Source organism: Scyliorhinus torazame, chromosome 2 (assembly GCF_047496885.1).
Source record: "Scyliorhinus torazame isolate Kashiwa2021f chromosome 2, sScyTor2.1, whole genome shotgun sequence".
NCBI lineage: Eukaryota > Metazoa > Chordata > Chondrichthyes > Carcharhiniformes > Scyliorhinidae > Scyliorhinus > Scyliorhinus torazame.
This window is the reverse complement of record NC_092708.1, coordinates 322,378,071-322,666,428: the sequence shown is the minus strand read 5'-3', so window position 1 is coordinate 322,666,428 and position 288,358 is coordinate 322,378,071. Positions and strand designations below refer to the sequence as shown.

General features: G+C 49.7%; 2 protein-coding genes, 3 long non-coding RNA genes and 1 pseudogene across 7 annotated transcripts; 2 read left to right on the top strand and 4 right to left on the bottom strand.

Moving 5' to 3' along the window:
- Positions 1-40,443: 40,443 nt before the first annotated feature.
- Positions 40,444-56,974, bottom strand: LOC140407896 (uncharacterized). Its single transcript, XR_011939871.1, has 2 exons — positions 56,899-56,974; positions 40,444-41,757 (listed from the first exon to the last, which is right to left on the bottom strand). It is a non-coding gene; the product is annotated as an uncharacterized lncRNA (long non-coding RNA).
- Positions 42,552-53,627, top strand: LOC140407895 (uncharacterized). Its single transcript, XR_011939870.1, has 3 exons — positions 42,552-42,667; positions 50,476-50,695; positions 51,779-53,627. It is a non-coding gene; the product is annotated as an uncharacterized lncRNA (long non-coding RNA).
- Positions 56,975-73,128: 16,154 nt separating the features above from the next.
- Positions 73,129-220,976, top strand: cdkn3 (cyclin dependent kinase inhibitor 3). Of its 3 annotated transcripts, XM_072489718.1 has the most exons (9): positions 161,601-161,794; positions 161,983-162,964; positions 199,175-199,257; positions 203,547-203,602; positions 214,448-214,492; positions 215,250-215,472; positions 217,791-217,822; positions 217,977-218,080; positions 219,999-220,976. In XM_072489718.1, the coding sequence occupies exons 2-9, from the start codon at positions 162,953-162,955 to the stop codon at positions 220,086-220,088; spliced, it is 645 nt and encodes a 214-aa protein (XP_072345819.1). In that variant the 5' UTR covers positions 161,601-161,794; positions 161,983-162,952; the 3' UTR covers positions 220,089-220,976. The 3 variants fall into 3 exon arrangements, with proteins under 3 accessions (XP_072345816.1, XP_072345819.1, XP_072345818.1); XM_072489715.1 differs by lacking the exons at positions 161,601-161,794; positions 161,983-162,964 and adding an exon at positions 73,129-73,209; XM_072489717.1 differs by having other exon boundaries at positions 161,601-162,964.
- LOC140407894 (cytochrome b-c1 complex subunit 6, mitochondrial pseudogene) lies at positions 109,939-110,181 on the bottom strand (annotated as a pseudogene).
- cnih1 (cornichon family member 1) lies at positions 220,758-262,595 on the bottom strand. The gene is made up of 5 exons (XM_072489719.1): positions 262,446-262,595; positions 260,487-260,555; positions 235,205-235,317; positions 230,274-230,417; positions 220,758-221,953 (listed from the first exon to the last, which is right to left on the bottom strand). The coding sequence occupies exons 1-5, from the start codon at positions 262,524-262,526 to the stop codon at positions 221,926-221,928; spliced, it is 435 nt and encodes a 144-aa protein (XP_072345820.1). The 5' UTR covers positions 262,527-262,595; the 3' UTR covers positions 220,758-221,925.
- On the bottom strand, positions 258,259-260,439 carry LOC140400578 (uncharacterized). The gene is made up of 2 exons (XR_011938089.1): positions 260,217-260,439; positions 258,259-258,976 (listed from the first exon to the last, which is right to left on the bottom strand). It is a non-coding gene; the product is annotated as an uncharacterized lncRNA (long non-coding RNA).
- Positions 262,596-288,358: the final 25,763 nt, after the last annotated feature.

Sequence of the window (288,358 nt, the reverse complement as noted above, 5' to 3'; positions counted from 1 at the left end):
GGAGCTGGAAGGGGCCCATAGAGAGTGCTGGCGAGGAGACCCAAGGCTAATGAGCCTCCGCGGGCGGTGCTGGTACGGTTTCATCGGTTCGCTGATCGGGAGTGTGTGCTCAGATGGGCCAAGAAGGAGAGGAGCAGCAGGTGGGAGAATGTGGAGGTTCGAATATACCAGGACTGGAGTGCGGAGGTGGCGAAGAGGAGGGCCGGGTACAATCGAGCGAAGGCGGTGCTGCACAGGAAGGGGGTGAAGTTTGGCATGTTGCAGCCGGCGTGACTGTGGGTTACCTACAAGGACCGGCACCATTATTTTGAGTCTCCGGAGGAGGTGTGGGCCTTTGTTCAGGCCGAGAAGTTGGACACAGATTGAGGGTCGGGATGGGCGTTTGGGGATTGCGGTTGATATGTTACTTTTTGAGCGGGGGGTCCTTTGCTCTTGTTTTGTTTCTTCCTGGTGCGGTGAGGGTGGTTAGGGCGGGTTGGGCACTGTTTTGGTTTGGTTGGTCGAGGGGGCTCTTGGAGGGGGGTAAGCAAACGGAACAGGGTGGATGGCCGGCAGTGAGATGGGGCCCCGTGGGGAGGGGGAGGCCCGAGTCGGGGGGGGGGGGGGTGAGGAGACAGGGCCTGTAAAAGGAGCTGCGTCAGAGGTGGTGGGGCCGGGTAGGTGGAAAGCGCGGGCTTTTTCCCGCGCTGAAGACTGGAGGGGGCGGGGCGGGGCCGGGGAAGCGAGGGTTGTTTCCCGCGCTTGGGATGGAAGGGGGAGGTGGAGAGCCTGCGGATGGGGAATGGAAGAGGAGGGTGTGTCACACAATGGGAGGAGTCGAAGGGGAGGCGGGGTGTGGCCGGGGTCAGCAGGAGTCAGCTGACTTGCGGAAGTGCAATGGGGGGAGTAAAGCAGTTAGGAGGTGTCCTAGCCGTGGGGGGAATCGAGTTGCTGCTGCTCTGGTCAAGGCGGAGCTAGAGCGAGTTGGGGGGGGGGTCGAGACGGGGGGCCTGCCGCCGTGGGGAACGGGCCGGACGTGGTGTGCGGGCGCGTGGCTGGCCAAGGAGAGGTTATGGCTAGTCGGCAGGTGAGGGGGGCGGGTAGCCCCCCGATCCGGCTGATAACCTGGAATGTAAGGGACTGAACGGGCCGGTCAAGCGGGCCCGGGTGTTCGCGCACCTGAAGGGGCTGAAGGCGGATGTGGTCATGCTCCAGGAGACACACCTGAAGGTGGCAGACCAGGTAAGATTGAGGAAGAGGTGGGTAGGTCAGGTGTTTCATTCGGGGCTGGATGCCAAAAATCGAGGAGTGCCGACCTTGGTGGGAAAGAGGGTGTCGTTCGAGGCGTCGAGCATTGTGGCAGACAATGGCGGTAGGTACATAATGGTAAGTGGTAAGTTGCAGGGAGAGGGGGTGCTACTGGTCAATGTGTATGCCCCGAACTGGGATGATGCGGGTTTTATGCGGCGCATGTTGGGTCGGATCCCAGACTTGGAAGTGGGGGGCCTGATAATGGGGGGAGACTTTAACACGGTGTTGGATCCGGCACTGGATCGCTCCAGGTCTAGGACCGGTAGGAAGCCGGCGGCGGCTAAGGTGCTGAGGGGGTTTATGGACCAGATGGGAGGGGTGGACCCTTGGAGATTTGCAAGACCGGGGGCTAGGGAATTTTAATTCTTCTCACATGTCCATAAGGCTTATTCCCGGATCGACTTTTTTGTTATGAGCAGGGCGCTGATAGCGAGAGTAGAGGATACCGAGTACTCGGCGATAGCCATTTCGGATCACGCTCCACATTGGGTAGACCTAGAGCTGGGGGAGGAGAGGGACCAGCGCCCGTTGTGGCGCTTGGAGGTGGGGCTGTTGGCGGACGAGGAGGTGAATGAGCGGGTCCGAGGAAGCATAGAGAGGTACCTGGAGGCCAACGATAACGGGGAGGTCCGAGTGGGGATGGTATGGGAGGCGCTGAAGGCAGTGGCAGGGGAGAGCTGATCTCCATTAGGGCCCACAAGGTCAGGAGGGAGCAGGGGGAGAGGGGAGAGGCTGGTGGGGGAGATGGTGAGGGTAGACAGGAGGTATGTGGAAGAGCCTGAGGAAGGACTGTTGAGGAAGAGGCGCAGCCTCCAGACCGAATTCGACCTGGTGACCACCAGGAAGGCGGAGGTGCAGTGGAGGAAGGCCCAGGGGGCGATTTACGAGTATGGGGAAAAGGCAACCCGGATGCTGACGCATCAGCTTCGGAAGCGGGTCGCAGCTAGGGAGATCGGGGGAGTTAAGGATAGGGGAGGGAGTGTGGTGCGGAGTGGGGGTTGGCATCAATGGGATCTTCAGGGACTTTTATGAGGAATTGTATCGGTCCCAGCCCCCACTGGAGGAGGGAGGGATGGGCCGCTTTCTGGACCAATTGAGGTTTCCGAAGGTGGAGGAGGGACTGGTGGTGGGATTGGGGGCCCCGATTGGGCTGGAGGAGCTGACCAAAGGGATAGGGAGCATGCAGGCGAGGAAGGCACCAGGGCCGGACGGTTTCCTGGTCGAATTTTACAAGAGATATGTGGACCTGTTGGGCCCGTTGCTAGTTAGGACCTTCAATGAGGCAAGGGAGGGGGGGGCTTTGCCACCGACGATGTCCCGGGCACTGATCTCCTTGATCCTGAAGCGGAACAAGGATCCCCTGCAGTGTGGGTCTTACAGGCCGATTTCGTTGCTAAACGTAGATGCCAATGTGCTGGCGAAGGTCTTAGCCACGAGAATTGAGGAATGTGTGCCGCAGGTCATCCACGAAGACAAGACTGGGTTCGTGAAGGGGAGACAGTTGAACGCGAATGTGCAGAGGCTTCTGAACGTTATCATGATGCCGGCGAGGGAGGGGGAGGCGGAGATAGTGGTGGTGATGGACGCTGAGAAAGCCTTCGATAGGTTAGAGTGGAGGTACCTGTGGGAGGTGCTGAAGAGGTTTGGGTTTGGGGAGGGGTTTGTCAGGTGGGTTAGGCTGTTGTATGAGGTCCCAATGGCGAGTGTGGCCACGAACAGGAGGAAGTCTGAGTACTTTTAGTTGCACCGAGGGACGAGGCAGGGGTGTCCCCTGTCTCCCCCCTGCTCTTCGCACTGGCGATTAAACCCCTGGCTATGGCACTGAGCGAGTCGAGGAACTGGAGGGGGTTGGTGCGGGGTGGGGAGGAGCATAGGGTGTCGCTCTATGCGGATGACTTGCTGCTATATGTGGCGGACCTGGTGGGGGGAATGCCGGAGGTAATGAGGATCCTCAGGGAATTCAGGGATTTCTCGGGGTACAAGCTCAACATGGGGAAGAGCGAGCTGTTCGTGGTTCACCCAGGGGACCAGGAGAGGGGGATTGGCGAGCTCCCACTAAAAAGGGCAGAGAAGGAGCTTCAGGTATTTGGAGGTCCAGGTGGCCAGGAGCTGGGGGGCCCATGCATAGGCTTAATTTCACAAGGCTGGTGGAGCAAATGGAGGAGGAGTTCAAGAGGTGGGACGTGTTGCCGCTGTCCTTGGCGGGTAGGGTGCAGTCAGTCAAAATGACGGTGCTCCAAGGTTTTTGTTCCTGTTCCAGTGCCTCCCCGTGTTTATCCCGAAGGCCTTTTTTAGGCGGGTCAACAGGAGCATAATGGGGTTTGTGTAGGCGCGAGGGACTCCGAGAGTGAGAAGGGTGTTCCTGGAGCGGAGTAGAGATAGAGGGGGGCTGGTACTGCCCAACCTCTGTGGGTACTACTGGGCCGCCAATGCGATGATGGTGCGCAAGTGGGTGATGGAGGGGGAAGAGGCTGGAGACGGCATGGAAGAGGCTGGAGACGGCGTCTTGTGTGGGTACGAGTCTGGGGGCGCTGGCAACGGCGCCGCTGCCGCTCCCTCCAAGGAGGTATACCACAAGACCGGTAGTGGTGGCTGCCCTTAAAATCTGGGGGCAGTGAAGGCGGCACAGGGAGGAAGTTGGGGCCTCGATGTGGACCCCAATACGGGGGAACCACCGGTTCATCCCAGGGAGAACAGGTGGAGGGTTTTCGGGGTGGCACAGGGCAGGGGTACGAAGGTTGGGAGACCTGTTTGTGGACGGGAAGTTCACGAGCTTGGGTAAACTGGAGGAGAAGTATGGGCTCCCCCCGGGGAACACCTTCAGGTACTTACAGGTAAGGGCGTTTGCCAGGCGGCAGGTGGTGGAATTCCCGCGGCTGCTGCCACGCACAGTACAGGACAGGGTGCTCTCGGGGAGGTGGGTGGGAGTGGGGAAGATCTCGGAAACTTACCAGTTAATGCAGGAGGAGGAGGAGGCCTCGGCGGTGGAGTTGAAAGGTAAGTGGGAGGAGGAGTTGGGAGAGGAGATCGAAGAGGGGGACGTGGGCAGATGCCCTAGGGAGGGTGAACTCTTCCTCTTCATGCGCGAGGCTCAGCCTCATACAGTTTAAGGTGCTGCACAGGGCACACATGACCGGGACAAGGATGAGCAGGTTCTTTGGGGGCAAGGGACAGGTGTGTTAGGTGCTTGATGAGCCCAGCAAATCACACCCATATGTTCTGGGCATGCCCAGTGCTGGAGGAATTTTGGAAGGGCGTAGCGAGGATGGTGTCGAGGGTAGTAGGTTCCAGGGTCAAGCCGGGCTGGGGGCTCGCAATATTTGAGGTGGCAGAGGAGCCAGAAGTGCAGGAGGCGAAAGAGGCCGGAATTCTGGCCTCTGCGTCCCTGGTAGCCCGGCGGAGGATTCTTCTTCAGTGGAAGGATGCGAGGCCCCCAAGCGTGGAATCCTGGATCAGCGATATGGCGGGGTTTATTAAGTTGGAGAGGGTGAAATTCGCCTTGAGAGGGTCGGTACAAGGGTTCTTTAGGCGGTGGCAACTGTTCTTAGACTTCCTGGCAGAACGGTAGACATTGGTCAATGGCAGCAGCAACTCGGGGGTGGGGGGGGAGGGGGGGGGGGGGGGTTACGTTATTTTTGTTTTTGTTTATTTACACTGGGGGGTCTGAGGGGGTGTATGTATTTGCTATGTTTGCTTTGTGTTAAGTCGGGGTGTTAATTTATTATTTATGTACAGGAGGGTTGCTTTTTTTGGACTGTGTTTTGTACTTAACCCTGTTGTGTTCCTTTTTCATTTTGTTACTGATATTCTGTGAAAACCTAAAAAAAAAATTTTTTAATGACTTCCCCTTGACAAAGCCATGCTGACTCAGCCCTATTTTATCATGCACTTCCAAGTACTCCACAATCCCATCTTTAATAATGGACTCTAAAATCTTACCAATGACCGAAATCAGGCTAACCGGCCTATAATGTCCCGTCTTCTGCCTCCCTCCCTTCTTAAACAGGGATGTTACATTAGCCACTTTCCAGTCCTGTGGGACCCTTCCTGCCTCCAGTGATTCCTGAAAGATCAGCAATGCCTCCACAATCTCCTCAGCTATCTCTTTTAGAACCCTGGGGTGTAGTCCATCCGGTCCAGGTGATTTATCCACCTTCAGACATTTCAGTTTCCCCAGAACCTTCTCCTTAGTAATGGTCACTGCACTCACCTCTGCCCCCTGGTTCTCCTGGAGCTCTGGCATCCCACTGGTGTCTTCCACCGTGAACACTGATGCAAAGTAACTATTCAGTTCATCTGCCATTTCTTTGTTTCCTATTATAACTTCTCCAGCCACATTTTCCAGTGGTCCAATGTCTATTTATGCTTCTCTCTTACCTTTTATATAGTGAAAAAAACACTTCCTATCTTCCTTTATCTTACTAGTTAGCTTGCACTCATACTTCATCTTCTCCCTGTTATTACGTTTTTAGTTGTCTTCAGCTTGCTTTAAAGGCTTCCCAATCCTCTCACTTCCCACTAATCCTCGCCACTTTATATGCTTTTTCTTTAGCTTTTATACTTTCCTTGACTTCCCTCATCAGCCATAGATTCCTTTTTAAAAAAATATATATATATTTTATTACATTTTTCAAATAGAATTTTTCCATTTTACAAATCAACATAAAAATAGTACAGTAACTGATAAATAACATTATTTAAATAATATGGTGAACTAACAAAGTAACAAAAAATAGTGCTCCCCCCCCCCCACTCCCCCCCCCCCCCCCCGCCCCCCCCCCCCCCCCCCCCCCCCCGGGCTGCTGCTGCTGTCGATCTATTTTCCCTTAACGTTCCGCGAGATAGTCAAGGAACGGTTGTCACTGCCTGGAGAACCCCTGAGCCGATCCTCTCAGCGCAAATTTCATTCGTTCCAGTTTTATGAACCCTGCCATATTGTTTATCCAGGCCTCCACGCCGGGGGGTTTCGCTTCCTTCCACATAAGTAGGATCCTTCGCCGGGCTATCAGGGACTCAAAGGCCAGAATATCGGCCTTTTTCGCCTCCTGCACTCCCGGCTCTTCCGCTACCCCAAATATAGCTAACCCTCAGCCTGGCTTGACCCGGACCTTCACCACCTTTGAAATCACCCTTGCCACTCCCCTCCAGTACTCATCCAGTGCCGGACTCGACCAAAACATGCGTGTATGGTTCCCCGGGCTTCCCAAGTACCTCCCACACCTGTCCTCCACCCCGAAGAACCTGCTCAGCCTTGCTCCCGTCATATGTGCTCTGTGTAGAACCTTAAATTGTATCAGGCTAAGCCTGGCACACGAGGACGAGGAATTTACCCTACTTAGGGCATCAGCCCGCAGCCCCTCCTCAATCTCCTCCCCCAGCTCTTCTTCCCATTTTCCCTTCAGCTCCTCTACCAGCGCCTTCCCCTCGTCTCTCATCTCCGAATATATATTTCGGACGCTTTGCCCTCCCCGACCCATACCCCGGAAATCACTCTATCCTGGATGCCCTGTGTCGGGAGCAGCGGAAATTTCCTCACCTGTTGCCTCGTAAACGCCCTCACTTGCATATATCTAAAGATATTCCCCGACGGCAACTCATACTTTTCCTCCAGCGCTCCCAGGCTTGCAAACGTCCCGTCTATAAACAGATCCCTCAGTTTCCTAACTCCTGCTCGTTGCCAGCTCTGGAACCCTCCGTCCATCCTTCCAAGGACAAACCTGTGGTTATTCCTCATCGGGGACCACACCGAGGCACCCATCACCCCCCTGTGTCGCCTCCACTGCCCCCAGATCCTTAAGGTTGCCACCACCACTGGGTTTGTGGTATACCTTTTCGGGGAGAGCGGCAGCGGCGCCGTCACCAGCGCATTTAGGCTTGTTCCTTTGCAGGACGCCATCTCCAGCCTCTTCCACACCGCACCATCTCCCTCCCTCATCCACTTACAAACCATCGCCAGATTGGCGGCCCAGTAGTAGTCGTCCAGGCTCGGCAACGCCAGTCCCCCTCTGTCCCTGCTACACTGCAGGAACCCCCTCTTTACCCTCGGGGTCTTCCCTGCCCACACAAAGCTCATAATGCTCCTGTCTATTTTCTTGAAAAAGGCCTTTGTGATCAGAATGGAAACACGAAAAGAAACCTCGGGAGAACCATCATTTTTACCGTCTGCACTCTGCCCGCCAATGAGAGCGGCAGCATATCCCACCTCTTGAAATCCTCCTCCATCTGCTCCACCAGCCGCGTCAGATTAAGTGTAGAGTTCCCCGGCTCCTAGCTACCTGGATCCCCAAATATCGGAAGCTCCTTTCCACTCTCCTTAACAGCAGGGCGTCTATTCCTCTTCCCTGGTCCCCGGGGTGTATTACAAAAAGCTCGCTCTTCCCCATATTTAGCCTGTATCCCGAAAAATCTCCAAACTCCCTCAATATCTGCATAACCTCTGTCATCCCCTCTACAGGATCCGCCACATGTAGCAGTAAGTCATCTGCGTAGAGTGACACTCGATGCTCCTCTCCCCCTCTAACCACCCCCCTCCATTTCTTAGAGTCCCTCAACGCTATGGCCAGTGGTTCAATTGCCAACGCGAACAGTAATGGGGACAGGGGGCACCCCTGCCTTGTTCCCCTGTGTAACCGAAAATACTCCGATCTCTGCCGATTTGTGACTACACTTGCCACTGGAGCCCCATATAGGAGTCTGACCCATCTGACAAACCCCTCCCCGAACCCAAACCTCCTCAACACCTCCCATAAATACTCCCACTCTACCCTATTGAATGCCTTCTCCGCATCTATCGCCACCACTATCTCTGCCTCCCCCTCCGCTGGGGGCATCATTATCACCCCCAGCAGCCGTCGGACATTGACATTCAGTTGTCTCCCCTTTACAAACCCTGTCTGGTCTTCATGCACCACCCCCGGCCCACAATCCTCTATCCTCGTCGCCAGCACTTTTGCCAGCAGCTTGGCGTCTACATTTAGGAGTGAGATAGGCCTATATGACCCGCATTGCAGCGGATCTTTATCCCACTTCAGGACTAGTGATATTGTCGCCTCTGACATTGTCGGGGGTAGTGTCCCCCCCTTCTCTGGCCTCATTAAAGGTTCTCGCCAGCAGCGGGGCCAACAGGTCCACATATTTCCTGTAGAATTCCACCGGGAACCCGTCTGGTCCCGGGGCCTTCCCTGCTTGCATGTTCCCCAGCCCTTTAGTCACCTCATCCACCTCAATTGGCGCCCCCAGATCTGCCACCTCCTGCTCCTCCACCCTCAGGAACCTTAGTTGGTCCAGAAAATGTAGCATTCCCTCTTTTCCCTCCGGGGGTTGGGACTTATATAGCCTCTCATAGAAGGTCTTAAACACCTCATTTACCTTCCCTGCTCTCTGCTCCGTAGTTCCCGTTTCATCCCTAACTCCCCCAATCTCTCTCGCCGCTATCCTCTTGCGAAGTTGGTGGGCCAGCAGCCGGCTCGCCTTTTCCCCATACTCATATCTCATCCCCTGTGCCTTCCTCCATTGTGCCTCTGCCTTTCCTGTGGTCAGCAGGTCAAACTCCGTCTGAAGTCTTCGCCTTTCTCTATATAGTCCTTCGTCCGGGGCCTCCGCATATCTTTTATCCACCCTCAAAATCTCCCCCACTAATCTCTCCCTTTCTTTGCCCTCTTGTTTCCCCTTGTGAGCTCTAATGGAGATCAACTCTCCCCTAACCACCGCCTTCAGCACTTCCCATACTACCCCCACCTGGACCTCGCCATCGTCATTGACCTCCAGGTATCTCTCAATACATCCCCGCACCCTTCCACAGACCCCCTCATCCGCCAATAGTCCCACATCCAGTCGCCAGAGTGGGCGCTGCTCCCTCTCCTCTCCTAATTCCAGATCCACCCAGTGCGGGGCATGGTCTGAAACGGTTATGGCCGAGTATTCCGTTCCTGCCACCTTCGAGATCAGTGCCCTACTCAGAACAAAGAAATCTATTCAGGAATATACCTTGTGGACATGGGAGAAAAAGAAGAACTCTTTGGCCAACGGCCTAGCAAATCTCCACAGATCCACTCCCCCCATTTGTTCCATAAACCCCCTAAGCACCTTGGCCGCTGCCGGCCTTCTTCCGGTCCTGGATCTAGACCGGTCTAGCCCTGGATCCAGCACAGTATTGAAGTCCCCCCATTACCAGGCTTCCCACCTCCAGGTCCGGAATACGTCCCAGCATCCGCTTCATAAATCCCGCGTCATCCCAGTTCGGGGCATCTACATTTACCAGCACGACCTCCTTTCCCTGCAATCTACCACTCACCATCACATATCTGCCCCCATTATCCACCACTATCTGAGCCTCGAACGACACCCGTTTCCCCACCAGTATCGCCACACCCCTATTTTGTGCGTCCAACCCTGAGTGGAACACCTGTCCCACCCATCCTTTCCTTAACCTAACCTGATCCGCCACCTTCAGATGCGTCTCCTGAAGCATGACTACGTCCGCCTTCAGTCTTTTTAAGTGCGCGAACACCCGGGCCCTCTTAATCGGCCAATTCAGGCCTTTCATATTCCACGTGATCAGCCGGATTGGGGGCCACCCGCCCCCCCCCCCTCCCCCCCCCCCCCCCCCCCCCCCCCACGCAGACTAGCCATCCCCCATTCTGGGCCAGCCCCCCGTCCGGGTCCCGTGCACCCACCCATCCCCCAGGCGGCGCCTTCCCGTCCCGACCACCTCTTCTCTTGCCAGCTCCCCCTTGCACTCAGCAGCAGCAACCCAGTTAGGCCCCCCCCCCCCCCCCCCGCTAGATCCCCATCTAGCATGGTTACTCCCCCCATGATGCTTCCGAAAGTCAGCTAACTCTAACTGACCCCGGTTTCCCACGTTCACTCTTTGACCCCCCTGCGTGTGGAGCTCTCTTCCTTCCTGCGCCTATCTTCCCGCCATCATCTCCATAGCGCGGGAAAATCCCCGCGCTTTCCTATCGGCCCCGCCCCCTATGGCGCAGCTCCCTCATTCCCCATCCCCCCTCTCAGTCCCTTTTTCCACCGGCGCCCCATTTCTCCGTGTCCCCCCATCAAGAGGAGAGAGATTCCCCATCTATCATTACAATATTATAAACCTCCCATTCCCCAATTTACATTTCTGTACCACAACCTCGTTGTTTCCCCCCCAACATCAGTCTCTCAGTTCTAGTCCAGTTTCTCTTCTTGGATGAAGGTCCATGCCTCATCCGCCGTTTCGAAGTAGTAGTGCTTGCCCTGATGCGTGACCCACAATCGCGCCAGCTGCAGCATCCCAAATTTTATTTTCTTCCTGTGAAGCACCGCCTTGGCCCGATTGAAGCTCGCCCTCCTTCTCGCCACCTCCGCGCTCCAGTCCTGATACACTCGTATCACCGCATTCTCCCACCTGCTACTCCATACCTTCTTGGCCCAGCTCAAAACAGCCTCTCTGTCCGTGAAGCGGTGAAATCTCACCACTATCGCCCTTGGTATTTCTCCCGCCTTTGGTCTTCTCACAAGGACCCGGTGAGCTCCTTCCACCTCCAGGGGGCCCGAAGGGGCCTCAGCTCCCATTAGCGTATGGAGCATCGTGCTCACATACGCCCCAGCATCAGCTCCCTCGGTTCCTTCAGGGAGACCTAGAATCCGTAGGTTCTTCCTCCTCGAGCTGTTCTCCAGAGCTTCCAGCCTTTCGATACACCTCTTATGTAGCGCCTCATGCGTCTCCGTTTTTACCACAAGGCCCTGTATCTCATCCTCATTTTCGGCTGCCTTTGCCTTCACTCCACGGAGCTCTATCTCCGGGACCTTTTGTGTTTCCTTCAGCCCATCGATTGCCAATAACATCGGCGCCAGCACCTCCTCTTTAGTTCTTCCACACACCGTTGGAGGAATTCCTGCTGGTCCGTGCCCCATGTCGTCTGGGCTCCATCCGCCGCCATCTTGCTTCTTCCTTCTCTTCTCTGCCGCTGCTCCAAAGGATCCTTTGCAATCTGGCCACTGCCACTGGTTCTTTCCATAGACACCTGGGGGGGCACCTTCCTTTGTCACCCCACACTGGGTTTGGTCTGAAAAAATTTCCGTTGGGGCTCCCGAAAAGAGCCCAAAAGTCCGTTAGAATGGGAGCTGCCGAAACGTGCGGCTTAGCAGTGCATCGCCGCAACCGGCAGCCATGGATTCCTTGTCCTCCCCTTAGCATGTTTCCTCCTCCTTGGGATGAATTTCTGTTGTGCCTCCCAAATAACCCCCCAAAACCCCTGCCATTGCTGTTCCACTGTCTTCCCTACTAGGTTCCTTTTCCAATCAACTCTGGCCAGCTCCTCCCTCATGTCTTTGTAGTTACCCTTATTTAATTGTAATACCTTTACATGTGATTGCAGCTTCTCTCTCTCAAACTGCAGGGTAAATTCTATCATATTGTGGTCACTGCTCCCTAAGGGTTCCTTCACCTTAAGTTCCCTAATCAAGTCTGCCTCATTACACATCACCAAATCCAGAATTGCCTGTTCCCTAGTAGGCTCTGTCACAAGATGCTTCAAAAAACCATCTCTTAGGTATTCAACAAATTCCTTTTCTTGGGATCCACTACCAACCTGATTTTCCCAGTCCACCTGCATATTGAAGTCCCCCATGATTATTGTAATATTGCGTATTTTACGAACCTTTTCTATCTCCTGATTTATTTTCTGCCCCACATCCTGACTACTGCTAGGGGGCCGGTACATAACTCCCATCAGGGTCTTTTTACGTTTGCGATTCCTCATCTCTACCCACAGAGATTCTATGCCTTCTGATCCTATATCGCTCCTTGCTATCGATTTAACTTCATTCCTTATTAACAATGCAACCCCGCCCCCTTTGCCCATCTGCCTGTCCTTTCACTAGGACACATATCCTTGGATATTTAGATCCCAGCCCTGATCCCCTTGCAGCCACGTCTCTGTGATGCCCACAACATCAACCAGCCAATTTCAATGTGCGTAACCAGCTCATTTACTTTGCTCCATATACTGCGCGCATTTAGGTACAACACCTTCAGTCCTGCATTGACCACCTCCCTTTTCACACTTGTCACCTTTTTTGCTCTGCCTGAGGGTGATGTTGTTCTCTTATTTTGGTTCTCTATTTCCCCTTCAGTTATTACACCTTCTAAGCTAACGCGCTGGTTCCCACCCCCCTGCCATACCAGTTTAAATCCTCCCGAGTGACTCTAACAAACCTCTCAGCCAGGATATTGATGCCCCTCCTGTTTAGCTGCAATCCGTCCTTCTTGTACAGGTCCCACCTGCCCCGGAAGAGATCTAATGGTCCAAAAATCTGAAACCCTCTCTCCTACACCACCAGTTTAGCCACATGTTTAGCTGCACTATCCTCCTATTTCTTCACTGGCACGTGGCACAGGAAGTAATCCTCAGATTACAATCTTAGAGGTCCTGCTTTTTAGCTTACTGCTTAACTCCCTGAGCTCCTTCTGCAGGATCTCATCACTCTTCCTGCTTATGTCGTTAGTACCTATGTATACTACGACCTCTGGCTGCTCACCCTCCCCCTTTAGGATTTCCTGTGTTCGTTCAGAAAACTCCTTGACCCTGGCACCAGGGAGGCAACATACCTTCCAAGGGTCTCTTTCGCATCCACAGAAGTGCCTATCTGTGCCCCTTACTATAGAGTCCCCTATCACTATCGCTCTCCTGCACTCTTTAGCATCGGTCTTCACTATAAAGGATACAAGTAACATCCCAGAAATAGCTGTAAATCAGGAAATGGAAGGGAGGAAGGAACTCAAGAATATTACAATCATCAGGGAAGTGATACTGAACAAATTGTTAAGAGCTGTGGACTGACAAGTCCCTGGGTCCTGATGGGACTTTGTCCTCGGGTCTTAATAAAAAGCGGCAATAGATTGGTGCATTGGTTTTAAGTTTCCAAAATTCCCTAGATTCAGGGAAGGTTCCATTAGATTGGAAAATAATGAATGTAATTCCTTTATTGAAAAAGGCAGAGAGACAGAAACAGGAAACTGCAAGCCAGTTAGCTTAACATCTGTCACAGAGAAAATTTTAAAGCTATTATTAAAGATGTTATAACGGGGCACTTAGAAAAATTCACGGTAATCAGGCAGAGTTAACATGGTTTTGTGAAAGGGAAATCATGTTTAACCAATTTATCGGGGTTCTTTGAAGAAGTAGCACATGCTGTGGATAAAGGGGAACTGATGGATGTACTGTACTGAGATTTCTAGAAGGTGCTACATCAAAGTCTTTTGTGAAAAATAAAAGCTCATTGTCTAAGGGTAACATATTGGCATGGACAGAAGATTGGCTGGCTATCAGGAAATGGAGGGCAGGAAATGGGTAGTTTTTCTGGTTGGCAGGATATAACGATTGGGACCAGTTTTGTGACCTCAACCTTTTACAATTTATATAACTAACTCAGATGAAGGGACACAAGGTATGGTTGCTAAATTTGCTGATGTCACACAATAGGTAGGAAATTAAGTTGTGAAGAGGACATATGACTATAAAGGGATAGGGATAGGTTAAGTGAGTGAGAAAAGATCTTCCAAATTGAGTATAACGTGGGAAATGTGAAATTGGCCATTTTGGCAGGAAAAATAAAAAAGAAGAAAATTATCCAAATGGCGAGAGATTGTAGAGTTCTGAGGTTCAGAGGGATCTGAGTGAACTACGGCATGAATCACAAAAGGGTAGTATACAGGTACAGCAAGTCATTAGGAAAGCTAATAAAATGTGAAGGGAATTGAATATAAGAGTTGGGAGGTTATGCTTCAGTTGTGTAAAGTATTGGTCAGATCACATCTGGGGCTGGTTTCACCGATCCCCGACGCTGAAATCGCGTTCGGTGACAGGGCAGAGAATCCCCGATGATGATGAAATTGGGGGAGGCGCTGCTTTCACGATACTCCGTCTCCTGAAAAGCGACATACTCTAGGAGTACGCTGCATGCTGTATCCACGCCCAGCGATGCTCCGTCCCCGACCGGCCGGGTTCCCGACGCCGTGGGACTCTCATGGTCTCATCCGTTGGGAACTCAGCGTGGCGGCTGCGGACTCAGTCCAGGGCCGCCACAGTCGGGGGAGGGCCAATCCGCGGGCAGGGGGGGCATTATTCGGGGCTGGGGGCACTGTGGGGGGGCAGTCTGGGGCGCGCGAGCTGGCCAAAGGGTGGGACTATTCCGGCTGTTTTCACGCCGGTGTGGGAACTCAGTCTCCCAAACGGAGAAGCCAGCCCCTGGACTACTGTATACAGTATTGGTCTACTTTTTTAAGGAAGGATGGAAGCAGTTCAGAAAGCGTTTATTTCGCTAGTATCTGGAATGGGAAGGTTGGCTTATAAAGAAAGGCTTGCGTCCACTGTCATTTCGGAGACTAAGAAGTAACTTGATTGAGGTAAAGGATCCTGAGGGGACTTGACGGCGTGGATGTGAAGAGGGTGTTTCTTCTTGTCAGAGAATCTAGAACTGGGGATTACTGTTTAAAAATAAGGAGCTGCCCATTCAAGAGCGAGATGAGGAGAATTTTCTTCTCTTAGAGTGTTATGAGTCTTTGGAACTCCCTTCCTCAAAAGGTGGTGGAAGCAGAATTTTGGAATATTTTTATTGAAGAGGTAGATAGGTTCTTGATAAGCAAGGAGGTGAAAGGTAATCGGGGTCGGTGGGAATGTGGTATTGAGGTTACCATCAGTCTAGTAATCCAGAGACCCAGAGTAATGCTCTGGGGACCCTGGTTCGAGTGCCGCCATAGCAAATGGTGAAGTTTGAATTCAACAAAAATAAATCTGGAGTTAAAAGTCTAAAGATTGTTTTGTTATTCGTTCACGGGATGTGGTCTGGGCCAGCATTTATTGCCCATCCCTGAGAGCCAATAGCATTGCTGTGGATCTGGAGTCACATGTAGGCCAGGCCAGGTAAGGACAACTGATTTCCTCCCCTAAAGGACATTAGTGAACCAGGTAGGCTTTTATAACAATCAACAATGGTTTCATGATCATCTTTTGACTTTTAACACCAAACGCCTTCGAAGTAAGCTGTGTACCATTATCACTGACAAAATGCTCTGGTGTTCCAAATCTTGCTGCTATTTCATCTAATGTTTCAATGGCCTGCTCAGTTATCATTGGACTTCATTATCTTGACTTGTGGCCATTTCGAGTGCATGTCCACAACCACCAAAAACATGTGACCCTCCAGTGGACCAGCATAATCGATATGTATTCACTGCTATGGCTGTGTCAGTCCCTCCCACAATTGCAAGGATTATAATGTAATGGTTGTAATGGTGGAGTGTCCCTCATTTTTGCACAAGATTGGCATTGCCCGATTTTCTCTTCAATTTGAGCATCTGATCCTGGCCACCAAAAATAACTGCGTGCCAATTTCTTCACCCTCATCATACTCGGATGTTCCTCATACAGTTGGGCAAGGAGTCTACTGTGCAAGCCCCCCCCCCCCCATTTTGCTGGGGGCTAGCATGGCGGCAGCATAGAGCACCCAGCTCTCGCTGCAGATACGACCCGGAGAATTGCCAGGTCCGTGGCCAGGCATACACACAGCGGCGGCCTGCGCCGTGCTACACGGATCCCTTCGGCCGGGTCACGTGTCCCGGACCACCCACAGTATCCCCAGCCCCTTATAAAGTCCCCCACTGCCCACAGATTGGCCCTCCCCCAACTGCGGCGACGCTGGACTGCGTCCGCAGCCGCCACGCTGAGACCGCACGCGACCGACGCCGTCGGGAACTCGGCCGGTCGGTTCCACGACAGCAAAACTAGCGCCGCACCTGGAGGGTCCCGGCGGATTGGAAATTAGCAAACGTGACACCACTGTTTAAAAAAGGAAATAGGCAGAAAGCGGTTAATTATAGACCAGTTAGCTTAACTTCGGTCGTAGGGAAGATGCTGGAATCTATCATCAAGGAAGAAATAGCGAGGCATCTGGATGGAAATTGTCCCATTGGGCAGACGCAGCATGGGTTCATAAAGGGCAGGTCGTGCCTAACTAATTTAGTGGAATTTTTTGAGGACATTACCAGTGCGGTAGATAACAGGGAGCCAATGGATGTGTTATATCTGGATTTCCAGAAAGCCTTTGACAAGATGCCACACAAAAGGTTGCTGTATAAGATAAAGATGCATGGCATTAAGGGTAGCATGGTAGCATTAAGTAGTAGCATGGATAGAGGATTGGTTAATTAATAGAAAGCAAAGAGTGGGGATTAATGGGTGTTTCTCTGGTTGGCAATCAGTAGCTAGTGGTGTCCCTCAGGGGTCAGTGTTGGGCCCACAACTGTTCACAATTTACATAGATGATTTGGAGTTGGGGACCAAGGGCAATGTGTCCAAGTTTGCAGACGACAAAAAGTGCAGAGGATACTAGAAGTTTGCAGAGGGATTTGGATAGGCTAAGTGAATGGGCTAGGGCCTGGCAGATGGAATACAATGTTGACAAATGTGAGGTTATCCATTTTGGTCGGAATAACAGCAAAAGGGATTATTACTTAAATGATAAAATATTAAAACATGCTGCTGTGCAGAGAGACCTGGGTGTGCTAGTGCATGAGTCGCAAAAAGTTGATTTACAGGTGCAACAGGTGATAAAGAAGGCCAATGGAACTTTGTCCTTCATTGCTAGAGGAATGGAGTTTAAGACTAGGGAGGTTATGCTGCAATTGTATAAGGTGTTAGTGAGGCCACACCTGGAGTATTGTGTTCAGTTTTGGTCTCCTTATTTGAGAAAGGACGTACTGGCACTGGAGGGTGTGCAAAGAAGATTCACTAGGTTAATCCCAGAGCTGAAGGGGTTGGATTACGAGGAGAGGTTGAGTAGACTGGGACTGTACTCGTTGGAATTTAGAGGGATGAGGGGGGATCTTATAGAAACATATAAAATTATGAAGGGAATAGATAGGATATATGCGGGCAGGTTGTTTCCACTGGCGGGTGAAAGCAGAACTAGGGGGCATAGCCTCAAAATAAGGGGTAGTAGATTTAGGACTGTGTTTAGGAGGAACTACTTCACCCAAAGGGTTGTGAATCTATGGAATTCCTTGCCCAGTGAAGCAGTAGAGGCTCCTTCATTAAATGTTTCTAAGATAAAGATAGATTGTTTTTTGAAGAATAAAAGGATTAAGGGTTATGGTGTTCGGGCCGGAAAGTGGAGCTGAGTCCACAAAAGATCAGCCATGATCTCATTGAATGGTGGAGCAGGCTTGAGGGGCCAGATGGCCTACTCCTGCTCCTAGTTCTTATGTTCTTATGTTCTGCGACTGCATCTCCACAATCAATGGGACTGTCCGTTCCAGAAACCCAAAACCCATCTGGATGGAAGCTAGTCCCTGGGGTCGGCCTGCCCTCCAACCATCTGCCCCCTCAGGAGGAAAGGGAGGTCAGGTGTTCCCACCGCAGGCCTGCTGTACCGGGTCAACTGTGTGGTGGGCAACAGAGAGTGTCACTAAAGTGCCCAACTGAGGTGAGTGTCTCAGGCCACCTCCACTCCTGCTGTACCGTCTGGGGAACCACCAAGACGTAGTGTTAAGGTCCGTAAGGCCAGAAAGTTAGACACCAGTTAAGTTGGCACGGGTGCAGGGCAGTTTAGTATAGGGGCTAGGGCACAAGTCTGTATATATGTTGTCACATTAAACACCTGTTCACACTATTACAACCTGTCGTGGTGCTCAGTCAGATGGCTGTGGTGGGCTGGTCTGGGCTGGCCCGAGAAGGTGGGGTGGGGGGGAATGGGCCAGGTTGTGGGTGGCCTGGCCTCCCCACCGTAGCCCCCCGACCATCCCCACCACCATCACCCCAGCAATTCGATGGCACCGTGTGATGGAATGGCCAGCTCGCATGCAGGAATCACCAAGGTGGACGGTGGCAACTGCTACGATGGAGTCAGACATTGCCAAACGATGCGGAGCACCAGAGCCGGACAGGGCATCCCTGCTAGGTATGCACGCCTGCAAGCAACTGAACCTCATTCAAAGGGTCTACACCACGACGGCGTCCCATTCGGATCTTCCCGCCAGCATCGATGACATCCTAACCCAGTACCCAGATGTATTTCGCGGGATGGGCACGCTGCTGTACGAGTACAAGATTCTACCGCGGCCTAATGCCAAGCCAGTGGTCCACGCACCACGACGAGTCCCTACTCCACTGAGAGAGCGCCTGAAGGCAGAGCTCACTAGTCTACAACAAAAAGGCATCATTGCCAAGATCACTGAACCAACCGACTGGGTCAGCTCGATGGTGTACATAAAGAAGCCTTCGGGGGACCTACGCATCTGCATTGACCCCAAGGATCCAAACAAAAACATCCCGAAGAGGAAAGAAATCACGAGTGAGATGGCACACGTGCGCTTCTTCACAAAATTGGCAAATCCAACTTGAAGAATCCAGCAGAAGGCTCTGCACCTTCAACATGCCTTCTGGCAGATTCTGCTACAACCGAATGCCATTTGGCATCATCTCGGCATCAGAGATTTTCCATCGCATCATGGAACAGATGATAGAGGGAATAGAAGGGGTTCGTGTCTACGTTGACGATATCATAATCTGATCCACAACCCAAGAGGAACATGTGTCGCGACTCAAGAAAGTATTCCGACGCATACATGAACATGGCCTCAAGCTAAACAGGTCCAAGTACTGTTTTGGAAAATCCACGCTGAAGTTCCTGGGCGATCAGATTTCGCGACACGGTGTGCGCCCGGACACAGACAAAATTAAAGCCATCGAGGCAATGAAAGTCCCCGAAGACAAGAAGGCAATACTGCGCTTCCTAGGAATGGTCAATGTCCTTGGCAGGTTCATCCCGAATTTGGCCACACATACCACGGCCCTACGCATCCTGGTGAAAAAATCAACCGCCTTTGAGTGGAAGGCGGAACAACGAACAGAGTGGCTGGAGCTGAAAGCCAAGCTCACCACTGCACCCGTCCTTGCATTCTTTGACCCAGACCGAGAGACCAAGATATCCACAGATGCGAGAAAGGATGGCATTGGGCGGTGTTGCTTCAAAGAGACGACACGTCATCCTGGGTACCAGTAGCATACGCGTCAGGGGCAATGACACCCACTGAGACCAGATATGGGCAGATTGGGAAGGAATGTTTAGGTCTTCTCACCGGCATCCTCAAATTTCATGATCATGTCTACGGCTTGCCAACATTTACTGTTGAGACGGATCATAGGCCTCTGGTCCACATCATCCAAAAGGACCTGAATGACATGACGGCCCATTTGCAGAGAATTCTGCTCAAACTCCGGAGGTATGATTTCAGTTTGGTGTACACACCTGGCAAGGAGCTCATCATCGCCGATGCATTGTCCCGCTCCATCAACTCACCCAGTGAACCACTGGAGATCATCCAGCACATTGAATTGCAGGTACAACCGTGTGCAAACACTCTCCCGGCAACAGATGAGAAGATCGTTCTCATCCGAGAAGAGACGACCAAAGACCCCCTGTTGCAGCGAGTCATCCACAACCTCAGCAATGGCTGGCAGAAAGGGCAATGCCCTATATTCTACAACGTCAAGGATGACCTGACGTTGATCGACGGCATCCTGCTCAAGCTGGACAGGATAGTCACCCCGCTACGTCTCATGGTGCTGCGGCAGATTCATGAGAGACACCTGGGCGTAGAAAAGTGCAGACGCAGGGCCCGGCAAGCTGTCTACTGGCCCGGCATCAACCAGGACATCACGGGCATGGTCCTGAACTGCGAAACCTGTCAGAGGTTCCAACCAGCGCAGAGCAAGGAGAGGCTCCAACCACATGACCTAGAGATCTCTCGTGGTCCAAGGTTGGCATTGACCTATTCCACGCGAATGGTCGCGACTATATCTTAATCATCGATTACTTTCCGAACTATCCTGAGGTGCTGACGCTGTCAGACCTCACCTCACGGACCGTCATCAAAGCGTGTAAAGAGACATTCTCACGGCATGGCATCCCGGACACCGGCATGAGCGACAATGGCCCGAGCTTCCACAGTCGAGAATGGTCCACGTTTGCCACGAGCTACAATTTCAGGCATGTCACCTCCAGTCCACACTATCCGCAGTCCAATGGGAAGGTTGAAAAAGGGGTGCACACCGTTAAGCAGCTCATCCGCAAGGCCTCGGACTCCGTTTCCGACATACACCATGCACTACTTGCGTACCAGGCGACTCCCTTGTCCACTGGCATGTCGCCAGCTCAACTCCTGATGAACAGGGACCTGCGGACGACGCTTGCAGCCATACACCTGCCCAACCTTGATCATCTCCCTGTGCTGCAGAAGATGCAGCAGCTTCGCGACAACCAGAAGCAGGGCTATGACGCACAGGCCAGCGATCTAGACATGCTATCCCCAGCAGACACGATCAGGATCAAGATACCGGATGGTGGGTGGTCTGCTCCGGCTGTCGTTGTTCGACAGGCCACGCCCAGATCCTATGTCATACGTATGGCTGATGGCTCCATTGTGCGAAGGAATCAAAGGGCACTGCAAAAGCTTGCTTGCCCACAACCACTTTCCCCTCCATTTCCACATGTCAAATTGCCACCTCCAGACACCTCGAACCACGAGACCACCAGTGGTGCCTCCCACTCGCCTGTCAAGACACCGTCACCCCCTCCACACCTCTCCGCCGGTCGACGAGGATCAGACGCAAGCCTCAGAGACTGGACTTATGAGCATTTGTTTTGTTTGTTCTGTTCTGTATTCCTCAGTCAGTCACATTGGACAGACACATTCACATGTATATACATCTAAAAAGAAAACGGGAGATGTCATGACATGCAAACATGCAACCAATGAACACTCAGAATACGACACAACCAATGGGCAGCCAGGGCACTCAGAGGTGGTATCATCACAAGGGGGCATGACATAAACACTATAAAAGGGATGAGGCACTCACACCCTGCTTCTTTCCACAGACAGGCATCTAGAGAGTGGACAGGGTTGATCAGCAGCATCTCACCCCAGCACGTGGCTTAGAGCAAGCTGGTACAGTTAGACTGAGTTACTACAATTAGATTAGCAGAGAGTCGAACTCATTTGAGAACTGTGTTAATAGTTCAATAAACACGTTGAACTCATTTGAGAGTCTGGAGCATCCTTTAGTTAAGACTGCATCAAGTATCAGCCTGTGTTATTCGAAGCAGCATTGATGCACGATCAATGGCACAAAGACTAAAGTTGGGTACAACTGTGGCTTTATTACAGTCAGATGCGTGGCCTCCTGCTGCAGCTGGTGAAATGGCAGGGCACTGGAGGTCATGCATATTTATACGGTTCTCAGTGGGCGGAGTCCACCGGCAGGAGCTACCGGCGAACCTGTAGTGCAGGTCCTACCTTACCTCCCCTAATACAGTGGTTCACCACATTCACCCCCTGTTAAAAATGAGTCCGGCGGGGGTGACGTGAAACTATATACAAATAGTGCAATTATGTACAGTGGTAGGAAAAAAAAAGAAAAGTCCATGTTGACGGTCCAGAGTCCGTCAAAGGTTCAGCCGGTCTGGTGCTTTAGTTCTTCGTTGGGAGCGGTGTAACGGTGGAGGCGAAGTCGGTGCTGGCGGTGGTGGAGGTGGCACCGATGGCGGTGGTGGTGGTGCTGATGCTGGCCAGTCATCAGGGAACTCCGTGAGCGTGCCGAAGTCCTCTGTCCTCTTGTGCGGAAAATGGGGGGGGGGGGTCTGGTGGGGTCAATATTGGCGGTGCAGTGGGAGGGGAGGAGGGGGCGCATGGGTGGTGGGGTGTGTTGGGGTGGAACCTGACGGTGCCAGGTCCCTGAGTGAGACAGTATCTTGGCGGCCGTCGGGGAACTCAAAGTAGGCATATTGAGGGTTGGCGTGGAGCAGGTGAACCCTGTCCACCAAGGGGTCCGCCTTGTGGAGTCGGACGTGCCTACGGAGAAGGACCGGTCCTGGAGCTGTGAGCCAAGTCGGGAGCGACACCCCAGATGTTGATTTCCTGGGGAAGGTAAAAACACGTTCATAGGGTGTGTTATTCGTAGCAGTGCACAGTAGCGACCGGATGAGTGTAGTGCATCAGGGAGGACCTCCTGCCAACGAGAGGCTGGGAGGTTCCTGGACCGTAGGGCCAGTTGGACGGCCCTCCAAACCGTCCCGTTCTCCCTCTCTACTTGCCCGTTTCCCCGGGGGTTATAGCTGGTCATCCTGCTGGAGGCTATACCCCTGCTGAGCAGGAACTGGCGTAGCTCAACACTCATGAATGAGGATCCCCTGTCACTGTGGATGTAGGCGGGGAAACCGAACAGAGCGAAGATGGTGCTGAGGGCCTTGATGACGGTGGCAGGCGTCATATCGGGGCATGGGATGGCAAAGGGGAATCTGGAGTACTCATCGACCACACTGAGAATGTACGTATTACGGTCAGTGGAGGGGAGGGGCCCTTTGAAATCCACGCTGAGGCGTTCAAAGGGGCAGGAAGCCTTCACCAGGCACGCACGGTCTGGCCGGTAGCAGTGCGGCTTGCTCTCCACACAGACCTGGCAGTCCCTGGTGACTGTCCTTACTTCCTCGACGGAGTAGGGCAGATTGCGAGCTTTCACCAGATGGTACAATCGAGTGACCCCCGGGTGACAAAGGCTGTCATGTAGGTCCCGGAGTTGGTCCACTTGCGCGCTGGCACATGTACCTCGGGAGAGGGCATCTGGGGACTCGGGTTTCACCGTCGTCGACGCGGTGGCCAGGTTGTGCGGGTGAGATTGGTCCAGCGTCATCGAAGCGAGCTGCGGGTAGCCGTCGGATGCTTCAGGTGGCGAGCGTGTGCGGTTCCGATGTCGGGATGTCCGGAGACCCTGTGGGGGACAAGATGGTGGCGCCCATGGTGCGCACATTGCGGGGTCGGGACAAGATGGCAGCGCTCATGGGGCGCACGTGGTCGAAGGGGGACAAGATGGCGGCGCCCATTGGTCGCACATGGCCCCGGGAGAAGAAGATGGCGGCTCCCATTGTGCATCTGGCGTGGGGGAGGGGGCGATAGCGGGCGCGATTGCAGCGACTGCACGGGCCTGGCACACAGCCGCGAAGTGGCCCTTTTTACTGCAGGCTTTACAAACTGCAGTGCGGGCCGGGCAGTTTTGGCGGGGGTGCTTCTGCTGACCGCAGAAGTAGCAGTGGGGACCCCCGGGGTGCGCGGATCGGCGTGCGGCGCAGGCGTAATGGGAAGGCAGAGCCCCGGCTGAGGAGGTCGTCAGCGGGGTCCAGGAGGGGGAGGAAGGAGTAGAAGGGTGGGCAGCGCGGCGGGAGGGGTATGATTGCACATTACGGGATGCGACCGTCATGGAGAGCGCCAAGGTTTTCGTCTCCTTCCAGTAATCGTTCTCGGATGCGGTCCGACGCAATCCACGTCACGAAAGCATCGCGCATGAGGAGGTTCGCGTGTTCGGCAGCCGTAACGGCCTGACAGTCACAGTCTCGGACGAGTGGAATTAGGGCCCGCCAGAAGTCTCCGATGGACTCACCAGGTAGTTGCGAGCAGGTGGCGAGTACATGTCTGATGAAGAGCATGTTCGCCTTCTGCGCATAGTGTTCCTTAAGGAGTTCCATTGCTTTTGTGTAATTCGTGGCGTCTTGGATCAACGGGAACACGCTGGAGCTCAGTCTGGAGTACAGGACATTTATCTTATGAGCCTCCGTTGGCGCGTGGTTCGCAGCGTTGATGTAGGCCTCAAAACATGCTAGCCAGTGAATAACGTCTTTTCTGGCGTCGAGCGAGTGTGGATCCAGCTGCAGGCGATCGGGCTTAATTCGGATATCCATTCTGTGGAAAATTTGACTGTAATAACTTGATGCACGATCAATTGCACAAAGACTAAAGTTGGGTACAACTGTGGCTTTATTACAGTCAGATGCGTGGCCTCCTGCTGCAGCTGGCGAAATGGCAGGGCACTGGAGGTCATGCATATTTATACTCGTGGGCGCAGCCAGCCGGCAGGAGCTACCGGCGAACCTGTAGTGCAGGTCCTACCTTACATCACCTAATACGGTGGTTCACCACAAGCAGAACACAACAGGATCCATGTCTTGCCCATCCTCCACCTCCACCTCCCTTGCATCCTCCTCGTTGGAGGAGGCCTGGCGTTCCACCTCTTCCTCCAACACATTGCCCCTCTGCTGCACGATGTTGTGGAGGATGCAGCAGGTCTCCACAATGTGGGTGACCCTCTCAGCATCATACTGGAGGGCCTCTCCACAGGAGGTCGCCTGATGCCCCGCTGGTGGGTGGAGGCCGGGTGGGAGGGGTATGGTGGAGGGTGTGGTGCGGGGGGGCGGGGGGGACACACACCCATACAGCCGGTGTCACTCTGTAGAACCAGGGGCCAAGGTGGATGGTCAGTGGGGTGCGCAGCAAGATGGCTGCCTTCAAGGCCGCAGCAATGGTGTTCCATGACTGGACACCACCCCAGTCCCGTGGGGGGGTCACCCCGGCCACTCGGCCCATTCCCCCGTCACCCCCCTTCCCTGGACCTAGCAGGGTCCCTACCTCCACCCCCCCCCCTCCCCCACCCCACCCCAGTCAGTCCGGCCGGTGTCCGGTCCGGCAGCCCACGGTCGCGCCTCTCTGTGTCCTACCTCCTCTCTCTCAGCAGCCACGATGCTGGTTTTCTGATTTTTAAAAGCACAAGTGAACCACGCCATCAGGAATTCAGCCCATCGAGGCGGAGAATCGCGGAGGCTCCCAGAGAATACCAGGCCAGGCCCGCCAATGATATACAAATGATGTTTACTGTCCACGCGTTCCGGGCCGCATTGACGCCACTGTCAAGTTGATGGAGAATTGCGATTTGCCGGCAAATCGGTGCCCACGTCTCGCGATTTCGGCCTCAGCCAACGGAGAATCCCGCCCATCATTTTTCTGCCTCTACTTATATTTTGATGGGTGTAAATTTGTATGTGTGTGTGTGTGGGTGACTGGGGGGGGGGGATGAAATTTGGTATTCCAATATTTTGTTGCGTGTGTCTGTGATTGAATATCAACTTCACTCGGAGTTTTGACCCAGCTCCCAGCTCTTGTTGCTGTTTCAAATGAATGAACATTGAACAAAGAACAAAGAACAAAGAAAAGTACAGCACAGGAACAGGCCCTTCGGCCCTCCAAGCCAGTGCCGACCATGCTGCCCGTCTAAACTAAAATCTTCTACACTTCCTGACTCCGTATCCCTCTATTCCCATCCTATTCATGTATTTGTCAAGATGCCCCTTAAATGTCACTATCGTCCCTGCTTCCACCACCTCCTCCGGCAGCGGTTCCAGGCACCCACTACCCTCTGTGTAAAAAAGCTTGCCTCGTACATCTCCTCTAAACCTTGCCCCTAGCACCTTAAACCTATGCCACCTAGTAATTGACCCCTCTAAACTGGGGAAAAGCCTCTGACTATCCACTCTGTCTATGCCCCTCATAATTTTGTAGACCTCTATCAGGTCGCCCCTCAATCTCCGTCGTTCCAGTGAGAACAAACCGATGCTTCCTGGACCTGACTCTTCATTTGAACAAAAATCGGACCAAAGGGGACATCCTTTCCCCTTTAAATACTTCCTCAACTCTTCTTCCCATATGGGGCACTGCTCTGCTCTGTTGGTCGCTGCGACCTCGGGTCCTGTGGGTTCATTAAACATTCCATCGCTTTTGTGGCCATTGCTTCTAATATCTCTTGCTTCTACTTTTAATCTCTGTTTCCTACCGTTAATCTCTGTTTCCTATCGTTTATTTCTCTTGCACTATTTTGATTTCTCTTTCCCTACCTTTAATTTGGGACAGGGGGATAAGGCGGCGATTTGAACTGCGGGTATGGCCTAAGCTATTTTCCGGTTCACAATTCCCTCGATAGTTTTGACACAATCTAATGAGTTGCATGGAAGGCAATGAATGGCAGCCGGCTGAGTGCAGCAGTCGGCAATAATCTGGAGCAGCAGCGGGCAATAGCTGTGGGGAATTCATAGAGTTGTAGAGCTTTACAGCACAGAAAGAGGCCCTTCGGGTCATCCTGTCTGCACCAGCCATCAAGTCCCTATCCATTCTAATCCCATTTTCCAGCACTTGGTCCATAGCCTTGTATACAATCAAGTGCTCATCTAAATGCTCCTTCAATATTGTGAGGGTCTCCCCCTCTACCACCCCTTCAGCAACTGAGTACCAGATTCCCACCACCCACTTGGTTGAAAAGCTTTTTCCACAAATCCCCTCAAAATCTCCTGCCCCTGGCCTTTAAACTATATCCCCTGGTTATTGGCCCCTCTACTGAGGGGAAAGGTTTCTTCCTATCTACCCCATCTATGTCCTTCACAATTTTGTACACTGCAACCAGATTCCCCCTCAGCTTTCCCTGCTCCAAGAACAACAACCCCAGCCTAACCAGTCTCTCTTCATAGTTGAAGAATGCCAACATAAAGTGAGAGCTAGGGAAGAACGTGTCAGTGCGAAGGGCAGCCAAGCTTGACATATGGACAAAGGGAGGAGAGTGCGAGTTTGGAGCGAGGAAGAGAAAGAGAAGAGTGTCAGCTTGAACTAAGGAGGAACGGTGCCAACTTCAGCTTGGCAGGAGGGAACATGCCACCCTGAGTCGGAAGAGGTGCCTGTCTTGAACTGAGGAGAGGCGGAGTGATAACTTGGCTGAAGAATGAGAAGAATTCCAGCATGAATTGTGGGGGGGGGTAATAAGAGTACCAGCTAGAATGGATGAGATGGGGGGGGGGGGAAGAATAGCTGAATTAACTTGGTAAAGGGACAAGAAGGTAGCAGTGGCATCAGTGGCCGCACGCCAACTTCTACATCAGTGAGAGATCTGTCCTCGGCCACCCCCGCAACCTCCGGGGTTGGGGTGTATGCAGGGGGGGAATATGGGATGGGGAGATGGAAGGGGTGAATGTGAGGTATGGGGGATGGAGAAAAGGGTTGGGGGGTGTGGTGTTGGGTGTTCTAACACACAGAAGAGCCAACACAGTTGCATATGGTACAACACTTGTTTATTTAAACTCACTATTTACAACTTGGTCTTTGCACTCTGCACGTGGGGGGCTCCCTGCTTGTGGTGTTTCAACAGCTCTTTCATGCTTCCTTCTCCCCAGACCTACTGACCTCCAGGTGTCGTGCTCGTGCTTTTTATGTGGTTGGTGTTCTTGTCTGTGATTGGTTGTGGTGTTGTGTACTCTGATTTGCCTGTTAGTGTGTCCATCATGATGTGTGTGTTTGAATATCATGACATCCCCCCTTTTTACAAAGATATGTGCCTACGTGGTAATAAATATGATCGTGACGTGAGTGCATCTAAGAGTGTGTGTGTGTCGTGTGCAGCATGTGTCTATGACGGAACTATGTACATGGGGCGATGTCGAGTGCGTCACATGAATCCAGTTGTACCATAACATAACAGAAATGCGAACGAGAGAAGAAGAAAAAAAATTTTGAACAGTTGTCCAGTCAGACGACATCTGGAACGATAAACAACAACAGGTTATCATGTAAAATTGTCCAACTTATTAAACATATGAACTGTATTATAAGTCCATTCTAATGGGTTTGCGACGAATTCGGGTTGACCGCCTTAAGGGTGGATCAAGAACCACCGGCTGCTGTGCAGGCATGGCCATGGGTGGCGATGGAAAGGGCGTGATGTGCGGCAGCTCCACAAAGTCATCCTCGGAAGCCTGTTGAGGATCTGGCGTGTTGTGTGGCTGTGAACGTGGAAGTCGGCGAAGGGCGCGCCGATTGCGGCGACGCACGGAACCATCCGGCATGCGAACCAGGAACGAGCGGGGAGCCACTTGTCGGAGGACTTTGGCCGGTGCTGACCAGCCACCATACGGTTGATGGACGCGTACTTTGTCTCCGGAGGACAGGGGGGGCAGGTCCGTCGCTCGTGTGTCGTACCGACCTTTCTGGCGATCACGCTGCAGTTGCATGTCCCGAAGAACCGCCTCATGGTCTGTTGTCGGTGCCAGGACGGAAGGTACCGTCGTCCTGAGGGAGCGACCCATTAGTAGCTGCGCTGGCGAGAGGCCCGTGGATAACGGGGCCGATCGATAGGCCAGCAAGGCAAGGTTAAAGTCCGATCCGGCATCAGCCGCCTTGCACAGGAGCCGCTTTGCGATGTGGACACCCTTTTCAGCCTTCCCGTTCGATTGTGGATGCAGAGGGCTGGATGTCACATGAGTGAAACCATATGCTGCGGCAAAGGACGACCATTCACGGCTGGCAAAACAAGGTCCATTGTCTGACATGACAGTCCTTGGAATGCCATGGCGAGCAAACGTTTCCTTGCAGGCCCCAATGACTGCGGACGACGTCAGATCATGGAGAGGCATGACTTCCGGGTAGTTTGAGAAGTAGTCTATAATAACAATGTAATCTCTGCCGAGCGCGTGAAATAGGTCAACACCCACCTTCGCCCAGGGGGACGTCACCATCTCGTGTGGTAGAAGTGTTTCCGGAGGTTGCGCCGGCTGAAACCTCTGACAGGTTGTGCAGTTGAGCACCATGTTGGCTATGTCTTCATTAATACCCGGCCAATATACCGCCGCCCGGGCCCTTCGTCTGCATTTTTCGACACCCAAGTGGCCTTCGTGTAGTTGACGAAGAATCATCTGGCGCACACTGTGTGGAATGACGATCCTATGCGATTTCATAAGGACCCCGTCTATATTGGTGAGATCATCTCGCACATTGTAAAACTGGGGGCACTGCCCTTTTAGCCACCCTTCCGTCATGTGGCGCATCACTCGCTGCAGCAGAGGGTCAGTCGCCGTCTCTGCGCGTATGTGGGCCAGACAAGGATCATCAGCTGGCATATTTGCTGCTGTCAGAGTCACGTGTGCCTCAATTTGACGCACGAACCCCTCCGCATCTGGTGGTGTGCTCACTGCTCGGGAAAGAGTGTCCGCCACTATGAGTTCCTTCCCCGGAGTGTAGATCAGTTCAAAATCGTACCTCCTGAGTTTGAGTAGGATGCGCTGGAGGCGAGGAGTCATGTCGTTCAGGTCTTTGTTAATGATGTTGACCAGGGGGCGGTGGTCAGTTTCGACCGTGAATCGTGGCAGGCCATACACATAGTCGTGGAACTTGTCCAGTCCAGTTAACAAGCCCAGGCATTCTTTTTCGATTTGCGCGTAGCGCTGTTCGGTAGGGGTCATGGCTCGTGAGGCATACGCAACCGGGGCCCATGATGACGTGCTGTCTTTTTGCAGGAGTACCGCTCCAATACCAGATTGGCTGGCGTCTGTTGAGATCTTTGTAGGGCGAGTCGCGTCAAAGAAGGCCAGCACTGGTGCCGTGACCAGTTTGTGCTTGAGCTCCTCCCATTCCTGCTGATGCGACTGGTGCCAGTTGAATTCCGTCGATTTTTTTACGAGATGGCGCATGTTTGTTGTATGAGAAGCCAGGTTGGGAATGAACTTCCCAAGGAAGTTGACCATGCCCAGGAATCTTAAGACAGCCTTCTTGTCAGCCGGTCGTGGCATGGCTGTGATGGCGCTAACCTTGTCTGCATCGGGACGGACCCCGGACCTTGAGATGTGGTCCCCGAGGAATTTCAGCTCCGTCTGGCCGAAAGCACACTTCGCACGGTTGAGACGCAGGCCATTTTGCCGTATGCGGGTGAAGACACGTCGAAGACGATGCATGTGTTCCTGCGGAGTGGTGGACCAAATGATGATATCGTCCACATATACACGTACCCCTTCGATGCCTTCCATCATCTGCTCCATAATGCGGTGGAATACTTCAGATGCCGAAATGATGCCGAATGGCATCCGGTTGTAGCAGAATCTGCCAAAAGGGGTGTTGAATGTGCATAGTCTTCGGCTGGCCGGGTCCAGTTGGATCTGCCAGAATCCTTTGGACGCATCCAATTTAGTGAATATGTTGGCTCGCGCCATCTCGCTGGTGAGGTCTTCTCGTTTTGGGATGGGATAGTGTTCCCGCATGATGTTGTTGTTCAGATCTTTTGGATCTATACATATACGGAGCTCGCCAGAGGGCTTCTTTACACAGACCATGGAGCTGACCCATGGCGTGGGCTCCGTGACCTTGGATAGGACCCCTTGGTCCTGAAGAATCTGCAGTTGTGCCTTGAGGCGGTCTTTGAGAGGCGCAGGAACCCTGCGAGGTGCGTGAACGACAGGGATGGCGTCCGGTCTGAGTCGAATCTTGTACGTGTGTGGCAATGTCCCCATGCCTTCAAAAACCTCCTGGTTGTGAGCGAGGAGGGAATGGAGATTCGCGTGGAACTCAGCATCCGGGAAGTCGGATATCTCATCTGGAGAGAGAGACATGATGCGCTGTACCAGGTGAAGGACCTTACACGCTTGTGCGCCCAGTAACGAGTCCTTTGATGAGCCCACAACTTCGAAGGGGAGTGTGGCCGTGTACCTCTTGTGAGTCACCTGTAGCTGGCAAGATCCTACGGACGGGATAACGTTCCCGTTATAGTCAACCATCTTAAGCCGGGATGGTGTGATGAGTGGTTTGACCTTCATGGCCTGGACTGCAGAGTAAGCAATCAGGTTGGCGGATGCGCCGGTGTCCAGACGGAAGGCGACGCGCGATCGGTTGACCGTCAGGGTGGCACACCACTCATCGTCTGGATTGATGGCATTGACCTTGTTGACATCAATGACGGCAACTCTGAAGTCATCCTGGTCATCTGCATCACTTAACTGGAAGTCTTGATGCGTGGGCTGGACGGTCCTGACTCGTGTGCGAGGTTGTCGAGGATGCGCCGGATCCATGGGTTGAGCCGCACGACAGCGGGCTGCGTAGTGGCCTATCATGGCACATCTGTTGCACTGTTGGTATTTTGCAGGACATTGCCCTTTTAAGTGTAGACCTCCACACTTGCTGCACGTCATGACGTCACGGCGTTCGTTGCGCCACTGCGCATGCGCAGTGCGATCTTGCGGTGGGCGCGCCTGCGCAGTGCGTCCCTCGTTGTGGCCGTTATTCTTGGCGCGCACCTGCGCGGGAGACCGCGAAAAGCGCGGGAAGCGGCCGCTGTCGTCCGGGCCGTGGGGCGGGAAGAAATCGACGGCCTGGATGCGTTCAACGTCGTGGGCGGCCTGGCTTGCCGATTCGACGGCTGGGGACCCCCTCCGTGCCAACTCGGACGCCTGAAATCGGGCAAAACGGCAGGTCGCATTTTCATGGAGGACACAGGCTTCCACAGCAGACGCTAAGGTGAGGCTCTTTATTTTAAGAAGCTGCTGGCGTAGGCCACTGGAGGCAACGCCAAAAACAATCTGGTCCCTGATCATGGACTCTGTGGTGGTGCCGTAACCGCAGGACTGCGCTAGAATCCGGAGGTGCGTCAAAAAGGGTTGAAAAAGCTCCTCCTTACCTTGCAGGCGTTGCTGAAAGATGTATCTTTCGAAAGTTTCGTTTACTTCAGTTTGAAAGTGCTGGTCCATTTTGAGGATGACCGTGTCATATTTGGCCTGGTTTTCGCCTTCCTCGAACACCAGTGAATTAAAGACATCATTTGGGTGGGGGCCTGCGTAGAAGAGGAGCATTGCAATCTTCGAATCATCCGAGACATTCTGTTTTTCGGTGGCACGGATGTACAGGTCAAATCGCTGCCTGTAGAGCTTCCAGTTGGTGCCTAGGTTCCCCGTGACTTGCATCGGCTGCGGTTTGCCGGTGTGGTCCATGTCCAGAATGGCAGGTTGGTAGGCAGGTATCGATCCACTCCTGTACCATGTGGTGTTGGGTGTTCTAACACACAGAAGAGCCAACACAGTTGCATATGGTACAACACTTGTTTATTTAAACTCACTATTTACAACTTGGTCTTTGCACTCTGCACGTGGGGGGCTCCCTGCTTGTGGTGTTTCAACAGCTCTTTCATGCTTCCTTCTCCCCAGACCTACTGACCTCCAGGTGTCGTGCTCGTGCTTTTTATGTGGTTGGTGTTCTTGTCTGTGATTGGTTGTGGTGTTGTGTACTCTGATTTGCCTGTTAGTGTGTCCATCATGATGTGTGTGTTTGAATATCATGACAGGGGGGAAGATGGGGAGGAGGGGAGTATGGGGTGGAGCAGTGCGGGTGGCACTGCTGGACATGTGTGGGCCAGGGCATGGAACGGTGCTGGGCGGGGGCACATTCTTGGGTGGGGGGGGGAGGAATTTGGGGGTCTGGTGCCAACCCACCCTTGCGGCCCGGTGGAGGTTGTTGATCTTCTTACAGCACTGGGTGCCAGCCCGCCTGGTGATGTCCCCGAACTGACAGCCGCTGACACTTCCTCCCAGGCGGCACTGCCTTCCCTGCGGTTGACTCTCTGAGACCCTCAGGGGAACAGGGCATCCCGTCTGGCATCTACCGCGCCCGAAAATCTGCCCAGGTCAGCATCCCCGAATCGTGGAGCTGGTCTCCTCGGTGGCACGGCTGCGAGCTGAGTGGGTTTACTGTGCAGGATCAGTTTAAGTGCTGCTCTCCTTTGTTAGCTGTCCCGAAGAATCAGCCGGCAGGACCATCATTTGCGTGGGCTTCATTCAGAAGACGAATTACTGTTTTGTAGAAGTGACGGCCTCACCAGGCCAAGACTCGGGAATCTTGCAGCAGTTCCCGCTTGCTATCACACTGAGAAACGTTTTGGTTAAATTGCGACGTAAGTGTGGGTTAAACCGGTGATAAACTCCCCAGGGCACAAAAAAGTGACTAAAGCGTGATTAGATAAGGGTGGGGAACTCAAAACCCGCCACAAAAGACACTTAGAAACATTTCTGTAAGATCAGGCCCATAATATCCGATGGCTCTCTTTTAACAGTGCGAAGAGTCCATATCCAACTTGTTTCTGTCAGCATTGCGAGCTGGTGTCCATTTTTCTCCAAGCTTCTGTGAGTGTCCCTGGTTGTCATGTCAGCTTATGAATTACTGTTAAATCTATGGAGGCAGCAAAACCTGCTTATCATCATTTCCTCTCCAAAAATTATCAGTTCTGTCAAACAAGAATAACTGTTCAGAACATCCAGTTAAAATTTACTACTGGCATTCCAGTGCTTTGTTGAAACAGATGGCATTTAATCAGCAAATTATGTGGGCAGTTTACCAATATCCCTCAGGAACGGGGGAGTGTTTCAATTCACTTTTGTCTTATCTATTGACACAGCAGGCTATGCAGTAATAAAATAGCATTGCAAATCAAAGTTTTTGTCTTCACTGATCATGTCATCACAAGCAAACCTAACAGTCTTTCATTAAACGTGGCGAGGAGTGGAGCTTGCTCCCTAACCGTAGAGCTCATTCTGCGGAGTTCGAGGGGTGTAATGCAAAGCTGCCTCCTGACCTTTAGATCTTTAATCACTTCAGATAAATAATGACCTTAGACTCAGCGAAGCTGAAACTCCACGGGGGTTCCGTTGGCCTCCCATTGTAACTCCAGACAGAACCCCCGTGAAATTTCAGCCCTATTTACAGAATTAACTGCATGTGTTATATGGCCAGAAAGTGAACTTCTTCCTGACATTTTGTCCCTCAGCTGAAGGCACTGATTCTTTGCAGGCGCACAGTTTCAGAGTCACTGAGCATGCTCCAATGACCTGCCTAAGTTATTGCAGGTACAGGACCCTTGGGACCAGAAATGCACCGGATATCGGCATTTCCCAGATCGTGGGCCCCGGGATTGTCAAGGAATTGTGGGGGGGGGAATAGGATAATTTAAAACCGGGCTGATTTCTCCAACGGACTGAACAGAGCCAGGACGGGAAAAGGAAAGGATGAGGGGCAGACAAGGCCAGCTTTTAGCGTTAATTTAAGATCCAAAGAGCAGGGGATCAGTGTGTCACAACCTGGATATGACAGGCAGCAAGGCTTGATGAGGATTGTAGTTTCGAGGACAGGATCCACTTTTCGGGTCCTTCTGGATTTTTGGGACCAGGTAAGGGGCTGGATTCTCCAATTTGGAGACTATGTCCCCCACGCCGGCGTGGGAACGGCAAGGAAAACTGCCGCAAAATGGCCACCGATTCCCCATTTTGCTGGGGGCTTTCAGGGAGGCAGCGTAGAGCACCCGGCTCTGCAGCGGCCGCGCCGAGCTTCATGGCGGATGCCACTCGCGGACCCGGCCGGCGAAGTAGTCCCCCCTTCAGCTGGCTCGCATGCCCCGGACTGCCCCACCACAGTGCCCCCAGCCCCGAATATGTCAACCCTGGCCGCAGACCTGCTCTCCCCCGACTGTGGCGATGCTGGACTGAGTCCGCAGCCACCACGCCGAGTTCCCGACTGGTGAGACCACACGCGACCCACGCCATCGGGAACTCGGCTGGTCGGGGGCGGAGCATTGGGGGGCAGACCTCAGGCAATGACCTGAGGCCTTGGATACGTGGCATGGCGTGCTCGCAGAGTACGCCGCTTTGGAGGGGGTGGAGCATCGCGGAATCGGCGCCGCCCCCGATTCTGTCAGGAATTTGGATTCTCCGGCCCGTCGCCGAAAGCGATTTCGGTGTCGGCGACCGGAGAATCCAGCCCAAGGCCTGGATTCTGCCATTGAGAGCCTTTGACAGTGGCTGCTGGTGGGTAATATTCAATTGCAGTGAATATCAACCCTTACAACACCAGGTTAAAGTCCAAACAGGTTTATTTGGCTTTCAGAGCGTAGCTCCTTCATCAGGTGAGTCACTTGATTTCTACACATTTCAACAGTGGTCAATGGAACACAAACAGAGGCAGGAACATTGAAGACGTTTTTCTCATGCTAACTCATGAGCATTTACAACAACCATACCAACTGGGAGCTGCCAACTTTCAGATGGAATCTGGGGCTTTTTAAAATCTCTAAAGCACATATGTCAGTACCTTAACCAGGAGCAGCATAGCGGCGAGATAGAGTCTGAAATTCTATGAGGTTTTTAATGGTGAAACCTGGCTGAAATGCAGGGGAGTTCAAGGTCGGACCACCAACAAGATTGAGGAGACAGATCACAAGTGGCAATCAAGTGAAAACAAATGTGGGTTTCAATAGTTATAATTATAGGAGGACAGATTGGAAAATAGTAAGAGACAACCGAGTTAATCATCTGATCACCATTACGGACGAGAGCTTCATTTTAACACTGAAATCTCTTCTTATGGGAAGAGGATTGTCAAAATGACCATATCTCATTCCCCTCACTGGGAATATAGGAGTCCACCAGTAGGGAATGGGAAAAGGAGCAGGTATTTGCTGGTCTGTTATTTGCTCATAACACTGGAAAGTGGAGTTTCATTGCTAATTTCTGTCAGCTTTAAGCATTTTCTTACATATTATAGTTCTTAGATTTTCAGTTGTTGATGCCCGAACTGAGAGTTAAATAGGCTTTTCAGTGAAGCTCCCTCTAATTCAAGATGATTCAGATGATGAAAGGATGGATTGTGTGGTGGATTTGGGGTATCTTTGATCTTCTCTGTCCGCATCTACGGGCAAAGACAACCCAGTTTGGAATTTCGCCGGCAAATTGTGTTCCAGTTTTGGTCATTACTGAAGCAGTGACTGAGTAGTGCTGAGCTGTCCCTATTACCTAACATCCAGCTAAGCAGTTACATTTCTCCTTAACAGTGACCCACGATGTTGGCAATGGGGGACTGAGCCACAGTTGTGCCATTGAAAGAGAGGAGGAGACTTTCTCTTGCTCAGAATGGTCATCACTTTGTATCTCGGCCTTGCTGTAAATTGGTACGGGCTGCTTTGTTACCTGAATTTTATGCTCACAATTTTCTCAGGTTCAGCATCGCCAGCTACTCCAATAACCAGATTTTGCACCCCTATGGTTCAGAGTGAACCTCAACCTGCTCAATATCTAAGTAAACGATACCAATAGCCAGTAATGGCAACAGAGAATCTTTATCCTCAGCTACAGCTGCCGGAATGTGCTTTTTAAAATTCATTCATTGGAAATGGGCATTGACTGGGGAGCCCTGTGCGTCTTCCACATAAATGCCAGAACCAGTTATTCACTTTCCATTTTCAATGGTGGAGGAACCGTCTGCATAAATCTTTAAAGCGTTGTCTGTGGTGTGTGGATTCTGCGTTTTACTGCCTGCTCGTGTGTGCAGTGACTTCGGAATAAAGGGTCCTGTGTGGTGTCGGGCTGCTATGATCTGGCACACATGTGGGGTCCCTGCATACTGAAGGTTATCTGCTAGAAATGTGTGGGTCTTTGTACGTTTGACTGTAATGTCCCTTCCTTGTAACAACAGTGTCCAGCGAGTTGCTCTGATCTGGCTGACTGAACCGTCCTTTAACCCACCATCTAATAATAGCTGCGTTGAGGTGTGCTCGGTTAAAATCGTTACTGGGTTAAGGCCTGTGATGTATGCAAAATACTATACTGCCCAAAAGACTGCAAGCAAGTGCGTTCGCAGGCTGTAAATCCTTGCTCTACGGGATCCAAAACTCGTGACGCGTAGGCTACGGGTCCTAAGCAGTCATGTCTTTCCTGTAGGAGTACTGCTGATAGGGTTCGGCCGGTGGTTGCTACTTCTATGGCATAGGGAGAGTGTGGGTCTGGAACTTGCAAAGCGGGGGCTGTGCCTAGGGCACGTTTTAATTCATCGATGGCGTCTGTGTGCTGAGGAAGCCATTCCCATGGAGTGTTCTTTTTAAGGAGCTCTGAGAGTGGGGCTACTTTTGTGGCAAAACCATCTATATGGTTCCTACAATATCCAGCTAATCCTAAGAATGACTGGAGTGCAGTGATATTGTGGGGCAGGGACAATTTAACTATTGACTCAATTCGCTTCTGTTCGATCTCCCTCTTCCCATGGGTGATAATGGTGCCTTTCTTTTAAGATCTGGGCTTTTTTGACCTTACATCCAATGGATTGCAAAAGACCTAGTAATTGCGAAAGAAGCTTTACATGCTCTCCCTTTGTGTCCGTCTGCAGGAGTAAGTCGGCCACATATTATGTAAAGCATTCATGGCGGGAAAATTTGGAAATTGTCGGTGGAAAATGGAGGGGGAGTTGTGGAATCCTTGCGGGAGGCAAGTCCATGTATACTGCTGCCCTTGAAATGTGAACGCGAACTTATATTGACAGGTTTTGTCTAGCGGGATGGGCCAATAGCCATTGCTGATGTCCAGCACTGTGAAGTACTTTGCCTGTAGTCCCTGCTTGAGCATGTTCTCGGGACTCGTGGCAACGGTGGGGGCTGCCAAAGGGGTGACCTTGTTAAGTTCTCGGTAGTCGATTGTCAGTCGCCAAGAACCATCGGGTTTTTCACAGGCCAAATTGAGACATTATTTGTTGAGGCTACCGGCCGATTACTCCTTGATCTAATAAGCTATTGATGACTTTTGAAATCTCGCCCTTGGCTTGCTCTGGAAAACCGTATTGCTTCTGTGGATTAGGATCGGGACCTGAAATTGTGACCATTCCTGGGATCTTCCCACAATCGTGTTTGTGTTGGGCGAAGGAAACTTTATGTTTTCTGAGGACCTCTCTAATTGTCTGGTCTGTACTCATTGTTTGCGGATCAAACCAATAGTCTCCTACTGAGCAAATCCTATGTTCATAGTCCCCTACTGTGAGCGGAGCGGGGGATCCAGCTGCTTTGGCCATTTTCCATATGCACCTATTCACAGGATCAAAGGAAAGGTTGTGGGAGCTCATAAAATTGATTTCTAGAATGTGCTTGGCTGTTTGGAGCAAGTTGACTAAAACAACGGGGTGTCTGGTGCTTATGGATCCTATCTGAATATCTACGGGGGCTGTGATGTATCCCTGCTGTACGTATCCAGTAAATCCACAAAGGGTGATGGTGTCTGTGGTGGGCCATTTGTCACGCTGGAACATTGTGGAGGAGTTTAAAGTGGTGCGGAACACTCCGGTGTCCCAAAGAAATTCTACTGGATGTCCCCGGACTGTGCCTGTGACTACTGGTCTGCCTGATTTGTCCCAGAGTGTGTCGCAGACCCAAGTTGGGGAGTCCGAACACCGTCAATCTGTGGTGTTGATTGCTGAATTATCTGAACGGGCGCTAAGACTATGTATGGGCCTAACATTGTTCCTAAGTGGGGGGGCCTGGTTGTTGGTGGCGTTGCTGGTTCGGGGGTTTTGTTGGCATTCGCGGGCGTAATGTCCCATGTGTCCACAATTATAGCAACCTCGTGGCCCTGTGCTCTGGGGTGCTGTCCTTCATGTCTACCCTCATTTATCCATGCTGGGTCCTGGTTAGTCCTAACTGGATGCATATTTGCTTCTATCTGTTCCTGATCTGCCTTCCTGTGTAGGGATTGTTTCCAAGCTCTGGAGAGTCGCTTTAAAACCCAAACTTCATTGTGTGTGGCATCTGCGGGGTCGTAATTCACACAAGCTTTTTGACCTGCTTCTGTGGCGTGGGAGACTAAAGTGTGGGACCATTTAGTTGTGTCATCGTTATCTCAGTGTGCGCGGTTCAAATCCCCAAATACTGCCTTAAAATGGATCCAAAGGGGACCTGCAAATGCGGTCGGATGCTCTCCCTTCTTTTGCCTACAACGGTTCAAACCTTCTACGGGGTCTCCCTTGTTGTACTCGATCGCATCTAAAATGGCCGTTTTGATCTCCTGGAGGGTTCCTCCTCCTACATTCTGGGGTTCTGGTAAAGCTGAGCTGATGGACTGGTCAAGGCTCATAACTATAAGTTTAACTTCCTCCCTTTCGTCTGGACCGTACATAACCTTTTGCTGGCGTACTCTCTCAAAGAAATTATGCGGGTCTGCGGTGGGTTCAAATGGATCAATTTTAGCGGAGGCATCTCTCAGTTGGGTGATGGATAATGGGGTGGTGTGAACGCAATCGGGCTCCTCCCGATCCGATGACTTGCGCTGTGTGGTGACTGGATTCATGGGGGTGTGTGCTGCCTGTGCAGTCAGTGGTGCGGGTGCTTTCCTTTTCAGGGCATGGGGCCTCTATTGTGATTTTCTGTGTCCTCCACATATCTCTGGGCGGTTTCATTTAGTTATTGCCAATTGGGGGCACGTTCCTCATCTAAATTTTGTCCAAACGAATACCTAAATCCATTTTGCACTGAAAGCAGTGACTGCAGCTTCTCTATTTGTTGTCTGCATTTCACGTGGTCTACTGTGCTCTGTCTTTGTTCTGTAGTGGAGCTATGGAGCATTTGTTAAGTTGTCTTTAAATCCGCGCATTGTCTCGTTAACTGTGTTACCTGCTGTTCTGTCTCTTCTCGTACCAAAACTGCGCGCTGTGTATTCTTGGTAGGCTTTATCGTACTGGGCCTGAAAGCTGCTAAGGTGAACTAAACAAGATTGTTGTGCCCGTTTGACATCAGCCATCTCTTTATCTTTAGCTGCCAACTGATCCCGGAGTTGCTCATTAATCTTTTCACTTTCACTGTAGTTTCCCTCTTTCTTCTCCTCTTTCTCAACTTGCTGTCTGCGGAGCGTCCTCACGACATCCTCTGTGCCTCGCACCTGTGCCAAACAGGACACTATTGCCGTCGGCTTTCGAACTTTTGATGCTTTTTTCTTATGTACCTCGGTTAGGTTGTCCCACCAGGTTTGTCCTATGCTTCCTGGACCTGACTCATCATTTGAACAAAACTCGGACCAATCCTTTCCCCTTTAAATACTTCCTCAATTCCTCTTCCCATATGGGGCACTGCTCTGCTCTGTTGGTCGCAGCGACCTCGGGTTCCTGCGGGTTCATTAAACGTTCCATCGCTTTTGTGGCCATTGCTACTATTATCTTGTTTTTCCTACCATAATCTCTGTTTTTCCTACCGTTAATCTCTGTTTTCCTACCGTTAATCTCTTTTTTTCCTACCGTTAATTTGGGACAGGGGGAATTAGGCGGTGATTCGAACAGTGGTATGGCCTAGGCTATTTTCCGGTTCACAATACTCCTGATAGTTTTACGCAAAATCTAATGAGTTTACCTTATATCCCTGTTAGTACGCACGCAAGTTAATACACACTTCCAAATCTTTGTGATTTGATCGATACGGGCCTTACACTTGTGGTTCTTTCACTTTTTTTTTTCTCGCAATTGGATTTCAAAGTTTTGTGGATTCTCTCAGAGTGAGAAAATCACTTCTAATCGAGTCCCGGCGGAGTCGCCAATAATGTTGCTCTTTTCAATAATGATGCTCTTTAGAGTCGCCAGGTATCAAATGATACCACCACAAGGCTTTACCGGATATCGACCAAAGGACCACACAACCAGTTAGTCAGTTCAAGTTCAAAGATGGTTTATTTACACACAAGGATTACTTCGACATGCAACACAAAACACTACAAATTAAAATACACCTAACAACTACAATAACCTATACTTAACTTCAGGGCGAAATGCCGATGGACAAGGCCTTTGTCCGGATCTTGCATGGCTGGGTGGAAGAAGTGGCTATGTTTCTGCTGGGCTCATCCGTCTGGTAGCAATCGTTGGTCTTGATCTTGTCTGTCTGGTCGTTATGCTGCATTTGGGTTGGCATTGGCCGGATCCAAGAGAGACCGAGCACATGGCTGTGTCTCTTCTTATCCCTCTGGGATTTCGCGCTCTTTGGGGCGGTCCTTAACTTGGACCCAATAATTCAACAGGCTTCGATCACTGCCTTCGATTTTGGGTGCCTTGATGGCTGGGCATGTCCTTAGCGGTCATTGACCTTGGCTGTTTGGGCTCCCTGAGTAAAGGGAGTGGCACTGCTTAGTCTGTATCTGTATTGGTTACCTGAGTACAGTTATTTTGTTCTGGGGAAATGGGCCATTAGAATGCAAACGAGCGGGGGTTTTGATCGCATCCAGCTATCTGGGTTGCAAATACATACACAAGCTCTGAGTCTATCTGAGTCCTGGGTTGGCCATAAATCCCATGGTCCTTTGCAGGTGGCCATCTGTGATGGCTACAAACCCGGGACCCCAGAGCATTTACTAGTCCAATGAGGCACACACCACCTCCCCTGAGGTGATGTGTGCCACCACATGGTTTTCCTCTCTATGAAAAGCAGACTGAATGTAACCTAATCAGGTTTAGACTCAGGCTCTTTACCAAACAATTGGTTCATTTAAATAAAACAGGAAAATGAACAGTAGGCAGTATAAAAGAGTGAATCAGCTTCCGCGATATATATATGGCGCTCACTTTCTCTCTTTACACAGACTTTCAAACCGAAGCTCACGCCCCACACTGTGAAAGATCCTGCAGGTTCAGTTTGGCCTGGCTTCTCTGCTGAGTCAGCGCAAGGGAAATACACAGAATTCTTCAATGGTTCAAAAGCTTCAAACTGATTCTTGAGGGAAACACATTTCCCTCATAAATACAATCCAAGCCCCGATACAGTAACAAAAAGGCTGCATTTTCTTTATGTTTAGTATGTATCCAATCCCCAATAGTGCCCTGCGTTGCCAGTCATTCAATGTGAAGCATCTGGCCAATTCCCTCTTTACTCTCAGGCCCTACCATGTCGAGTTCATATTTATTGAGCAATCTGGAATGTTCAGGTCCTCTTCTCCTTCTAATCCACTCTCCCTTGTTTTTTTCTCTTAACGCTGTAAGTAGAGAAATAAATACTGAGATTAGAAGTTTGAAAGCATCGACCATAGAATCCCTACAGTGCAGAAGGAGGCCATCAAGTCTGCACCGACCTTTCGAATGAGCACTCTACCCACGCCCACTCTCCCTATCTCCGTAACCTAACCTGCACATCCCTGGATACTAAGGGCAGTTTATCATGGTCAATCCACTTAACCTGCACATCCTTCGACTGTGGGCGGAAACTGGAGCACTCAGAGGAAGCCCACGCACACACAGGGAGAACGTGCAGACTCCATACCGTCACCCGAGGCCGGAATTGGGCCCGGGTCCGTGGTGCAGTGAGGCAGCAGTGCTAACCACTGTGCGGCCACACACTAAAGAGTGTTAAAAAAGTGAAAGCAAAGTGGTCATTCTGCCTCTCGACACATGTGCAAGAAAATGAACGTGCATCGTGCAGGTCAGTCGCGTGATACGTTTATTTGATGGGGTTCTCTTTCCACAGTTCTGACTGAAGCAACAGAATAAAGTGTATCCTGCTGCATTATTGACATTCATGTAAAGCGCAGAGCTGTTGTCCGAAAATCCTAGCATGCAGCCTTCAAGGTGCAGCAAGATGAGAGGAATATGTTAACGTCTTGGATACTTTGCTCATCCATTTAATATTGTGAAATGCTACCTTGGCAGACCTACTCGAGGCACTAATCTTTTTCTTTATCTGCTGCCACACCCACTGAATATTTGAGACTGCAACAACTGCGGTATTTCCTGCTAAGCGGTTTGAATGTTTTTTTTCTGTGAGGAGGATGACCTGTGATGCCAAAGACAGCACACCTCCCTGCCAGAACCTCTTTCATAAGCAGGCCTCAGAAAAAGGAGTTGATGGGCATCTTTCTTCAACCTCAGGCCTCTTTTGGTGCCAGACAGGTGAATCAACCCCTTTGAGCAGAAGCTGCAGCCTTTAAGAGCACTGTCTGCGTGGTATTTCCTGTCCCCCTCATTCTTCCACCCCGGTGACAGCACATTCCCAAGGTAGGCCCAATACAGGCCAGGAACTCCCTATGGGTAGCCAGTGAGACTGCCTTAACGGAAATCTCAGGGGATTGCCCTGTCACAATGTTGGTGAGAATTCTGTTTGCTGCGACTATGGTTGCGGCCATTTTAGTGTTAGGACCAGAAAATGTTCTCTGTGGTGCAAGCAGAAAGAAAAATGTAGGAGGAACAAGTGGAGCATCAGCAGGGCAATGACTGTGGCAAATGGGAACAGACTAGGGGAGTGTGACAGGAGGAGAGATTGGAAGCTAGAGTTGAGATGACAGACTTCATAAGAACAATATGTGGGGCGGAGATCAGAGAACACTGACACAGATTAAACATCAGTGGGTCAGGTTTTATTACTGACGGCGATGCAATTTCAAAGCCGATGGCGGAGAAAACAAATTATTGTTATCAAGCTCATGTTCGGTTGGGAGTATAAATGGAAAACAAATGAGGGAGGAAAGCAAAAGTTTCCTGGGTATTTGGCTTCCACATCTGTCTAAAGTGTAAAAGAATAAGCCAAAGAGAGAAAATAAACACAGTGAAAGATTGGTTTTATCACAACTGGGATAGGTGGTGGCCCTCCTCAACTATTGCTCTGTTATCAGCAGAACAGGCATCCAGCTTACTCTTGTCTGTGTTTAGGTTGAAAAAAAAGCTGATCGGGCCTGTTACCCCTGGGGCACACCGATTATCCACTATACTCCAGCTAAAACTCCTGCTGCCACACATAAAACATTATCATATTTGAATGTTTTATGGCAACGCAAAAGTGGTTTTACAACTGGCAGATTTGCACTATGGTAGCGTCTAGTCCAGTGATATTTGACAGCATTAATATGTAGCGCAAACGAGAGCTAGTTTATTCTATCTTTGTTATATAGATGCTGATGGATCAGCATTATAAGCATTTTTATTTTGGTGTAGACATTCACAGTTGCAATGTTACCTTTTTGTTTCATTAATCTCATTGGTTTATCTCTTTGAATGATAAATTGGGGTCATTGGAAATTCAAAATGGTGGTACAACAACAAAATACCTGGACAGGATTCTCCATCCAGCGACATCGTATCACAATTGGGCGGAGAATAACATGACAGCCGAACATCGAGGCCGGCGGCAGGCATCGCACAGAATGCCATGCTCCGGCGCCTCAACAGCGGTGTCAATGAGTTCTGTGCTGCACGTACAGCAAACGCCATTGGCATGTCATTAACGGGCCCGCCCTCGTATTCTCTGGGCTTTCCACGATGCTCAGCCACCACCAGGAGGAATTACCAATGGCGAGGTTCACTTGTGGTATTTAGGATCAGGAAACAGGCGCCATGACTGCTGAGGGAGAGAGCGGAGGTAGTTACTGTTCCCAAAGGTGCAATAATGGGCTCCCGGTCCTGCCACTGGCAGGGCTGGCTGGGCGACTGCCAGCGCGGGGGGGATTAGCGGGGTGGGGGGGTTACCAGGGGCTTGGCCGTGGGGTTGGCGTGTACCACCGGAACCGGGGTGCCCAGGCATGGATCGCCATTGCCGCAGCCTGCAAGACAGCCATCTTGCTGCACACCCCACTAACAGCCCTCCGTGGCCCTTGGTTGCGCAGAGAAACACCAGCCATATGGGTATCCCCTCCACCCACATACAACCGGACACCACCCTACTAGCGGGCATTGTGCGCTCACCCAAGCTGGGCGCCCACAGTATCTCCCACAGGGGGTGCTGGACAGGGCTGCAGAGTGTACCGCTGGCATGGGTAGCACCAGCTACTGGTACCCTTGCCAGCAGAGCCAGATGTCGGGGCCAGGGGTGCGGTGCGGAGGGCAGAGGGACGGGGAAATGGCCGGGTGTGGGCATGGAGATGGGAGAGGAGGGAGGGGGATATGCGGGGGACAGGGGTGAGACGGGAGGGAGTTCTGGGAGCCACAGGCTCACATCGCTGTCTGGTCCGCTTCATCGTTCAATGTGTCCTGGGGTTGTGGCCGGGACACCAGAAGGGCCCGCCAGGTGATCCTGCAAGACACAAGACATAACGCATGGTTGGATTGTGGGAGGGGGTGGTGGAGGGCTGGTGTGAAGGTGGTGGGGTGCTGCGATGGGAGATGGAGGGGTGCGAGATGGAGAGGTGGGTGTTGGGCGGGTGGTGTGGACATGGTGGGGTGGGAGATGGCGGGGTGGGAGATGGAGGGTCGGTGTGGAGATAGTGGGGTGGGAGATGGAGGGCGGTGTGGGGATGGTGGGGTGGGAGATGGAGGGGTGGGAGATGAGGGGGCGGTGTGGGGATGGTGGGGTGGGAGAGGGAGGGGCGGTGTGGAGATGGAGGGGTGGGAGATGAGGGGGCGGTGTGGAGATGGAGGGGTGGGAGATGAGGGGGCGGTGTGGGGATGGTGGGGTGGGAGAAGGAGAGGGCGGTGTGGAGCTGGAGGGGTGGGAGATGGAGGGGCGGTGTGGAGCTGGAGGGGTGGGAGATGAGGGGGCGGTGTGGGGATGGTGGGGTGGGCGATGGAGGGCGGTGTGGGGATGGTGGGGTGGGAGAAGGAGAGGCGGTGTGGAGATGGAGGGGTGGGAGATGAGGGGGCGGTGTGGGAATGGTGGGGTGGGCGATGGAGGGCGGTGTGGGGATGGTGGGGTGGGAGGTGGAGGGCGGTGTGGGGATGGTGGGGTGGGAGATGGAGGGCGGTGTGGAGATGGAGGGGTGGGAGGTGGAGGGCGGTGTGGAGATGGTGGGGTGGGAGAAGGAGAGGTCGGTGTGGAGCTGGAGGGGTGGGAGATGAGGGGGCGGTGTGGGGATGGTGGGGTGGGAGATGGAGGGCGGTGTGGGGATGGTGGGGTGGGAGGTGGAGGGCGGTGTGGGGATGGTGGGGTGGGAGGTGGAGGGCGGTGTGGGGATGGTGGAGTGGGAGATGGAGGGGCGGTGTGGAGAAGTTGTGGTGCTCGGGTGGGAGATGGAGGGGGGGTGTGGGGAGGGAGATGGGGGGGGTGGTGTGGGGATGGTGGGGCGGGAGATGGGGGGGCGGTGTGGGGATGGTGAGGTACTCGGGTGGGAGATGGAGGGGGGGGATGATGGGGTGGGAGATGGAGGGGGTGGTGTGGAGATGGTGGGCTGGGAGATGGAGGGGGTGGGGTGGGGATGGTGGGGTGGGAGATGGAGGGGGTGGGGTGGGGATGGTGGGGTGGGAGGTGGAGGGGGTGGTGTGGGGATGGTGGGGTGGGAGATGGAGGGGGTGGTGTGGGGATGGTGGGGCGGGAGATGGGGGGGCGGTGTGGGGATGGTGAGGTACTCGGGTGGGAGATGGAGGGGGGGGGATGATGGGGTGGGAGATGGAGGGGGTGGTGTGGAGATGGTGGGCTGGGAGATGGAGGGGGTGGGGTGGGGATGGTGGGGTGGGAGATGGAGGGGGTGGGGTGGGGATGGTGGGGTGGGAGGTGGAGGGGGTGGTGTGGGGATGGTGGGGTGGGAGATGGAGGGGGTGGGGTGGGGATGGTGGGGTGGGAGGTGGAGGGGGTGGTGTGGGGATGGTGGGGTGGGAGATGGAGGGGGTGGGGTGGGGATGGTGGGGTGGGAGGTGGAGGGCGGTGTGGTGATGGTGGGGTGGGAGGTGGAGGGGGTGGTGTGGGGATGGTGGGGTGGGAGATGGAGGGGGTGGGGTGGGGATGGTGGGGTGGGAGGTGGAGGGCGGTGTGGTGATGGTGGGGTGGGAGATGGAGGGGTTGGTGTGGAGATGGTGGGGTGGGAGATGAGGGGGCGGTGTGGAGAGGTTGTGGTGCTCGAGTGGGAGATGGAGGGGGGTGTGGAGATGGAGGGGGGGTGGAGATGGAGGAGGGGTGTGGAGATGGTGGGGTGCTGTGGTGGGAGATGGAGGGGGGGGATGGTGGGTTGGGAGATGGAGGGGTTGGTGTGGAGATGGTGGGGTGGGAGATGAGGGGGCGGTGTGGGGATGGTGGGGTGGGAGATGAGGGGGCGGTGTGGAGAGGTTGTGGTGCTCGAGTGGGAGATGGAGGGGGGTGTGGAGATGGAGGGGGGGTGGAGATGGAGGAGGGGTGTGGAGATGGTGGGGTGCTGTGGTGGGAGATGGAGGGGGGGGATGGTGGGTTGGGAGATGGAGGGCGGTGTGGAGATGGTGGGGTGGGAGATGGAGTGGGGGGTGGAGATGGAGGGGGGGTGCGGAGATGGAGGGGGGGTGGAGATGGAGGGGGGTGTGGAGATGGTGGGGTGGGAGATGGAGGGGGGGTGGAGATGGAGGGGGGGTGGAGATGGAGGGGGGGTGGAGATGGAGGGGGGGTGGAGATGGAGGGGGGGTGGAGATGGTGGGGTGCTGTGGTAGGAGATGGAGGGGGGGGATGGTGGGTTGGGAGATGGAGGGCGGTGTGGAGATGGTGGGGTGGGAGATGGAGGGGGGGTGTGCAGATGGAGGGGTGCTGGGGTGGGATATGAGGGGGGGTGGAGATGGTGGGGTGCTGGGGTGGGATATGAGGGGGGGTGTGGAGATGGTGGGGTGCTGTGGTGGGAGATGGAGGGTCCTAGTCAGATGCTGAGCGCCTGGACAAGGTTATTCCAGCTAGGGTGGGTCCGTCAGGAGGGGGTGTCAGTGATACTCCAGCGAGTGCATAGCCGATTGGAAGTGTCCCAAAGGCTATGGGCACAGGAGATGGTGCCCACAATGTGTGGTATCGAGGACAATACTGCTAGGCTGCGACTGCAGTGGAAAGGCTGGAGCACGATGTCCGCGCCATGAGCGCTGGTGACCAAGGCGTGGCTCAGTGAGTGATGACCATTGCTGAGCGCCTCAACAGCATGTCCCAGTCGCTGGGGGCGTGTCCCAGATGCCGGTGGACATTGCCGGTGCACTGCAGAGCAAGTCCCAGGAACAGGTGAGCATTCTGACACACTTCAGAGTGTGGCCCACTCACTAGGGAGCATCACTAAGGGTGTCGACATCATGGTGTGGACTATGGGGGTCCGGCAGGGTCGGCAAGGCAGGGTGACGTAGGGGCCTTCGGAGCTCACTCCATCTGCCTCTCTGTCCCATGGAGACCCCCAGGACCACATGGGCACCATCTGGAAGGAGGGAGCACTGATGGTCGACCCGGAGCCTCCCACCAGGGAGACAACCCACCAGGGAGGCGACGGCGGTCTCCAGTTCTCCCGAGTCCCCCTTCCTTTCCCCGGCGTGTCTCAAGGTCAGCGGGCAGAACAGGGTGGCACAGCATTGCCATGTCACTGGTAAGATGACCCCAGACCCTCCAGAGGTTGCCCGCCAGGGCATCAAAGGCCAGAGAGCGTGGAAAGCAGCAGCTTCCAACTTCGATGCGCATCCTGGGGACACACCTAGATGTTGCGGCAGAGCATGGGAGCTTAAGAAAATTGAGTATCACTGCATGGGCATTGGAGGGAGGGGGCATGGGGGGGGGCACCATCATTAGTTAGGGACAGTTCGGGTTTCCTAACTGCACAACTAAAACGTTCTACACCTGATACATGTGGAGCTCCTGTCACGTTTTTCCACATGGTGGGCCATCCCACACCCCCACCACCCATTGTCCACTGCTCCCCTGACCCCTGTACCCCCTCCGCAAGCACAGTGGTCCAAGATCAGGAGCCCCGATGCATACCACGTCTGGTGATGGGTGTGCGTGCACTCTCAGTAGAAAGACAGAAGTCAGACTGTGGCATAGATTGAGGAGCACCTGAGCTTACCTCACAGCAGGTTATAATCACTCTCCTGACTTGTATATTAACCCGCAGAACATGCCAACACAGGCCCATTGCCCGGGAGTGATGTTACACAGGCCCTCGGAGGGTGGAACAGGGTAGCGGGCGTCGGAGGGTGGGCGGGGGGAGGATTGAATGGGTGGAAGGATGAAGGATGGGGTGGCCAATGGGCGGAGGGAGTGATCGGAGGGGAGAAGGGGGAGAGAGGAGAAGGGGGGATAGGGAAGGGGGAGATGGGTGAAGGGCGGAGAGGGGATACTGGGTGGAAGGGTGACTGGAAGGATGAGGGGTAGGGGGAGGGGGTGAGATGACGATCAAAGCCTCGTCCTATGAGAGGCGGGTGAGGATGAGGGCTTCTCTGGTTTTCCGGGCATGGCAGGCCCTTTCCACCACCACCTGTTCTCCTTCCTCCGGCTGCTCCCGTGGGTCCTCCCCAAACTCGTCCAACATCCCTTCCTGGTCCGGCCCCTCCTCGCCCTCCTCCTCCTCAGATGAGGCCGCATTTTCCACCTCCAGCACGTCGCCCTGCTGCTGTGCTCGGATGTGGAGGGCACAGCAGACCACCACAAAGCAGAGGACCCTCTGGGGAGTGTACTGCAGTGCATCACCTGAGCGGTCCAGGAACCACACTTTCAGCAGTCCGCTCCACCGCTCAATGACAGCACGGGTGGCAACATGGGCCTTATTATAATGGGTCTCCGCAACGGTCTCTGGCCTCTGTACTGACGTCATCAGCCAGGACCTCAGCGGGTACCCCTTATCGCCCAATAGCCAACCCATCATTCTGGGGTGGCCCTCATAGATGTCGGGGTTCTCCGATGCACACAATCTGGGGGATGGCGTGTAGGATCCGTGGGCGCTGAGCTGCTCACCCTCCCGACCCAGGGGCAAACGCTACCGGTGGTGTCCAGCACACTGACCAGGCCCCCCCCCCCTACCCCCCACCAGGGCTCCCCCACCCACCCTCCTAACCACTGGGGCAGCAGGCTGCATGCTCGACTTCATAAATGGCTTCCCACCTCCTCCAATCCCCTCAGCAACTATTGTGCTGGGCTCCCGTTTTTAAACAGGAGTGCTAAACAGCGCCTGCATGACCTCCCATTTGGGAGTCGGCTAGATCATGGGAGGACGTTCGAGAGGGCGTCCATCACATTAATGAGATGAAGGTTGCCCTCAATTGTTGTTAATTAGTATTGGGATCCAGAACCTGCCAATGGGAGTGGGCCAGGTAGATCAGAAACTGATCGGCGCCCAGCTGAGACCCCGATTGCGGCCTCTCCCGCGTTCAAACGCATCAGACCATGAACTCTCTCCTCCACTTTTGCCCCTTTTTAACCCAATATTTTTATGCCAATGTCCTCCCTCCCCCACTTTTTCTCATGTTTGGCTTTCACAGTGCGCTGACCTCTGCCCTCCTATTAACACATTCTGCTATCTCACCTTTATGCTACTCCAGCACCTTCTTTAGTCTTTAGCACTGCCGTTAACATCCATTTTGTCTTGAGCCTGTGACATATGGGCGACACGGTAGTTAGTGGTTAGCACAGTTGCTTCACAGCGCCAGGGTCCCAGGTTCTATCCCCGGCTTGGGTCACTGTCTATGCGGAGCCTGTACGTTCTCCCCTTATCTGCGTGGGTTTCCTCCGGGTGCTCCGGTTTCCTCCCACAAGGCCCGAAAGACGTGCTTGTTAGGTGAATTGGACATTCTGAATTCTCCGTCTCTGTACCCGAACAGGCACCAGAATGTGGCGACTAGGGGCTTCTCACAGTAACTTCACTGCAGTGTTAACGTAAGCCTACTTGTGACAATCAAAATATATTTTTTAAAATCATGGTCTAATCTATCGGAGCTCCCACCTATCCCAGACCTCCTATTTTGCTCCAATTACTCCACCCGCTCATTAACAATATAAATCTATCATGTTTCTCCCTCTCTGTAGCTCTGAAGAGGGGTCATATGGACTCGAAACATTAACTCTGTTTCTCTCTCCCCAGATGCTACCAGATCTGCTGAACTTTTCCAGCATTTTCTGTTTTTACTTCAAATTTCCAGCATCAACAGTATTTAGCTTTCATGATTACGATGATGTGCAAGACTTCAATAATTTGACAGTAACTGAGGTACCAATGTGGATTTCTAATGTGCATTAGTTTAAAGATCTCCGTAGCAAAGATCAAATCGCTCCACAGTGCAATAAGGATCCAAAAGAGAAAGGTAAGTTATTTTTTCTTCTTTTTTTTAAATGTATTTATTCAAAGTTTTTCAATAATTTTACAAAACACTCCAAAACGGAAAATAATACAAAGAAAGAAGGGCAACATGCCAACAAAACAAAACAACTTAACCCTCTAACCGATAGACAGTTTAACAAACTAATACCCAACTCAAAATGAAATGGGGTATGCACCCCTTACAAAAAGGAAAATAAATCAGCCCCCCCCCCCCCCCCACCCCGGGTTGCTGCTGCTGTTGACCAACACCTAACGTCCCGCGAGAAAGTCAAGGAACGTTTGCCATCGCCTGGAGAACCCCTGCAAGGACCCTCGCAAGGCAAACTTTATCTTCCCCAACCTGAGAAACCCCACCATGTCACTGACCCAAGCCTCTACGCTTGGGGGCTTCGCGTCCCTCCACATTAACAAGAGCCTGCTCCGGACTACCAAGGAGGCAAAGGCCAGGACTCCGGCCTCTTTCGACTCCTGCACTCCCGGATAATCCGATACACCAAATATCGCTATCCCCCAGCTCAGTTTTACCTGAGTATCCAAGACCTTGGACATAGCCTTTGCAAAGCCCTTACAAAACTCTGCAAGTGCCGGGCAGGGCGTGGTTTGCTGGGCTCCCCGAACACCTCACACACCTGTCCTCCACCCCAAAACACTTACTCATCCTCGCCCCTGCCATATGCGCCCTGTGTACCACTTTCCACTGGATCAGGCTGAGCCTGGCGCAGGATGAGGAGGAATTGACCCTGCCCAGGGCGTCAGCCCACAGGCCCTCATCCAGCTCCTCACCCAGCTCCCCCTCCCGCTTGCCCTTCAGCTCCTCCACCGTAAGTTATTCTTTCAGATCTTACCCTCTATCATTGTGACCCATCTCTTAGATGCTGATCCACCCTCTGTGTAATGCAACGTTTTATTCGTCTAGTTTCAGATTTCCATAATTCCAATTTTTTTCATATTTCCAATATAATTTCATTGTTGTTTGCCCTGTCACAATTTACATATAATCTGTGTGCATCGCGTGTGTAACATCAAGAGCTTTCAAATATTCATTGTTCATTCATCTCCTCTGCAGGTAAAAGTTTGCTGCGGGATCCTCGGCTCCGCCGGCAACGCACTCATGCCCGTGGGTTTTCCGAAGGCGTTGGGTGGCCACAATGGGAATGGAGAATCCCGCTGCCGGCAGGGCAGGGCGTCGGAAAACGGGGCTGGCGGGATGGAGAATCCCGCCCTTGATGACTAAATGGACGCCGAGTCCTCCAGCTTTCTGACGGGTTTACGTTCAGCACATGATGGATTACATTATGGGCCAATCTATTCACAGAATTGTAAGGAAACAAAGGAGTATGAAGATCTGAGGCCGGAATTCTCCGGCCGTTGGGGTTCTCTTTTCCCGCTGGCAGCGGAATCCCGCCCGTGGGTTTCCCGGCAGCATGGGGTGGCTACAATGGGAAATCCCATTGATAAGCGGTGGGAAGAGAGGATCCCGCCAGCAGCTAATGGCGCGCGCCGCTGAGAGACACGCGACTTGACCTGCACGAAGATTTTCTTTTGCTGCTAAGAATGTCTTGACTATCCAGCTCGCAGCCAGACTCAATTTGCATCCCTCTGATGATTTTATTTCAAATGACCCGATTCTGCAGTTTGCTCACTTGTTTCTGCCCTGACTGTACAGCCATATCCGCACCTCCGCTGAAAGTCCCAGATGTCCCTTATCACCACACAAGTACCTGTGAACAACGCTGCAAAATATCTAGTCGTTTCAAAAAGGACAAGATCGATATTAATGACTTAGTGTTAGCTTGTAAATCAGAAGGTCACAAATTCAAGCTCCACGGTGGATACCTGAGGATATAACCTCAGGGTGGCAGCGGAGGACAATGCTGGGGAAGCTCTGCGTTGTCCGAAGACATGTCTACCAAGGTTTCCTCTGCCCTCTCAGATGGACAGCAGTTATTCTGAGGCATGTTCTCTTCAGTGGCCTGGCCAACAGTATCCCTCAACTGTGATCATTAAAACAGACTATCAGGCCATTTATCTCATTGCTCTTTGTGGGAGATGCTGTGTGCACATTTATTATAGTAACTGCATTTCAAAAGTACTTCATTAGCTGTGAGATGCTGCAGGTCATTGTGGATTTGTTAAAGTCGCTCTAAGTGAAAGTAATTTCTTTCTCGCACAGAATGGCATCTACTTTTGATTTCCAGTTCCACGGTATATTAACTTTCAGGATGCCAGAGAGGGCTTTTATTTATTTTTTAATTGAGTGATTGACTAATTATATATTAACGTGGTGACTATTACTCACTCAAAAAAAATCTGTCATCTAAGATTATCCGGAAGCTTAGGGATTACCTAACAATGAAAATTGTACAAAAGGTTTAATTAATTAATTATACCACAAAAACACAAATAAATCATCAAGGTCAAAGTGGTCACTTAAAACCAACAGCATGTGACCCATAAGCTTACTTATTTAACTGTCTACATGCACACTCAGACATGAAACAAAGTGTGCCAGTGATCCCCCCCTGGTCATCACATTACAATGCAGTACAATTCTGTTCCCCAATCTGCTTGACCAAATTGGTTATGCAATTATACAAAATACTTCATTTACAATTTTCTGCATCCTCCTGATCATGTGCATTACATTTTCAAATCGATACATGTCTGTGTTGGATAAAATGATCAGTGAACCAGAAAAAATGCAAGTTACAAACTGAAGGACTTTTTGTTCTAACTGTGCTCTTATTCGGTTCCCCGGGAAAATGAAACATTTTAGATTTTAGGGGGAGTCGCAGCGCTGAGGTATAAAATGCTTCCTCACAACCCGTCCTGTAATGACACAACTCATTCACCTTTTTTGGAATGTGTACTTAATTTCTCATCAAAAAACAACATTTGTAGCTCTTTCCAATCACTTCCACATACGCAGATAATTTAATCAAAAATTATACCATTATGGTTAAGGGGTTTTGGGATAGGGTGGGGAAGCGGGCTTGGTTGGGTAAACATTACCCAAATTGTCTAAGCTATGATCAACCTTCAGAGGGTCGGTGCAGACTCGATGGGCCGAATGCCCTCCTTCTGCACTTGTAGAGATTGTATTCTAAGCTGAACACCAATCTGTGCAAATACTGCCTTCTAGCCTGAAGCTGAGAGCTGGATCCAGCTATGGGGGATCACTTCACCACCCTCTCACATATACCCACGGTTCTGTCTGAGGTCATTTAATTTGATTTGATTTATTATTGTCACATGTATTAGTATACAGTGAGAAGTGTTGTTTCTTGCATGCTATACAGACAACGCATCAGAGATCACAGCTGTAGATATAAAGCAATCTAGTACCCTTACATCAATATGCTTCATCATTAACTGTTTCAAACCAAATTCATTTTGTCTGATTGCCATTAATTTTTTTAAATTTACATTCCTATATATAGTGACTTACCCTCTAAATAAATGAACTACAAATGATCCATTAATGAGGAACAGTGTCTATATTTATGTCTAAATTGAAAGGCCCCAATCCAATTAGTTGTTTTTGTCGAACATTTCTGTTTTCTTCTACTCGCGCTCTTTGACTCTTCAGTCCAAACACTGTTCTTTATACCAGATGCCAAACTGTTCTTGTGTCAGGGACCCATCTTCCAAAGTTTGATCAACTTGGCTAAACAAGACCTGACGACAGGGAACATTTGACTCCTTTCATTATCTTAAGGATCAGACCCATGCTTTGGAATCCATTGGAGATGACATTTTGCGATGATATGAGTGTCTTCCTTTTATTTTCTTTCCTACGGTAGCATTGTGGATAGCACAATTGCTTCACAGCTCCAGGGTCCCAGGTTCGATTCCGGCTTGGGTCACTGTCTGTGCGGAGTCTGCACATCCTCCCCGTGTCTGCGTGGGTTTCCTCTGGGTGCTCCGGTTTCCTCCCACAGTCCAAAGATGTGCAGGTTAGGTGGATTGGCCATGATAAATTGCCATTAGTGTCCAAAATTGCCCTTAGTGTTGGGTGGGGTTACTGGGTGATGGGGATAGGGTGGAGCTGTTGACCTTAGGTGGGGTGCTCTTTCCAAGAGCCAGTGCAGACTCGATGGGCCGAATGGCCTCCTTCTGCACTGTAAATTCTATGAAAAAATTCTATGAAATTCTACTCTGGGTCCAAAGTTGTAAATGACCAACAATTGAAGGAACAGTTGGCTGAAATGCTTCTAGTGTCTCATCTCGGTCTGGAAACAGCCTGGTGATGATTTCACCAATGATTTCCCACTCCCTCCCTTTTGAGAAGTGCTTACTATCCACTTGGCATTCACTTTCCTGTGGCAAAGAGACTGAATCTGACACTTTATGGTAGTGGAGAGATCCATGGTTCTCTAGTAAGTGCACACTAGGCCCAAGTGAACTGATTGAAACTCCTTGGAAGGATAATCACACCATCTACATTTCACCAGTGTGGGGCTCTGAGAGATGACCAGTGGCCTTGTATGTGCTACAATCCTGAGAGATGCAGGCAGGTGAACTTCATCTGTCACCATTTTCTGAGCCCAGCACGGTGGATTCGGAATGGTCAAATGGCAGCTATCACATCCTGAAAGCACTGAAGCACAGCAGTCAAGTGGTCTAGAGGCTGCAATTTACACAAGAGTCCATTCTGTCCCCTAATGCCTCCGGAGCTGCAGTATCTAGACCCATCAAGCGGAGGCGCTAACTGGTCCTTGGCCATTCCTTAGCTGGGAATGGCTACAGATTTCAATGAAGGTGCCATGTTGACGCTGCGATTATATGCATAAGGCTAGTTTGTACATAATGTCATGCATGACCTCCAACCACAAGGTGGCAGTGTAAACTCATCACGTGACCCTGTGATCTGGGGGTTGGGAGTAGGTTGTGCTGGAGGATAGATGTGTTTTGCAGTAATTCCACAATGGTTAATTCGTTTTAGTTGTTTATTATTTTATTTATCCCAGTTATCTTATCATGCAGTTGTTCTACAATAAATTATTTAAACTTAATGTTCTGTAGTTCATCATTCACTTTGGCCAGTCTACAGAACATGACAGGCGCTTTAAAGAAACAGAAGCTTTTGGTCATGTTGCCAAAAAGGCAAATTTGAGAGTCATACTTGTGAGTTGCTGTCATCAGCTGAGAGTGACTGTGAAGCGTGACGGTGGGTGGTGTATCTCGAATAGCTTTCTTTTCAAGTGATGACTCATTAGTTCTGGAAGTAACATCTCCAGCTCATGGTAGTCTTCTTCACAGCCTCTGCTGGAAAGATAACATTTCCCGCCCACCTCCCCAACATCTGGATCCCCTGTGCTCTGTGAATAATCCCAGATCGCATCCTCACTGTCTAATTCCTCTGTGTGTAAATATCTGGGGCGGAATTCTCCGCAATCGGCGCGATGTCCGCCGACCGGCGCCAAAAACGGCGAGAATCAGTCCGGCATCGCGCCGCCCCAAAGGTGCGGAATCCTCCGCATCTTGAGCGGCCGAGCCTTAATCTTGAGGGGCTAGGCCCGCGCCGGACTGATTTCCGCCCCTCCAGCTGGTGGGAAAGGCCTTTGATGCCCCGCCAGCTGGCGCGAAACTGACTTTGCCGGGGGGCGCATGCGCGGGAGATTCAGCGGCTGCTCACGGCATCCCCGCGCATGCGCAGTGGTGGGGGTCTCTTCCGCCTCCGCCATGGTGGAGACCGTGGCGAAGGCGGAAGGGAAAGAGTGCCCCCACGGCACACGCCCGCCCGCGGATCGGTGGTCCCCGATCGCGGGCCAGGCCACCGTGGGGGCACCCCCCCGGGCCAGATCGCCCCGCGCCGCCCCCCAGGACCCCGGAACCCGCCCGCGCCGCCTTGTCCCGCCGGTAAGAGAGGTGGTTTAATCCACGCCAGCGGGACAAGCATTCCAGCAGCGGGACTTCGGCCCATCCGGACCGGAGAATCGCCAGGGAGGGGGGCCGCCAACCGGCGCCGCGCGATTCCCGCCCCTGCCGAATATCCGGTGCCGGAGAATTCGGCAACCGGCGGGGGCGGGATTCACGCCAGCTCCCGGCGATTCTCCAACACCGCGGCGGGTCGGAGAATCTCGCCCCAGATCTGATGCATTTGAGGGAGGAAGCAAGTGTTACAAATGGTGAGTTGGGAAGATGGGCAGCAATGTGCAACTGCATAGTGAAAGTGTTTCAAACCTCATAATGTTCATCCTCGTCACCTTCTGCTTCTTCCTACACCCTTCCTCATCTCATGACTCCCCATTGCCATGGTGAATCTGCAAAAAGGAAAGTAGCATTGAAGAATGGTGAGCATTTCCCTCTTGGGATTAAGGAGGCAAGAAAGAGAGTGGAAGTTTATGACGGCCCGGTGCTTCACAGATATAACAGGGCAACAATGTAATCCTCAGTCAGTAATCTGCAAGATGCTGCCAAGCCTGTACTCTCCCACAGCAAGAGCCAGGTAGGTCACCATTAGTGCCATTACCTTCATCGCAAAGAAGGTGTCGGGTTTAAAGGAAGGAGGTTCCCTCTGGTGGCCTGCCTTTGGTGGGCAGTGAACACATATCGACAAATAGAGGTAAGGGAGGAGGTTGTCTAAACTATGATCAATGTCTCCTCTTGAGAGCAAGATGCAGAGGCACCAGAAAGAATGGGGGAAGTGAGAGGTCAGAGTTTCCCCCAGCCACATTCTTTCTCAATCTTACTCATTTATTCATTTGTTCCCTTATGCATAAACACACATCACAGTGAAACACACTAGAATGTCTTAGTACACATTAACCCCATTAAAGGTGCTATATAAATCTAAGTTGATGAATAAAAATAAAAAATGCTGGGAATACTCAGCAGACCTGACAGCTTCTGTGGAGAGAAAAACACCTTTAACCCTTTAGGTCAAGGGCCTTTCCTCAGAAATGCAAGTAGTTGTTGTATTGTCATAAACACACTGTTTGAAAGTCTCAATTACTGCCATTGGTTCAACATTTCCTCTGCTCTTCATGGTGCCCAACTGTGGCAGCTGGCAGAGCGCAATATACCCTCTGCACCTGCCCTCTAACAACACACTGCTGTTCCCACCCCACAGCGGCAAGCACCCGTTTGGACCATCACTCTGTGGGGATCAATGAGTTATAGGAGACACGAAAGAAAACACAAAGCATGAGCGAGAAGGAGCACAGAGAATGGAAGAGCTAGCTAGGGGGCCAGTTCAAGGTCGCTTTCAGCAATGAGTCAAGTTGCGTTGGCAGTTCGCCATCAACAGTTCCTGCCAGAGTGCAGGGAATCTTGCACAGTTTGGCGACTCCATGAAAGAAGTCTGGAGGTTGTTGGGAGAAGAGCCGGGTGGCAGATAGGTCGGTTTGGGGGAGGAGTTGGGTCGGGTTGAAGGGGGAGGGGTTGGGTCGGGTTGGGGAGGGGTTGGGTCGGGTTGGGGGGAGGGCGAGGGTCGGGTTGGGGGGGAGTTGGGTCGGGTTGGGGGGGTGTTAAGTCGGGTTGGGGTGTTGGGTCGGGTTGGGGGGAGGTGGGTCAGGTTGGGGGAGGGGTTGAGTCGGGTTGGGGAGGTGAGTCGGGTTGGTGGGGGTTGGGTTGGGGGGGAGTTGGGTCCAGTTGGGGGAGGAGTTGGGTTGGGTCTGGTTGGGGGGTAGTTGGGTCGGGTTGGGGAGGGGTTGGGGGGAGGGGTTGGGTCGGGTTGGAGGGAGGGGTTGGGTCGGGTTGGGGAGGAGTTGGGCTGGGTTGTGGAGGGGTTGGGTCGGGTTGGGGAGGGGTTGGGGAGGGGTTGGGTCGGGTTGGGTGGGAGTTGGGCCGGGTTGGGGAGGGGTTGGGTGGGAGTTGGGCTGGGTTGGGGGGGGGGGGGGGGAGTTGGGCCGGGTTGGGGAGGAGTTGGGCTGGGTTGGGGAGGGGTTGGGTCCGGTTGGGGAGGGGAATTGGGTCGGGTTGGGGGGGTGGGTTTGGTCGGGATGGGGGGAGGTGGGTCGGGTTGGGGAGGGGTTGGGTCGGGTTGGGGGGAGGTGGGTCGGGTTGGGGAGGAGTTGGGCCGGGTTGCGTAGGGTTGGGGGGGAGTTGGGCCGGGTTGGGAGGAGTTGGGCCGGGTTGGGGGAGGGGTTGGGTCGGGTTGGGAGGAGTTGGGCCGGGTTGGGGAGAGGTTGGGTCGGGTTGGGGAGTGGTTGGGTCGGGCTGGGTCAGGGTTGGGCCGGGTTGGGGAGAGGTTGGGTCGGGTTGGGCGGGGGAGTTGGGTCGGGTTGGGGGAGGGGTTGGGCTGGGTTGGGGAGGAGTTGGGCTGGGCAGGGGAGGAGTTGGGTCGGGTTGGGAGGAGTTGAGTCGGGTTGGGCGGAGGGGTTAGGCTGGGTTGGGGGGGGAGTTGGGCCGGGTTGGGGAGGGGTTGGGTTGGGTTGGGGAGGAGTTGGGCTGGGTTGGGGAGGGGTTGGGTTGGGTTGGGGGGAGGTGGGTCGGGTTGGGGGGAGTTGGGTCAGGTAGGGGAGAGGGGTTGGGTTGGGTTGGGTGGGAGTTGGGCCGGGTTGGGGGGGAGTTGTGTTGGGTTGGAGGGGAGTTGGGCTGGGTTGGGGGGACGTTGGGTTGGGTTGGGGGGGAGATGGGCCTGGTTGGGGGGGAGTTGGGCTGTGTTGGGGAGAGTTGGGTCGGGTTGGGAAGGGGTTGAATTGGGTTGCGGGGGAGTTGGGTCTGGTTGGGGGGTTTGGGTCGGGTTGAGGGGGAGTTGTGAGGGCCACAAAGAATCCAGCACGAGTTTTAAGGATACAAAGTAATAACATTTATTTACAATAACATATATATATAACAGCAGCAGCAACTTCCCTTGCTGCACACTCCTTCATGCTGGTTCCTAAACTGGCCAGCTTTATTTATACTAGGAGTTTACTAATGGTTTCTCCGCCCCCCTCATTGGGGAAGCTCATACTCCCACAGGATTGTGGATTGTCATTAGTCCCCAGCCAATGGTAAGCAGGCAGGTTATAACAGTCGGGTTGGCGGAGGAATTAGGTCGGGTTGGGGAGGAGTTGGGCCGGGTTGGGGGGGGAGTTGGGTCGGGGTTGGGTCAGGTTGGGGGAGGGCGAGGGTCGGGTTGGGGGGAGTTGGGTCGGGTGGGGGGAGTTGGGTCGGGTGGGGGGGAGTTGGGTCTGGTTGGGGGGAGTTTGGTCGGTTTGGGGGAGTTGGGTCGGGTTGGGAGTTGTTGGGTCGGGTTGGGGGAGGTGGGTCGGGATGGGGAAGTGGTTGAGTCGGGTTGGGGGAGGTGAGTCGGGTTGGGGGGGGAATTGGGTCAGGTTGGGAGGGGTTGGACCAGGTTGGGGTGAGTTGGGTCGGGTTGGGGGGGTTGGATCGGGTTGGGGGGGAGGTGGGTCGGGTTGGGGGGGAGATTTGGGTCTGTTTGGGGGGGGGAGTTTGGTTAGGTTGGGTTGGGGGGTGGAGTTGGGTTGGGTTGGGGGGGTTGGGGGGTTGGGTCGGGTTGCGGGGTGTTGGTCAGGTTGGGGGGTTGGGTCGGGTTGGGGTGGAGTTGGGTTGGGTTGCGGGGGAGTTGGGCCGGGTTGGGGGGGAGTTGGGTTGGGTTGGAGGGGAGTTGGGCTGGGTTGGTGGGGGGGAGTTGTGTTGGGTTGGGGGGGAATAGGGTCGGGTTGGGGGCAAGAGTTGGGACTGGTGGGGGGAGTTGGGTCGGGTTGGGGGGGAGCTGCGTCGGGTTGGAGGGGAGTTGGGTCGGGTTGGGGGGGTGGTGGGTCAGGTAAGGGATGTTGGGTCAGGTGGGGGGAGTTTGGTCGGGTGGGGAGGGTTGGGTCGGGATGGGAGGGAATTGGGTCGGGTTGGGGGGGTTGGGTCAGGTTGGAGGGGGGAATTGGGTCAGGTTGGGGGGGGAATTGGATCAGGTTGGGGGGGGAATTGGGTCAGGTTGGGGGGCGTTGAGTCAGGTTGGGGGGAGGAGTTGGGTTGGGTCGGGTTGGCGGGGAATTGGGTCGGGTTGGGGGCAGGAGTTGGGTCGGGTGGGGGGAGTTGGGTCGGGTTGGGGGGGAAATGCGTCGTGTTGGAGGGGGTTGGGGCGGGTTGGGGGGGATTTGGGTCAGGGTGGGGAGAGTTAAGTCGGTCTGGGGGGTTTGGGTCAGCTGGGGGGGTTGGGTCGGGTGGGGGGGGGAGTTGTGTCAGGTTGGGGGGAGTTGGGTCGGGTTGGGGAGAGTTGAGTCGGTTTGGGGGGATTGGGTCGGGTGGGGGGAGTTGTGTCGGGTTGGGGGTGTTGGGTTGGGGTGGGGGGAGTTGTGTCCGGTTGGGGGGTTGTGGGTCGGGTAAGGGGAGTTGGGTCGGGTGGGGGGAGTTTGGTCGGGTGGGGGGTGTTGTGTCGGGTTGGGGGTGGTTGGGTCGGGATGGGAGGGAATTGGGTCGGGTTGGGGGGGTTGGGTCAGGTTGGGGGGAGGAGTTGCGTTGGGTCGTTGGGGTTTGGGTCGTGTTGGGGGGTTGGGTCGGGTTGGGGGGGAGTTGTGTCAGGTTGGGGGGGTTGGGTCAGGTTGGGGGGAGTTGGGTCGGGTTGGGGGGAGTTGGGGGAGAGTTGGGTCGGGTTGGGGAGTTCGGTCGGGATGGGGGGAGTCGGGTCGGGTTGGGGGGTGTTGGGTCGGGTGGGGAGAGTTCGGTCGGGCTGGGGGGGGAGTTGGGTCGGGTTGGGGGAGTTGGGTCGGGTTGGGGGAATTGACCCAGTTGGGGGGGGAGTTAGGGTGGGTTGGGGAGGAGTTGGCTTGGTTTGTGGGGGGAGTTGGGTTGGGTTGAGGGGAGTTGTGTCGGGTTGGGGGAGTTTGCTCGGGCTGTGGAAGAGTAGGGTTGGGTTGGGGGGAGTTGGGTTGGTTTGTGGGGGAGTTGGGTTGGATTGGGAAGGAGTTGGGTTAGGCTGGGGAATAGTTGGGTTGGGTTGGGGGGGAGTTGAGTTGGGTTGGGTTGGGGGTTGTTGTGTCGGGTTGGGAAGGAGTTGGGTTAGGCTGGGGAGGAGTTGGGTTGGTCAGGTTGGGGGAGGAGTTGGATCGGGTTGGGGGAGAGTTTGGTCTGATTGGGGGAGGAGTTGGGTTGGATCGAGTTTGGGGGGTGTTGGATTGGATTGGGGAGAAGTTGGGTCGGGTTGGGGGGGAGTTGGGTCGGGTTGGGGGGAGAGTTGGGTCGGGTTTGGGGGGAGTTGAGTCGGATTTGGGGAAGAGTTGGGTTGGGTTGGGTCGGGGAAGGAGTTGGGTCGGGCTAGGGGGGGCGAGTTGGGTCGGGTTGGGGGGGGGAGTTGTGTTGGGTTGGGAAGGAGTTGGGTTAGGCTGGGGAGGAGTTGGGTTGGTCAGGTTGGGGGAGGAGTTGGATCGGGTTGGGGGAGAGTGTTTGGTCTGGTTGGGGGAGGAGTTGGGTTGGATCGAGTTTGGGGGGTGTTGGATTGGATTGGGGAGAAGTTGGGTCGGGTTGGGGGGAGTTGGGTCGGGTTGGGGGGAGAGTTGGGTCGGGTTTGGGGGGAGTTGAGTCGGATTTGGGGAGGAGTTGGGTTGGGTTGGGTCGGGGAAGGAGTTGGGTCGGGCTAGGGGGGGCGAGTTGGGTCGGGTTGGGGGGGGAGTTGTGTTGGGTCGGGAAGGAGTTGGGTTAGGCTGGGGAGGAGTTGGGTTGGTCGGGTTGTGGGGAGGAGTTGGATCGGGTTGGGGGGGAGTGTTTGGTCTGGTTGGAGGAGGAGTTGGGTTGGATCGAGTTTGGGGGGAGTTGGATTGGGTTGGGGAGAAGTTGGGTCGAGTTGGGGGGAGTTGGGTCGGATTGGGGAGGAGTTGGATCGAGTTGGGAGGAGTTGGGTTGGGTTGAGGGGGGGAATTTGGTCGGGTGGGAGGGAGTTTGGTCGGGTTGGGGATGGAGTTGGGTCGAGATGGGGGGAGTTGGGCCGGGATGGGGGGGAGTTGGGTCGGGTTGGGGGGGAGTTGAGTCGGATTGGGGGAGGAGTTGAGTCGGGTTGTGGGAGGAGTTGGGTCGGTTTGGAGGGTAGTTGGGTCGGATTGGGGAGGAGTTGGTTCGGGTTGTGGGAGGGTAGTTGGGTCGGATTTGGGGAGGAGTTGGGTTGGGTTGGGTTGGGGAAGGAGTTGGGTCGGGCTTGGGGGGGGGAGATAGGTCGGGTTGGGGGAGAGAGTTGGGTTGGTTTGGAGGGGAGTTGAGTCAGATTGGGGGGAGAGTTGGGTCGGGTTGGAAGGATGAGTTGGGTCACGCTGGGGGGGTTGGGTCAGGTTGGTGCGGGAATTGGGTCAGGTAGGGGAGGGGCTGGAACTGGTTGTGGGGGGAGTTGGGTCGGGTTGGGGGGAGAGTTGGGTCTGGTTTGGGGGGGGAGTGGGTCGGGTTGGGGGGAGTTGGGTCGGGATGGGGGTGGGTTGGGTTGGGTCGGGGAAGGAGTTGGGTCGTGATGGGAGGGAGTTGGGTCGGGTTGGGGGGGGTTGGGTCGGGTTTGGGGGGAGTTGGGTCGGGTTGGGGGGGAGAGTTGTGTCAGGTTTGGGGGGGAGTTGGGTCGGGTTGGGGGTGTTGGGTCGGGATGGGGGGAGTTGGGTCGGGATGGGGGTGGGGAGTTGGGTCGGGTTGGGGGGAGTTGAGTCGGATTGTGGGAGGAGTTGAGTCGGGTTGTGGGAGGAGTTGGGTTGGGTTGGGTCAGGGGAGGAGTTTGGTCGGGTTTGGGGGTGGGGAGTTGGGTCGGGTTGGGGGGAGAGTTGGGTCGGTTTGGAGGGGAGTTGGGTCGGATGGGGGGGGAGTTGGGTCGGATTGTGGGAGGAGTTAAGTCGGTTTGTGGAAGGGTAGTTGGGTCGGATTTGGGGAGGAGTTGGGTTGGGTTGGGACGGGGAAGGAGTTGGGTCAGGCTTGGGGGGGGGAGTTGGGTCGGGTTGGGGGGAGTTGGGTCGGGATGGGGGGGAGTTGGGTCGGGTTGGGGGAGGAGTTGGGTCAGGTTGGGGGGAGTTGGGTCGGGATGGGGGGGGTTGGGTCGGATTGGGGGAGGAGTTGGGTTTGGTTGGGTCGGGGAAGGAGTTGGGTCAGGTTTGGGGGGGGAGTTCGGTCGGGTTGGGGGGAGTTGGGTCGGGATGGGGGGGAGTTGGGTCGGGATGGGGTGGAGTTGGGTCGGGTTGGGGGGGAGAGTTGGGTCAGGCTGGGGGGAGTTGGGTTGGTCGGGTTGTGGGGAGGAGTTGGATCGGGTTGGGGGGGAGTGTTTGGTCTGGTTGGAGGAGGAGTTGGGTTGGATCGAGTTTGGGGGAGTTGGATTGGGTTGGGGAGAAGGTGGGTCGAGTTGGGGGGAGTTGGGTCGGATTGGGGAGGAGTTGGATCGGGTTGGGAGGAGTTGGGTTGGGTTGAGGGGGGGAATTTGGTCGGGGTGGGAGGGAGTTTGGTCGGGTTGGGGATGGAGTTGGGTCGGGATGGGGGGAGTTGGGCCGGGATGGGGGGGAGTTGGGTCGAGTTGGGGGGAGTTGAGTCGGATTGGGGGAGGAGTTGAGTCGGGTTGTGGGAGGAGTTGGGTCGGTTTGGAGGGTAGTTGGGTCGGATTGGGGAGGAGTTGGTCCGGGTTGTGGGAGGGTAGTTGTGTCGGATTTGGGGAGGAGTTGGGTTGGGTTGGGTTGGGGAACGATTTGGGTCGGGCTTGGGGGGGGGGGAGATAGGTCGGGTTGGGGAGGAGAGTTGGGTTGGTTTGGAGGGGAGTTGAGTCAGATTGGGGGGAGAGTTGGGTCGGGTTGGAAGGATGAGTTGGGTCAGGCTGGGGGGGTTGGGTCAGGTTGGTGCGGGAATTGGGTCAGGTAGGGGAGGGGCTGGAACTGGTTGTGGGGGGAGTTGGGTCGGGTTGGGGGGAGAGTTGGGTCGGGTTTTGGGGGGGAGTGGGTCGGGTTGGGGGGAGTTGGGTCAGGACGGGGGTGGGTTGGGTTGGGTTGGGTCGGGGAAGGAGTTGGGTCGGGATGGGGGGGAGTTGGGTCGGGTTGGGTCGGGTTGGGGGGGAGAGTTGTGTCAGGTTTGGGGGGGGAGTTGGGTCGGGTTGGGGGGTGTTGGGTCGGGATGGGGGGAGTTGGGTCGGGATGGGGGTGGGGAGTTGGGTCGGGTTGGGGGGGGAGTTGAGTCGGATTGTGGGAGGAGTTGAGTCGGGTTGTGGGAGGAGTTGGGTTGGGTTGGGTCAGGGGAGGAGTTTGGTCGGGTTTGGGGGTGGGGAGTTGGGTCGGGTTGGGGGAGACTTGGGTCGGTTTGGAGGGGAGTTGGGTCGGATGGGGGGGAGTTGGGTCGGATTGTGGGAGGAGTTGGGTCGGTTTGTGGAAGGGTAGTTGGGTCGGATTTGGGGAGGAGTTGGGTTGGGTTGGGACGGGGAAGGAGTTGGGTCGGGCTTGGGGGGGGGAGTTGGGTCGGGTTGGGGGGAGTTGGGTCGGGATGGGGGGGAGTTGGGTCGGGTTGGGGGAGGAGTTGGGTCAAGTTGGGGGGAGTTGGGTCGGGATGGGGGGGAGTTGGGTCGGATTGGGGGAGGAGTTGGGTTTGGTTGGGTCGTGGAACGAGTTGGGTCAGGTTTGGGGGGGGAGTTCGGTCGGGTTGGGGGGAGTTAGGTCGGGATGGGGGGGAGTTGGGTCGGGATGGGGTGGAGTTGGGTCGGGTTGGGGGGGAGAGTTGGGTCAGGCTGGGGGGAGTTGGGTCAGGTTGGTGCGGGAATTGGATCAGGTTGGGGATGAGCTGGAACTGGTTGGGGGGAGGAGTTTGGTCGGATTGGGGGGGAGATGGGTCGGATTGGGGGAGGAGTTGAGTCGGGTTGTGGGAGGAGTTGGGTTGGGTTGGGTCAGGGGAGGTGTTTGGTCGGGTTTGGGGGTGGGGAGTTGGGTCGGGTTTGGGGGCGTGAGTTGGGTTGGGTTGGGGGGGAGTTGGGTCGGGTTGGGGGGAGAGTGGGGTCAGGCTGGGTGGAGTTGGGTCGGGTTAGGGGTGGGAGTTGGGTCGGGTTGGGGGTGGGAGTTGGGTCGGTTTGGGGGGGAGTTGGGTCGGGTTGGGGGAGAGTTGGGTTGGGTTGGGGGGAGTTGGGTCGGGTTTGGGGGGGGAGTTGGGTCGGGATGGGGGGGAGTTGGATTGGGATGGGGGGAGTTGGGTCGGGTTGGGGGGAGAGTTGGGTCGGTTTGGGGGGGAGTTGGGTCGGGTTGGGGGGAGAGATGGGTCGGGTTGGGGGGGAGTTGGGTCGGGTTTGGGGGGGGAGTTGGGTCGGGATGGGGGGGAGTTGGATTGGGATGGGGGGAGTTGGGTCGGGTTGGGGGGGAGAGTTGGGTCGGTTTGGGGGGGAGTTGGGTCGGGTTGGGGGGAGAGTTGGGTCGGGTTGGGGGGGAGTTGTGTCGTGTTTGGGGGGGGAGTTGGTCGGGTTGGGGGGGGAGTTGGGTCGGGTTTGGGGGGGGAGTTGGGTCGGGATGGGGAGGAGAGTTGGGTCGGGTTTGGGGGGGAGTTGGGTCGGGATGGGGGGGGGCGTTGGATCGGGATGGGGGGGGAGTTGTGTCAGGTTGGGGGGGAGAGTTGGGTCAGGCTGGGAGGAGTTGGGTCAGGTTGGTGCGGGAATTGGGTCAGGTTGGGGAGGAGCTGGAACTGGTTGTGGGGGGGAGGAGTTGGGTTGAGTTGAGGAGTAATTGGGTTGGGGGTAAAATCAGTGAGTGGTTCTGTAATCAGGTCTGCTCTGAGGGGCAGCCTGGTTGCGTCAATCTGGGATGGTGTTCAAGTGGTTGGACTGGTAGTCGGGCTGAGGGGGTTAGTCATGTCAGCTCAAATTAGGGCATTAGTTGGGTCAGATTGAGATGGGGGAAGGTCAGTGGTGTGGTCAGGTCACGTCAGGTCTTGTGGGATGTGGGTCGCCAGAGCTCGCCAGGTGGACATTGGGGGGATTGTTGTATGTTTATCGGATCAGGTTTGGGAGTAGTTGATTGTCTGGGGGGTGGTCTGGTCAGCGGGGTAGTTGAGGTGGGAGGGTAGTCCCCTGGTCAGGATGGTGGGATAGTTGGGTCAAGTCGGATGGAACGGCAGTCGTTGGGGTGTCAGGGCAGGGGTGTGGTCGGTGTTTGAGGGGTCAGTTGTGTGGTTGCCCAGATGGTAAACTGGGTGACATTTCCTGGGTAATAACCAAAGTAAGTGCAATGGACTGTCCAAAGTCTCCAACTCAAACTCAGAGACATTTGCAGAGGATCCCGGGATGGAAGATTTGATCCAATGGGTTAATGCACAGTTGTCACAATACTAAAGTATAAAACTCTAATTACAATTAAAGCTTGTGTGTGCTGACCTCATGCAGGTGGGAGAACAACAAAGATAAATGAAGCTTCTGAGGTAGGGAGTGGAGAAAAACAAATCAGCCAAGGTTTGCTTGTTCCTGGTAGCTAACCAGTGACCCCTGGTGGAAAGTCTAAGTGTTAACTGGTGGCAGGAACAGGTTCAGTCAGCCAGGATGCTCTCCACCATCATCTTTACTCCTGGCCTGAACTCACATTAAGAATGTGCACTTCGGTGAGTATAATAATTCATAGGGAAGCTGTCGTGAACAAAGTTGAATTTATTTATATATTTACAATTACAGGCTTAGTACAGCATTTCATTCCCAATGCAGACCGTGCTGGGAGGATAGGTCTGATCAGGCCCTGGGCTGGGCTTTTACCCCTGCCCTAAGTGTTTGGCCTCCGCCCTCGACCTAGGGAGCTCGTATTCCACGGGTCCCACAGAGAGAGTAATTATTGCTTCCCCATGGTCCTCATGGGGGTTATAATATTGAGGTGTTTGGGTTACTGGCACCCAGGGAACTAGACCCCAACGCAAGTCAGTTCCTTCAGGAAAGGAGGAGAAGAAATGGCCCTCCTATTCTCTAACCTTTTTCCAACAATGAGCACCTCATGATTCTCCGTTTACAACTTGCCAAGGACCAGCAGGCAATGGTTGTGAGTGCCTATGTCCCAATGCTTGATGCCAATGATGAGTCAAAAGAAGCCTTCTAATCTACCCTGGATATGATACTCTCCAGCATTCCTAAGGAAGATTAAATCATCCTCCTTGGGGATTTCAATGCCAGGGTTGAAAAACACTCCCAACTCTGGAAAGAAACCATCGGAAAGGAAGGAGTTGGAAATTGCACCTCCAGTGGGGTTCTCCTGCTCACCAAATGTGCAGAACACCAGCTTGTCATCACTGTTCCGCCAAAAAGACAAGTTCAAGACTTTCCGGAGACATCCGCGATCAAAACACTGCCACATGATCGACTTCGTCATCGTCCGATCCTGACACCAAAAGGATGCCTTCATCACCAAGGCGATGAAGGGTGCAGATGACTGCTGGACTGACTGCCGGCTCATCCACTCCTCTATGTCCATCAACCTCCTCCACAAGCAGCAGAAGATGAAGAAGCAGCTCAGAAAAAAGATCAACGTTAAGCGACTCCAAGAGCCAAGCATGCTGGTAAACTTTCAACAATGTCTTCGCCAGAATCTCCAAAGTGTTCATTCTCATGCCGAATGGCCTACTCTTGCTCCTATTTTCTGTTCTTTTTTTTAAAATTTAGAGTACCCAATTCTTTTTTTTCCAATTAAGAGGCAATTTAGCATGGCCAATCTAACGGGTTGTGGGGTAAGACCCACACAGACAATGTGCAAACTCCACATGGACTGTGACCCGGGGCCGGGATCGAACCCGAATTCTCGGCACCGTCAGGCAGCAGTGCTAACCACTGCACCATCATGCCAACCTCCTATTTTCTGTTCTGCTCACTGTTCACAGCCATCATCTCAAGCTATGAAGAAAAATAAACCATCGCCACAAGACTAGGAAACACCAAAACTGGTTCGGCAAGAACAACCACAGCATCCAAGACCTCATCGACAAGAAGAGGAAAGCTCTCCATGCCTGGCAAAATGGCATAACCAGCAAGGCGGCACGGTAGCACAGTGATTAGCACTGTTGCTTCACAGGGCCAGGGACCCGGGTTCAATTCCGGCTTGGGTCACTGTCTGTGTGGAGTCTGCATGTTCTCCCTGTGTCTGCGTGGGTTCCTCCGGGTGCTCCGGTTTCCTCCCACAAGTCCTGAAAGACGTGCCGTTAGGTGAATTGGACATTCTGAGTTCCCACTCAGTGTACCCGCAGTGTGATAACTCGGGCATTTTTACAGTAACTTCTTTGCATAATGAAAGCCTACTTGTAACACTAATAAAGATCATAATTATTATAAGGTAAAGAGGAGAGCTCATCAATCAGCAAAGGTGGAGGTACAAAGAAGAACTAGGGAAATCTAGAACCAATGTTGGACTGAGAATGCTAAGTAGCTGCAACTACCCGTTTTCAAGCACAACACCGGAGCTTCTTCAGTACCACTGAGGCAATATATGGACCCAACACCCTAGGCCTCAAACCGGTGCAGAGTAAGGATGGAACCCTCTGGAGAGACAGAGAAAACACAAGCTTTCCATTGAGGGAACACTTTTAAGAGCTCCTAAACCGTGATACAATCATAGATGAGGACATGTTTGAGGAAATCCCCCAACTCCCAATCAAAGATGATCTTGGACTCCCACAAAGAGTGGACAAAATCAAAGTCTCCATTAAACACCTGAAGAAAGGAAAGGCCGCTGGAGTGGACAGGATTCCAGTGGAGATTTTCAAACATGGATGAGAAAAGATCACCCATAATCTCTATCAACTGTTCCTGATAATCTGGGACAGAGAAGAAATTCCTGCCGACCTCAGGGATTCTGTCGTCATTACCATAATCAAGAAAGGAAGCAAAGCGAACACTCTATCACCGGGAAGTTCATCGCCCGAATCCTCACTCGCCGCCTTCTCCCGGTCTCTGAAGAAATACATCCGGAAAGCCAGTGTGGCTTCCAACCAAACCATGGAACAACGGACATGATTTTCAAAGCTCAGCAACTTCAAGGGAAACGCCAGGAGCTACGTCAACCACTCTACATGGCCTTCATCAATCTGAACAAGGCTTTTTACTCAATCAATAAGGAAGTGCTATGGTAAACCATGTCAAAGGCCCGCTGTTCAGAGAGATTCATCAACATCCTCCGATTCCTGGCTACGAGAATTGAGGACTGTGTTCCGGGGGTGATTCATGAGGACCAGACGGGATTTGTAAAGGGCAGGCAGCTAAACACAAATGTGCGGAGGCTCCTCAATGTGATTATGATGCCCTCGGTGGAGGGGGAAGTGGAGGTAGTGGCAGCTCTGGACGCGGAGAAGGCCTTTGATCGGGTGGAGTGGGAGTGTTGTTGTATGTGGCGGATCCAGTGGAGGGGATGGCGGAGGTCATGTGGATCCTTTGGGAGTTTGGGGACTTTTCGGGGTATAAACTCAACATCAGGAAGAGTGAGCTCTTTGTGGTGCATTCAGGGGACCAGGGAAGGGGGATAGACGAGCTACCGCTGAAGAGGGCGGAAAGGAGCTTTCGGTACCTAGGGATCCAAGTAGCTAGGAGTTGGGGGGCCCTGCACAAGCTCAATTTGACGCGGTTGGTGGAGCAGGTGGAGGAGGATTTTCAAAGATGGGATATGCTGCCACTGTCACTAGCGGGTTGGGTGCAGTCAGTCAAAATGACGGTCCTCCCGAGGTTTCTATTTGTGTTCCAGTGCCTTCCCATTATGATCCCCAAGGCCTTTTTCAAACGGGTAAGCAGGAGCATCATGGGATTTGTGTGGGCAAATAAGACCCCGAGGGTGAAGAGAGTGTTTCTGGAGCGTAGCAGGGACAGGGGGGGGCTGGTGCTGCCGAATTTGTGTGGCTATTATTGGGTAGCCAATGTAGCGATGATCCGTAAGTGGGTAATAGAGGGAGAGGGGGCGGCGTGGAAGAGGCTAGAGATGGCGTCCTGTGTGGGCACGAGCCTGAGGGTGCTGGTGACGGCACCGCTGCCGCTCTCGCCGACAAGGTACACCACGAGTCCGGTGGTGGCGGCGACACTGAAGATCTGGGGGCAGTCGAGGCGACACAGGGGCGAGGTAGGAGCCTCGGTTTGGTCCCCGATTCAGGAGAATCATCGGTTTGTCCCGGGAAGGATGGATGGGGGGTTTCGGAGCTGGCATCGGGCAGGGATTAGAAGAATGGGGGACCTGTTCATCAATGGGACGTTTGCAAGCTTAGGGGCGCTGGAGAAGAGGTTTGGGCTACCCCCGGGAAATGCTTTCAGGTACATACAAGTGAGGGCGTTTGTGAGGCGGCAGGTGAAGGAATTCCCGCTGCTTCCGGCACGTGGGATTCAGGACAGGGTGATTTTGGGTAGGGTTGGAGAAGGCAAGGTTTCGGTGATTTACCAGGAGCTGAAGGAAGAGGAGGCGGCCTCGGTGGAGGAGTTAAAGGGCAAGTGGGAGGAGGAGCTTGGGGAGGAGATAGATGAGGGTCTGTGGGCTGATGCCCTGAGTAGGATTAATTCTTCCTCCTCTTGCACCAGGCACAGCCTAATACAGTTCAAAGTTACTCACAGAGCGCATATGACAGGGGCGAGGTTGAGTAGGTTCTTTGGGGTGGAGGACAGATGTGGGAGGTGCTCAGGGAGCCTGGCAAATCACGTCCATATGTTCTGGTCGTGCCCGGCGCTGGATGGGTTTTGGAGGGGTTTTGCGAGGACTATGTCCAAGATGGTGAACGCCCGGGTCAAGCCGAGCTGGGGATTGGCATTATTTGGGGTATCGGACGAGCCGGGAGTGCAGGAGGCGAAAGAGGCCGGTATTCTGGCCTTTGCGTCCCTGGTAGCCCAGCGGAGGATTTTGCTACTATGGAAAGATGCGAAGCCCCCTAGTGTGGAAGCTTGGATCAATGACATGGCAGGGTTCATCAAGCTGGAGAGGATAAAGTTTGCCGTGCGAGGGTCTGTGCAGGGGTTCCTCGGGCGGTGGCAACCTTTCCTAGACTATCTCGCGGAGCGTTAGGAGGTGGTCAGCAGCATCAGCAGCCCAAGGGTGGGGGGGGGGTGGAACGGGGGGGGGTTCTTTTGGGGTGGCGTTTGGGTGAAGGTGGGGGGGGGGTTTCCCTATTTGTGTTTTTAAATGTTATATGGGGGGGTTATTGTACATGGGGGAAATCCAATGTATAATTTCTGATTGTTGTGTTCTTGTTTCTCTCTTTTTGTTGGGGGGGGGGGTTTGTTGAAAATTTTTGAAAAATTTGAATAAATATATATATTTTTTTAAACATCCTCCGACTCCTCCACCACAAGATGTCAGTGACAGTCCTCATTGCTGGAATTAAGACAGAAAACTTTGAGGTCAAGTCTGGAGTCAAGCAGGGAAGTGTCATCGCCTCCACCCTTTTCTCCATCTTCATCGTCACCATCCTTCACCTTGTCAAGAACAAATTTCCCACTATAGTGAACATGGTCTACAGGACCGACGGAAAATCTTTCAACCTCAACCAGTTGAAATCCAAGAGGAAAATGATACTTACACCACTCGTGGAACTTATATATGCGGATGATATCGCCATCTCCGCTCTCTCAGAAGAGAATCTCTAAACCATGTTTGACAACTTCGTGGAAGCATACCAAATCCATCTCAGCCTCAACCTCAAGAAGACTCAAGTCCTTTATCAACCCTCCCCGGGGCAAGATCCAGTCTCTCTCCCTCCATCAAAATCAACGGAGGAACCCTACCAAATGTGGAACATTTCCCCAACCTGGGAACACCTTTGTCCAGCATGAATCTAACTATAGGTTTTACTGTTCCAGGCACAGAAACAGGCAATTAAACAGACTTTAAACTATACCTTATTTCTAATGTTTACCAGTACAAATATAAATCCCTTAATACTACCTTTTTTTCTAACAGTATACAGGTAGTGACCATTACCTGGGGATTCATTTGTGCTCCAATCAATAAGTGTATATGTGGCCACAGGTTATGATGCTACCAAAGTGAATACAAGGAATGGATTTGGCATTGTTGCTGCCTACAAGGCATAAAATCAAAAGTAAAATATTATATGAGATTGATGTTCAACAATTTGATAGTGATGAAGGTTTCTAACTTTTGAGAATTCTTGGATGAAATCTACATGAAAGATGATCCATTAAATGACTCTGAGGCATGATTAGAATGTTATAGATTTCAGAAAACAGACAATCATTCCATGCAAGTAGATAACATGGACTTCGACAGATTGTATGAAAGGTTGAGGAAAGTCAATCTGGGGAAGCTCTGGATTACTATTAGTAGTTAAATTACTGGATTACATTAGGAGTCTCATGTGGACAAAGTTCTGGTTCTAATTGATGTTTTAATCTCAGAGAAGGAGACCCTCTTGAAGATGTCTGCTGACTAGGAAACAATTGTTTCCTCAGCCTTCATGGAACAATGAGACATTCCACAGTGACATAAAGAATAGAAGACTCAATGATGGCCAGTTTTCAAAGTAATCTGGTACCAGGTGCAGGCATCAATATCGTGGAACGATTAAAGAAAGGCAGAATGAAAGGATCTTCAGCAGATCTGGTTATGACAGTAGAAGACAACATTTGAGCAATAATAAAAGATGAATGAGTCCCCGATATTCCCAAGGAACATATCAGTGCTCCAGGTGAGACTTGAAGTATCATTATCTGGTGAACTGCTCAAAGCAAAGAGACAGGGGGGGGGGGATTCTCCGCAATCGGCGCGATGTCCGCCGACCGGCGCCAAAAGCGGCGCGAATCAGTCCGGCATCGCGCCGCCCCAAAGGTGCGGAATTCTCTGCATTTTGAGGGGCCGAGCCCTCACCTTGAGGGGCTAGGCCCGCGCCTGAGTGATTTCCGCCCCGCCAGCTGGCGCGGAAATGACTTTGCCGTGCAACGCATGCGCGGGAGCGTCAGCAGCCGCTCACGGCATCCCCGCGTATGCGCAGTGGAGGGGGTCTCTTCCGCCTCTGCCATAGTGAAGACCATGGCGAAGTTGGAAGGAAAAGAGTGCCCCCACGGCACAGGCCCGCCCGCGATCGGCCCGATCGCGGGCCAGGCTACCGTGCGGGCACCACCCTGGGCCAGATCGCCCCGCGCCCCCGCAAGGACCCTGGATCCCGCCCGCGCCGCCTTGTCCCGCTGTTCGAAAGGTGGTTCAATCCACGCCGGCTGACAGCGGCGGGACTTCGGCCCATCGCGGACCGGAGAATCGCCGGGGGTGGGCCCGCCGACCGGTGCGATTTCCGCCGACCGGCCCGGCGCGATTCCCGCCCCCACCGAATCTCTGGTGGCGGAGAATTCAGGACACGGCGGGGGCGGGATTCACGCCAGCCCCCGGCGATTCTCCGACCCGGCGGGGGGTCGGAGAATCGCGCCCAGCATCCTCAAAAGGAGACATGACAAAAAGAAATCTGAGGAGGAGGATGAAGATTTTTTTTTTAACAATTCCAATTAAGGGGCAATTTAGCGTGGCCAATCCACCTATCCTGCACATCTATGGGTTGTGGGGGTGAGACCCATGCAGACATGGGGAGAATGCAAACTCCACACGGACAATGAACCGTGGCCAGGATCAAACCCGGGTCCTCAGAGTCGTGAGGCAGCAGTGCTAACCACTGCACCACCATGCCGCCCCTTGGAGAATGAAGATTATAATGAATCCAAACAAATCATGTTGGACAGAAGGAGCCTTAGTCCTGTGATGAATGTATTAATTGTGAACTCCTTTAACTTTGTACTTCACCAGTATGTGATTCAAATCTTTCTTTGATTCACTGTAGCAGTAGGAATTGGTGCAAGGTTAGGATTGCCAATAACAACGTATTGACGTCACTAAGGAGAGTTGTAATTGTACGTAAAAAGCTGAAGTAAGCTACTTTATAAGCATTGACATAGTCTCTGGTGAGATATCTTTGCTCAAGAGTAAACTTATGAAAAAGACAAAATTAAACTTGACATTGAGTATGATGAGGCGATTAGTTATGGAAATTCAGTAGATTTGCAATTACCCATTGAGGACATTATTTTATCCCCTTAATAAAACCTGATGTTTCTCATCCACATATTTGACAAATATTAATAGAATCTGGTAATACAAAATCAGAGTGGAAAAACAATTCTCTTAAAATTACATAGACATCTTGCTCCTAGGGCGACACGATGGCCCAGTAGTTAGCACTGCTGCCTCGTGGCGCTGAGGACCCGGGTTCGATCCCGTCCCTGAGTCACTGCCCATGTGTCGTTTGTACATTCTCCCTATTGTTTGCATGGGTCTCACCCCCACAACCCAAAGATGCGCAGGGTAGGTGGATTGGCCACACTAAAATTCCCCTCAATTGAAAAAAGAAAAACTCCTGCTAAATCACGAGTTCCGGGAATGCCCGAGAAACAGTTAATAGATGCTTTAGGTCTGGCTTGATGTATCCTTATCTGGTAAGCTGCCCATGTGTAGTTGATGAAGAGCTTGTAAACCTGATGGAAGGGGAGAGTGAGTAATGTTAATCTGTAAAAGGTACCAGAGGACACAGTCACATCCCAAACCTTTCATTGGCTTGTGTCTTTAATGAGCGAGTTGAGACTTCCGGTTGCGGCTATGCGGAGCTAAGTCGCACGTTCGGCAGCTCCCGCTAAAAACGGACTTTTGGGCTCTTTTCTGGGCCCGTAATGGCGCTTGTTTGACATTTCCCGGTGTGGGAAGGGGACAGCAACATTCCCCCGATTGTGTATGGAGTGGACCAGGAGCGGGGCGATTAAAAAAGTGGCATTGAAGCATAGAAAAGTGTGAGGGAGGAGGATCAAGATGGCGGCGGGCGGAGACCAGGCAGCGTGGAGGCCGTGGGCGCAAGAGCAGCAGGAGCTTCTCCAACACTGTTTTAAGGAATTGAAAGCAGAGCTGCTGGAGCCGATGAAGGCTTCAATCGATAAGCTGCTGGAGACCCAGACGGCCCAAGGGGCGGCGATCCGGGAGGTCCGGCAGAAGGTCTCGGAGAACGAGGACGAGATCCTGGGCCTGGCGGTGAAGGTGGAGGCGCACGAGGCGCTCCACAAGAAATGGCAGGCGAGGTTCGAGGAGATGGAGAACCGGTCGAGTGGAAAAACCTGCGGATCCTGGGTCTCCCGGAGGGGCTGGAGGGATCGGACGTGGTCACCATGCTGAATTCGCTGATGGGAGCGGGGGCCTTTCAGGGGCCCGTGGAGCTGCTGGGGGCCCACCGAGTGCTGGCGAGGAGGCCCAAGCCCAGCGAGCCACCGCGGGGGGTGCTGATGTGGTTCCACCGGTTTGCTGATCGAGAATGTGTGTTAAGGTGGGCCAAGAAGGAGCAGCAGGTGGAAAAACGCGGAGGTCCGGATCTACCAGGATTGGAGTGCGGAGGTGGCGAAGAAGAGGGCCGGTTACAACCGGGCGAAGGCAGTGCTGCACAGGAAGGGGGTGAAGTTCGGTATGCTGCAGCCAGCACGTCTGTGGGTCACCTATAAGGACCGACACCATTATTTCGAGTCTCCGGAGGAGGCGTGGGCCTTTGTTCAGGCTGAAAAACTGGACTCAGACTAAAGGTCGGGGATGAAGGGTCGCAGTGGAGGGATGGTTGGGGATTGTTGGGTTGTGTTTCGAGGGGGGGTTCTTTGTTTTTTGGATGTTGATTGGGCATTGTTTTAATTAGGTCCGCCGGGCGGGCACGTGGGGGGTGGGGGGGAGGGGGGTAGGTAAACTGCTTGGGGGGGTTGATGGTCGGTAGGGGAGATGGGGCCCTGCGGGGGTGGGGGGGGGGGGGCGGGGGGCTGAGTTGGGGGTAGTGGGACCGGGCCTGGAAAGGGTGCTGCGCCAGGGGAGGCGGGGACGTGCAAGTGGAAAGCACGGGCTTTTTTTTCCCGCGTTTAGGGCTGAAGGGGCGGGGCCGGAGCTGGGAAGCGCGGGCTTTCTCTCCCGCACTGGGAGTGGAATGGACGAGATCCCGCTGGCGGACAGGGTGGGGGAGGGGAAGTTCCATACTGGGGGGGCGGGGGGGGGTCGATGGAGCGGCGGGAGTGGCCGGGGTCAGCAGGAGTCAGCTGACTTACGGGAGTGCAATGGGGGGAGCAATGCAGCTGGGGGGACCTAGCTGGGGCGGGGGGGGGGGGGGGGGGGTACCGGATTGCTGCTGGAATGGCCAAGGGGGAGCTGGAGTTGGTATAGGAGGTCAGGGCGGGTGTCTGCCGCTGTGGGGAAAGTAGTATGGGGGGGGCGAGGGCACGTGGCTAGCCTAGGAAGGGATATGGCTAGTCGGCGGGGGGTGGGGTGAGTAGCCCCCTGATCTGGCTGATAACCTGGAATGTAAGGGGACTGAATGGGCCGGTCAAGCGGGCCCGGGTCTTCGCGCACTTGAAGGGGCTGAAGGTGGATGTAGCCATGCTGCAGGAGACGCACCTGAGGGTGGCGGATCAGGTAACGTTGAGAAAGGGGTGGGTAGGGCAGGTGTTTCATTCGGGTTTGGATGCAAAAAATCGGGGGGTGGAGATCGTGGTGGGGAAGAGACTGTCGGTCGAGGCGTCGAGCATTGTGGCAGACAATGGCGGTAGGTATGTGATGGTAAGTGGCAAGCTGCAGGGGGAGCGGGTGGTGTTGGTCAATGTATATGCCCCGAATTGGGATGATGCGGGGTTCATGCGGCGTATGCTGGGCCGGATTCCGGACCTGGAGACAGAGGGCGGCGGCGGCCAAGGTGCTGAGGGGATTCATGGACCAGATGGGAGGGGTGGATCCATGGAGGTTTGCGAGGCCAGGGGCCAGGGAATTTTCATTCTTCTCCCATGTTCACAAGGCCTACTCCCGGATTGACTTTTTTGTCATGAGCAGAGCGCTGATTCCGAGGGTGGAGGATACGGAGTACTCGGCGATAGCCATTTCTGATCATACTCCGCACTGGGTGGACCTCGAGTTGGGGGAGGAGAGGGACCAGCGACCGCTGTGGCGCCTAGAGGTGGGGTTGCTGGCAGACGAGGAGGTGAGCAGGCGGGTCCGGAAGTGTATAGTGTTGCTCTTTCTAGCTTTATTCTATTTGCTCTGTTTAGGTCACCTTTGCTCATGAGTCGCCAGGTATCTTTATGGTACCGCCACGTGGTTCAAGTTTAGGTTATGATTAATAACACAGCACACCGCTTAGTAAGGATTAAAACAACGGTCATTTATTATATACAACAAGCAATATTAATACCCTAATACTACTTTCTATACAATAAACCTATCACTACTGGCCAATACTTAACTTTAGGAAGAGCCCACCAGGTCAGGGAAACGAATGGCTTGTCCAATCAAATCTGGCCCGCGGGATTCAAAAGGGCTGCTACAGGTCGGTGGCTAGATGTCTCTACCGGATAGCGATCGTTGGATTCAAACTTACTGCTACCGGTGGCTGGTCTTCCGAAGGTCTCGAGCAGGCAAAGATGAGAGAGAGCGATCTGAACTTGGACCTTTACTTTTATAGGGCCCAGGGGCTTCCCGCCTCCCGGGGCGGCCCTTGACCCTGAGTCCCAAGTGATTGGATCTGTCCCCAATCTCTGGAGTCGATGTGTCCAATGGTGAGGCGATCCCTCGATCGGGGGGGTGGTCGCTCACCTGTCTTTGTTTCGGCCACTGCAGGCGCCGACAGGTCTGGCCCGGTATTCAATTGCTAATATGTTGCAATTGTTCCCGGGGATAGCCGATTTAACTGTGGATGTCTGAGTTGATTAGGTGTAAACAGTCCTGAATGAAACTGCGGATACCTGGGTTGATGGGCTGTTGATAGCCCTGAGTATCGATCTGGGCTACGTTCCCAGAGCTGAAGCTGCAAACCTGTCTGCAGCTGCCTGCTTGTCTCTTCTTAGCTGCTTTTCCCAGCAGTCTTTCGGGTTAGCCGTTTTAAACTGGGTTTTGGCCAGATTAATCGGAACGCAGCCATTTTACATGGCTACAATAGAGAGGTACCTGGAGGCTAATGACAATGGGGGAGGTGCAAGTAGGGGTGGTCTGGGAGACGCTGAAGGCGGTGGTCAGAGGAGAGCTGATGTCCATTAGGGCACACAAGGAGAGGGGGGAAGAGGAGAGAGAGGGAGAGGTTGGTGGGGGAGCTGGTGAGGGTGGATAGGAGGTACGCGGAGGCCCCGGAGGAGAGATTGCTTAGGGAGCGGCGTAGCCTCCAGGCTGAGTTCGATTTGTTGACCACAAGGAAGGCGGAGGCACAGTGGAGGAAGGCGCAGGGGGCGGTATATGAATACGGAGAAAAGGCGAGCCGTATGCTGGCGCATCAGCTTCGGAAGCGAGAGGCAGCTAGGGAGATCGGGGGAGTTAGGGATGGAGGAAGGGGCACGGTGCGAAGTGCGGTGGGTATCAATGGGGTCTTCAGGGACTTCTACGAGGAACTGTACCAGTCTGAGCCCCCATTGGAAGAGGGAGGGATGGGTTGCTTCCTGGACCGGCTGGGGTTTCCGAGGGTGGAGGAGGGGCAGGTGGCGGGGTTGGGGGCGCCGGTTGGGTTGGAGGAGTTGGGCAAAGGGATAGGGAACATGCAGGCGGGTAGGCACCGGGGCTGGATGGGTTCCCGGTTGAATTTTATAAGAAGTATGCGGACCTGCTGGGCCCGCTGTTGGTAAGGAGCTTTAACGAGGAAAAGGAAGGGGGGGGCCCTGCCCCCGACGATGTCTAGAGCGCTGATTTCCCTGATCCTGAAGCGGGACAAGGATCCCCTACAGTGTGGGTCATACAGGCCGATCTCACTCTTAAATGTAGACGCAAAGTTGCTGACAAAGATTTTGGCCATGAGGATAGAGGACTGTGTGCCGCAGGTCATACACGAGGATCAGACCGGGCTCGTGAAAGAGAGGCAGTTGAATACCAATGTACGGAGGCTCTTGAACATTATAATGATGCCGGCGATGGAAGGGGAGGCGGAGATAGTGGCGGTGATGGATGCGGAGAAGGCCTTTGATAGGGTGGAGTGGGGGTACCTGTGGGAGGTGTTGAAAAGGTTCAGGTTCGGGGAGGGGTTCGTCAGGTGGGTGAGGCTGCTGTATGAGGCCCCGGTGGAGAGTGTGGCCACGAACAGAAGGAGGTCAGAGTATTTCCGGCTACACCGGGGGACGAGGCAGGGGTGTCCCCTGTCCCCCCTGCTCTTTGCGCTGGCGATTGAACCCCTGGCCATGGCATTGAGGGAGTCGAGGAACTGGAGGGGGCTGGTGCGGGGTGGGGAGGAGCATCGGGTGTCGCTCTATGCGGATGATTTGCTGCTATATGTGGCGGACCCGGTGGGGGAATGCCGGAGGTGATGAGGATACTTAGGGAGTTTGGAGATTTCTCCGGGTACAAGCTTAATATGGGGAAGAGCGAGTTGTTCGTAGTGCACCCGGGGGACCAGGGGACCCGCTACAAAGGGCGGAGAGGAGTTTCAGGTACCTGGGGGTCCAGGTGGCAAGGAGCTGGGGGGCCCTGCATAAGCTTAACTTTACGAAGCTGGTGGAGCAGATGGAGGGGGGGTTTAAGAGGTGGGATGTGCTGCCACTCTCCCTGGCGTGTAGGGTGCAGTCAGTTAAAATGACGGTGCTCCTGAGGATTTTGTTCCTGTTCCAATGCCTCCCCATCCTGATCCCTAGGGCCTTCTTCAGGCCGGTTAACAGGAGCGTTATGGGGTTTGTGTGGGCGCAGAAGACCCTGAGGGTGAGAAGGGTGTTCCTGGAGCGGTGCAGGGATGGGGGGGGGGGTTGGCGCTGCCTAACCTCTGTGGGTATTATTGGGCCGCCAACGTGGCGCTGGTGCGTAAGTGGGTGATGGAGGGGATGAGGCGGCATGGAAGAGGCTGGAGATGGCTTCCTGTGTGGGCACGAGCCTGGAGGCACTGGTGGCGGCGCCGCTGCCGCTTCCTCCAATGAGGTATACCACGAGCCCGGTGGTGGCGGCTACCCTCAAAATGTGGGGGCAATGGAGACGCCACAGGGGGGAAGTGGGGGCCTCGGTGTGGTCCCCGATTCGGGAGAAGCACCGGTTTGTCCCGGGGAGGATGGACGGAGGGTTTCTGAGCTGGCACAGGGTAGGTATTAGAAGGATGGGGGACCTGTTTGTGGACGGGAAGTTCGCGAGCCTGGGTGAGCTGGAGGAGAAGTTTGGGCTCCCCCCGGGGAACACCTTCAGATATATGCAGGTTTGTTCAGCGGCAGGTGGTGGAGTTCCCACGGCTGCTGCGGCGCGGGGTCCAGGACAGGGTGTTGTCGCGGGTGTGGGTTGGAGAGGGAAGGATCTCAGCAACGTATCAGGTGATGCAGGAGGAGGAGGAGGCCTCGGTGGAGGAGCTAAAGGGTAAGTGGGAGGAGGAGTTGGGTGAGGAGATTGATGAGGGGATGTGGGCGGATGCCCTGGGGAGGGTGAACTCTTCCTCCTCTTGCGCGAGGCTCAGCCTCATACAATTTAAGGTGCTGCATAGGGCTCACATGACCGGGGCAAGGATAAGCTGGTTCTTTGGGGGTGAGGACAGGTGTGTTAGGTTCTCAGGGAGCCCAGCAAATCACACCCACATGTTTTGGGCCTGCCCAGCGCTGGAGGACTTTTGGAAGGGCGTAGTGAGGGGGGGGCGGGGGGTTGGTTCGTTTTTCTTGAGTGGGCGTGTATATTTGCCTTTGTGTTGATGAAGGCTGTTAATTTATTATTTATGTATATGGGGCCCGGGGGGGTTGTTCTTTTCTTTCTGTATTTTGTTTTTGATATTTTGTGAAAATTTGAATAAAAATTATTTTATTTTTTTTAAATAATGAGCGAGTTGCCATGGATCTAAGAGCTTCAGACAAATAATTGTCTAATATTTTCATTCTACATTTTAGAGACCTGATTTAGACTGTCTACGATGATACTTGCTAAAGACAGAGCTGCTATTATAGACCAGACCATGGAGAAATGGATAGGGACTGGACTTGAGACACCAGCAAAGTTTCTGGCTGATAATGCAAGGGGAATTTGTCAATGACAAGCTCAGAGATATGTGTGAAAATATGACCATTCTGGTTATGAATACCGCAGCTGAAAGTCCTTTCAGTAATGGGCTCTGTGAGGGGAATCATGTAGCGATGAATGAAATGCTGCATAAAATTCTAGCTGATCAACCAGACTGCAATTTGACAATGACCCTGTCATCGGCAGTTCACACAAAGAATTCACTCCAGATGGTTGGTGGATATATTTCCTAACAATTATGGGCAAAATCCCAAATTGCCTTCTGCTCTGTGCGATAGTTCTGCGCGAGAAGGGACGACAATTAGTTCCATTCTTTCTACACATTTGAATGATTTACTTTCAGGGAGACAGGCTTTCATCAAGACTGAAATCTCAAAGAATATTCGGAGAGCACTGCAATATCTTTTAAGACCATCTGAGAGGCTGTAATTCAGGCGAAATGGGGGGAATGGGAAGACCCTGATGGGGCAATCGGTCGTGATGATTATCAAACTTGGCAATCAAACTCTTTAAGGTTCATTCCTCATGATTTATCAAATTAATTACAAAATCTCAGACTCTGAGCAGCTGATAGAAGTCACGAGGCACCAGGGGCGGGATTCTCCGCAATCGGCGCGATGTCCGCCGACCGGCGGCAAAAACGGCGCGAATGAGTCCAGCATCGCGCCGCCCCAAAGGTGCGGAATCCTCCGCATCTTGAGGGGCCGAGCCCTAACCTTGAGGGGCTAGGCCCGTGCCTGACTGATTTCCGTCCCGCCAGCTGGCGGGAAAGGCCTTTGGTGCCCCGCCAGCTGGCGCGAAACTGACTTTGCCGTGCGGCGCATGCGCGGGAGCATCAGCGGCCGCTCACGGCATCCCCACACATGCGCACTGGAGGGGGTCTCTTCCGCCTCCGTCATAGTGGAGACCATGGCGAAGGCGGAAGGAAAAGAGTGCCCCCACGGCACAGGCCCGCCCGCGGATCGGTGGGCCCCGATCGCGGGCCAGGCCACCGTGGGGGCATCCCCCGGGGCCAGATCGCCCCGCGCCCCCCCCAGGACCCCGGAGCCCGCCCGCGCCGCCTTGTCCCGCCGGTAAGAGAGGTGGTTTGATTCTCGCCGGTGAGACAGGCATTCCAGCAGCGGGACTTCGGCCCATCGCGGGCCGGAGAATCGCCGGGGGGGGGGGGGGGCTGCCAATCGGCGCGGTGCGATTCCCACCCCCGCCGAATTTCCGGTGCCGGAGAATTCGGCAACCGGCAGGGGCGGGATTCACGCCAGCCCCCGGCGATTCTCCGACCCGGCGGGGGGTCGGAGAATTCCGCCCCTTGTACTTCAAATCTTTGTGTGTTTTGTGACAAGGGTCCTGAGGACCAGAATGCGGTAGATCAAGGGATAGATTGTGGTGAGGTGAGTGATCATGCACAGTATCAGCTCCATAGGTCAGTTCCCCAGAGTCGGTGCGCAGGTGACATATTCCAGAGCTAGGTTTATCACAGGGCTAAAGAGCTGACTTTTAAAGCAGACCAAGGCAGGCCAGCAGCACGGTTCAATTCCCGTACCAGCCTCCCTGAACAGGCGCCGGAATGTGGCGACTAGGGGCTTTTCACAGTAACTTCATTTGAAGCCTACTTGTGACAAGAAGCGATTTTCATTTCATTTCATTTTCAGAGGAGTCTAATGAATGGAGATGCACCAATTGTGGGAAAGGCCGGTTAAATATTGGTTGAATCTTCAGAAAGAGGCCCATAGACTGTCAGAATGGTATGGTAGAATGGATGGTAAGGGACGGCACGGTGGCACAGTGGTCAACACTGCTGCCTCATGGCACCGAGGACCCAGTGTCGATCCCAGCCCCGGGTCAATGTCCGTGTGGAGTTCTCCTCGTGTCTGCTTGGGTCTCACCCCTACAATCCAAAGAAGGGCAAGGTAGGTGGATTGGCCATGCTAAATTGCCCCTTAATTGGAAAAAAAAGAAAGAATGGAGAGTAAGAGAGCACAGTGCGAGTATTGATAGTGTGTTTGGAAAGGACTGTTGTGTCGGAAAAGGATCATATACTGGAGAAAAGGCCTCCAACAGTGCAAGGGGGAGAACCCATAATCCCGGCAGATATAAAACTGGAAGTGGAAGCCATAGCTTGAATAGATTAGATAATGAAATAAAAGCCACAGAACAGTCCTGCAACAGTATTAGAAGTGGAAATCCTGGGGCCGGCACGTGGCACAATGGTTAGCATTGCTGCCAACGGCGCTGAGAACCCGGGTTCGAATCCCGGCCCTGGGTCACTGTCTGTGTGGAGTTTGCACATTCTTCCCGTGTTTGCGTGGGTTTCACCCCCACAACCCAAAGATGTGCAGGGTAGGTGGATTGGCCGCGCTAAATTGCCCCTTAATTGGGAAAAAGATAATTGGGTACTCTAAATTTTTTTAACAAAAAAAAAGAAGTGGAAATCCTTATGATTGTGAAGTTTTCATGCCTGCCAATAAACTCAAGGATAAGTTAACAAGAGCGACAAAAACAAAGGACGTTAGATAGTTAGAGAGTTTAAAGTTTATTCTGAGGTAGCAAACAAGTGTCAACCAGCCTTGTTACACAGATGGAATCGTAGTGAATAAGTTCTTCTCGAGGACTTACAAGGTTAAGGTGGGACTAGTTGTTTGGGGCTTTGAAAAGTAACTTGGTGATACAGAATGGATTCTCCCACAGATGGTAAAGTAACCTTAAAAATTCTTTTAGCTCTGTTGGCCACATATTCATCATGGGTAGGTTCATCATAAGAAAAGCCACATTTCTGCAGGGCAATACATTTCAAAGAGAAATGTTTCTGAAACTGCCCAATGATGTATATGCAGAAGGAAAACTATGAAATAAAGCAAATAAGTCGGTGACCTGAATGGTTGTGCTAAATTAAAAGCTGATCCCACAATGCTTTACTGGCATCATAAAGGAATGTTTTCAGGCATCTTTATGGTGCATTCAGTGATTTCCTGTGGGTGGGACTTTAGAATTTGAAAAATTCTCATAAATAAAATTAGAGCAGAATTAAAAATTGAGAGTCAGAAAAATAGGACTTTTAAATATATCAGTGTACATATAAAGCAAAATTCATCTGGAATAACTTCAAATCAATAATCCTATTGAGAGCCTGTGGACCGGATATTCACGGACCTTTAAAAATGCCAGGAACCGGATCCAGAATTCCTGCCCATATTTCCAATAGATCCAATTTCCAACACTAGGAGAATGGGGTGGAGCATAACTCATATATGAGGGAAACCCAAACTCAGTAGGGCCAGTGCTGAGTTCAAACAGACCTTATTTTCACAGTGCGGGAGTTACAAATTTATTGAGGCAACATAAAGGCTCATGAAGAATGAACAAGGCCTGTAAAATTGTCAAGCTGTGAAGTTATTTAAATCCCAGCCTTGAAAAAAAATTGCCTGCCTGCGTCAGTGAGAGTTGAAAAAAATGTAGTCGAGCAGCTACAATAAATGTTTGTTTGTTTTACCCCAAAGTCTATCATTATATCAACATTAATGCTTGTAAGACAGCACAGTGGGGCAGTGGTTAGCACTGCTGCCTCATGGCGACGAGGACCTGGGTTCGATCCCGGCCTTGGGTCACTGTACGGAGTTGGCACATTCTCCCCATGTCTGCAAGGGTTTCACCCCTACAACCCAAAAAGATGTGCAGGGTAGGTGAATTGGCCACGTTAAATTGCCCCTTAATTGGAAAAAAAAGATTTGGGTACTCTAAATTTATAAAACAAAACAATATATATTAACGCTTGACTTTCCGCAACCTACAATTATCCCACAAAAGAGGAGTTATAAATGCAGTTTCATTGACAGCTCAAATAAGTTATTAAAGGATTAGCTGTCTTTGAGGTGGGGTTATGAATACAAGTCTCAACTTGCGGATGCAACCATGGAGTGCGTGGTCACACATTTGGTGCCTCCTGCTCGTGGTGGACTTTTTGGACCTTTTCCCCAGCTAACGGCAGAGCTGAGTGATGGTATAAGATGCAGGAGAGGTGGAAGAAGAGAGAATTGCACCGGTTTATGGATTTGTGGACCAGAAGTGGTCAAAAAAGGAGGGAACAATTGTCGAAAGTTGGTGTGGAGCCTGCGACACAGGGGAAGATGGCGGAGGGACAGGGTCCGAGTCTGCCGGCCCAGTGGTCGACTGAGCAGTTAGTGACCTTTCTCTATGAGAAGTTTGCCCAGCAGAGGAAGGAGAACTTGAGGACTTGGCCAGGGTGGTGGATCTTATAAAGGCAGGGATCGACCGCATGGAAATGAGGCTGGCGGCCCAGTCCAGGCGATTCGGAAGGTGGAGGAGGCGGTGGGAGTGCACGAGGAGCAGCTTGCCTCGATGGCTGCGGAGATGGGGTTGATGAGAGATCAACAGAAGAGGCTGCAGGATAAAGTGGAGGACCTGGAGAATAGGCTGCGCAGGATAATTTGAGGATCATGGGCCTGCCGGACGGCAGTGAGGGAGCGGATGCCGGTGCATATGTGGCACAAATGTTCGAGAAGCTGCTGGGTGACGGAGCGTTTGCTCGACCCCTTGGAGGTGGACCGGGCGCACAGGGCACTTATGAGGAAGTCGCAGGGAAACGAGCCGCCGAGGGCGATGGCGGTGCAATTGCACCGGTTCCTGGATAAGGAACAGATTCTGAGGTGGGCCAGGCAGACGAGGTGCTGTACATGGGAAGGCAGTGAGCTGCGTGTCTACCAGGACCTGGGTGCGGAGCTGGCCAAAAGGAGAGCGAGTTTCAACAAGGTTAAGTTGGCCCTCTTTAAGAAGGGGATGAAGTTCGGCATGTTGTATCCAGCGCATCTGTGGGTAACGTACGAAGGCCAGGAACTCTACTTTGGATCGTCAGAGGAGGCGATGGAATTTATTAGAGACAATGAACTGGCAGGAGAATGAGGACATTGAACTCCGGAGGGAGTGTTTATATCTTGTATTTTGGTTTGCTTCTGGTATGCATGGACCACTGTTGCACTATGTTTCAGCAGATACAAAAGGGGAGGGTTATAGAATCATAGAATTTACAGTGCAGAAGGAGGCCATTCAGCCCATCGAGTCTGCACCGGCTCTTGGAAAGAGCACCCTACCCAAGGTCCACACGTCCACCCTATCCCCATAACCCAGTAACCCCACCCAACACTAAGGGCAATTCTGGACACTATGGGCAATTTAGCATGGCCAATCCACCTAACCCGCACATCTTTGGACTGTGGGAGGAAACCGGAGCACCCGGAGGAAACCCACGCACACACGGGGAGGATGTGTAGACTCCGCACAGACAGTGACCCAAGCCGGAATCGAACCTGGGACCCTGGAGCTGTGAAGCATTTGTGCTATCCACAATGCTACCGTGCTACTATGGAGGGAGGGAGGTGGGGGTTGTGGTTGAGGCGGGATTAGTTTGTAGGGAGGGGGACTGGGGGACTGTGTGTGTAAGCCATGTTGGCTGGGTGTGGTTGTTGGTTGGGTGGGTGTTACATTGTTGTTTTTCCTCTTGAAATAGTTGTTAAAAATTTATAAATGCCTCAATAAAATGTTTTTTTTAATTAATACAAGTCTCTTTTCTTTGAATAAGGGGTTGAGAATTTGACAGGCTTTTAAAGTTTTGAATGGGTTTTTGAAGGGAATTGACTTTTCTTTTATATAGTAAAGGCTGTAATTCTTTTAAAAATTTAGAGTACCCAATTATTTTTTTTCAATTGAGGGGCAATTTAGCATGGCCAATCCACCTGCCCTGCACATCTTTGGGTCATGGGGGCGAAACCCACGCAAACACGGGGAGAGTGTGCAATCTCCACACGGACAGTGACCCAGAGCCGGGATCAAACCTGGGACCTCGGCGCCGTGAGTCAGCAGTGCTAACCACTGCACCACCGTGCTGCCCTGTAAAGGCTGTAATTGATATTTAGACCCTTATTTTATTTCCAAAACATGAATCCTGAGATCTGCCCATGGTGACCATCGGGTGAATTGGCATGAAGAATATAAGGGCAAAGGGTATTGGGCAGCACAGTGGTTAGCACAGTTGCTTCACAGCTCCAACGTCCCAGGTTCGATTCCTGGCTTGTTTTACTGTCTGTGCGGAATCTGCACAATCTCCCCATGTTTGCGTGGGTTTCCTCCCACAGTCCAAAGATGTGCAGGTTAGGTGGATTGGCCATGATAAATTGCCCTTATTGTCAAAAGAAGGTTAGGTCGGGTTACTGGGTTACGGGGATAGGGTGGAGGTGTGGGCTTAAGTAGGGTGCTCTTTCCAAGGGCCGGTGCAGACACGATGGGCTGAATGGCCCACTTCTGCACTGTAAATTCTATGATTCTATGGGTTGGCAATAAGTTGACATGGGGACTATATGGACCATGGGAGTGGCAAGGGGACATGAGTTGGCATGATTTGGCATTAAGTTACCATGGGGGCTAAGGGAAATTGTTCGGTGAGGGACAGGGCAGGGAAGTTGGTGGTGGCTCCAGATCTGATTAACAAGGTCTTTGAGGAATTCTGTGAGAGGTTTGATGCGCTATCAATTACTACGAGACGAGAGTCGAGAATAATCGAGGCTTTATTAAGCAGAGATGTGTGGCCTCCTGCAGCTGCTACCAGAATGGGAGCAGCTCTGGTGTGCACACACATTTATACTCCGCCTACTGGACGGAGCCAGCAGGCAGGGATTTACCCCTGTACCTCTAGTCCAGGAGCCTTACCGTATTACATCTACTATACAGTTACTACATCTACTATACAGTCAGTGGTGACTACCACATTCACCCCTTGTTAAAAAAAGAGTCCAGGGGGGTGGTGGAAAAATTTACAGTTCAGATAAAATTTACAAGTTCAGGCAAAATTTACAGGTTCAGTCAGTCGGGTGCCTTGATCCTCCACTGTGATCGCCTCGGTCCCGGTGGTGATGCGGGAGCCGACTTGGTCGCCTGTGACTCCAGGAGCGTGTTGTCCTCGTCCTCAGCTCCGAGTGGAACCATTGGGAGGACGGATCGTCCTGGGTCGGGGGCTGTGGTGAGGTGCGCTGGAGGGAGGGGGAGTGGCACCGGGGCAATCGGAGGGGGGAGGTGTCGGGTGGTGGGCCGTGGGTGGGGATCCAGCTGGTGCCCAGTCCCAGAGGGAGACTCTCCTGGCACCCATTGGGGTGCGCCACGTTGGCGTACTGCGGGTTCGCGTGCAGTAGTTGTACTATTTTGACCAATGGGTCCGCCTTGTGGGTCCGCACGTGTTTGCGGAGGAGGACGGGTCCAGGAGCTACCAGCCATGTTGGGAGTGAAACCCTGGAGGTAGACTTCCTGGGGAAGGCAAGTAGACGTTCATGAGGGGTTTCATTAGTCGCAGTGCAAAGTAGCGATCGAATGGAGTGGAGCGCGTCGGGGAGGACCTCCTGCCAGCAGGAGTCCGGGAGATTTTTAGACCTCAGGGCCAGCAGGACGGCCTTCCCGACCGTCCCATTCTCCCGCTCCACCTGCCCGTTTCCCCGGAGGTTGTAGCTGGGGGGGCCCACGATGTCCATGAGGATGCCGTGCAGTGGGGGGCGTACGACTGTACGTTACGGGAGGCTACTGTTAGCAAATTCGCGAGCTGCCGGGTTGCCGCATGGCGGATGTACGCCGACCCCATGCCTGGAACAAAAACGTCTCTGATTAAACGTTCCATATGCTGGACTGCCGAAACTGCCTGGCAGTCACAGTTCCTCGCCAGGATGTGCAGGGCACACCAGAAATCGTCTAAGGACTCACCGGGGAGTTGCTGTCTCGTGGACAGGAGATGCCTGGCGGAGAGTTTGTGAACCGGCCGAACGTAATGTCCTTTCAGGAGCTCCATTGCTTCAGTGTAAGTGGGCGCATCCCGGATAAGGAGAAAAATATCAGAGCTCACCCGTGAGTAAAGGACCTGGAGCTTCTGTGCGTCCGAGAGTTGGTCAGTCGATGATCAGAGGTAGCTTTTGAAGCAAGCTAGCCAGTGGTCGAAGACCGACGTGCCATTGGCTGCTTGAGGGTGCAGCTGTAGGCGATCAGGCTTGATACAAAGGTCCATTGCTGTAAAATCTCTGCTTAATAAATTGATGCACTATCAATTATTACGAAACGAGAGTAGAGAGTAATCGAGGCTTTATTAAGCAGAGATGTGTGGCTTCCTGCAGCTGCTACCAGAATGGGAGCAGCTCTGGTGTGCACACACATTTATACTCCGCCTACTGGACGGAGCCAGCAGGCAGGGATTTACCCCCGTACCTCTAGTACAGGAGCCTTACCGTATTACATCTACTATACAGTTACTACATCTACTATACAGTCAGTGGTGACTACCACATTCACCCCTTGTTAAAAAAAGAGTCCAGCGGGGGTGGTGGAAACATTTACAGTTCAGATAAAATTTACAAGTTCAGGCAAAATTTACAGGTTCAGTCAGTCGGGTGCCTTGATCCTCCACTGTGATCGCCTCAGTCCCGGTGGTGATGCGGGAGCCGACTTGGTCGCCGGTGACTCCAGGAACGTGTTGTCCTCGTCTTCAGCTCCGAGTGGAACCATTGGGAGGACGGATCGTCCTGGGTCGGGGGCTGTGGTGAGGTGCGCTGGAGGGAGGGGGAGTGACACCGGGGCAATCGGAGGGGGGAGGTGTCGGGTGGTGGGCCGTGGGTGGGGATCCAGCTGGTGCCCAGTCCCGGAGGGAGGCTCTCCTGGCACCCATTGGGGTGCGCCACGTTGGCGTACTGCGGGTTCGCGTGCAGTAGTTGTACTCCTTTGACCAATGGGTCCGCCTTGTGGGTCCGCACGTGTTTGCGGAGGAGGACGGGTCCAGGAGCTACCAGCCATGTTGGGAGCGAAACCCTGGAGGTAGACTTCCTGGGGAAGGCAAGGAGACGTTCATGGGGGGTTTCATTAGTCGCAGTGCAAAGTAGCGATCGAATGGAGTGGAGCACGTCGGGGAGGACCTCCAGGGTATATATGTACTATACAGTCAGTGGTGACTACCACAAGGTTGTACAGGGCAGAGCCACCTGGGGGAGACCAGGAGATGCAGGAATCTGTAGATGGGCTGGCGTACCCGAGGTTAGGGGAGGGGGACAGGGCTACATTAGAAGGAGCGATAGTGGAGCAGGAGATAAAAGATGCGATTGAGAGGTTGCAGTCGGGGAAGGTGACAGGGCCAGATGGGTTTCCGGTGGAATATTATAAAAAATTCAAGGATAAGCTGGCACCCCTGATGGTGGCGATAGGGAAGGGGGTGTTACCACAAACTTTTAGGCCGGCATCGATTTCCCTGTTGCCTAAAAAAGATAAGGATCCGACGGAGTGTTGGTCGTATTGGCCCATATCACCTTTAAACATGGACGCAAAAGTATTGGCGAAGATACTGGCAGGTAGGCTGGAGGAGTGCCTCCCGAAGGTGATAGGTGAGGATCAGATGGGGTTCGTGAAAGGGAGGCAGCGTTTTTCGAACATTAGGAGTGTATTGAACGTTGTTATGGCACCGGCGGAGGGGAAGGAAACAAGGTGGTTGTGGCATTGGACGCCGAGAAGGCATTTGACCGGGTAGAATGGGGGTACTTGATGGCAGTTCTGAAGCGGTTTGGGATTTGACCACGATTTGTGGATTGGGTAAAGCTACTATATAAGGAACCGAGGGCGAGCGTCCGCACAAACAACATCAGCTCGAGAAACTTTTCTCTCCCCCGTGGGACGAGGCAGGGATGCCCTATGTCCCACCTGCTGTTTGCACTCGCGATTGAACCGTTGACCATCGCATTAAGAAGTTCGGGGGTATGGAAAGGCATAGTGCAGGGGGGGGTGGATAGAGCATGGGGTGTCCTTATATGCCGATGACTTGCTGTTATACGTGTCGGAACCGAGTGTGTCGATAGGGGGAATATTGGAGCTGCTTCGGGTGTTTGGGTCTTTCTCGGGGTACAAATTAAATCGAGACAAGATTGAGTATTTTGTGGTGTCTCGGCCGGGAGTGGGGCAGGGGTGGGGGGGCTGCCATTCCGTAGGGCAGGGACTCACTTTATATATCGGGGGTGCAGGTTGCCCGGGAGTGGGAGGGCTCCGCAGGTACAACATTTCTAGTTTGGTGGGGAGAGTGACAGCTGATCTGGCCTGGGACAGTCTCCCTCTGTCACTGGTGGGTCGGGTACAGGCGGTTAAAATGAACGTGTTGCCGTGATTCCTGTTTATTTTTCAATGCCTGCCGATTTTCCTGCCAAAGTCTTTTTTCAGGGAGATTGAGGGAAGGATTACCTCGTTCATATGGGGAGGGAAGGTGGCCAGAGTTAGAAAGGTGCTGCTACAGAGGGGAAGGCAGGCAGGGGGTTTGGGTCTTCCGAACCTGATGTACTACTACTGGGCGGCGATGTGGAGAAGGTGCGGAGCTGGGTCAGAGGGGTTGATTCCCAGTGGGTCTGAATGGAGGAGAGTTTGTGCAGGGGGTCGGGATTGAAATCACTAGCAACAGCGCCGCTCCCGATAGCCCCGGGGAAATATTCAGGGAGTCCGGTAATAATAGCTTCATTGAAAATCTGGAGGCAGTTTCGGCAACACTTCGGGTTGGGGGCAGGGTCAAGGGAAATGCTGATTTGGGGGAACCACAGATTTGAACCAGGGAAATGGGATCGAAATTTTCGGAAATGGGAGAAGAAGGGGATTAAGACACTAAAAGATTTGTTTCTTGGGGATCGGTTTGGAGGATTGAAGGAGCTGGAAGCGAAGTATGGGCTGGAGCAGGGGGAAATGTTTAGATACAGGCAGGTTCGAGATTTTGCCAGAAAGGAGATACAGAGTTTCCCGGTGGAGCCGGCCTCCACATTCCTGGAGGAGGTGGTAGTGTCGATGGTTTACGGAGCTATTTTGGAGGAGGAGAAGGCACCACTGGACGGGATCAAAGCGAAGTGGGAGGAAGAGTTGGGAGAGGTTATGCAGGAGGGGTTCTGGTGTGAGGTGCTCTGGAGAGTGAATGACTCCACCTTGTGTGCGAGGTTGGGGCTGATACAGCTGAAGGTGGTATACAGAGCACACCTCACAAGGGCAAGGATGAGCCAGTTCTTTAAAGGGGTAGAAGATGTGTGTGAACGTTCTGGATGGGGCCCCGCAAATCACGTTCATATGTTTTGGTCCTGTCCAAAGCTGGAGGATTACTGGAAGGAGATTTTTAGGGTAATCTCTAAAGTGGTGCATGCAAAACTGGACCCGGGTCCCCGGGAGGCTATATTCGGGGTGTCGGACCAGCCGGGGTTGGAAACGGGTGCGGAGGCAGATGTTGTAGCCTTCGCCTCGTTTGTCGCCCGAAGGCAGATCCTGTTGGGATGGAGATCAACCTCTCCACCTTGTGCCCTGGCGTGGCGGGAGGACCTGTTGGAATTCTTGATTCTTGAGAAGGTTAAGTTTGAACAAGGGAAGGATGGAGGGGTTCTACAATTCATGGGCATTATTCAGTATGCACTTTCAAGAACTGGATAACATCGAACATTAGTTGGGGGGGGGGGGGGGGAGTTGGGAGTGTTGGGGGGCGGAGTCTGTGTGTTAATGGTGACTATGGGTGATTCCTGATTCCTTTTTGTTATTTGTTAATGTTAACATGCGGGCTAATGTTTGGGGTTTGGTGGGAGAATGGGATCGTTGTTATTGATATGGGGATTGACATTATATTCGTTACTGATTATTGTTTATTGTTGGTGGGTGTAAATTTGGGAGAAAATGTGAAAAAGCTACCATGGGGCTATAAGGTTGGGTGGGGACATGAATTGGCATGAATGGAGCCTAGGGATTATGAAGGGGGGGTGGGGTGATATGGTTTGAGGGATGAGAGCCAGAGGGCCTAATATTTAACAAAACAACTGGGACACAACCCCAGAGAATTGAGGTGGGCATTTTAAATAGCCCGCCTTGGCACTCGGTAGCCCCTGCAGCCACTGCCAATCCATGTCCAGGGACAGCTAAACCGGCTCCATCCCATACCCATCCACTCAGACCAAAAACCAGGCCCAATGGACACTTTTTAACCAAGGCAGGTGCAGCGAACCAGAGAAATCTGTGAAAATTAGGCCTTTACTCCCATTCCAGTTAATTGCACTCAAACATCACAAAATATTATGCTATTTCTAAAGTAGTTAGAGCAGCTGCAAAATTTGGTTGGTCAGACTGTTAAGACATCCTGGGCTAATGCATGTTTAAATCCAGCCCCTCTTAGCCTGGAGTTAGAACACAAGTGAAATTAACAAATAATTCTTAGAAAGTATCCAAAGTCTGTGGCTGTCCTTAATTACAGTCACCAGGGGCGGGATTCTCCGACCCCCCGCCGGGTCGGAGAATCACCGGGGGCTGGCGTGAATCCCGTCCCCGCCGGTTGCCGAATTCTCCGGCACCGGATATTCAGCGGGGGTGGGAATCGTGCCGCGCCGGTTGGCGGCCCCCCCCCCCCCGGCGATTCTCCGGCTCGCGATGGGCCGAAGTCCCGCTGCTGGAATGCCTATCCCGCCGGCGAGAATCAAACCTCCTTTCTTACCGGCGGGACAAGGCGGCGCAGGCGGGCTCCGGGGTCCTGGGGGGGGCGTGGGGCGATTTGGCCCCGGGGGGTGCCCCCACGGTGGCCTGGCCCGCGATCGGGGCCCACCGATCTGTGGGCAGGCCTGTGCCGTGGGGGCACTCTTTTCCTTCCGCCTTCACCATGGTCTCCACTATGGCGGAGGCGGAAGAGACCCCCTCCAGTGCGCATGCGTGGGGATGCCGTGAGCTGCCGCTGACGTTCCCGCGCATGCGCCGCACGGCAAAGTCATTTCCGGGCCAGCTGGCGGGGCACCAAAGGCCTTTCCCGCCAGCTGGCGGGGCGGAAATCAGTCCGGCGCGGGCCTAGCCCCTCAAGGTGAGGGCTCCGCCCCTCAAGATGCGGAGAATTCCGCACCTTTGGGGCGGCGCGATGCCGGACTGATTCGCACCGTTTTTGGCGCCGGTCGGCGGCCATCGCGCCGATTGCAGAGAATCCCGCCCCAGGTTTGGAAATTTAGACACAATTAATTTTTAAGAATAACAAACTCTACAATTAAATATGCAGTAAATACAACTGGTTAACTATTATCTAAAATCTAATTCCCCCCACCCCCCTTAAACCCAGCACATCCTCTACACGCACACAGGGCAGACAAACACAGAAAAGAAAGATGGGAGTAAAATAATGATGAAAGTAAAAGGATAAGAGTCTTTGTTTCAGATGGACAGCTTCCAGAACACCTTTAGAGAGAGAGAGAGACACTGTAGTCTGGGTTAAGCTGTACTATGGGACTTCCAGTGACGGCATGTGAAACTAGGTCACACAATAGGTGGCTCCTGCCAGGGTCCCAGTGTTTAAAAAAAATATTTTTTATTGTTTTTTTAATATATGGTATATTTACAGATTTACACATAGAGAAATCAAAAGAAGATAACAAAATCACTACATTACTAATGTCAGGTGGATGTACCTTTAGGAAATGGGTATTTATCAAATAGCTGCAGTGATGTCAGTGTGTGGGTGGAGCTGGGCTGTCAGTCTGTCTTTTTACTTTCGGTTTGAGCTGTAAAGCTGTTTTATGGCTCTGTTTTTGATTTTGTTTTCAGAGTTGGAGAGCTGCATCCAAACAAGAAGCTGTATCTCTCTCTCTCTCTCAAAAATGTCTCCAGATCACTTGATGATTTCAAAGTAATACCTATTTCTGTAGAGAATTTAAACCTGCTGTCTTTGTTTAAAAAGGGTTTAACTTATGGATGTTGCTGGGAAAGGTATTAAAGGTCACCTATAGTGTATTGTATCTGTGTTGGTGGTTGATAAGATGTTTACTGTGTGCTTATAAAATGTTAACTGGGTTCATAGAATAAACATTGTTTTGTTTTAAAAATACTTAAAGTCTCTGTTGAATAACATCTGGAGAGTGGACCCTTGTGCTCCCCATAACCAAAATCTATTAAAAGTCGTGAGTCAGGTGAACTCCATGATATACTTTGGAATTGGCACAGTGGTTAGCACTGCTGCCTCATAGGTCCAGGGTCCCAGGTTCAATTCCGGCCTCGGGTGACTGTCTGTGTGGAGTTTGCACTTTCTCCCTGTGTCTGCATGGGTTTCCTCCGGGTGCTCCGGTTTCCTCCCACAGTCTAAAGGTGTGGGTTAGGTGGATTGATCATGATAAATTGCCCCTTAGAGTCGAAAGAAAAAGGTGAGGTGGGGTTACTGAGTTACAGCGATAGGGTGGAGTAGGGTGCTCTTTCCAAGGGCCAGTGCAGACTCGATGGGCCGAATGGCCTCCTCCTGCTCTGTAAAAGCTATGATTCCATATGATTTAATCGAACCAAATCCCTCCGATCTCACGGATGCCATAAAGCTGCTCAAAAGGTTATATCTCGAATAGCACAATGTAGCATTTTACAACATTTGAGTTCCTCACTTCCTCTGCTCGACTTAAAGGTGTATGTCCATTAAACATCCATGGATCAAAAACGATAACCACAAAGTAAAAGAAATGGGAAATAAGGGAATCAACAGGAAGGACCATTACAAGATGAAATTGTTGTTGAACTTTGCACTCAACTACACCAATTGCTAATTTTGACTTTTCTATTGCTAAATTATCAAATTGTTTACTCGACATTCAGTGCAGGAGGAGTAAATAATTCCCCAGTTAAATATTGGGACGACAAAAGCCCTGTTCTAAACTCCATTTCCTAGATATTAACTCCATCCCTCTTCCTGGCAACTATATGAGACTGCATCAGTCTGTTACAACCTTGCTGTCATATTTGACCTGAGATGAGTTTCCAATGTCATATTGGCGCCAGCACCAAGTCTGCCTATTTCCACCTCGGCAATATCATCCGGTTTCTGCTCTGTCTCAGCTCGTCTACAGCTGAAACCCTCATTCATGCCTTTGTTACCTCGAGATTTGACTATTCCAACACACTCTTGGTTGGTCTCCTACATTCCAGCCTCTGTAAACTTGGAGGCTATCCAAAACCCTGCTGCCCATGTCTTAACTTGCAGCAAATCCCGTTCCCCTATTGCCTCTCTGCTCACTGACCTGCATTGGTTCCCAGTCAAACAAGGTCTTGATTTTAAAATTCCCATCCTTGTTTTCCAATCCCTCCATGACATCACACTTCCCTATCTCTGTAATCTCCTCAAGCCTCTCACATAGCAAGGTATCTACTCTTCTCTAATTCTAGCCCCTTGTGTATTCACAAATGTAATTGTTCCACCATTGGTGGTTGTTCTTTCAGTGTCCTATGCTCTGGAATACCCTCCCTACACCTCTGCACTGCCTCTACCTCAATTTCCTCCGAGAATGTCCTTAAAACCTACCTCTTTGACCAACCTTTTGGTCACCTAATAACGCCGTGACATTTAATTATTGCTAATGTTGTCAGAGTTAAGTATTATGATGAATCACCTATAAATCAAAAATGTTTTAAAGGTAAATGACATTAAGAAAATTAAATCTGGATAAATACATACTTACGTTCTCATTAATAGGTAATCCTTAAAAAAAACTTGGAGCTCGTCATATTTAGTGTTGCTTCATAAACTAATCTTCCTGATGTATATTCTAAAGGAACAGGTTTCATAATATTTATGGTGGGTGAAGATTACAAATGTCCTCTAGTTTGCAAAGCTAAGAAAATAAAAAAAAGGTTGTTAAAAGCTGTCAAAACAAAGTCGCTTGTGGAGGTAATGGATTCTATTTGTCAAATATTTTACATGTGATTCTGTACAAGGGGCGGGCTGATGATAGTATACCCAGTGAATGTTATAATCGTTCATTGTGGAATAATGTATACTGTACAAAGCGTTTGAGGAAAGATAACAGATTGATGTTTCTAACTAATGAAAATAAATGTTGACGAGAAAGGAAATCTCTGAAATTAAGTGAGTGGATACAAATTATGAACTCTCTGATTATTTTACAAAAAGGAATGCTTGTATGAAGAAATTGTCAGGGGTCCTATAGGAGGGGCATCTTGCAATGTAACGCTTTGTACATAATATGGAGGTCTTTGCTTTAATTAGTTTTGAAATTTTGATTGTACATATAAACTCTAATTGTTAAAGAGAGACGGGAACCTGATAATTGTATATTTGTTGTGTTTAATTGTATACATGTGGCCGGGGGATTCACTTGTGCTCCTATAAATGGACACAGATTAAAACTGTATTTGTTGGTTAGAAGGTACATGTTTGAGATTTGCATCTCTGTAAATAAAAGCTGATCAAAGTGTGTGAACGTTAGCTCTAGTTCTACCCTTCACCATCTGGAATATAACACAAGATCTAGTTTAATTATGCCGGAGATACAATTTGATCTACCCCATAATATAGTCTGATCCGTCCGTGTTATAATTTAATCTGATTTGTGATATAGATTAATCCAGCCTGCAGTACAATTCAATCCGGTTCACAGTGTTGTTTTTTTGGAAATGTTTTCATTACATTTTTAAATATTTTATACAAAATTACAAAACATACAAACAAATACCTTTAAAAAAACACCAACCCCGTACAAATAAATGGTCACCATCTCTGGTAGAATGTCTCAATCGACCTCCTCACATTGTATTTGACCTTCTTGAGGTGTAAAAACGGCATCAAATCACCTCACCACGCCGAAGCACTCAGCGGTGTTGCCAACCTCCAGCCCGACAGGATCCGCCTTCACGCCACCAATGAGGCGAAGGCCAGGACATCTGTCCCCACACCTGTCCACAGCTCTGACACATCTGAAACCCCCAAAACAGCCACCAGGAGGCAGGGTTCGATCACCAACATGGCGTCAAAAAAGGACCTCCAGAAACCTACCAGCTTAGAACAGGACCAGAACGTGTGTGTGGGGGGGGTGTCTGGGGTGTGTGGGCCCCCTTGAGCAGCGCTCACACCTATCCCCTACCCCCTGAAAAAATATCTCATCCTCACCTTAGTGAGGTGCGCCCAAATCACTACATTTAACTGGATAAGGCTCAGTCTCGCATACAATGATGTAGTATTCACCCTCCACAGCACCTCACTCCACACCCCCTCCTCCAGTATTGGCCCCAACTCCTCCAACCAATTTGCTTTCACCTCTTCCACCAAACACAACTCTCCCCTGCCCGCGATCCGTGCAGGTATGCGGGACGTACTGCCCTCCTCCGACAAGAAACAGGAGAGAATCCGCTCCAATAAGGAAGATGGCTGCGCCACCGGCAAAGACGAAAAACACTTCTTAACAGAGCTCCGCACCTAGAGGTTCCTAAACATGTCAGAGCCTAACAGCTTAAATTTCTCCTTCAGCTCCTCCAGGCTGGCAAACTGTCCCTCCAAAAATAAATCCCTCACTCTCTCCAGCCTTTTCTCCCTCCATGGACAAAATGCAGCATCTAGCCTTGCCGGCTCAAACAGGTAGCTAGCACAAATGGGAGCCAGCCTTGAAGCTGCCCTCAGCTTACAATACTGGCGGAGTTGCCTCCATATTTTTAATGTGGCCACCACCACTGGGGTCGTTGAGTACTTTGCCGATGTCAACGGAAGTGGCACTGTTACCAATGCCCCAAACCTGTCACCCTACATGATCTCCGACTCCATCTGAACCCAGAGAGCCTCCGGGTCCCCACACCACCCTGACATCTTCTCCTCATTGGTCGCCCATAAATGCACAGCAAATTTGGCAACGCTAAGCCCCCTGCCTGTTTCTCCTTCTGAAGCACCCCCCTCCGAATCCTCAGGGCCTTACCCGCCCAAATAAAACCAGAAATAAGCCGCTCAACCTTTTGGATAAATGACTTTTTCAGGAAAACCAGGAGACACTGAAATAAAAATAGAAACATTAGCAAGATATTCATCTTAATCGATTGGACACAGCACACCGACGATAACAGGAGACTATCCCACCTCTGCAAGTCTGACTTAACTCTACCCACCAGGCTTAACCAGGCTTGATGAGGAAGAAATGGGAGGAAGACCTGGGGCTCGAAATAGAGTGGGGACTCTGGAGCAAAGCACTGCATAGGGTCAATTCCACCTCCACCTGCGCAAGGCTCAGCCTGACGCAACTGAAAGGTGGTACATAGAGCCCACTTTTTAAAAATAAATTGAGAGTACCCAATTCATTTTTTCCTATTAAGGGGCAATGTAGCGTGGCCAATCCCCCTACCCTGCGCATGTTTTGGTTGTGGGGGCGAAACCCACGCAAATACGGGGAGAATGTGCAAACTTCACACGGACAGTGACCCAGAGCCGGGATCGAACAGTGTAAGAGGGGGTAGCCAAACACAGCTGAAAAGAAAGGGGAGCTGCAGAGAGGGAGGGGAGGGGAGGGGGGGGGAGAAGGGGGCAGGGAAGGACAGGGGGCAAGGAATAATAGAGGGGTGCCGGAGGGGAGGGAAGACGATGGAACACAAACTGGAAGGAGAGCACGGGAAATGACAACGACCACAATGAGCACAGCAGGGCAAGAGAGAGTAAGAAAGTACAGGAGGAAGGAACGACAGAAGGCCGAGGCGGAGGCAAGCACACAACAGTGAAAATCGACCGGGAGACGTAACATCAGGGTGCAGCCCCCCCCCAACTCTCCACACCACCCAGTTTTGTTTTGTTTTGCTTGTTCTGTATGTACTTGATTTTTTTTAAAACAGAAAAAAAAGTTGGGGGGAGAAAGCGCCCCCCAGGACAATGACATGTGTAGCCTAATTGCCTCTCCGTTGCTTCTATGTACATACACTTGCCCAGTTTTTGTTTTCCCACCTCTTGCATTTTTAGTATTATGGGCCAGGGTTTAGAAAACTCCAAAGTTTCTCATGGAGTTCACCTGACCCACGACTTTTAATAGATTTTGGTTATGGGGAGCACAAGGGTCCACTCTCCAGATGTTATTCAACAGAGACTTTAAGTATTTTTAAAACAAAACAATGTTTATTCTATGAACCCAGTTAACATTTTATAAGCATACAGTAAACATCTTATCAACCACCAACACAGATACAATACACTATAGGTGACCTTTAATACCTTTCCCAGCAACATCCATAAGTTAAACCCTTTTTAAACAAAGACAGCAGGTTTAAATTCTCTACAGAAATAGGTATTACTTTGAAATCATCAAGTGATCTGGAGACATTTTTGAGAGAGAGAGAGAGAGAGATACAGCTTCTTGTTTGGATGCAGCTCTCCAACTCTGAAAACAAAACCAAAAACAGAGCCATAAAACAGCTTTACAGCTCAAACCGAAAGTAAAAAGACAGACTGACAGCCCAGCTCCACCCACACACTGACATCACTGCAGCTATTTGATAAATACTGCCTCCTGTTATTATAAGATAGCCACTTCTCTATCTTATAACCTACCCACTCCCACAACCCTGCTGTCTTAGATAGCTGGCCCTCACTTAGGAGTGATACTTGGTGAAGAGGAGATAGAGATATAACATGAAGAGGTGCAATGACGTCTGGCTGACCACAGGACAGGAAATGGTGCTCAGGGGAGGTGTGTAGACTGAGATTTGGGACTTGAGAGGAGGGGTGGAAGATAGACTGGGGTAGTGGAGGCTGGAATGTTTGAGGGTCAGTCTGAAGATTGGGATTTGGGAGAGCCAGGAGAGAAATTGACTAGCATTTCGGGAACAGGAAATGGTTTGAGGAAGTCAGAGTGAGAAATATAGGGATTGTGGGAGAGAGGCAGGCCATGCAAAGAGCTGGGCGACTGGGACTTATATGAGGGGAGATATAGAGAGGAGGGACTGGGGGTAAGGAGCAATTGGGTGGGAGGGTAGAGGGGAATGGATTGGGTGAGCATATTTCCTGGGAGCAGCAAACAGTGACTAGGAGCAGTGTCAAGGGAGCTGTAACCAGTTGGAGTGGACATAAGTGAAACGTGGTGACCTTACTATGGGCATATAAGGAAAGATTGTTGCCATTGATGGGTAAAAGGGGAATTATAGGAGACAGAGACCTGTGCTGAGCTCAAATACTTGGAGGAGATGCGGGGGGGGGGGGTTAAAATATGGCCAACAGCAATCCAAAGCAGTCCTGGGTTACAAGGAGCACTATTGCTTCTTCCACAGAAGGGGAAGCAAAATATATTTTCCCCTACTATTTTTTTTAGCTCTCTGTAGAACTGGAAGAACTGGGTGGGCCTTGCACAGCCCATGCTCCAACTAGATTTGCATGTATTTTGCAGTCAATTTCTTTGTACATTGAAATTGATCCAGCACTGGTTTCAACCAGTGACACCTAACAACATTGAGGTCTGACATGGCAGTGGCCATGCCACCATTGTAGATTAGTGCAAAATGCTACTAATATCTACCCCAATGTGCCCAAATAGCTTTTGCTGAAGATACCAGGATGTCAGATCAGGCCCACCAATTAATTTTGGAACTCCTGACCTTGATTAAACTAAGTCGTGTTTGGAGCCAGGAAGTACAGTAACTCCCTATGATTGGCAAAAGAAACAATGGCGGCATGAGGAAGAACCTTTTTACACAGCGGGTGGTTAGGGTGAGGAAGGCACTGCCCGAGAGTATGGTGGAGGCAGATTCAATTGTGGGTTATTCAAAAGGGAGATTGGAGAGAGAAACAATTTGAGGGGCTTTGGGAAAAGGACTGGGGAAGTACAACAAGGTGAGTTACCATGCTGTAACCATTGTGATTCTATGATTGTGACTTAACAAAAAAAATCAAATAAACTTAATTCCCTTTAAAGTACCAGCAAATACTGCAGAGCAGGAAAATTATTTATTTAAGATGCAAATTTTCCGCAATTACGAACACTAAACTGAATCTCCCTAATTGTGAGCCACTTCAGGCTCTACTAAAAATAATCCACAAATATTGCAACTGGTATTGATCTACAAACCTATTTTAAATAGAACTTATCCATTAACCAATACATATAGCCTTTGGTAAAGAGAACAAAACAAAATATGTGCTTGAAAAATGACTTTAGTCTTTCCCTTTCTTTTACTAGTTCAATTGGGATATTCTCTTCAATAAAATAAACACTGTGACTCATAGAGTCATAGATTCTATGACTCTATACAGTGCAGAAAAGACCCTTCAGCCCACCGTGTCTGCGCCCGTCATAAAAAACAACCTAACTATTCTAATCCCATTTCCCAGCACTTGGCCCATAATTCTGTCTGCCTTGGGATTGCAAGTGTACATCTGAATAGTTCTTAAATGTTTTGAGGGTTACTGCCTCCACCACCCTTTCAGGCAGTGAACTCCAAACTCCCACCACCCTCTGGGTAAAATGTTTTTCCTCACATCCCCTTTAAACCTCCTGCCCCTTACCTTAAAACCATGCCCCCTGGTCATTGATTCCTCCACCAAGGGGAAAAGTTTAATTTCAATCATGCCCGCCCTCAGCCTCCTCTGCTCCAAGGAAAGCAATCCAAGTCCATCCAATCTGTCTTCATAGCTAAAATACTCCAGCCCAGGCGACATCCTGGTAAATCTCCTCTGCACCCTTTCCAGTGCTATCCCATCCCTCCAATACTGTGGATTCCAGAACTGCACACAATACTCTAGCTGCGGCCTATCCAACGTTTTAGACAGTTCCAGCATCACCTCCCTGCTCTTAAACTCTATGCCTCGGAGGACTTCCGGTGGCGTGGGCGAGCAGGGTGGCCGCAACAATAAGAGCTCCCGCCGGTGGCCGCGGTTCAAGGCGATTTCTGGGAAATCCCCGAGTCCTCACGCACTCCCCGACTATAGTCGGCCTTGGGGGCCGTCACAAGCAGCCAGCGAGGCCGGTTTAAAAACCAGCGAAGAACCCTGCGCGGGTGTCAGGCGGCGGGGGCTGAGGCGCTGGGCCCGGCGCGGCAGGTTAGAGCCGCGGGGGCGGAGCTATGAGGAGGCTGAGGTGGCAGGCCCAAGGCCAGGGCACTATGTAGGGAGGGTGCTCCACGTCGGATGGCTCTCACCTAGGAAGAAGAAAGAAGGTTGAAGCCTGGTCCCAGGGGAGCTCTGGGTGAATGCAGAGGAGAAAGAAAGAAGGTTTAAGGAAGTTTGGTGAAAGTTTTTTTTTTCTCTCTCTTTTTTTTCAAAAAAAGAATAAGTCAGATTGATGAAGGGCAGGAGGGTGAAGGGGGAGAGAGGAGAAAGGAAAGAAGATAAAAAACAATAAGCTGCTAATGGATGCGAAGAGCAGCGTCGAAAAAAGGAGGAAACCCGGGTTCGCCGCCGAAGGAGAAGATGAGCAAAAGTGTTGACAGGATGGCGGAAGCCGAACTGCAAGGCGGGGCCGCACTACTTATGGTGGAGAAGATGACCGAGGTGATGGCGGTGGAGCTGGGAAAACGTTTGCTGAGGCACATGGAGATCCTGAGGAAAGAGATGGCGGTCGTGTTGAGATCATTGTTGGAGGAGGCAATCGGCCCGATCAGGGTGGCGGTGACAAAGGCATCGGCCGAGGTGAGAGAGCAGGGCGAGAAGATGAAGGAGGTGGAGGACGCCGTGACACGACACAGCGACCAGGTCACCTCGATGGGGGACGAGCTGCGGAGGGTGGTGGAGGTTAACAGAGGACTCCGAGCAAAGCTGGAAGACTTGCAAAACCGCTCAAGGCGGCACAATTTGAGAATTGTGGGCTTGCCCGAAGGGACAGAGGGCCCAAGGCCAATGCAATACTTCGCTAAGAAGTTGGCGGAGCTGATGGGGGAGGGTGAGAACCCCACCCTGTACGAGCTAGACCGAGCTCATCAGTCATTAAGGCCAAAGCCCAAAGTGAACGAGCCGCCAAGGGCAGTAATTATCTGCTTCCATAAGTTTTGCATGAAGGAGAAAGTATTAAGCTGGGCGAAGCAGGAGCGTGAGGTGCTGTGGGATGGTACTGCGGTTCGGATCTACCAGGACTGGACGGTGGAGTTGGCAAAAAGACGAGCGCCGTTTGGGCGAGTGAAGGCGGCTTTGTACAAGAAGGGGGTGCGATTTGGTGTGGTGTACCCGGCGAAGTTGAGAGTAACATATAACGCCAAATACTTTTATTTTGAGACAGCGGAGGCGGCTGAGGCGTTCGTGAGGGCAGAAGGCTTGGGACAGACGTGAAGAGCGGAACTGGAAGAGAGACTGTGGACTGTGTTTGAGCGGCTGGAAAATGTACAAATGTTACAACTTTCTTTTTACTGATTTGTATTGAAATTTACTTCTCTTTGCATTGATACAGAGTTCAAGTTAATGGCGTTCTGTGTTGCGATGGTTAAATGTTATGTTAGTGAATTGTAGGGGTTGGATTGTTGGGTTTGTTTTGGTGTTTCTTTCTCTGGGACTGGGCGGAATGGGGTGAGAGGTCTTGGCGGGGGGAGCCACCCGTGCTAGCTAACTAAAGTCAGTTAGTGAACGGGGGTGAGGTGAGAGGAGGGCTGCGGACGTTGGAGCCTGGATAGCAGGCTTCAATGGGCCTACGAGACGAGCAAGAGGGGGTGGAGGGATGGATGTTGGGGGATGTTTTTGTAGAGGGGGTTCTTGGGAGGGGGGGGAAGGGGTTCAATGTTAACAATGGACAGAGGCGGGTCAGGCTTATGGGGCAGGGCCCGGTGGTATGGTGATGGTGGATAAGAAAGGTGGGGGGGGTGAGAGACCCCCAGTAAGGATAGTCACGTGGAACGTGAGAGAGTTAGGAGGTCCGGTCAAGAGGTCAAGGGTGCTTGCACATCTTAAAAGTTTGACAGCCGATGTAGCAATGCTGCAGGAGAATGCTGAGGGTGAAGGACCAGGTGAGACTTAAAAAGGGCTGGGTTAGCCAAGTATTTCACTCCGGATTTGATGGAAGGGCTCGAGGGGTAGCAGGGTACGCTTCCAGATGGAGAAGGTGGTGGCAGATCAGGGGGTAGATATGTGATTGTGACAGGGGCACTGGAGGGGAGATTAGTGGCCCTGTTAAGTGTATACGGTCCCAATTGGGACGATGTGGGATTCGCGAGGAAGGTGTTTGGGGCTATTCCCGACTTGGACACGCATGAGCTGATTGTGGGGGGGGACTAGAACTTGGTGCAGGAGCCAAGGTTGGACAGATCACGGCCGTGCTCGCTGGTCCCATCAGGGGGGGGCGAAGGCGCTGGCTGGGCTAATGGTGGAAATGGGAGGGGTGGAGCCTTGGAGGTGCCTGCACCCAAGGGAACGGGAGTACTCGTTTTTCTCAGCGGTCCATAAGGTATACTCGCGGATCGACTTTTTTGTGGTGGGGAAGGCTTTGCTGGCTGGACTCAAGGGGTCGGAATACTCTGCAAATGTAGTGTCAGATCACGCTCCACATTGGGTGGATATGGTGCTGGAGAAGGGGGCAGCGCAGAGACCGGGGTGGAAACTGGATATGGGGCTTTTGGGGAACCAAGTATTCTGTGAGAAAATTGAAAAGGTAATTAAGGAATATGTAGGTTTCAATTGTACGGGTGAGGTGTCGAAGGCAGTCGTCTGGGAGGCTCTAAAGGCGGTGGTGAGAGGTGAGGTAATTTTGTTTAAGGTCAGGGTGGACAAAGAGGAGAGGTTGGAGTGGCAGAGGGTAATAGATGAGATGTTGGAGGTAGATAGGAGGTATGCAGAGGATGGGGCCCGGCGAAGCTGGAAAAGAGGAAGGAACTACAGGCGAGCTTCGACCGACTGTCCACCAGGAAGGCGGTGCGCCAACTGAGACGAGCAAGGGGTGCAGTTTATGTATGTTAGCAGGTCAGCTCCGGAGTGAGGCAGCGGCAAGGGAAATTCTTCAGGTGAAGGATAGGGCAGGGTAGTTGGTGGTGGCCCCAGTGCTGATTAACAAGGTTTTTGAGGAGTTTTATGAGAGGTTGTACAAGTCAGAGCCACCCGAGGGAGACCATGAGATGCAGGAATTTCTAGATGGGTTGAAGTACCCGAGGCTAGGGGAGGGGGACAGGGCCACATTAGAAGCAGCAATAATGGAGCAGGAGACAAAGGATGCGATTGGGAGGATGCAGACGGGGAAGGTGGCAGGGCCGGATGGGTTTCCGGTGGAATATTATAAAAAATTTAAGGACAGGTTGGCACCCCTGATGGTGGGGATGTTTGAGGAGGCGATAGGGAAGGGGGTGTTGCTGCAAACCTTGGGGCAGGCATCGATTTCACTGTTGCTAAAAAAATATAAGGATCCGACGGAGTGTGGGTCGTATCGGCCCATATCACTTCTGAATGTGGACGCAAAAGTGTTGGCGAAGGTACTGGAGGGTAGGCTGGAGGAGTGCCTTCCAAAGGTGATAGGGGAGGAGCAGACGGGGTTCGTGAAAGGGAGGCAGCTGTTTTCGAACATTAGGAGGGTTTTGAACGTTGTTATGGCACCGGAGGAAGGGAAGGAAACAGAGGTAGTTGTGGCATTGGACGCCGAGAAGGCGTTTGATCGGGTAGAATGGGGGTACCTGATGGCAGTGCTGGAGCGGTTTGGGATTGGACCTAGGTTTGTGAACTGGGTAAAGCTATTATATAAGGAACCGAAGGCGAGTGTCCGCACAAATAACATCAGCTCGAGATACTTTTCTCTCCACCGTGAGACGAGACAGGGATGTCCTATGTCCCCCCTGCTGTTTGGCCATCGCCTTGAGAAGTTCGGGAGCATGGAAAGGAATAGTGCGGGGGGGGGATAGAGCATAGGGTGTCCTTATATGCCGACGACTTGCTGCTGTATGTGTCGGAACCGAGTGCGTCGATAGGAGGAATATTGGAGCTACTGCGGGTATTTGGGTCTTTCTCGGGGTACAAGCTGAACCTAGACAAGAGTGAGTATTTTGTGGTGTCTCGGCCGGGGATGGGGGCAGGGGAGAGGGGGGCTGCCATTCCGTAGAGCAGGGACTCATTTTAGGTATCTGGGGGTGCAGGTTGCCCGGGTGTGGGGGAGGCTTCGCAGGTACAACATCACTAGTTTGGTGGGGAGAGTGAAAGCCAATCTGGCAAGGTGGGATGGCCTTCCTCTGTCACTGGCAGGTCGGGTACAGGCGGTTAAAATGAATGTGTTGCCACGATTCCTGTTTATTTTTCAATGCCTACCGATTTTCCTGCCAAAGTCTTTTTTCAGGGAGATTGAGGGAAGGATTACCTCATTCATATGGGGAGGGAAGGTGGCCAGAGTGAGAAAGGTGCTGCTGCAGAGGGGAACGCAGGCAGGGGGTTTGGGTCTCCCAAACTTGTTGTACTACTGGGCGGCGAATGTGGAGAAAGTGCGGAGCTGGGTCAGAGGGGTTGATTCTCAGTGGGTCTGAATGGAGGCGAGTTTGTGCAGGGGGTCGGGGCTGAAGGCACTAGCAACTGCGCCGCTCCCGATAGCTCCAGGGAAATATTCAGGGAGTCCAGTAATAATCGCTTCATTGAAAATCTGGAGGCAGTTACGCCAACACTTCGGATTGGGTTTAGGGTCAAGGGAAATGCTGATTCGGGGGAACCACAGATTTGAGCCAGGGAGGTGGGATGGAAGTTTTCAGAAATGGGAAGAGAAGGGGATTAAGACGCTAAAAGATTTGTTTCTTCGGGGTCGGTTTGCAGGATTGAGGGAGCTGGAAACGAAGTATGGGCTAGAGCAGGGAGAAGTGTTTAGGTACATGCAGGTTCGGGATTTTGCCAGGAAAGAGATACAGAGCTTCCCAGAGGAACCAGCCTCCACATTGCTGGAGGAGGTGTTGACGACAAGGGGATTGGAGAAGGGGCACCTCACGAGGGCGAGGATGAGCCGATTTTTTGAAGGAGTAGAGGATGTGTGTGAGCGTTGGGGGGGGGGGGGGGGCGGGGTAGGGCACTAATCACGTTCATATGTTTTGGTCCTGTCCAAAGCTAGTGGAGTACTGGAAGGAGGTGTTTAGGGTAATTTCCAAGGTGGTGCGCGTGAAACTGGACCCGGGTCCCCAGGAGGCCATTTTCGGGGTGACAGACCAGCCAGGGTTGGAAACGGGAGCGGAGGCAGATATCATAGCCTTCGTCTCGTTGATCGCCCGAAGGCGGATCCTGCTGGGATGGCGAGCAGCCTCTCCACCCAGTGCCCTAGCGTGGCGGGGGGACCTGTTGGAATACTTGACCCTTGAGAAGGTTAAGTTCGAACTGAGGGGAAGCTCGGAGGGGTTCTACAAGTCATGGGCATTATTTATTATGCACTTTCAAGAACTGGATAACATCGAACATTAGTTGGGGGGGGGGCTGTGTAGATTAAGGGTGACTCTGGGTAATCCCTGATTCCTTTTTGTCATTTGTTTATGTAAACATGCGGGCTGATGTTTGGGGTTTGGTGGGAGTATGGGATCGTTGTTACTGTTATGGGGATTGGCATATCTGTTGCTGATTATTGTTTATTGTTGATGGGTGTAAATGCGGGAGAAAATGTGAAAAAGGAGGAGAATAAAAATATATTTTTTAAACTCTATGCCTCGGCTAATAAAGTACAGTAAGAAGTCTTACAACACCAGGTTAAAGTCCAACAGGTTTGTTTCGATGTCACTAGCTTTCGGAGCGCTGCTCCTTCCTCAGGTGAATGACAAGGTATGTTCCAGAAACATATATATAGACAGATTCAAAGATGCCAGACAATGCTTGGAATGCGAGCATTAGCAGGTGATTAAATCTTTACAGATCCAGAGATGGGGTAACCCCAGGTTAATGAGGTGTGAATTGTGTCAAGCCAGGACAGTTGGTAGGATTTCACAGGCCAGATGGTGGGGGATGAATGTAATGCGACATGAATCCCAGGTCCCGGTTGAGGCCGCACTCATGTGTGCGGAACTTGGCTATAAGCTTCTGCTCGGCGATTCTGCGTTGTCGTGCGTCCTGAAGACCGCCTTGGAGAACGCTTACCCGGAGATCAGAGGCTGAATGCCCTTGACTGCTGAAGTGTTCCCCGACTGGAAGGGAACATTCCTGCCTGGTGATTGTCGCGCGATGTCCGTTCATTCGTTGTCGCAGCGTCTGCATGGTCTCGCCAATGTACCATGCTTCGGGACATCCTTTCCTGCAGCGTATGAGGTAGACAACGTTGGCCAAGTCGCACGAGTATGTACTGCGTACCTGGTGGGTGGTATTCTCACGTATAATGGTGGTATCCATGGCGATGATCTGGCACGTCTTGCAGAGATTGCCATGGCAGGGTTGTGTGGTGTCGTGGTCACTGTTCTGAAGGCTAATAAAGGCAAGTGTACCGTATACCTTCTTAACAACTGTATCTACTGCTCTGATGCCTTAAGAATCCAGTGTACATGCACGGACACCAAGGTTCCTCTGATCCTCAATGCTTAAAGGGTCCTGCCATTTATCATGTATTCCCTTGCATATTAAACCTTTGACAAAGGCAATGCCTGAAACATTGTGCATTGGACCACAAAGATTCATTTCTCACAGTTAGAAATCAATGACTAATTGGGTTCCCCACAACTGGTGTGAATTCTGATACAGTCGAGTTCCTTGAGTACTGGACTTCCCTTTAACTTACTGAAGATATTTTCAGCCACACAGTGATCCCGGGACATGCAAAAAGTCAAACAGCTCCTCAGTACAGGTTTCTTTGGTTTGTGATGGAGAACTCACTCGCCCTGTACAGGTGTCCAGTGTTTCTCGCAGTTTCACACAGGTTTCAATCTGCTCGCATTGCTCTCTGATGTTTGTTAGGGGATCCACTGCGTTTTCTTCCTCCTCTTCACCCTCCCCAGGTCCTCCGGTCAACATCAGCTCATCCTCTATCCCCATGGCGCCCATAGGAGTCTGTCTTTGAACAATCTCCTATCACTCATTTAGTCAGGGCTGTATTTTTAATTTACAGGTTAGATTATCACTGTAAAAAAACTAATGATTATTTGTTCCTATCGATCCTTGGAAAAATTTAGTAACCTTACTTACAAAATGAATGCCTGTTCCCAGAGCGACTGAAAGAAGGGAGAAACATTGCTGTTGAAGTACATGCGATAGCCCAGTGGCCCTGTGGATGTTTGCACCATTTCTGAACTTGCCCATAATGGATGCGATGTAACGCCCAAAAAAAACAGAGTCCCGTTTTGGGCGGGCATAGTGGGGTGTTTCTCGGCGCCTGTAGCACCAAGAATGACCCCGCCATCAAACTGGTCTCTTTTTCTTTAATCTCATTTCCTGCACTAACGAGCTCAACTTACCACTTAGGGGGTCCTCTAGCCCCACCTCACTCCACCACATTAGGGCAGGGCACCCCAGGCCCCATCCCTGGCATGGGCAAACTGGCACATGGGCACCTTGGCATTGCCAGCCTGGCACCCTGGCACTGTCAGGGTGTCCTGGTGGCAGTGCCAAACTGGCAATACCAAGCTGCCCATCAGGCAGCGGGAGTACCAGGCTACCACCCTGCCCAGACCCAAGCCACCCAGGGGCCTCCAATGTTTTGGGAGACCCTCCCAAGTGCCGTTACACCTAGTTGACGTTTGTGTGGACCAGGGCTAAACGGTGCCATGGCGTGTTCTCCCAGGCACGAGTGTTCATTCCCGGCCTTGGGAGAATTGAAATGATATGAAAATGAAATGAAATGGATTGAAAAATGAAAATCGCTTATTGTCACAAGTAGGCTTCAATGAAGTTACTGTGAAAAGCCCCTAGTCGCCACATTCCGGCGCCTGTTCGGGGAGGAGCGCCGATATTTAAATAAACCTAATGGCTCACTTAACTTTGTAAATCTGGATCTCACCCAGTGAGGGCAAGATCCAGATTGCATCATCTCGCGCGATCTCAAGGGACTACAATTGGTAACAGACTCTTCCAAAGAAGTGTAACACAAACTCAACAAATTAACTCTGTTCCTCTCTCCCCAGATGCTACCGGACCTTCTGTGTTTATCCAGCATTTTCTGTTTTTGTTTCGGATTACCAGCACGTGCTGTATGTTGCTTTTATTATAATTGTTAACACGCGCTGCTGTGATAGGTCTGTCCCATAACCATGCCCTTTGGCCCCAGAAAACTAACTGTTCTAATCAGTCAAGGTCTCCTGTATTCCACCTTTTACAAACATTCCTTTTGTCTTTGTTCCATCCAACCCAAGACTATTTTAATCTCTAACTTTTCCCAGCTCTGATGAGAGACCATCAGGCTGAAATTTAACATCGGGTGCGATTCAGCGAACCGTTGCACACGGCACGGATCGAGACTTGCCAGTTGAATAGCGGGAGAGGGCAAAATCGAGATTCGCACCAGCCTCAAACCAAATTGCGATTCACCCGGCCTGCTCCTGATGACGAGTTGCAGGATACATCCAAAAACAGCAAGGATATATTAAACCTCATTTGTATTCAATTCAATCTCATTTATGAGATTGAAATCGAATGTAACGGCTTCCTGGGAATTACTCGTCTCCCCAGTGGGAAGTTGCACATGGGTCATTTAGTATTCCGTCACAAAAACATGAAGCTGGCACAATGGTTACTGAGGGGAAATGAGCAGGTGAGTTGCCATTTCCATTTTCCTTCATGCGGCTCGAGGACGTCGGAGCTGCCCCACAGTGCTCAAGGGCGGGGGAAGCCTTCACGGTTGTTGGGCTCTGTCAGGGGAGCTGAAGCATTCCAGGTCAGGGGATGAGGGATTTTGCATCTGTGAGGCCTTCAAGCCATCTTTAAATATTGTGGAGACACATAACAGGGGTAACCACAGTTGTAGACTGTCCGTCCAACCAAACTCTCCCAGGACAGAGCCCTACTGCAGCTTCTATCCTGAAATTCAATTTCACTCCCTTTGATTATGAGCAGCCACTCGCTTCACAGCTGAAGGCTATTTCAAATTAATAATTAGCCTTGTTAGTTGTGAGAGACTTCATGCTCCTCAACTCTCAAGCGCACTGCATGTCCAGCAAACGTTGAAGCCTGAACAGTGTGCCTGAACTCTTTTTTTAAATATAAATTTAGAGTACCCAATTCATTTGTTCCAATTAAGGGGCAATTTAGCGTGGCCAATCCACCTACCCTGCACATCTTTTGGGTTGTGGGGGCGAAATCCACGCAAACACGGGGAGAACGTGCAAACTCCACACGGACAGCGACCCAGAGCCGTGATCGAACCTGGGACCTCAGCTCCGTGAGGCTGCAGTGCTAACCCACTGCGCCACCGTGCTGCCCCAGTGTGCCTGAACTCTCGGAGCATCAGCAGCATAGAGACAACTGCCAACAGTCAAACACTAAAAATCACTGAGGATCCTCTTGCGCCCAAAGGGTCAGTGTGTGGATGAGCGGAGGGCAACTGAGCATGTCTTCCCTAATGTTCCTGGCAGAGGTCTGGGGTCTAGGGCTCCTGATATGGCCAGGGGTGAGTGTGCAGAGCAAGGTTTTCCAGCACAACCGGCTCCCTGGATGGCTCTCTGAAAAAGGCGCGACAGTCATGGTAAGGGTGGGGGAGGCAGGGCAGTACGGTGGCACAGTGGGTAGCGGGTTGAGAACAGATGTGTCCCGGGTAAATTGGAATCTAAGATTGGCACACAAAACTGTAAACAAACAATTGTCTCTGTTTCAGGAGAATCTTCAGTCTCTTGGACAAATATAAATGGAGTAAGGGAAGCTGGCATAGATTTGTTAAAATCAAATTATGCTTAACTAACTTCGAGCTTTTCCGAGACGTTACGGAGGACATTGATCAGGGTAATGCTGTTTATATGGACTTTCAAAAGCTGTTTGATAAAGTGCCACATAACAGACCTCTGAGAAAAACTGAAGTCCACAGATTAAAAGGGATAGCTGCAGCACAGATACAGGGCTCAGTGACAGCAAAGAAAATAGTGGGAAAGAGATGTGTTTTTGGACTGGAGAACCTATGCAGTGATTTAAATCATAGAATCATAGCATTTACAGTGCAGAAGAAGGCCATTCGGCCCATCGAGTGTACACCGGCCCCTGAAAGAGCACCCTGCCTAGGCCCACACCGCCACCCTATCCCCGTAACCCCACCTAACCTTTGGACACAATGGGGCAATTTAGCATGGCCAATCCACCTAACCCACATATCTTTGGACTGTGGGAGGAAACCGGAGCACCTGGAGGAAACCGACACAGACACGGGGAGAACGTGTAGACTCCGCACAGACAGTGACCCAAGCAGGGAATCGAACGCGGGTCTCTGGTGCTGTGAAGCAACAGTGCTAACCACCGTGCTCCCGTGCTGCCCCTACTGTTCACAAGGAGTGGTACAAGGACCACTGCCTTTCTTGATCTATATTAATGTCTTCGGGCGGGATTATACAGCCCTGCCACAGCAGGGTTTGGCTCTGGAAACACTTACTCATTGCTTAACATTTACGAATTCGGCATACGTCTGTCCCGAATTTCACTTTTGCCGATATGCTTCAGGAACCAATTCAAATGCACGCAGAATAGCCTTTTTTACCTTGTTATAATTCTTCGACACCACCTCTGACTTCCTGTGCCCACACTGTCAAGTTACTTGCATGGGTAATGCGCTCTTTTCACCTCCTACTCTTTGAATTCTGGGAGGGCCTGTGTAAATTTAAACATATCACCACTTGAGGGATTAAACTCCCCTCAAGTTCCTGGCAACTCCCTTTTCATTTCCAGTGTGTTAAGTTGGAACTCTCTCTCTCTTTTGCGTTTTCCTCTCTCTTTATTGCTTTTTCTTCTCTCTCTAATTCCAACCTCCTCATTTCCATCTCCATTTCTTTTTCTTTTTTGCTGCATCTCTAATTGTTTCGTTTGTAACTGGATTTTAGCTAATTCTACTGATTGTTGCTATTACCCTGGCTGTGTTTATGGCATTTCTTTCAAATTTAAATACTGAGCAATCACATCAGTTATCTCTGCCTTCCTAGTTTTAGCTGGTACCTCTATTTTTAATTCACCCGCCAATTCAACGACCTTGTCTTTTCGAAGCCCTTTTAAATCAACCAAAGCCAAGTCGTCCATCTGAAGCAAAGTCGTGGCAGCTTCCAGAGCCATCCAGTTATTTTATTTCAAACCTGGTGTATCTTTTTAATATATACTGTAACCCAAACTCTGCCGTTTACTATTTCAAAGATCACGGAACCGAATCCCCAAATTATGTTATGACAACCTGGGCTAGTGCGTGGTCATTTCTAGCCCCTCTTTAACCGGGAGTCGCAACACTATTGAATTAACAAATAATTATTCAAAAAAATACCCAAAGTCTTTGGCCTTTAGCTGCCCAATAATTACAGTCACCAGGTTTGTAAATTCAAACACAATTACATTTTATTTACAGCAAGAACGATAATGAAATATGCAGCAAATACAAATGGTTATCCATCAACTAATCAACTAATTGCTAAATCCCCATGGTAACTTACCCTCGCCCTCTACATACACACACAAGACAAGCAAACACAGAGGGGTAGAGAGGGGTGAAAATAATATGGGTGAAAGTCAAAAGATAAGAGTCCTTGTTTCAGATGATTGTTTCCAGCACACCCTCCTTCAAACCAAGCTTTCACGTCGAGATTTAGTTTTCCAATCTATAATGATTTTCTCTGTAGATTTATTCAGGTCTCTGCAGGTTCAGAAATACATCAACTCACAGCCTTTCTGAGGAGAGAGGGAGTGAAGAGAGGGAGCAAGACCTTGTCTCTGTTAGTCCAGGTCTCAACTCTGCTTTCCTGAAGTCTCTGGAAATCATCCCACTCAGGCAGAATCCAATCACCACCTGTTACCGGGCAGAATACAGCCTTTTGGCCAACTCAGTGGCCGTCAGCCAACCAATCAAACTGAGTCTCACCCTGTCTTTCAGGTGCCACAAAGTCTGAGTTATGTTGTCCAAAGTTAGCAGCACCATATGCTATGTCGCAAATTCGTGAATTCATCCTTCTCTCTGCTGCTTGTCTTAAAGATACATGTCCATTAAACATCCATGGATCAAAAATGATATCATCAAAAATAGAGAATGGGGAAATAAGGGAATTCACAGGGAGGACCCTTGCAATTAGAATTGTTTTTGGAACAAGTCATGGGCACTATTTATTATGCACTTTCAAAAACTGGATAACATCAAACATTATTTGGGGGGGTGGGTGGGGGTGGGAGTGGGGGGGAGGGGGCTGTGTAGATTAAGGGTGACTACGGGTAATCCCTGATTCCTTTTTGTCATTTGTTTATGTAAACATGCGGGCTGATGTTTGGGGGTTGGTGGGCGGATGGGATCGTTGTTATTATGGGGACTGACATATCTTGCTGATTATTGTTTATTGTTGATGGGTGTAAATGTGGGAGAAAATGTGAAAAAGGAGAATTTTTAAAAAAAATTTTTTAAAGAATTGTTTTTGGTGATCACTCCCATTTACCCTTTATGCTCTAAATTACCACATGGATCTATCAATTTTTCTTTATATTAATTGTTAGGGGACTGATGACAAGAAGTTCATTTCAATATTTTACTAGTCCACCAAGTTAATTTGTTGAGTACAAATGAAAAAGATGCAAAGTGAGTGGTGTAACCAGGTAAACCTATAATGGCTTGAGCATCAGTGGCTTAAAACTGAAATGTTACGCTATGCCGCTGACTGTAACCATTTATTTTGATTTCCTACTTACTCTTCCCAACCTAGAGATCGCGCTCAAGTTTCAAAATTGTTTGTTGATTAGATCAGTATTGCCCCCTCCACTTGTCCGAATTAAAGAGTGTTGGCTCCATCTTGTGGTGCAACTCCAGCAGTACACAGCTACAAATCTTTGAAGATCCAGGGGAATAATATTCAGATAAACGGGGTCTGTAGCAAGCACAAATATCTTAAACTATTTGCTCTTATCACTTTACATTAAACAGGATCATAAAAAAGGAGCAGGAAAATCTGTCAAAAATACCAGTGAAAATCTAACAACATTTCTGTGTTTAATGTGACATGATTTTAGATAGATGGGGCAAGTTAAAAATGGCTTCCGCCAGCGGTATCTCGAAGGAAATGTCATTTCTTCATTGGCAACGTGATGCACATCGTTATCTACACAATGTTATCACCTTACGGTGCCTGCCTTGGCTCAGTGGTAGTATTCTCAGCTCTGCGCCCAAAGGTCATAGGTTCACGACCCACTCCAGCTACTTGAGCACAAAATCTAGGCTGACATTCCATTGCAGTACCAAGGGAGTGCTGCACTTTCAGAGGTGCTGCATTTTGGGTGAACATCAGATCATCAGTCCCTCGGCATTATTTCAGAGAAGAGTAGGTAGCCTGGCCAATATTTATGCCTCAACTAATGTGATGAAAAGCGATTATCCAGCCATTATCACGTTGCAGTTTATGGGATCTTGCTATTCACAAGTCAGATGTTGTGTTTCCTACACTACAACAATGACAACATTTAAAAAGTGATTCATTGACTGTGAAGTGCTTTACAGCATCTCGAAGTCAGGAAAGGCGTTGACTGCAAGTCTTTCTTTCTACAATAGAATGACAGAAATTTACAAGATAATTCTAAACTGTGGCAGCACTAAGAAAAAAGGTTCCACTTCGTCCAAACCACTGCCCCCTTCCCGATGTCCATTGTTTTTGATTTTTAGTTTGTTTGATGAAAAATGTTTGCCCTGGATAGATTTTTATTTGCTTTTATCTATACCATCATTCAAAAAATTAAATAAATCAAAAATGTGTTTGGCAGTTGGAGCAGTTTAATTGGAATGTTAACATGTGTAGACTGAGGGACAGTGGTGGAGATTAGCCTGTTTAGTTTGATTGCTGAGACATTATGGCCGGGATTCTCCGAGCCTCCCTGCCGAAATCGTGCTCAGCGCGGGAGCAGAGAAAAAGGCGTCAGACCCGTGATTGGATCCAACGCCTTCCCGCGATTCTCCACAGGCCGGAAAATCGTCGCGCGAGCGCGGTGGAAGAGCCGCCGGTTGGGGACCATTGAAAGAGGCCCCCGCGACGATTCTCCGCCGGCAGCTGGCTGAGTTAACGCCGGCGTGGTTCTAACATGGTTCCACCCGGCGTGCATTCAGAGTGGCAGCTGCCACAGCCGCCCTTCTGGGGGGCGGGGGTTCCGTCACCGGGGGGGTCCTCCAGGACGGCCAGGGTTCCGATCGGGAACCACCGAAAGGTGGGCGCGCGCAATCTGGGGGGGGGGCCTCTAATGTTGGGGCCGGCTTGCTGTGTGGATCGGCCATGTTGCGTGGGGCTGCCGCCGCTGGTCCCTTTCAGTTAAGTGAATCGCTGGGCCAAGGTGCTCATTGACGCCGGCGTGAAACGCTCCGGGGTTTACGCCGGTGTCAACACTTAGCCGCCGTTTCGGAGAATCCCACCCTATTAAAATTTATCAGTAGTGTGGGATCTTAGGGTTACATACATGAAGAACACAGCTCCCCTATTTGTGTCTCAAGTTCTGTTAAGCTATCAAAGATTCCAATAAAGCTCAATGGAAGCTTGAGGAAGATCACCCCATCTTTCCAATGGACACTCAATGACCTTCTGTCTTTAACACTAAGTTCAACAACTTCTGACTAAAAACCACCATTCCCATTTACTCTCAGATAGCGGGGGCAAGAATCACCGGTCCCCCAGCCGCGTGTTTCTTGGTGGCGCGCCATTCGCTGGCAGCGGGATACTCCCTTCCCGCCGCTTGTCAATGGAATTTCCCATTGAAGCTACACCTTGCCACTGGGAAACCCGTGGACAGGGTGAACTGCCAACGGGAAAAGCGAATCCCAATGGCCGGATAATTCTGCACATCATTGGGTTGTGGGCGAGACCCACGCAGACACTGGGAGAATGCGCAAACTCCACATGGACAGTGACCCGGGACCGAACCCAGGTCCTCGGTGCCACCGTGCCGCCCCTGGAGCATTCTGATTGATGTTTTGTGAAGAGGAGCTACGATAAATTGTAAAAATCCTTGTTTGTTAATGATGGTCAGAGTGGGCTGGGGTGGGGGGGGGGGGGGCGGGTTCCCAATTGAGTTTGAAAATTGGCTGCCATGTTTTAGGATTCTTGATTTGGAGACTGGGTGCATCAGGGTATCCGGGCTTCAAGGCCAGGGGCGGTTGGCCGCACCAACCACTGGTCCTATATTATCCTATCCTAACGCTGGTCGTGAAGATCTGGAGGTGGCTGAGCAGATTGTGTCATCCCACCCCCCCCTCCCCAAGCCTGCGCCTAGACCGTGGATTGCCTAGGCGTCGGAGTGATGGTGTGGTGGAGGTGATGGTGCTTCATTTGTTGGAATCCTTGCGAGATCGTGAGGAGTAATCGCTGATCCTGCCTTAGCCTTGGCCTTCTCAAGCAACATAGATGGTGTTATTGGGGCCTGGTTTAGCTCAGTGGGCTAGACAGCTGGTTGGCGGTGAAAACGAAGCCAGCAGCGCGGGTTCAATTCCCGTACCGGCTCAGGTTATTCATGACGGTCCGCCTTCTCAACCTGCTCCTCGCCTGCGGTGTGGTGATCCTCAGGTTAAACCACCACCAATCAGCTCTCTCCAAGCAGCCTACAGTCATCAGGGAGATGGCGACTTTACTAGATGGTGTTATTATCCTGCAATTCTTCTATAATCCTGGATGTTATGCTGTTGATTTTTTATTGTTGTCTTTTATCCTGCAAGGGCGTGCAAGATGTGAAAACGAGGACGAGTGTCGTCTGTTATCCTGTTCTAGCAAAATCATATTGAGTTGACTGTGTGTAATGTGGGCTGTGCACGGTCTTACTCTTATTTGTCATTCTCTGTTATAATCAATGTGGTTAAGGGAGGGAGTTGTTTTTTGATAGCCCTTATCTCGTTTATAATGACGGTGAGTGGAGCCAGAACGGGGTTATGGGTGGATGGTGTTGCATAAGAAATGTATTCCAAAAAGAGTAACCTACCCCACGCAGTGATTCTCTTTTCATTGTTTTCATACCAAGCTGTTTCTGTTCAACCTGCTAATAAACATTTCAGCTTTAACTTTCGCACTTTTGTCTGAGAGCATTCAATTAATGATTAACCTTTCAAAACAGTAAAGTGAACATTGTGGGAATTGTTTTTCATCCCACACCTAGTGGTGCAAAAGGCTGATTTTCATCTGTTTCCAGAGCGAGTTATTCCTGGAGTTTCTGGCTCAGAGATAGGGAAGCTACCCACTGTGCCAAAAGACCTCCGGGCATATTGTGGAAATCCTACAGAAATTACAAAGTACCGTAAATGTTATTCTTGGTCCCTTTTTCCCATGTATATGTTAAGAATTGGGAAAACTAAGATTAAGTATCGGAAATCTAAAAGGAACTAATGGACTGGGAGGGAGCCCCGATAGGGAGGTGAAGCGGAGGTGGGAGGAAGAGTTGGGTTGGGAATTGGAGGCTGGGCTATGGGAGAAGAGTCGCTGCGTCCTCGTCATGTGCCAGGTTTAGCCTTATACAATTTCAGGGGCGGGTTTCTCCGACCCCACGCCGGGTCAGAGTATAGCCGGGGGCTGCCGTGAATCTCACCCCCGCTGCATCCCGAAGTCTCCGCCACCAGAGATTCGGCGGGGGCGGGAATCGCGCCGCGCCGGTCGGCGGGCCCACCCCTGTCGATTCTCCGGCCCGCGATGGGCCGAAGTCCCGCTGCTGGAATGCCTGTTCCCGCCAGCGTGGATTAAACCACCTATTGAACGGTGGGACAAGGCGGCGCGGGCAGGCTCCGGGGTCCTGGGGGGGGGCGCGGGATGATCTGGCCCCTGGCGGTGCCCCCACGGTGGCCTGGCCCGCGATCGGGGCCCACCGATCCGCGGGCGGGCCTGTGCCGTGGGGGCACTCTTTTTCTTCCGCCTTTGCCAAGGCCTTCACTATGGCAGAGGCGGAAGAGACCCCCTCCCCTGCGCATGCGCGGGGATGACGTCAGCAGCCGCTGACGCTCCCGCGCATCCGCCAATCCGCGTCACCCAGCGAAGACCTTTCGGCCCCAGCTGGTGTGGTGCCAAAGGCCTTTCCCGCCAGCCGGCGGAGCGCAAACCACTCCGGCGTGGGCCGAGCCCCTCAAGGTGAGGGCTTGGCCCCTAAAGGTGCGGAGACTTCCGCACCTTTGGGGCGTCCCGACGATGGAGTGGTTCTCGCCACTCCATTACGCCGGAACCCCCACCCTGCTGGATAGGGGAGAATCCTGCCCAAGGTGGTCCACAGGGCACATATGACTGTGGACCGGATGAGCAGGATTGTTGAAGGGGTGGAAGATAGGTAAGGGTGGTGTGTGGATGGGCCTGCGAATCATGTCCATATGTTTTGGACATGTCGGGCAGCACGGTAGCATGGTGGTTAGCACAATTGCTTCACAGCTCCAGGGTCCCAGGTTCGATTCCCGGCGTGGGTCGCTGTCTGTGCAGAGTCTGCACGTTCTCCCCGTGTTTGCGTGCGTTTCCTCCGGGTGCTCCGGTTTCCTCCCACAGTCCAAAGATGTGCAGGTTAGGTGGATTGGCCATGCTAAATTGCCCTTAGTGTCTAAAATTGCCCTTAGTGTTGGGTGGGGTTACTGGGTTATGGGGGTAGAGTGGAGGTGTGGGCTTGGGTAGAGTGCTCTTTCCAAGAGCTGGTGCAGACTCGATGGGCCAAATGGCCTCCTTCTGCACTGTAAATTCTCTGACCATGTCCAAAGTTTGGGGGATTCTGGCATGACTTTGCCGACGTCATGTCGGAGGTTCTAAAAGTAAAGGTCCCGAGTCCATAGGTGGCGGTTTTTGGTGTGTCTGAAGACCCGGCAGTCCAGGGGGCGAGAGAGCCAATGTCTCGGCCTTTGCCTCCCTGGTGGCCTGGAGGCAGATCTTGCTAGCACGGAGGGACTCAGAACCCCCAAAGCGGGAGATGTGGGTCAGTGACATAGCTGGGTTTCTCAGGCTTGAGAAGATCAAATTCACCCTGAGAGTCTCGATGCTATGGTTTGCCTGGAAGTGGCAGCCGTTCATCGACTTTTTTGGAAAGGACTAAGCTGTCAACCGGGGGGGGGGGGGGGGGCGGTTAAAAAGAGGAGGCGAGGGGAGTTGGGGAAGGTTGGTGGGTATTGTGGTGAGGGAGTTGTTTATGTAAGCCATGTTGGCTGGGTTTTGTTGTTTGGTGTATGGTTGTTCGTTCTGTCAAAATTTATAATATAAATGCCTCAATAAAATATTTTTCGAAACCCAAAACACAAGATATGCTCCATGTTGTCACGACACATTCATTCTTTGAAACTTTGCCCTCCCTGACCTCCTTAGGAGGGAAAATCATGCCTCCAGATATCTCATGGTTGACAAAGCCTACCGGCTGCTCCCATTAGTAACGATCCTGAATAGCAATAGCGGAGTGCTACAATGAAACATTTGGCACTGGAGGATTTGTCATCGACAGGACTGCTGAAGTATTAAACGGAAGCTTTCACTGCTAGACAGATCAGGAGGGGTTCTCCAGAATGCTGCATTTCATGGTCATGTACAGTTATAGCCTGCTGTGTCCATTACAATATTGCCATTTAAATTGGTTGGACTTTGCTATTGCTGATAAGGCATGGCTCTGGTGGACTCTGACTACATGGAGGAGAACATTATAATGATCCAAACTCAGAGCATTTGTCAGAGGACACTCCAGATGTACCAGAGCACATTTTGTCACTAAAGACATATGCTTTGCATGTCTACCTTTGACTCCAGCAATGTAGCTCCTTCTCCCCCACTTTCAAATGAAGGAGCATTCCCCTACATCACCATTTCAATAATTACCACTTGGCCGCATATGTCAGCGTCAATTAAATGCAACTGTTCCAGTATGGATTTAACAAGGCATGACATTAGTTTCTTGGGTGGCGCGGTAGCACAGTGGTTAGCACTGCTGCCCCACAGCGCCAGGGACCCGAGTTCAATACCAGCCTTGGGTCACTGTCTGTGTCAAGTTTGTACGTTCTCCCAGTGTCGGCATGGGTTTCCTCCGGGTGCTCCGGTTTCCTCCCACAGTCCAAAGATGTACGGGATAGGTGGATTGGCCATGCTAAATTGAATGGGAAGGTTAGGTCATGAGGTTGAGGGATAGGGTGGGACATGGATCGGTGCAGACTTGATGGGCTGAATGGCCTCATTCTGCACTGTAGGGATTCTATGATACACACACGCTTTGGCTTTGTGAGATACTGCTTAAAACCCTCTCCAGAGACTTCCATTCCCTGAAAGTATAGATTTTGTATGGCAACGTTCAAATAATCCAGAGTCCATTTTTGTGTATGTTTTGGCTTCCGCTCAAAACCAGAGCCTGCCACTGTTTCGACTCTTCTTTACCCCTCCTTTACTGCCCCTTCTACTGTTTTGTCTGCTGTCATTTCTCCACTCACAGTTCAGAGTGTCAACCCTCCAGGATTGGCCTTGGGTCCCCAGGAATCGATGCTCATCCTCCAGGACATTGCTATGTGCAACCCTGGAGAAACATCATTGGGACATGGAGCAAGATTTGATTTTGTCGTTTTCTTTGAGTATTTCTCTGTCAGATGTAAACATCGTGAGAATGGTGGGGGGGGGGGGGGGGGGGCGGGGGGGAGCTGTTGGCTGACAGCAAGGCTCATCCATTTGGATAATGAGTCGTTTTGGTTTCCAATTGCTGTAGGGAAGCAAGTGCGTCACAAGGATGGATATTTTGGCCAAAGACTGGTTGAAGTGTCGGAACAAGTGATGAAACCTCCAGGAGAACATTTAACCACAGTTGGTAACCCTACTCTCAGCAACTCTGCCCTCCCAATTCCCTGTCCAAACCCTTGTGTACTCCTCAACATTCCTGCTCACTTGCTGCTAACCCTGGCTTCCCTCCCTCTTAGATATGCCTAAAGCTCTCCTCTGTACCTCTCTCTGCATTCTCCCAAGAGCTCATCGAGGTTAATTACCCATCCCAACTGTCCCATTTCACTCCATCTTCGACCTTCCAGTGAAGTGTATCCACTGGAGGCTAACCTTGCAAATTTCTTTCCTGACAACGCACTGTCCCATTGCTGAGCCTGTAGACACTGTTCTTGCCACCCCCTTTATGCATCTCTTTCCAGAATGCCCATTCACTTCAGAACAAGTCTCTTGCCGCCCATGAACTTATTGTAGATGATTATGGTCTCAACGGAAACCTGGCAGGGAAGTTGTGAATCCATCCCCATCTGGCCATTCCTTCCACCATTTACCCCACCAAGACCCTCGCAGTGGTGGGGTGGCACATACCACCAAATCTCACCTTGATATGAGCTCCAACTCCTCAGGAACTTCCTCCTCCCTTAAGCATCTTATCGTATTCCACCCCCTCACTTCCCATTCAAAGCCACACCCCATCCACCCACTGGTACAATAAAAATGTTCTCAACGAGACATCTTCACTATTTTCCTCCCTCAGCCTCTGTACCAAACAGCTTCTTACCCTCGGTGATTTCAACTTCGTCTCAACCCATGTTGATCTATCTCCTCTGGCCTGCTATCCTTCCTCAGCATCTCCCTCCTTGTGAACTCCCAAATCCATATTCATGGTCGCCTCCTTGACCTTGCCAATTCACATGCTGTTGCTAGTCCCATCACATATGATCAATTTTTTGTATTGATCTCCACCCACGTGCCCTGTCCACGTCCCGATTCTATTTCCTTCTGTATTGTCTATTGAAAAAGCTGCCTCCATTTCACTTACAACTGCACTTTTGTAAGCCCAACTATCTACCCTCACCACAACATTTCTTCATCTACTCTTTTACTCAACCACACCCTCACCACCACCTTTGATGCCGGAGCCCCCCAATAAAACCATTACTGTTCAATTCCTTTTTTCAGACTTAAAATGCACTTGCTTTGCTCATCTTTCCTGATAACTCAAACCTCTGGCTCTTAAGGACCAGCCTCATTGCTATTCTCTGTACAGTATATGAAATATGGTCCTTATGTCTGTTGACCTGAATTGGGCAGTATGAGCATGGTTTTCTCAAACTGTACTCGACTATTCCAGGACTAATCCTTGGCTCAGGACAAGAATGCAGCTGCATCTGAGCTTGAAAAGCAGAAGCCTGACTCGTGCCAAGGCAAAGAAAAGACAATTAATCCCAAAATTCTGATTTCTTAAAGGAGCTCTATAAATGACGACATTTAAAAATGTAAAAAGCACTATTAATAGGCATCCAGCACTGGTGATACTCACCCATCTTCATTCTGCTTTATCCATAACTCTATTATCAATCTGTTAGTTTATAATCATGGAATTTACAGAACAGGAGCTGCCTATCATAGCTGTGTCAGCAAAGGTTATCAAGTATGAGTGACGATCACCAATTGGCTGATTTGGGCAAATGTAATTAACATGAAATTGATTGGCTAGTTCACTAAATGGGAACAATCAGCTTTCATAGATTATCATAGAATTTACAGTGCAGAAGGAGGCCATTCGGCCCATCGAGTCTGCATCGGCTCTTGGAAAGAGCACTCTACCCAAGTCAACACCTCCACCCAATCCCCATAACCCAGTAACCCCACCCAACACTACGGGCAATTTTGGACACTAAGGGCAATTTATCATGGCCAATCCACCTAACCTGCACATCTTTGGACTGTGGGAGGAAACCGGAGCACCCGGAGGAAACCCACGCACACACGGGGAGGATGTGCAGACCCCGCACAGACAGCGACCCAAGCCGGAATCGAACCTGGGACCCTGGAGCTGTGAAGCAACTGCGCTATCCACAATGCTACCGTGCTGCCCCGTGCTTTCCTGGACGCAGTGGATACAGTTAACCTTTTGCAATTCGTTGTGATTTTGCTTCAACTGAAAAACAATACTTCCAACAAATTTTACAAGTCTGTTGTGTACATATCAAATTTCCTTTCATTCTTAATTTCAAGTTTCCTGTTGTTCTGTTATGTCTGGCTTGCACAGAACTGACAGAGTTGATTATTTTGAAATGAAAAGAGCTGTTTAAAATAAGTTGGCTCCCCAATTTAATTAAACACAAATGTTGAGAGGAAAGTAGCCCAACAGACAATGGGGATTGTGTGAATTAGACAAGTTTATGTAAAACCTCTTACTGATACTTTCGAATATTGTACGCAGTGAAATATTTAGTTAAGTTTTCAGTAAAATGGGAAATTCAGGCTGGTTTTTGTTCCCTTCAATAGCGACCCATCATTTAAAATCTAAAAATAAGAAATATGAGGACCGTCGTTGTAGCCGTTGCGAGTGTCCGGGGTCGTCTTTGGTCCAGCGTCACCGAGGTCAGATGAAGCAGTTGCGAGTTCTGATCGGGCAGCGTGTAGACGGCCGAGCTGGGGGCCTGGGGCCCCATCCAAGATGGCGTCACCCATGGGTCGCACATGGTGTCCGGGGATGAACAAGATGGCGGCGGGGATGGTCAAGATGGCGGCGCCCACCCTTCCAGCGTGGTGTCTGGGGGGGCAAGATGGCCGCGCCCATGGGTTGCACGTGGCCCTAGGATAGGGGGGTGGCGGTGAGCGCTGGCCGGTCGGGGCCTGACGGGGGGCTTGCCGCGGCGGTCTGGAGTTGCTGGAGACCGCGGCCACGGCGCGGGCCTGGCAGACCCCCACAAAGTGGCCCTTCTTGCCGCACCCTTTGCAGGTGGCGGTGCGGGCCGGACAGCGCGGGCGGGGATGATTCGCCTGCCCGCAGAAGAAACAGCGGAGCCCGGCGGCGTTAGCGGGTCGTCTCGTAGCGCAGGCTTGCGGGTTCAGGGGGAAGATCTGTGGGGCTGCCGCTGCGGTCGGGCGCATAGGACTGCGCGTTTTTGTAGGCAACGTCCATGGACCCTGCCAAGGCCCGTGCCTCTCTAAGTCCCAGGGTGTCCCTTTCTAGGAGTCCTTGGCGGATATCTGAGAAGCTCATACCGGCTACGAAAGCATCCCTGATTAAAAGTTCCGTGTGCTCGCTCCCCGAAACTTGCGGGCAGCCACAGTTTCAGCCCAGCACCAGTAGCGCCCGGTAGAAATCTTCCAATGATTCCCCGGGGCTTTGCCGTCTCGTAGCAAGCAGGTGACGTGCATAGGCCTGATTTACAGGGCGGATATAATGTCCTTCCAGCAGTTCGCATCATAGTTCTCTGCCTCCTCGATAAGGGTGTAGATCCCAGGGCTGACCCTTGAGCGCAGGAGATGCATTTTCTGTCCTTCTGATGGGATGCCTCCGGCCGTCTCCAGGTAGCCTTTAAAGCACGCCGGCCAGTGTTTAAATATTGCAGCCGAGTTCTCCGCGTGGGGGCTGAGTTGAAGGCACTCCAGTTTGATTCGGAGATCCATCCTTCCAGCTTAAATCTAGTAGATTAAATTGATGCGCGATCAATTACACTCAAGACGAAGTGATTTCATAACTGAAGGCTTTAATCTACTAGAACCTGTTTCCCAGCAGCTTCGGTACAGAAAGTGAAGGCTGCTGGGACAGCACCGTTTCTTATTCTCCGCCTATCAGGGCGGAGCTACGTAACAACAGCCAATGGTAGACTCCTGGGTCTAACCAATGGCCATCAGCCTCTTAGGTACCGCAATACCTGGTACTACCACAGGGATACTGTCAGGGATTTGCTGATGCCATGTCCACAGTACTAAAAACGAGGGAGGCGCCCAGGCCAGAGGTGGCGATTTATTGGAGTGTCGGAAAACCGGAGAGTCCAGGGGGGGCGAGAGAGCCTGACGTTTTGGTCTTTGCCTCCTTGGTAGCCCAGAGACGGATATTGCTAGCGTGGAGGGATTCAGCGGTTTGGGTTGGCATCATGGCTGGGTTTCTCAGACTTGAGAAAATTACGTTCGCCCTGAGAGGATCAACATTAGGGTTCGTTTGGAGGTGGCAGCCATTTATCGAGTTCTTCGGAGAAAACTAAACTGTCAGCAGATTCAATAAGGGGAGGTGGGTAGGGAGTAAGGGGATTAAGGGGGTGTCAGGCTATTTTGTGTCTAGCTTAGGCGGGAACACTGGGAGATGGAAGGATGTGTTACGTACTGATTTATGTTTACTTTTGTATTTGTATCGTTTTTGTTATAAAACCGTAAATGCCTTAATGAAATGTTGTTTTTTTAAATGTAAGCCTACTTGTGATAATAATAAAGATCATTTATTGATTTGAATAATACTCTGCCATTCTGTGTTTCCTACTGTAGTGGATAATTTCACATTTATCCATGTTATACTGTAACTGCCATGTATTTACCCACTCACTCAACTTGTCGAAATGGCCTTGAAGCCTGTTAACATCCTCCTCACCACTCATAGTCCCACCAAGTTTTGTGTCATCGGCAAACTTAGAAATATTGCATTTGTTTCCCTCATCCTAATTATTGATGTATGATGGGCAAGGTTTAGTGGCCCGTTAGCCACAGGCGCAATTCCCATAATGGCTGTTAAATATCGCAAGAGGCCAAAAATGGGATTTGCACTGGCGACGTTTCGAAACTCAATCTTCCCGGGCCCTCCCGATGACACAATCAGGTTCAAGTCAGAAAGGGCACAAACCTGATTAACATTCATTTGAATCTATTAGCATCGATTAGTGGGGCTAACGTCACATCTTCAACCCTCATCGAATCTTCCCACTCACCAGCACGATTGTCTCCACTGAGTACCAGGGAGTTCAAGGGGACAGAGGCCGCTGGGCAGCTCTGAGGAGGGGTGTTTAGGGGTGGGGTCAGTGGGGAGAGAGAAAGAGGAGGACGCTGTTGGGGGCTAAGGCTGTAATCGCGGGGTTGGGTTAAGAGAGTGATGCACTATCAATTACCACAAAGACGAGAGTAGTGAATAATCAATACTTTATTGAGCAAAGGGGCGCGATTCTCCACTCCCACGCCGGTTGGGAGAATCGCCTGGACCTCCAAAATTTCCGGGGACGCCGGTCCGACGCCCTCCCACGATTCTCCCAAGCGGCGGGAACGGCCCGGTCGAGTTTCGCAGGCCGGAGAATCGCCGGAAACACCGAAAATGGCGATTCTCCGGCACCCCCGCTATTCTGAGGCCCGGATGGGCCGAGCGGCCAGGCCAATACGGCGGGTTGCCCCCGGCGCCGTCCACACCTGGTCGCTGCAATCGCGAGCGGTGCGTGAACGTTGGGGGGACGGCCAGCGGGGGGGGCGAGGGGGGATCCTGCACCGGGGGGTACCTCAGATGTGGGGTGGCCCGTGATCGGTGCCCACCGCTCGTCGGGCCGTCCTCTCTGAAGGAGGACCTCCTTCCTTCCGCGGCCCCGCAAGATCCGTCAGACATCTTCTTGCGTGGCGGACTTAGAGAGGACGGCAACCACGCATGCGCGGATGACGCCCGTTATGCGGCGCCGGCCGCGTCATCTATGCGGCGCCGCTTTTACGCGGGCGACAAGGCCTGCCGCGTGTAGATGACGCGGCACCGATACTGGCCCATTGTCAGGGCCTGAATCGGTCGGGATCGGGGCCGTTTCGCGCCGGCGTGAACCTCGACGGCGTTCACAACGGCGCGGCCACTTCGGCGCGGGAGTGGAGAATCCCGCCCAAGATGTGTGGCCATCTGTAGCTGCCACCAGAATGGGAGCAGCTCCGGTGTGCACACACATTTATGGGTGGAGCCAGCAGGCAGGGATTTACCCATGTACCTAGTACAGGAGCCTTAACGTATTACATCTAATATACAGTTAGTGGTGACTACCACATTCAGCCCCTGTTAAAAAAGAGTTCAGCGGGGGGTGGTGGGAAAATTTACAAGTTCAGGCAAAATTTACATGTTCAGTCTGTCGGGGGCCTTGAGCCTCCTCTGTGATCGCCTCAGTCCTGGTGGTGATGCGGGTGCCGACTTGGTCGCCTGTGACTCCAGGAGCGTGTTGTCCTCGTCTTCATCGCCCCCGAGTGGAACCAGTGGGAGGACGGATCCTCCTCGGGCGGGGGCTGTGGTGAGGTGCGCTGGGGGGAGGGGGAGTGGCGCCGGGGCAACCAGAGGGGGGGGTGTCAGGTGGTGGGCCGTGGGTGGGGATCCAGCGGGTGCCAGATCCCGGAGGGAAACTGTGTCCTGGTGCCCGTCGGGGTGTGCCACGTAGGCGTACTGCGGGTTCGCTTGCAGTAGTTGTACTCTTTCGACCAATGGGTCCGCCTTATGGGTCCGCAAGTGTTTGCGAAGGAGGATGGGTCCAGGAGCTGCCAGCCATGTTGGGAGCGAAACCCCAGAGGTGAACTTCCTGGGGGAAGCAAGGAGACGTTCATGGGGAGTTTCGTTAGTTGCAGTGCAGAGGAGTGATCGGATGGAGTGGAACGCGTTGGGGAGGACCTCCTGTCCGCAGGAGACAGGGAGATTTTTAGACCATAGGGCCAGCAGGACGGCCTTCCAGGCTGTCACATTCTCCCTCTCCACCTGCCCGTTTCCCTGGGGGTCGTAGCTGGTCGTCCTGCTCGAGGCAATGCCCTTGCTGAGCAGGAACCGACGGAGCTCATCTCTCATAAAGGAGGATCCCCGGTCGCTGTGAACGTAAGCGGGGAAACCGAACAGGTCGAAGATGCTGCTGAGTGATTTAATGACCGTGGCAGAAGTCATATCGGGGAATGGCATGGCGAAGGGAAATCGGGAGTACTCATCGACCACGTTCAGGAAGTACGTGTTTCAGTCGGTGGAGGGGAGGGGCCCTTTGAAGTCCATGTTGAGGCGTTCAAAGGGGCGGGAGGCCTTCACCAGGTGCGCTCGATCTGGTTGGTAGAAGTGCGGTTTGCACTCCGCGCAGACCTGGCAGTCTTTGGTGACAGCCCTGACCTCTGCAATGGAGTAGGGCAGGTTGCGGGCCTTTATGAAGTGGCAGAACCGGGTGACCCCCGGGTGACAGAGACCATCGTGTAGGGCCCGGAGTTGGTCCACTTGTGCGCTGGCACATGTGCCGCGGGATAGGGCATCGGGGTGCTCGTTGAGCTTCCGGGGGCAATACAAAATCTCGTAATTATAGGTGGAGAGCTCGATCCTCAACCTCAAGATCTTATCATTTTTGATCTTGCCCCGCTGTGTGTTGTTAAACATGAAGACAACCGACCGTTGGTCAGTGAGGAGAGTGAATCTCCTACCGGCCAGGTAATGCCTCCAATGCTGCACAGCTTCCACGATGGCTTGGGCCTCCTTTTTGACAGAGAAATGACGAATTTCGGAGGCATGCAGGTTGCGGGAAAAGAAGGCCACGGGCCTGCCTGCCTGGTTGAGGGTGGCAGCCAGAGCAACGTCCGATGCATCGCTCTCGACCTGGAAAGGGAGGGACTCATCGACCGCGTGCACCGTGGCCGTGGCGATGTCTGCCTTGATGCGGTTAAAGGCCTGGCGGGCCTCGGTCATCAGGGGAAATACTGTGGAGTGAATGAGTGGGCGGGCCTTGTCCGCATAGTTAGGGTCCCACTGGGTATAATAGGAGAAAAACCCCAGGTATCGTTTCAGGGCCTTGGGGCAGTGGGGGAGGGGGAGTTCCATGAGGGGGTGGATGCGGTCGAGGACGGGCCCTAGAACTCCATTTTCCACAACATAGCCAAGGATGGCTAAGCGGTTGGTGCGGAACACGCACTTCTCCTTATTGGACAAGAGATTAAGGAGTTTGGTGGTGTGGAGAAATTTGCAAAGGTTAGCATCATGGTCCTGTTGATCGTGGCTACAGATGGTGACGTTGTCTAGGTACGGGAAGGTGGCCCGCAGTCAACCATTCGGTCCATCTCACGTTGGAAGACCGAGACCCCGTTAGTGACGCCGAAGGGAACCCTAAGGAAGTGATAGAGGCAGCCATCTGCTTCGTACGCAGTGCATTGGCGGTCCTCCTTGCGGATGGGGAGCTGGTGGTAGGCAGATTTCAGGTCCACTGTGGAAAAGACCCGGTACTGTGCAATCTGATTGACCATATCAGATATGCGTGGGAGGGGGTACGTGTCGAGCTGCGTGTACCGATTGATGGTCTGACTGTAGTCAATGACCATCCTGTGTTTCTCCCCAGTCTTTACAACTACCACTTGGGCTCTTCAGGGGCTGTTGCTGGCCTCAATGATGCCTTCCCGCAGCAGCCGCTGGACCTCCGACCTGATGAAGGTCCTTCCTGGGCACTGTACCATCTGCTCCTGGTGGCGACGGGTTTGCAATCCGGGGTGAGGTTTGCAAACAAGGAAGGTGGATCGACCTTAAGTGTCGTGAGGCCGCATATGGTGAAGGGGGGGGTGGGTAGGGGTCCGCCGAATTTTAAAGTTAAGCTTTGGAGGTGGCATTGGAAGTCCAGACCGAGTAACAGGGCAGCGCAGAGGTTGGGGAGGACGTAGAGCCGGAAGTTGCTAAACTCTATGCCCTGGACGGTGAGGGTCTCGATGCAGTACCCCAGGATTTCCAGGGAATGGGATCCGGAGGCCAGGGAGATACTCTGGGTGACTGGGTGTACCGCGAGGGAGCAGCACCTTACCGCAGCGGGGTGGATGAAGCTTTCCGTGCTCCCGCAGTCAAAAAGGCAGGTTGTCTCGTGCCCATCGATTTTCACCTTTGTCGTTGTGGTTGCGAGGTTGTGAGGCCGGGTCTGGTCGAGGGTGATCGAGGCGAGCTGTGGCTGATGCTGGTAGGCCCCAGGCTGGTCAGTGGTGGTGGCAGGCGATGAGCGGCCCGACAAACTTCTCAACGAGCAGGGGTCCTGAGGCACAATCCAAAATGGCGCCGAAGATGGCGGCGCCCATGGGGCGCACATGGCAAGCAGCATTAAAGATGGCAGCGCCCACGGGCCGCACGTGGTCTGCAGAGAAGAAGATGGCAGCGCCCACGGGTCACACATGGGGGGTGTAGGAACGCTGGGCCTAGAAACAGCAGCGATCGACCGGGCTTGGCACACAGCAGCAAAATGTCCCTTCTTTCCGCAGCCTTTGCAGGTTGTGCACCGTGCCGGGCAGCGCTGCCGGGGATGTTTGGTCCGCCCACAGAAGTAGCATTTGGGCCCCCCGGGGTTGGCTGGCAGCCGCGCGGCGCAGGCTTGCGGTGGGCTGGGGTCGGTAGCTGGTGGGGCCCACGATGTCCACGAGGGTGCAGTGCGGTCGGGGGCGTACAACTGGACGTTACAGGAGGCCACTGTTAGCGGGTTTGCGAGCTGCCTGGTCCCCGCAAGGTAAAGCGTACCCCCTTCCAATAAGCGCTGGCGGATGTCCGCTGACCCCATGCCCGTAACAAAAGCGTCTCTGATTAAAAGTTCTGTATGCTGGACTGCCGAAACTGCCTAGCAGTCACAGTCCCTCCCCAGGATGTGCAGGGCACGCTAGAAATCGTCTAGGGACTCACTGGGGAGTTGCTGTCTCGTGGACAGGAGGTGCCTGGCGTACAGTTTGTTAACCGGCCAAACATAATGTCCTTTCAGGAGCTCCATTGCTTCAGAGTAAGTGGGCGCATCCCGGATGAGAGGAAAAATGTCAGGGCTCACCCGTGAATAAAGGACCTGGAGTTTCTGTGCGTCCGAGGGTTCTTCAGTGGTTGTTCTGAGGTAGCTTTCAAAGCAGGCTAGCCATTGGTCAAAGGCGGACGTGGCATTGGCTGCTTGAAGGCTCAGCTGCAGGCGATCAGGCTTGATGCGGAGATCCAACGTTTTAAAAATCTTGCTCAATAAATTGATGCACTATCAATTACTACAAAGACAAGAGTAGTAAATAATCGAGGCTTTATTGAGCAAAGATGTGTGGCCTCCTGTAGCTGCCACCAGAATGGGAGCAGCTCTGGTGTGCACACACATTTATACACCGCCTACTGGGCGGAGCCAGCAGGCAGGGATTTACCCATGTACCTCTAGTACAGGAGCCTTACCGTACTACATCTAATATACAGTTAGTGGTGACTACCACAGAGAGTCAAGGAGCCAGACCAAATGGGCTTGATGCATGAGACACAGAAAGCAACACGGTACCCACCCATGGGGGTGGGGGGGGGGGGTCCTCAACCTATGGAGTAGCTGTCCAGGAGGCTTAGGTGTTGGGGCATGACAGCAATGAGATCTCTGAATTATGCAGCCTGAATAAGAAGGTGCCTATTAACTCTGCCTCTTCCTGAAACGGAAGGAAATTGTGCCTTTTCTCATTCGTGAGAACCATGCTCGTGACACTAGTTAGGCATCAAGAGTTAACTCTTAGCAATGTCAGATCCCCCGGGAATGGGATGACTCCTCAGGGTGCAGAGTTCAAAGCTCGGTCGCACGGGATTAAGAGGCAATGGAATAATTTCTCTGCTGGGATCCTAATGCCTGCCAGACTGCCCCCACAAGGTGTACATAACTGTCCAGTTGACCTTGGACAGTCGGGATGAGGGAGTACATGACAGTAGTAGTGAGTTTAAGGGAGGGGAAACCCAGATGGAAGGCTACAGGCGACTCTAAGTGGGCGAGGGCAGAGATTGGAGCCAGTCATGGTCTGGTGAGAGGAGGGCACCTGAGCTGCGAGTGTGGGGTCACTGCTGTCGAGCCTCTGGGTCTGACTGCATCCAGATCAAGAAGGCCAATGGATCAGGGGCTATGCTGATGGTCAACAGTATTGACACCAACCTGACTCTCTCTCACTCACTCATCCCTCGCAGGATTCTGAGCCATTTTGGGATGTAGCCAGTAGAGCTGGCAATCTTACTAATCACTGTGCGAGTGGAGCATAGCCCCAGCAGCAATATGCCACGACTCCAAGGGAAGACCCTGCAGAACAAGTCCAGGAGGCTGCAGGGCAGGATCAGGGTCCGGAGGCCACACCAGCCATGCAGGGAGCACTAAGCCACCAAAGAAGACCGAGGGTTTACTGGATCCATGTATCCTTCATGGAGCTGCCTGACACCATCTGCCATCGAAGACTCAGCCTCACAAAGGAGACTGTGTGGCATCTGTGCCATGTTCTTGCACATTTGGCGCCAAGTGGAGGCGGAGGAGACATGCTCCATCTGTCAAGGTCAGAGAAGCCCTCAGCTTCCACATCATGGGGTCCCTCCTGGGTTCCATGGGGAATCTTTGTGATATTTCACAGGCATCCACCCATAGAAACATAGAAAATAGGAGCAGGAAGAGGCCATTCGGCCCTTCAAGCCTACTCCGCCATTCATTGTGATCATGGCTGATCATCCAATTCAATAGCCTAATCCCACTTTCCCCCATATCCGTTGATCCCCTTTGCCCCACGTGCTATATTTAACTGCTTCTTGAAAACATACAGGGCGGGATTCCCCACTCCCGCGCCGAAGTGCCCACGCCGTAGTGAACGCCGTCGAGGTTCACGACGGCGCGAAATGGCCCCGATCCCGACCGATTCAGGCCCTGACAATGGGCTAGGATCGGGGCCGCGTCATCTACACGCGCCAGGCCTTGTCGCCGCGTAAAGGCGGCGCCGCATGGATGACGCGGCCGGCGCCGCATAACTGGCGTCACCCACGCGCATGCGCGGTTGCCGTCCTCTCTGAGTCCGCCCCGCAAGAAGATGGCGGACGGATCTTGCGGGGCCGCGGAAGGAAGGAGGTCCTCCTTCAGAGAGGACGGCCCGACAATCGGTGGGCACCGACCGCGGGCCATCCCACTTTTGAGGTACCCCCCGGTGCAGGATCCCCCCTCGCCCCCCGCAGGCTGCCCCCGCAGTGTTCCCGCGCTGTTCCCGATGGCAGCGACCAGGTGAACTTTCTCCTCATCTTTGTCCTAAATGGTCTACGCCATATTCTCAGGCTGGAACCCCTGGGGCGAAATTCTCCGGAAACGGCGCAATGTCCGCCGACTGGCGCCCAAAACGGCGCAAATCAGGCGGGCATCGCTAACATTGAGGGGCTAGGTCGACGCCGGAGCCGGAGGAATTTCCGCCCCGCCAGCTGGCGGAAAAGGCCTTTGGTGCCTCGCCAGCTGGCGCGGAAATGACATCTCCGGGCGGCGCATGCGCGGGAGCGTCAGCGGCCGCTGACAGTTTCCCACGCATGCGCAGTGGAGGGAGTCTCTTCCGCCTCCGCCATGGTGGAGACCGTGGTGGAGGCGGAAGGGAAAGAGTGCCCCCATGGCACAAGCCCGCCCGCTGATTGGTGGGCCCTGATCGTGGGCCAGGCCACCGTGGGGGCACCCCCTGGGGCCAGATCGCCCCGCCCCCCCCCCAGGACCCCGGAGCCCGCCCACGCCGCCTTGTCCCGCCGGTAAGGTAGGTGGTTCAATTTACGCCGGCGGGACAGGCAATTTATCGGCGGGACCTCTGCCCATCCGGACCGGAGAATCGAGCGGGGGGGGGCCCGCCAACCGGCGCGGCACGATTCCCGCCCCCGCCGAATCTCAGGTCCCGGAGACTTCGGCAACCAGCGGGGGCGGGATTCACGTCAGCCCCCGCCGATTTTCCACCCAGCGGGGGGTCGGAGAATGTCGCCCCAGGTTCTGGACACACCCATCTTCGGGAACATCCTTCCTGCATCTACCCTGTCTAGTCCAGTTAGACTTTTATAAGTCTCTATGAGATCCCGCCCTCATTCTTCTGAACTCCAGCGAATACAATCCTCACCAATTCAATCTCTCCTCAAACATCAGTCTCGCCTGGAATCAGTCTGGTAAACCTTCGCACCAGACCCTCGAGAGCAAGAATACCCTTCTTCAGATATGGAGACCAAAACTGCTCACAATATTCTAGGTGTGGCCTCACCAAGGTCCTGTATAATTGTAGCAACACATCCCAGCTTCTGTACTCGAATCCACTCCTTATGAAGGCCAACTTACCATTAGCCCTCTTTACCGCCTGCTGCACCTGCATGCTTACCTTCAGCAACTGGTGTACGAGGACACCCAAGTCTCGTTGCACATTCCCCTCTCCTAATAAGTACATCCATGATGTCACGGATGCACCGCATGCAGGGGCTCTGGACTACATCCACTTTGACCTTGGACCTGGATCTGCAGGGTGAGAGGGCTACAGGGTTTGGACACATAGCTGGTCTGCCAGAGGTTCAGGGAGCGATAGACTGCACTCATGTCGCTCAGTCTGAGATATCGAACATGGGGGCTGGGTCTGGGGAGTCCTCGAGATGCTTGCTGCCCTGTCAAAGCAGGAGGGTGATGACGACTCGCAGCAAGGAATGGTCTGTGATGCTCCTCAGCTGCTGCTTATGTCTAACTCCTGTCTGTCTGCTGTCAGCACGCTGACCCCCGGCTCATGCCTGAGTGAGGTTGTGTGCTTCATACCTTTGTCCCTTTGCTGTAGGGGGGGATTAGGGCTGAAGGTCTATGGTTCACTGCATCATGCCTAGGTCCTATCATTACAAATGTAAATTTTGCATTGAGAGGGCCTGACCTTATGGCAGACATGGGGCATTATTCTCCGAACCCACGCCGGGTCGCAGAATCGGCGGGGCGTGAGAAATTCCCGCCACGCCGCTCCGCCGGCCGGAGAATTGCCGCCAATTGCGCCCGCGATTCTCCGCGGGCGACCGGCCGAACTCCCGCCGGGTTTTGCCGAGCCCCGCCAGCGTGGTTCCGATCTGGTACCACCCAGCGGCAGGTCGGACCCGCGGCTGCGGTGGACGTCCTGGTGGGGGAGCGGGGGGGGGGGGGGGGGGGGGATCTGACTATGGGCGGGGGAGGTGGGGCCTCCACGGGGTCCAGGCCCGCGATCGGGGAGTTCCGATCGGCGGGCGCCTGCGATCTGGAGGGGGCCGACCTCGTTCCGCGCGGGCCCGCTGTTAGGTCCCCGACATGTTGCTCCGCACCGGCACAGAGACGGCAACCATGCGCATGCTCCGGTGCGGAGATGGCAACCATGTGCATGGGCCAGCGTGTAGAGATGGCCGTCGCGCGCATGCGCAGACCCACTCCGGCCGTGCAGGGCCGCCTTTCGGCGCCGGAGCAGCGTGCAGCACTCCGGCGCCGTGCTAGCCCCCTGAAGACTGGTGAATTGCTCGGCCAGGAGGCCCGTTGACGCCGGCCTACACCACTCCGGTGTTAACGCCGGCGTCAACACTTGGCGGGGGTTTCGGAGGATGCCGGCCATGGAGACCCATTGAGAACAGGTGTGTTCCGATGGGGAGAAGCATCATGCCACCGGGAGGAGGGTTAAAGATTCTGAGGCATTCAAGTGGTGAATAACAATAGTGTAGCGACATATCAAAATGTGACAAGTGACAAGTCCCCCAGCCACTGGTGCCTAATGTCACTGTGCTCACGCTGTGCCCTACAATATATTGGCCTTGCGTATCCTCCCAATGTGTCTAGGTGTATTCCCGGGTTACTCCTTGGGGCGGAGAGGCCTCAACTCCGGAAGCCTCAATGTCAGCTGGTGCTGCCAGTCCCGGAGGCCCGCCATTGTCTGGACCATGCAGTTGGAGTCCTCAGCCATGGACCTCAAGGATTGAGCCATCCTTCAGAGTTGTCCCACCAGGAATCTGACCTTGAGCCCCAGGCTTTCCACTGTGGATGCCATCCTTGCAGTGTTGGCCTGGGTGCCATGCATTGCTGGCACCATCTCCTGTGAACTAAGGATTTGGGACTCCTCCATTTGGCCTTGCAGTCGCAGAAGTGTTGCTGACAATCCTTCCTGGTATTCCCGACTCTGCCATTGCTGGTACCACCCAGCGGGAGGTCGGACGAATGTGTCCAGAGGCACAATTCCTGGCTGGGGAATAGCTGAGTCCTGGGATCCAGCAGACATCTGACATTTTGATCCCTGGGACGTTCAGAAGCCATGTGGTTCTCATTAGATAGCGACCCTGAAACTTGTCTGCTAAGATCGCCCACCATGATGTACGTCTCTGCGCTGATGGATTGTGCGGGTGATAGCCATGGCGCTTCTTCACTGCGTTCGTGTAAAGAAAGTGACATTGTATAAGTACATGGCCAGGTCAATTGTCTGGGATACACAGAACTTACTTGAGATTGGTCATCTGGATGAAGCGTAAGGGCTCCTCGCAGGCCCACCACTCTCTCAGCACAGGCCCACTCCTGTTCCTTCCCTGTGAACTCCAGGGCTCTCTCCTCAAGAGGAGTCAAGATCTTCAGCTCAAACATCTCATCTCCCATCTTCCCTCGCTCGTGGTAGTTGTGCGCGAGTTTCTCCTACAAATGGGGATGATGTGAGCTGGCCGCCTGGTGAGTCAGTGTCAATGATATCTCTCATGTGTGGATACCACACATAAGCAGGGAAGGGTTCTGGGGAGGAGTGCCGGGGGCTGTGAAGATGCTTGTGAGAGGTCAGATGCTGGGGCCCTGCTAGGTGGCACCATGTGGGATTGAGGTGATGTCCCAAGGCGTGACAGTAAGGTGTAGAGGAGACTGTGAGCACTTATCCCGGCAGGACGGATTAGGTCATTCATCTTCTTGAGGTATTACACCCTGTTCTCTTGTTCAGGCTGCTGACACAGACCAGTGCCTGAGGGTATATTGTTGCCTGTCTCATCTCCATGGGATCCAGTATATGGGTGGCCGTGCCCTCTGTGAATTGAGGAAGAGGCTTTGTCGCTGCCATCCACCTGGCTTGAATGAGACCTCTGGGAGGACAAATCAGGTGCTTCACCTCTCTGGAATAGCACTTTTCACGCGGGGAAAATGTTTTCCTAAATCTTAATAATTGCGGCCCCGATCATGCCACTGGGCCAGCAGGAACTGCACTGATTGTCGCGCCGGGGTTGACACTGCCATTTTTTGGGAAAATTGCGGCCTTTGTGAATAGCTGGAGCCTGGGCATTGATATCAGTGGTACCCCACTAGTCACCGCCTGCCACTCCAAAAAAGACCCATTTATTCCGACTGTCTTTCCTGTCTGCTAACCAATTCTCAATCCATGCCAATATATTACCCCCAACCCCATGCGCTTTAAATTATTATGTGGACTTTATCAAAAACGTTCTGAAAATCCAAATACACCACATCCACTAGCTCTCCCCTATCTATTCGACTAGTTACATCCTCAAAAAACTCCAGTAGGTTTGTCAAAAATGATTTCCCTTTCATAAATCCATGTTGAATCCTGTTGTTATTTTCAAAGTGTCCTGTATCACATCCTTAATAATAGACTCCAGCATTTTCCCCACTACTGATATTAGGCTAAACAGTCTGTAATTCCCTGGTTTCTCCCTCCTTCCTTATTTAAATGGAGAGAAACTACAGAACCTGGAGATAAAGAGGGACCTGGGTGTCCTGGTACATGAATCACAAAATGTCGGTATGCAGATATAGAAAACAATTAAGCAGGTTAATCATAGGGCCATTCGGCCCATCGAGTCTGAACTGCCCCTTGGAAAGAGCACCCCACTTTAAGCCACCCTATCCCCATAATCCAGTAACGCCCTAAAATTTTGGACACTAAGGTGCAACTTAGCATAGCCAATCCACCCAACCTGCCCATCTTTGCGCTGTGGGGGGAAACCAGAGCACCCGGCGGAAACCCACGCAGACATGGGCAGAACGTACAAACTCCACACAGACAGTCACCCGAGGCTGGAATTGAACCTGGGACCCTGGAGCTGTGAGGCAGCAGTGCTAACCACTGTGCCACCATGTCGCCTCAAATGCAATGTTGTTGCTTATTGCAAGGAGAATGGAATATGAAAGTAGGGGTGTTGTTTTGGGGTGGGGGCAGTGTTCGGGGGAGGGGGTACTGTTTGGAATGGAGGGATTCGGGGGGAGGGCTGGTATTTTGGGGGGGGGGGTGTTCAGAGGAGTTGTGTTTGAGGTGTTCTATTTTTAAAAATTTGTATCGAGGCGACTTTTAAAAATGGAGACAGGATCGTTTAAAGTATAGGCTACTGGCGGGAGAGGCTCAAACTGAGCTTGCCCCACCAGCGTTACCTCGTGGGACCCACCCCATCCCTTTTTTAAGGGTTTCAACCAAACAATTTTCCCTGCCCGCTGCGCCACTCTGTCAAAAACTAGGGGAATTAGTGTGACCGGTCATTGGAACTCTCTTCCCCAGAGAGTGGTGGAGGCAGGGCCATTGAATATCTTTACGGCAGAGGTAGATAGATTCTTGACTAACAATGGAGTCAAAGGTCATCGGACTAGTCAGAATGTAAAGTTGAGGCCACAATCAGATCAACCATGATCTTATTGAATGGCGCAGCAGGCTCCAGGGGTCAAAAGGCCTACTCCATATCCTAATGCTAATCCATATATTTGTATTTTGATATGTATTTCTGTTTTGCAGTTTATTTGAATTATAGTTAGAAACTTATCTGGAACAACTTAATCATTTCCAACATTCGTTTTTGCCATGCATCGTGTCATGTGAGAGTACCTTTAAGAAATGGGTGTTTAAGAAATGTACCTTTAAGAAATGGTGATGTCAGAGTGTGGGTGGAGCTGGGATATCTGTAAGCGTTTTACTTTCGTTTTAGGCTGTTTGCTGCAGGGTGTGTTTTAGTTTCGTTTTCAGTGTTGGAGGTAAAGCCAGGCCAAGCAGGTGTACTGCTGTTCTCTCTGCCATCAAAAGTCTATCTCTTGATCATTTGGTGAATTCAGAATTATAAATGTTTTCAGTGGTGACTTTAACCTGATGTGCTTCTGTCAAAGGTTTTGTCTTTTGAAAGTCTTCTGGATGTTAAAAGGAAAGCTGAAAGGTTTACTTAGTGTTGTATTCTTTGGGATTATATTCGAATTAATGATTGTTAAGATGTTCACTGTTTGTTTTAAAAAGGTTAACTTGAGTTCATAGAATAAACATTGTTTTGTTTTAAAAAATACTTTTCCACTTCTGTTGTACCACACCTGTAGAGTGGGCCGTGGGCTCCCCATACCACAATCTATTAAAAGTTGTGGGTCAGGGGAACTCCATGATACACTTTGGGGTTCTCTAAACCCTGGCTCATAACAATCTGCATTTTTACAATATAATATCACACTTATTGCATGTCAGTTCAATTTAGATTAGAATCATCAGTTACGTTTGCAGCTTTCTACAAGCTATATTTTCTGGGACCAACTTTCAGACAAAATGAGCACTAATTATAGAACTCAAACCAGGCAGATGTTCAACAAAGGACGAGATATTATTTCGGCTCAGTGAGGGTTCTGTAGTAGGCACAAATGTCGGGGATTGTTTTGTGGGCCTCAGAGATTAGGACAGCATTTAAAAATGGCATCCCAGTCTCGCGCCGCAATGGAGTTCCGGCCGCACATTCCCCATTCAGGCCCCTTATTCAACGCGAGTCGCATTGAATAGCCACGTACTTCTCGACACTGCGAGCACTGGAAAACACGCGGCTAAACGTGCTCACGAGGGGACGTTGTTCCCTTTTGGGGCTTAAGCGAAATGAGGCCGATAAATAGCGGGAGAGGCCAAAAACGAGAACCGCGCCAGGCGCCAAACAGTTTGCCATACAACCAGCCCCCTCATGTAGATGAAATCAGGATCTCGCCGTAACGTGGCGAGAAACCAATTATCACCACTTAAGCCCCATTTCCATACAATTAACTAGAGCCACCCCATAGCCAATGGCCTCCCGTCATTCAGCGGCCTCCCCAGCAAGTGCTAACACTGGCGCCGATTAGCACTCCTTTTGAAAAGCGTGAATCTGGTGTACGGGCTTCTGTGGGAGCAGAGGAGGTGAGTAGCCACCTTTGCTCACAAGTCAATGAGCGCGGGGGTGCTGGGCGTGCCACCCCAGTGCTCGGCGGGGCGTGGGGGACCCTCCGCAGGGGTGGGCCACCATGGCGGGTGGGGAGGGGTGCGAGGGGGGAAACCGAGGGGGGGGGCAACCGCTCGCGACACCACTATGCCAACCCAGCGGATCTTGTCTACCTGTTCCTGGGGCACCCCTTGACCCTGGCTGTCTCCCCCACCGACCACCCATAACTCTCATTGACTGCCGAGTCCTCTAGCCCTGGGGAGATTCTAACCGGTTTGGCCCTACACTTAGAGGGCAAAATTCTCCCCCAAAATTTCTCAGTTCACTTGCGGCGGATTTTTCAGAGAATTTCCCCCCCCGGCTCTGCGGACGGTATCCTCACCTCTATTCAACGACAATTGAATAGTAGGCGCGACTCTCTGGGAAGATTTCTTTTTTTTTCTTCTAGAAATTTAGAGTACCCAGTTCATTTTTTCCAATTAAGGGGCAATTTAGCGTGGCCAATCCACCTAGCCTGCACATCTTTGGGTTGTGGGGGCGAAACCCCCGCAAACACGGGGAGAATGTGCAAACTCCACACTGTCCGGAGTTTGCACATTCTCCCCGTGTTTGCGTGGGTTTCGCTCCCACAACCCAGAGCCTGGATCGAACCTGGGACCTCAGCACCTGAGGCAGCAGTGCGTCCGGAAAGATTTCGAAGTGTTGTGGCAAGCAGTAATTGTCGCGAGCTTCCTGGCGCTCAGCCCAGCGAAGCCGGTAACACTATTCAACTTGACGAGGCCTCAGGGGCTTCTTGCCGCAAATGAAGGCTGGCTGGTTAATTCGCTGGCATTGTGTCCGCCAGCCCCCCCACCCGCTAACAAGTTCCTCCAGCACGGGAGAGTCTACTCTCCTCCCCCTTCAACCTCCCCCAATCCTTCCTCCACCCCTGCCCCCTTCAACACCCCCCAACCCCTCCTTCACAACCAACCCCCCCCCCCCAACCACCACCACTACTGTGAACCAAGCATGAGGCTAATGATCCCCCCTCTGCGTCTCCTCAGGAAAAGCTTTCCCATAATCGCTGGAACAGGGCCCAGGCTGGCGATGGGGTGCCAGTCCTCACCACCTTCGAGGAGTGTGCCCTGGAGGTAATTGGTGAGGCCGAGGACAGGGCGGTCACCAACGGGGAGGCTGGTGGACGCCGCAGAGGTGAGGAACCACCTGGCTCCACCAAGAGGACCTGTCAAACATCAGTTGTTTTGCCTTACTGACTGACCCATCCCTCCCACTGACCACGTGTCCCTTCTCCCGCAGGTCCTCCAGCCGATGGCGCCGGCCCATCCCAGGTGGCACCGTCCGAGGATGCCACCATAATAGTTGCGTCACAGCTGTCATCCCCACACTCCACCAGCACAGATACACACATCTCGGTGGGACATGTTAGTGGTCAGGCTCCTGAGGCACACTCTGGTGGGCACCACACTGCTGCTGATGTACATCAGGTGGAGGCAAGAACCACCAGGCAAGACAGCAGTCGGAGGTCTGCTGGATCTCAGGAACCAGCTCAGTTCAGGCCTGAACCTGAGCCTGTGGAGCTAATGGAGATGATAGGGTGTGGCCCCGACATTCAGAGGGAGGTGGCAGCGTCACTCCAGCAGATCCATAGCTGATTGCAGGAGTCCCAGAGGCTACAGGCGCTGGAGATGTCGCTGGCATTGCGTGGCACCAAGGCCAGCACTGCGACGGTGGCAACCGCAGTGGAGAGCCTGGTGCACGACGTCGGCACCATGAGTAAAGGTGTCCAAGGCATCGCGCAGTCAGTGAAGGCCATGGCTGAGTGTCTCGGCAGAATGTCTGACTCACTGGGAGATGTGACCCAGTACCAGGCCGACATTGGTGAGGTTCTGCGGGACATGTCCCACTCTCAGATGGGAGTGGTCGAGGGGCTGCGGAGCTTGTCCCAGTCGCAGGTGGGCATGGCCGAGGCACTGCAGAGCATGGCCCAATCACTGAGGAGTGTCGCTGAGGGCGATGGTGCAGACTATGGGGAACCACCAGGGCTGGCAGAGCAAGATGGTGCAGGGGCAGCCGGGGCTCGAACCAGCTGCCCCTCCACTCCAAGGTGAATCCCAGGGCCTTATGGGCACAGAGCAGGAGAAGGGGGAGCTGAGTGCCAACCCGGGCCCGTCCCATAGATGGCGATGGTGGCCATCAGCTCCCCAAGTTCCACCCCTCTGATGAGGTTGCATCTTGCAGCCAGCACACGGGACAGGGCGGCGTGGTCATGCATGTGCTGCCAACGAGTGAGCCGAGGCCCTCCGATCTCAGAGCCCCCCGAGGACGCCCGCCAGGGGCATCGAAGACCACGGGACGAGATAAGCAGTTGGCCGCCTCCAACTCAGATGTGCACCCTGGGGCAACACCAAGACATAGTGGAAGAACTAGGAGGGCACAGCACATCGAGATCACTGAGGGCACCGGGGAAGGGGGGACGGGTGGAGGGGATGAGGGGGGCTTGGGCTGGGGGTGGAGGAGGGGGCATCACCATCGGGAGGTTGGGGAATTGTCAAACACAATAAACACCTTTGTGCACAACTAGTATGATGCCTTTGTCACCTCCTTCTGCAATGCAGGCTGACCTCCGAACCCTAGGCCCATCTCTTCAGGCATCTCTCCCTCCCTGTGGCGCTCACCCACCCTCCGGCCGTGGACATGTCCCCGGAGCTGTGTCCCATCCACTAGGTGTTTGGATGTTGGCTGCTGCGTGTGAGGTGTAGCCTCCCGCAGTGTTCAAGCACAGTGTCCAGACATCGAGGTGTGATTGGGATGTTAGGCAATGAATCCCACATGCTACATGGCCCGTTCACCCACGGGGATCTACTTGGTTTGGGTTGGGGAAGTGCTGGGGGGCAATCATGGGGAAAGCACTCACGGCACAACCACGCCAACCCCTGGATCGTTTACCATTCTGGGGCAACCCTTGATCTTGCCCATCTGCCCCACTGGTCCCTCATGACCTCCATCGACTGCCGAGGCCTCTGGCCTCGCGGCTGAAGGCTATTGCTAACAGGGAATTGGCAATCATGGTTAAGTGAGCACTTCACACAACCCAAGTGGATTCCCGTGGGTGGGTGGACCATGTATCATGTGGGAGTCATTGCCTAGCATCCCAATCAGACCGTGATGCATGGACACTGTGCCTGAACACTGCAGGAGGCAAGACCACACACAACAACAGCCAACATCCGAACACCCAGGGGATGGGACACACCGATCTCAACCCATGGCCTTTGAAGCCCCTGGTGGATGTCCTCTGGGGGCTCTGGGGCCGGAGGGCCACGACTCACTTGTCAACAGCACATGCACAACCGTGTCACCCTGTCCCGTGTGCTGACTTTGAGACGGCCCCATCAGAGAGGTTGAACTCGGGGGAGCTGATGGGCACCACTCCATGGGACAGGTCCGGGTTGGCACTCAGAGCCCTCTCCTCTCGGTCGGTGCACAAAGGGCCCCGAGGTTCACTTTGGGACGGAGGGGCAGCTGGTTCGAACCCCGGCTGCCCTGCATCGTCTGGCCCTGCCAGCCCTGGTGGTTCACCGTGGTCTGCACCATCGCCCTTGGCGATGCTCCTCAGTGACTGGGACATGCTCTGCAGCGCCTCGGCAATGCCCAACTGCGACTGGGACACACTCCGCAGCCCCTCGGCCATTCCCATCTAAGAGCGGGACATGTTCCGCAGCACCTCACCAAGGTCAGCCTGGTACTGGGTGACATCCCCAGTTAGTCGGACATTCCGCCGAGGCCCTTAGCCATGGTCGTCACCGACTACGCGACGCCTTGGGCACCTTGACTAATGGTTCCGACGTCGGGCCTGCTCCAAGCGGCCATGGATCTGCTGGAGTGATGTTGACTTCTCCCTCTGAATGTCCTGGCTGCTCCCTATCGTTTCAATCTGCTCCGGGTTCCTCTGTGCCACAGGCTCAGCATCAGGCTGGGGCCCAGCTGGGTCCTGGGATCCAGCAGCCCTCCAACTGCTGTCTCACCTGGGGGTTCCTGCCTCCACCTGATGTGCGTCATCAGCTGTGTGGTGCTCACCAGACTGTGCCACAAAAGCCTGACCACCAACATGTCCCACTGAGGTGTGTGTATCTGCGCTGGTGGAGGGTGGGGATGACAGCTGTGACGTGACTATAATGGTTGCGTCCTTAGAGTTCTCCTCCAAGGTGTTCTCCTTGTCAGGAGAGGGGACCACCCAAGATGGTCCTGTGCCGTCGGCTGGAGGACCTGCGGGAGAATGGACATGTGGTCAGTAGGAAGGAGTGGGTCAGTCAGTAAGAGAATCACTATTCACATTTGACCGGTCCTCCGGGTGGATCCTGGTGGTTCCTCACCTCTGCGGCGTCTGGCAGCCTCCGTGTGGGTGGCCGCCCTGCCCTCGGCCACACTGGTCACCTCCAGGGCCCCGCTCCTCGAAGGTTGTGAGGATTCTTATGGCCGGCACCCCACTGCCAGTCTGGGCCCTCTCCCGCCAATTGTGGGAGAGCTTTTCCTGAGGAGACACAAAGGGTCATCGTTAGCCACACTCCTGGTTCACAGTGGTGGGGAGGGTGAGCTGGAAGGCGGTTTGGGGGAGTTTAAGGGGGAGGGTTGGAGGGAGGGTTGGGGGTCGCATGGGGAGTTATGGGGTGGATGCTCCCTTGTGGGGGGGGGGGGTGCTGTGTCTACCCACTTGTGCTGCCCAATGTTTACCATTTTCCAGCACTGAAGTCCTCCTGGTCACACTCCCCGAGCTGACAGCTGCTGCCACCTCATCCAAGGCTGCCTTGTGGTTGACTCTCCAGGACACTCGGGGGAACAGGAGATCCTCCCTGGTCTCCGCTGTTTCTCGGAGCCTCCCCAGGTCAGCATCCCCGAATCTTGGGGCTGGTCTCCTCGGTGCCATTATTGTAAGCTGGCTGGGGTTGGTTGAGCAAGTGCAGCTTAAGTGCTGCTCGACCTTGTTATTGGGGAGGGGCTGGCGTGCACAGTCCCGGCCAATCAGCTGCCGAGCCTTCATTTGCGGCGAGAAGCCCGTGAGGCCTCGTTAAGTGAACCAATTAACTTTGAATAGCGTTGCCGGCCTCGCTGGGCCGAGAGCTGGGAAGCCCACAGCAATTCCCACTCGCTACCACACTTAGAAATGTTTCTGGAGAATCGCACCCGAAGTCCCAGGTACCTGGGAAATCTGCACATTGGATTAGGCTTACTGCCTCACTCTAGTATGCAGATTTGCCAAAAATTGATCCCACCCATTTTTAAATGGCACCCCGATCTCAGGACCCCACCCCCCCAACGCGGTCCCCGGACCCCCCAACACAGCAACTCACCTAGAAGGTGTTCATCGAGCTCCCCACCTAATAACGGCAGAGCATTCCTGGGCCTGACCCCTGGCATGGGCAAAATGGCACCCAGCCTGGCACCACCACATGTCAGGCTAGATTTTGCCCTAAGTGTGGTTGAATAGTGGTGTGTATCTCCCCCAAAAGGCGGGCGAGAAACTCCGTGCCAAACTCACCTAAAATGAAACATAGGAATGCTTTGGTTGAATTATGCTCATTTCTTAAGTACATCATTAATACACATGGCTCTATAATCAATGTTTAAAATTAAATTTTGCATTGATTCATTTTCACAGAGGACAGTGGATGAGTATGTAAGCAATCAATTTCAAAAAATCAGTGAAAATACTGTTGCAAAGAAAAATTAAATGAATTCATCCTCCAGTACTGTTTCTAAGCTAGTAAAGCCTCACAAATATGCTCATATTACACTGGAAAGTATTGTATTATTTTTAAATTGATAAATGTGAAAAAGAGCTGACACTCAAATAAAGTTACCTAGTTCAAAATAGCAGCTTCTCAGACAAGTTTATCCAAGTTGCACATTTGTTTTACAACTTATGACATTTGCTTTCAATTATGTTCAAACTTTTCATTCCAGTATTTTTGTGACTATTATGAAAGAAGTACGCAGAAAGTGGTGTACCTCAAATTGTTTAAGAGAAACATCTTAGTTGAAAAGCATAACCATAATAAAATTAGTTCATTTGGAAACACGCTTGTCAAATAATATAGGTTTCTTCTGGCTTCTCCTGCAAAGGACACCAACCAGATGTGGCAAAGCTTTGGCAAAGAGTCATCCAGACTCGAAACATTAGCTCCCTTCTTTCTCCACAGAGGCTGTCAGACCTGCTGAGATTGTCCAGCATTTTCTGTTTTGGTTTCAGATCCCAGCATCTGCAGTAATTTTCTTTTATCAACCAGATGTTGTTGAGTTTGCGGCATCAGCTTGCAGTCTTTCCTTACCAAAAGGCAGCATTTATTTTGCAGTCCTTGCTGGTCATCAATGGCTTTGCCATGATTTTACCGACCGCAGAGATCCCGGAATCTCACAATTGTTACGGCGCAGAAGGAGCCCATTTGGCCCGTCGTGCCTGTACTGGCCCTCCAGATTAACACCATGACTTAGTGTAATTCCACTGTCTTTTTCCCATACCCCTGCACATCATTTTTATTCAAGTAATCGTCTAATGTCCTCCTGAACACCACAATTGACCTGCCCCCTTCACACTTCCAGACAACGCAATTCCAGACCAGTTGTGTGATAAAGTTTTTTTTCTCGCATCACGTTTACTTCTTCTGCAGATCAATTCAAATCTGTGTCGTCTTGTTCTTGATGCTCTTACGAGCAGGAACAGGTTCTCCCTATCTATCCAGTCCAGCCTCCCTCATGATTTTGAACATCATGGAAACATTGAGGTAATTGAATGTTTTCAGTTTTAGAAGCGCTGACCCAACTTTGGGCAGCACAAGTGGATAACACTGTGGCGTCACAGCGCCAGGGTCCCAGGTTCGATTCCCCGCTGGGTCACTGTCTGTGCGGAGTCTGCACGTTCTCCCCGTGTCTGCGTGGGTTTCCTCCGGGTGCTCCGGTTTCCTCCCACAGTCCAAAGACGTGCAGGTTAGGTGGATTGGCCATGCTAAATTGCGCTTAGTGACCAAAAAGGCTAGGAGGGATTTTTGGGTTACGGGGATGGGGTGGAAGTGAGGGCTTAAGTGGGTCGGTGCAGACTCGATGGGCCGAATGGCTTCCTTCTGCACTGTATGTTCTGTGTTCTAGTGATTTCACTCCGTGAATTGCCTCGAGTATGAGTTCCGAAATCAGATTTCTGTTCAAAATTGCTCTGTCGAACAGGGTTAGCCAGCAATAATAATAACAATATGTAGAAGGCACCGCTTCCCAATAATAGACCTGCTAGAAAAGCATTTAAACAATAAAGATTACCCTCCCCAAGCTCCAACCCACAAGATTCTGCATGTACCCCACACCCACTTCCTCAACCGTGGCTTGCTCCTGATATCTTCACCCAAAAATCACAAGGGCTCCACCGTACATCGAAATAAAGCAAAGGTATGAGTGAAAGATTCTAAATCTTCTACCACTCAATTCTAAAACAATTATTTCCAAGCTCAGCAGAGTACTTTACAGTTGGTCACACGCATGTCCCATTATAAAAAATCTCTGTAAACATGCCTATGGACATTTGCATGTTAAAATATCCATAGTTTGATATGATTCACTATCAATTAGTATCCCTTGTGACACTAGCAAATCTGTTGAATTTCCAATGTTAATCTGATCATTCACCTTTAATCTTTGACCTATAAAAGTAGAAAATGTTGAGTGTTTTCAGCAAAGCCTTTGCAGGCCCCACTCCATTGGGTCCGTTTCAGCTAAATGGACTACCAGTGATTAATAAGGTCTTCTCCATCACCGTCAGTCTCCCCTGTCCATTCTCCATTGCTCCCTGACCTGCAGCCTCCCCCACTTTAAGTTGTCAGGCAACCTCAGGAACTTTGCACCCCTCTCGCCCATTTGTTGAAGCTGTCTGGCCTATCCTCAGCTGCTCGCTCTGTACTTGGTGCCTTTGTGTGCTCCGTTGCACATTCCTGGTCACTTCCCACTTCACTACGTGCTCGAAGTTGAAAGCCTCTCCTACACAATCGCCCCTTTTGAGCCCAGTCTGCAGCACCACCTTCACCATCTTTCAAACCTCCTACTGTCACTGTCTCGGGGGCGGGGGGGGGGGGGGGGGGGGGGGGGTTGTTGTGAACTCCCCCATCCTGCCCGGTGTAGGTCGTTGACCTTCTTGCGACACTGGATGTGGTAGTCACCACTAGTAGTATTACATGTATTACGGTAAGGCCCGTATAATAGAGGTACATGGGTAAATCCCTGCCTGCTGGCTCCGCCCAGTAAGCGGAGTATAAATGTGTGTGCTCGCCGGTGCTGCAGCCATTCTCGTTCCAGCTACAGGAGGCACCACACCTTGCTCAATAAAGCCTCGATCATTCCACTACTCTCGTCTGTGTGGTAATTGATAGTGCATCAATTTATTGAGCAAAGATTTTTTTTAAACGATAGATCTCCGCATCAAGCCTGATCGCCTGCAGCTGAGCCCTCAAGCAGCCAACGCTACGTCCGCCTTTGACCACTGGCTAGCCTGCTTCGAAAGCTACCTCCGAACATCCGCTGAGGAACCCTCGGACTCGCAGAAGCTCCAAGTCCTTTATTCATGGGTGAGCCCTGACATTTTTCCTCTCATCCGGGATGCGCCCACTTACTCCGAAGCGCTGGAGCTCCTGAAGGGATGTCACGTTCGTCCAGTCAATCAAGTATACGCCAGGCACCTCCTGTCCACGAGACAGCAACTCCCCTGGGAGTCTCTGGATGATTTTTGCTGCACATCCTAAGTAGGAACTGTGACTGCCAGGCAGTTTCGGCAGTCCAGCACACCGAACCTTTAATTTGAGACGGTTACGTTACGGGCATGAGGTCTGCGTATGTCCGCCAGCGGCTACTGGAAGGGGGTACGCTTGATCTTGCGGAAACGAGGCAGCTACCTAACTCATTAGAAGTGGCCTCCCGTAACGTCCAGTCATACGCCCCCGACCGTGCGGCACCCTCGTGGGCATCATGGGCCCCACCAGCTGCCGACTCCAGCTCACCGCAAGCCTGCGTCGTGCGGCAGCCAGCCAATCCTGGGGGGCCCAAGTGCTATTTTTGCGGGCAGAACAAACACCCCAGGCAGCGCTGCCCAGCGCGGAGCACGACCTGCAATGGGTGTGGAGAGAAGGGACACTTTGTTTCTGTTTGCCAGGCCCGGTCGGTCGCCGCTGTTTCCAGGCCTGGCGTTCCTACACCCCCCACGTGCGGCCCAGGGGCACCGCCATCTTCTTCACCGCAAGCCACTTGCGGCCCGTGGGCGCCGCCATCTTTGATGCCGCCCGCCATGTGCACCCCATGGGCGCCGCCATCTTCAGCGCCATTTTGGACGCCGCCTCAGGACCCCTGCTTGTCTCGCCGTTCATCGCCAGCCGCTACCTATGCCACCACTGACCAGCCCAGGACCTCCCAGCATCTGCCGCAGCTCGCCTCGATCACCCTGGCTCAGTCCCGGCCCCGCAACCTCGCGACCGCAACAATGACGGTGAAGATTGATGGGCACGAGTCGGCCTGCCTTTTTTACTCCGGGAGCACAGAGAACTTCATCCACCCCACTATGGTAAGGTGCTGCTCCCTCCCGGTACACCCCGTCACCCAGAGAATCTCCCTAGCCTCCGGATCCCATTCCGTGGAAATCTGGGGGTACTGCACCGCCACCCTCACCGTCCAAGGCGTAGAGTTCAGCAACTTCCGGCTCCAAGTCCTCCCCCACCTCTGCGCTGTCCTGTTACTCGGCCTGGACTTCCAGTGCCATCTCCAAAGCTTAACCTAAAATTCGGCGGACCCCTACCCCCCTCACCGTATGGGGCCTCACGACACTTAAGGTCGATCCACCTTCCCTGTTTTCGAACCTCACCCCGGATTGCAAACCCGTCGCCACTAGGAGCAGACGGTACAGTGCCCAGGACTGGACCTTCATCAGGTCGGAGGTCCAACGGTTTCTGCGGGAAAGGGTCATTGAGGCCAGCAACAGCCCCTGGAGAGCTCAAGTGGTAATAGTAAAGAGTGGGGAGAAGCACATGATGGTCGTTGACTACAGTCAGACCATCAATCGGTACACATAGCTCGACGCGTACCCCCTCCCACGCATATCTGACATGGTCAATCAGATTGCGCAGTATCGAGTCTTTTCCACAGTGGACCTGAAGTCTGCCTACCACCAGCTCCCCATCCGCCCGGAGGACCACCAATACACTGCGTTCAAAGCAGATGGCCGCCTCTATCACTTCCTTAGGGTTCCCTTTGGCGTCACTAATGGGGTCTCGGTCTTCCAGTGAGAGATGGACCGAATGGTTGACCGGTACAGACTGCGGGCCACCTTCCCGTAACAAGATAACGTCACCATCTGCGGCCACGATCAACAGGACCACGACGCAATCATCCAAAAATTCCTCCAGACCGCCAAACTCCTTAACATCATGTACAATAAGGAGACATGCGTGTTCCGCACCAACCGCTTAGCCATTCTTGTCTATGTCGTGGGAAATGAAGTTCTAGGGCCCGACCCCAACCGCATCCACCCCCTCATGGAACTCCCCCTTCCCCACTGCCCGAAGGCCCTGAAACGATGCCTGGGGTTTTTCTCCTACTATGCCCAGTGGGTCCCTAATTATGCGGACAAGGCCCGCCCAATCATTCAGTCCACAGTTTTTCCCCTGACAGCTGAGGCCCTCCAGGCCTTCAACCGCATCAAGGCCACGATGCACGCGGTCGACGAGTCCCTCCCCTTTCAGGTCGAGAGCAGTGCATCGGACGTGGCTCTGGCTGTCACCCTCAACCAGGCGGGCAGGCCTGTGGCCTTCTTCTCCCGCACCCTCCATGCCTCTGAAATTCTGTCAAAAAGGAGGCCCAAGCCATTGTGGAAGCTGTGAGACATTGGAGGCATTACCTGGCCGGCAGGAGATTCACTCTCCTCACTGACCAACGGTCGGTTGCCTTCATGTTCAATAACACACAGCAGGGCAATATCAAAAACGACAAGATCATGAGGTGGAGGATCGAGCTCTCCATCTATAATTACGAGATTTTGTATCGCCCGGGGAAGCTCAACGAACCCCCTGACGCCCTATCCCGAGGTACATGTGCCAGCGCACAAGTGGACCAACTCCGGGCACTTCACTATGATCTTTGCCACCCGGGGGTCACCCGGTTCTTCCATTTCATCAAGGCCCGCAACCTGCCCTACTCCATTGAGGAGGTCAGGACCGTCACCAGAGACTGCCTGGTCTGCGCAGAGTGCAAGCCGCTCTTCTTTTTTAAAAAAATATATTTTATTAAAGTTTTTCGATCAAACAAAAATTTCCCATTTTACAACTTTGTAATAATATATACATTGATCGTTTTTAAAATAAATAATATGCTAACTATCGGCAACTGCCAATAACAAAATAAGAAACAACAGAAATAATAACTAAGATAGTAACTTTGTGAAATCAAATATAAATAACTAATATATATACACACACATAAAACCCCTGAACACCCAAGTGAGCCCCCCCCCCCCCCCCCCCCCCCTCACCCCTGGGTTGCTGCTGCTACCTTTCCTATTTTCCCTTATCGCTCTGCGAGATAGTCGAGGAACGGTTGCCACCGCCCGGTGAACCCCTGACCCAAACCTTTTAGTGCATATTTTATCTGCTCCAGTTTTATAAACCCTGCCATGTCATTGATCCAGGCCTCCACACCCGGGGGCTTAGCTTCTTTCCACAAAAGTAGAATCCTTCGCCGGGCTACTAGGGACGCAAAGGCCAAAACATCGGCCTCTCTCGCCTCCTGCACTCCCGGCTCATCTGCAACCCCAAATATAGCCAACCCCCAGCCTGGTTTGACCCGGACCCCCACCACCTTCGAAATCACTTTTGCCACACCCACCCAGAACCCATGCAATGTCGGATATGACCAAAACATGTGGGTGTGGTTCGACGGGCGTCCCGCGCATCTCCCGCACCTATCTTCCACTCCAAAAAACCTACTCAGCCTAGCTCCCGTCATATGCGCCCTGTGTAGAACCTTGAATTGTATCAGGCTGAGCCTGGCACACGAGGACGAAGAGTTTACCCTACTTAGGGCATCTGCCCACAGCCCCTCCTCAATCTCTTCCCCCAGCTCCTCCTCCCATTTTCCCTTCAGCTCCTCTATCATCGTCTCCCCCTCGTCTCTCATTTCCCTATATATATCTGACACCCTACCATCACCCACCCATGCCCCCGAAATCACTCTGTCCTGGATCTCTTGCGCCGGGAGCTGCAGAAATTCCCTCATCTGTTGCCTCACAAATGCCCTCACTTGCATATAGCGAAATGCACTCCCAGGTGGCAACCCATATTTTTCTGTCAGTGCTCCCAGACTCGCGAACGTCCCGTCTGAGAACAAGTCCTGCAATTTCGCAATTCCTGCTCGCTGCCAAGATTTAAATCCCCCATCTATCCTTCCTGGGACGAACCTATGGTTGTTCCTTATCGGGGACCACACTAAGGCACCCGTCACTCCCCTATGTCGTCTCCACTGCGCCCAAATTTTCAGAGTTGCCACCACCACTGGGTTTGTGGTGTATTTTTTCGGGGAGAACGGCAACGGCGCCGTCGCCAGTGCTTTTAAGCTAGTTCCCCTACAGGACGCCATCTCCAGTCTTTTCCACACCGCTCCTTCCCTTTCCCTCATCCACTTACATATCATGGACACGTTGGCGGCCCAATAATAATCACTTAGACTCGGCAGTGCCAGTCCCCCTCTGTCCCTACTGCGCTGCAGGAACCCCCTCTTTACTCTTGACCAACACAAAGCCCACACAAAGCTCATAATACTCTTGTCCACCTTCTTAAAAAAAGGCCTTTATAATCAGTACAGGGAGGCACTGAAACACAAAAAGAAACCTCGGAAGGACCACCATTTTAACCGCCTGCACCCTGCCCACCAATGACACAGGCGCCATGTCCCACCTCCTAAAGTCCTCTTCCATCTGCTCTACCAGTCGTGCCAAGTTAAGCTTATGCAAGGTTCCCCAATTACTGGCCACTTGGATCCCTAAATACCGGAAATCTCTTCTTACCCTCCTCAACGGTAAATCGTCTATTCCCCTACCCTGTTCCCCGGGGTGCATCACAAACAGTTCACTCTTCCCCATATTCAATTTATATCCTGAAAATTCTCCAAACTCCCTGAGTGTCTGCATTATCTCAGGCATTCCCTCCACTGGGTCCGCGACATACAACAACAAATCATCCGCGTATAATGACACCCGATGCTCTTCTCCTCCTCTAAGTACCCCCCCTCCACTTCCTAGAGCCCCTCAGCGCTATGGCCAATGGCTCAATTGCCATCGCAAACAGTAACGGGGACAGGGGACATCCCTGTCTTGTACCCCTATATAGTCGGAAGTGGTCAGATCGTTGTCTATTTGTAATCACACTTGCCACCGGGGCCCTGTACAGGAGCTGAACCCATCTAATGAACCCCTCTCCAAATCCAAATCTCCTCAGTACTTCCCACAGGTAGTCCCACTCCACTCTATCAAATGCTTTCTCTGCATCCATCGCCACCACTATCTCCGCCTCCCCCTCCGGTGGGGGCATCATCATCACCCCCAACAGCCTCTGTATATTAGCATTCAATTGCCTCCCTTTAACAAACCCCGTTTGATCATCATGCACCACCCCAGGGACACAGTCTTCCATCCTCGTCGCCATCACCTTGGCCAAAAGCTTGGCATCTACGTTCAAGAGGGAAATAGGCCTGTATGACCCGCACTGCAGCGGGTCTTTGTCTCTTTTCAGGATCAGCGATATCGTCGCCTCCGACATCGTCGGGGGTAGTGTCCCCCTTTCCCTAGCCTTATTAAAGGTTCTCGTCAGAAGTGGGGCCAGCAGGTCCACATATTTCCTATAGAACTCCACCGGGAACCCATTCGGTCCCGGGGCCTTCCCTGCCTGCATGTTCCCAATTCCTTTTACCACCTCCTCCACCTCAATCTGCGCTCCCAGTCCTGTCATCTCCTGTTCCTCAACCTTCAGGAACTCCAGCTGGTCTAGAAAACGCATCATTCCCTCTTTAGCTTCCGGGGGTTGAGCCTTATATAGCCTCTCGTAAAATACCTTAAACACCCCGTTCACCCTCTCCGCTCCCCGTTCCATCTTTCCCTCCTCGTCTCTAACCCCTCCGATCTCTCTCGCCACCCCCCTCTTCCTAAGTTGTTGGGCCAGCAGCCGGCTCGCCTTCTCTCCATATTCATACTGCACTCCCTGTGCCTTCTTCCATTGTGCCTCTGCCTTACCCGTGGTCAACAAGTCAAAGTCCGTGTGCAATCTCCATCTTTCCCTGTATAGCCCTTCATCTGGAGCCTCCGCATATTGCCTATCCACCCTCAGAATCTCCCCCAACAATCTCTCCCTTTCTTTACCCTCTTGTTTCCCCTTATGGGCCCTTATGGAGATCAGCTCCCCTCTAACCACCGCCTTCAGCGCCTCCCAGACCACTCCCACCTGGACCTCTCCGTCATCATTAATCTCTAGGTACCTTTCAATACATCCCCTCACCCTTACACATACCCCCTCGTCCGCCAACAGTCCCATATCTAATCTCCAGAGTGGGCGCTGTTCCTTTTCCTCTCCTACTTCCAGATCTACCCAATGTGGGGCATGATCTGAAATGGCTATAGCCAAATACTCCGTTCCTGCCACCTTCGGGATCAGTGCCCTTCCCAGGACAAAGAAGTCTATCCGGGAGTACACTTTGTGGACATGGGAGAAGAAGGAAAACTCTTTACTCCTTGGTCTGGTAAATCTCCAGGGATCCACTTCTCCCATCTGCTCCATAAAGCCCTTAACCACCTTGGCCGCTGCCGGCCTCCTCCCGGTCCTAGATCTGGACCGGTCCAGCCCTGGGTCCAGCACCGTGTTGAAGTCCCCCCCCATTACCAACTTTCCTGTCTCCAGGTCCGGGATGTGCCCCAGCATACGCTTCATAAAGTTCGCGTCATCCCAGTTTGGGGCATATACATTCACCAGCACCACCGCCTCACCTTGCAATCTGCCACTCACCATCACGTATCTACCCCCACTGTCCGCCACTATGGTCTTCGCCTCAAACAATACCCGTTTCCCCACCAGTATTGCCACCCCTCTATTTTTCGCATCCAAGCCCGAGTGGAATACCTGTCCCACCCATCCTTTTCTTAATCTGGCCTGATCCGCCAGTTTCAGGTGCGTCTCCTGAAGCATGACCACGTCTGCCTTTAGTTTTTTTAGGTGCGCAAATACCCTCGCCCTCTTAATCGGCCCATTCAACCCTCTCACGTTCCACGTGATCAGCCGGGTTGGGGGCACTTTCCCCCCCCCCCCCCCCCCCCCCCGTCGACTAGCCATCCCCTTTTTTAGACCAGCTCCTCACCCGGTTCCCACGCACCCGCTTATCCCCCGAACGGTGCCCTCCCGTCCTGACCATCCCATCCCGTAACAGCTCCCCCTTCCCCTTAGCAGCAGCAACCCAGTTAACCCCCCCCCCCGCGCTAGATCCCTCTCTAGCTTAGTTGCTCCCCCCATATTGCTTCCGGAAGTCAGCAAACTCTGGCTGACCTCAGCTTCCCCCGTTTATCCTCAGCCTCCCATTATGTGAGGCCCCCTTCTTCCTGCACTCCCTTTTCCCGCCACAATTTCCATAGCGCGGGAACAAAGCCCGCGCTTCCCTCTCGGCCCCGCCCCTGATGGCGCAGCTCCCTCTCTCCTTCCCCCTCCCCTTCCCCACCGGCGCCCACATTTCTTCGTGTGTCCCCCCCTTCGAGGGGAAAGAAAATTTGCCCCCATCTGATTCACAGTCCCTTGCCACCACCTCACTACTTCATTTCAAACACTCATTCTCAAATCTAGTCCAACTTCTCCTCTTCAATAAATGTCCACGCCTCCTCTGCTGTCTCGAAGTAGTGGTGTTTACCCTGGTGTGTAACCCATAGTCTTGCCGGCTGCAACATTCCGAATTTCACTTTCCTCTTTTGGAGCACCGCCTTGGCCTGATTGAAACTCGCCCTCCTTCTCGCCACCTCCGCACTCCAATCCTGATACACGCGGATCACCGCGTTCTCCCACCTGCTGCTCCGTGTCTTTTTCGCCCATCTCAGGACCATCTCCCCGTCCTTGTAGCAGTGGAACCTCACCACTATTACTCGAGGTATTTCTCCTGCCTTTGGTCTTCTCACGAGGACTCGGTACGCTCCCTCCACTTCCAGGGGGCCCGTCGGGGCCTCAGCTCCCATTAAGGTATGGAGCATCGTGCTCACATATGCCCCAACGTCCGCTCCCTCTGCCCCTTCGGGAAGACCCAAGATTCTTAAGTTCTTCCTCCTCGAGCTATTTTCCTGGGCTTCCAGTCTTTCCATATACCTCTTATGCAGTACCTCGTGCGTCTCCGTCTTCACCACCAAGCCCTGTAGCTCGTCCTCATTTTCGGCAGCTTTTGCCTTCACTCCGCGGAGTTCCATCTCTTGGGTCTTCTGCACCTCCTTTAACCCCTCAATCGCCTGCAGCATCGGCGCCAGCACCTCCTTCTTGAGCTCCTCCACACATCGCCGGAGGAACTCCTGCTGTTCCAGGCCCCATACCAACTGGCTGCCCTCTGCCGCCATCTTGCTTCTCACTTCCCATCTTTGCCGCTGCTCCAGAGGATCCTCCGCAATCTGGCCACTGTTATCTCTTCTATCCATTCACATCCGGGGGGACTCCCTTCTATGTCACCTCACAGTGTGTTTAGCCTTCGAAAATTGCCGTTGGGGCTCCCGATAAGAGCCCAAAAGTCCGTTATAACGGGAGGTGCCGAAACGTGCGACTTAGCTGGTCATCGCCACACCCGGAAGTCCGCAAGCCGCTCTTTTGCCGGCCAGAGCGAGTGCACCCGGTGAAGGCCTCCCGCCCCTTTGAGCGCCTCAGCGTGGACTTCAAAGGGCCCCTCCCCTCCACCGACTGCAACACGTACTTTCTGAACGTGGTCGATGAGTACTCCCATTTCCCTTTCGCCATCCCATGCCCCGATATGACTTCTGCCATGGTCATTAAAGCCCTGCATAGCATCTTCCCTCTGTTCCGTTTCCCCACTTATATCCACAGTGATCGGGGATCCTCTTTTATGAGTGGTGAGCTGCGTCAGTTCCTGCTCAGCAAGGGCATCGCCTCGAGCAGGACGACCAGCTACACCCCCAGGGAAACGGACAGGTGGAGTGAGAGAATGGGACGGTCTGGAAGGCCGTCCTGCTGGCCCTGCGGTCTAAAAATCTCCCGGTCTCCTGCTGGCAGGAGGTCCTCCCCGACGCGCTCCACTCCATCCGATCGCTCCTCTGCACCGCGACATACGAGACCCCTCATGAACGTCTCTTTGCCTTCCCCAGGAAGTCCACCTCCGGGGTCTCGCTCCCAACATGGCTGACAGTTCCTGGACCCGTCCTCCTTCGCAAGCATGTGCGGACCCATAAGTCGGACCCTTTGTTCGAAAGGGTCCACCTCCTACACGCAAACCCACAGTACGCCTACGTGGCACACCCCGACGGGCGCCAAGACACAGTCTCCCTCCGGGACCTGGGACCCGCTGGATCCCCACCCACGGCCCCCGACCTCACACTGCCCCCCCCCCCTGGTTGCCTCATTCACCCCTGCGACACTCCCCCTCCCTCCAGCGAACCTCACCGCAGCCCCCACCCCAGGAGGATCCGTCCTCCCATTGGTTCCACTCAGGGGTGACGAAGACGAGGACAACACACTCCCGGAGTCACAGGTGATCAAGTCGGCGCCCACATCACCACCAGGACTGAGGCGATCGCAGAGGAGGGTCAAGGCCCCCGACAGACTGAACTTGTAATTATTTTTTCCACCACCCCGCCGGACTCTTTTTTTAACAGGGGGTGAATGTGGTAGTCACCACTAGCACTATTATATGTATTACGGTAAGACACGTACAATAGAGGTACATGGGTAAATCCCTGCCTGCTGGCTCCGCCCAGTAGGCGGCGTGTAAATGTGTGTGCTTGCCAGTGCTGCAGCCATTCTGGTGGCAGCTACAGGAGGCATAACATCTTTGTTCAATAAAGCCTCGATTATTCACTACTCTTGGGCGAAATTCTCCCGAAACGGCACGATGTCCGCCGACTGGCGCCCAAAACGGCGCCAATCAGACGGGCATCGCGCCGCCCCAAAGGTGCGGAATGCTCTGCATCTTTGGGGGCCGAGCCCCAACATTGAGGGGCTAGGCCGGCGCCGGAGGAATTTCCGCCCCGCCAGCTGGCGGAAAGGGCCTTTGTTGCCCTGCCAGCTGGCGCAGAAATGACATCTCCGGGCGGCGCATGCGTGGGAGCATCAGCGGCCGCTGACAGTTTCCCACGCATGCGCAGTGGAGGGAGTCTCTTCCGCCTCCGCCATGGTGGAGACCGTGGCGGAGGCGGAAGGGAAAGAGTGCCCCCACGGCACAGGCCCGCCCACAGATCGGTGGGCCCGATCGCGGGCCAGACCACCGTGGGGGCACCCCCCAGGGCCAGATCGCCCCGCGCCCCCCCCCCACAGGACCCCGGAGCCCGCCCACGCTGCCTTGTCCCGCCGTTCAAAAGGTGGTTTAATCCACGCCGGCGGGACAGGCAATTTATCGACGGGACTTCGGCCCATCTGGGTCGGAGAATCCAGCGGGGGGGCCCGCCAACCGGCGCTGCCCGATTCCCGCCCCCGCCGAATATCCGGTGCCGGAGACTTCGGCAACTGGCGGGGGCGGGATTCACGCCAGCCCCCGGCGATTCTCCGACCCGGCGGGGGATCGGAGAATGACGCCCCTGGTCTTTGTGGTAATTGATAGTGCTTCAGGTATGAACCTTACATCGAATCCTACAGCATTGACGGAAATCATGTGGCTCATTGAAAGAGCTATCCAGTTAGTCCCACTCCCTTGCTCTTTCCCCATAGCCCTATAAATCTTTCCAAGTAAATCTCCAATTCCCTTTTGAAAGTTATGGTTGAATTTGCTTCCACCACTCTTTCATGAGTGGTCACAAGTTAAAAACAGGAATTGCAGCCCAGGCCATTCAGCCCATTGCTTCAGTGCAAGTCGAATAATCTAATTTATTTATCTTTTTCCACTTTAATCCCTTTTCACCATGAACCATTCCCTTTTAAAATTGTGTTCGTCTCCACCGTCCACATTTCCCACTCATAAATGTAATATTTATATTTGTACATGTTTACATAAGTGTTATATGGGCCCTGTTTATATTTTTAACGTTGACAAATGCTACTATCATCTATCCTCCACATGGCAGGCATGATATGTGGACAGTAGGAAGTCTTACAACACCAGGTTAAAGTCCAACAGGTTTGTTTTGATATCACTAGCTTTCGGAGCGCTGCTCCTTCCTCAGGTGAATCAGCGCTCCGAAAGCTAGTGACATCGAAACAAACCTGTTGGACTTTAACCTGGTGCTGTCAGACTTCTTACTGTGCTCACCCCAGTCCAACGCCGGCGTCTCCACATCATGATGTGTGGAGACGCTGAATGCAGGCTAACACCAGCCAGTTGGGACACATTGGTCTCCTCAGCGTCCCGGAAATGCCGAACCAACCAATCACAACGGCAAAGGTTGCAAGGCTAGCCAATCAGAACTGGTATGTTGGAGTATTGCAAAATCTACCTGGCAACCAATGGGAAAACGCGCTGCCAGGCCCCGCCCATCGGAACTAACCAATCAGGGGCTGGAAATCAAAACAGCTGCTTTTTTTTGAAGGAACCGAGCATAAACGTTTTTTTCTGCAGGGGGAAGTGAGAGAGAAACAAATGTGTAGAAGCAGGGTCGGTACATGTAGCACAGGAGTTACAGACAGGACAGGTAAATGACAGGGGTTAGAGAGAGAGAGAGAGAGGAGAGATACAAGACAGGAGTTACAGAGAAAAGAGGACAGATTCAAGACAGGAGCTACAGAGAGGACAGGTAAAGGACAGGGTTTAGAGGAGAGAGAGAGAACAGATACAGGACAGGTAAAGGACAGGGTTTAGAGGAGAGAGAGAGAACAGATACAGGACAGGTAAAGGACAGGGTTTAGAGGAGAGAGAGAGAACAGATACAGGACAGGTAAAGGACAGGGTTTAGAGGAGAGAGAGAGAACAGATACAGGACAGGTAAAGGACAGGGTTTAGAGGAGAGAGAGAGAGAACAGATACAGGACAGGTAAAGGACAGGGTTTAGAGGAGAGAGAGAGAGAACAGATACAGGACAGGTAAAGGACAGGGTTTAGAGGAGAGAGAGAGAACAGATACAGGACAGGTAAAGGACAGGGTTTAGAGGAGAGAGAGAGAACAGATACAGGACAGGTAAAGGACGGGTTAGAGAGAGGAGAGGGTGAAAACATACAAGACAGGAGTTACAGAGAGGACAGGTAAAGGACAGGGGTTAGGTAAAAGGGGAGAGGGCAGCTACAAGACAGGAGTTACAGAGAGAGAGAGAGGACAGATTCAAGACAGGAGTTACAGAGAGGGCGGGTATTGGACAGTGGTCAGAGAGAGATAGAAAGAGAGTAAGGACAGGTGCAGGGGGTCAGAAATACAGAGAGACCAGATACAGAAAGAGGTCAGATACGGGGGTCAGAAATACAGAGAGAGGACCGATAAGGGGGGGTCAGAGATACAGAGAGAGGATAGATAAGGGGGGTCAGAGATACAGAGAGGGAACAGATACAGCAGTTGCCAACACAGAGAGAGGGTAAATACAGGGGTCACCAGAGAACAGCAGGTGGAGAGATATCTTGCATTAGAGGGAGCACAGCAAGAGAGAATAGCACAGGTAGGTGGCAAGAGAGGCACAGGGAAATAACAAGAGATATATAGAAGACCCACTGTGTAAGAGAGCACAGGAAAACAGAGAGGTAAAAGGAGAGTGTAGAGCTACAGCAGGAGACAGACTGCAAGAGGTAGAGATAGGAATAAGAAGACAACAGGATATTCAGAGATTGCAAAAGTGAGGTGACAGCAGAATCAGAGGGAGTGATACAGTAAGACTGGAGAAAGGGGCAGGCAGACACGAGTCTCCCTCTATTCCTGGTTTATGCTTTAGAATAGAACAACAGACTGCCGGTGTCAGGAGCTACACGGCATGGTGAACTTGGTGAGTCTATACCAAATATATTGGACCGTGTTACATGTGGTGGGAGATTTCAGTAATGCCTTTCAGACTTTGGAAAGAGGGTTACGCTGTTTGCAAAAGCTGAAAATATCAACCAAAAAGAGAAACAGGATTTTAGCTTTACATTTATTCCCTCTATGAAATCCAGCTGTTAATGCATTTCAATTTCATACAACAGCGTCAATTCTACTAATTTTCTCAACTTGTTCCTTTCAAATCGTGAGTTATACCGTTTAAACTATTTTTCTACAAATATTTTTCATGCATGTTTGAAGGGCTTGGGTTTATCGATTACAAAAGCAGGGAGGTTGTGTTGGAGTTGTATAGAACTTTGGTGAGGACACAGTTGGAGTACTGTGTGCAATTCTGGTCGCCACATTATAGGAAGGATGTGACTGCACTGGAGGGGGTGCAGAGGAGATCCACCTGGATGTTGCCTGGGATGGAACATTTGGGTTATGGAGAGACGATGGATAGGCTTGGGTTGGTTTCGCTGGAGCAGAGAAGACTGAGGGGGTGACCTGATCAAGGTGTACAAGATTATGAGGGACATGGACAGAATGGTAGGGAGCAGCTGTTCCCCTTAGTTGAAGGGTCAGTTATGAGGGGACACAAGTTCAAGTGAGGGGCAAGAGGTTTAATAATAATAATAATCTTTATTAGTATCACGAATTGGCAAACATTAACACTGCAATGAAGTTACTGTGAAAATCCCCCAGTCGCCACATTCCGGCGTCTGTTCAGGTATACTGGGGGAGAATTCAGAATGTCCAATTCTCCTAACAAGCACATCTTTCAGGACTTGTGGGAGGAAGATTTGAGGTAAAACTTTTTTACCCAGAGGGTGTTAACAGTCTGGAATGCACTGCGTGGGAGGGTGGTAGAGGCGGGTTGCCTCAAATCCTTTAAAAAGTACATGAATGAGGACTTGACATGTCATAACATTTAAAGCTATGGGCCAAGTGCTGGCAAATGGGATTAGGTAGGCAGGTCAGGTGTTTTTCATGCATCGGTGCAGACTCAATGGGCCGAAGGGCCTCTTCTGCACTGTGTTATTCTGTGATTAGCTGATGTCCTGTAAAGTTGCTCAAATCTCTGTAAAGTTGCTCAAATCTAATGTGGCGTCTGGAGCAGGATTGTCATATTTAGCTGCTAACCTGGTCTGGTTGTTTAGGACCTTCACCATCTTTCCAATAAGTATATACAGTAAAGTTGGCTAATCTAATACCAAGGTCAATTAAGGTGAATTACTGTTAGAAGCTTCTCTAGACTGGTAATTAACTGTTTGGCTCCTCTCACTGTTTTCTCAACAAATATTTTGGATTATCTCAAGACCAGAAAAAGATCAGCAAGAAATAATAGGGTTCAATTCGCATTTTTGAAACTTTTTTTTTTGTCTGGTTAGTATGGGTTCTCTCATGTCACAGGGGCAGGATGGAACCTGCAGCTCCCATGTTGCATTCCTCTCCTACGGGATTTGACGACAGGACTCGCTAGGCGCAAGTGAACTTTATTGGGATTGAAGCAGAAATTAAATTCCATTGGGATGGGACATTTCCTGAATTTTTATATTGGTTAAGCTTGAGAGGAGTTTTTCTTTTCAGACTCTTTTACATTAAATTAACTCTTATTACGTGCATGAGGGAAAAAATTGGTAGTCAAAGGCAGTCTTGTAAAAGTGACCTGTTTGATTTGCTTGTTTTGCCACTGATTCTTATGACCACATGAAAAAAGAGATTTGATTGGTGGTGTTAGTTTAGGGAGCTCTCTCTCTCTCTCTTCTCCCCCCCCCCCCCCCCGCACCCCGTTTGTATCCGCATGGCTATTTTTTCCATTTTAGTTCTGATGCACATGTGACAGATACCAAACATTCACCCTTTACCCCTGTGCTCACAGGCTTACATTGGCTCCCAGCCAAGCAGCGCCTCAATTTTCAAATTCTCATCTTTGTTTTCAAGTCCCCACAGAGCCTCGCCTTTCCCTGCCTCAGTAGCCTCGCCCCTCCCTGCAGCACGGTAGCACAGTGGTTAGCACAGTTGCTTCGCAGCTCCAGGGTCCCAGGTTCGATTTCTGGCTTGGGCCACTGTCTGTGTGTAGTCTGCACGTTCTCCCCGTGTCTGCGTGGGTTTCCCCCTGGTTCTCCTGTCTCCTGCCACAGTCCAAAGATGTGCAGGTTGGGTGGATTGGCCATGCTAAAATTGCCCTTGTCCAAAAAGGTTAGTTGGGGTTACTGGGTTAGAAGTGTGGGCTTATATGGGGTGCTCGTTCCAAGAGCCGGTGCAGACTTGATGGGCCGAATGGCCTCCTTCTGCACTGTAAATTCTATGAAACCCTGCCTCCACCCCGCAAGATAGCTGTGCTCGTCAAACTCTGAACTCTTGAGAGTCTCAACTTTTAAACCCTCGACCATTGGTGACCAGTCCTTTGGCTGTCGGGGCCCAGAGTTCTGGAATACTTCCATAATATCTTTCTTAATGATGCTCTGGAAAACCTACCTCTTTAACAAAGCTGCTCACCACCTGCCCTGTTATTGCCTTACATGGCTCGGGGTCATATTTTGCTTCCAATGCTCATCTGAAGCACCCTTGCGACATTTGTATTTATTTAGCACCATTTTAAAGTTAGATCGTTGTTATGAAGTGTCTGAACCAATTTTCTACACTAGAGGTGTAAGCTAAAATTCAAACTATTTTTAAGTGTAAGGATAATTGGAAGCTATAATTTCCCAACTTAGCTTCCAAATAGGATAGAGTGACTGATATGGCACTGCGACTCTTAAGATGATTACGAGTCATCTAAATGATGAAGAGTCATCTCTATAGGTGACAGAGAACATGTTAGGTTGCAGCTGTGTAAAGTCTACGTCTGTGGTTGTATGTAGCCAACTTAATCTTGATTGAACTATTTCTAAACAGACAGAATCTGCCCTTGTACAGTGGCCTTCACATGCAACACCAATTAAATACTTTTGAAGTATATTTGCTATTATGTAAACAAATGTGGCATCATTTTGCGCACCTTGCGACTTCCGTGGGCGACATGTAGGTGGAAGTCGCATGTTGGGTGGCTCCTGCGCGAGGCTCTGGTTTTTGGAGTTTGGAGTTTAATGCCCGGTTTCAGGGCAGTTTTTGAACAAGCTGGTGCAGGAAGACATAAGGAAGGTGGGGAATGTCGAAGACCCAGAGAAAAGTTGCTGGGAAGAAAGGGGGGGGGAGCGAAGGTTTGCTGTCGAGCGAACGGATCAGCCCAGCAGCAGGAAAGATGACATAGGCTGGCTCGCTGGGTGGGGCCGCCCCCTCACAGTGGAAACTCTGACCGAGGTGATGGCCGGAGAATTTGAGAGGCAGTTTACTAAGCAGACAGAAGTGCTGTGGAGGGAGATGATGACTTTAATGAAGGAGTGGGTGAGGAGGCAATTGCCCCGGTGAAGGCAACGGTGTTGAAGACGACGGTGTTGAAGACGACGGTGTTGAAGACTTCGGCCGTGGTCCAGGAGCAAGTTGAAGGGGGTGGAGGAAGGTCTGTCGCAGCACAGTAATAGTTCACCTCGGTGGGTGAGGAGCTGCGGAGGGTGGTGGAAGCCAACAAAGGACTCCGAGCCAAGGTGGAGAACCTGGAGGACGGGTCGAGGCAGCAGAATTTACGAATTGTGGACTTACCCGAAGGGGTGGAGGGCCCGAGGTTCGTGAAAATGCTGGCGGAGGTGTTGGGGGAAGGGGTAGAACCCTCCCGATCTGAGCCGGACAGGGCTCATTGGTCGCTCAGGCCCAAGCCAAAAGCAAACGAGCCGCCAAGGGTGGTCATAATTTGCTTTCACAAGTTTCATGTCAAGGAAAAGGTTCTGAGTTGGGCAAAGCAAAGGCATGAGGTGTAGTGGGAAGGAGTTGGTATTTGAATATACGAAGACTTGATGGTGGAGCTGGCAAGAAGACGGGCGGTCTTTGTACGGGTGAAGGTGGCACCCTACAGTAATGGTGTGAGGTTGGCATGGGCTACCCGGCGAAGCTAAGGGTGACCTATGTCGTGTTAGGTACACTGGATGCAGCTTAGATCGAAAAGATACTCCAGACCTTGAAGTTAGTTCAATCAGGTTTATTGAACTAATAGCACAGTTCTCTGTGAGTTCGACTCTCTGCTAACTTAAGTGTGGTTACTCTGTCTGACTGAACCAGACTAGCTCTTAGCCACGTGGTGGAGGTGTGAGATTGTAACAACACCCGTGACTGACTCTCTAGATGTTCATCAGTGGAAAGAGGCGGAGTGTGAGTGTCTCGTGTCTTTTATAGTCAGATCCCACCCCTGAGTGTCCTGCCTGCTTATTGGTCATGTCCTGTTCTCTGTGTCCATTAGCTGCTTGTCTGTATATCATTATGTGTGTGTCTGCATATCATCACATCTCTCCTTTTTTTTTTGGTTTGGATGACATGTGAACGTATTTACAAGAAAAGGCCAATATTAACATATATACATGCAGTGGATGTGAACATATGTACATGTGAAAACAGCTGTCTAATGCGAGAACACAGAACATAGCAAACAGAACAAATGTTCATAAGTCCAGTCTCTGGGGCTTGCGTCTGATCCTGGTCGACCACCGGAGAGGTGGTGGTGGGGACGACAGCGCCTTGACGGGTGGGATTGAAGCCTGACTGGTTGCCTCGTGAGTCGAGGTATCAGGAGGTGGCAAAACAACAGAAGGAAACGGAGAAGAATGTGGTTGGGGGCAGGCAACTTTGCGCAGTGCCCGTCTGTTTGGTCGCACAACTGAACAATCAGTCAGGCACACAACATACGAGCGGGGGGCAGCCTGTCGAACAAAGACAGCTGGAGCTGACCAGCCTCCATCAGGGATCTTGACCCGAACAGTGCCTGATGGGGATAACACAGGCAAATCGGTGGCATGAGCATCAAAACCCTGTTTTTGCCGGTCTCGGAGTTGCTGCACCTTCTGCAGCACCGGGAGGTGATCCGGGTTGGGCAAGTGTATGGCTGGAAGTGTCGTTCGCAGGTCCCTGTTCATCAGGAGTTGAGCCGGCGACATGCCAGTGGACAGTGGGGTTGCCCTGTACGCAAGCAGCGCAAGGTGCATGTCAGACGCAGAATCCGCAGCCTTGCAGATGAGCTGCTTCACTATGTGCACCCCTTTCTCAATTTTACCGTTTGACTGCGGATAGTGTGGGCTGGAAGTGACGTGTTTGAACTGATACGACTGGGCAAACAGAGACCATTCATGGCTGCTGAAGCACGGGCCATTGTTACTCATGACAGTGAGTGGGATATCATGCCTGGAGAATGTCTCCTTACAGGCCTTGATGACGGTCCGAGATGTGAGGTCTGAGAGCTTCACGACTTCAGGGTAATTGGAAAAATAATCAATGATTAACACGTAAGCACGTGCATGAAAGAGGTTGATGCCAACCTTGGACCACGGAGAGGTTTCGATTTCATGCTGCTGAAGTGTCTCCTTACTCTGCGCTTGCTGGAAGCGTTGACAGGTCGCACAGTTAACGACCATGTTCACGATGTCCTGGCTGATCCCGGGCCAGTAGACAGCCTGCCTGGCTCTGCGTCTGCACCTTTCCACACCCAGGTGGCCCTCATGGATTTGACGGAGCACCAAACTCTGGAGACTGTGGAATTACAATCCGGTCCAGTTTGAGGAGGATACCATCAATCACCGTCAGGTCGTCCTTTACATTGTAAAATTGAGGGCACTGCCCTTTTTGCCAGCCATTGGCTAGGTGTTGCATAACACTCTGCAAGAGGGGGTCTTTGGCTGTCTCCTCACGAATACGAATCACCTCATCAGATGCCGGGAGGGTGCTAGCACACAGCTGCACCTGTGACTCAACCTGTGACTCAATTTGCCGGATGAATTTCAGTGGTTCAGTAGGCACGGTGATGGAACGGGACAGTGTATCGGCAATGATGAGCTCCTTGCCAGGCGCGTAGACCGGGTCAAAGTCGTACCTTCTGAGTTTGAGGAGGATGCGCTGCAACCGAGGCGTCATGTCATTAAGGTCCTTGCGGATAATGTGGAGCAGGGGCCTGTGATCCGTCTGGACTGTGAATGTCGGCAGGCCGTAGACATAGTTGTGAAACTTGAGAATGCCAGTGAGAAGGCCCAGGCTTTCCTTCTCGATTTGTGCATACCTTTGTTCGGTGGGCGTCATTGCCCTTGATGCCTAGGCAACCGGTGCCCAGGATGAAGTGTCATCGCGTTGCAGCAGGACCGCACTGATGCCATCCTGGCTCGCATCTGTCGAGAATTTCGTTTCCCTGTCTGGGTCGAAAAATGCCAATACGGGTGCAGTGGTGAGCTTGGCTTTCGGCTCCAACCACTCTGCCTGATGGGCCGCCTTCCACTCTAAGGCAGTGGACTTCTTCACTAGGTTTCGCAGGACCGTGGTGTGTGAGGCCATGTTTGGGATGAACCTGCCCAGAAAATTGACCATGCCCAGGAAGCGCAATACCGCCTTCTTGTCTTCCGGGACCTTCATGGCTGCGATGGCCTTGACCTTGTCTGTGTCGGGCACACGTCCTGCTGAGAGATCTGGTCTCCTAGGAACTTGAGTGTCGTCATGCCATAGCAACATCTGGCCCTGTTCAGCTTCAGGCCATTGGCGTGGACACGGCGGAATACCTGCTGGAGACGGGAAACATGCTCCTCAGGGGTCGTGGACCATGTGATGACGTCGTCCACGTACATACGAACCCCTTCGATGCCCTCCATCATCTGCTCCATGATGCGATGAAATATCTCTGACGCTGAGACGATGCCGAATGGCATATGGTTATAGCAGTAGCTGCCAAACGGTGTGTTGAAGGTGCAGAGTCTTCTGCTGGACTCATCCAGCTGGATTTGCCAGAATCCATGTGATGCATCTAACTTCGTGAAAAACCGTGCATGTGCCATCTCACTGGTGAGTTCCTCCCGCTTCGGGATGGGGTAGTGTTCACGCATTATATTCTGGTTGAGATCCTTGGGATCAATGCAGATGCGCAGATCTCCAGAGGGTTTTTAACCACCACCATCGAACTGACCCAGTCAGTCAGTTCGGTTACCCTGGAAATGATGCTCCTTGAGCTGTTCCTTCAGGCGCTCCTTCAGTGGAGCCAGGACCTGGCATGGTGCATGGACCACTGGCTTGGCATCAGGTCGCAATCAGATCTTGTACCGATATGGCAAAGTGCCCACCCCGTCAAACACATCTGGATACTGAGCGAGGATGTCGTCAATGTCGGCTTGAAGATGCACATTGGAGGATGTCGTTGAATAAACCTGCTGCACCAGGTTTAGCTTTTTGCAGGCATGCGCGCCCAGTAGGGATGCCCCTGTCCAGCTTGACAATTTCAAACCTTAGCCGTGCATGGGTGCTCCGGTTGGGAATGAGTAGATGGCAGGACCCAGTGCCGTGATGGCACTACCGTTATAGTCCAGGAGCTGGCAGGCTGCTGGAAGGACCTTGGGGGCGGGGGGGGCTTCTTGATGCGTTTGAAGTCTGCCTGTGAGAGGAGGTTGGCAGAAGCACCTGTGTCCAGCTTGAACTGGATGGAGCAGCGGTTGACCTGCATCACCGCACGCCATTCATCCTCCGAATCCACAGCGAGGATGGACTGAATGCGTTAGGTGTGGCATGTTCACGTGTGGTAATGATGCCCACTCAGGAGGCAGACTCCAGGCACTCGCCCTCGGATCCGTTGTGCTGCCAGGATCAGAATCCTGTAATCGCCGTTGCACATTCTGGACACGCCGTCGTCGGAATTGGGAGCACTGGCCTCTGACTGGTGGTGCGGACCTGCACAAGGCTGCATAGTGTCCAGGCTTCCCGCAGTTTAAACATCGCCTGCCTCTTGCAGGGCAGTGTCCTTTTAAGTGGGTGTTGCCGCAGTTCGGGCACGTCATGATGTCGGCGTCGTGACGCGGTGTACGTCGTCGCACATGCGCAGTGTGAGTGTCGGCCGCTCCGTTATCCCATTCGCATCGCGCATGCACGGGGCTCCGGGAAAAGCACGCGAGATGGCCGCTGTCTTCAATGCTGAGACTCTGCATCCGGGAGACGGCCTGCACACTCACTGCCTCGTGGGAGGCAAGTGTCTCATTTTCAGCCGATTTGTGTTGGGAATACCGATTTTGTGCGTGCTCATGCACTGTACATGTTTCAATCGCGACGGGCAGGGTCATATGCTTGACTTTTAAGAGCTGCTCTCTCAGAGGATCAGAGTGAACTCCAAACACGATTTGGTCTCTGATCATGGAGTCGGCAATATCACCAAAGTTGCAGGACAGCGCTAGCAGGCGGAGGTTAGTTAAGAAGGCACTGAAAGATTCATCTTTAACTTGAAGACGTTGTTTGAATATGTATCGCTCGAAGATTTCATTGGTGTTCACTCCACAATGACTAGCGAACTTGTCCAGGATGGTCTGAAACTTTGTCTTGTCCTGGCCTTCAGTGAAGTTAAACGAGTTGAAGAGTTCGATGGCTTGATCACCCGCTGTTGAGAGGAGAAGTGCGATCTCACATCAGATGCACCCTCGAGGTCTGAGGCTTCGATGTACAGCAGAAACCTTTGCTTGAATATCCGCCAGTTGGCACTGAGATTGCTGGAGGTCCTGAGCTGGTGAGGAGCCTGAATCTTCTCCATAGTGCCGGGATACTGTTGCTGGTCGTCATGGAAGGTACTGAGGTAAGCCACCTTAAATTAGTAGTCTCCTGGTATATGTCATGTTAGGTACACTGGTATAACACTGGCTGCAACTAGATGCAGCTGCAACTGGATGCAGCTTAGATCGAAAAGATACTCCAGGCCTTGAAGTCAGTTCAACCAGGTTTATTGAACTAATAGCGCAGTTAGCACAGTTCTCTGGGAGTTCGACTCTCTGCTAACTTAAGTGTGGTTACTCTGTCTGACTGAACCAGACTAGCTCTTAGCCATGTGGTGGTGGTGTGAAATTGTAACAACACCCTTGACTGACTCTCTAGATATTCATCAGTGGAAAGAGGCGGTGTGTGAGTGTCTCGTGTCTTTTATAGTCCGATCCCACCCCTGAGTGTCCTGTCTGCTTAATGATCATGTCCTGTTCTCTGTGTCCATTAGCTGCTTGTCTGTATATCAATATGTATGTGTCTGCATATCATGACAACCTACAACTCGCGAGATTTCTACTTCGAGAGAGTGGAGGCGGCAGAGAAGTTTGTAAAGGCCGAAGGATTGGGGCTGAAATGAGAAATGGGACTGAGATTTGGACGTGGGAAGCAGTTGGGTTTTCGGTTGGTTGATGGGAAACGGTAGTTTACCTCTGTTATAGGCTATAGTTGGGTACAATTATGGTTATGGCTTTAGGGTTATGATGGTTTTCTGGGATGTGGTTTTTGCACTGGTTTTGTTTGTTTGTCTTTGTTTTCAGGGACTGGATCGGGGGGGGGGGGATTGGGAGGAGGGGGTCCTGGAAGGGGTCTCTACACCAGCAAGTAAAGGGTAGCTAGTGAATGGGAGTGTGGTGGGGGGAGGAGCCACGGTCGTTGGAACCTGGTCAAACAGGTCCCGATGGGCCTGAGACGTGTGAAAGATGGGGGTTGGGATCGATACTGGGAGACATGTTTGCAACAAGAAGTGGATGGGGGGATTCTGGGAGGTGGGGAGGGGTTCAATGGTAACAAAGGAACGGGGCGGGTCAGGCTAGAAGGAGCCAGGGGGGCAGGTATGTCATGGTGATGGGGGCGTTAGAGGGAAGGTTGGTGGAACTGGCAGGCGTATATAGCTCTAACTGGGATGATGTGGGGTTTGTGAAGAGGCCTGGGGTTATGATGATGGCGGGTAGGAGGGGCGGGGCGTGAGAGACCCCCCGGTCAGAATAGTGACGTGGAATGTGAGGAGGTTGGGGGGCTGGTGAAGAGCTACGAGGGTTTTAACACATTTAAGAGCTAGAAAGCTGACGTTGTGAAGTTACAGGCGACCCATCTGAGGGTGAGGGATCAGGAGGGGCTTAGGAAGGGTTGGGTGAGTCAGGTTTCCCACTCCGGGCTCGACAGCAGGCCGGGGGGGGGCGGGTTTAGCAATATCGGTGGGCAAGAGGGTGAGATTTCAGATGGCGAAGGTGGTGGCAGACCAGGGGGGCAGGTATGTCATGGTGATGGGGGCGTTAGAGGGAAGGTTGGTGGAACTGGCAGGTGTATATAGCTCTAACTGGGATGATGTGGGGTTTGTGAAGAGGCTGCTGGGTGCCATCCTGGATCTGGATACCACAAGTTAATAGTGGGGGGGATTGGAATATGGTGCAGGGACCGAAGGTGGACAGGTCTCAGCCGCGCTCGCTGGCCCAGTCGGGGGTGGGGTGGGGGGGGGGGGGGAGAAGGCGTTGGCAGGGCTCATGAGAGCGATGGGAGGAGTGGACCCATCGAGGTTCCTGCACCCGCGGGAATGGGAGCATTCGTTTTTCTCTCCGGTACACAAGGTGTACTGGAGAATAGACAATTTCATGGTGGGGAAGGTTCTATTGGCTGCGGTTAGGAGATCGGAGTACTCCGCAGTAGTGATTTCGGATCATGCTCCACATTGGTTGGATGTGGATTTGAAGAAGGGGATAGCCCAGAGGCTGGGATGGAGCATGCACGTGGGGTTGTTAGCAGACCAGAGCTTTTGTGTTAAGATCAGGAAGGAGATCGAGGAGTATGTGGGGTTTAATTGCACGGGATAGGTTTCTCAGTCAGTCGTTTGGGAGGCTCTGAGGGGGAGGTGATTTTATTCAAAGCTAAGGTGGACGAGGAGAGAGAGTAGCACCAAAAACTGATAGAGGAGATTCTGGAGGTGGATGGGAGGTACGCGGGGACTCAGGCCTGGCCCTCGTGGCCAAGGGAAAGGAGCTTCAGGCGAGGTTCAACCAATTGTCTACAGGGAAAGTTGACAAGGGCGAGGAGGGGTGCGGTCTATGAGCACAGGGAGAAGGCAGGGTGTATGTTGGCTGACAAGCTCCGGAGGGAGGCGGCAGCAAGGCAGATAGTTCAAGAGCAGGATAAGATGGGGAATCTGGTGGTGGCCCCGGAGCAGATCAATAAAGAATTTTATAAGAAGTTATATAGATCGGAGTCACTGGGGTAGGAGCGGGGGTGAGCAAGTTCCTGGACGAGTTGGAGTACCCGAGGTTGGGTGAAGAGGATAGGGCAGGTTTGGAGGGGCCGGTGGGAGAGTAGGAGGTGAAGGAGGCAATTGGGAAGGTGCAGGCAGGGAAGGCGGTGGGACCTGACAGGTTCCTAGTTGAATTCTATAAGAAATTTGAGGATACGTTGGCACCGCTGATGGTGGGAATGTTCGAGGATGCGATATGCAGGGTGTCTTGCCACAGGCGATGGGGCAAGTTTTGATTTCCCTGCTGCTTAAGAAGGATAAGGACCCAGTGGAGTGTGGGTCATTTAGGCCCATATCGCTACTGAATGCAGATGCCAAGATATTGGCAAAGGTTCCGGCGGCAAGGTTGGAGGGGTGTCTCCTGAAGGTGATCGGAGAGGATCAGATGAGGTTCGTGAAGGGAATGCAGCTGTTTTCGAACATGACGGTGGTTGCTAAATGTGGTCCTGTCTCTCTCGGAGGGAAAGGAGACGGGAGGTGATGGTGGCACTCGACGCAGAGAAGGCGTTTGATCAGGTAGAGTGGGTTACTTGATGGCGGTATTGGAGAGATTTGGACTTGGGCCGAGGTTTGTGGCGTGGGTGCAGCTGTTGTACAAGGAGCCGATGGTGAGTGTTCGCACTAATAGTATGAATTTGGGGTATAAGGCAGGGTTGCCCTATGACCCCCGCTGTTGGCTATAGAGCCCTTGGCCATCGCGCTAAGGAGCTCAGGGCTGTGGAAGGGAATAGGGGAGGGGGTGGATTATAGGGTATCCTTATCATTGTACATCTTGGAAAAGAGCACGTAGGTGTTGGGCATAATGGAGCTACTTCAAAGATTGGGGACATTCTCTGGGTATAAATTGGGCTTGGGCAAGAACGAGTACTTTATGGTCTCCCCGGCGGGGGTGGGGGGTCTGTCATTTTGTTTGCAACCCACTTTAGGTACTTGGGGGTGCAGGTGGCCCGGGATTGGGGTGGGCTCCGAAAATACAATTTTGCTAGTTTGGGGGGAGGGTGAAGGCTGATTTGTTAAGGAGGTGTTTGTTAACAACCACCCACTGCCATTGGCCGGCTGAGTGCAGGCAGTTAAAATGAATGGGTTACCGCAATTCTTGTTCCAGTCTTTTTACCAAAATCCTTCTTCGGGGGGGGGGCGGTAGTAGACAAATTGGTCTCCTCGTATAACTGGTGGGGAGGGAAGGTGGTCAGGATTAGGAGGGTCGTCTTGAAGAGAGGGCGACAGGCGGGGGGGGGGGGGGCTATGCCTCCCAAACATACTGTACTACTGCTGGACGGGATGTGGGGATGGACCAAGGAGAGCAGGCCCAATGGGTTAAGATGGAGGAGATGGGGGGGGGTCGGGGTTGCGGGCACTGGGAATGGTGCCGCTCGCGATGGCTCCAGGAAGGTACTCGGTGAGTCCGGTGGTGGTGGCTACTTTGAGATCTGGAGGCATTTTGGGCAACATTTTAAGCTGGAGGCCGGGTCGGGGGAATGCCGATGAGGAGGAATCATTGGTTCAAGCCGGGGAGGATGGATGGAAGGTTTTGTTCCTTGGTTGGTGGTGGTGGGGGGGGGGGCTGATTTGTGAGCCTGGAGGAGGAGTTTTTAAAAAATATATATGTTTATTCTAAATTTTTACAATAAATTTTTACAAAACTCTCCAGAAAGGAAATAAAGTATACAAAAGAGAAATAAAAAGGGCATTACGCCAACACACAAAGCAACTTAATCCTCTAACCATTAAACTATCTAACAAACTAAGAACAAAAATGGATCAAATGCCCCTTACATAAACCAAAACACGAACCCCCCCCCCCCCCCCCCCCCCCCCCTTCCCGGGCTGCTGCTGCTGACCTCCACCTAACGTTCCACGAGAAAGTCTAGGAACGGTTGCCACCGCCTGGAGAACCCCTGCAAGGGCCCTCGCAAGGCAAACTTTATCCTCTCCAACCTGAGAAACCCCGCCATGACATTGATCCAAACCTCCATGCTTGGGGGCTTCGCGTCCCTCCACATTAGTAAAATCCTTCTCCGGGCTACCAAAGAGGCAAAGGCCAGAACTCTGGCCTCTTTCGGCTCCTGCACTCCCGGCTCGTCCGATACCCCAAATATTGCTATCCCCCAGCTTGGTTTTACCCAAGTATCCAAGACTCTGGACATAGCCCTTGCGAAGCCCCTCCAAAACCCCTCAGCGCCGGACACGCCCAGAACATATGGGCGTGGTTTGCTGGGCTCCCCGAACACCTCACACACCTGTCCTCTACCCCAAAAATCTTACATATCCTCGCCCCTGTCATATGCGCCCTGTGCACCACTTTAAACTGGATCAGGCTGAGCCTGGCACAAGACGAGGAGGAATTAACCCTGCCCAGGGCTTTCAGCCCACAGGCCCTCATCCAGTTCCTCACCCAGCTCCTCCTCCCACTTGCCCTTCAGCTCCTCCACCGAGGCTTCCTCCGCCTCCTGCAGCACCTGGTAAATCGCCGAGACCTTACCCTCTCCGACCCACACAACCGAAATCACCCTATACTGTATCCTCCGGGCAGGCAGCAGCGGAAATTCCCCTACCTGCCTCCTCACAAACGCCCTGCCCTGCATATACCTGAAGGCATTTCCCGGGGGTAACCCAAATTTCTCCTCCAGCGCCCTCAGACTGACAAAAGTCCCATCAATTAATAGGTCCCCCATCCTTTTAATTCCCGCCCGATGCCAACTTAGGAATCCGCCATCCATCCTGCCCGGTGCAAGCCTATGGTTGTTCCATTTCGGGGACCAAACCGAGGCCCCCACCTCCCCCTGTGCTGTCTCCACTGCCCCAGATCCTCAGTGTCGCCGACACCACCGGGCTCGTGGTGTACCACGTCGGGATAGCAGCAATGGTGCTGTCACCAGTGCCCCCAAGCTAGTACCCACACATGACGCCGCCTCCAGTCTTTTCCACGCCGCCCCCTCTCCCTCCATCATCCATTTCTGAATCATTGCCACATTAGCTGCCCAGTGGTAGCGACACAGATTCGGCAGCGACAGCAACCCCCCCCCCCCCCCCCCGACTGTGCCCCAAGAACAGTCTCTTGGCATCCACATTCAGGAGCGAAATCGGCCTATACGAGCCACACTGCAGTGGGTCCTTGTCCCGCTTGAGGATAAGCGAGATCAGCGCCCGAGACACCGTCGGGGGAAGAATCCCTTCTTCCTTCGCCTCGTTGAAGGTTCTCACCAACAACGGACCCGACAGTTCCACAAACTTCCCATAGAATTCGACCGGGAACCCATCCGGCCCCGGGGCCTTGCACGCCTGCATACTCCCCAACCCCTTAACCAGCTCCTCCATCCCAATCGGGGCCCCCAAACCTTCAACCTGTCCCTCCTCCACCCTCGGGAACCTCCAGGAACCGCCGCATCCCTCCCCCCCCCGGGTTCTGACTTGTACAGTTCCCGTAGAAATCCCTGAAGACCTCATTTATTTTGGCCGGACTCCGCACCGTTTTCCCCCCTCTATCCCTGATTCCTCCAATTTCCCTCGCCGCTTCCCTCCTACGTAGCTGATGTGCCAGCATCCGGCTCGCCTTCTTCCCATACTCATACACTGTCCCCTGCACCTTCCTCCACTGGGCCTCGGCCCTCCCCGTAGTCAACAAATCAAGCTCCGTTTGTAGGCTCCGGCGCTCCTTCAGCAGCCACTCTTCAGTGGAATCCGCGTATCTCCTATCCACCCTCAGTATCTCCCCCACCAATCTCTCCCTCTCCATCCTCTCCCTCTTCTCCCTGTGAGCCCTGATTGAGATTAGCATTTCCCTGACCACCGCCTTCAGCGCCTCCCAGATCACACTCACCGGTACCTCCCCATTATCATTGGCCTCTATGTACCTTTGAATGCACCCCCGGACCCACCCACAGACCACCATCCGCCAGCAGTCCCACATCCATGCGCCACAGCGGGCGCTGGCCCCTCTCCTCCCCCAACTCCAGCTCCACCCAGTGCGGGGTGTGGTCAGAAATCGCTATGGCCGAGTACTCCGTTCCCTCCACTCTTGGGACCAACGCCCTACTCACCATGAAGAAGTCTATCCGTGAATAGGCCTTGTGCACATGGGAAAAGAAGGAGAACTCTCTAGCCACTGGCCTGGCAAACCTCCACGGATCCACTCCCCCCATCTGATACACAAACCCCCTCAAAACCTTGGCCGCAGCTGGCCTCTTGCCCGACCTCGACCTAGATCGATACAGTGCCGGGTCCAGTACCGTATTGAAGTCCCCGTCCCCCCCATTATCAGACTCCCCGCCTCTAGATCCGGGATCCGGCTCAGCATGCGCTTCATGAACCCTGCATCGTCCCAATTTGGGGCATATACATTCACCAGCACCACCTGGGTCCCCTGCAGTCTACCACTCACCATCACATATCGGCCCCCATTATCCGCCACAATATTCATCGCCTCGAACGTCACCCGCTTGCTCACCAGGATTGCAACCCCCCTATTCTTCGCATCCAGCCAGAGTGAAAGACCTGCCCCACCCATCCCTTCCTCAGCCTGATCTGATCCGCCACCCTCTTGACCAGCCCATTCAGGCCTCTCGCGTTCCACGTGATCAGCCGGATCGGGGGATCACCCGCCCACCCCCCAGCCATCTCCTTTCTTAGGCCAGCCACGTGCTCACGCCTCCCGCACTCTCCAACCTCCTAGGCGGGGGCTCCCCACCCCGACTCTCCCTCTTACCTCCAGCTCCCCCTCAGTCAGTACAGCAGCAAACCAGTTCCCCAACCCCCCCCCCCCCCCGGGCCAGGCAGTTGCCAACCCCCTTGCTCCCCCCATTACACTCCCGTAAGTCAGCTGACTCCTGCTGACCCTGGCCGCTCCCGCCTCTGCCGACAACCCCCCCGATTGAATTCCCCCTCGAAGCCCCCCCCCCCCCCCCTCACCCCACGAGCCAGTGCGGGCTCCCATCTGGTACCGCCCCCCCGATTCGAGCCACGCCCCCCCTCTTTTTGCACGGGAAAAAGCCTGCATATTCTGCGTTGGCCGGCCCCGCCCCCTGTGGCGCAGCTCCTTTCTCCTGCAGCCTCTCCCCAATTCCCAACGGCCCAGGGCCTCCGGCCCCCCCTCCCTCCATCAAGCGCGGGGAACAGCCCCTCCAAATCGATACACATGCCCAGAAAACACACACCTCAAATCAAATCGCCCCTTCCCACTCCCCAGCAACACCGCAACCTGCAGCAAACATTAATTTCAGTCCAGCTTTTCATTTTGGATGAAGGTCCACGCCTCGTCCGGCGTATCAAAATAATGGTGTCGGTCCTGAAAAGTGACCCACAGCCGCGTTGGCTGCAGCAGCCCAAATTTCACCCCCTTTCGATGGAGAACCGCCTTGGTCCGGTTGAATCCTGCCCTCTTCTTGGCCAACTCTGCACTCCAGTCCTGGTGGATGCAGATTTCAGTGTTCTCCCACCTGCTGCTCCGCTCCTTCTTCGCCCCCCCTCAGGGGACACTCTCTGTCAGTAAAACGGTGAAACCGCACCACCACAGCCCTCGGCGACTTATTCGCCCTCGGCCTCCTTGCCAGGACTCTGTGTGCCCCATCCAGCTCCAGGGGCCTCAGGAAGGCTCCCGCACCCAGCATCGTGGCTCCATACGCCCCGACATCCGACCCCTCCACACCTTCAGGGAGACCCAGAATCCGCAGATTCTTCCTCCTCGACCTGTTCTCCAGGTCCTCGAATTTCTCCTGCCACTTTTTGTACAGCGCCTCGTGCACCTCCACTTTCACCGCCAGGCCCAGGATCTCACCCTGGTTGTCAGAGCCTTTCTGCTGCACCTCCTTAATCGCCGTCCCCTGCGCCCTCTGGGTCTTCACCAGCCTCTCGATCGACGCCTTCATAGGGGCCAACATCTCCGCCATCAACTCCGCAAAGCAGCTTTTCAAACATTCTGCTGCTCCCGAGACCACTGAGCCCACGCTGCCTGGTCTCCGCCCGCCGCCATCTTGCTTTTCCGCCCTCGCTCTCCTCTCTTTTCCAGTGCCGCTTTTTTGGCCGCTCCGCTCCTGGTCCACTCCATACAGTGCTGGGGGAACCTCACTGCTGCCTTCCCACACCGGGAATCGTCGTCCAAGTGCTGCTGGAGCTCCTTAAAAGGGCCCAAAAGGCCGTTCACGGTGGGAGCTGCCGAACGGGCGACCTACCCAGGCATAGCCGCAACCGGAAGTCCGAGCCTGGAGGAGTAGAGAGAGAAGTATGGGTGGCACAGGGGGGAGGGTTTAGCTACCTGCAGGCTCAGGATTTTGCAAGGAAGGTTTCCAGACCTTCCCGACAGCGCTGGTCTCCTTGTTGCTCGTTGCTAGAGGTGGTGGGGGGGGGGAGGGGGGGGGGGGCTGGAGATGGGGATCTTGCCGATCTATGGGAGGATCCTGGATATGGAGGGGATTAAGGCAAAGTGAGAAAAGGGAGCTAGGGAGGCGATGAAAGAGGGACTCTGGTATGAGGTGCTGCGGAGGCTAAATGCCTCAACCTTCTGTGCGAGGCTGGGGCTGATACAATTGAAAGTAGTACATAGGGCGCACCACACAAAATCAAGGATGAGCTGGCCTTTTGAGGGGGTGGAGGATGTGTGTGAACGACATTCACATGTTTTGGTCCTACCAAAGCTGGAAAGGTTTTGGAGGGAGGTATTTCGCACTATAGAATCATAGAAGTTTACAGCATGGAAACAGGCCCTTCGGCCCAACCAGTCCATGCCGCCCAGTTTTTACCATTAAGCTAGTCCCAGTTGCCCGCACTTGGCCCATAACCCTCTATACCCATCTTACCCATGTAACTATCTAAATGCTTTTTAAAAGACACAATTGTACCCGCCTCTACTACTACCTCTGGCAGCCCATTCCAGACACTCACTACCCTCTGAGTGAAGAAATTGCCCCTCTGGGCCCTACTGAATCTCTCCCCTCTCACCTTAAACCTATGCCCTCTAGTTTTAGACTCCCCTACCTTTGGGAAAAGATGTTGACTATCTACCTTATCTATGCCCCTCATTATTTTATAGACCTCTATAAGATCACCCCTAAGCCTCCTACGCTCCAGGGAAAAAAGTCCCAGTCTATCCAGCCTCTCCTTATAACTCAAACCATCAAGTCCCGGTAACATCCTAGTAAATCTTTTCTGCACTCTTTCTAGTTTAATAATATCCTTTCTATAATAGGGTGACCAGAACTGCACACAGTATTCCAAGTGTGGCCGTACCAATGTCTTGTACAACTTCAACAAGACGTCCCAACCCCCGACCTATCTCGGGGGTGTTGCATATGGATATGGAGCTTGGTCCCCTAGAAGCCATTTTCGTGGTGTCGAACCGTCCCAAGTTGCAGGCGGGTGCGGGGTGCAGATGTTTTAGTCTTCACCTCGCTGGTCGCTCCTAGACGGGTCCCGCTGGGTGGAGGTTAGTCTCTCTACACTGTGCCTCGGTGTGGCGGGAGGACCAACTGGAGTTTTTGACCCTGGAGAAGGTGAAGTTTGAGCTGAGGGGGGCAAAGGAGGGGTTCCTCAATTCTTGGAGTTTGTTCATCATGCACTTTCGGGAGTTGGTTGCTGCTAACTGTTGGGGAGGTGATGCACCGTCAATTACCACAAGACGAGAATGGTGGAACAATCGAGGCTTTATTGAACAAGATGTTGTGCCTCCTGCAGCTGGAACCAGACCCTCAGTCCTGGTGGTGATGTGGGCGCCGACGTGGTCACCTGCGACTCCGGGAGCGTGATGTCCTCGTCCTCGTCACCCCTTAGTGGAACCAGTGGGGGGACGCATCCTGCTGGGGTGGGGGCTGCGGTGAGGTTCGCTGCTGGGAGGGTGAGTGGCGCAGGGGTGAATGAGGCAACCGGGGGGGGGGGGGGGGGGGGGCGGTGTCAGGTCGGGGGTCGCGGGTGGGGACCCAACGGGTGCCAGGTCCCGGAGGGAGACAGTGTCTTGGCGCCCGTCGGGGTGTGCCACGGAGGTGTACTGCGGGTTTGCATGGAGGAGGTGGACTTTCTCGACCAAGAGGTCCGACTTTTGGGTCCGTACATGCTTCCGGAGGAGGACGGGTCCAGGAACTGTCAGCCATGTTGGGAGCGAGACCCCGGAGGTGGACTTCCTGGGGAAGGCAAACACACGTTCGTCAGGGGTCTCATTAGTCACGGTGCAGAGGAGCGATCGGATGGAGTGGAGCGCGTCGGGGAGGACCTCCTGCTAGCGGGAGACCGGGGGATTTCTAGACCGCAGGGCCAGCAGGATGGCCTTCCAGACCGTCCGGTTCTCCCTCTCCACCTGCCCGTTTCCCCGGGGGTTGTAGCTTGTCGTCCTGCTCGAGGCGATGCCCTTGCTGAGCAGGAACCGACGCAGCTCATCGCTCATGGAGGAGGATCCCCGATCGCTGTGGATGTAGGTGGGGAAACCGAACAGAGTGAAGATGCTATGCAGGGCTTTGATTACCGTGGCAGAAGTTATATCGGGGCATGGGATGGCGAAAGGGAAATGGGAGTACTTGTCAATCACGTTCAGGAAGTATGTGTTGCGGTCTATGGAGGGGAGGGGCCCTTTGAAGTCCATGCTGAGGCGCTCAAAGGGGCGGGAGGCCTTCACCAGGTGGCTCTATCTGGCCGGTAGAAGTGCGGCTTGCACTCTGCGCAGACTGGGCAGTCTCTGGTGACGGTCCTGACATCCTCAATGGAGTAGGGCAGGTTGCAGGCCTTGATAAAATGGAAGAACCGGGTGACCCCCGGGTGGCAGAGGTCATAGTGGAGAGGCCGGAGTCGGTCCACTTGTGCGCTGGCACATGTACCGCGGGATAGGGCATCAGGGGGCTCGTTGAGCTTCCCCGGGCGATACAAGATCGCGTAATTATAGGTGGAGAGCTCGATTCTCCACCTCAAGATCTTGTCATTTTTGATCTTGGCCCGCTGTGTATTATTAAACAGAGTGAATCTCCTGCCAGCCAGGTAATGCCACCAATGTCACACAGCTTCCACAATAGCTTGGACCTCCTTTTGGACAGAGGAGTGCCGAATTTCGGAGGCATGAAGGGTGCGGGAAAAGAAGGCCACGGGCCTGCCCGCCTGGTTGAGGGTGGCGGCCAGAGCTACGTCCGATGCATTGCTCTCCACCTGAAAGGGGAGGGACTCGTCGACCACGTGCATCGTGGCCTTGGCGATGTCTGCCTTATTGTGGTTGAAGGTCTGGCGGGCCTCAGCCGTCAGGGGAAAAACTGTGGACTGAATGAGTGGGCGGGCCTTGTCCGCATAATTAGGGACCCACTGGGCGTATTAGGAGAAAACCCCCAGGCATCGTTTCAGGGCCTTGGGGCAGAGGGAGTTCCATGAGGGGGCGCATGCGGTCGGGGTTGGGCCCTAGGACTCCATTTTCCACTACGTAGCCAAGGATGGCTAAGCGGTTGGTGCGGAACATGCATTTCTCCTTGTTGTATGCGAGGTTAAGGAGCTTGGCGTTCTGGAGGAATTTTTGGAGGTTAGCGTCGTGGTCCTGATGGTGACATTATCTAGGTACGGGAAGGTGGCCCGCAGTCCGTACCGGTCAACCATTCGGTCCATCTCTCGCTGGAAGACCGAGACCCCATTGGCGACGCCGAAGGGAACCCTAAGGAAGTGATAGAGGCGGCCATCTGCCTCGAACGCAGTGTATTCGCGATCCTACGGGCGGATGGGGAGCTGATAGTAGGCGGACTTCAAGTCTACTGTGGAAAAGACTCGATATTGCGCAATCTGATTGACCATGTCAGATATGCGTGGGAGGGGGTACGCGCCGAGCTGCGTGTACCGATTGATGGTCTAACTGTAGTCAATGACCATCCTATGCTTCTCCCCAGTCATCACTACCACTACTTGAGCTCTCCAGGGGCTGTTGCTGGCCTCAATGATCCCCTCCCGCAGAAGCCATTGGACCTCCGACCTGATAAAGGCCCTGTCCTGGGCACTGTACCATCTGCTCCTAGTGGCGACGGGTTTGCAATCCGGGGTGAGGTTTGCAAACTGGGAGGGTGGATCGACCTTAAGGGTCGTGAGGCCGCAGGTGGGGCACACAGAGCGGGCGGCATCAACGATGGCAGCGCCCACAGGCCGCACGTGGCTTGCGAAAGGGAAGATGGCGCCACCCCTGGGTCGCACGTGGGGGGTGTAGAAATGCCGGGCCTGGAAACAGCGGCGACCGGTCCTGGCAAACAGAAACAAAGTGTCCTTTCTTCCCACACCCATTGCAGGTCGCGCTCCGCGCTGGGCAGCGCTGCCTGGGGTGTTTGTTTTGTCCGCAAAAATAACACTTGAGCCCCCCAGAGTTGGCTGGCTGCCGCGTGGTGCAGGCTTGCGGTGAGCTGGAGTCAGCAGCTGGTGGGGCCCACGATGCCCACGAGGGTGCCGCGCGGTCGAGGGATTAGGACTGAACGTTACGGGAGGCCACTTCTAACGAATTAGCGAGCTGCCTAGTCCCCGCAAGGTCAAGCGTATCCCCTTCCAGTAGTCGCTGGCGGACGTACGCAGACTTCATGCCCGTGACGTAAGCGTCTCTAATTAAAAGTTTGGTGTGGTGGACTGCCGAAACTGCCTGGCAGTCACAGCTCCTACCTAGGATGTGCAGGGCACGCCAGAAATCGTCCAGAGACTCCCCGGGGAGTTGCTGTCTCGTGGCCAGGAGATGCCTGGCATATACTTGATTCACCGGTCAAACGTAATGTCCCTTCAGGAGCGCCATCACTTCGGAAGAGGTGGGCGCATCCCAGATTAGGGGAAAGGTATCAGGGCTCACCCGTGAATAGAGGACTTGGAGCTTCTGCGAGTCCGAGGGTTCTTCAGTGGTTGTTCTGAGGTAGCTTTCGAAGCAGGCTAGCCAGTGGTCAAATGCGGACGTAGCGTTGGCTGCTTCAGGGCTCAGCTGCAGGCGATCAGGCTTGATGCGGAGATCCATTGTTTAAAAAATCTCGTTCAATAAATTGATGCACCATCAATTATCACAAGACGAGAATGGCGGAACAATCGAGGCTTTATTGAGCAAGATGTTGTGTCTCCTGTAGCTGGAACCAGAATGGCTGCGGCGCAGGAGAGCACACACATTTATACTCCGCCTACTGGGCGGAGCCAGCAGGCACGGATTTACCAACGTACCTCTAATATACAGGCAGTGCCGTAATACATATAATATACACTAGTGGTGACTACCACAGGAGGGGAGAGGGACTGTGGATTTGGGGGGAACTGATTTCTTTTTTTATATTGTTGGGGTTGATTTTGTTTCTGTTTCTCTTTTGTATGGTGAAAATGATGAAAATATGTCAAAATATTTTTCAAAAATTTTTCACACACCTCAAGGTTCCACAAATAGGAAATTAGGTTAATGGCCAATGAGTCGGTTTTTGGTGAGGCTGGTTGAAAAGCAAACATTAGTCAGAACAGCAGAATAACTCTTGTGGCCTTCTCTCAGTAAACAATGAGGTATTTTGCATCCACCTGTACATGTAGCCTGGGCCACTGTTGAAAGTGTTCCCTGAACACAGCTCCTACAATAATGTGCTACATTACAATGCCAGCCGAGATGTGTCCAATTCCATGAATGGGGCTTGAACCTCTGCCTCTGAGATAGAAATGCTACTAACTGAAATTATTGGAAAAAATTCTGAGAGAGTATGGGCGTGATTCTCCGCCCTGCCACGCCACTTCTCTGCCACGACTCGCCGGCAGGATTCTCGGTTATGCCGGCCAGTCAATGGGGTTTCCCATTGTGGGGCAGTCCCACGCCGTGGTGAAACCCCCGGGCGCTGGCAAAACGGAGAATCTCACCCTATAAATCATTTAGAGGGTCGCAGATCAAGGACATTTGTTAAGTGGAGGACTTGTATGACTAACTTGATTGTATTTCTTGCAAAGATAAGAAATACGCTTGATGAAGATGGTGTATTGAATATAGTTGGCATGGATTTAAATAACGCTTTTGACAAAGGCCCATATGGTAGACTAGCTAAAAGCTCATCGGATGCAAGAGAAAGTGACAATTGGATCCAAACTTGGATTCATGGCAGAAAGCATGGTTGATGGATGTTTATATGACTAGAAGGTTGTTTCGAGTAGGGGAATTCCTGAGGGCTCAGTACCAGGTATATCAGCTGTTCCAGTACAGTTAATATCTACCAAACAATGTGGGAAAATGCCCATGCCACATCCACAAAAAGCAAAACAAATCCAATGTGATTAATTATTGCCCCATAAATCTACTTTCAATTATCAGCAGAAGGATGTTAGGAACAGAGATAGTTGAAGTGATCTATATTTGTATTGTTAAATATTAGAAATAAGGAATAAGACCTCAAGACATAGGAGCAGAATTAGGCTACTCAGCCCATCAAGTCTGCTCCGCCATTCAATCATGGCTGATATTTTTCTCAAAACCATTCTCCTGCTTTCTCTCCATAACACCTGATCCCTTATTAATCAAGAACCTATCTATCTAGGGCGGCATGGTAGCACCAGGGTCCCAGGTTCAATTCCCAGCTTGGGTCACTGACGGTGCAAAGTCTGCCCGTTCTCTCCGTGTCTGCGTGCGTTCCCTCCGGGTGCTCCAGTTTCCTCCCAAAAGTCCCGAAAGAAGTGCTGTTAAGTGAATTGGGCATTCTGAATTCTCCCTCAGTGTACCTAAATAGGTGCCAGAATGTGGCGACTAGGGGATTTTCACAGTGTTAATTTAAGCCAACCTGTGACAATAATAAAAATTATTATTAAGCCAACTTAGAACATAGACAAATACAGCACAGAACAGGCCCTTCGGCCCACGATGTTGTGCCGAACCTGTGTCCTAGATTAATCATAGATTATCATAGAATTTATTTTTGTGACAGTATTAAAAATTATTGGTGTGGGCTTAGTATGGTGTTCTTTCCAAGGACCGGTGCAGACTCGATGGGCCGAATGGCCTCCTTCTGCACTGTAGGCATTCTATGAATTTCTATGAATGTGTATGTGTGATATATACATTTTATTTCCAAATATTACATAGAACATACAGTGCAGAAGGAGGCCATTCGGCCCATCGAGTCTGCACCGACCCACATTAATCCCTCACTTCCACCCTATCCCCACAACCCAATAACCCCTCCCAACCCTTATGGACACTACGGGCAATTTTTAGCATGGCCAATCCACCTAACCTGCACGTCTTTGGACTGTGGGATTGTGGGAAGACTCTCACCAGCTTAAAGTTCATTAGCAAATGGTTAATGGCCTGGTCAAAACCCGTGGCAAGTCATGTAATTGATTTCAGTAAATCTGGTCATTTGTAGGTTAATGCATTTAAAAATGAAAGCTTCCAGCTTTTCATGAAAATCAAAAATATATATATTTTTTACAAGTACCCAATTATTTTTTTCCAATTAAGGGGAAATTCGACGTTGTCCAATCCAACTACCCTGCACATCTTTGGATTGTGGGAGTGAGACCTTCGCAGACACGGGGAGAATGTGCAAACTCCACATGGACAGTGACCCGGGGCCAGGATTGAACCCGGGTCTTCAGCACCGTGAGGGAGCAGTGCTAACCACTGCGCCACCGTGCCACCCCTTAAATCAAAAATATTTATTTAGGTCTTTGGGGACCTACCACCCCTATCAGATCTGGTCTACTGATGGCTCCAGTCACCTCCATGTGGATGGCCCTTAGGGCGACGAGGGATGGCCAATAAATACCAACGTGCCAATGTCACCCACACATCCAAGATCACATTTTTTAAAAAAAATTATGATGCTTTTTCAGAAATAATTATTGATGCTGAATCAAAGGAAAGTTAATAAATTCACACTCAAAACAAAAAAAAACTCATTTCATATATAGTATGATGTTTTATAAACATGTCAAAAGTAAAATAATATTTAAAGCGAAGGAATTTCACTCCAGAATGAACAAGGGAATGTAATTGGAAGGGGTGGAAGTTTGGCAGTAATATTAAATAGCTTGCATACTTCTTTTATAAATCATGCCAAAATTTGGACTTCTGGGTTTATCCACAACCTTCAATATCTTTCCAATTAGTGTATACTTCAATTTTTTTGTTCTTGCACCTAACAGTGTCACCTCACACCTATCCACATTAAATTGCATATAATAGAATCATAGAATTTACAGTGCAGAATGGGGCCATTCGGTCCATCAAGTGTGCACCGGCCCTTGGAAAGAGCACCCCACGCCTCCACCCTATCCCCGTAACCCAGTAATCCACCTAACCTGCACATCTTTGGACTGTGGGAGGAAACCGGAGCACCCGGAGGAAACCCACGCACACACGGGGAGAACATGCAGACTCCGCACAGACAGTGACCCAAGCCGGAATCGAACCTGGGACCCTGGAGCTGTGAAGCAACTGTGCTAACCACTGTGCTGCCCTTGATATGCCAGATGATGCTAAGGTGTAGCCGAGGAGGAAATAGAGCAATTGTTAAAGAAACCTTTCAAAAATAAATACACTTCGCAGAACCCAAAGAATGTAAGCCACTGATCGTGGACTATATTTATCAGTGGCCGATTCAAGTAATAATATTAGTAATATAATAATATTAGTGTCACAAGTAGGCTTAGATTAACACTGAAGTTACTGTGAAAACCCCCTAGTCTCCACACAATGGCTGTTCGGGTACACCGAGGGAGAATTCAGAATGTCCAATTCACCGAACAAGCACTTTCGGGACTTGTGGGAGGAAACCGGAGCACCCGGAGGAAACCAACTCAGACACTGGGAGTACATGCAGATTCCGCACAGACAGTGGCCCAAGCCAGGAATCAAGCCCTGGTCCATGGTGCTGTGAAGCAACGGTGCTAACCACTGTGCTGCTGCGCCGCCCTATCTGAGAGGAGATAGTAGCAGCTGTGTCCAAAATGCTTCCTACTTTACTAAATATGAAATTGTCATTGGGCAGTCCAAAGATGCGCAGGTTAGGTGGGGTTCGGGTGGAGGAGTGGGCTTGGGTAGGGTGTCCGTTTTGGAGACAGAATATCCTCCTTCTGCACTGTATGGATTCTATGACTGAAGAGTAGTGAGTGCAACATCTTTGTTCAGGAATTTAGCAGAATGGTTTCTCTGAATTTTCAGAAGTCATTCAGTAAGGTGACTGATGAGCATGGAAATGGAGAGAAAGTTGGTTGAGAGATGGGAAACAGAGTTTCCCTGCAGAATGCTTCAAAATAGAGTAAAGGTCCACAGTGTTCGTGTTGTCCTTATACAGCTGATTAGCTTGGTTGTGAGCAATGCAATCTTGAAATTTGCTGAGAACCCCCAAATGAGTCAGTTCATTAAACTGTTTTTAAAGGGCTGTAAAAGATTTCACAGAAACATGAGCAGAATTATTAAATGAGCAAACAAGTGCCATATCCAATTAAATATTCACCAGCGTGACTCATTTTATGAAGAAATATAAGGAATGTGCGTATACACTCAATGGAAATATAGTTGGAGGTGAACAGACATTCCAATCTTGCAAGAGCAAATAGTTAAAATCTTAAAACAAGTCAACAATGTTCTGAGTTTTATAAATAATGTATTTTGGTGGGAAGGAAAAAAAGTCATATATTTCTTGGATAATAATCTAAATGGGATAGAAGAGAAAACGGGATCTTGGGGGGGGGGGGGGGGAGGACGCACAAATGGTGGAATAAACTGCTTTACTACTTTTATTAAAGTTTTTGTTTTACAAAAAGCAAACCAAGCACTGTGGTTTATTTCTGGAGGGGTAGAATTGAAAAGCAGGAATTGCTCTTGAGGCGATATTTGGTGAGAACCCATTTGGAATACTGTGCACATCTGATCTTCATATTAGAAAGAGTATACAGAAGCATTGCTGAAAGGGCAACACATGATTTGCATGGATTGTGCCAGAACTGAAAGATTCTACCTATCAGAAAAGATTGAACAGGTCACATTCTTTTCCCTAGAAAATGGAGTCCGAGCAGTGGTGTGTTAAAGCTCTTTAAATTGATGGAGTGTTTTGATTGGATAGACCATGATGAATGTGTTTCCATTTGAAAAAACTAGCAGGCACATGGATATAAAATAGTCTCCAGTAAATCCAATAGAAAATTCAGGAGAATTTTCTAAATACTGGTAAAATGAGGAAGGTCCTACTACAAAGAGCGGTTGAGGCAAATAGAATAAATGTACTTGAGCGGAAGATGATTGGATTTTGTCTATTGTCACGTGTACCGAGGTACATTGAAAAGTATTTTTCTGCGAGCAGCTCAACATATCATTAAGTACATGAAAAGAAAATGCATAATTGATGAGTGCAGTGGTTAAAGAATGGAAGACTTTACTGAAAGGGTCAGATGAAGAGGAATAGAAAGGTGGCTGTTGTGAAGCATAACACCTGGCATAGAAGAGTTGGCCTTCATGGCCTGTTTCTGTGCTATGGATTTATGTAACTTGATATAAATAGGGGAACAGAGAATAAAGCAGCAAGAGTGAATTGGTACACAACATTAGTTAGACCACAGTTGGGAGTAATATGCACACTTTTGGATGCCCCATTATTAAAGGACATTAAAGCGTAGACTTAGCAGATTGATCCCAGAATTAGGCAACTTAGAGTGGCACGGTGACACAGTGGGTAGCACTGCTGCCTCACGGCGCCAAGGACCAGGGTTCGATCCCAGCTCCACGTCACTGTCCAGGTGGAGTTTCCATATTCTCTCTATGTCTGCGTGGGTCTCACCCCCACAACCCAAAAAGATATGCAGTGTAGGTGCTTTGGCCATGCTAAATTGCCCCTTAATTGGGAAAAAAACTAATTTGGTACTATAAACTTATGAAAATGAAACAAAAAGAATTATGCAACTAAAATTACAAGGCTAGACTTGAGACACTGTGACTACTTTCACTTGAGCAGAGGAGACAGAGAGATTTAATAGAAGTTTTTTAAATTATGGAAGGTCTTGATAAGAGTGCGTAAAGGAAAACTATTTCTTCTGGCATTGGTAATGAGGGATTATTAATTTTAAATGATTGTGGAATATTTCGGATAAACTTCTAGACACTGTAGATTAGTAGAGCAAGGACTAGCCACGGGGAGATTGAGGCAGAGTCATTGCACCTTTTGAGGGAAAATATTTCAAGCATTTGCTGAAAAACAGAATTGTCTCATTGCAGAAGGAGGTCATTCGGCCCATTATGTCTGCCCCAGCTCTCTGAATGAGCAATTTCCTTAGTGCCATTCTTGCACCTTCTCCCTATAACCCTTGAAGATTGTTCATTTTCAAAGTATAGTGTTGCTAACTTTGCCTTAGTTTAATTGCTCTGTTTTATTACCTTTGCTCTTGAGTCGCCAGGTATCTTTTATGATACCGCCACGTGGTTCAAGTCCGAGTAATGATCAATAATCCAATACACCGATTAGTAAGATTTAAACCAAAGCACATTTATTATACACAGTAATCACTACTCATGCACAAATTCTACGTTTAAGCTACTTCTACAACTAACAGGCCAATACTTAACTTGGAACTGGCCCACCAGGTCAGGGAAACAAATGGCCTTTCATTCGGGTTCTGAGCCTGCGGGATTCGAAGTTGGTACAGATTGATAGCTAGGAGCGCCTATCTCATAGCGAGCGTTGAAATGAGACTTACAGTTTCGACCAGCTGCTGAAGAGTGAAGAGCTGGAGAAGCGGTGGAGAAGAGAGCGATTTGAACATAGGACTCAATTCTTATAGTCCCCAGGGGCTTCCCGCCTTTCGGGGCGGACCCTGTACCTGGTCCAAAGTGATTGGACTTTGTCCCAATCGCTTGGTTCGATTTTCTCCAATACTGGAGCGGTTCCCTGATCGATGGGCGGTCCTGAGGAGGTCGTTCACCTTTTGTGTAGGCTCCTGCTGGCGCCGAAGAGTCTGGTTTTGCTTTGTGTGTCTAAATGTTGCTTATTGTTCCCGGGGATTGCTTATTAGTATGCAGATGGCTGGTGTTTTGTTATGCTGATGGTTGCTGGTACCGATCTTGTCTGGCCTTTCCAGAGGTAAATACACAGCCAACCTGCAGCTGCTTGTTTTTGTCCTGTTGGCTGACTTTCCCATCAGCCTTTGCCGTTCGCCATTTTGAATCGGGAGTTGGCCATTTTAAGTGGCTACAATAGTCTTTCCTTTTGAATGTCCTGAATGAACTTGCTTTTATGCACAATTTTTTTGGGGGGGGGGTTATTTTTAGATAGTACCAAAGTAAAGCCAGCAATGGCATGGCAGAATTAATATCTACCTTCTGTGCTATAAAATTCTGTGGTTCAAAGAAAGATAGACAACTGACTTCTAAACAGCGACAACTTCTGCTCAAGCAAGCCTTTCCTCTCCAAATTTCATGTTGCACCAAGACGTCAATCCAAACAGGAGTGGCAGCAAGGCTTTCTTCATCAAATCCCAGTAGAATAGGACAAGGTAGGATAGATAGCAGATTTGTCTCGCAGTTACGAGGTCAAGTACAAGGGGTATATAGATATAAGATTAAATGTAGGAAATATAAAGAGGGCAGGAGATACTTGCACAAAGTTGCGAGGCTTTGGAATGTCTACATTCTAGATCAGATTAGAAGAAAAAGCATGTGAAGGGCCAAGGAACAAGATTCTAATTATTTGTTCACATGGAGGGTGGATGGACTATTTGGACCAAATGGCCCATTTCCATTTTGTAACTTCTAGTAATATATTACTTCTGAAAAGGCTTATGCCTGCTCCTTTTCTTAATTTTCATGCACCTTCTGGCATTTTCCTATGTTAAAAGTTTGACTATTTTTGCTTTTTAAGTGTATTTGTTGTTGTATAAAGGGGTATAGGCAAATAGGACATAAATTAGATTAAAACAGAGTCATCTGCAAAGAGAATTAGCACCAGCACAGGGACAATAAGGCAATTAATTCCCTTCTGTGAGGTGTGGAGATTGCTTTGGTAGTCTCTGTTTTTCTATAATACGGTCCTCATTTTACATTTGCCTATACTGGTAATTTTTTTAAAAGCATGCCTACCCCAGCCCTGGGTCACTGTCCGTGTGGAGTTTGCACATTCTCCCGTGTCTGTGTGGGTTTCACCCCCATAACCCAAAGATGTGCAGGTTAGATGGATTGCCCATGCTAAATTGCCCCTTAATTGAAAAAAAAAATAATAATTGGATACTCTAAAATCTTTTTAAAAGCATGCCTACCAGGATTTGTGCATAACAGAACTGTTACTTGGGTACACCAGAAGATTAACAATCAACTTTGTTACAATAATCGGCATTTAAAACGGGCCTGATTATATTATTGCAGGAAGTTCCAGTTCTTATTGAGGCAATTTGTCACGGTGTTAGTAAGTGCCAATCAGAAATATTTTCATACCTGAGTCAATTACTTTTCTTGATTAAGACAAACCTAATGAGACTTCCGGGTATGGCGATGACCAGCTGAGTCGCACGTTTCGGCACCTCCCGTTGGAACGGACTTTTGGGCTCTTATTAGGAGCCCCAATGGCAATTTTTAACGGCAAAAATCACTGTGCGGTGAAATAGAAGGGAATCCCCCCGGATATATATGGAAAAAGGAGAGGATAGCGGCCGGATTGCAGTGGATCCTTTGGAGCAGCGGCAAGGAAGGGAAGCTCGAAGCAAGATGGCGTCGGAAGGTGGCCGTTTGGTATGGGGCCCGGAGCAACAAGAGTTCCTGCGGCGCTGTGTGGAAGAGCTGAAGAAGGAGGCGCAGAGGACCCAGGAGCTGGAGCTTCGGGTCGTGAAAGCAAAGGCTGCTGAAAATGAAGATGAAATACAGGGCCTGATGGTGAAGACAGAGACGCACGAGGCACAGCACAAAAGGTGTGTGGAGAGGTTGGAAGCCCTGGAGAATAATTCGAGGAGGAAGAATTTAAGAGTCTTGGGTCTTCCCGAAGGCGCAGAGGGGGCGGACGTCGGGGCATATGTGAGCACGATGCTTCACTCGCTAATGGGATCGGAGGCCCCGACGGGCCCTTTGGAGGTGGAGGGAGCTTATCGAGTTCTGGAGCAAAGACCAAAGGCTGGAGAAATACCTCGAGCCATAGTGCTGAGGTTCCACCGCTACAACGACAGAGAGATGGTCCTAAGATGGGCGAAGAAAACTCGGAGCTGTAGGTGGGAGAACGCGGTGATCCGCGTATACCAGGATTGGAGTGCGGATGTCGTGAGAAGGAGGGCAAGTTTCAATCGGGCTAAGGCAGTGCTTCACAAAAAGAAGGTTAAATTTGGAATGTTGCAACCGGCGAGACTGTGGGTCACACACCAAGGGAAGCACCACTACTTTGAGACGGCAGAAGAGGCGTTGACATTCATTATGGACGAGAAGCTGGAATAGTCTGGCGAGCGAAAGAGCTTCTGGGATAAAGTGGTGGGGTGATTATGTGGGGCGAGGAAGGGGAACGGGGGGGGGGAGATGATTTTTCAATTTGTTAATTTTTCAATCCTGTAACTTTTCTCTCTTCCCCTCATTGGGCGGGGGGGGTGAGTATGAGGAACTGTGGGCGCCGGTGGGAAGGAAAGGGGAAGGAGAAGGGAACTGCGCCATTAGGGGCGGGGCCGAGTGGGAAACGCGGGAGTTGCTCCCGCGCTAGGGTAATTATGGCGGGAACAGGGACGCAGGAAAGTGGGGGCCTCGCACAGTGAGAGGCCGAGGGCAAACGGGGAAGCCGAGGTCAGCCAGAGTTCGCTGACTTCTGGGAGTAACATGGGGGGTGTAATTACGCTAGAGGGGGATCTAGCGGAGGGGGGGTGGGGAGGGAGCTAACTGGGTTGCTGCTGCTAAGGGGAAGGGAGAGCTGTTATGGGGCGGGGTGGTCGAGACGGAAGGGCACGTCGGTGGGATATACGGGTATGTGGGAACCGGGTAAGGAGCTGGGTTAAAAAAGGGGATGGCTAGTCGACAAGGGGGGGGTTTAAAAAGTCCCCCAACCCGGCTGATCACATGGAACGTGAGAGGGCTGAATGGGCCGATTAAAAGGGCATGGGTACTCGCACACCTAAAGAAATTAAAGGCAGATGTGGTTATGTTGCAGGAGACGCACCTGAAATGGACAGACCAGGTTAGACTACGTAAAGGATGGGTGGGACAGGTGTTTCATTCAGGTCTAGATACGAAGCATAGGGGGGTGACTATTTTAGTGGGGAAACGGGTACTGTTTGAGGCAAAGACCATAGTGGACAGTGGGGGTAGATACGTGATGGTGAGTGGCAGATTGCAAGGGGAGGCGGTGGTTCTGGTGAACGTATACGCCCCGAACTGGGATGATGCAAACTTCATGAGGCGTATGTTGGGGCGTATCCCGGACCTGGAGGCGGGAAAGTTGGTAATGGGGGAGACTTCAATACGGTGCTTGATCCAGGGCTGGACCGGTCGAGGTCCAGGACCGGGAGGAGGCCGGCAGCGGCCAAGGTGCTTAAGGACTTCATGGAGCAGATGGGAGGAGTAGACCCCTGGAGATTTATTAGGCCTAGGAGTAAGGAGTTCTCATTTTTCTCCCATGTTCACAAGGTATATTCACGGATAGACTTTTTTGTCCTGGGAAGGGCACTGATCCCGAAGGTGACAGGGACGGAGTATACGGCCATAGCCATCTCGGACCACGCTCCACATTGGGTAGATCTGGAGGTAGGAGAGGAAAAAGAACAGCACCCACTCTGGAGAATGGATATGGGCTTATTGGCGGATGAGGGGGTATGTCTAAGGGTGAGGGGGTGTATCGAAAGGTACTTGGAGCTTAATGACAACGGAGAGGTTCAGGTGGGAGTGGTCTGGGAGGCGTTGAAGGCGGTGGTCAGAGGGGAACTGATATCCATAAGGGCATATAAAGGGAAGCAAGAGAGTAAAGAAAGGGAGCGTTTGTTGAGAGAACTTCTAAGGGTAGACAGGCAATATGCAGAGGCACCGGAGGAGGGACTGTACAGGGAAAGACAAAGGTTACATGTGGAATTTGACCTGCTGACCACGGGTAAGGCAGAGGCACAGTGGAGGAGGGCACAGGGTGTACAGTATGAGTATGGAGAGAAGACGAGCCGGCTACTGGCCCAACAATTGAGGAAGAGGGGAGCGGCGAGGGAGATAGGTGGGGTGAGAGATGAGGAGGGAGAGATGGAACGGGGAGCAGAGAGAGTGAACGGGGTGTTCAAGGCATTTTATGAGAGGTTGTATAAGGCTCAGCCCCCGGAAGGGAAGGAGGGAATGATGCATTTCCTGGATCAGCTGGAATTCCCGAAGGTGGAGGAGCAGGAGAGGGCGGGACTGGGAGCACAGATTGAGGTGGAGGAGGTGATAAAGGGGATTGGGAGCATGCAGGTGGGGAAGGCCCCAGGACCGGATGGGTTCCCGGTGGAATTTTATAGGAAATATATGGACCTACTGGCCCCGCTTTTGACGAGAACCTTTAATGAGGCCAGGGAAAGGGGGAAGCTGCCCCCAACTATGTCGGAGGCGACGATATCGTTACTTTTGAAGAAGGAAAAAGACCCGCTGCAGTGTGGGTCCTAGAGGCCCATTTCCCTTTTGAACGTAGATGCTAAGCTCCTGGCCAAGGTGATGGCGACGAGGATAGAGGATTGTGTCCCGGGGGTGGTCCATGAGGACCAAACTGGGTTTGTGAAGGGGAGACAGCTGAACACTAACATACGGAGGCTGCTAGGGGTGATGATGATGGCCCCACCAGAGGGGGAGGCGGAGATAGTGGTGGCGATGGGCGCCGAGAAAGCATTCGACAGAGTGGAGTGGAACTACCTGTGGGAAGTGTTGAGGAGATTTGGTTTTGGAGAAGGGTTTATTGGATGGGTACAGCTGCTATATGGGGCCCCGGTGGCAAGTGTGATCACGAACAGGCAGAGGTCTGACTACTTCCGTCTTTATAGAGGGACGAGGCAGGGGTGTCCCCTGTGTCCGTTACTGTTTGCATTGGCAATTGAGCCCCTGGCCATAGCACTGAGGGGCTCCAGGAAGTGGAGAGGAGTACTCAGGGGAGGAGAAGAACACCGGGTATCATTGTATGCAGATGATTTATTGCTGTATGTTGCGGACCCAGTGGAGGGAGTGCCTGAGATAATGCAGACACTCAGGGAGTTTGGGGAATTCTCGGGGTACAAATTGAATATGGGGAAGAGTGAGTTGTTTGTGGTGCACCCAGGGGAGCAGAGTAGGGGAATAGATGATTTACCGCTGAGGAAGGTAACAAGAGATTTCCGGTACTTAGGGATTCAGATAGCCAGGAGTTGGGGAACCTTACATAGGCTAAATCTAACACGATTGGTGGAACAGATGGAGGAGGATTTTAAGAGATGGGACATGGTGCCCCTCTCACTAGTGGGTAGGGTGCAGGCGGTCAAAATGGTAGTCCTCCCGAGATTCCTTTTTGTGTTTCAGTGCCTCCCGGTGATGGTCACGAAGGCTTTTTTCAAGAAAATCGAGAAAAGTGTCATGAGTTTTGTGTGGGCTGGGAAGACCCCGAGAGTGAGGAGGGGGTTTTTGCAGCGTAGCAGGGATAGGGGGGGGACTGGCACTACCAAGCTTAAGTGAGTACTATTGGGCCGCTAATATCTCAATGGTGTGTAAGTGGATGGGAGAAGGGGAGGGAGCGGCGTGGAAGAGATTGGAGATGGCGTCCTGTAAAGGAACCAGCCTACAAGCACTGGCGACGGCGCCGTTGCCGTTCTCCCCAAAGAAATACACCACAAGTCCAGTGGTGGTGGCAACACTGAAAATTTGGGGGCAGTGGAGCCGGCATAGGGGAATGACGGGAGCCTCGGTGCGGTCCCCGATAAGAAATAATCATAGGTTTGTCCCAGGGAGAATAGATGGGGGATTTAGAGCATGGCAGAGAGCTGGGATTGTGTAACTGAGGGATCTGTTCCTAGACGGGACGTTTGCGAGTCTGGGAGCGCTGACGGAAAAATATGGGTTGCCCCAAGGGAATGTATTTCGGTACATGCAACTGAGGGCTTTTGCGAGGCAACAGGGGAGGGAATTCCCGCAGCTCCCGACGCAGGAGATTCAGGATAGAGTGATCTCAGGGACATGTGTGGGGGATGGTAGGGTGTCGGACATATACAGTGAAATGAGAGACGAGGGGGAGATCATGGTGGGTGAGCTGAAGGGAAAATGGGAAGAAGAGCTGGGGGAAGAGATTGAAGAGGGGCTGTGGGCAGATGCCCTACGTAGGGTAAACTCTTTGTCCTCGTGCGCCAGGCTTAGCCTGATACAATTCAAGGTTTTGCACAGGGCGCATATGACTGGAGCAAGGCTCAGTAAATTTTTCGGGGTAGAGGATAGGTGTGGGAGATGCTCGGGGAGCCCAGCAAACCACACCCACATGTTTTGGTCATGCCCGGCACTGCAGGGGTTCTGGGTGGGGGTGGCAAATGTGCTTTCGAAGGTGGTAGGGGTCCGGGTCAAGCCAGGCTGGGGGTTGGCTATATTTGGGGTTGCAGAAGAGCCGGGAGTGCAGGAGGCGAGAGAGGCTGATGTTTTGGCCTTTGCGTCTCTAGTAGCCCGGCGAAGGATATTGCTTATGTGGAAGGAAGCCAAACCCCCGGGCGTGGAGACCTGGATAAACGACATGGCAGGGTTCATAAAACTAGAACGGATAAAGTTCGCACTGAGGGGTTCGGCTCAAGGGTTCACCAGGCGGTGGCGATCGTTCATTAACTACCTCGCAGAACGATAAAGGAAATGGGAAGGTAACAGCAGCAACCCAGGGGGGAGGGGGGAGGAGGAGGGAGGGAGGGGGGGGGAAAGAGGGCCCAGGTGGGTCCTCAGGGGTGTTTTTGTATAGATATTTGTACTTGGTTATGTATATTGGATTGCTTGATTTTATTATTTGGGAGAGCTATTATTTTTGTTATGGCAGTTGCCATTTAGTTTATATATTATTTATTTATTTGTTAAAAACGGTCACTGTTATTTATATTGTTTTATTGTTGTAAAAAGGGGGATAAACCTTTGTACTGTTTTGTTTGGCCGAAAAATTTGAATAAAATATATATATTTTTAAAAGACAAACCTAATGAAATGACACAGCAGCTGACATCGAGAAAGTTATCTTTGTTTTTTTTTAGACTGGCACAATGAGAACAAGTGAATTTGACTCTTCAGATGAAGACTCTGAAGAAGAGCACATGTCGCCACTACAGGTATCTTGGTGAGTATTGCAGTAGATTCATCACTTACATTTTGTCACTGATTGTTTTCTATACACGCGCGCATTAATGCACGACACCATTTACCTTTGTCAGCCGGGATGTTACGAACATTGGAGAAGATTGCAGTAGAGTTCTGTATTAGTGTGAATGTGTAACGGCCGTACATTCATAGCCCTCTTAATCTTGCATGTTGCATCAATTTCTAACGTAGCAAATTCATGGTCCAGACATTAGTACGTTTCTTTCAAACCAGATTTGGATGCGCCTTTTAATAATTTCACCAACTTTGCTCAACTCTCTCACCATTACAAAAGTAGGGAGCTTGCAGCACAAAAATAACTGAGCAGCAGACTCCAAGTACTGAAGACACACTGATGAGAGGGGAACTTTGATAACTAGGCCAGTGTCCAGCTGGGTTTTCTGACCCCATTTTAATGTCGCTTTCCTATATCCTTTTTCCCTTTCCAAATACTAATCCAGCTCCTTTTTAATGATGTTATCATCTCTAATTCAGCAGCTACTTATCAGGAAACCTACCATGTTCTAATAAGCCAAATCCGTACCCTTATTACTGATTCACCGAACATTGACAACTATTTTTCACCATTGAAACTTTTCATAATTCTGAAAGTTTCCTTGAACCATTTAATGTTCCAGTGTATCTAAAGAATCTTCGCTATCCTTCAATGGTTGTAAAACTTTTGCTACAATAAGGTGCTAAGCTAGAATGCAAAATTTCAAATTTGGTCTAACTAATAGCTTGTACCTATTCAGCATCACTTTCCTTTTACATCCAAACTCGTATCTTTTAAAATTCACTGATCCTTTATCCTTTCACTATTTTTCATTTACTTTATGTACCATACTTTAACATTTTTTCCAAAACTCTAATGCATTTTCCATCGCTCGGCCCAGTTCTTTCTGTAATCTCTCATGTTCTGCTTCACAATTTGGGAAAATCAAAAAACAGTATCATCCCTCATGTGCCTAAATCCAATTTTGTTTTTTATTTGTTCATGGGATGTGGGCATCGCTGGCTGTGCCAGCATTTATTGCCCATCCCTGAGGGCAACTAAGGGTCAATCACATTGCTGTGAATCACATGTAGGCCAGACCAGGAAAGGACAGCAGATTTCCTTCCCCTAAAGGACATTAGTGAACCAGATGGTATGGCAATTGACAATGGTTTCATGGCCATCATTGAACTTTTTATTTCCAAATTCTTTTAATAATGTGAATTCAAATTTCCCCTTCTGCATTGGTGGGATTCGAATCCAGGTACCCAGAGCATTACCCTGGATTGCTAGTCTACTGACAATACCACTATGCCACTGCCTCCCAAAACAAATGAGGCCATTCATTGCACTGATCCCAGGAGCACACTACGACTCATGTCACACCAACTGAAAAAAAAACTGTTTAACCATACTTTATTTTCTATCACTTGGCCGACCCTGTAAGACAAGTTAATTAAAATGCACCTTAATCTCTTGTGTTGCACCTTATTTGATACCTTCTGAAAATTCATATTTATATGAAATCAATTGTTTTTCCTTTTTTTGCTGTAGGTTTCTTGTTTGTGCATTTTAATTGCATTACCTGGCCAGCTCTCCCAAGAATTAATCTCAAAACAAATTGGATTTCATACTCGCAGCTACATGCTATGTAACCTACCTTTACTGCCACGGATCCTGCCTGCACTATTTCAATGTGGGAGTTTGCTTCCAGTGAGATTACCCACAAATGCCCATCGCAGAGGAGGAGTCAAATAAACTATTGCCAATTTGGCATCCTTCCCTAGACATTGCATGACCAACTCGGCTCACTGATTAGGGGAGACAACTGTTCCTTGTTAAGCCCTAACTGGTTCCTAATTTTGATCCGAATGCGATTCTTGCCAAGTTAATTTACTTGACGCTTTCTCCTGAAAGTTTTCTTGCAAAGTTGGAGGAGGAGGTAGAGATAGGGAGGGGCTGCCTAATTTGTAGGCAATGATTTTAATTAAATGCAATCAGTTACAAGTGTGGTGGTTGAGCAGGACAACGTGGAACAGGATGCAAACATTTCGAAGAAATTGGATTTGTGGATGGTTAGCATAGGTATTGGAGCTATCAAGTCTTCAGGAAATAAAAGCATAAATAGGAGTTCAGCTTGTGATTAAAACCGGTGCAGCCATCCATTTTTTTCAAATGATGTCACCCTTTTCTATCACACTCACTTTCTTTTGTACACTTCCAAGAAAGTTTTTTTTGGCTCATGGGATTTGAGAGCCACTGTTAAGACCTGAATTTGTTGCCTGTCTCTAATTAGCATTTAGAAGGTGGTGATGAGCCACCTCCTTGAACTGCTGCAGTCCATCTGATGAAGGTACAGCCACTGTGCTGTTGGGAAGGGATTCCGGGATGTTGTCCCAGCGACAGTGAAAGAATAGCAATCGGGATGGTGTGTAACCTGGAGGGGAACTTTCAGGTGCTGGTGTTCCCCAGAAACTCTTGGCCTTGTCCCTCCAGGTTGTAGAGGTTGCAGATTTGGATGGTGCTGTCAAAGGAGGCTGGGTGAATTGCAGCAGTACACTTTGCATATTGCCACTTTGCACCGGTGATGAAGAGAGTGAATGTTTAAGGTGATGGTTTTGGTGCCAAATAATCGGGCTGCTTTCCCCGGATTGTTGTTGAGTTTCTTGAATGTTGATGAAGCTGCACCCAGCACACGCCTGACATGCGGCTTATAAATGTTGGACAGGCTTTGAGAAGTGAGGAGGTGAGTTACTCGCATCTGACCTGCTCTTCTAGCTGGTTCAGTTCAGTTTCAGGTCAATGGGAACGCCCGGGATGTTAATGGTGCAGGATTCAGCAATGGATAGGTTCTCTCATAATACACTCGCCTTTGAATCCCAAGATTTTGGATCCAAGTTCTATTCCAGAAATAAAAATTGTCCTGGCAGAACCTAAACTGATCATCAGTGAGCAGGTTATTGTTGTGCAAGTGTCACTTGATAGCACTGTCAGTGACACTTTCCATAACTTTGGTGATGATTGACAGTGCCCACATGCAAGGAAGAATACCGATCCGTCTACCCTTTTGCAAGTGTACAACAAAGCTGCCTTGATGAATGTAGCAGAAAAAACGGTAGTCCCTTAACTGGTACTGAAAGCACTGCAACACAGCTATGTGGACAGCTGTAAAGTTCATTGGCTGCAGATCATCTACTGCAGTCAACTACATCTCCAGTCTTACTGACTTGTCAAGTCACTGGGAACAAAATGCAAGACCAAGTGGAGCTAGCTAAGTGCAATCCATCCACTCGCGCAGGTGTTACAACTCCTGAAAACTCTCTCACACACATCAATGTCTTATTTTACATGCTTTCAATAGACATTTTCACAGGGTTGGAGAGAACTGAAGTCATACATGTGCAGCAAAGGTGGATTGGCCAGGCACTGTGTGGTGGTAACCAGTTTAATTGGCAGCTCCCCTGACCAATCCTTGAAGAACAAAGGTGTTATAACCTCCCTGCTTACTAATGGCAATCCCACAATCCTTAGGGAGTATGAGGTGTGTGTGTGTGTGTGTGTGTGTGTGTGTTTTCTTTCTATTCTACAACTCGTGCTGGATTCTTCATGGTCCTCACAAAAAAAGGGTAACAGAGGAGCCACGCAGCATTCCTGTGGAGTTGAACTTAAACCCAAATTCAGAACTATTTGCACAAAAGGGCGGGATACAGGGGAAGCAAGTTTCTATTAAGAAGGAAGCTAACTTATATTTAAATAGCCAATTTCAGTCAAAAAAAAAAGACCATCCAAGAAAAGTGAATATTTTGTAGTCCAGTAAATGAGTCGATATGGTGCGTTTTTATTATTTCAGGGATTATTAGTCCATCTATTCCTCTATAGATTGTAGAATTAATGACTGATATCTGGCTTCATACCACTAAAGTGTTAATCAGCCCACTTTTTTAGAAAATTATAGAAATATGTGCAGAGCATGGGTGAGGATGATGTCCAGTTTGTATAATGGGATAGTAGTGATCCCTGGCTTATGCTATTGTACGTTTAGATACTGGGCAATGAGAGTAATTTCTGAAAGTGAGGCCCATTTATGGGAAAGAAATGGCAACAATAGCCCAAGGTTAATATCGAAGGCTGATCCACAGTCCATAATGCTGAATGATCCATTATCTTACTCTGAATATTAAACTGCGTGCTTGATTTTGGAAGTGCCTATTTTGTTTGGGCACAATTAACTTGCTAAAATTTAAGGAGAAATATTTTTACTATATATTTAACAGGTTGTCTCTATCGATGGTGAACTGTCACCAGTTCCTTGGAATCTGTGCATTGCCAGGTAAGCCATTTTTGTTTTTGCCCACGACATTCTGAAAATTTTACTCCCAAGTTTTAATGAGTTTGGAGTAATGTTTCTGTATTTCAGCTCGTGATGAAATCATCCATAATCTCAGAATTTCTCTACTTTATAAAAAAAATTCCTAAGAGGAGCTCCTTTGTTCCCATTTTCATTAAACAAACTGATCACCAATGCTTACCATCGTGTTTCATTGTTAGTGGCTAAAAACAGTAGAGAAGATGTGGAGAGTGATCAGTTCAGTCCAGAAGAAGGTCATAGTCTGAGGATTCAGGATAAAACGTTTCTGACAGATATAAGGAGACATTTCTTCACACAAAGAGTGGTGAGCCTGTGAAATTTATTACCACAGGAAGTAGTTGATGCTAAAACTATATTCAAGAGGCAGCTAGACATAGCACTTGGGGAGAATGGGATCAAAGGCTATGGGGAGAAAGTAGGATTAGGCTATTGAGTTGGATGATCAGCCATGATCGTGATGACTGGCGGAGCAGGCTCGAAGGGCCTAAAGGACTCCTTCTGCTGCTATCTTCTATGTACCTATGTATGTATCTATGGTCATTCAGGAGACTGGTAACAGTGGGGAAGAAGCTGTTTTTGAATCTGTCAGTGCATGTTCTCAGACTTTTGTATCTCCTGACCAATGGAAGAGGTTGGAAGAGAGAATAACCTGAGTGGGAGGGTCTTTGATTATGCTGCCCACTTTCCCAAGGCAGCGGGAGGTGTAAACGGAGTAAATGGATGGGACGTGGGTTTGTGTGATGGACTGGACTGTGTCATGACTCTCTGTAGTTTCTTACTGTCTTGGGCCAAGCAGTTGCCACACCAAGCTGCGATGCAGCCAGATAGGATGCTTTCCACGGTGCATCTGTAATGTGGACATGCCAAATTTCCTTAGTTTCCAGAGGAAGTATAGGCACTGTTGTGCTTTCTTAGTTGTAGCATCAACATGGGTGGACCAGGACAGATTGTTGGTAATGTGCACACCGAGGAATTTGAAGCTGTCAACGATCTCCACCTCGGCAGCATTGATGCAGACCGAGGTGTGTACGGTACTTCACTTCCTGAAGTCAATGACCAGCTCCTTTGTTTTGCCGACATTGAGGGAGAGATTTTTGTCATTGCACCACTCCACTAGGTTCTCTATCTCCCTCTTATAGTCTTACTGATCATTGTTTGAGACCCGACCCACTACGGTCATGTCATCAGCAAACGTGTAGATGGCGTTGGAGCCTAATTTTGCTACACAGTTGTGTGTGTATAAGGAGTATAGTAGGGGGCCATGTATGCGGCCTTGTGGGGCCCCGGTATTGAGGACTATCGTGGAGGAGGTGTTGTTGCTTATCTTTATTGATTGTGGTTTATGGGTCAGCAAGTTGAAAATCCAGTTGCTGGTTTTCTAATAAGGATACACAACAAGCATCGCAGCGGATCAGACCACACTAATCTAAGCCGAAATGGTAAAACATTTATTATCTGGAGCTACGGAAATGGTTATATAAATGGAAGTGTCAGGCTTTGCTCAGTGTGGCCCCTTCTTCTGAGTCAGAAGGTTGTGAGTTCAAATACCTCTCCAGAGACTTGAGCACGTAATCCAGGTTGACACTCCAAAGCAAGCTGCACTGTCAGACATGCTGAATTTCCATTGAGACATTATACCGAGGCCCAAACTGTCCTCTCAGGGAGGCATAAAAGAATCCATGGCAGTTTTTGAAGAAGTTCTCCATGGCGGGGACTTCCGGTGGCGGCAATGAGTGAGTGAGCCGCACATTCGGGGGCTCTCACTCCGGCGGGATTTGAGGACCTGGTTCCCCGGTTTTGCGGGGCTGTGAAAGGCCGGCCACGGGGGGGGGGCAAAGGAGCGAGCAGAGCTGCATGGAACTGCGGGAGAGCAGAAAGCTGCGCAAACGGGAGAGGAAGGGACAAAGGCAAGGTGCAGGGGAGCTGACCCGGGAGCGAAGACGACAGACCTGTGGACCTCAGACCCGGCGATCCAGCAGACGCTGGAAAACATGCTGCAGGTGATAAAATGCAGTTTTGAGTCGTTGAAGCGGGATAACTTGGACCCACTTTGGAAGGCAGTGGATGAATTGAACCAGAGATTGGATGCCCAGGATGAAAAAGTTAAGGAGCTGGGGGAGGAGCAGGCGGACGCGCAGACGATTGCTGCGCTAGAAGTCAACGGGTTAAAGGAGAGACAGAGAAGACTGCTGGACAGAGTAGAGGAGCTGGAAAATAGAGCCCGTAGACAGAATCTGAGGATCATCGGCCTCCCGGAGGGGGCGGAGGGAGCTGATGCCACAGCGTTCATGGCTGCCCTGTTGATGCAGCTGATGGGGGCTGAAGCCTGTCCGCGACCGCCGGAGATGGAGGGGGCACACAGAGTACAGACGAGACAGGTGCGTCTGGGGGGGGCCCCCGTCCGATGGTGATTAGGTTCCACAGGTTTGTGGAGAGGGAGCGGGTGCTGCAGTGGGCAAAGAGCGCTCAGAGCAGCACGTGGAATAACAGTGTCCTTCGCATTTACCAGGACCTAAGCCAGGAGGTGGCCAGGCGGCGAGCAGCCTTTAAACAAGTTAAGGAGGTGTTGTTCAAAAAGCTCGTGAAGTTTGGTCTGCTCTTCCCGGCCCGTCTTTGGGTTACGCATCAGGGCCAACACCACTACTTCTCCGAGCCCGAAGAAGCGATGGACTTTGTGAGGGATCAGGGGCTGGTCTCGAAAAAAGGTCTCACGGACGCAAGCTAGGGTCCGAGAATTACTGGTTGAAGGGACACTTACTGTACCTGGACCGCAGGTCGACTGTTTACTGCTTTAAAGGTGCCTTGTGGTGTATTTTTTGTGGGCAGTTTTTGCCTGTGGGGGATGTGGAGGGAGGGTATCCCCCCCCCCCCTCTCGAATGGTCTTTTTCCTTATATTGCGGTGTTATATATTTCTTTTTTTTTCCTTTTTGGTGCTCAGAAAGGGACGTGGGTTAACACTTTTCTGTGTACACAGCTGGAACTATATTGTACCTGGAGCAGCCTCGCGTTGCTGTTTGATGTTTACATCTTGTTTGATCTTCCCCATCTTAGTGAGACTGCTCCAGTGGGTCGGAGGGGGGGGATGGTGTGATGGGGAGTGGGGAGATGAGGTCGGGGAAACAATGGGAGTGAGACAAGGGGGCGCCGGAGAGTCACCGGGCTAGCAGATTGGCTAGTCAAGGGAGTCAGGTGGGGGGGGGGGGGGGGGGGGGGGAGAGAATACAGCCAGTGAATGGCAGGGGTGGGGTTATCGGGGGATGTTGCTAGCGGGGGGGGGGGGGGGCAGTTATTTTTGCTGACGTGGGGGGATCTGAAGTAGGTAATGAAAAGGAGGTTGGGGGTGGAGGCAGCCAAGAGGCGAGCCAGGAATGGCACGGCGCATAGGCCGGGGGTGGGCCCAAGAAAGGTTATGGCTGACCGGTGGGGGGGGGGGGGGCTGTGCCCCCCAACCAGGCTGATCACCTGGAATGTCAGGGGACTAAATGGGCCAGTTAAAAGGGCACGTGTGTTTGCGCATTTGCGGGCTCTAAAGGCGGACGTAATTATGCTGCAGGAGACACATCTGAAAGTGTCTGACCAGACTAGGCTAAGGAAGGGCTGGATCAGCCAGGTCTTCCACTCGGACTTGGATTCTAAGTCCAGGGGGGTAGCAATTATGATCAATAAGCGGGTTCAATTTGGGGCGGAGGGCGTAGTCGCAGACGGCGGGGGCAGATTCCTTATGGTAAGGGGCAAGCTGGAGGGGAGAAGAGTGATGCTGGTGAACATATATGCGCCGAACTGGGACGACGTTGACTTATCAAAAGAGTGCTGGGGAAGATCCCGGACCTAGACTCATGTAAGTTGATAATGGGGGGGGGGGTACTTTAATACTGTCCTTGACCCGGGGCTGGACCGGTCATGTCCCAGAACGGGCAGACTCCCAGCAATGGCAAGGGAGCTGAAAGGGTTCATGGAGCAAATGGGGGTTGTGGACCCATGGAGAGCCAGACAGTCGACGGGAAGGGGCTACTCGTTTTATTCGCATGTTCATAAAGTATATTCTAGGATTGATTTTTTTATCTTGAGCAGGGACTGTGTAGGGGAGGTAAAGAATACGAAATACTCGGCAATCACTATCTCGGACCATGCCCCGCACTGGGTGGACCTGCAGGTCGGGGGGGTGGGGGGGGGGGGTGCGAATTACTAACCCCCGCAATGGAGGTTAGACGTAGGACTGTTGTCGGAGGAGGGGATATGTGAGAGACTTCGGCAGTGTATGCAGAATTACTTGCAGGTGAACGATACGGGGGAGGTTTCAGCAGCGACCCTGTGGGAGGTGCTGAAGGCAGTAGTGAGGGGGGAGCTGATCTCAATTCGGGCTCACAGGGTCAGGGCGGACAGAGCAGAAATGGACAGATTGGTTAGGGAAATTCACCGGATAGACGAGAGCACCCCGGGGGAGGACCTACTCAGGGAGAGACGGGGATTGCAGGCTGAACTGGGGGTGCTATCCATGAGTAGGGCCCTGGAACAACTTAGGAAGGCGAGGGGAATGGTGTATGAGCATGGGGAGAAGGCCAGCAGATTGCTAGCGCAGCAACTCAGGAAGAGGGAGGCGGCCAGGGAAATAAGTAGAGTGGTTGATGGGGAGGGGAGCAGAATGGAGGACCCGGCAGGACTGAATAAGATATTTCGGGACTTCTATAGTAAGCTGTACACTCAGAACCCCCGGAAGAGCCGGAGGAGATGAAAAGGTTCCTGGATGGACTAACCTTCCCAAAAGTAGGCAGGGGACTAGTGGACGGGCTGGGGGCCCCGATTAGAGCGGAGGAGGTATTGGGGGGCCTAAAGGCCATGCAGTTGGGGAAAGCCCCGGGACCGGATGGATACCCAGTAGAGTTTTACAAGAAGTTCTCGGAGATAGTGGGACCGGTCCATGATGTCGCAAGCCACCATCTCGCTGATACTGAAGCGGGACAAGGACCCGGAATCCTGCGGGTCATACAGACCAATCTCCCTGATCAATGTGGATGCCAAGCTCCTGGCCAAAGTCCTGGCGATTAGAATTGAGGACTGCGTACCGGAGGTGATTGGGGACGATCAGACAGGGTTTGTGAAAGGCAGGCAGCTGACAGCTAACTTGAGAAGATTGCTTAATGTGATCATGATGCCCCCGACGGGCAAGGAGGTGGAGGTAGTGGTGGCAATGGACGCTGAGAAGGCCTTCGACCGGGTGGAGTGGGGCTATTTGGGGGAGATGCTTGGACGGTTTGGGTTCGGCGAGAGACTGGTTAATTGGGTCAGACTATTGTACCAGGCCCCAAAAGCTAGCGTTAAGAAAACAGGATAATGTCAGATTATTTCAGACTACACCGCGGGACCAGACAGGGGTGTCCACTCTCCCCGTTGCTGTTCGCGCTGGCCATAGAGCCGTTGGCGATGGCATTGAGAGCTGCGAAGGGGTGGAAGGAAATGACGGGGGTGAGGGGGGGGGGGGGAACGGAACATAGGGTCTCTCTCTATGCGGACGACCTGCTCCTGTACGTGTCGGACCCACTGGCCGGGATGGAAAATATACTGGAAACATTGAGGAAGTTTGGCCGGTTTTCAGGGTACAAATTAAACATGGCCAAGAGTGAGATGTTTGTGGTGCAGGCAAGGGGCCAGGAGAATAGACTGAAGGAGCTGCCATTTAGGCTGGTGGAGGAAAGTTTCCGGTACTTGGGGATACAGGTGGCACGAGACTGGGGCAGGTTATATAAGTTAAATTTGACGAGGGTGGTGGAACAAATGAAGAGGGAGTTTCGGAGATGGGATGCACTCCCGCTGTCACTGGCGGGGAGGGTGCAGACTGTAAAGATGACAATCCTCTCTAGATTTCTGTTCACCTTCCAGTGCCTCCCGATCTTTATCCCACAGTCCTTCTTCAAAAGGACTGGCAAAATCATCATGAGCTTTGTCTGGGCGGGAAAATCCCCGCAGGTGAAGAAGGCGATGCATGAAAGGAGCCCTAGCGAGGAGGGACTGGCATTGCCGAGTCTGATCAACTACTACTGGGCGGCTAACATAGCCATGATAAGGAAGTGGATGGTGGATACGGGGTCTATCTGGGAGCGAGTGGAGGCAGCTTCGTGCAGGGTCACCAGTTTGGCAGCCCTGGTCACGGCTCCCTTACCGCTGTCGCCGGCCAGGTACTCCACCAGCCCAGTAGTGGTGGCAGACCTGCGGATATGGGGCCAGTGGAGGAGGAACGTGGGGGGTGGTGGGTGCGTCTGTTTGGGCTCCAATATGTGATAACCATCGATTCGCCCCCGGGAACATGGATGGAGGGTTTCGAACATGACGGCGGGCGGGGGTGGGGAGGGGGGGCGATATGTTCCTGGAGGGGAGCTTTGCGAGTTTGAGGGGCTTGGAGGAGAAATTTGGGCTGGTTAGGGGAAATGACTTTAGGTACTTACAGATGCGGGACTTTGTACGCAGACAGGTCCCATCCTTCCCACTCCTCCTGCCAATAGGGATCCAGGACAGAATAGTCTCTAGAGGAGAAGGGGAAGAGGGTAGAGTCTCGGATATCTACAAGGTGCTCATGAAGGTGGAAGAGTCCCAGACGGAGGAACTGACACTCAAATGGGAGGAGGAGCTCGGCGGGAAGATGGAGGACGGTCTGTGGGCGGAAGCTCTGAGTAGGGTAAATTCAACCGCAACATGTGCCAGGCTCGGCCTGATTCAATTTAAGGTCGTTCACCGGGCCCACATGACGGTAGCTCGGATGAGCAAATTCTTTGGGGTAGAGGACAAGTGCGCTAGATGCGCGGGAGGACCAGCGAACCATGTTCACATGTTTTGGGCATGTCCTAAGCTTAGGGGGTACTGGGAGGGATTTGCGGGGGTCATGTCCTGGGTGCTGAAAACAAGGGTGGTGATGAGTCCAGAGGTGGCAATTTTCAGGGTTTCGGAAGACCCGGGAGTCCAGGGGGAGAAAGAGGCAGATGTTCTGGCCTTTGCTTCCCTAATAGCCCGACGGCGGATACTGCTGGCATGGAGGGACTCAAAACCCCCGAAGACCGAATTATGGCGTTCGGACATGTCAAGTTTTCTGGGTATGGAAAAAATTAAGTTCGCCTTGAGGGGATCTGTACTGGGGTTCACCCGAAGGTGGCAACCATTCATCGACTTCTTTGCGGGAGAGTGAACATCAGGAGGGGGAGAGGGGGGAGATTAGGGTAGAGTAGGAGGGATAAATAGGCAGGTAGTGTCTAGGGGAGAGGAGCGGGCATGTGCAGTATGGTTTGATTGAAGTAGTGGTTTTATATTGATGGTTTTATATTGATGTTTGCACATTTCTGTTAGCTGTATCTGTTTACAATGCCAAACAAAACCTCAATAAAATTGTTTGTTTAAAAAAAAGAAGTTCTCCATGGCATCCTAGCCAATATTTATCCTTTAACCAACTTCTGTAAAACCGATTATCTGGCCGTTAGTTAATTGCTATTTGTAGGAGCTTGCTTTGACTAGTATCCAAGGCTGGTAAGTGTGCTGAAGTTGTGAAAGACATTGGGCGGGATTTTTCGATTGCCGACGGCGAAACTGCATTCAGCGATTGGCCGAAGAATTCATTTTTACGCCAAAATCGGGGGCATCGCTGTTTTTCGGATGCTCCGCCCCTGCAAAAATGGTATACTCGAGGAGTGGCCGCAAGCCATTGGGACGGCCTCAGGGCATCACCTGAGGCCCTCCCCCGATGCTCCGCCCCTGATGGACTGACTTCCCGACGGCATGGGACACGTGTCCTCTCAGCTTTCGGAGACCTCGCGCGGCTTTGGACGGTGTCCAGCGCCGCCACAGTCGGGGGCGGGGGGGGCTGTTCCGCTGGCAGGGGGAGCTTCAGCGGGGGCTGGTCTGGGGGTAGCGAGGGAGGTTGCAGGGGGGCAGTATCTGGCAGGCCGGGTCCGTGCGCGGCCAGCGCCATGTTGTACGGTGCGGCCACCGCAAGCTGCGGCCGTGCGCATGCGCGGCCACAGACACGGCCATTCTGCGCCTGTATCTGCAGGTAAAGCCCACATGGCGCGGCTGCTAGCCCCCCACCAGGCAGAGCATCAGTGCGGGGTCAGCGCCAACTTTTTGGTCGTAAGACCAGATGCTTCTTCCGGACATAGCCTCAAAATTGGAGAATCCAGCCCATTATATGAATGTAAATTCTCTCTGTCTAACATTTAAGAAGTTCCACTTAATCTACAATCATGAGGTCTTGCTAAAATACTTGTGCACATGACAGGAACATTATGCAAAATGATCCGCTAAATAATTAAATGAGTAAAAGCTGCTTTTGTTTGTGTGTGCTCTGAGGTAGGTGAAATGGAATTACGAACCCCATAGAGACCGAGAACTTCTAAAAATATATATATTTGTACTTCCAATTAATAAGTAGTTGAACAAGATTTCATAAGATATTTACGGTGACAGACAGACTAAAAGCACTATTGACTAAACACTATTAATGTAGACAACTTATGGTTTAAACTACAGAACAGAACTCTTGATGCCGAAAAAGCCCACTATTTACTGGGACGCCATCAATTCAATGCCAATGATAATCAATTCTCCTGGAACCAGTACAAATGATTCTTATCTCCTGTCTTTTATGATGGGAATTTTCCTGGAGACTTCTTTGTCTAGCTAAAGCTAGGCACATTATTCTCATTTTAAGTCCGTGAATGTTGTCTTCCAACCAGAGTGCGAGCTTCCACCCACATTCCTGCAAAGTGAACCATGGAGACCTTCGACTAGTCTCTCGCTCTATCTCCCTATCTCTCTGCCCCTCTCTCTTCCTTTTCAGGCCTTGGTAAACTAACCTGTCTGTGATTTCAGTGATATTTTAGGAAAGACTGTAACCTAATAACAATGTTTCCAATGTATCTTTCCCATTTCAAAGTTGGCATGGTAATTTGATGTGAAGCACATGGGCATTGTATCCAGGTAACATGCTGATTAACTATTGTTTAGACTCCAACTCTCTTCCTTTGTGGAATTAAATTGACATTTTGAAGCACAAATGTCTACAACCTGACATTCTCAATGCTTTTCTGGGACTTTGGAGACATGCTACTGTTAGCACATGAGCTGCTGCCATTGTCTCCAAGTGTAAAGACCTTGCATCTTCCTCCCATTAAAGCAAACTGGACCACCTTTAATCTATAACAGTCAGACCACCCAGGCTTGCTGTCAGAAAGACTTCAGAACAGGTCACATGAGTCCCGTTATTTACCTGAACTTAAAGAGACAGTCACAAAACAGAAGAATCTTATAAATCTCTTAATTGTAACACAGGATAGTCACCATTGCAAAATTGGAGCATAACGCATCTGACTAAATAATAAATAATGATTTAAAATGTAAATTGATTTGGTTACTCATTTTTTATACCAATATTGGAGCAATAAATCAGGGCACTGTCAGGCCACCAGCAACATTATTTTTACATCTGAGTGGATGGAGGTGCCATGAAAACCGGCCTAAATTGCAGGAAAGTAATCATTATAATTATAATTATCATCTAACTGGCAAGAATAACAGTGGAACAGCATAAATATTTAATGGTCTAAATCATTTACTCCATCATTTCCTTTTTGCACCATTTATGGGCAGGCTAACCTTGAGACCTTTTTATAACAGATGAAATAGACTTTAATCCCATCACTTTTTGCTCATTTGAAAAATAGGTATTAATTTACAAACACCCTGTAATGTCTCAATTCTGTGTGATGTGAAAGATACCTGTGAACACTGACATGAATGGACAGCTAGTGCACACTTAGGATCTGTTATCTACAAATTGTTCGAGTGATTCTGCAACAATTTCTCATGTAACAAATAAACACAGTGAATGGAGTGGGGGGGGGGGGGCTGTTAAGACTTGGGGCAAGATTTAATTTGCCTTCCCTGGAATGGCATGGAAAGGGAATAAAAAAGGTTAAGTCGCCTTAGTCCCAGATGACCACAGGCATTTGAGAATGACTGGTGGTGATTTAACCTGAGGGTCACCACACCTCCAGCGAGGGACAAGGTTGAGAAGGCGGGGCCTTCATGAATAGCCTCAGCCAGCACAGGAATCGAACCCACGCTGCCGGCTTCACTCCTCATCAGAAACCAGCTGTCAAGCCAACTGAACTAAACTGGAATAGGAGATGAGCGTCACATCAAGTGTCTCCACCCACCACCACCTACCCTCTCAATATCTTTACCTGCTTTATTTCAGATATGGGAGAGCTGCCCACTCCTGATGGGTGCAGGATACTTTACACCCTGGATTCGGGAGGCATGGATGGGGTCAACCCCAATAGAACCAAGACAGGAGTTGTGGAGTGGCCGAAAGAGGCCAAAGTAATATTTATTTTTGAGCCACTATGCTTGTGGGCCAAACTCCCAGGCTCCACAATTAGTCCTTCAGCCTCCCCTGCCCCAGTCTTACCTCTCCCTCTCAGCACTGGCATTGGCTTCCAAAGCCTCAAGGTTACAACAGTGCAGCATGTAACGGAAGAGGCAATAAGCCAGTTGCAGTGGCTATTTGGAGAAATCTAATAGTTTAACAAGGTTTCCGTAGAAAAATATTATGCCACATTATAGTTGATGGGATTATTAGTAATCAAGTAAGAGTGTTTCAATAATGATATTCTAGTTCTTTTCTTTGGGACAGGCCATGACTAATTTCTTTTGTTTTGATCAAACTTGCTTGAAGGAAAACAATTATGTGCAGCCATTATAATATTGCTTCCAGTTTAGTCATCCTAAACTTGCACAGATTAAATACTACTTTATTTAAACAGGTTGTAAATTTAAAGATGTAAGACGAAATCTTCAAAAAGATTTAGGTAATGTATATTTATATATACATATGTCGTTTGTCTGTGGGTTCAAGGAAGGTGACTGTTTTGGATAATAATATTAATGTCCTAACTGTTTTGGCCGTTTGGAGCTTACTTCACCATTTGCTTTATATTTTATCTTGGGGTTTTCCTATTTTCGGTGCAGATTTGCTTGACGAGTTCTTCTAACGCTGCTGGCATGCTAGGGCGCGATTTTGTGATACTGACAGGTATCATCATGAGCAAGATAGGAAGGTTTAGTCCTCCCCCACCCCCCCCCCTCGAAACGCCCACAATGATGCCCGCGAGTGTCGGAAAATCCGGCCCCTAGGCCAGGATTTTCCAGTCCCGCCCATGACGATGTGCGCCGCTAGCTGGACCAGAAAATCTGGAGAGCAGCCAAAACATCTGTTGACTTTGGACGGGAATTCCCGACAGCAGAAAATCCAGCCCCTAGTATTTAATAGTGAGGGGAAAATAACCTGTATTTGATTCATTTTTTCCTGCCAACAATGGGTGCTGAAATAAGAAACAACTTTGGGGAACAGCAGATACAAATGTGTGACTGTTGTGTACGTCGACACAATAGATCTCAACCCGACTGCCGCAATTTTTACTGGCTTAAATTACTAGTTTAGGTAAGGCTCTTGCAATCTGCACTATCTATTCCATTGTTGGATTACAGTGGCTGTAAAATGTATAGCTTATATGGAGTTGGTAGAGCATATAATTCATAGTATCCATCTTCTTCAACTATTGACAGAAGAGCTCAAGAGCCGCAACATAGAAGATGTATTTGTGTTCTGTACGAAAGGAGAGATGATGAAATACAGGGTTCCAGGCTTGTTGGAATCGTACCAGCAACAGGGATTCACAGTGTATCATCATCCTTTTCCTGATGGAAGTGTTCCAGATATTGCTAGCTGTTGGAAAATTCTGGAAGAGTTGAGAATCTGCTTGGAAAATGAGAAAAGGATCCTCATCCAGTAGGTGGCATTGCAGCTGTTAATTGTGAACCTATACTAAACATAATCCTCTCTGGCTGGTGCATTGCAAAAGCAAGTAACGGCGTCTCAGTTAAAAAAATATATAAGTACGGTGAAGCATGAGCCAGATTTTTTTTTTTCAACGTTGGAATTGTAGCGAGCCAGGACATGCCATCCACAATGGCACAAGCACTAAATCCACTAAAGGTTCCAGTGTCAACCTAAATATTCTGGGGAGCTACTGTTGGGAGTGCCTCTGATTGGGAGTGTGTCTGTTTGGAGGTGAGAAACGGCATAGTACTGCAGGATTTGAATGACTGGTTATTTGATTAAACTGGCGTTATCTTTTAAATGGAGGGGTAATTATGCTTGGTCAGTGTCAGATGGGTCTGCAGCAGTATATCCATTTTCAGAGAGAGGAGTTGGAAGTGCTACTGATGAAGAAGGCCCTATCTAGGACTCAGCAGATCGCCTTCAAGTAGCTGAACCTGTAGGGTAGTTAAGTCTCTCTTAGGTATTTGTATATCTGTTAGGCATCGCAAAGCTCACTTGCTCAAAAGCTGTATCAGGATGCAGCAAAGGTACCCGGTTCAATTAACTCTCAAGTGTGCCCCAGGTATGTCAACTTTCTGATGCCCGTTCATATCCATTACCACTGATTGGAAAGAAGGTGAGCGAAGGAAGTCGTAACACTTTCTCCACCAGCATTTGGGTGCCCAAAGCCAAAGAAAGTAGTTTGAGGCCAACACATTGCATGTATTCAAGAAGCAGTTAGATATAGCACTTAGGGTGAAGGGGGGTCAAAGGATATGGGTGAAAGCGGGATTAGGCTATTGAGTTGGATGCTCAGCCATGATCATAATGAATGGGGGAGCAGGTTCGAAGGGCTACAAGGCCTCCCCCTGCTCCTATTTCCTGTTTCTATGTTTGAGGACACCCCGTTGAAAAAAATAGGGTACCATCACCTCAAAGTGGATGCATGCGCTCATTTCAGTGATGTGTTCATGCCACTCACTAGCCTTTGATATTGAAGAACGCATGTTGTAGTAGTCGATTAGGAGCAAGTAAATTAACTAGGACAAAGTGACAGTGTAAGAAATTGTTAGATCATATGTTTTTGTTACCTTTTGAGTTATATTTCTGTGCAACCTATTGTTTCTGGGACAGCTGGAAATAGGGTTTGTTTTGTTTGTATAGCTTGGAGTCAGAGTGTCGGTGCATTGATGCTATGCTGTTTAACTCGTCTACCCACAATTTCTACTTCTCTTCATCCAAATGGGAAAACCCATTGAGATCTCCTGAAAATAATGTGGGATTGAGACCCTCATCAGCACAGTAGCACAGTGGTTAGCACAGTTGCTTCACAGCTCCAGGGTCCCAGGTTCGATTCCCGGCTTGGGTCACTGTCTGTAGAGTTTGCACATTCTCCCCATGTCTGCATGGGTTTCATCCGGGTACTCTGGTTTCCTCCCACAGTCCAAAGATGTGCAGGTTAGGTGGATTGGCCATGATGAATTGCCCTTAGTGTCCAAAAAAAAGTTAGCTGGGTTACTGGGTTATGGGAGTTGGGTGGAGGTGTGGGCTTATGTAGGGTTGTTTCCAAGAGCCAGCGAAGCCTCGAATGGCCTCCTTCTGCACTGTAAATTCCATGATCAGAAGGCACGGGGGTTAATGGTGAAGCACTTAGTATCCGCAAGAAACCAACAAATATCTGTGAAAAAGAAAATAAGCAAAATATAGTGCAGGCTGCAATCCGAAATTGAAACTGATAAATATAGGAAATATTTAGCAGGTCAGGCAGCATCTGTGGAGAGTTAATGCTTCAGGTGCTGTAAAATAAACCTTCGTGTATCCTTCCATAACTTGCAGCCGGGTCAGTTGAACCTATTTCCACCTTTATCTCACTGCCCAGCAAAAGCGGATGTCTTTCTTTTGCATGGCCATGATGTAAAATGTGACATATCAATCACCATCTCAATAAAATATGTTCTAACTTTTTAGGACAAGAACTTCCTGCAACAGTCAGAATTTAACCATCCTATTTTCCACCCACAATAGGCAGAATCCCACCTCAAAGTCAGGCCATATTAATGGGAAGGCTAGCCATGAATCGGTGGTCTTAATAACTGAATTCACAATATTAGAGCTAGAATTATCCATGTTCTGCATGTCCCCAACCATTTATTCTTGATTGTTGCTTAATCCCGATAAACTGATTAGCACGTTTTATGCCAGGAATCTTTGATATTGATACAGTAGCAAATAACTTTCAAATCTGAACCATTTTCCTGAAGCACTCTCTGTAATTATCTTTGCAGATGTTACGGAGGCCTTGGGCGTTCATGTCTAAGTAAGTCCAGAATTTTATTTCCTCAGTTTTTCCATTTTTGTAAGCCCCTTTATCCAAAGGAAAATCAAAGAGTGCTCCTTCAACTCTGAAGTGTCATTTAATCAGATTAGTAACACAATTTGAAAGTGTTTCCTTCCTGAATTGTGTCTCCTAGTTGCAGCATGTCTTCTACTTCAGCTGTCTGATACAATCCTACCGGAAGATGCAATTAGCCACCTTCGTGAACTAAGAGGAGCGGCAGCAATACAAACAGTGAAGGTACAGTTGAACTATGTCTCAGAAACTATTCATGCTTTATTTTATTTCTAACCAGTTTACACCCCTCCTTTCCAAGAGTGATGCGAGTGAAAACTGGTCCTCCCTGCCTTATTCCAGGCAGAAAATAGCCAACATTCCCTCCACCCTAACAATGGTTAAGATTCATATGACACCAAATTAGCCTTGGATCATTTCCAGGCGTCCCAGGCTGTTGTCATAGAGACCTTGCATTTGTGAAAAAAGGGCCCAGTACCAACATTGAGCCTGCTCCTCATGGGTTGTGGTAGGTTGCTGCTGCTTAAAGAAGCAGTTATTTTAAATGTGCTCATCACATCGCCACAAGAAGCCACCCTATTCCTGAGGGATGCCACCAGCCCACAATTCTTACTGTCTGTTCTGGTCTTCCCCATTCTTCCCCCTTGAACTCTTCTATTGCCTTTCCAGAACTTGCCAGGGGGTCTATAGGCAGGGCAAAATGCCCACGTCAGATCTTCAATTTCTCTGAAATTACTTCATTGTACATCGTGCCAGTATTTCTTGTTGCGCTATGAATGATCAAGTGTGCATTACGCCCAGAGAGCAGCAGAGTATAGCACCAAGTCAGAGAAGATCATACAGCACTCGTTTAAGTCTCCAAAATTTCCTGAGACATTGAAGTCAGGACAGAATTATTCTGCCTACTCCCTGGGGTAAATGACCGTCAGTTCCCTCACAGCACTGCTGCAAGACTTTGTACACATTCAGCAGGGCAGGCATGGCAGTATACTGCACGAGTTTCTCTTTACTCCCTTCCCCGAGCACCAGCATGCTGTCATCTTAAAGCAAGTGCTCTTTGCTTAATGGGATTTCTCAATCCCTATCTCGGCTACATAACAACCTTGCACAAATCCAAATCCCATATCTATTACTCCACCTTTCCCACTGGGATCTACACCCTCTTCAAGGACAAAGAGTGGGAGGCTTCCTTCACCCCCTTAGAGGTCTTTGGGGAGGCATTTACCTCTTAATTGAGTTAGTAAGGTTGGTGGCATCTTGCAGACTGGTAACTGGCAAGTACCTGTATTGTTATCGTGGCATTCCCATGAAGCATCAGTAACCTACAACCACCCATCCATTTCAATCCCAAAGAGGTGATGGTTACCTATTCTAGCCTTCCACGCTCCCTTAATACAGATCGATCACTGCACAGGAAAAGCAAGATGGTGAAAAGGATGACCTAGCCACACAAGAATAAGCATTATTCACTTTCCGTTCAAGTGTCAGCAAAATATCATGACATATTAATTACTCAAAGGAGTCACAACACAATCCTATGCCAATGCAGTGTGGCAGGTATGACCAGGAACACCTTCCTACAAAGAGCCAACTCCATCCATGACCTAGTCATCCAGACTTAAAATAGCTCCACCTGGTGCTGTCAGACCTGTGGAGTTGGCCCACTATTTTGTTTCTGATCCATCCCATGACCTTTCAGTACAGCATGAGAAGCCACCCACTTCCTATAGACCGGACAGATGGCACCTAGCATGCCTACAGGGAATTCCATCCCTATTCTTGAATGCCTGACATTGAAGCAACTGTTTGAGAACTGTTGCACCGAATACAACCGATGTAACTTATCCCAACTGTGGTAACTGGAGATGTCCAGGAAACTATCCTCCAGAGCCTAGTAATTGGGACTCTTGATGACTTAGAAGTGCAATGCAGAGGATTTTGAGAAACACAAAAGCTCAGCAACTGTTTGAAGATACCCAAGTGTCAGAAGCAGCATCCATCCACGATTTGTATGTCAATGTAATGAAGGGGGGCTACAACACGTGACCAAGAACAGGCGATCAAGTTTATGTATTCAGGAAATGTGAGAAGGATAATTAGAACATGAACAAACTGTCTTGTAATTATTTTGTTTGTCTGACAGCAATACAACTACTTGTACGATTTCCGGGATAACGTGGCAACATACCTGGCAACAAAAGAAGATGCTGCAGCCCGATCAGTGTCAAGATAAAAAAAAGAAACAGAAATTTAGGCTGTATATTGTAATTTTGAAGATTGATTGTATATATAAATGTTACAATTGTCCAACCTCAGGAGAAATCATCAAAATGAAACGTTAACTGTTTCTCTCCATGGACGTGTTGGACATGCTGGGTGATTGCAGCATTTTTTGATTTATTGGTTTTCCAGCGTCTGCAGAATTTTATTGTATTTTACCATTTAAACTTAGTCTTTTGTTCACCACACCAAAGAGCTTGTATTATATGGCACCTTGCGGAAATTCCCAAAATAGTGTTTTATTGTAGGAAGCACAGCAGCTGATTTACACAGCAAGATCCCATACACAGGAATAAATAATAAAATCATGGTGTTTTAGGTGATGGCTGATTAAAACAGAATATTGAGAGCAATCTGTTATGTCTACAAATAGGCAACATTAGTAACACAGGCTAAACTTAGCCAGTGGAATAAAAGTCACTTGATGCAGCATGTCAGCATGTGTTCGTGACTCCTTTCTTTCTCCTCCCCCCCCCCCCCACAAAAGATTATTAGATTATATCCAAATATGTTATTATGCTTTTTTTTTTTATGACCTATTTCGACAAGTGCTGACTTAAAAGTGGAGCCCATTAATATCAAAACTATCCTTACCAAATATACAGTACTATACATACATAAATTGGTTGGCAAAAAGTCTTTAATCCATTTACAGTTGTATCTTTTGCATTAAAATGTTATGTAGTCCATTCTTAAACTTTAAGTGTCAGTCTCTATTTGCTGAAAGGGATACTTGTGGTACAGTACTAAATACAACGCCAAGTTTCTTGCCATTTATGTGTCAGTACTAATGCCCTTGGTTCACCTAAACATGAAATTTTGCATTCTGCAGCACACAATTTTTAACATTTGTTAATTTATATTCAAGCTTTTTATTTGCAGGAATTTGTACAGAAAAATAAACATACAGCTGTAACACACCACATCTAGTGAACGGTATTATTACAAACCAAATTAAGTATTCCGAAAAGGGAGTTTACGTTATTTGAACATAATCAGAATAAATGCTATGAGGGTCAAAATAACCGAATTTATTATGTAGTAAAAGTATAGGAGAGCCATATAAATGTGTAGGTCAAATGAACATGGAATCCTTTGGCACCTTTACCAGAGCTAAAATAGTCTTCACAAACAATTGTTCCCAAACTATAGCAACAAGTTTTACTTTTAAAATGTCACTTTGTGGGAAAGAGATCCATTTGTGTAAAAGAACCTTAATTTGCATATTCTGTAAAGAATGACCATCACAGGTTAGGTTATATCCGTGAGTACAACAAGCTTAAAATAAATTCTCTTCACAATGTGGGCAAAACTATTCGATATACGAAAAACGTAAACTGGTGTCCTGATGCTTGGGGTCCAAAGAGTGTCTGAATTCATCTTCTAGTCTACCTTTTAAACTGGACACAACACATTTGAGCCTAGTTACATAATTTCTTTGACATAATATACCTGCAAGTTATTGGTGAAGAGCATCAAATAGGAGTGCAATTTCCAGGTTATGTTTAAAACATAATCAGCAATTTTCATACAAAGTACAAACGTAATTGTTCTCAGTTTCGGGTCAAGGCAAGTTGCAGAAATAATTTCTTCTACAGGCGGAAAACTATAAACTCTGGTGGCAAAATGTCCATGAAGTGAGGGAAAGCATTAAATCTGTATGTATACAAGCGAGTCATATCTGGTGAACCACAAGTTCTGTAGATGAGTCCAAGTTGTTAAAAGACTACCATCATCCATCTGTCTTTAGCATGGAGTAAAGGAGTTCGCTGGCTATCACAACTGTTGTTTTAAGAACTCACCAGCACATAGATCATTCTGCAAAACAGAATAGTTAAAAAAGAGCTATTATGCTAAACCTGTCAAAATGAAATAAAACAAAGATTTGATTTTGAATTAACAGTAACCAAATCAACTGCTGTGGGTAACTTAATAACCGCTGTTCCCTGGTCTCCACTACTAATGGTATCCCTCCTATTGTCCTCAAGCTGCCTCTTCAGTCATTTATTCCCAGTCTATACATCCCTCCTCTTAGATATCTGCCTCTATTCATCATAAGGTGAACCTCCACAGATCTATTGTCCTTATAAATATTGTTTAACGTTATGGAAGCTGACCTATAAACCAGAGTTCTACCCAAAACCATATTATATGTATAGTTTTCTTATCTTCAGCAGGTTCAAATGGTGATATTCAAGTCTGTATCTCTGCAACTCTACTCTTGTATGTACTAGAGTAATTTATCACATTTCCAAAGCCTTTGAGTCTTGAATTATGCACTTCTAAACAAGCAACGTTGTTGTGTGCTGTACTTGATTGTACATCTTTTTCCATCAACTGTGTCATATCCTGCGGCTGCGCACCTTCACCAACTCCAATCTTCAGGAAGATTATCCTTTAAAGTCTCTTCATTACCTAAAATGTTCAAGTCGTGGATGTGATGGAATACTTACTGCTCCTCTGGATAAGAGTAGGCCATTTGGACCCTGCTCTGCCATTCAATAAGATCAAGGTCAATCTTGATTGTGGTATTAACCCCATTTTCCTACTGCGCCGCCCCCACCTCCCATAACCATTGGCTCCCTTGAAGATCAAAAATCGAATTCATTCTTAAATATATTCAATGAATTCCAAAGATTAACAATTGAGAAAAAACTCCTCATTTCTGTCATAAATTGGCAACTCCTTATTTTAAAACTGTTCCCCAGTGCTAAATTTTACAAGGGAAAACTTTCTTTCAGCATCTACCCTTTCAAGCCATCACAGAATCTTTATGTTGCATGTAGTCACCTCTCATTCTTCTAAACTCCCAATGAGTTTCAGCTCAACCTTTCCAAAAACATTCATTTCCTCCACCAATGATGCACAGTGGCAAACAGTGTGCACCATCTATAAGATGCACTGCAGGAACTCATCAGAGCTCCTTAGCACCTTCTAAATCCACGACCGCTACCATCTAGAAGGACCAGCACAGCAAACACATGGGAACACCACCACCTGGATGTTCCCTTCCATCCTGACAGAACTATATCACTGTTCCTTCACTGTTGCTGGGTCAAAATCCTGCAATTCCCTCCCTGCCAACACTGTGGTGTATCCACACCACATGGACTGCCGCAGTTCAAGAAGGTGATTCACCAGCACCTTCTCAAGGGCAAGTGGGGATGGGCATTAAATGCTGGCCTAGCCTGCGATGCCCACATCCCACAAATTAATTAAAGACCTTTCCTCATAAGATAGCCCCTTCATCCCAGGAATCAATCCAGTGAACCTTCTCTGAATTGCCTCCAAGGAGACCAAAACTACACAACATTCTAGGTATGGTATCACCAATGCCTGTCTGTTGTAATAAGACATCCCTACTTTTATACTCCATCCACCTTGCAATAATGGGCAAAATTCTATTTGCCTTCCTAATTACTTGCTGTACCTGCATGGTAACTTTTTGTGATTCATGTGCACTAAGTCCTCAATTCAAGTTGTGGCTATGTTCCTGAACATAAAAGTTGTTTCACTTCAAACTGTGAAGTGAAGCAAAGGTTCCCAGAGAAATCAATGTTAAAACCAGAGTTAGGTTTCTTTGCACATTTCTCACCCAGAGAAAAGTGATATACAAATTGAAATACTGTACCTCATATGTGCAGCATTGTGCATTCCTAGCTGAAAAATTTACATCACTAAATATAAACAAAATACTGGGCAGTATCCAATGAAACAATTCACTAACTATACAGGCACCTGTACTGAGAGGAGTCAGTTGGCTGGACGGCTGGTTCATGGTGCAGAGCATCGCAACAGCTCAGGTTCAATTCCCAAACCGGCTGAGGTTATTCATGAAGGCCCCATGAAGGTGACCCTCAGGTTAAATCACCGCCAGTCAGCTCTCAAAGAGGAAGGCAGTCTCTGGGGCTGTGGTGATAATTACATTTAACTGAGAACTTTTCAAATTGACCATACTCCATCTGGTGGCAGACATTGGTCACCGCTGTTATCAGCTGAAGTTCCAAACTTCCTGCACTGACCAACTGCTGCCACAAGATGGAGGCAAATATATCACTGGGAGTTCAGCACCAGCAAAGCCAGAAGCGGAGTGCGCAGCCAAGGGAAGAAAAACAAGCTGGCAGGCGAATCCAAGGCACAAGAGGCACCGATGGCGAGAATGGAAGTTCTGGGGGAAAGGATTTGAGAGTACAAAGAACAAAGAACAAAGAAATGTACAGCACAGGAACAGGCCCTTCGGCCCTCCAAGCCCGTGCCGACCATACTGCCCGACTAAACTACAATCTTCTACACTTCCTGGGTCCGTATCCTTCTATTCCCATCCTATTCATATATTTGTCAAGATGCCCCTTAAATGTCCCTATCGTCCCTGCTTCCACTACCTCCTCCGGTAGTGAGTTCCAGGCACCCACTACCCTCTGCGTAAAAAACTTGCCTCGTACATCTACTCTAAACCTTGCCCCTCTCACCTTAAACCTATGCCCCCTAGTAATTGACCCCTCTACCCTGGGGAAAAGCCTCTGACTATCCACTCTGTCTATGCCCCTCATAATTTTGTATACCTCTATCAGGTCGCCCCTCAACCTCCTTCGTTCCAGTGAGAACAAACCGAGTTTATTCAATCGCTCCTCATAGCTTATGCCCTCCATACCAGGCAACATTCTGGTAAATCTCTTCTGCACCCTCTCTAAAGCCTCCACATCCTTCTGGTAGTGTGGCGACCAGAATTGAACACTATACTCCAAGTGTGGCCTAACTAAGGTTCTATACAGCTGCAACATGACTTGCCAATTCTTATACTCAATGCCCCGGCCAATGAAGGCAAGCATGCCGTATGCCTTCTTGACTACCTTCTCCACCTGTGTTGCCCCTTTCAATGACCTGTGGACCTGTACTCCTAGATCTCTTTGACTTTCAATACTCTTGAGGGTTCTACCATTCACTGTATATTCCCTACCTGCATTAGCCCTTCCAAAATGCATTACCTCACATTTGTCCGGATTAAACTCCATCTGCCATCTCTCCGCCCAAGTCTCCAGACAATCTAAATCCTGCTGTATCCTCAGACAGTCCTCATCGCTATCCGCAATTCCACCAACCTTTGTGTCGTCTGCAAACTTACTAATCAGACCAGTTACATTTTCCTCCAAATCATTTATATATACTACAAAGAGCAAAGGTCCCAGCACTGATCCCTGTGGAACACCACTGGTCACAGCCCTCCAATGAGAAAAGCATCCCTCCATTGCTACCCTCTGCCTTCTATGGCCTAGCCAGTTCTGTATCCACCTTGCCAGTGCACCCCTGATCCCGTGTGACTTCACCTTTTGTACTAGTCTACCATGAGGGACCTTGTCAAAGGCCTTACTGAAGTCCATATAGACAACATCTACTGCCCTACCTGCATCAATCATCTTAGTGACCTCCTCAAAAAACTCTATCAAGTTAGTGAGACACGACCTTCCCTTCACAAAACCGTGCTGCCTCTCACTAATACGTCCATTTGCTTCCAAATGGGAGTAGATCCTGTCTCGAAGAATTCTCTCCAGTAATTTCCCTACCACTGAAGTAAGGCTCACCGGCCTGTAGTTCCCGGGATTATCCTTGCTACCCTTCTTAAACAGAGGAACAACATTGGCTATTCTCCAGTCCTCCGGGACATCCCCTGAAGACAGCGAGGATCCAAAGATTTCTGTCAAGGCCTCAGCAATTCCTCAGTAGGCCGGCCACTGACGAGAACAAACGATGTTAAAATGAAAGTGGCACAGTTAAATGGATATACTGACACTATTAACATTAGAGAAAAATAACATTAAGTGAGGCACTTAAAGACTTAACAAGCACAACAACATCCAGATTGCTCTGTACAACAGCATGTCTGCATTTAAATGATATTCTGCTTTTCTATTCTTCCCACCAAAAATGGACAACCTCACATTTTTCCACATTATACTCCATCTGCCAATTTTTTGTCCATTCACTTAACCTATTCACATCCCGTTGTAGACTTTGTGTCCTCTTTACAACTTACATTCCTATCTATCTGTATTGTCAGAAAATGTGGGTACAATACACTCGGTCTCTTCATCCAAGTTATTAATATAGATCGTAATAGTTGAGGACCCAGCACTGATCCCTGTGGCACTCCACCAGTTAAGTTTCTCAACTGAAAATGACCCATTTATTCCAACTCTGTTTCCTGTTAGTTAGCCACTCCTCCTTCCATGCTAATATATCATCCCAATCCCACACACTCTTGCATAATAACCTTTTAGGTGGTACTTTTTGAAATGCCTATTGGAAATTGAAACACGCATCCACTGGTTCCCAGTTATCCATCCTGCTTCTTATATCCTCAAAGAACTCTAATAAATTTGTCACACATGATTTCATAAAACCACACCCGAGTAAATTACTTCCTAAATGCCATAGAATCCCTACAGTGCAGGAGGCCATCCGAGTCCGCATAGAAGAGCACTATACCTAAGGCCCATAGCCCCACCTTGTATCCCTGTAACCTCATCTGATCTTAGACATGAAGGGGCAATTTAGCCTGGCCAATCCACCTAACATGCACACATTTGGACTTTGGGAGGAACCAAGCAGACACACGGAGAAAGTGCAAACTCCGCACAGACAGTCACCCAGGGCCGGAATTGAACCCAAGTTCCTAGCGCTGTGAGGCAGCAGTGCTCACCACTGTGTCACCGTGCTGCCCTGCTGCTACTTCCTTAACATTGGATTCCAGCATTTTCCAATGACAAACGTTAGGCTGACTTGCCTGTAGTTTCCTGCTTTCTATCTCTATCCTTCCTGAACAGAAGTGTTATATGTGTGGTTTTCCAATCTGCTGAGACATTCCCAGAATCTAGGGAATTTTGGAAGATCACAACCAGTGTATCCACTAGCTCTGCAGCCACTTCTTTTAAAGACCCAGGATACACACCATTAGTTCCCGGGGACTTGGTCAGCCCTTGAGCTTTCATAGAACATTTTCTCTAGTGATAGCGATTGTTTACATAGAATAGAATCCCTACAATGCAGGAGGCTATCCGGCTCATCGAGTCTGCACTGACCCCTCGAAAGATCACCCTACCCAAGCTCAAACCCCGCCCTATTACTGCAACACCACCCTAAGGGGCAATTTACCATGGCCAATCCACCTAACCTGCGCAAATTTGGACTGTGGGAGGAAACCGGAGCACCTGGAGAAAACCCATGGGGAGAACGTGCAAACTCCAGTCACCCGAAGTTGGAATTGAACCCAGGTCGCTGGCGCTGAGGCAGCAGTGCTAACCACTGCAGACCTCATTTTTCTCTCCTGCCTTTTGATCTTTGATTTTCAACTATTCCTTTGGTGCTTTGTGTCTTCTACTGTGAAGAGATACAAACCTTGAAAGTCTCTATTTCCTTGTTCCCTTTATTAATTCCCCAGAAGCTGCTCTCTTCCTTTTTATAAACTTGCAGAAGCTAATATCATGTTTTTATATTTCTTGCTTGTTTGCTTTCATATTCTAATTTGTCCCTCTGTTTTTTTAGTCATCCTTTGCTGATTTCTAAAATGTTCTCAATCTTCTGGCCTGCCTCTAACCTTCACAACACTGAATGCCTTTTCTTTCAAAATTCTATGGTTCTTTCAATATACCATCGTAACTTCCTTAGTTAACCATCGATGGTGCACACTTCTTGTGGATATATCCAATAGGAAATCATCTCTGTTCAATGAGTATAGCCACAAAACACTGGATTTTAAAAATCTACCACTTTGCAGATCGTACATAATGCAGCCAATGTGCTCTAGAGCAGGGTTTTTCAAACCCGGGGTTGTGAAGCAATCGGTTGTGGCGCTCCCGATCGCGGAATAAGCACCCAGGTTTTAGGTTGAAAATGCCGCCCGCGTCTGGCAGCAGCCGCAGCATTTTATCTTGCTCCATCTGACACCCAGATTATCCAATGGGGTGATTAGCTTTCCTAATTTCACATCCAATATCTAATTGTTCCGCTGACCCAATAGGAGGAGAAGGTGGTTTGGGGGGGGGGGGGGTATTTCCGGCGGTGAAGCTCGGGGCCTGTGACAGACACGGAGAGCGGCCAAGTGAAGGTTGTGTGAGGGATGAGAATGGCGGATCACGATGCTGGCAGTCAGTACCAGTTCACTGGCTTCCACAAGTACTTCAACGCCTACACCATCACAGGAAGGGGGAAGTATGTGATAGCTACAAAAACAAGGATTGCAACAATTTGTTTGTTCTTCAAACTGAGATCCAAGAAGAGGGCACCAGCAGCAATCGCAGAAAATAAATTGTGTGTGGTTTTCTTCTGGGGCAGGGCAAGTGGAATTTAAGCACCAGCATATAAAATCTGTGAATGTTTGAAACCTCTGCAATCGTGTCACTATAATGATTTATTATAAGTTATCAGTCTTCACAAATAAAACTCATGGGACACCATGTGCTGTGTAAAAAAAGAGAATGCCGTCCGCACGCATGCTCCTTCAGGCAGATACGGCAGTGCACAGGCCCAGTGCTCAGCGGGGCAGAATGCCACCTCCCGACATCAGCGTTTTATTAAAAGCAACTGAGACTTCGCCATAGAAGTGGTGAGAGAGAAGTCACGCACCCAGCACGTACACTGATGTCAGGCAATCTGTGCTTTGACCGTGAAATCGTGGAGGAGATATTCCTCCATTTTGTAGCTGCTAGCAAGCAAGCAACAAGAGTGTGTGAAAAACTGAATATGTATCAACTTGTGATAAGGAAGAGAGGGCCAGAGACACAAACAGGCCAGGATCTCACAACTGAATCGGCTGGAGAACTTCTCAGGAAACTTCACGCAGGACAAAGCAGTGCTGGTGTGAGCTCCAGGGCCTCTGCTGAACAACCCATTAAGAAGCTGAAATCGGAAACAAAGTAGTATAAAGATGATTTCTTGAGGTATGGCTTTATTAATTGTGCCAATGCAAATCAGTATGCAATGCCCATGTGCATTGCAGGTAAGTACTGGCAAATTAAAGATTAAACCCTCAAAACTTCAAAAGTATTTGGAGACGAAGCATGGCGAATTCGCGGACAAACCTGATTTTTTTCAAAGGATGCAGCGAGAACTTAATCATCAGCTGAAGCCCTTAGCAGAAATGTAACACTGAATGACAAAGCAAGTGAGATCGTGAGGACCAAGCAGGCTCACCTGTTGCATTAAAGGTAAGCAAAAAAGTCAGTCGGAAAGTTCGAGTAGCGTGGGTCAGGAAGGATGGCCAGTTGGTAAAACTGTGTCCCGGGCAAAAATGTTTGAAAAATACTGCTCTACAGCAATTCACCAAAGTTACTTAAACAGCACATCCCTCCCATGACATTTACTGCTGAAAACAAGATAAATATTGTGTGTACACAATCACCTTCAAGTTCTCAGAGTCATACATTACCCGGACTTAGACATATATTGCGGTTACTTCAGCATCCCTTGGTCAGCATTCTGGAAACAGCTAACATTATTATGGGAACACTATCAAAAGGACTACAAGCAGCCTTGCTAGTATCACCAGATGCCAAGATTTTAAAAAGGCCCTTCTCCAATGTCTCTGAATGGGATACAAGAGATTTGACAAGTGGTTTTCTCCCTCCTGCTGTTTTCTAACCCTTATCTCTTCAATGCAATATTTTTTCTATTTATATTGTTAATTTTACCCCCCCCCCTTTCCCCGCAAAACTGGCACACCTTGTTCTTTCTTATTTTCCTGGTATAACACACTATATGCCTTCCGTCTCCCCTCCAGATTCAGTTTTACAGTTGTTTCATTGCATTGTCTCGTACTGCGGCTCATCATTTTCTGGGATCTTAAAATGAAGCAACCCCATTAACTTCCTGCACACACATTTCCTCTTTCCACAGGCATTAATTGCCCAGTCACTAATTCTCATTTTATCCCATCATCTCCTAGTCTTTACTCTGCAGTGACAGCTTTACTTTTTCACCCAAATTTTGCGATAGAAAACTATTTTTTTGCCCAAGAACAATAATTCTAATACCCAAGTTTTATACTTCAACATCATATTATTCATTATAAACTTAGCAGTGCACAAATCTGTGGTAAAATTGATAAAATATTTCAAAAACATAATTCACCTTTTTATCAACTTACCCATATAGATAGTAAAAAAAAGACAACAGGTAAAATGCTAGTTTGCACCACCCTTCCTTCTGACAGTATGCTAGTATATCAGCATTCATAATAGTGGTAGGATCATAGAGACCTGGAACGCTCATTATTGGTCGAGTCATGTACCTGCAAATACATTTCATTTTGATTTTAAAAATATATCCTCAATTGACATGAAAAAGTCACAATTGCTCTGATAAATGTAGTGATCAACATAGAATCCCTACATTACATCGAGTCTGCACCGACCCTCTGAAAGAGCACCCTACCTAGGCTCACTTCCCCCATCCCTATTCTCTTTACCCTGTAATCGCACCTAACCATTGGTCACTAAGGGGCAATATTAGCATGGCCAATCCACCTAATCCACCGTCTTTGGACTGTGGGAGGAGACCGAAGCTCCCGGAAGAAACCCACGCACACGGGGAGAATGTGCAAACTCCACATAGACAGTCACCCGAGGCCGGAATTGAACTCAGGTCCCTGGCGCTGTGAGGCAGCAGTGCTAACCACTAACATAGGAATAAGCTAAGAATGGAGCACAGATTGTTTCCAGGCCATTTATAAAACATGGGCTAAGTACAAAATAAGGAACATTAACACCCAGAAAAGTAGTTTTGTGAACTATATATCAAATTTATGACATGTCATTGCACTAGTTAATTTAATAACTTACAATACAAAGCATCCCGATAGGTAAATTCAATAAAGTTGGAAAACGTAAAAGTTTTGAATGTAATTTGGCTGTGGCAATGCAAAACTGATGCAAAGCAGACAATAATGGAAATTTACTTTTTTAGAACACTATTAATCAAACACATAACAGTATCCTTTTACAGACAGTGCCTTAGAGTACACATTTTCAAGAAACAGTCAGGCTGATCTTAAGGATATTACTATATTTGTCCTTAATCATAGCCTGGAATTAAACAAAGAGATCATAAAATACTGCAGACACTGTAAACAAGAAATAAAAACTGAAGACATTGCAAATACTCAGCAGGTAGAGAAGCATCTGGGAGAAAAGTACAGTTCATTTTTCAGTCTATGACCTTTAATCAGAACTGCAAAAAGCTAGAAATGTAATTGGCCTAAAGCAAGTGGGGGGAGCAAACAAGAAAGCTCTGCAATAGGGTAGAAGCACAGGAAATTAAATGACAAAAAATTGTTCCTGCAAGATCATTAGACTCAGCAATAAGTTAAACAATTTCAGACCATTACTTCTACCCCCATTTTGTTCCCTTTTTCTTGGCAGGTTTTTATTTTCCTCTAGTTTTTCACTTTTGGACAGCAGCTGTTCACTATTCGGACATTCACAACCTCCTTTAGAGGTTATTCATGAAGGCCCTGCCTTCTCAACCTTGCCCCTTGCCAGAGGTGTGGTGATCCTCAGGTTAAATCACCACCAGTCAGCTCACCCCCCTCCAAGGGGAAGTAGCCTATGGTCATCTGGGACCGAAGAGTTGAGAAACTTCCTAGCATCCCTAGTCAACATCCATTTCCCAACCAACATCAACTAAAATTAATCAATTTTTCATTCAGCTTGTCGGTGTTTATGGGGCTTTGCTTTGTACTAATTGGCGGCAACATTTCCCTACATAACAATAACCACACTTATTTGATTTGTCTGAAGTATTTTGAGACATTTAAAATGAAATACTGTGCTACAGAACATGTTTTCTTTTTAAGGACCCCTTTAACATTATGAAACATGTGGCAATTAATGAGTGAATTCAAAAGCCACTATACATTTCTGTATGAAAACTTGTGTATAAGTATGTATCCATTGCCTTGGTGAGCATTTCTTTCAGAACCTGTGCAGAATTTTATGGTTCTTGCTATTTATTTCTGATGATTCCACCAAAGAAAAGATGGAGTTTGAAAAAGCTACTGGTATTTCTACATTTTGTAGGCCACAACATACATTATCCAATATAGTGGATATAGACCAGTATATCAGGTCTCAATTTAGTAAAGCCTCAAATTATATAGGTGTGCTTTAATACATCAAAACCAAGGCAAGTGTTAACATGTTCAAACATAATTTCCTGTAGACAAATGACATTGCAACCTGGACCTGTGTGCTTGCAGTAACTTAAGCAGTAAATCTGCTAAACTCTTCATTGCATTTAGTGTATTATTCGATTGCTTCAAATATTATTTTTGATTTATCATTCAGATTGTTAGCTTCCATTTCTAGTCAGTGCCATAAGGACCCAGATTTTCTACTGCACATGGGGGGGGGGGGGGCAGAACATAAGCAGGTGTGCTTTGAAAATAGTGCTTTCTGGATATTTTCAAAGTGAGAACAGGTGGGGGGAATTTGCTCAACTCCAATTAACAGTCTGTTAAGCTCCTTGAGGAGTTTGTTAATGGTCCAGGGAGAGCAAGGCAGCGATTTTCAATTATTAAATCATCAAAGTCTGAACAGCCTGGTGCTGCTGGGCTCAATGTGGGCAGAAATTAACTGATATTTTTATGATGGAAAGTTTTAGAAACTAGAGGATCTTGCTTCAAAACGGGCACAAAATCTTTTAGTTGGCTGTTTTGGTCACTTCAGTGCAGGATCAGGCTGCTGGCCCTCCAAGGTACTGCCTCCTCTCATCTGCAAGGCAGCAGGAAGCCCCGCCATGGCTGCTTTCTACCTTGCTTTTCATGCTTCGCAGGCACTTCCGACTTCCTGGTAATGCTTAGCATCACTATTTGGGTCCCAGTTCATCTCCAGCCCAATTCAGGCATTTAAGTCCTGCGGGATCAGGACATGAAAATTATCTATGCTTCGGGGTCGCAACTGCAGTTTGAAAATCAAGTCCAATAGATCTATTGTGACTTTGAGGCCTAATGAATATTTTAGTAATGTTACTGTTCAATTCGAAACAATCTCAACTGATTAAATTTATTATGCACTCTTCTGCCAGGTTTTGTATGTTTACAACAATTTTAATTATAGATTTGGAAGAATGATTGCAAGATTAAATTCAAATTCCAACAAATTTGGCATTAAAAGCAGAATAAGCTGAATTATTAAATCGTCATAAAGCAAAATTTTTCCCACTCTGGCATCTCTAACTCTTATCCAATTTTTCAGAATTTCAGTGCTCCACCGTGCTTATATATTGCTGAAAAGAGAGCCATGTTGCCAAAGCTTTTCATCTTCACTCATCAGGACAAACTTAAGAATGCCAAATTTTAAACGTTCACAGCAATTTATACCACAGGAGAAAAAGATAATCAGTTAGCAAGCCAACTCTGATTAGCCGAGACCTTGCCATGTAGAAAGCAACAGAGAGCTATAGGTTCTCGGAGCTCCTGTGAAATCAAAAAAGGCGCAGGGCCTGAACGTATTCCTTTTGCTTACAAAGAACAGGTCCCTGCATATGAACGTACGTCGCTTCCAGCAAATTAAATGAGCCATGTTATGGGCTTGGCTGATTATCTTACATTGGTTGTCAGTGCTGTAAGTGCACTCAAGGTTGTTCAGCAAGTGCTGCCCAATCACAGAGTCGTAACCAACATCAGATGTTTATTTTGGATGTTGCAAGTGCCGGCTAGTTGAGCATGGTCCGTATTCTTAGAAACAACCAAAGGAATATTCTATTTGTTTCAATCAGCCAATCACTGGGATGCATGGCCCATGTACTTGGCATCACACTAGCACTGAAATTCATGCAAAACATTTCCAAGTTGTTTGGTAGGTAGAGCATCTTTTTGGACTGATGAGAATATCCTGTTAGTGGCAAATACGTCTCATGTTGTCACTACATAGTAGTAGCGTGGAAAGGCTACCTTAACCTGATGTTCAAATTTTTGACATGCTTTACCTTTCCAGGGTAATTTTGAGATAGACCAGGCACTTTTCAGGTCTGAAGGTGGAGTCCTTTGGTCTATTTGTGAGTTTGCAGAAAACACAGTAACCAATGATCTGGGTCAGGATTCTCCACCGCCGTGATTCTCCGTTATGCCGGCGCCCGGGGGTTTCCCGACGGCGTGGGGCTGCCCCATAATGGGAAACCCCATTGACCGGCTGGCATAACGGAGAATCCCGCTGGCCGGTCGGGGCAGAAATGTGGCGCGGCGAGGTGGAGAATCCCGCCCCTGATCAGGCTAGCCACTGTCCCGCAAGCTAGCTTTGATGCAGTGTCGCTGTGTTAATCTTGCAAGGTGAGCAAATAGCTAGGGCTCTATTTAACAATCTTGTAATACATGGAGGCATACCTTCACTGGTTGGGATTTGAATACCTCTGTCTGCCATAAGATTGGCCGTAAATAGAGCCTTAGCTATTTGTTCACCTGCCAAACTCAAAGCAAAATGTCTACTGTTCGATGTGATTCCCTTATTGGGCAGCATTTGCTAAATAACCCTGAGTGAATTAGTATCTACATTAACCCAATTAAGGATAATCAGTTGAGCGTGTAATGTGACTCATTTAGACTTGCTAGAAATGATATACATTCATACACAGAACATACAAGAGAAATATTTTTAAATCTGCACCTTGTTTGAATTACACAGGAACCTATAGTTTCTCTGTTGCTTTCTCCATGGAAAGCCTCAACCAGAGTCAATGTGCCAACCAATTAGCAGCCTTTTCTCCTGTAGCACAAATTGATGCGATGGTTTAAAATTTGATATTCTAGCAGCCGTCCTGATCAGCAAGGCAAAAAACTCTGGCAAAACATTTCTCTTCAATATTTTCAAGTTTTGTACCACCAGGCAAATGTACTTATAAATAGGAAAGATGGAGTGCTAGGCTTCAGGAAAAACACAATGTAGAGCTAAAATATAAAGTATAAAAATAGTTGCAAATAAACTACAAGAGGAATGCTGCATATTTGGCACAATAAATTCAATTATCTATTTAAAGCAAAACATAAATATATTCAGTATAAAATGGTAGACAATAGGTACTTACCTCCAGATATGATAGCCCAACAATGGCATATTGACACCCAATGTAAGCCATTCTGTTGCACAGAGGAACATGACACAGAAGAAGGCATGGATGAGGTACTCAGGAAGTACCAGCTGAAAGGAAAACCTTAAAATGAGTGTGATGTACTAGATTTATTTTACCTTTATATTACGGCAAAAAAATAGCCTACTGGATTTTTAAAAATTAATAGGTATCCAATCGGGCCAATGTTTCAGGGTCATCAAAACTGCTTTCCCATTCTAAAAGTTCTATGTAAATGTGCCAGTCGCCAGCACTACTGACAATACGGGAAAACAAATTGGATCACATCTGATACAAACCAAAACAAAGCTGCATCAAATCATAAGGAAATATACCAAACTATTTATTTCAACTAAAAATGTAAAAATTAACTCAAACATTTTCTGAAGTATGGGCAGCACGGTGGCACAGTCGTTAGCACTACTGCCTCGCGGCGCTGAGGACCTGGGTTCAATCCTGTCCATGTGGAGTTTGCACTTTCTCCCCGTGTCTGCGTGGGTCTCACCCCTACAACCCAAAAGATGTGCAGGGTAGGTGAATTGGCCATGTTAAATTGCCCTTTATTTGGAAAAAAAATTGGGCAATCTAAGTTTAAAAAATATATATATACTGAAGTATTTAAATATCCTGACGCAAGTTGCACACCTGATGCTAGGCTGACAGGTCAGAACAGTGGGAGCAGAACATGGAGCAGAATTGTTCTTTAAAAATCCCATACAAATTACAGAGCTGTAAGCATAAACAGGAACAGCAGTTTGGAGTAAAGCAAGGTATGTAGCAGCCACACAACATGCAAGTTTATGGTAATTGGACATTCTGCTGTATTGACGTCTTAAATTTTTGAGATGTATGTAGTTTTTAATTTTGCAGCTTGTTTTTAATTAAGTTTATTCCCTAGACAACTGGGTTTCACCCATACACAACTGTGATGTAAACAAAATAACTTGGTTGAGTGATTTCACTTTAAATTTGATACTGAAAAAAAGTGTCACGAGTTGACTGGCCTGAAATTGTGTCAATCTTCAGACATCTGAGACTCAATTGGCAGGACTTGTAGGTTTAGGAACAAACAACACATGCTTCAAGGTTGGTTTAATAAAAAAAAAAAACAGAAAAAGGTCAAATGAAAAAGCGAATATAAAACAGGATGGAAGAGAAAAGACCAGAAAAGCGAAGACATTTTTTAAAATCTCGAATTCATCTTTCTCGTTCAAATATTTGGATATGAATGTTGTACTTATCAACATGAAGGATGTCAATGCTGGCAAAGGAATATTTTTGCAATTTTTGTCTCCAAATTTTAATATCAAACATTCCTAAATCAGATACAATCGACCAGATATGGAGTACGGTTCCCTTTACTCTACCCAACAGTATGATTTAACCTCCACCCAGTTTACCACCCTTAGTATTGCTGTGTTAATCATTCAACTTTTCAATCACCTTTATTAGAGTATCCAAATTGTCAATTTAAGGAAGATTTTTGCTGTGAGGTCACATTCAATAGGCACTCTTAAGATCTCCTCAGCATGGCAGTACATACCATACAACAATGTTTATCGCCTTGCACTCATATTAACAGAGCAGTCTTGATTTTCATAATATTATTGAGCGTAGGCCAGTGAAGGTTACAATTTGCAGAATTAAATGGTTACTTCCAGACCTTGAAATGTAGTTTGAGGGGGAGCACGGCACAGTGCAATTATGATTAGATGGCACAATAGAAGGACAACTTCAAACTAGAATAATGGAAATTGGCAGATAATATACTTACACCATATGGAAAGTAGAGTGCAGTGATAAACAGTTTACTTTAATATTTCAAACAGTGAAAGTTTACAGTGGACACAAAACATAAATTAGCAAAGTTTCTTCCCATCTGTTTTTATGATATGGGGGACACTGGTAAGTAAGGTGGTATTTACTATCCATCCATATTTATTTTTTAAATTTAGAGCACCCAATTCATTTTTTCCAATTAAGGGACAATTTAGCGTTGCCAATCAACCTACCCTGCACATCTTTAGGTTGTGGGGGCGAAACCCACGCAAACACAGGGAGATTGGTGTAGAAGATTGTAGTTTAGTCGGGCAGCATGGTTGGCACGGGCTTGGAGGACCGAAGGGCCTGTTCCTGTGCTGTACATTTCTTTGTTCTTTGTTTGTTTGTTTGTTATTGTGCAAACTCCACACGGACAGTGACCCAGAGCCGGGGTCGAACCTGGGACCGCGGTGCCGTGAAGCAGGAGTGCTAACCACAGCGCTACCGTGCTGCCCTTGCACCCATCCATATTACCAAGATCGCGCTAAAAACTGTAGGATTAGAGTCACCAGCAGTCCAGAAAAGGAGACATATACGGCAATTTCACCTTCCTCAAGGACAGATGAACCATTTGAGTTTTTAAACCTGTAAACTTTCCTGGTTATTTTTCTGATGCTAGCTCATAAATTTACTGAATTCAATTTGACAATTAACTATGACAGGATTTATTTATTGCTAGCCCAGTAGTATTCTGGATAGGTCAAACAATATTTTTACTTTCAAGTATTATTTTGCAGAAAGTTGGTTAAAAGAACGGTGGACCCGTGCAGGTTTGGGAGGCTGAGGACGAAGGAGTTTTCACACTTCCCCATGTGCACCAGGTGTACTCCGTGATTGATATTTTTGTGTTGGACAAGACGTTGCTGGCAGGGGTATCCGAGTCGGAGTATTCGGCTATTGTGATTTCCGACTACGTGTTTACTGGGTGGATTTGCGGGCTGCACCTCAGTGGAGGTTGGATGGGAGGTTGCTGGCGGATATGGAGGTGTTGAAGCAGGTGAGGGAGGGCTGCCATTCGGGGCTACATGGAGCTGAACGACTTGGGGAGGTCACAGTCGCCATGCTATGGGAGGCACTCAAGGCTGTAGTCGGGGTGGGGGGGGGGGGGGGGGGGGGGGGGGACTTTATATGAATTCGGGTGCATAACGAGAAAACGGAGGAGGAGAGGGCAAGATTTTGAGGGTGGACAGGAGATACTCGGAGGCGCCAGAGGCTGGGCTGTTGAAGGAGGCAGAGGCTACAGGTGAAGTTTGGGCTAGTTTCTACAGGAAAGGCGGAGGGGCAACTGCGGAAAGCCAGAGGAGTAGTGTATGAGAACGGGCATACAGACTGTTGGCCCATCAGTTGAGAAAGCAGGAGGTGGCGAGGGAGATCGGTAGAGTTAGGGATGATAAGGGTACGGTGGTGGTGATGCCAGAGGGGGTGTTCGAGTCGTGCTATAAGAGGCTCTATGAGTCGGAGCCCTCAACCAGTACGTAATATTACAGCTAAAAAGATTGTGGAGGAGTTACTTAAATTCTTTACTAGATATGGACTACCCTCAGACATACAATCGGATCAAAGATCAAATTTTACCTCAAGGTTATTCAAAGAAGTTATGGATAGCTTAGGAATAAAACAATTTAAATCAACTGTGTACCGTCCAGAATCGCAGGGAGTGTTAGAAAGGTGGCATCAGACATTAAAGACAATGTTGAGGGCTTATTGTCAAGATTATCCAGAGGATTGGGATAAAGGAATTCCATTCGTACAGTTTGCAATTAGGGACACACCTAATGAATCAACCAAATTCAGTCCTTTTGAACTAATTTTTGGTCATGAGGTAAGAGGACCGCTTAAATTGATTAAGGAAAAATTGGTGTGTGAGAAATCGGAACTTACATTATTGGATTACGTGTCAAATTTTAGGGAACGATTAAATAGAGCAGGTGAATTGGCTAGACAGCATTTAAAAGTTGCACAAAATGTGAAGAAATCCAAAGTTTGTAATTTTGCCAGTGGAGATAAAGTTTTAGTTTTGTGACCAGTGGTAGTGAGAATATGGCTCAAGCTATATAATGTCAAACAGAGCTTTTAGTCTAAAGCTAGAATAGAGCTTGATGGGAAAATGAAATGTCAAACAGAGCTTTTAGTCTAATGGAATGTCAAGGTTTTTTGTAATCACTTATGCTTTTGCGCTAGACAGTTTGCAGTAACAAGACACGGCCTTGGGAATCGTTTCTAATTCTACAGATAACTACATTTTAGCGGAGAGCAACAGAATGCTGTAATTCTCAGGCCTCCTCCAAGGGGGCTGTCCGTAGGAAGGAAACATTGTCATTTAATTATATATAAGTAACTGTCTGCTGTATTAACTTCGGCTTGCTACTGTAGTCTCTTTGAAGTACAGTGGTGAAGTCCCGGCTGTGAATAAACGTACATTTGTTGAAGTAACTTGGTGTTCGATTGATCATTTCATCCGGACTAAAGGGAAACAAAAATTCACATTTGGTAGCAGAGAATGGTTCTCAACGAGCCTCGCCAGGAGCAGTCGGTGTAACTGACAGACCGTGTCCGGAGGCGAAGGAGGGATCGAACCCCCAAATGTGAGTACCCTTGTTACCACTTTGGTTTCCCCCTCCGCTGTACCGAGCGCGACCTAGTCGTACCATCTGTTTCTGGAGAGACTCTTACAAGATCAGGTCAGTCCGGCGAACCCATTACAGTCCGGGTTAGAGGCCCGAGACAGGGTTAGAGGCCTGTAAGAGGTTAGAGTCCTCTTCGAATCAGGGTTAGAGGCCCGAGACAGGGTTAGAGGCCCGTAAGAGGTTAGAGTCCTCTTCGAATCAGGGTTAGAGGCCCGAGACAGGGTTAGAGGCCCGAGACAGGGTTAGAGGCCCGTAAGAGGTTAGAGTGCTCTTCGAATCAGGGTTAGAGGCCCGTAAGAGGTTAGAGTCCTCTTCGAATCAGGGTTAGAGGCCCGTAAGAGGTTAGAGTCCTCTTCGAATTAGGGTTAAAGGCCCGTGCGCGAGGGTTAGAGGCCATCGGCCGAAGAAAGGTGCTTGGCTGTTGATGATCCTTCTGGTTGCTTGATACCTTCGCGATAAAAGGTTGCCCATAAAACAAGTGATTGTCTCAACCAGTGTCTTGACTTGTTCGACACTCCGGGTTGACTATTGGCTACAGCGGAGAACGGATAACTCTGTCCAAATTATAGTACTTCCCATCAGGTGCGGATGACGCCTTGAACTCCACAATAAACAGGGTTTCACCGTTGCGTACCCTGTTGGAACACTCGAACAATTTCTTAGTCTGTTAGTCTGTCTTTAAGTCTGTTAGTTCTGGCTTTAATTCTCGGAGTCTGTTTGTCTGTTTAGTCTGTCCTTAATTGTCTGTCATAGAACATAGAACATAGAACATTCCAGGGCAGTACAGGACCTTCGGCCCTCGACGTTGTGCCGACCTGTGAAACCACTCTAAAGCCCATCTCCACTATTCCCTTATTGTCCATATGTCTATCCAATGACCATTAATTGTCTGTTAGTCTGTCAGTCTGTCTTTGTAGTGATGTAGTGTTTTTGACTTTGAGTTTGAGTTTAGCTGAAGATTAGCTCTCTCTCTCTTTTCATGTTTCATTTCCAGACTTTGACCTTTTAAAAGTTACTTTCGAACAATTGCCTCAGCCTCCTGATTGGGTAACGGGGCAGGATAACCCCGTTTAAATTCTTGATTGAATAAGCGATTTAGGATCGCCATCAAAATAAAGTAGGTAACCACAAGGATCATCCGAGGATCAGAGACAATGCGTAATACTCTGGATAGCACCTCTGATAGTGGAAGCGCGCTTCAGACTCTTTGCGAATAGTATCCAGAACATTCTAAGCAGCTGCGGCAGTTGTCGGGGGAATTGCATAAGATTTTGGGAAAGGGGAAATGGCCCCTGGGAGGATCAAAAGATTTGCTCACAGTTATGGAGGCACAGCAGATTATTTGGCGACATAACCATAGCTCCACGGCTAAGACATTGATTGAGTTATGGCGGGAGTACTGCCAAAAATTTAAAAATACATCTTTATTGGCTAGTTGGCAGGCTAACGCTTTAAAGTTGGGTTTTGAATTAACAGAAGGGGGAATTGTTAAGACTGTGGAGGTTTTGAGAAAGGAATGTGCCCACCATAGAAAAAGACCCAAGTCTGTAAAACCTCCCATTTCTAAATCAGGACCGTGCGGTCAAATGGCCGGCCTTGCCTTGACCGAGGGAGACAATGAGGATGACCCTGAAAATTGGCAATATAGGGGACGACCGACCGTTACACCGCCACTACGACCACCTCCACCTTACATTCAAGCCCTTTATCCACCGTTCCAACCGCCACTACCACCTACTCCGCCGTCGCAAGGAGGTCCGGCGATTCACACACGTTCTAAAACCCATGCTAATCAATTCCCACAGATGAATCAAGAGTTAGTCCCGGGAAAAGAGGGGGCACCGGAGGTGGATTTCCCTGATTACCCAGACGATTATCAGCCGCGGTGCCAGTTCCCCGTCCGGCATGTTCCCAATATAGCATGCAACCCTGCCAACCCCCGGGGCCCAACAACCAGGCATTTCAAAATTATTATTATAATTAATAAATTAATCAAATTTGATACTACTGATTCAGTATTAATAAATTATACAATATGTTAATAATACAGTCAAACAGTTGATTGATCAGTAACATTTCAATAATAGTATTTCAGCTCAAATTCATCGATTGGGGGCACAGTTGGGTTAGTTTGAATCATTCCAATAGTTGGTCCCCTGCGTTTAGCGAATAGTTTTTTTATGCACTTCGCACATTGGTATGTATGTTATGTAAATGATGAATACAGCTACACAGGAGAATAAGATTATTCTTATTGTGGACATTCCAGTGTGTCCAAGCCACCCACAAATTTTATCCCAGAGAGAGATAAATTGGGGTGGATCAAGTTTTTTGATTTTTTTTTGGATTTGTAATGCCAAATCTTTAACTTCTTTAGAGTTATTGGGAATGAAAGTACAACATTCTGCACTTTGACATCTTCTGGATTATACACAAAAGCTTGTTGAAAGGGTTAATTTTCTTGCAGAGGCAAAAGGAGGTGTATAGCTTGGAATGATGCCATTCGCATCTCTAAACTTTAAAAACAATATTTGTCACTCAAATGGACTGGGAGTAAAAGTTGGATTGCTACCAAATTCCCGTTATCAAATGTCTTTGAACGATCTGTTCTTTTGGAATATAGATTTGCTTTTAATAAGAGTTGTTTTGGTCTTTTTAAAACCAGCTTCCACATTGTTTGAAGTTTTAATTTCCAGGCTAATTCTAAACATTTATTTTAAAATATCAAACACAATAACTTATTAAACATATAACTGAACCAATCTCATGCTGTCTCTTGGTTTTCTGTAGATGAATTCGTCGATTCTATTAAAGAAAGCACTACTAACAAGATATGTTAATTTCTTAAAATTAATAAAGCAATATTCAGAATGACAGTTCTCTTAAGTTGACAGTTCTTGACTATCCTGCCTGCACTCAGATAAGAACATAAGAACTAGGAGCAGGAGTAGGCCATCTGGCCCCTCGAGCCTGCTCCACCATTCAATGAGATCATGGCTGATCTTTTGTGGACTCAGCTCCACTTTCCAGCCCGAACACCATAACCCTTAATCCCTTTATTCTTCAAAAAACTATCTATCTTTATCTTTAAAACATTTAATGAAGGCACCTCAACTGCTTCACTGGGCAAGGAATTCCATAGATTCACAACCCTTTGGGTGAAGAAGTTCCTCCTAAACACAGTCCTAAATCTACTTCCCCTTATTTTGAGGCTATGCCCCCTAGCTCTGCTTTCACCCGCCAGTGGAAACAACCTGCCCGCATCTATCCTATCTATTCCCTTCATAATCTTATATGTTTCTATAAGATCCCCCCTCATCCTTCTAAATTCCAATGAGTACAGTCCCAGTCTACTCAACCTCTCCTCGCAATCCAACCCCTTCAGCTCTGGGATTAACCTAGTGAATCTCCTCTGCACACCCTCCAGTGCCAGTACGTCCTTCCTCAAGTAAGGAGACCAAAACAGAACACAATACTCCAGGTGTGGCCTCACTAACACCTTATACAATTGCAGCATAACCTCCCTAGTCTTAAACTCCATCCCTCTAGCAATGAAGCACAAAATTCCATTTGCCGCCTTAATCACCTGTTGCACCTGTAAACCAACTTTTTGCGACTCATGCACTAGCACACCCAGGTCTCTCTGCACAGCAGCATGTTTTAATATTTTATCATTTAAATAATAATCCCTTTTGCTGTTATTCCTACCAAAATGGATAACCTTACATTTGTCAACATTGTATTCCATCTGCCAGACCCTAACCCATTCACTTAGCCTATCCAAATCCCTCTGCAGACTTCCAGTATCCTCTGCACTTTTTGCTTTACCACTTATCTTAGTGTCGTCTGCAAACTTGGACACATTGCCCTTGGTCCCCAACTCCAAATCATCTATGTAAATTGTGAACAGTTGTGGGCCCAACACTAATCCCTGAGGGACACCACTAGCTACTGATTGCCAACCAGAGAAACACCCATTAATCCCCACTCTTTGCATTCTATTAATTAACCAATCCTCTATCCATGCTACTACTTTCCCCTTAATGCCATGTATCTTTATCTTATGCAGCAACCTTTTGTATGGCACCTTGTCAAAGGCTTTCTGGAAATCCAGATATACCACATCCATTGGCTCCCCGTTATCTACCGCACTGTTAATGTCCTCAAAAGATTCCACTAAATTAGTTAGGCACGACCTGCCCTTTATGAACCCATGCTGCGTCTGCTCAATGGGACAATTTCCATCCAGATGCCTCGCTATTTCTTCCTTGATGATAAATTTCAGCATCTTCCCTACTACCAAAGTTAAGCTCACTAGCCTATAATTACCCGCTTTCTGCCTACCTCCTTTTTTAAACAGTGGTGTCACGTTTGCTAATTTCCAATCCGCCGGGACCACCCCAGAGTCTAGTGAATTTTGGTAAATTATCACTAGTGCATTTGCAATTTCCCTAGCCATCTCTTTTAGCACTCTGGGATGCATTCCATCAGGTCCAGGAGACTTGTCTACCTTTAGCCACATTAGCTTGCCCATCACTACCTCCTTGGTGTTAACAATCCTCTCAAGGTCCTCACCTGTCATAGCCTCATTTCCATCAATCCTTGCTTCTATTTACAACAGCCTCCAGTCGGCGGCTAACCTTACCCTCCAGCAGGATATTGTGGTTTACAGTTCCCAATCTGTCACGGCATTGCTCGGACAGCTCCAAACCCAACATTTAACTATGGCTCGACAGAACAAATACGAGATTTATCTCCTGAATAATCCCAAGCTCCAATTTCGCCACTGCACCACCATCAATCCAGCAAGTTTTCTCTCCGAACCACCCTCGGAATGCTCACAGCTGGGCCACGATTGCCTGACGCTCCTCAGAGAGGAAGCCTCCGTGCACGATGATCTGACTGACACTCCCCTGCCCGATGTAGACTTAACTGTTTTCACCGACGGCAGTGCTTTAGTCGGCGAAAGGGGGGATAGATTATCAGGGTACGCTATAGTTAATCAGCAGGGCGAAACACTGGAAGCAGCAGCATTTGAAACGCCGTTCTCCGCCCAACAAGCCGAGCTATTTGCACTTATCCGAGCGTGCGTGTTAGGAGAGAATAAGAAAATAAACATTTACACAGACTTCAGATACGCATTTGGAGTCACACATGACTTCGGTCAATTATGGAAGAACAGGGGATTTCTTACATCTGCAGGCACTCAAATATCCCACAAACAGTTAGTTACACAATTACTACAGGCTTTAATGCTCCCTAAACAAATAGCCGTAATAAAGTGCGCTGCCCATACGACAGGCAAAACCCTGGTGGACGCGGGTAATCGGCAGGCGGACTACCAAGCCAAAGAGGCTTCTTGCTTAAAAGACATGGTGGTACCAAAAATGATGAGCCAGAGTAAAAGCTTGAAGGGTCAGTCTCCCTCTGAAAAGCCAATGCCGACCATCACTGACGTCATTCAGTTACAGGAGGACGCTCCCGTCTGTGTAAAAAGACTATGGGAAGAATTGGGATGTTGTTATGATCCTGTAAACAAATTGTGGGTCACCCCAGCAGGGCAAACTTGTATGCCCGATGCATTAGCAGCCTGGGTCACCGAATGTGTTCACTTTGCAACTCATTGTGGTGCGCGAGCTACGGGTGATGTATTGCTCAAGACTTGGTGGCATCCAAGACTACAGAACATAGCGCAAAACATTCTCAGCCGTTGCCTAGTATGTCAGCAGTATAATCCTAGAAAAGCAATACCCTGTGAAATGGGTAAAACCCCACTACCGGAAGGTCCCTTTGAGACACTCCAGATGGATTACAAGGAGTTGGAAAGATGCCAATGTTATAAACAGGTATTGGTTATTGTTGATGTATTTAGCAAATGGATAGAAGCTTACCCCACTGTAGATAACAAAGCTTCCACGGTAGTAAAAGTTTTGATGCGAGAAATTGTTCCTAGATTTGGGATTCCATATCGATTAAGCTCTGATAATGGACCTCATTTTGTGGGACAGATCAATGAGGAATTTTGTACTCAGCTGGGAATAAAACAACAATTACACTGCGCATACCGACCCCAAGCAGCGGGAATGGTAGAAAGGGCTAATCAGACATTAAAACCAAAACTGGCAAAACTACAGGCAGAGACTGGAGCCACTTGGCTCAAGTTATTGCCTATTGCCCTCTTCCAAATACGTGCAACACCAGCTGGAAAGACATGACTGAGTCACGCCAAAATTGTATACGGAAGACCCTTGCGTACTCCTTGGGATCAAGGGAAACATAAGGAAGTACAGTTTCACCGTATGACCACTGAAATGGCCAACTATGTGATAGCCTTGACTAAAGTACTAAAAGGCCTCCATTCACGGGTACGAGTTGCTTATGAGGAGATACCTCCCTTGTCCAGTTCTGTCACTATTAATCCGGGGGAGTATGTTCTGATTCGTAATTGGGTTAGGAAAGGATTAGAACCCCGATGGGAAGGACCACACTAGGTCCTATTCACTACTCCCACTGCTGTAAAAGTGGAAGGCAGAAATGCCTGGATCCACATCCACCACTGTAAGGTTGTGAAAATGCAATAGAAAATAACCCTCTGTTTTGAGCCCTAGGGAATAACTCCGGCACCACTTAAAGGATGAAGACCACACTTATTATCGCAACTCTGCTGGGACTTTTGGAAACGGGAGGAGAGGCCAAGCGAAGAACCTGTGGCCCCAAGGGAAGACGGACTCATCACCTCTGTCGAGGAGACACCTTACAATGCACCAGTCAAGGCTCAGGAGAAGGACCTTGGAACGTGACCCCTGCGGACGGATGTTCGGCCTACGTACAATGATGCAATCGGACCTTACTCATCAGTAGAGTGACTAAGGGCAACCTACCCTATCATCAGGTCAACTGTAAATGGGACTATAGCTGCAGAAACAAAAAAAGACTTTACCCTTGGGATGCGTTGACCAAGGGAGGGTAAGGCTGCGGGAAAAAAGGGAATTACATGTAAACACGTATCTGTATGTCATATGTGTACGCAAAGGACATGAATGTTTCTGGTTGCTGGGTATGTACACATATCCCGACCCATGCTAAGGGAGGGATCCCCTTCAGACCTGTTCCGCTTAACCTGTCAGAAACAGTAGAATGGTATATTTACCAGAATGGTACTCGTCAATCTCCTAGGACTATAAGAATTGCATCTATGGTAAGACACCCAGATGGCGGGGCAGCTTCTAGTTTAGCGTTCTCCCCATATCCCCAGGACCTTGGAAAGAGGGGGGGCTATCCGATGAACACCTTTGAGATGTGGTACCAACCAAGTTATAACAAATCCCACCAGCCTCCGTTTCTTACCCTCACTAATACCACCAACATGGGAAGACCACTGGGAATAATGTTTAGTAAGGAATGTGGTTAAAGGGCTATTTGTAGGTCCCAGTCAATGCGAGCAGATTTGTGGTGGCCAACATATCAGAGGTCTATCCCGTACATATGTCTCCTCAGTTTTATGGGTGTACACTGGACGTCCCATTTGCAAATGGGACAGGTACCTTCAAGTACTCCTTAATTGTTGAAGGGTTTGATGTGGACAAACTCACTTCGTACAATGGGACGTACTTTATTTGTGGCCACAAAGCATATCCCTGGCTGCCAGAGAATTGGACAGGATCCTGTTATCTGGGGTATGTAGTCCCCTTTATACACCATCTCGCCAATTTAGGCGACCATTACCAAATGATGAAGCGACAAAAGAGAGCAATAACCGAAACGCAACGATACTTTGGGATCCTGCTTCCCCCTATCGGGGTAGCTCTTGCAATGAAGGAAATAAGGAAGATAGCAAAAATCCTGGAGGAGGTAGCAAACGACACCACTGAAGCATTGACTGAGATAAATAATAAAATGGTGGCAATAAGAACCGTAGCCCTACAAACCGAATGGACCTCGATTACCTCCTTGCAAACAAAGGTGGGACTTGTGCCATGATCGGTTCGGAATGTTGCACCTACATCCCCGATAGTTCAGAGAACATCACCCACCTCATGGATCATATCCGCAAAGAGGTTAAGAAACTGCATGAAACATCAAGGGATGGGTGGTTAGATTGGTTATTTGCCGGATCATGGGGGTCTTACCTAGTGCATGGATTAATAATCCTAATAGTTGTAATACTTGTAATAATTATGCTTAGCTTCCTAATGAAATGCTTGTGTAAAAGTGTCAGTGCAGCAGTAATTTCTCAACAGTTAATGCAGCAACATGAAGTGAGCCTTAAAGAGTTAATGGATGTGAAAGAAAGTGCTGAGGAACATAAGAAAATTATAGAAGTACAGGTAGAATGGGAGCGACTGAGACGAGTAGCTATGGATTAGAAGTTATGAAATGATAAAAGGGGGGAAATGAGAATATGGCTCAAGCTATAGAATGTCAAACAGAGCTTTTAGTCTAAAGCTAGAATAGAGCTTGATGGGAAAATGAAATGTCAAACAGAGCTTTTAGTCTAATGGAATGTCAAGGTTTTTTGTAATCGCTTATGCTTTTGCGCTAGACAGTTTGCAGTAACAAGACACGGCCTTGGGAATCGTTTCTAATTCTACAGATAACTAGATTTTAGCGGAGAGCAACAGAATGCTGTAATTCTCAGGCCTCCTCTAAGGGGGCTGTCCGTAGGAAGGAAACATTGTCATTTAATTATATATAAGTAACTGTCTGCTGTATTAACTTCGGCTTGCTACTGTAGACTCTTTGAAGTACAGTGGTGAAGTCCCGGCTGTGAATAAACGTACATTTGTTGAAGTAACTTGGTGTTCGATTGATCATTTCATCCGGACTGAAGGGAAACGAAAATACACAGTAGGTGAACCTTTAAAAGCAAGGTTTTGTGGACCTTATCAGATTGAAAGGAAATTAAGTGAGGTGAATTATGTGGTAAAAATGCCGGATAGAAGGAAAACTCACCGAGTGTGTCATGTGAATATGCTTGAAAGGTACTTTGAAAGGGAAGGAGAGAAAAAGGAGGTTTTAATGATTCTAACTCAAAAGTGACGAACCAAATCCAGATGACTGTGAATTTGACATCCCTCAAATTAAATTGGAAAACGAGGATGTTCTCAAAAATTGGGATACATTGTTGAGTTACCGTCCAGAGGAAAACCGAACTGACCTGACAGAGTTATTGATATCACATAGGCAAGTCTATGGAGATAAATTGGGAAGTACTAAAATGGATATACGTGATGTAGATGTGGGAAAGGCTGTTCCGATCAAACAACATCCATACAGACTTAACCCTTTAAAATTGGCACAGGTTAACAAAGAGATTGAGAGTATGCATAAAAATGGCATAATTGAATTGGGTTGCAGCCAATGGAGCTCACCCATAGTGATGGTACCTAAACCAGACGGTACCCAACGGTTGTGTGTGGACTATAGAAAGGTTAATGCAATTACAAGAACAGACTCTTATCCTATACACGTTTGGAGGATTGCATTGAGAAAGTGGGACAATCAGTTTTTATTTCCAAATTGGATTTACTTAAAAGGTTACTGGCAGGTACCTTTATCTGAAAGGGCGAAGGAGATTTCAGCTTTTGTGACTCCAGATGGTATATACCAATTCAAAGTTATGCAATTTGGTATGAAAAACACCCCAGCCACATTTCAACGGTTAACAAAGTCGTTTCAGGATTACCCAATTATGCGGTATACATCGACGATCTGGTAATTTTCAGCCAGACATGGAAAGAACATTTAAAATATCTGATGGAGTTATTCGATCGACTTCAGGAGGCGGGTTTGGTGATAAACCTAGCCAAAAGTGAATTTGGAAAAGCCCAAGTCACTTTCCTTGGCCAGACAATCGGACAGGGTTGACTGGTCACACGGGATGTGAAGACAACAGCTATTGAGGAGTTTCCGATACCCTCAAGACGAAGGGAAATAATGTGATTTATTGGCATGAGTAGATTGGATTGAACATTTGTGCAAAAGTTTTGTAGCGTGATTGCTCCACTGATGGACTTGAAGAAATGTCAAAAATTTCAGTGGACAGCGGACTGTCAACAGGCATTTGACGGCCTGAAAGCTGTGAGAACCAATGCTCCTGTGTTGGAGAATTACAAGGGACTCTGCGATCAGATTGAACAAAAGTATCGGACTTTAAAGAGAAATGCCGAGGCGTAAAGAAATGGACGGATTGTGCAGAGACCCTCTTGTTCAAAAAGACTGTCAATCAGGAAGGATTTCAGTTGGAGGAAGAAGAAAAATAGACTATATTATTGTACTTGTTTGCGTGTGGATTTTTTAAAAACAAAAGAGTATAATTACTGTGTGCATTTCTTAAAGGATAGTGAAAAGGAGAAAAATGGAACCATCTTGAAGTTGATGGGGGATTTTTTTCTTGGGGGGGGGGTCATGTGAGAGTACCTTTAAGAAATGGGTGTTTATAAATGGGTGTGTATATAAATATCTGTAGTGAGGGTACCTCTAAGAAATGGGTGTTTACTACTGCAGTGATGTCAGAGAGTGGGTGGAGCTGGGCTGTCGGTCAGCTTTTTACTTTCATTTGAGGCTGTTTGCTGCAGGGTGTGTTTTACTTTTGTTTTCAGTGTTGGAGCTGAAGCCAGACAGAGCAGATGTACTGTTGATCTCTCTGCCATGAAAAGACTATCTCTTGATCATTTGGTAAATTCAGAATTATAAATGTTTTTAGTTGTGAATGTAAACGATGTATTTCTGTTAAAAAAGGTGTTTCTTCTGTCTTCTGGATGTTGTTTGGGAAGTTATTAAGGATTACTTAGTGTAGTATTCTTTGGGGGTTGTATTTGAATTGATGGTTGCTAAGATGTTCACTGTATGTTTTAAAAAGGTTAACTTGAGTTCATAGAATAAACATTGTTTTGCTTTAAAAAATACTTTTCCATTTCTGCTGTACCACAATCTATTAAAAGTTGTGGGTCAGGTGAACTCCATGCACACTTTGCGGTTCTCTAAACCCTGGCCCATAACAAGTGGTATTCCATTATATAAGGTAAGGTTAGGGAGCCCAGTGAAAAGTGATGAAGTAGTGATAGGAGTAATAGAGGAATTACCTTTTTCAGGGATACAGTTTATCCTTGGTAATGATTTAGCTGGGAGTAATGCCTGTGACTGGAATGCCAATGGAAAGTCAAACAATTGAGGTGTTGCAAGAAGCAAGTCCTGAGGTGTTTCCTGATTGTGAGGTAACAAGATCACAAAGCCACAGGTTGAGACAGGAGGAGGAGAAATCAAGAATTAAGATGGGGAGGCTGTGGTTTCATTATCAGGAACAATCTTGGCCAGATTGTTGATAAAGAGCAGGTGGAGGATAAGGCTGATGTCTTTAGTTCAGGAAAGTTGGTAGAATTACAACAGAAGGATTCAGAGATAAAGCAGTTTTGTATCAGAAAGTATAGATTCAGAATGTATACCGGAATGTTATTACATTAGAAACAATGTACTAGTGAGAAAGGGGAGACCTTTCCATATTCAGGCAGATGAGAAATGGGCAGAAGTTCATCAAGTTATATTACTGGTGGGTTATAGAACAGAGGTTTTGCGGATAGCGCGAAGTTCCAGTAGAGGGGCATTTAAGAGTAAGGAAAACTAAAGCAAAAACACAAAGATAATTTTATTGATCTGGACCGCATAAGGATGTGGTTGAATTTTGTTGTGCATGTCACACTTGTCAGGTAACAGGAAAACCTCAGCAGTAATCAAATCAACACCCTTAATATCCATTCTGGCATTTGAGGAACTTTTGCTAAGGTTCTAAAGGATTGCATGGAACCCCTTCCAAAGATGAAAAGTGGGAATCAGTATTTGTTGATTACAACGGATGTGTCTTAATAGGCTTCCTATAAGAAATATTACAACTAAGAAGGCTCTAGAGGAGTTAACCAATTCTTTTTACCAGATACAGACTACCAAAGGAAATTGGGAGGCACGGTGGTGCAGTGGTTAGCACTGCTACCTCGCGGCTCCGAGGATCCAGGTTCGATCCTGGCCCCGGGTCACTGTGGAGTTTGCACATTCTCCCTGTGTCTGTATGGGTCACACCCCAATAACCCAAAGATGTGCAAGGTAGGTGGATTGGCTACGCTAAATTGCCCCCTAATTGGAATTTTTAAAAAAGATATTCAGGGAAGTTATGGATAGCTTCAGGGCACAGCAATTTAAATCAACCGCGTATCATCCAGAGTTAGAGAGCGTTAGAAAGGTGGCACCAAACTTTAAAGAGCATGTTGAGGGCCTATGGTCAGGATTATCCAGAGAATTGCAATAAAGAAATTCCATTTATACTATTTGCAAATAGGGATGCAGCTAATGAATTAAATAAATTCAATCCATTTGAATTGATTTTTGGTCATGAGATAAGAGGACTTAAATTGATTAAGGGGAATCTGGTGAGTCAGAATTCTGAGGCTACAGTTTGCGACTATGTGTCAAACATTAGGGAGAGATTACAGAGCTGGTGGGTTAGCTAGAAAGCATTTTAAATTGTCACAACATGTGATGAAAATAGAGGCAGATAAGAGATCAAAAACTTGTACCTTTGTTAGTGGGGAGAAAGTATTAATACCAGTGGTAGGTGAACCATTAAAAGCAAGATTTAGTGGGACTTAACAAATTGAAAGGTAATTGAGCAAGGTGAAGTATTTGATAAAAGTGCCAGATGGAAGGAAAACTCACAATGTGTCAGGTTAATATGATCAAAAGGTATTTGACAAGGAAAGAGGAGGACATGCAAGTAGTTATAACTCAGGGAGGAGAGATAAATCCAGATGATTCTGAATTTGACATTCCTCAAATTAGATTGGACAAGGAGAAAGTAATGAGAAATTTCTATAAATGACTGAGTTACCTTCCGGAGGAAAATCATAGCGTCCTGAAAGACCTATTACAGTTACAGAGAATGATATGTGGGAACTAGGAAGTACAAAGGTGATTATACATGATGTAGATGTAGGAAGTTTTGTTCCAATTATAATAATAATCTTTATTGTCACAAGTAGGCTTACATTAACACTGCAATGAAGTTACTGTGAAAAGCCCCTAGCTGCCACATTCCGGCGCCTGTTCGGGTACACGGAGGGAGAATTCAGAATGTCCAAATTACCTAACAGCTCGTCTTTCGGGACTTATGGGAGGAAACCGGAGCATCTCAAGAAACACAATTAAGTAACATCCATATAGACTGATTCTACTAAAGTTGGCACAGGTTCAAAAGGAGATTGAAAGCTTAAGAATATCATTAAAATGAGTTGCAGTGATTGGAACTCACCTAAAGTGATGGTACCAAAACCAGATAAAACAAACGATTATGTGCGGACTATAGGAAAGTCAATGCCGTAACAAAGTCTGATTTGTATCCTATTACTCGCTTGGTAGACTCTTGATTAATTTGAGAATCAGGGGGTATGGGGAGAAGACAGGAGAATGGGGATGAGAAAAATATCAGCCATGATTGAATGGTGGAGCAGACTCGATGGGCCGCGTGGCCTAATTCTGCTCCTATGTCTTTTGGTCTTATAGACTATTGAAAAAGTGAGACATGCAAATTTCATTACCAAAACTGACTTCCTAAAAGCATACTGGCAAGTACCTTTAACAGGAAGGATGAAGGACATTTCGGCTTTTGTAATACCAAATGGTCTGTATCAGTTTAAAGTTATGCCATTTGGACTGAAGAATGCGCCGGCAACATTCCAAAGGCTACCCAACAAGGTCATTTCTGAACTAAACAATTGTGCAGCGATGGTGTTCTGGTGGTGTTCAGTCAAACATGAAAAGAGCATTTGTAACATTTGAAGGAATTGTTTTATTGACGACAAGAGGCTGGCTTGGTTGTAAACTTTACTAAGTGAGTTTGCTGTGAGGCCACGTCACATTCCTAGGCCATACTTATTGTTGGGTCAGGTGGCCCCACAGAACATGAAAACGAAAGCTATTGGAGAGTTCCCAATACAGTCAACAAGAAGTTTTGAAATTTCTTGCCACGAGTATTTGCTACAGAAAATTTGTGCCAAACTTTGGCAGTGTGGTTGCTCCACTGGCTGAACTTTTGAAAAAGAACAGGAAAGTTCATTGGCCATCAGAATGTCAGGAGACATTTGATAATCTGAAAATTGTGTTGACCACAGCACCAGTTTTGGCGACACTGAATTATGACAAGCATTTTAAGACGGCCATTAATGCAAGTTGTGTGGGCATTGGTGCTGTGTTATAACAAGATGGCGGAGACGGTATAGAAAAACCCATTGGTTATCGTTCCAGAAAACGAAATGTTCATCAAAAGAAGTATTCAACCATCAAAAAGGAAACACTGAGTTTGGCATTGGCATTGCAACATTTTGACATTGATATTACTAACAATTCATCGGAGACAAATGTTTATACATGCCATAATCCATTGGAGTTTCTGGAGAGGTTTAACGATCATAATACAAGACCGCTTAGATAGGAGTTTATTTATACAACCATTTAACTTGAAAATTAGCAGGAAGAGAAAACATAAATGCAGATGTTTTATCACGACTTTGAGATGTGAGAAGAATGGAATGTTTAAAGTTGGGGAAAAAAGACTCAAATGAACTGTACTGATGTTTAAATTTACATGCATGAATATGACGAGATATGTATCTGTTTAACAGTAGTGTTAGCAATGAGTAGTATTTAAAGTTGAAACGGCTTTGGAAAATGAAGCCATCTTTTTATTTTGCTAGTTCATTGTTTAAGGGAGGAGGTGTGATGAATGCAAGAAAGTCATATTTTATATTTTGTGCCGTAATGTTAGCAAAACCCGAGTTGAAAAAAAAATTGCTTATCATCACATGTAGGCTTCAAATGAAGTTACTGTGAAAAGCCCCTAGTCGCCACATTCCGGCGCCTGTTAGGGGAGGCTGGTACAGGAATTGAACTGTGCTGCTTGCCTGCCTTGGTCTGCTTTAAAAGCCAGTGATTTAGCCCTGTGTTAAACCAGCCCCTAGTTAAGATGCATACAGAGAGTATGACTGCTAGAGATGTGATTAAGGTGTCATCAAAGTGATTTAATCATTAATTTGTGGATGAAGTGCTCTGCTCTTAGATCTTGAGAACTAATTACTTTTTGCAGATAACTAGTTAATGGGATATTGTTTCATTTGAAGGGCCCCTGGAGTGTAAAATTTATGAGAGGTATTGTGTTTGTTCTTGGTTAAACAAGGGACATCTGTAAGAAGAGAAAAAATTGCCTTATGTTCTAGGTACAGATGATGCAGTTAATGGGAGGAGCCAGATCGATCTGAAAGGCAGTTGATCCTAGATCTTTCATCTGAACAGAGGTGTTTCAGTTTGGGCCTGAAAAATTCTCTCTCCAAAGATAAGCAAGTAGAAACTTGGTTGTTATCTTTATTCATGAATGGTATTGGAAATATATTGGTTTGCTTAATTGAAATATAGTGGCAGGTTTAGGAACTTGGTTAAGATTTTCTCTTTTACTTAAGAACTGTTGTAATTGTTAATTATAAAGCTTTTCCTTTTTTTGCCAATGTGGTTAATTCTGTGTTTAAATCAAAATTTGTTTTAACATACAGTATCATTGTTATCACTGCTGGGTGCAGTAACATTTCCTCTCAGTTTTACAAATTGCAAATAGTTTGCTTGTCACCCAGGATCCTAACATAGTGAATGTAAATCTCAGAACATAGCAAGTCACAAAACACATGAATAGTATCTTTCAGCGTCCTGTTTAAATTACAAGATCAAGTGGAACTATTTGTCAGGAAATCTAATAATTCAACAATATCATATCATCTGCCCCATTTCTAGATACAAGCTTCGGTTAGATATTATCTTAAAATGGATGTCAATTTTGCTGCTTTCCCTCTTGCCTTTCAACCAGAAGTGGTGCCTGGGCTGCAAACAATTTGAGACAAGATGGGGATACAGTTTTTTTTTTTTTTTTTTAAACCTATTCACCCCCATCTCAGCAGTTCTTCAAAGTGGCGCTGCTGAGTGATTATCAGCTAACGGAGTAGGGTAGCTCTTGATATCGTCGCTGTTTCTGTGATCTACAAGAATTGTGGTTATATTTACCTGGAAAGACTGAACAGTCTTTTTCTCTAGAAAGTAAACCTTGCATTTTTACTGCACTTTTCACAACCACTAGATGGTTCAAAGCAATTTACAATGAAGTACATTGAAGTGTAGTCACTGTTGTAGGAAACATGGCAGCCAATTTTTGTGCATAGCAAGCTCCCACAATTAGCAATGTGACAATGATCAAAAATCTATTTTTGTGATATTGGACAAGAGAGAAATATTGGTCAGGACACCAGAGAGAACACCCCTGCACTTTTTTCAAAATAATGCCATGGAATAGGACTTGATAGAGGGCAAAAGGGTTTCAGTTTAACGTCTGTCTGAAAGACAGCACCACACGTCAGCTTTGATTTTTGTGACGTTCTGGAGTGGAACCTAAACCCAGAAGTGAGAATGGTACCAACAGAGCCAGGCTGACACCAAAGGCTGTGAGGTGACCAGAATGAGATATGTATAATGATGAATGGGATTGATACAGTAGACAGAAGGAAGAAGTTTCCATTTGTGGCAGAGACCACAATGAGAGACCCTAAATTCAAGATAACCACTAATAAATCTAATAAAGAATTCAGGAGAAACCTTCATACAGAGTGCTGAGACTGTGGAATTCACTGCTACATGCTGTATTTGAGGCAAATAGCTTCATTGCTCCAAGGGAGAGCTGAATAAGTATAAGTGGAAAAAGGAATAGAAGGATATGCCAACAGTTAGATGAAGAGCTTTGGAGGAAGCTTGTGTGGGGCATAAACATCAGCACATACCGAAACGAGTTTCCCTACTCAAAATTCTCTGCAGTACAACTCAATGAAATACTGCACAACATTTCAAATCCATGTCAAATGCCGGTCTCTCTACATAAAATGACAAAAGGAAGCAAGCAGTGGTTCAGTGAGTGAATGCACGGCATTGCAGGGTCACTGTCAGACAAAGGGCGGCATGGTGGCGCAGTGGTTATAACTGCTGTCTCACCACATTAAGGACTCAGGTTCGATCCCAACCCCGGGTCATTGTCCACGTGGAGTTTGCAAATTCTCCTCGCATCTGCATGGGTCTCACCCCTACAACCCAAAGAAGTGCAGGGTAGGTGGATTAGCCACGCTAAAATTGTCCCTTAATTGGAAAAACTAAAAAAAAAAGGATACTGTCAAACAGACCAATAAGCTCTTTTAGAATCAATCCATTAACTTTTTTGCTTATATTTCTTAGCGAAGGTGCATATATTAGGCTTTGGAGAGAGAAGAAAAATTGCAAATACAAATCTCCTGGAGGTTCAAGAAGAAACACCATATGAAGTCTGGGTCAGACTCAGCTGTAATGACCTCCTGTCAAATCCACTGATGCTGATTGCATGCACTCATACATGAATAACTGCTTTGGGGCGATACTGTAATGAATTACTTCAACCATGAAATAAAGCCAGAGTCACTTTCTTTAGGAAGGGACGTATTAAAGAAAAAATATTGGGTACCATCCAGACAAGATAACCGCACTATACATTGTGCCACGGTGACAAAAACTGAACATTTAATTCATTTTCATTTTGTGGATTTTGCTGCAAGTGCAGAATTTATTGCTCTCACTCGTTGTCCAAAATAGCAGTTTGATACAACTGAGTGACTTGCCTAGGCACTTCAGAAGGCAATTAAAAGGCAAATACGTGAGAGTCACATATAGGCCAGACCAGGTAAGGATAAGCAGTGAACAAGACAGGTTTTAATGACATTCTGGCAGCTTCATGGACACTTATTGCCAACAGCCTTTTTCCCTACAATTTATTTTTCAAAATGGAATTCATATCCCAAACTGCACCGTTGAGATAGGAACTCTCAAATAGTATAGATTATAAACACTACTGGATTCCAAGTAGGAAGACGAGCTTCAACAGATCATAGCGTTCAAGCTACTTATGAGAGAAAACTCTCCACTAAAAGATCCTTTTCCCATTTATTCAAGCACAATTCCTTGTAGATAGTCTGGATCAGTGATAGCTACAAATTGAACTGAATACCCTTCTTTGCTCGATGAGCAACAGAAATGCAAGCTGAAAACTTTGATTACAAGAAAAGGACATTAAAAAACCTGAAGTTTTTTGTTCAAAAAAAAAGGTTAAGAGGTACTGCACAAAAATAATGATTCAAATGTGCAATCCTGAAATGTTAAATTACTGCACTGAATACATATCTCAATTAAAATCCGTTAAAAATGCTTGGCATTGGGCAGCACAGTGGCGCCGTGGTTAGCACTGCTGCCTCACGGCGCCGAGGTCCCACATTTGATCCCGGCTCTGGTCACCGTCCGTGTGGAGTTTACATTCTCCCAGTGTTTGCGTGGGTTTCGCCCCCATAACCCAAAGATGTGCAGGGTAGGTGGATTGGCCACGCTAAATTGGCAAAAATGAATTGGGTACTCTAAATTTTAAAAAAATGCTTGGCATATTTACAGAATACAGTTCTGCTCGAAGACAAGAGGCATTGTGCAACAGGGCAGCCATTTCCTTTATTAGTCATGGGGAAATAGTTTCAGCATAATAGGTACTTATGGGTTCACCATTAGGTGATACATAGATAGACACAGATAATTGTTTCCCCCCCACTTAATTTAAAATCTCGTGACAGGTACTCTATATTGCAACAAATTTAAAATTAAATGCTGACAAATATTTCATTGAAAAATTCAATTTCTAATCTACATCAATGATTTGGGTTCTGAAACTCAATAAAAATTGGTCAAATGTGAACATTAACAATTTATGGGGAAGTGGATTTGGTTGGGGGAGTTCAGAAATTTTAAAATATATCTTACAAATAATTAACTAGGCAGAATAGCAGATGAAATATAATTCAGACAAGCAATATGAATGCAAGTCCTATTTATTTTTCTGCACATCGGAAGGAAAAATATACATACTCCACAGATGGAAAAATCGAAAACGATAAGGCCAGTAGAGTTGTCTTAGTCAGTTCAAAGTTCAATAGGTCTGACCAGTGCAGAGCAGCAACCAATAAAGCTAACATGAATGCTGAATTATATTGCTAGGACAACAAGGGTTCAAATCGGAGGAAGTCATGCTGGAACTCGTAGTCCCTGGAGTACTGGCTCCAGTTCAAGATACTGAGACACATGGCAGACATTCACACACAGGAGGCATTGCAGAGGAGTGCCAAAAAGCCGAATCCCAGTTTGAGGTCTGAATGGTGAAAACCGCAGAAATTTGCACATTAACTTTGAAAGAATCACAGAATTGACTGCTTCAATTGAACCTGCCTCCACCACACACATGTAGAGCATTCCAGGCGCTAACCATTTGCTCCATGAAATGTTTTTAATAATATCAATATTGCTTCTTTTACTAATTACTTTAAATCTCTGCCTCCTCATTCTCTATCCTTTCACGAGTGAGAGCAGTTTGACCCTATCTACTCACTCCAGGCCCCTCATGATTTTGAATACCCAAGGTGGCAGGGGATAATATTTTAGAGGTATACAAGATATTAAATGGCAGAGAAGGTTTGTCTGAAAAATTATTTCAAAGTAGACGGCAAGAATCGGGCCAGGGGTTCAAGGTAGCAAACGGCAAATATAGGTGATGGAATGGATGGAATGAACCTCCTGATATAGTTGGGGAGGGAAAAACCCATGATTCATCTAAGAATTAACTGCATGCCACAGCTGTGTGGAGGAGAGGGGAAATTAATTGCCTTTCTGGTGGATAAATGAAGATTTCCAATTGGCCTCTGTTATCCATAATTATCTTCTGAACAAGAGTTTCAACAAATAAACTACAAATTAAAAGACTGACATATTGCTAGCATGTAGGATTTATTTTACTAGCATACTGGATATGTACGGAAATTCCATAATTAAGTAATGTGCCTTCTCAATGTATCTTTACATGAAAGAATGCCCACCAAAATCTCAATATTAAGATGGATATTGATCACCAACAATAATTAAACGTTCCACTGTATGCACAAGAATGTGTTATGTTGATGATGCCGGGCTGGGTCATTTACAATAGTCTTTCAGTTAAACAGCATCTTCAGCATTTTCCGTTGTGCATCTTTAGTAATTCCAATTAATTTGTTTTACACTTAAAATTTACAACAGTTGAGCTTGCAGCTTGTAAGTTAACTTGAGAAGTTTAACTCCTACTGAACTTATCAATTTCAAAATATATTAAGGATACATAGTCCCAAATTATTTGTTCGTACAATCAGCCCAAGTCAGTGTAGCATACAAATTAAAATGTAACTGCAAAAGTTCCATATATTAGCCGTTTATTTCATTCGTGATCAAAAAAATTCTTGTTGCAAATAATTTGATTCTACCCCGGTATATTGCCAATTACGATCTGAAAGACGTTCACATATGACCCCAAGAAAAGGGTTTTACAATGAAAGGCATTTTAACTAGAAATTAGTACGAACCTTTAATGCCATTTTGACTCTTTTAATCTTTTTGACCTTTACAACTGTCTTTGTGCCGAACAAAATGACAAAAGCAGATTGAAAGAATGTTAGTACGACAGCTGACAAGATCATTATAGATTAGCAAGTCAGAATACAAAAGGTGAAGAAGGCAAGCATGAATCCAGACTCAAAGGAAAACAATTTCACTAGGCAGAGAAAACGGAATGTTTAGATAAAAAGAAAAATAAGCGGTATATAATTATTCAAAATCACCTCACATTAACTTACAGGATTGAGTGTATTACATTGGTCTATAGGATTCTTGTAGTCAGTCTTCAATTCATCAAATGCTATAATCTGGAAAAGAGTATCAAAGGTTTAACATAATTATGTCTTCCCTCATATTTGCAAGTTCACAAATCATTGGGTCAATCAAGATTATTCAACCAGATAAAGGTGAACCCAGTGTAATTTATTGTACACCGCTATTTTTTGATAAGGCTTTAAAATGAAAAATATGTATTACGTTCCCACTCACCTAACATTTAGCAAACTGGAACACAACCAAGAGGCAACGCATGGGTCACAATCATAGAAAAATAAAATGGCATAAAACAATAAACATTATGTGGTGGCACGGTGGGTTAGCACTGCTGCCTCACAGCACCAGGGACCCTGGTACAATTCCAGCCTTGGGTGACTGTGTGGAGTTTGCATGTTCTCCCAGTGAGTGGGTGGGTTTCCTCCGGGTGCTCCGGTTTCCTCCCAGAGTCTCAACATGTTGGGTGGATTGGCTGGGCTAAATTGCAGGTAGTATGGAGGAGGTGGGGAGGCTGCAGAAAGATTTAGACAGTTTAGGAGAGTGGTCCAAGAAATGGCTGATGAAATTCAACGTGGGCAAGTGCGAGGTCTTGCACTTTGGAAAAAAGAATAGAGGCATGGACTATTTTCTAAACGGTGACAAAATTCATAATGCTGAAGTGCAAAGGGACTTGGGAGTCCTAGTCCAGGATTCTCTAAAGGTAAACTTGCAGGTTGAGTCCATAATTAAGAAAGCAAATGCAATGTTGTCATTCATCTCAAGAGGCTTGGAATATAAAAGCAGGGATGTACTTCTGAAGCTTTATAAAGCATTAGTTAGACCCCATTTAGAATACTGTGAGCAATTTTGGGCCCCACACCTCAGGAAGGACATACTGGCACTGGAGCGGGTCCAACGGAGATTCACACGGATGATCCCAGGAATGGTAGGCCTAACATACGATGAACGTCTGAGGATCCTGGGATTATATTCATTGGAGTTTAGGAGGTTGAGGGGCGATCTAATAGAAACTTACAAGATAATGAATGGCTTAGATAGGGTGGATGTAGGGAAGTTGTTTCCATTAGCAGGGGAGACTAGGACCCGGGGGCTCAGCCTTAGAATAAAAGGGAGTCACTTTAGAACAGCGATGAGGAGAAATTTCTTCAGCCAGAGAGTGGTGGGTCTGTGGAATTCATTGCCACAGAGGGCGGTGGAGGCCGGGACGTTGAGTGTCTTTAAGACAGAAGTTGGTAAATTCTTGATTTCTCGAGGAATTAAGGGCTATGGAGAGAGAGCGGGTAAATGGAGTTGAAATCAGCCATGATTGAATGGTGGAGTGGACTCGGTGGGCCGAATGGCCTTACTTCCGCTCCTATGTCTTATGGTCTTAGTGTCCAAAGGTTAGGTGGGGTTACAGTGATAGGGTGGGGGAATGGGCCAAGGTGGGGTGCTTTTTCAGAGGGTCGGTGCAGACTCGATGGGCCGAATAGCCTCCTTCTGCACTGTAGGGTTTGTATGGTTCTATGGTTAAACCAGAGGATCGGGGTGTTCCCCAACTAATTTACATTGACTGTGGCAACGCTCATCACAAATTTCTGAATGCACTCAGCTCCATTCAAGGAGAGCGCAGGCGCCAGAAGCTGGGGTCGCTTTAAACAGGATAGTCTGAATGAGCATGTATTAGGAGACGAACAGAGAAAGCGGGTAAAAGGTGCCTTGTTTTGGGAAATATCTGGGACCTCCATCCCATCCATGCCTGCCACAATCCCTCCCTCCCTCGGCCCGATAACAGCCACAAACAAACAGGACCAACCGGCAAATCTACCAGCAGCATCGCTCCTCCCACATCCAGCCAGAAGAAATCCCGTTCGCAAAAGAATGGGCCATTTAAAAACAAATAAAAATCTGCTCGGATATAAAAGCAGGAATAATGTAATACTCACATGCCAAATGGCAAAGAATATGAGCGCGGCGGTGAGGAGCAGCGCCAACATATAACAAAAGGCCGCGAATGTAAACGCCATCTTGGATCTGGGCAGACAGGCAGCCGGCGCGCTGACGTCAGGACGTCATGATGCGGCGGCCCCGCCCCTTATATTAAAGAGTAAAATACTGCAGATGCTGGAAATCTGAAATAAAACTCAGCAGCCCAGGCAGCATAGCTGGGGAGAGCCAAAACTTTCCAGATCGCTTTCTCCCCAGCTGGCCCCAGTCACACAGACACTCTCTTCTTGTCTGCAAAAGGACAATGATAGGATTGAAATCAAAGTTCTAAACTGATTTTAATAAGATCAGAAATGATTTGACCAGAGTGGACTGGGAGCGGACACTTTTAGGTAAGTCTGTGACTGAGCAGCTGGGTACATTCAAGAAGGAAATCGGAAGAGTGCAAGGTCAACATGTTCCAATCAAGAAAAAGGGTGTGACCAACAAATACAGCTAACTCTGGATATTAAGGATATAGAGCATTGGGTAAAAAGAAAAAGGGAGGCTTATGGCAGATATAGAGCAGCACAGTAGCATAGTGGTTAGCACAGTTGCTTCACAGCTCAAGGGTCCGAGGTTCGATTCCCTGCTGGGTCACTGTCTGTGCGGAGTCTGGACGTTCTCCCCATGTCTGCGTGGGTTTCCTCACGCGGTCCGAACATGTGTAAGTTAGGTGGATTGGCCATGCTAAATTGCCTTTAGTGTCCAAAAAGGTTAAGTGGGGCTTACTGGGTTACGGGGATAGGGTAGATACGTGGACTTGAGTAGGGTGCTCTTTGTTAGGGCTGGTGCAGACTCGATAGGCTGAATGGCTTCCTTCTGCACTGTAAATTCTATGATTCTATGATCGAGGGCTCAAAATAACAGAAAACGACAGACAGACAGAATGTACAACAGGGAACTTAAAAAGGAAATTAAGAGAGCAAAAATTGGACATGAATGGATACTGGCAGGTAAAATAAAGGGTAAAAGGATAACCAGGGAAAGAGGCCCATTAAGGACCACAGTGGTCATTTGTGTGTGGAGCTGGAGGACCTAGGTAGGGTTTCCAAATGAAGACTTTGTGTCAGTGCTCATTTGTGAGAGGGACAGTATGGATATAGAAATCAGAGAGAAGGACTGTAATAAAGTTAAAGAGATTGTCATAGACAGAGAGGAGGTTCTGAGTGGTCTGTCTGGCAGGCTTAACAGTACACAAATCTCCAGGGTCAGATGAAATATATCCCAAGCTGTTGAGTGAGTCAAGGGAGGAAATAGCAGGGGCGCTGGCAATAATTTTCAATTGCTCTCTAGCCACAGGAGAGGTGCCAGGGGACTAGAGGATAGCCAATGTGGTACCATTATTCAAGAAGGCAGGAGGGCTAAGCTAGGATACTACAGGCTAATCAGTCTAACCTCAGTGGTGGGGAAACTGTTGTAAACAATTCTGAGAGTCAGAAATAACCTGCATTTGGAGAGGCAGCGATTAATCAAGAACAATCAGCATGGTTTTGTTAAGGGAGGTCATGTCTGACCAACTTAATTGAGCTTTTTGAGGAGGTGACCAGGTGTGTAGATGAGGGAAATGCATTTGATGTAGTCTACTTGTACTCCAGCAAGGCTTTAAGATCCCACATGGGAGACTGATAGCAAAGGTGGGAGTCCATGGAAATTTGGCAAATTGTATGCAAAATTGGCTGAGTGGCAGTAAGCAGAGGGTGATGGTCAAGGGGTGTTTATCTGACTGGAAGCTTGTGTCCGCAGCGATCAATGTTGGGGCCTTTGCTGTTTGTGGTTTATATAAATGATTTGGATGTGAATGTAGGAGGGTTGATCAGTGGGCTTGCGGATGATGAAAAAATTGGTGGGGTGGTAAATAGTGAGGAGGATGGCCTTCGATTACAGGAGGATATAGACGGGCTGGTCAGATGGGCTGATCAGTAGCAAATGGAATTCAATCTGGATAAGTGTGAGGTAATGCTCTTCAGCAGGGCAGGACCCTGGGAAGCACCAAGGATCAGAGGGATTTTGGTGTGCATGTACACCGGTCCCTTAAGGTAGCAGAACAGGTGGATACAATGGTTAAGAAGGCATATGGTAAACTTGCATTTATTAGCTGAGGCACAGGATTTAAGAGCAGGGAGGTTATGCTGGAACTGTATAAAATGATAGTTCGGCCACTGTTGGAGTATTGTGTGCAGTTCTGGAACCAACATTACAGGCGAGATGTGATAGCACTGGAACGGGTGCAGAGGAGATGCAGGATATTGCCTGGGCTGGAGAGTTTTAGTTATGAAGACAGATTGGATAGACTGGAGTTGTTTTCCTTGGAGCAGAGGAGACTTGAGGAGGGGCAAGATTGAGATATATCAAATTATGAGGGGCATAGATAGAGTAGACAGAAACAAATCTTTCCCGTTGGTGGAAGGGTTAATGAGCAGGGGACATATATTTAAGGTACGGGACAGGATGTGAGGAAAAACCTTTTTACCCAGACGGTGGTGGGAGTTTGGAATTCCCTGTCTGAAAGGGTGGTGGAGGCAGAAACCCTCATAACATTTAAGAACTATTTAGATGTGCACTTGAGATCCCAGGGCATACAAAGGCGAAGGGCAAAGTGCTGGTAAATGGGCTTAGAATGGTTAGGTGGTTGTTTTTGACCAACGCAGGTGCAATGGGCCGAAGGGCCTTTTCTGTGCTGTATGATTTAATGATGTTATGGGCCAGGGTTTAGAGAACACCAAAGTGTATCATGGAGTTCACCTGACCCACAACTTTTAATAGATTGCGGTATGGGGAGCACACAGCCCACTCTACAGGCGTGGTACAGCAGAAATGGAAAAGTATTTTTTTAAGCAAAACAATGTTTATTCTATGAACTCAAGTTAACCTTTTTAAAACATACAGTGAACATCTTGGCAGCCATCAATTCAAACACAACACTAAGTAATCCTTAATAACTTCCCAAACGACTTCCGGGTCGCGGCGATGCGGAGCTAAGCCGCGCGAGTCGGCAGCTCACACAGAAACAGACTTTTGGGCCTGCTAACGGAGCCCCAATGGACCTTTAAAAAAAAATCAACCCGTGGGGAAGAACGGAGAAAGTCCCCTACAGACCTGCATGGACCGGACCCGCAGTGAAATGGCGAGGAAAGCGGCCCTGGAGCAGCGGGAGAAGAAAGAAGAAAAAAACAAAATGGCGGCGCCCATGGACAGAGAGGAGATGAAAGAGTTCATCAAGTGCTGCTTCGAGGAGCTGCGTAAGGAGATGGTGGCGCCTATACTGGCAATGGTGGAAAAACTTGGAGCAACCCAGAATGCCCAAGAGGTGAAGATTCAGGAGATCCAGGAAAAAGTGAGTGAGAACGACAATGAGCTCATGGGCCTGGCGGAGAGAGTGGAGCGGCACGAGGCGCTGCACAGGACGTAGGCGGGAAGACCGAAGACCTGGAGAACAGATCAAGGAGAAACAACTTGAGGATCCTGTGTCTCCCAGAAGGAGTGGAGGGGGCCGATGCCGCGGCATATGCGGGCACAATGATCGGGACGCTGATGGGTGCGGAGCCCCCCCGGGATTGCTGGAGCTGGATGGGGCGCACCGAGTGCTAGCGAGGAAGCCCAAGACAAAAGAGCCGCCAAGGGCGATGGTGGTGAGATTTCACCGGTTTACGGACAGAGAGAGGGTCCTGAAATGGGCCAAGAAGGAACGGAGCAGCAAGTGGGACAATGCGGAGATCAGAATATACCCGGACTGGAGCGCGGAGGTCGCTAAGCGGAGAGCGGGTTTCAACCGGGCCAAAGCGGTGCTGCATCGGAAAGGAGTGAAATTTGGAATGCTGCAGCAAGCGAGACTGTGGGTTACACATAATGGCCAACACCACTACTTCGAAACGCCCAAAGAGGTGTGGACCTTTATACTAGCTGAAAAATTGGACTCTAATTGAGGGTTTGTGTGGGAGGGGGGTGTTTGAGGGTTGAAGTATGACGGGACACAGAAGAGGTGGCTGGGGCGGGGGTCCCCCAGCTGGGGGACTGGAGAGTGAGGGAGACGCGGACAAGGGACTGGCCCAGAAAAGGAGATGGCTAGTCGGCGGGGGGGGGGGGGGGGGGGGGGGGTGAGAGTCCCTCCAATCCGGCTGATAACGTGGAACGTGAGGGGCCTGAATTAGCCGGTGAAGCGGGCTCGAGTGTTCGCGCACTTGAAGGGACTGAAGGCAGATGTGGCAATGCTCCAAGAGACACATCTGAAGGTGGCGGACCAGGTCAGGTTAAGAAAGGGATGGGTAGGACAGGTATTTCACTCGGGATTGGAAGCAACAAATAGAGAGGTGGCAATTCTGGTGGGAAAGCATGTGTCATTTGAGGCCAAGACTATCGTAGCAGATAATGGAGGGAGATATGTGATGGTGAGTGGTAGGTTGCAAGGGACGTGGGTGGTGTTGGTAAATGTATACGCCCCAAACTGGGATGATGCTGGATTCATGAAGCGCATGTTGGGGCGAATTCCGGACCTGGAGGTAGGAGGACTAATAATGGGAGGGGATTTCAATACGGTGCTGGACCCAGCACTGGACCGCTCCAGATCAAGGACAGGAAGAAGGCCGGCGGCGGCCAAGGTACTTAGGGGGTTTATGGATCAGATGGGGGGAGTGGACCCATGGAGGTTTGCAAGACCGCAGGCCAGGGAATTTTCTTTTTTCTCCCACGTGCATAAGGCTTACTCCCAGATAGATTTCTTTGTTCTGGGTAGGGCGCTCATCCCGAGAGTGGGGGGGATGGAGTATTCAGCCATAGCCGTTTCGGACCATGCCCCGCACTGGGTGGTACTGGAGCTGGGAGAGGAGAGGGACCAACGCCCGCTGTAGCGGCTGGTTGTGGGACTGCTGGCCGATGAGGTGGTGTGTGGGAAGGTGAGGGGGTGTATTGAAAGGTACTTGGAGGCCAACGACAATGGGGAGGTGCGAGTGGGGGTGGTATGGGAGGCGTTGAAGGCGGTGATCAGGGGAGAGCTGATCTCCATCAGGGCTCATAGGGAGAAGATAGAGGGAATGGAAAGGGAGAGGCTAGTTGGGGAGATCTTGCGGGTGGACAGGAGATACGCAGGGGCCCCGGAGGAAAGATTACTTAGGGAAAGGCGACGGCACCAGACGGAGTTTGACCTGCTGACCACGGGCAAGGCGGAGGCACAGTGGAGGAAGGCGCAAGGGGCGACGTACGAGTACGGGGAAAAGGCTAGTCGGATGCTGGCGCACCAGCTCCGTAAGAGGGTGGCAGCGAGGGAAATAGGGGGAATCAAAGATGGAAGGGGAGCCACGGTTCGAAGTGCAATGGAAATAAATAAGGTATTTAAAGACTTCTATGAAGAACTGTACAGATCCCAGCCCCCAGGGGGGGAAGGGGGGATGAGGCGATTCCTGGACCAGCTGGGGTTCCCGAGGCTGGAGGAGCAGGAGGCGGTTGGTTTGGGGGCACCAATTGGGTTGGAGGAGTTGAGTAAGGGTTTGGGGAGCATGCAAGCAGGGAAGGCCCCGGGGCCGGACGGGTTCCCGGTGGAATTCTATAGAAAATATGTGGACCTGCTGGCCCCGCTACTAGTGAGGACCTTCAACAAGGCAAGAGAGGAGGGAACCCTGCCCCAGACAATGTCGGAGGCGACAATCTCCCTGATTCTAAAGCGAGACAAGGATCCACAGCAATGTGGATCGTACAGGCCGATTTCGCTCCTCAATGTGGATGCTAAGCTATTGGCGAAGGTACTGGCCACTAGGATTGAGAACTGTGTCCCGGGGGTGATTCACGAGGACCAAACGGGATTCGTAAAGCGCAGGCAGTTAAATACCAATGTGCGGCGGCTCTTAAACGTGATAACGATGACATCGGAGGAGGGAGAGGTGGAGATAGTGGCAGCTATGGACGCGGAAAAAGCCTTTGACCGAGTAGAGTGGGAGTACCTCTGGGAGGTATTACGCAGGTTTGGGTTCGGGGGAGGGTTTATTAGATGGGTTAAGCTCCTTTACAGCGCCCCGGTGGCGAGCGTAGTGACAAACTGGCGGAGGTCGGAGTACTTTCGGCTGTACCGAGGGACGAGACAGGGGTGCCCCCTGTCCCCCCTCTTGTTTGCATTGGCGATCGAACCCTTGGCCATATCACTTAGGGAGTCTCAGAAATGGAGGGGGATAGTCCGCGGGGGAGAGGAGCATCAGGTATCGCTATATGCGGATGACCTGCTGCTATACGTGGCGGACCCAATGGAGGGGATGGTGGAGGTCATGCAGACTCTGAAGGAGTTTGGAGAGTTCTCGGGCTACAAGCTTAATGTAGAGAAGAGTGAGCTTTTTGTATTACAGGCAGGGGACCAAGAAAGAGGGATAGGGGACCTACCGCTGAGGAGGGCGGAGAGGAGTTTTCGGTATCTGGGGATCCAGATAGCCAGAAGTTGGGGGGCCCTACATAAACTGAATTTGACGAGGGTGGTGGAGCAAATGGAGAAGGATTTTAAAAGATGGGACATGCTCCCGCTCTCGTTGGCGCGTAGGGTGCAGTCGGTCAAAATGGTGGTCCTTTCGAGGTTTTTGTTCGTGTTTCAGTGCCTCCCCATCGTGATCACCAAGGGCTTTTTCAAGAGAGTAGGTAGGAGTATCATGGGGTATGTGTGGGCAAATAAGACCCCGAGGGTTAGGAGAGGGTTCTTGGAACGCAACAGGGACTGAGGAGGGTTGGCTTTGCCAAACCTAGAGAGTTACTACTGGGCAGCAAATGTGGCGATGGTCCGTAAGTGGGTTATGGAGGGAGAGGGGGCGGCATGGAAGAGGATGGAGATGGCGTCCTGTAAAGGAACGAACCTGGGGGCGTTGGTAACGGCACCGCTGCCGCTCTCGCCGACAAAATACACCACAAGCCCGGTGGTGGCAGCAACACTAAAGATCTGGGGCCAGTGGAGAAGACACAGGGGTGCAATGGGAGCATCGGTGTGGTCCGCGATCAGGGGTAACCACCGGTTTGTCCCGGGGAAGATGGACGGGGGGTTCCAAGGCTGGCATCGGGTGGGGATAAGAAGAATGGGGGACCTGTTCATTGACGGGACATTTGCGAGCCTGGGGGCACTGGAGGAGAAATTTGAGGCACCCCCGGGAACTGCATTTAGATATATGCAGGTGAGGGCTTTTGTGAGGCGACAGGTGAGGGAATTTCCGTTGCTCCCAGCACAAGAAGTTCAAGATAGGATGATCTCGGGGGTATGGGTCAGGGAGGGCAAGGTGTCGGAAATATACCAAGAGATGAAAGAAGAGGGGGAAGCGCTAGTAGAAGAACTGAAAGGTAAATGGGAGGAGGAGCTGGGGGAGGAGATTGAGGAAGGGCTATGGGCCGACGCCCTGGGTAGGGTTAATACCTCCTCCTCGTGTGCCAGGCTCAGTCTGATACATTTTAAGGTGGTTCACAGAGCGCATCTGACGAGGGCGAGGCTGAGTAGGTTCTTTGGGGTAGAGGATAGATGTGAAAGATGTTCAGGGAGTCCGGCGAACCATGTCCACATGTTTTGGTCATGCCCGGCACTGGAGGGGTTCTGGAGAGGAGTGGCGGGAGTAATATCCCAGGTGGTGAAAGTCCGGGTCAAGCCAAGCTGGTGGCTAGCAATATTTGGAGTGGTGGATGAGCCGGGAGTGCAGGAGGCGAAAGAGGCCGGAATTCTGGCCTTTGTGTCCCCAGTAGCCCGGCGAAGGGTCTTGCTATTGTGGAAGGAGGCGAAGCCCCCTAGCCTGGAGGCCTGGATTAACGACATGGCGGGGTTCATAAAATTGGAGAGAATTAAGTTCGCTTTGAGAGGGTCTGCACAGGGGTTCTACAGGCGGTGGCAACCGTTCCTAGAATATCTCGCGGAGCGTTAGAAGAAGGTAGTTCCGCAGCAGCAGCAACCCTGGGGGGGGGGGGGAGGAGGGGGGAACGAGAGACTGTTTGAGGGGATGGATGAGCGGGAGATAGCATGGAGGGTGGGGGGAAACGGTACGCGCGGCCAAGAGCCAGTGTATAAAGCTATGTAAATATACCATCTTGCCATGTATATATCTTGCTCAGGGAGAATTTGCGTTATTTTGTTACCGGGGGGGGGGTGACTGTATGTAAGGGGAGAAAAATTGTGTTGTTAAAAAACCTTAATAAAAATATATTTTTAAAAAATAATAAATAACTTCCCAAACAACATCCAGACAAAAGAAACACCTTTTAACAGAAGCACATTAGGTTTACTTTCACTACTGAGAACATTTATAATTCTGAATTCACCAAATGATCAAGAGATAGTCTTTTCATGGCAGATAGATACCTGCAACATGGCAGATACACCCTGCAACAAACAGCCTAAAACAAAAGTAAAAAAGCTGACAGAGAGCCCAGCTCCACCCACTCTCTGACATCACTGCAGCAGTAAACACCCATTTCTTAAAGGTACTCTCACTACAGATATTTAGATACACACCCATTTATAAACACGCATTTCTTAAAGGTACTCTCACATGACACCTCCCCCCAAGAAAAAAAAAACCATCAACTTCAAGATGGTTTCATTTTTCACCTTTTCACTATCCTTTAAGAAATGCACACAGTAAATATACTTTTTTGTTTAAAAAAATAACAACACATGCAAACAGGTATAATAATATAGTCCATTTTTCTTCTTCTTCCTCCAACTGAAATCCTTCCTGATTGATAGTCTCTTTGAACAAGAAGTTCTCTGCATGATCCATCCATTTCTCTACGCCTCGGCATTTCTCTTTAAAGACAGATACTTTAGTTCAATCTGATCGCAGAGTCCCTTGTAATTCTCCAACACAGGAGCATTGGTTATCACAGCTTTTAGGCCGTCAAATGCCTGTTGAAGGACCGCAGTCCACTGAAACTTTTGACATTTCTTCATCAAGTCCATCAGTGGAGCAATCACGCTACAAAACCTTTGCACAAATGTTCGATCAAATCCACTCATGCCAAGAAATTGCATTATTTACCTTTGTCTTGAGGGTATTGAAAACTCCTCAATAACTGTTGGTTTCACATCCCATGTGACAATTCGACCCTGTCCATTTGTATGGCCAAGGAAAGTGACTTGGGCTTTTCCAAATTCACTTTTGGCTAGGTTTATCATCAAACCTGCCTCCTGATGTCGATCGAATAACTCCATCAGGTGTTTTAAATGTTTTTTCCATGTCTGGCTGAAAATTACCAGATCGTCGATGTATACCGCACAATTGGGTAATCCTGAAACAACTTTGTTAGTTAACCGTTGAAATGTGGCTGGGTGTTTTTCATGCCAAATGGCATAACGTTGAATTGGTATGTACCATCTGGAGTCACAAAAGCTGAAATCTCCTTCGCCCTTTCGGATAAAGGTACCTGCCAGTAACCTTTAAGTAAATCCAGTTTGGAAATAAAAGCTGATTGTCCCACTTTCTCAATGTAATCCTCCAAACGTGGGATAGGATAAGAGTCCATTCTTGTAACTGCATTAACGTTTCTATAGTCCACACACAACCGTTGGGTACCATCTGGTTTAGGTACCATCACTATGGGTGAGCTCCATTGGCTGCAACCCACCTCAATTATGCCATTTTTAAGCATACTCTCAATCTCTTTGTTAACCTGTGCCAATTTTAAAGGGTTAAGTCCATATGGATGTTGTTTGATTGGAACAGCATTTCCCGCATCTACATCATGTACAGCCATTTTAGTACTTCCCAATTTATGTCCACAAACTTGCCCATGTGATATCAATAACTCTTTCAGGTCAGTTCGTTTTTCCTCTGGAAGGTAACTCAACAATTTATCCCAATTTTTAAGAACACCCTCGTTTTCCAATTTAATTTGTGGTATGTCAAATTCACAATCATCTGGATTTGGTTCATCACTTTGAGTTAGAATCATTAAAACCTCCTCCTTTTTCTCTCCTTCCCTTTCAAAATACCTTTTAAGCATATTCACATGACATACTCGATGAATTTTCCTTTTATCTGGTGTTTTTACCACATAATTCACCTCACTTAATTTCCTTTCAATCTGATAAGGTCCACAAAACCTTGCTTTTAAAAGTTCACCTACCACTGGTAACAACACTAAAACTTTATCTCCATTGGCAAAACTACAAACTTTGGATTTCTTGTCCGCTACCCGTTTCATCACATTTTGTGCAACTTTTAAATGTTATCTAGCCAATTCACTTGCTCTATTTAATCGTTCCCTAAAATTTGACACATAATCCAACAATGTAATTTCCGATTTCTCACTCACCAATTTTTTCTTAATCAATTTAAGTGGTCCTCTTACCTCATGACCAAAAAGTAGTTCAAAAGGACTAAATTTGGTTGACTCATTAGGTGCATCCCTAATTGCAAACATTACGAATGGAATTCCTTTATCCCAATCCTCTGGATAATCTTGACAATAAGCCCCCAACATTGTCTTTAATGCCTGTGTTGCTAACTTTTGGTTGGTTCAATTGGCTCTGTTTTATAACCTTTGCTCTCGAGTCGCCAGGTATCTTTTTGATACCGCCACGAGGTTCAAGTTCAAGTTATGATCAATAACTCAACACACCTATTAGTAAGATTCAAAGCAAATTTATTATACACAGTAATCACTACTCATGCACAAATTCTATGTCTAAGCTACTTCTACAACTAACAGGCCTATACTTAACTTCGGACTGGCCCACCAGGTCAAGGGAACAAATGGCCTTTCGTTCGGATTCTGAAACTGCGGGATTCAAAGCTGGTATGGACTGGTAGCTAGGAGCGCCTATCTCGTAGCGAGCGTCGACTTGAGACTTATTTCAGGGATGCAGCAGCTTGGACCGTTCACTCTCAGGGGTTGCTTCGCGTTGCTGAGTGACCCGGTCAAGGAGAACAATTTGAACTTGGGGCTTAACTTTTATAGCCCCCAGGGGTTTCCCGCCTTTCAGGGTCGGACCCTGTTCCTGGTTCTAGGTGATTGGACTTTGTTCCAATCGCTTGGTTCAATTTCTCCAATACTGGTGCAGTTCCCTGATCGATGGGCGGTCTTGAGGTGTTCGTTAACCTCTTTTGTGTTGGCTCCTGCTGGCGCCGGGGAGTCTGGCTGAGCTTTGTTTGTCCTAAATGTTGCAATTATTCCCGGGGATTGCTCATTATTATGCTGATGGTCGCTGGTATCGATGCTGTCTGGGCTTTTGCAGAGTTAAAAACACAGCAAACCTGCACCTGCTGGTTTCTGCCTGTGTTGGCTGAATTTCTCTTCAGCCTTTGCTGTTCTCCATTTTAAATCGGGAGTTGGCCCACTTTGGTGGCGACACACCCTCCTTGTGATCCTAACGCGAAGCGTGAAGGATCACATAACTGTGTTTCTTTCCATTCCCTGACCCAGCGAGCACACTTCGATGGCCTCGACACTGACCATAACTATGCAAAAAAAGGTTTAACTAACAATTCTGAGGGGCGCTATGTCAAACAGGGACATGCATTACAAAACAAGAAAATGGGAACCTCTAACTATCCTTAATAATCTACACTCACTCAAATATTTCATCACACTAACTTACTAAACCATACAGACAAAATCATAACAGTTTTATACGCATTTTCCTGGCTTGGCAGTCAAGCTCAGGATCGTACAATTGCTCATGAATATTTCTTTATTTACAACAAAACGCAAATGAATGCTCTTTATTATAGATCGCGGGGGTCGGGGGTCTGGTCGTATCCGAAAATAGGGGATCTTGCGCGTTCGCGCGCAACCAAATGTCCATTATAACAATGAGCCACATGGAGGATGTTCTCATGGTTCTTCTTCTGTCACTTGTCTTCTCTTCTCTTCTCTGTTCCTGGAGCTTCTGGAGTTCTGTGTGATCAAGCATAGTGTCTGTTACTACCTTGTGTTATTCTCGTACGATAGCCTGTCTGTCCTTTAGTGCCAATTACTCCCTTTATAATTGGTCACTATGTGTGACTCCCTCATTTTTTTTCAAAAAACCGAATTTCAGGACAAGACACACATACAGATAATGAACCAGTGCGAGCCGTCTCGCAGACTGTGCGGTTTACCATCCAAATGTTTGAGGATGTAAATAGCAGAGGGTTGGCAACCTAAGGGTTACCTGAAACAAAACAAAACTTTTTGAACCAAATTTTCTGAAATGAGGTGCGTATGGGCCATGACCGGTACGATTTGGATGGAGATCCCGGGTAGGGCGGCAGCCAATGCCGTGTGTGCCCTACCCGAGCGTAGCTGACCAGAGGGGAGGTTCCCAGGCAGGGCGGGTCCCAAGCCGTTTTTCCACTGCCTGAGCAACCGACAAGAACGAGCAAGAAATGTCGTCATTGTGGGGGATTGCCGTATTGGTTCCTTCCTCAAACCAGAAGAGCTGTTATGAACGGGGGTCTGTGTTTCTGTCGACAGACAAGTTCCACTGAACTGGCGTCTGGGACATTTACAAGTCTCTGCGGACAAACTAGTTCCTCTGAACTAGCGTCTGGCCAAACCAGTTTCTCTGACTGTCAGTGGGCGTCAGAGGGGTGGTGTCGTGGGGCCGTGGAAAAAAAAAATTCCGGTCTGACATACAACATTTAACAAACACTACAAACAACATAAAACATGCTGCAGGTTCCATCAGAAAGGACACCGTTTTCTCCCAAGCGGTTCCTTTTAAAACATCATCTGGACGTCCCAGTTATCGGTTGCGAACAGGGTCGCAAAGAGGTTCTCGTTTTGGGAGTCAGACTCAAGGTCGTCATCTTCTCCCGGATGCCAAACTCTCGAGTGTATCAGGGCTGATAGGACTGCTTGGTATGATCTGGGATCGCTCTCGTCATTCCGGACGAGGCTGTACGAATTATCTCTGTGCCAATAGGTGGTGTCTAGTTGTGTGGGGACGGAATCGGGGTCGTCATTGTAGGTCGGTGGTCGGTGGTGGGGTTTGTTTGGGAAAGTGATCATGAAGGGATCACGCTAATCGTGTTCAGATTCGCTGGGTGTGGGTCCTGTTGCATGGGGATAGTAGGTAGGCGTGCTGTGGCTATCGTCCGAGTCACAGTCGTTGTCTCTGCTGCTGCCGTCTGTGGGCGTTCCGGGGCGGAGTCTGTAGTTCGGGGGTGGAGTCGAGGTCGAGTCCGTGGCTGGGCTGGACATGTTGGGGAAGGGTAGGGTTACGTTGGCTGTGGGCGGGGCGTGGTGTGCTGCATCGAGCATGATGTGGTGTGCGTGGTTAGACTGTGTTCCATATGCCTTCAGCTGGTTGATATGGAACCACGCAGTCTTTCCATTGGGGTACTTTATCTTGTAGACGGAAGGGCTTACTTTGTCCGCAATGGAGTACGGACCCAAGTACTTTAGTGACAGGAATGTGCTGGGGTTGTATACGGAGAGCATAACTTGCTGTCCTACACTGAACTCAGTCACATGCACTGTCTTATCGAAACAAGCCTTGCTCTGTTTCTTTCTTGTGCCCAATTTCACTGCGGTTGCTAGCTGAGCCATTTCAACATTCTCTACTAATTGTTTGACTGCTTTCTCGTGTGTGAGGGCCGTCACCTCGGGGCTGGTCAAGTCTAAACCTAATAAAAATTCTGTGCCTTTCATGGGGCGTCCGGTCATGAGAGTGTGTGGGGTGTAACCTGTGGAAGTTGAAACTGTATTTCGCAAAAACATCAGCACAAAAGGGAGGACTGAGTCCCAAGTGGTGTTGTTTTGCTGGACCATTTTTCTGAGGGTGGATTTTAGGGTCCGATTCATGCGCTCCACGATACCACTCGACTGTGGGTGGTATGCAATGTGGAATTTTTGGGTAATGCCAAATATCGTGAGGACGTTCTGCATGACACGCCCCGTAAAATGGGAGCCTTGGTCGGATTCAATGCTGTGGGGGAGTCCCCATCTTGTAAAGATGTGGTAGGTTAAAATCTTGGCTGTGGTCTTTGCCTTGTTAGTTCTGGATGGGAATGCTTCCACCCATTTTGTAAACGTGTCTATCACCACGAGTACATATTTATAACCATACCTGCAAGGGGGGCAATGGTCCAATATAATCAATCTGGAGGTTAGTCCAGGGGCCATTAACGGGGCGGGTGTGACTGAGTTGAGCCTTCTTGGCATATCTGTCCGGATTATTCTGGGCACAGATTTGACAATTCTCAACGTAGTGAGTAACATCTTCTTTTAAACTCGGCCACCAGCAAAGCTGCCTGAGGTGAGCTGTAGTGGGATCGATTCCCTGATGTCTATAACCGTCATGGAATAAACAAATCAGTTGATTCCTGTCCTGTTCAGGAACCACATAAAGGGTGTCTTTTAACACCACACCATCATGTGTGGTCAGAGCATTTTTAAACCTCCCGTAGGGTGCTGGATAGTTTCCTTTTAAAATCCCCCTGAGATTGCTGTCCAGCTTCTGGGCCTGCACTAAATCCTCGATATTAGTCTGCGAGACCTGAACTGCATTCACTGGTGCGCTTTTGGGGGGTGTCCAAAAGTATCCATGCCTGGAACCTGCTTTAGCCAGTGCGTCGGCTTTCACATTTCCAGGGGGGGAGGACCGATGGTGACTTTGAACTTTGACTATCCCAAAAGTCCTGTTCTGCGCTCTCTCTAAAATGTGACGGAGTAATGGGGCTGAGGGGAGGGGTTTTCCGTCTGCGGAAACAAATCCTCTTGCTTTCCACAGGGGTAGGAATTCCGTAAGGCTGTTGCAGACATAGAGGCTGTCCGAATATATGTCTGCTGGGCTGGGGAAGGAATCTGGGTGTTCCACTATGTATGCGATGGCCGCAAGTTCTGCTGCCTGCGTGCCTAAGTGTCCTGGAAGTTTTATTGCTATTTCTTCTAGGGCGCGTCCCTGCGCGTCCTCGACGTAAATACCACATCCTGTTATGCGCTTCCCTTCTAATATTGTGGAAGATCCATCCACATATAACTTTATGGATTTGCACGTGTCTGTGTGCTTGGGGCTCTGGTTTGAACTACCTATCTTTCTGGGGGGCGTTTAGCAATAAAGGGGCCTGTATTGTGGTGTGGAGAGATAATTTCACATTAATGGGGGGTTCCGGGGTACTGTAGGTTGTCGGCTAAAAAGGTGTGGGTCTTTGTCCTTTTAACAGTGATGTCCCGTCCCTGCAAAAGAAGGGTCCATCTAGCTGCTCTAATCTGACTAACTGTACCGTCCTTGAGTCGTCCGTCCAATAAAAGTTGGGTGGGGGTGTGTTCTGTGAGGATTGTGATGGGTTTCTGTCCGGTAATGTACGAAAAATACTGTACTGCCCAGAATACTGCGAGCAGGTGCCTCTCACAGGCTGAAAATCCCTGCTCCACAGCATCTAAAACTCTGGAGGCGTAAGCCACGGGCCTCAACTGTTCATGCCGTTCCTGAAGGAGCACGGCCGAAAGGGTGCGGTCTGTGCTTGCTACCTCTATCGCATAGGGGGAATGTGGGTCTGGAACTTGTAGTGCGGGGGCTGCTATGAGTGCTTGTTTCAATGCATCCACAGCATCCGTATGCTGCGGAAGCCATTCCCAGGGGGCTCCTTTCTTTAGGAGGTCTGAGAGGGGTGCTGCCTCGCTGGCGAAACCGTCAATGTGGTTTCGGCAGTAGCCAACCAGTCCTAAAAGCAACCGGAGGGCTGAAACGTTCTGGGGAAGGGGCAATTTAGCAATCAAGTCAATCCTTTTATGCTCGATCTTGCGTTCACCATGTGTGATAATTGTTTCCAAATATATCACCTTATCTTCCAAAGTCTGGGCCTTTTTGGGGTTAACTTTACAACCAATTGAATGTAAGAGTTCCAGGAGTTCGGACAGAAGCTCAATGTGCTCTTTCTTGGTGTCTGTCTGCAGTAGTAGCTCGTCTACGTACTGGACCAGACATTCGGGGCGTGAAACTTTGGCTAAACCATTTGCCAGCTGTCGGTGGAAAATGGAGGGAGAGTTGTGGAATCCTTGTGGAAGGCACGTCCACGTGTACTGTTGATTTTTAAAGGTGAAGGCAAATTTGTACTGGCACGCCTTTGCCAGTGGAATGGACCAGAATCCATTACTGATATCCAAAACCGTGAAGTATCGGGAATTGAGTCCCTGCTTGAGCATGGTCTCGGGACTTGTTGCTACTGTGGGGGCTGCTGCGGGGGTGATTTTGTTGAGTTCCCGGTAATCGATGGTCAGTCTCCATGATCCATCGGGCTTTCTCACTGGCCAAATCAGGGCATTATTAGTGGAGGCTACTGATCTAAGTACGCCCTGCTCTAATATGCTATCTATTACCTTTGCGATTTCTCCCTCTGCCTCTTGGGGAAATCCATATTGTTTTTGGGGTCTAGGGCCAGGTCCTGTGATTTGTACTGAACCAGTCATCCGGCCACAGTCGTGTTTGTGGGTCGCGAATGCTGTCCTGTTCTTTTGTAAAACTGCCTTAACCTGCTTGTCCGTGCTAAGCGTGGTCGGGTTGAACCAAAATTCACCTACTGCGCTAATTTTGTTCGCATATTCACCTATGTTGAGCGTTGCGGGGGCTCTTGCAGATTTTGCCATTTTCCAGACACATTGGTTGACTGGATCGAAGGAGAGGTTGTGGGAATTCATAAAATCGATTCCCAGAATGTGTTCTGCTGTGTGGGCCAGATCGACTAAGACTACGGGGTGCTTGGTGGTGATGGTGCCGATTTGAATGGGTATAGGGGCTGTGATGTGTCCCTGCTGTGAGTGGCCTGTAAAGCCGCTGAGGGTGATAGTGGCTGTAGTGGGCCACGTGTCCTTTTGGAACATGGTGGAGGAATTTATTGTGGTGCGGGACCCTCCTGTGTCCCAAAGAAACTCGATGGGTTGTCCCCGTATCTTCGCTGCAACTACCGGTCGTCCGGACCCATCCCAAAGGGTGTCGCAGACCCAACTGGGGGAGACCGTACACCGTCAGTCCGTTCCGTTCAGGTCCGTCCGGTCTGAACGGGTGCTAACACTATGAATGGGCTCTGTCTTATTCCTACTTAGAGTGCCCGTCTGCTGGGCTCTCTGTAGCTTTTGTGGGGCATTGCACTCTCTTGCAAAGTGTCCCAACTGTCCACAGTTGTAACACTCCTGTGACTTGGGTGGGGGGCTGTTCTTTCCCTCATTTACCCATGCGGGGTTCTGGTGTGTTGTAACTGCCTGTATATCTGCGTCGGCCTGCTTTTCCTCGAGATTTTTAACTGCGGGTTTGTTTTGTACAGACTGCTCCCAGGCACAGTCTTTTCACTACCCATTTCTCGTTATGAGCCTCCTCTGAGGGGTCATAATTGGCACAAGCTTTTTGTCCTGTTTCTGTGGCATGGGAGATAAGGGTGCGGGTGAATTTGGCCATGTTGTCTGGGGACAAATGGGCGCGGTCTAAGTCTCCAGACACTGCTGCAAAATGGATCCACAGGCGTCCAGCAAACGCTGTGGGGTGCTCGGTTTTCTTTTGCCTGCACTTACTGAAGCCATCTACGGGGTCACGCCGGTTATACCCGATTGCGTCTAGGACTGCGGTATGCATTTCTGCAAGGGTGCCTCCTCCTACATTCTGTGGGTCGGGAAGGGCTGATCCGACCGAAGGGTCTAGACTCAAAACTGTGAGCTTCACGTGCTCTCGCTCATCCAGGCTGTACATGGTCGCCTGCTGCTTTACTCTGGCAAAGAAATGGTGGGGGTCTGAGGTGGGGAGGAACGGTGTGATTTTCTTGCATGCGTCCCGTAATTGGGTCACTGTTAAGGGGGTGGTATACAAAAGTTCCGTGTTGTCTTCTGTGGCTGTGCGGTGGGTGGTTACTGGGTTCATTGGAGCCTGAACTATCTGCTCTGTGGGGGGTTGGGGCGCTTTCCTCTTCTGTGGATTTCCCTGCGCACATGTTCCCTGAACATATCTCTGCGCTGTCTCATTTAACTCTTCCCAATCAGGGCCGTCTTCCTCATCTAACTTTTCTCCAAAGGTTTCCTGGAATCCTTTCTGAACTGAAAGCAGAGATTGCAGCTCTGCAATCTGCTTCCGGCACTTTGCGTGGTCTAACGAGCTTTATCTTTGCTCTGTGGTGGCAGCATGGAGTGCTCTTAACGCTGCCTTCAGGTCACTACATTGCCTCTGCAATGCTTCTACCTGCTTCTCGGTTTCTTCACGTACCAGGACTGCACGTTGCGTGTCCTGATAGGCCTTTTCGTACTGGGACTGGAAGCTGCTTAAGTGTGCCAGACAAGACTGGTGTGCCCGCTTGGCATCATCCACCTCTCCGTCTTTTGCTGCCAACTTCCTCCTCAACTCTAAGTTCTCTCTTTCTACCTCACTAACATCGACCTTGCTCATTCGATGTATGCCTTCTATCTCTTTCCGGAGCGTCCTAATGACCTCCTCTGTGCCTCGCAATTGTGCCAAGCAGGACACGATTGCCATCGGCTTGCGAGCTTTCCCTAAGCTCTTCTTGTGTATCTCGCTCAGGTTCTCCCACCAAGTATGTCCTATATTCCCGGGACCTGATTCCTCATTGCTCCAGAATTCGTTCCAAAGGGGCCATCGTTTCCCTTTGAGGTACTTCCTGATTTCTTCTCCCATACGGGACACTGTCCTACTCTACTGCTGCTGGTCGCTGTGACCGCAAATTCTTCTGGGTTTATGAGGCGCTGCATTGCCTGCATTGCCACCTTTCTTGTCCGAATGCTTCTTTTAAATTTGGAACAGGGGAGCTAAGGCGGTGCTGTAATTACGGGTACAGATTTCGCTAATTTCCGAAGTACAATCTCCCGACAGTTTTGTCGCAACAAAAAATCTATCAGTTTACCTTATAGCCCTGTTAGTTACGCATGCATACACACACTTCCAAATTATGAGGATTGGTCAGAACTGCTTGAACACTTGTGGTTTACTGTTCCCAATTGGATCTCTAATTCAAATTTTTGGTTTCTCCCGGAATGGTTAAGCCACTTCTAGATTGGGTCCCGTCAGAATGTCGCCAGTAATATGGTGCTCTCGAGTCGCCAGGTATCTTTTTGATACCGCCACAAGGTTCAAGTTCAAGTAATGATCAATAACTCAACACACCAATTAGTAAGATTCAAATCAAAGCACATTTATTATACACAGTAATCGCTACTCATACACAAATTCTACGTCTAAGCTACTTCTACAACTAACAGGCCTATACTTAACTTCGGACTGGCCCACCAGGTCAAGGGAACAAATTGCCTTTCGTTCGGATTCTGAAACTGCGGGATTCAAAGCCGGTATGGACTGGTAGCTAGGAGCGCCTATCTCGTAGCGAGCGTCGACTTGAGACTTACTTCAGGGATGCAGCAGCTTGGACCGTTCACTCTCAGGGGTTGCTTCGCGTTGCTGAGTGACCCGGTCAAGGAGAACAATTTGAACTTGGGGCTTAACTTTTATAGTCCCCAGGGGCTTCCCGCCTTTCGGGGCGGACCCTGTACCTGGTCCTAGGTGATTGGACTTTGTTCCAATCGCTTGGTTCGATTTCTCCTATACTGGAGCAGTTCCCTGATCGATGGGCGGTCTTGAGGTGTTCGTTACCCTCTTTTGTGTTGGCTCCTGCTGGCGCCGGGGAGTCTGGCTTAGCTTTGTTTGTCCTAAATGTTGCGATTGTTCCCGGGGATTGCTCATTAGTATTGCTATTATGCTGATGGTCGCTGGTATCGATGCTGTCTGGGCTTTTGCAGAGTTAAAAACACAGCAAACCCGCACCTGCTGGTTTCTGCCTGTGTTGGCTGAATTTCCCTTCAGCCTTTGCTGTTCTCCATTTTAAATTGGGAGTTGGCCCACTTAGGTGGCTACACCTGATGCCACCTTTCTAATGCTCCATGCGATTCTGGATGGTACGCAGTTGATTTAAATTGTTTTATTCCTAAGCTATCCATAACTTCTTTGAATAACCTTGAGGTAAAATTTGATCCTTGATCCGATTGTATTTCTGTGGGTAGTCCATATCTAGTAAAGAATTTAAGTAACTCCTCCACAATCTTTTTAGCTGTAATATTACAAACTGGAATGGCCTCTGGAAACCTAGTGGACACATCCATTATAGTCAAAAGATATTGATTCCCACTTTTCATTTTAGGAAGCGGTCCTACGCAATCAATTAGGGCCCTTGTAAAAGGTTCCTCAAATGCTGGAATGGGTATTAAGGGCGCTGGTTTTAACACTTTCCCTATCACTTGACGTGTGACATAATTGACAAAATTTAACTACATCTTTATGCAGTCCAGGCCAATAAAAATGTTTTTGTATTTTAGCTTGAGTTTTCCTTATTCCCAAATGACCTCCCACTGGTACCTCATGTGCAACTCGCAACACCTCCTTTCTATACCCTACCGGCAATATTACTTGATGAACTTCTGCCTACTTTTCATCCGCCTGCATATATAAAGTTCTCCATTTTCTCATCAAGACATTACTTTTACGGTAATAACACTCTGGTATACACTCAGATTCCTCTTCCGTATATGCTTTCTGATATATCCGTTTTATTTCTACATCTTTCTGTTGTAACTCCGCCAATTTTCCTGAACTAAAAATATCCGCCTCATCCTCCACCTGTTCTTGTTCGTTAATCAACCATCTGATCAAAAATTGTTTCTGATAATTGCACTTCAACTTCATCTTCACTCTTTGATTTCTCATCTTGTCTTAACCTGTGACTTTGCGACCTTGTTACTACACAATCCAGAAACATCCCAGGATATTTGTCCTTCAACACTTCAGTTGTCTGATTTTCCACTGGCTTATCAACCACAGTAGGCATCACTCCCACCTGCGATCCAGTTATATCATTACCCAAGATAAACTGTATTTCTGGACAAGATAGTTTCTGTATTACTCCTACTACCACTTCACCACTCTTCACTGGACTTTCCAACCTTACCGTATCTCATGGAACATGACTCCACTCACCCTGAATTACACATTTTACCACCTTTTCTGGCAACATTCTTCCCAAACTACATAACTCCTCATCTCTTATCATTAAGGATTGACTAGCTCCCGTATCTCTTAAAATTGTGACTTCTTTACCTGCTCCTCCTGATACACATGAGTAAACATTACCCACACAAGTAAATTCTTTAAAGAGATCTGGCACCTTCTTATCAATCATCTCTTGATCAGGCTGTACAATCTTTTGCACCTTCTTCGCTTCACTTGGGCTTTCCTTTACCACTTTAACAAACCCCACTGTCTTATCCTGTTTTACCACACCAGCCTTCCCAGTGCTTTTCTTCAACCACCAACACTGTGACTTTACATGGCCTAGTTTATTACAGTGAAAACATTTGAAACTTTTCATTTCTTTTCCACCCTCCTGGGGGTGCTTCCTTTTTAATCTGATGTACACTCTCCTCACTCTCTTTATTATCTCCCAGCAGATCACCTTTACCTTTACCACTTGAGTATTTCTCATGTCCCCAGTTTCTATCCCTCACAGGCTGAAACTGATGTCGGAAACCAAGCTTTGATTTATAAATTAATTCATAATCATCTGCCATTTCTGCTGCTAATCTTGCAGTTTTAACCCTCTGCTCTTCCACATGAGTTCTCACTACATCAGGAATTGAATTTTTAAACTCCTCCAAAAGTATAATTTCTCTGAGAGCTTCATACGTTTGGTCTATTTTCAAAGCCCTTATCCACCTATCAAAATTACTCTGTTTGAGCTTTTCAAACTCTATGTATGTTTGATCAAATTCTTTCCTTAAATTTCTAAACCTTTGTCTGTAGGCTTCAGGCACTAGTTCATATGCACCTAAGATGGATTTTTTCACCTCCTCATATGTCCCAGATACCTCCTCTGGTAGTGATGCAACACTTTACTAGCCCTACCTATCAGCTTTGCTTGAATCAGTAATACCCACATGTCCTGTGGCCATTTCATTTGTTTAGCCACCTTCTCAAATAAAATGAAAAAGGCTTCCACCTCCTTCTCATAAAACATTGGCAATGCTTGGACATATTTAAATTCATCCCCACCAAGCCTTTGTCTATGATGCTCTTTCTCACTATCCTCATCACTATCATCCAACTGTACTTTTTCCTTTATGCCTACCAATTTTAACTGACTGTCATGTTTCATGGCCATTTTCTGAAGTTCAAACTCTCTCTCTTTATCCTTTTTCCCTAATCTGTATCTCCCTTTCTCTTTCTTTTTCCTCTCTGTCTCTTTCGTATTCAAGCTGCTTTAATTCTTTCTCATGTTCCACTTGTTTAATTTGCAACTGAATTTTTGCCATTTCCTTTTAAATATTTTATTGAAAATTTTTGGCCAACCATCACAGTACATTGTGTATCCTTTACACAGTAATATAACAATATAAATAACAATGGCCAGTTTTATAAACAAGAAATAAATAATATATAAACAAAAACAAAAACAAAACTAAATGGCAACTGCCTTGTCCCAGATAAATATTCTCCAAAAATATGTTTTAACAGTCCAATATACAATTATCTATAACAACAACCTATACATATTCTACTTATATATTAACATCCCTGAGAATCCCTCTGGTTCCTCCCCCCCCCTCCCCCTCTGGGCTGCTGCTGCTGTCTTCTTCTTTTCCATTCCCTCTATCTTTCGGTGAGGTATTCGACGAACGGTTGCCACCGCCTGGTGAACCCTTGAGCCGATCCCCTTAGGACAAACTTAATCCGTTCCAGCTTTATAAACCCTGCCATGTCATTTATCCAGGTCTCCACACCCGGGGGCTTGGCTTCCTTCCACATCAACAGTATCCTGCGCCGGGCTACTAGGGACGCAAAGGCCAAAACATCAGCCTCTCTCGCCTCCTGCGCTCCCGGCTCTTCTGCAACCCCAAATATAGCCAACCCCCAGCTTGGTTCGATCTGGACCCCCACTACCTTCGAAAGCACCTTTGTCACCCCCACCCAAAACCCCTGTAGTGCCGGACATAACCAGAACATGTGGGTGTGATTCGCTGGGCTTTTCGAACATCTCGCACACCTATCCTCTACTCCAAAAAATTTGCTAAGCCGTGTTCCAGTCATATGCGCCCTGTGTAACACCTTAAATTGTATCAGGCTTAACCTGGCACACGAGGACGATGAGTTTACCCTGCTTAGGGCATCAGCCCACAGCCCCTCCTCAATCTCCTCCCCCAGCTCTTCTTCCCATTTCCCTTTCAGCTCGTCTACCATAATCTCCCCCTCGTCTCTCATCTCCCTATATATGTCTGACACCTTACCGTCCCCCACCCATGTCTTTGAGATCACTCTGTCCTGCACCTCCTGCGTCGGGAGCTGCGGGAATTCCCTCACCTGTTGCCTCGTAAAAGCCCTCAGTTGCATATACCGGAATGCATTCCCTTGGGGCAAGAATTTTTGCCATTTCCAATGAGTCAGGCAACTTTAAATGCTTAGCCACCGCCATAATTACCTCATCTTTTCACATTTTGTCAGGTAATGTTAAGTGCAATGTTTTTGCCAAATCTAACAGTATGCTTTTAGTCTCTGTCCATAAGGTACTGCATGTGACCGTCTCCACCCCCACAAACTTCAGAGCCTCTGAAGGAGCCATTGTCCACAACACACTCCCCACTTAAACTAGAATACCACACCTGAAAAGCAACCACAATGTGCTCACCCCTCACTGTCTTGAAGTTCACTAAGCCAATCCAATAGATAGAATTTTATCCCCCTCGAGCCCCCAGGGGCCAGGGTTTAGAGAACCCCAAAGTGTATCATGGAGTTCACCTGACCCACAACTTTTAATAGATTGTCGTATGGGGAGCACAGGGCCCACTCTGCAGGTGTGGTACAGCAGAAATGGAAAAGTATTTTTTAAAGCAAAACAATGTTTATTCTATGAACTCAAGTTAACCTTTCTAAAACATACAGTGAACATCTTATCAACCATCAATTCAAATACAACCCCCAAAGAATACAACACTAAGTAATCCTTACTAGCTTCCCAAACAACATCCAGACAAAAGAAACACCTTTTAACAGAAGCACATTAGGTTTACTTTCACTACTGAGAACATTTTTATTTTTTTATAAATTTAGCATACCCAATTCATTTTTTCCAATTAAGGGGCAATTTAGCATGGCCAATCTACCTAGCCTGCACATCTTTGGGTTGTGGGGGTGAAACCCACGAAACACGGGGATAATGTGCAAACTCCACACGGACAGTGACCCAGAGCTGGGATCGTACCTGGGACCTCAGCGTCGTGATGCAACAGGGCTAACCCACTGCGCCACCGTGCTGCCCCCTGAGAACATTTATAATTCTGAATTCACCCAATGATCAAGAGATAGTCTTTTCATGGCAGAGAGATCAACAGTACACCTGCTCTGTCTGGCTTCAGCTCCAACACAGAAAACGAAACTAAAACACACCCTGCAGCAAACAGCCTAAAATGAAAGTAAAAAGCTGACAGACAGCCCAGCTCCACCCACTCTCTGACATCACTGCAGTAGTAAACACCCATTTCTTAAAGGTACTTTCACTACAGATATTTATATACACACCCATTTATAAACACCCATTTCTTAAAGGTACTCTCACGTGACAATGACTCTCTGACTCTTTGACAAACAGTCATCCAGATTCAAAACATTAGCTCCCTTCTCTCTCCACAGATACTGTCAGACCTGCTGAGATTGTCCAGTATTGTCTGTTTTGTTTCACACAGACACTCTCCAAATAGACTCCTCCTCGTCAGCGAGGTGACAAGTTTGCCCTGTCATGTGGCGCTTTTCCCTGATAACAAGGCCCAAGAAACTGCCATCAATAAAATACTCAGTGGCCCTTTTACTTAATAAAGATAACTTTAAAGTTAATGGGCGGGATGTTTCAGCTGCGCCCGCTCAGCAACCGGGAATTCCCACCCGAGGTCAGCGGACCTTTACCTGGTCCCCATCCCATCCCTAGCGATCTTGCAGCCCGAAAAATCAAGCCTTATGTTATCCACAGGAACTGGGAGGGGCTCATCAGGAAATGGTTCACAACAAAAAGAGAAGCAGGGAAAAAGAGGTTTTTAAAAAAAGGCTGAAAAGTTTAATATAAGAAGAATATTTTCCACAGTTGGATCCTGGAATAACATAGTGATTTAATAGTGATAAAAACAGAACCTGCTGGAAATATAGGGCAGCACAGTGGTTCGCACTGTTGCTTCACAGCGCCAGGGTCTCAGGATCGATTCCCGGCTTGGGTCACTGTGAGGAGTCTGTGCGTTCTCCCTGTGTCTGCGTGGGTTTCCTCCGGGTGCTCCAGTTTCCTTCCACAATTCCCGAAAGGCATGCTTATTAGGTAAATTGGATATTCTGAAATATCCCTCAGTGTACCTGAATAGGCACCGCAGTGTGGCGACGAGGGGATTTTCACAGTAACTTCATTGCAGTGTTAATGTAAGCCTACTCGTGACAATAAAGATTATTATTATTCAGCCTGACAGCAGCTGTGGAGAGAGACACAAAATGAACATTTCAGGTCAATGGCCTTTCATCAGAGCTTGGGGGGAAAATCCGCAATGTTGTCTCTTGAAACATTTTTCTCTTCCTTCCTGAAGCTGCCATCTGCTGCTTCAGTACAGTTCCAAATTGCCAAAAATCCCTCTGCAGTCCTAAAGTAACCAGTCAACATGTCCCAAATTGTTGACCATATGTTATATCCCATATACAATGATCATGTCGCTTTCCAGAAATCTGTGTCATACCTATTTTTAAAAATTGTGATAGACTGGTAAATGTTGGTATTCTGAGGTATTTGGGAATCCTGCTGCACAAATTACAGAAAGTTAGCTGGCAGGTACAGAAAACAATTAGGAAAGCAATGGTATGTGGGTCATTACAGCAAGCGGGCTGAAGTACAAGAGAAAGGATTTCATGGTATATGGTATTTAACATATGGTCAACAATTTGGGA

Coding starts and splice junctions, on each gene's coding strand:
- cdkn3 (XM_072489715.1), top strand. CDS start 73,165: ATGAATGAGTCCCCGATATTCCCAAGGAACATATCAGTGCTCCAG. Junction 199,258..203,546: donor TCGCCACTACAGGTATCTTG/GTGAGTATTGCA, acceptor TATATTTAACAG/GTTGTCTCTATCGATGGTGA. Junction 217,823..217,976: donor CCTTGGGCGTTCATGTCTAA/GTAAGTCCAGAA, acceptor TGTGTCTCCTAG/TTGCAGCATGTCTTCTACTT.
- cnih1 (XM_072489719.1), bottom strand. CDS start 262,526: ATGGCGTTTACATTCGCGGCCTTTTGTTATATGTTGGCGCTGCTCCTC. Junction 260,556..262,445: donor TATTCTTTGCCATTTGGCAT/GTGAGTATTACA, acceptor ACTCTTTTCCAG/ATTATAGCATTTGATGAATT. Junction 235,318..260,486: donor AATGTAATACACTCAATCCT/GTAAGTTAATGT, acceptor TTTTCCTTTCAG/CTGGTACTTCCTGAGTACCT.